General features: G+C 42.2%; 44 protein-coding genes across 66 annotated transcripts; 21 read left to right on the plus strand and 23 right to left on the minus strand.

The window, feature by feature from the left end:
* Window positions 1-290: 290 nt before the first annotated feature.
* LOC119554974 lies at window positions 291-4,881 on the minus strand. The gene is made up of 2 exons (XM_037866103.1): window positions 4,738-4,881; window positions 291-1,213 (listed from the first exon to the last, which is right to left on the minus strand). The coding sequence occupies exon 2, from the start codon at window positions 813-815 to the stop codon at window positions 552-554; it is 264 nt and encodes an 87-aa protein (XP_037722031.1). The 5' UTR covers window positions 816-1,213; window positions 4,738-4,881; the 3' UTR covers window positions 291-551.
* A 492-nt stretch (window positions 4,882-5,373) lies between these two features.
* LOC119554975 lies at window positions 5,374-5,954 on the minus strand. The gene is made up of 2 exons (XM_037866104.1): window positions 5,854-5,954; window positions 5,374-5,795 (listed from the first exon to the last, which is right to left on the minus strand). Exon 2 carries the CDS (start codon window positions 5,727-5,729, stop codon window positions 5,511-5,513), a length of 219 nt encoding a protein of 72 aa, XP_037722032.1. The 5' UTR covers window positions 5,730-5,795; window positions 5,854-5,954; the 3' UTR covers window positions 5,374-5,510.
* Window positions 5,955-6,330: 376 nt separating this feature from the next.
* Window positions 6,331-11,994, minus strand: LOC119553473 (probable serine/threonine-protein kinase dyrk1). Its single transcript, XM_037863882.1, is given in 4 exon segments — window positions 6,331-7,347; window positions 7,443-7,565; window positions 10,681-10,832; window positions 11,955-11,994. Coding segments are annotated over 3 exon segments (1,086 nt in total). The 5' UTR covers window positions 10,828-10,832; window positions 11,955-11,994; the 3' UTR covers window positions 6,331-6,531.
* A 6,032-nt stretch (window positions 11,995-18,026) lies between these two features.
* LOC119554477 lies at window positions 18,027-23,387 on the minus strand. The gene is made up of 7 exons (XM_037865393.1): window positions 23,164-23,387; window positions 20,563-23,101; window positions 19,848-20,499; window positions 19,050-19,790; window positions 18,793-18,968; window positions 18,423-18,739; window positions 18,027-18,353 (listed from the first exon to the last, which is right to left on the minus strand). Exons 1-7 carry the CDS (start codon window positions 23,263-23,265, stop codon window positions 18,120-18,122), a joined length of 4,761 nt encoding a protein of 1,586 aa, XP_037721321.1. The 5' UTR covers window positions 23,266-23,387; the 3' UTR covers window positions 18,027-18,119.
* Window positions 23,388-23,657: 270 nt separating this feature from the next.
* On the minus strand, window positions 23,658-26,007 carry LOC119552559 (glycylpeptide N-tetradecanoyltransferase). Its single transcript, XM_037862180.1, has 2 exons — window positions 25,712-26,007; window positions 23,658-25,150 (listed from the first exon to the last, which is right to left on the minus strand). Exons 1-2 carry the CDS (start codon window positions 25,914-25,916, stop codon window positions 23,946-23,948), a joined length of 1,410 nt encoding a protein of 469 aa, XP_037718108.1. The 5' UTR covers window positions 25,917-26,007; the 3' UTR covers window positions 23,658-23,945.
* Window positions 26,008-26,374: 367 nt separating this feature from the next.
* Window positions 26,375-29,204, plus strand: LOC119552558 (UDP-glucuronic acid decarboxylase 1). Its single transcript, XM_037862178.1, has 3 exons — window positions 26,375-27,160; window positions 27,236-27,417; window positions 27,953-29,204. The coding sequence occupies exons 1-3, from the start codon at window positions 26,515-26,517 to the stop codon at window positions 28,445-28,447; spliced, it is 1,323 nt and encodes a 440-aa protein (XP_037718106.1). The 5' UTR covers window positions 26,375-26,514; the 3' UTR covers window positions 28,448-29,204.
* On the minus strand, window positions 28,707-33,202 carry LOC119552557 (steroid hormone receptor ERR2). 2 transcript variants are annotated; one of them, XM_037862177.1, is made up of 3 exons: window positions 32,697-33,202; window positions 30,312-30,894; window positions 28,707-30,253 (listed from the first exon to the last, which is right to left on the minus strand). In XM_037862177.1, the coding sequence occupies exons 2-3, from the start codon at window positions 30,879-30,881 to the stop codon at window positions 29,342-29,344; spliced, it is 1,482 nt and encodes a 493-aa protein (XP_037718105.1). In that variant the 5' UTR covers window positions 30,882-30,894; window positions 32,697-33,202; the 3' UTR covers window positions 28,707-29,341. The 2 variants fall into 2 exon arrangements, with proteins under 2 accessions (XP_037718105.1, XP_037718104.1); XM_037862176.1 differs by lacking the exon at window positions 32,697-33,202 and adding an exon at window positions 31,638-31,967.
* A 649-nt stretch (window positions 33,203-33,851) lies between these two features.
* On the plus strand, window positions 33,852-38,133 carry LOC119554503 (WD repeat domain phosphoinositide-interacting protein 2). Of its 4 annotated transcripts, none has more exons than XM_037865437.1 (6): window positions 33,852-34,038; window positions 34,327-34,424; window positions 35,126-35,893; window positions 36,683-36,841; window positions 37,245-37,372; window positions 37,455-38,133. In XM_037865437.1, the coding sequence occupies exons 2-6, from the start codon at window positions 34,354-34,356 to the stop codon at window positions 37,682-37,684; spliced, it is 1,356 nt and encodes a 451-aa protein (XP_037721365.1). In that variant the 5' UTR covers window positions 33,852-34,038; window positions 34,327-34,353; the 3' UTR covers window positions 37,685-38,133. The 4 variants fall into 4 exon arrangements, with proteins under 4 accessions (XP_037721365.1, XP_037721367.1, XP_037721366.1 ...); XM_037865439.1 differs by having other exon boundaries at window positions 33,853-34,038; window positions 37,476-38,133; XM_037865438.1 differs by having other exon boundaries at window positions 33,853-34,038; window positions 36,698-36,841.
* Window positions 38,134-38,847: 714 nt separating this feature from the next.
* Window positions 38,848-44,420, plus strand: LOC119553239 (mediator of RNA polymerase II transcription subunit 24). Its single transcript, XM_037863509.1, has 7 exons — window positions 38,848-38,937; window positions 40,627-40,713; window positions 40,779-40,936; window positions 40,997-41,839; window positions 41,906-42,266; window positions 42,328-43,145; window positions 43,382-44,420. Exons 1-7 carry the CDS (start codon window positions 38,848-38,850, stop codon window positions 44,004-44,006), a joined length of 2,982 nt encoding a protein of 993 aa, XP_037719437.1. The 3' UTR covers window positions 44,007-44,420.
* On the minus strand, window positions 38,960-40,577 carry LOC119553240 (dnaJ homolog subfamily A member 3, mitochondrial). The gene is made up of 2 exons (XM_037863510.1): window positions 39,826-40,577; window positions 38,960-39,772 (listed from the first exon to the last, which is right to left on the minus strand). The coding sequence occupies exons 1-2, from the start codon at window positions 40,421-40,423 to the stop codon at window positions 39,027-39,029; spliced, it is 1,344 nt and encodes a 447-aa protein (XP_037719438.1). The 5' UTR covers window positions 40,424-40,577; the 3' UTR covers window positions 38,960-39,026.
* On the minus strand, window positions 44,065-45,541 carry LOC119553241 (nedd8-conjugating enzyme UbcE2M). Of its 2 annotated transcripts, XM_037863511.1 has the most exons (4): window positions 45,381-45,541; window positions 45,126-45,304; window positions 44,734-45,035; window positions 44,065-44,419 (listed from the first exon to the last, which is right to left on the minus strand). In XM_037863511.1, the coding sequence occupies exons 2-4, from the start codon at window positions 45,223-45,225 to the stop codon at window positions 44,276-44,278; spliced, it is 546 nt and encodes a 181-aa protein (XP_037719439.1). In that variant the 5' UTR covers window positions 45,226-45,304; window positions 45,381-45,541; the 3' UTR covers window positions 44,065-44,275. The 2 variants fall into 2 exon arrangements, with proteins under 2 accessions (XP_037719439.1, XP_037719440.1); XM_037863512.1 differs by lacking the exon at window positions 45,381-45,541 and having other exon boundaries at window positions 45,126-45,307.
* Window positions 45,542-45,812: 271 nt separating this feature from the next.
* On the plus strand, window positions 45,813-47,094 carry LOC119553194 (probable deoxyhypusine synthase). 2 transcript variants are annotated; one of them, XM_037863444.1, is made up of 2 exons: window positions 45,813-46,081; window positions 46,139-47,094. In XM_037863444.1, the coding sequence occupies exons 1-2, from the start codon at window positions 45,890-45,892 to the stop codon at window positions 47,051-47,053; spliced, it is 1,107 nt and encodes a 368-aa protein (XP_037719372.1). In that variant the 5' UTR covers window positions 45,813-45,889; the 3' UTR covers window positions 47,054-47,094. The 2 variants fall into 2 exon arrangements, with proteins under 2 accessions (XP_037719372.1, XP_037719373.1); XM_037863445.1 differs by having other exon boundaries at window positions 45,940-46,081; window positions 46,150-47,094.
* A 1,798-nt stretch (window positions 47,095-48,892) lies between these two features.
* On the minus strand, window positions 48,893-50,254 carry LOC119553829. Its single transcript, XM_037864462.1, has one exon. It carries the CDS (start codon window positions 50,135-50,137, stop codon window positions 48,983-48,985), a length of 1,155 nt encoding a protein of 384 aa, XP_037720390.1. The 5' UTR covers window positions 50,138-50,254; the 3' UTR covers window positions 48,893-48,982.
* A 477-nt stretch (window positions 50,255-50,731) lies between these two features.
* On the plus strand, window positions 50,732-51,359 carry LOC119554255 (vitelline membrane protein Vm26Ab). Its single transcript, XM_037865092.1, has 2 exons — window positions 50,732-50,840; window positions 50,905-51,359. The coding sequence occupies exons 1-2, from the start codon at window positions 50,832-50,834 to the stop codon at window positions 51,292-51,294; spliced, it is 399 nt and encodes a 132-aa protein (XP_037721020.1). The 5' UTR covers window positions 50,732-50,831; the 3' UTR covers window positions 51,295-51,359.
* A 7,454-nt stretch (window positions 51,360-58,813) lies between these two features.
* On the minus strand, window positions 58,814-59,890 carry LOC119554581. Its single transcript, XM_037865563.1, has 3 exons — window positions 59,777-59,890; window positions 59,543-59,715; window positions 58,814-59,482 (listed from the first exon to the last, which is right to left on the minus strand). The coding sequence occupies exons 1-3, from the start codon at window positions 59,888-59,890 to the stop codon at window positions 59,089-59,091; spliced, it is 681 nt and encodes a 226-aa protein (XP_037721491.1). The 3' UTR covers window positions 58,814-59,088.
* A 308-nt stretch (window positions 59,891-60,198) lies between these two features.
* Window positions 60,199-63,549, plus strand: LOC119553594. Of its 4 annotated transcripts, none has more exons than XM_037864044.1 (2): window positions 60,199-60,352; window positions 61,438-63,549. In XM_037864044.1, exon 2 carries the CDS (start codon window positions 61,700-61,702, stop codon window positions 63,398-63,400), a length of 1,701 nt encoding a protein of 566 aa, XP_037719972.1. In that variant the 5' UTR covers window positions 60,199-60,352; window positions 61,438-61,699; the 3' UTR covers window positions 63,401-63,549. The 4 variants fall into 4 exon arrangements, with proteins under 4 accessions (XP_037719972.1, XP_037719976.1, XP_037719973.1 ...); XM_037864048.1 differs by having other exon boundaries at window positions 60,316-60,334; XM_037864045.1 differs by lacking the exon at window positions 60,199-60,352 and adding an exon at window positions 61,133-61,241.
* Window positions 63,550-65,935: 2,386 nt separating this feature from the next.
* On the plus strand, window positions 65,936-66,671 carry LOC119553348. Its single transcript, XM_037863687.1, has 2 exons — window positions 65,936-66,026; window positions 66,107-66,671. Exons 1-2 carry the CDS (start codon window positions 66,006-66,008, stop codon window positions 66,323-66,325), a joined length of 240 nt encoding a protein of 79 aa, XP_037719615.1. The 5' UTR covers window positions 65,936-66,005; the 3' UTR covers window positions 66,326-66,671.
* A 2,632-nt stretch (window positions 66,672-69,303) lies between these two features.
* LOC119554390 (cuticle protein 16.5) lies at window positions 69,304-69,887 on the minus strand. The gene is made up of 2 exons (XM_037865273.1): window positions 69,834-69,887; window positions 69,304-69,768 (listed from the first exon to the last, which is right to left on the minus strand). The coding sequence occupies exons 1-2, from the start codon at window positions 69,840-69,842 to the stop codon at window positions 69,370-69,372; spliced, it is 408 nt and encodes a 135-aa protein (XP_037721201.1). The 5' UTR covers window positions 69,843-69,887; the 3' UTR covers window positions 69,304-69,369.
* A 4,435-nt stretch (window positions 69,888-74,322) lies between these two features.
* LOC119554081 (cuticle protein 16.5) lies at window positions 74,323-75,201 on the plus strand. The gene is made up of 2 exons (XM_037864825.1): window positions 74,323-74,384; window positions 74,718-75,201. Exons 1-2 carry the CDS (start codon window positions 74,373-74,375, stop codon window positions 75,117-75,119), a joined length of 414 nt encoding a protein of 137 aa, XP_037720753.1. The 5' UTR covers window positions 74,323-74,372; the 3' UTR covers window positions 75,120-75,201.
* A 7,461-nt stretch (window positions 75,202-82,662) lies between these two features.
* Window positions 82,663-84,001, plus strand: LOC119553998 (eukaryotic translation initiation factor 4E1). The gene is made up of 6 exons (XM_037864705.1): window positions 82,663-82,834; window positions 82,891-83,146; window positions 83,208-83,282; window positions 83,341-83,440; window positions 83,504-83,591; window positions 83,651-84,001. The coding sequence occupies exons 1-6, from the start codon at window positions 82,783-82,785 to the stop codon at window positions 83,809-83,811; spliced, it is 732 nt and encodes a 243-aa protein (XP_037720633.1). The 5' UTR covers window positions 82,663-82,782; the 3' UTR covers window positions 83,812-84,001.
* Window positions 84,002-87,447: 3,446 nt separating this feature from the next.
* Window positions 87,448-89,771, minus strand: LOC119553912. The gene is made up of 3 exons (XM_037864588.1): window positions 89,471-89,771; window positions 88,715-89,412; window positions 87,448-88,046 (listed from the first exon to the last, which is right to left on the minus strand). The coding sequence occupies exons 1-3, from the start codon at window positions 89,646-89,648 to the stop codon at window positions 87,753-87,755; spliced, it is 1,170 nt and encodes a 389-aa protein (XP_037720516.1). The 5' UTR covers window positions 89,649-89,771; the 3' UTR covers window positions 87,448-87,752.
* Window positions 89,772-92,774: 3,003 nt separating this feature from the next.
* Window positions 92,775-139,249, plus strand: LOC119552642 (Down syndrome cell adhesion molecule-like protein Dscam2). Of its 4 annotated transcripts, none has more exons than XM_037862335.1 (32): window positions 92,775-93,192; window positions 100,215-100,603; window positions 107,411-107,547; window positions 108,254-108,375; window positions 108,467-108,525; window positions 114,064-114,140; window positions 114,415-114,604; window positions 116,840-117,005; window positions 119,859-119,949; window positions 120,490-120,577; window positions 120,679-120,827; window positions 121,100-121,223; window positions 123,678-123,805; window positions 124,372-124,508; window positions 125,154-125,296; window positions 126,189-126,350; window positions 126,959-127,103; window positions 127,620-128,056; window positions 128,324-128,477; window positions 129,785-129,902; window positions 130,949-131,111; window positions 131,656-132,153; window positions 132,683-132,829; window positions 133,454-133,606; window positions 133,896-133,990; window positions 134,596-135,646; window positions 135,703-135,849; window positions 136,071-136,405; window positions 136,523-136,595; window positions 136,867-137,016; window positions 137,301-137,469; window positions 137,524-137,680. In XM_037862335.1, the coding sequence occupies exons 2-32, from the start codon at window positions 100,552-100,554 to the stop codon at window positions 137,537-137,539; spliced, it is 5,676 nt and encodes a 1,891-aa protein (XP_037718263.1). In that variant the 5' UTR covers window positions 92,775-93,192; window positions 100,215-100,551; the 3' UTR covers window positions 137,540-137,680. The 4 variants fall into 4 exon arrangements, with proteins under 4 accessions (XP_037718263.1, XP_037718259.1, XP_037718260.1 ...); XM_037862331.1 differs by having other exon boundaries at window positions 92,776-93,192; window positions 137,540-139,249; XM_037862332.1 differs by having other exon boundaries at window positions 92,776-93,192; window positions 136,882-137,016; window positions 137,540-139,249.
* Window positions 139,250-139,257: 8 nt separating this feature from the next.
* Window positions 139,258-147,188, minus strand: LOC119552643 (ceramide transfer protein). Of its 2 annotated transcripts, XM_037862336.1 has the most exons (9): window positions 146,901-147,188; window positions 146,336-146,649; window positions 144,895-145,287; window positions 144,690-144,838; window positions 144,418-144,478; window positions 140,946-141,170; window positions 140,650-140,881; window positions 139,950-140,288; window positions 139,258-139,888 (listed from the first exon to the last, which is right to left on the minus strand). In XM_037862336.1, the coding sequence occupies exons 2-9, from the start codon at window positions 146,606-146,608 to the stop codon at window positions 139,761-139,763; spliced, it is 1,800 nt and encodes a 599-aa protein (XP_037718264.1). In that variant the 5' UTR covers window positions 146,609-146,649; window positions 146,901-147,188; the 3' UTR covers window positions 139,258-139,760. The 2 variants fall into 2 exon arrangements, with proteins under 2 accessions (XP_037718264.1, XP_037718265.1); XM_037862337.1 differs by lacking the exons at window positions 144,418-144,478; window positions 144,690-144,838; window positions 144,895-145,287; window positions 146,336-146,649; window positions 146,901-147,188 and adding an exon at window positions 143,124-143,407.
* Window positions 147,189-147,712: 524 nt separating this feature from the next.
* Window positions 147,713-153,300, minus strand: LOC119554182. 2 transcript variants are annotated; one of them, XM_037864977.1, is made up of 4 exons: window positions 153,060-153,300; window positions 148,594-148,976; window positions 148,111-148,522; window positions 147,713-148,052 (listed from the first exon to the last, which is right to left on the minus strand). In XM_037864977.1, the coding sequence occupies exons 2-4, from the start codon at window positions 148,949-148,951 to the stop codon at window positions 147,788-147,790; spliced, it is 1,035 nt and encodes a 344-aa protein (XP_037720905.1). In that variant the 5' UTR covers window positions 148,952-148,976; window positions 153,060-153,300; the 3' UTR covers window positions 147,713-147,787. The 2 variants fall into 2 exon arrangements, with proteins under 2 accessions (XP_037720905.1, XP_037720904.1); XM_037864976.1 differs by having other exon boundaries at window positions 148,594-148,979.
* Window positions 153,301-155,126: 1,826 nt separating this feature from the next.
* On the plus strand, window positions 155,127-156,494 carry LOC119554529 (ras-related protein Rab-43). The gene is made up of 4 exons (XM_037865479.1): window positions 155,127-155,448; window positions 155,518-155,602; window positions 155,775-156,031; window positions 156,083-156,494. Exons 1-4 carry the CDS (start codon window positions 155,236-155,238, stop codon window positions 156,185-156,187), a joined length of 660 nt encoding a protein of 219 aa, XP_037721407.1. The 5' UTR covers window positions 155,127-155,235; the 3' UTR covers window positions 156,188-156,494.
* On the minus strand, window positions 156,470-157,771 carry LOC119554530 (ADP-ribosylation factor-like protein 5A). Its single transcript, XM_037865480.1, has one exon. It carries the CDS (start codon window positions 157,264-157,266, stop codon window positions 156,727-156,729), a length of 540 nt encoding a protein of 179 aa, XP_037721408.1. The 5' UTR covers window positions 157,267-157,771; the 3' UTR covers window positions 156,470-156,726.
* A 398-nt stretch (window positions 157,772-158,169) lies between these two features.
* LOC119552828 lies at window positions 158,170-160,475 on the plus strand. Its single transcript, XM_037862682.1, has one exon. The coding sequence runs from the start codon at window positions 158,213-158,215 to the stop codon at window positions 160,304-160,306; it is 2,094 nt and encodes a 697-aa protein (XP_037718610.1). The 5' UTR covers window positions 158,170-158,212; the 3' UTR covers window positions 160,307-160,475.
* Window positions 160,470-162,213, minus strand: LOC119552830. Its single transcript, XM_037862685.1, has 2 exons — window positions 161,987-162,213; window positions 160,470-161,646 (listed from the first exon to the last, which is right to left on the minus strand). The coding sequence occupies exons 1-2, from the start codon at window positions 162,153-162,155 to the stop codon at window positions 160,787-160,789; spliced, it is 1,029 nt and encodes a 342-aa protein (XP_037718613.1). The 5' UTR covers window positions 162,156-162,213; the 3' UTR covers window positions 160,470-160,786.
* On the plus strand, window positions 162,214-163,466 carry LOC119552831 (selenocysteine insertion sequence-binding protein 2). The gene is made up of 3 exons (XM_037862686.1): window positions 162,214-162,869; window positions 162,932-163,152; window positions 163,206-163,466. The coding sequence occupies exons 1-3, from the start codon at window positions 162,361-162,363 to the stop codon at window positions 163,430-163,432; spliced, it is 957 nt and encodes a 318-aa protein (XP_037718614.1). The 5' UTR covers window positions 162,214-162,360; the 3' UTR covers window positions 163,433-163,466.
* A 39-nt stretch (window positions 163,467-163,505) lies between these two features.
* LOC119552829 (gustatory receptor for bitter taste 66a) lies at window positions 163,506-165,183 on the minus strand. The gene is made up of 2 exons (XM_037862684.1): window positions 164,926-165,183; window positions 163,506-164,864 (listed from the first exon to the last, which is right to left on the minus strand). The coding sequence occupies exons 1-2, from the start codon at window positions 165,164-165,166 to the stop codon at window positions 163,519-163,521; spliced, it is 1,587 nt and encodes a 528-aa protein (XP_037718612.1). The 5' UTR covers window positions 165,167-165,183; the 3' UTR covers window positions 163,506-163,518.
* Window positions 165,184-165,348: 165 nt separating this feature from the next.
* LOC119552832 (bax inhibitor 1) lies at window positions 165,349-167,531 on the minus strand. 2 transcript variants are annotated; one of them, XR_005219735.1, is made up of 5 exons: window positions 167,265-167,531; window positions 166,637-167,090; window positions 166,002-166,172; window positions 165,800-165,940; window positions 165,349-165,586 (listed from the first exon to the last, which is right to left on the minus strand). XR_005219735.1 is itself a non-coding variant. In XM_037862687.1 (4 exons), exons 1-4 carry the CDS (start codon window positions 167,330-167,332, stop codon window positions 165,548-165,550), a joined length of 732 nt encoding a protein of 243 aa, XP_037718615.1. In that variant the 5' UTR covers window positions 167,333-167,528; the 3' UTR covers window positions 165,349-165,547. The 2 variants fall into 2 exon arrangements, 1 of the variants encoding a protein (XP_037718615.1); XM_037862687.1 differs by lacking the exon at window positions 165,800-165,940 and having other exon boundaries at window positions 167,265-167,528.
* Window positions 167,532-168,320: 789 nt separating this feature from the next.
* LOC119553721 (cleavage and polyadenylation specificity factor subunit 6) lies at window positions 168,321-174,677 on the minus strand. Of its 3 annotated transcripts, none has more exons than XM_037864304.1 (7): window positions 174,270-174,676; window positions 172,859-173,578; window positions 171,901-172,041; window positions 171,178-171,644; window positions 170,431-170,730; window positions 170,295-170,363; window positions 168,321-169,779 (listed from the first exon to the last, which is right to left on the minus strand). In XM_037864304.1, the coding sequence occupies exons 1-7, from the start codon at window positions 174,333-174,335 to the stop codon at window positions 169,584-169,586; spliced, it is 1,959 nt and encodes a 652-aa protein (XP_037720232.1). In that variant the 5' UTR covers window positions 174,336-174,676; the 3' UTR covers window positions 168,321-169,583. The 3 variants fall into 3 exon arrangements, with proteins under 3 accessions (XP_037720232.1, XP_037720233.1, XP_037720234.1); XM_037864306.1 differs by lacking the exon at window positions 168,321-169,779 and adding an exon at window positions 169,881-170,132; XM_037864305.1 differs by lacking the exon at window positions 171,901-172,041 and having other exon boundaries at window positions 174,270-174,677.
* A 3,745-nt stretch (window positions 174,678-178,422) lies between these two features.
* LOC119554883 lies at window positions 178,423-178,855 on the minus strand. The gene is made up of 2 exons (XM_037865971.1): window positions 178,665-178,855; window positions 178,423-178,611 (listed from the first exon to the last, which is right to left on the minus strand). Exons 1-2 carry the CDS (start codon window positions 178,753-178,755, stop codon window positions 178,469-178,471), a joined length of 234 nt encoding a protein of 77 aa, XP_037721899.1. The 5' UTR covers window positions 178,756-178,855; the 3' UTR covers window positions 178,423-178,468.
* Window positions 178,856-181,357: 2,502 nt separating this feature from the next.
* LOC119553776 lies at window positions 181,358-182,993 on the plus strand. Its single transcript, XM_037864383.1, has 2 exons — window positions 181,358-181,802; window positions 182,582-182,993. Exons 1-2 carry the CDS (start codon window positions 181,402-181,404, stop codon window positions 182,991-182,993), a joined length of 813 nt encoding a protein of 270 aa, XP_037720311.1. The 5' UTR covers window positions 181,358-181,401.
* A 4,230-nt stretch (window positions 182,994-187,223) lies between these two features.
* On the plus strand, window positions 187,224-190,025 carry LOC119553779 (cuticle protein 8). Its single transcript, XM_037864386.1, has 3 exons — window positions 187,224-187,379; window positions 187,469-187,700; window positions 188,474-190,025. The coding sequence occupies exons 1-3, from the start codon at window positions 187,374-187,376 to the stop codon at window positions 188,650-188,652; spliced, it is 417 nt and encodes a 138-aa protein (XP_037720314.1). The 5' UTR covers window positions 187,224-187,373; the 3' UTR covers window positions 188,653-190,025.
* A 221-nt stretch (window positions 190,026-190,246) lies between these two features.
* On the plus strand, window positions 190,247-192,012 carry LOC119553774. Its single transcript, XM_037864381.1, has 3 exons — window positions 190,247-190,370; window positions 190,891-191,029; window positions 191,100-192,012. The coding sequence occupies exons 1-3, from the start codon at window positions 190,338-190,340 to the stop codon at window positions 191,867-191,869; spliced, it is 942 nt and encodes a 313-aa protein (XP_037720309.1). The 5' UTR covers window positions 190,247-190,337; the 3' UTR covers window positions 191,870-192,012.
* Window positions 192,013-197,847: 5,835 nt separating this feature from the next.
* Window positions 197,848-202,192, plus strand: LOC119553777 (adult-specific cuticular protein ACP-22). Of its 2 annotated transcripts, none has more exons than XM_037864384.1 (3): window positions 197,848-197,996; window positions 200,657-200,893; window positions 201,217-202,192. In XM_037864384.1, the coding sequence occupies exons 1-3, from the start codon at window positions 197,979-197,981 to the stop codon at window positions 201,451-201,453; spliced, it is 492 nt and encodes a 163-aa protein (XP_037720312.1). In that variant the 5' UTR covers window positions 197,848-197,978; the 3' UTR covers window positions 201,454-202,192. The 2 variants fall into 2 exon arrangements, with proteins under 2 accessions (XP_037720312.1, XP_037720313.1); XM_037864385.1 differs by lacking the exon at window positions 197,848-197,996 and adding an exon at window positions 199,692-199,770 and having other exon boundaries at window positions 201,217-202,185.
* A 153-nt stretch (window positions 202,193-202,345) lies between these two features.
* Window positions 202,346-203,524, plus strand: LOC119553775 (peroxisome biogenesis factor 2). The gene is made up of 4 exons (XM_037864382.1): window positions 202,346-202,505; window positions 202,570-202,647; window positions 202,704-203,135; window positions 203,190-203,524. The coding sequence occupies exons 1-4, from the start codon at window positions 202,467-202,469 to the stop codon at window positions 203,502-203,504; spliced, it is 864 nt and encodes a 287-aa protein (XP_037720310.1). The 5' UTR covers window positions 202,346-202,466; the 3' UTR covers window positions 203,505-203,524.
* A 136-nt stretch (window positions 203,525-203,660) lies between these two features.
* LOC119553064 (DNA primase small subunit) lies at window positions 203,661-207,737 on the plus strand. Its single transcript, XM_037863190.1, has 3 exons — window positions 203,661-203,827; window positions 206,295-206,463; window positions 206,525-207,737. The coding sequence occupies exons 2-3, from the start codon at window positions 206,304-206,306 to the stop codon at window positions 207,679-207,681; spliced, it is 1,317 nt and encodes a 438-aa protein (XP_037719118.1). The 5' UTR covers window positions 203,661-203,827; window positions 206,295-206,303; the 3' UTR covers window positions 207,682-207,737.
* Window positions 204,122-206,155, plus strand: LOC119553063 (UPF0183 protein CG7083). The gene is made up of 2 exons (XM_037863189.1): window positions 204,122-204,417; window positions 204,480-206,155. Exon 2 carries the CDS (start codon window positions 204,485-204,487, stop codon window positions 205,799-205,801), a length of 1,317 nt encoding a protein of 438 aa, XP_037719117.1. The 5' UTR covers window positions 204,122-204,417; window positions 204,480-204,484; the 3' UTR covers window positions 205,802-206,155.
* Window positions 207,738-207,747: 10 nt separating the features above from the next.
* On the minus strand, window positions 207,748-209,546 carry LOC119553062 (heat shock 70 kDa protein 14). The gene has a single exon (XM_037863188.1). The coding sequence runs from the start codon at window positions 209,403-209,405 to the stop codon at window positions 207,864-207,866; it is 1,542 nt and encodes a 513-aa protein (XP_037719116.1). The 5' UTR covers window positions 209,406-209,546; the 3' UTR covers window positions 207,748-207,863.
* Window positions 209,547-209,924: 378 nt separating this feature from the next.
* Window positions 209,925-215,690, plus strand: LOC119555052 (rab GTPase-activating protein 1-like). The gene is made up of 9 exons (XM_037866245.1): window positions 209,925-210,828; window positions 211,128-211,406; window positions 211,609-211,792; window positions 211,856-212,043; window positions 212,111-213,207; window positions 213,262-213,450; window positions 213,518-214,237; window positions 214,299-214,751; window positions 215,152-215,690. Exons 1-9 carry the CDS (start codon window positions 210,519-210,521, stop codon window positions 215,317-215,319), a joined length of 3,588 nt encoding a protein of 1,195 aa, XP_037722173.1. The 5' UTR covers window positions 209,925-210,518; the 3' UTR covers window positions 215,320-215,690.
* Window positions 215,691-215,839: 149 nt separating this feature from the next.
* LOC119555053 lies at window positions 215,840-220,063 on the minus strand. 2 transcript variants are annotated; one of them, XM_037866246.1, is made up of 6 exons: window positions 219,772-220,062; window positions 219,379-219,709; window positions 218,911-219,315; window positions 217,800-218,168; window positions 216,912-217,616; window positions 215,840-216,832 (listed from the first exon to the last, which is right to left on the minus strand). In XM_037866246.1, exons 1-6 carry the CDS (start codon window positions 219,973-219,975, stop codon window positions 215,949-215,951), a joined length of 2,898 nt encoding a protein of 965 aa, XP_037722174.1. In that variant the 5' UTR covers window positions 219,976-220,062; the 3' UTR covers window positions 215,840-215,948. The 2 variants fall into 2 exon arrangements, with proteins under 2 accessions (XP_037722174.1, XP_037722175.1); XM_037866247.1 differs by having other exon boundaries at window positions 216,500-216,846; window positions 219,772-220,063.
* A 108-nt stretch (window positions 220,064-220,171) lies between these two features.
* Window positions 220,172-225,106, minus strand: LOC119555054 (isocitrate dehydrogenase [NADP] cytoplasmic). Of its 4 annotated transcripts, none has more exons than XM_037866248.1 (3): window positions 222,380-222,667; window positions 221,788-221,844; window positions 220,172-221,695 (listed from the first exon to the last, which is right to left on the minus strand). In XM_037866248.1, the coding sequence occupies exons 1-3, from the start codon at window positions 222,479-222,481 to the stop codon at window positions 220,415-220,417; spliced, it is 1,440 nt and encodes a 479-aa protein (XP_037722176.1). In that variant the 5' UTR covers window positions 222,482-222,667; the 3' UTR covers window positions 220,172-220,414. The 4 variants fall into 4 exon arrangements, with proteins under 4 accessions (XP_037722176.1, XP_037722177.1, XP_037722179.1 ...); XM_037866249.1 differs by having other exon boundaries at window positions 220,172-221,665; window positions 222,380-222,665; XM_037866251.1 differs by lacking the exons at window positions 221,788-221,844; window positions 222,380-222,667 and adding an exon at window positions 224,951-225,106 and having other exon boundaries at window positions 220,172-221,665.
* Between the last annotated feature and the right edge of the window lie 13,300 nt (window positions 225,107-238,406).

The raw sequence follows: 238,406 nt of genomic DNA on the forward strand, positions 1-238,406 counted from the left end.
TCTGTGACAAATGTTCTTCATTAATAAACCCTTAAGATCTCCATAAAAACGCCATTAACATTTCAGTTTATATAGCACTTCCTTAAGTGCAATGTTTGCAATTCGCAAGTATTTTTATGGCGACTTCTTGTGGTTTTGTTTGCAAATTGCCCTGAAATTAACCCAAATACATGAAAGCCCCACCCCAAAGCAAAGATTTTGAGTCATTCTTATTTGCTTACCCAACAGAACCAAACGTAATGCACGATTTTGATACCTTTTAGTACCTTCCTAAAAAAAAGTCGTTCAACTTGTTTTATACAGCTCCTTATTGTTATTGTTTATTACATATAAAGATTGTGTTTACTTTTGCAGCTTTTGCTTTGGATTTTTTGTGTTGTTTTGTATTTTTCTGTTGTTAAATGCAACTGGTTCGATTTTACATTCTCTTAACAGGAGCCTTGAGATGTGGCTGGCTGAATCGAATTGCAATTCCGCGAAAAAGCAAAACCGATTCAGCCGAGCGATTGACCTTGACAAGTGGGTTCAATCGAGTCGAGTGGAGTCGGTTGTTATAGGATGAAAAAGTTCACCACGAATCGGAACACCTTGCTCAGAGTGCTGTTCGATTCGGGTCGCTCCGGGGATTCCTCTCTCAGCTCGGCACCTTCCACCAGATGGGCATCCAGTTCGGCCTCCAATTCTGCCCCATATCGTAGGATATACCACTCGGCCAAGAAATAAATGACCAACGTAATCAGTGCGAACTTGACGTAGATCTTAAAAATGTCGAATATGTGCAGAAACAGCTGATGCAGCAGCTCCATTAGATCCATTTTGGCGGTAGCGGTCCACGTAGCGTATACTTAATGCAAAACTTTGGATCTTCTTCGTCGTGTTCGTCGGCCGTGTATCGACAATCGGGGTTTTGCGATTTCGGAATGGGGTCGTGTTTGGTTAGCTCTACGTATTATGCAATTGCCAGCCCAAAGATTTCGTGTTGATGATGCACATTTCGCTTTCGGCCGCTTGACTGATGTCGCCTCATTTGCATTTGATCGCGTTGATGATCGCGCCACAAAAGTGCGTGTATTTTTCGATATATCTCTCTCCTAATGTTCAGCCATTGGGCAGGCGCCTTAATTATGTTAATTTGTTAGGAGCATCTTGGGTATTATTTCTTTGATGGCCGGCCTTTCTTTCTCCGTTTGTCTCAGACCCCGAAAATGGCTCCCTGTAAATACAAATTTCGTTTTAATTTGATTGGAAATTAATTTGATATACACACAATGCCGAGCGAAAGGGTAAACAAATTGGATTGCGAAAAAGTGGCCCAAGAAATGGAGCACGGGTTGTGACTGGAATGGTAGACCCGTCTTAACCATCGATCGTTTGGAGATTTCATGCTTGGGGCAGGTCGGATTACTTAATTAGCATGGAAAATGGTTTTTTGGCTAGATTGAATATTTAAATGCAAACTGATAAACGGATTGGCTCGGAAACCAGATCGAATTTGTCGGGTTAAGCCTTGAGATTTACGCAGAGATGTTGTAATAAAATATTAGTTATAAAGCGTGAGAGAAAGAATGGAAAATGTAAAGGTTTATCACAAAAAATCTTTAATAAATGGTTTAAATAAAAAGGCAATTTGTAGTTTAACCAAGTAATCATTTTTCTTTTGGTAATTAAAGGAAAAGGTTTGGCAATTTTCCACTTAGCAATTAATTAATAATTTTTAGATAAACAAACTTTTCATTTTCAAACTAACCAACCGAAATAGACCCATTAACATAATCATCATAATTTAGGTAATTTCCACTGTGAAGTCATTAAAAAACAATTTGATGTGCCTCAAAATAAACATATCAAACATCTTTGCTTAAGGGTTGACCTTATATAAACAGAAAACAGACATATTTGGATAAAATCAAATCACTTCACCTCACCAATGGCCCTGGTAATGAACGCTTTAATACTACTTCAAAAAGTATTTATAAATTTAAAAAGTTTGTAAATGGCTTAAAGATCAGTCAATTACTACTCCCACTTGAACTATAATTGACCCTGCTTATAAACTTTAAAATGACAGTCAATCCAATATTAAAGATCAGCTACAAATGGCTACCACTCAATCTGTCACAATCATTTAGTTATTAAAGTAACCAAAAATGTTTGTGCAGCTTGTTTGTACCCCTTTTTTTCATAGACTACGCCTCTGCCAGTTGCCATTCGTCAGCGGGCAGATCGACAATTTGAGACAGACCCAAGTCAAAACCGGAGATTGCATCTTTTGGATTTGAATACACTTGACAATCGCTTAACGCAAACCAACTTAACCTTACCCAAGACGAGATCTTTGAATCGAGGGGAGTGGAGGAGCGGTCTCCTCTTCAGCAACTCGATAATCGCAGCAATTATACTAAGCACACAAATCAACTTCAGCTTGGAGACCTGTTCGAAAGACGTCTCTCTGCTGGAGCACTGGGAAAACAAGCCGCATCGAAAAGTTTTGCATTAATTTCAAAACGCATGCGAAAAAGACGCAACTTATTTATAAGACAGAAGACAAAAACAACCGAAACTGCACTGGGCAGAGGCAAAGAAAAAGAAACCAGTTGCAAATGCGGCATACAAAGTGGATAGCCTTCGTTTGTGGGGACTTCAGTTTCGATTGCGACTCTTCCTGCCGATTATAGGATGCAAAAATGGCAAATGCTGAAGTTGAAGTGTCGCCTAGAATCTTCAGCGTCCCCCGAGAGAAGACTTCACTAAGATGCGCAACGACAGGTCGTCCAAAATGGTCAAGAAGATTTCGCAGAAGACTCCTCTTCACATCCCATGGAGATGAGACGATATGAGTTTCGAGTGGTGTGTTGGTGCGTGGATCTACCGGTTTTTCGAGACCAGACGCAGACACCTTGAAAGACCTTCTGACATTTGCCAATTTTGTACTCTTCTCTTAGAGAAGTAGTATTAAAAAGTGTTAGAGATATACTAAACTATTTATAATTAAAATTTAACTAAGTTGCAAAACCTATTAATAAAATGTGGAACTATTTCTAGAACTATGCATATGTTTAGGAGGTTTAAAGGTAATCTGGCTCTTAAAAATGTATTCTATAAGTTTAAGTATTGTTTTTGAAATCCTAAATATATCCTGAAAACCACTTTAAATATTTATCTTATTAATATTATAGATTTCACACAACTGTGTTTTCTTAACTATATTTTAAAACAAAATGTGGAATTTATGTATGCTTATTTTTTAAGCTTTAATACGACTCTTATATAGAATTCTTTCCCTAAAGTTTTTAAGAGCATTTCAACTTCCCACAAAGCAAGAGTCAGCATCACGTTGGGTAAATGAAATTAATTTGCGCAATTTATTGAAGACAGTTTCAACATCATGAAGCCGGGTTAATGAAATAATTTCTTGTTTTATTCCGCCCTCTGCCCTCACCAAGTCATATCGTATTTCTGTTCATCCATTTGCATGAAATTCGCGTCACATTGTAAATTATTTAGTTGCATATTAATTAGTGGACACTTCCAGCAAACCGTAACAAAGAAACAACACTAACGAAGAGGCAAAAAATATTGTTTAAGCTTCTTGCATAATGAAAATGGTGTTAACTTGACTCCAGTTACCAGTTCGTCGTTGCCTTTTTTTAGCTTTTGTTGGCGTCTAGCGTCTAACCCATTAAAAAACGTGAACCGAAATGTGGGGAAAAACGAATGTGGGTGAATGGTCAAGAAAAGTAACATTTTGTGATTTATAATTCCCAGCAGCTGGGGGGCACTCGTGGGTTAACGGGGAGGGCGGGTTAATAGAGCCAAGCCAAACTGTGTCACACTTTGTGCCGCTTTCGGTTAATGACTGAAATTGAAATTGACTTTTAATTAGGTTTTTGGGTTTTGGTTTTGGATTTTGAATTTGCCTAAAGACGCGACATTTCCGCATCAGTTGGAGGAGGAGGCCTATTTCTTATGCACGAACGACTGGCATTGCGTAGGTGTAGTATACATATATATAATTACCCGCGATTATTTCGCCTGGCTGTACGCGGAAATGTAGTCTCAATCTCCCGTTGTGGCATACAAAACTTGAAAACTTGAACTACTTCTTCAACTCCAACTCTTTTCCCTCCTCATTTAAATTCGGTTGGGTGGTCTGGGGTGTGGATGGGTGGAAATGGCCCGATGGGTAACGATTATGATCGGCACACAAAGATTACAGGAGGTGTTTGCATACGCTTTGCATTATTCAAAGTTTTCAACACCATATGAGTTGCTTTTAAAATAAACTTTTATAAAAAAATCTTTTGAATTAGATTTTATTGACTTAAGACTTGAATAACTTGATATATGTTTCGTCAATATAATAATTCACAAAATATTTAGTGACTATAATATAAAATATAATAAAAGGTATAACGATTATACTGTAAGCCACCATGTAACCCCATTTAATCTATAGAAATGTAAACCCACCATTATTATTATGCTACCTCCTACGTTTTCCCCAAAACCCTTGGTGGAGATACTAATCCAGTGAAGGGCGATTAGCTAACTTATTATGTCTGCTAACCATTGTCTGCTTCCTCTTCCCATTTAAACGTCACAGTGAACATTCACCCACCATTTGGACCGCATTTGTGTACATTTCCTAAAAGTTGGTAGTGTTGGTACAATCATCGTAATTGGATACCTACTTTTAAGGCCTTTATCATAAGATCACTAGGGGTCTGCCATACTCACCGCATTATTTATCCATGGCTCCATTTTATCGTCTTATCGAAACAGTAAACAAAATAAAAAAACAAACGGACGCAGCACATAAAATATTTTTGACAATGGCCAGGCTTTTTCAGTCGGATCGAAAGCTATACCATATGGTTCACAGCTGATTGCTGTCAAGTTAAGCTTTAAAGAGATTTAATGTGCGAGAGAGACAACAATTGAATCAGATACAAAATCGTATGTATGTATCTGAAGATCAGCTAAAGCTCTAAAGTTTATTTTAGTTTAAGAAATACATTTTAAAATATTTTCTTTTTATCCTCTACATATAAACATTTTTAGCCATACTTTTACCATTTACATTAATTTATCTTTATATTCCTCTTTCTGTATTTTATGTTTATTAAACCACTTTAGAAACTTTACAGCCGAAAGCTAAATTTGTTGTAGCATTCAGCTCTTTTATGTCTTAAAGCTCTCTAATTCAGTATAGGATAAGAATTGTTACAAAGTTTTTGTAAATATTTCATTTCATCGTAGTCAGCAATTTGTAACCCTTGTGCTTAAATTTCTCACAGTCATCAAAAAATGATTCAAAGGGATCCAGGTCTGTTTAGCCATTGATTTTGTTTATTTTGTATAAAACATTAAATCTTTAGTTTTTTACATTTATTTTACAGTATATTCAGTTTACCATATTTCCCTTAGGTGTCTTTTGGGACTATTAAGTTTAGTTTTGTTTAATTTTAGACATCTTGAGATTATGATTGCTGAATGAGGCGTACAACATTCTAATCAGTTTCTTCGTTTGTGTTTTTGGCAATCCATTCCTCACAAAACGGAAGTAAATACCACTTGACAAAGGCGTTAGCAAAAACCACGGCGAATCTTTGAAGCGGATTATTAAAAGTCAGCAAGTTCAAAAGTACGAAGGCCCATATAGGCAAATCAGGCATAAGAGAACAATATAAAACGATATCTATAGCCAGTATAGCCAGTCTTTCGTTCATGTTGCGAATAAACAAATGGATTACTTTTCTTCCTTCTTTATTTCTACTTTACTTAGTTGCAGCCCTCTAAAAACAAGATTTTATTAGATTGGATAACTATTAAAGATTGGTTGGATACACATACCGCACAGTTTCTTAAATACGAACATCCAATGCTGACTAAAATTACAAATTACAATGCGTTCCCAAAACGTTCGTTATTCCTATCGGATCGAAAGCTTTAAAGTTTTAACCAGATGATCAAAAGCTTATTCCCAGTAACCGAATAATTTTTGATGCAGATCAGCTTATGAATGAAGCATGAGGTTAAAAAAAGGTAAAATAAAAACAAAAATGCAAAAATATTCAAAATCTTCTTGTTTTGTAAACTATTAACCATTTTTAAAAATAGTAATTCTAGAAATGATTTTAAACCAAAAATTAGTTATATATGTATTGGTTTTTGCTTTTTATTATTTTCCCACCTTATTTTTCTTTATTTGCTCACTGTCATAAGCTAACAGACTTAAACTACAAAATCTGAACTGCTTTAAAACATCTATAATAAAATAAATAACGATGTTCAGTGATTTTAAATTCTTGTTTATTTTATTGCTTTTGTGGACATCACAAGCAAAGTTTTTCTTTTACAAATTTAAATGATGGTGTGTGTATTTAACAATGAAAGGAATGTGTTTTTATCTTATATACAACGGATAATTTTGGGGAACACTCGAAATTTGTATAGGGGGAAAGTAGCGCCAATATGAGGTGTTTTTTGTGACAACAACATCAAGAACAACGAGTATAAAGCTAATTAAACTCATTCGATGGCCTCGATTATTTCATATTCTTCATCCAAAGAATGATCATAATCGATATTGTATTTGTTCTTGATCTTGCTCTTGTAATCCTTGAGCTCCGCGTCGCTATCGAATTTATTTGTGTTATATCGCTGTTTGCCTCGTGAGCTGTTGCTGTTGCTGTTGTTCTTCTTGCCGGGTTGGGGGGTACTGTGAGGACGATTCCTAGATCTAGTTTGGTTGTTTTCCCTATCTCTATGGTTAACTCTACTAGGCTTTGATTTTCTTTCGCTATTTTTACTAGAATTATGTTGCTTCTGGTTCTGATGTTGCTGCTGTTGCTGTTGCTGTTGCTCCTGTTGCTGCTGTGATGATGAGTATGACGATTGAGGATTGGTACTTGGTGTGGTAAATCTCATGCTACCTCTAAAGCTATTTTTGGTCATTTTATTGTAGTTGCTGCTATCTACGATTCTGTTGCTGCTGTTGATTCCGCCGATTGCCGAGTTGCTGTTGAGTGCTTGATGTTGCTGCTGTTGCTGTTGCTGCTGCTGTTGCTGTTGGTTTTGAAATTGCCGCTGTCTTCCGCCGCGCTGTCTGGTTCCGTTTGCTGTCCCAATCTTATACTCATCATCGGCCTCATATCATACTTCATTCTGCTGCTGCTGGCGCTCTGGAATGCGATACAGCTCGTCGTTGTTCTGGTAGAGTTGCTCCGATCCCTCGCAGTTCACATTCGACCACCAGTCGCATACCCTCACGGCCTGGTTGAAGACGGTTCCATTGGGGCAGAGGAAGGAGTACTGGTGTCCCGAGTGGAGGCACCAATGCCAAACCTAGAGGAAAGGATCATATTTATATATTATTTTTAAGATAGCAATATAACACCTTATATCGTAGAAGATATAAGGAAAATTATTTTGGACCTCACCTGACAACGCGTCTCTGTATCAGCATAGTAACCTGGCTGGCGACCCTGGCAATTGAAGGCCAGTCCCTTGGGAACGGCATCATAGGCGGGATAGTCCTCACCAGCAGTATAGCCATCGATTTGCTAAAATATACAGAAAAGGAAAAGATTACATTACTACTTATATATCCATTTTAAAAAGGATTTCTTCTTTTTCTGGGATAGATTCATAATCAAACTTATAGGCAGGGTTTCTAAAATTATAATATCGGATTGTCTAATTTTCAATGGTTTGTTGAAATGAATATATATGCTAATTAAATCCAACTTGTCATACTATTACCACCATTTCGGATTTGTGAAAAAGAGATATAAAATTAAATAACACTGCAGTTAAAAGTAATTCTCTCGCACACCAGGTATGGAATTAAATTATGACTTAGTAGATCTCTCGTGTGAATTATCTCAGCGCAGGCAGACCAGCGACCTTCAATTGTGGGCGGCAGTGTGGGAGGTGAGGCAGGTGGCACATGTGGCAGCCGAACATTGCCCAAGCTCAGCAACAAAATGAACTCTAAACAATAACAAATTACAATTTGAAACAATTGCAACACAAACAAAAAATTTAAAATGCAAATGCAACAGCCCAAATACTGTCGAAAAAAGCAACAAAAAACCAACAAAAGAACCAGCGAGTGTTGAAAATTGTGCACTTGCAACAGTTGCAAATAATTACGGGGGAGGGGGGAGTGGGAGGAGGTGGGTCTCTGAAAAGAGTATGTGACAACCAACTGTCAATCTCATGCGTACGAAACCATGAAAAGCCGAAAGAGCAGACTAAAACAATAAAACTTGGGGGCTTCAACACGGATCACAACACACCACATATCGAAGTTGGAAAAGATGCGATTCTTTTGTGTCGATCTCTCGGGGGAACCATCTGAAAAAGCATCCATTGGTTCCAGCCTCATTTGTTCATGTGTTGCATCTTCGCCGGCTGTCTATCTTGATCTTGCCTCGATTTCTTATCCCATTGTTGCCGCTGTTACGCTCAAATAAATCTCTTCCTTTCGGCCCATCTCTCGGCTTTCAAGGGGTTAAAGCTGCCGCCGTTGGCGCTCGTTTGTCTATTTGGGTTAATGCTGAGTTTATGCTAATTGAAGATGTTGGGACAGGGCAAAGTGATTGGCAATGTGCAGTACTTTGATGGGGGTGGGAAAAATGGCTGAAAAGCAGGGGTTTTCTTCATGGGAAAAAACCGGGAACTTATGGGGAACATTATAGAGATCTTTAACGGCTTTAGGGCTATAAATTTCTTACATCAGATATTTAATCTTTACTTTACAGCCAAATCAATTGATTTTTTATTTCTAGTCACCTAAGTAACATTGAATAATCTAGAGATAGTTATGGAGATCTTTAACGGCTTTAGGGCTATACATTTCATACATAAGATATTTAATCTTTACTTTACAGCCAAATCAATTGATTTTTTATTTCTAGTCACCTAAGTATCTTTGAATAATCTAATAAATTTGACTATCACAGCACAGATTTATTTAACTATCCCAAAACAGATTATGTATGTTCAATTTTTGTACAAATACAATTTAATTATCTTAGGATGTTGCATAAAAAACTGTAATAAAATGCTTGCTTTTCAGAAATTTCTTTGAATTGTAACTGCTTGCCCTAAAAAAGTTGTTCAAATATATTCCTTAAAAACTAAAAAATATTGTGCTCCATTCAATAATTTAGAAAACTTAAAGCAACCAGGATTGCACTCCAGTCCCATTTCGATTGCATTGCGAATTCGACCTGCCTCGTTTTTCGCCTTAACTTCTCTCAATCACTTGCAATTTTCACGCTAATAACTTTCCAGGGGCTTTTAGCCTTTCCAACGGCAACAAAAGACTTGAACAACAAACTATATAGACCGCCCATTGCCTCAGTAACCCAGAAAGCGGACAAGATGCCACTCTCGAACCAAACACCGCGCACCATCAATTATTTCCCTCCACACTCAACCTTTGGCCAGAGCATTTTCCTTTAAATACCAACTCGCTAAGCCAACCGAGATGGGCCCATGGGAGTACGGCTGGAAAATGGTTAGTTTTCCCTGCATTTTCCTTTTTGTTTCTGTTTGACGAGTGCGCGGCTGAGGGGCCACCAAGGCTAATTGATAATGTAACACGGCGGGGAATGCCTCAAATGGTGGAAAGCGAATGTTGTTTTCCCTTATTTTGGATATCTAACTTAGCTACACTTTGAGTTGATAGTGCTATTAAGTTTCGTTTTCATATTTCTAAATAAATCCTGGAATATACTGGTAATTTAAAATACTATGATATGTTTTTAACAATATATTGATTAAAGAAAAGTTATTTAAAATAATTACCAAAAGAATATTTAAAAAATTTAATATTATCGTTTTGAAGAAAAGGTAAGTAATTATTTTAAGTTGCAAAACCCCTTAGTTAGTGTACTTAAATCAAAGGAAGAAAGAATCATGACGACACCTCTTTAGAAAGAGGCGTCCCCCAACTTGAATGAGCTTTGGGTATACTTTTCCCTCCTGTGTTTCTGGCTGGGACGTGAGAAGTTGTCTAACACTTTGGCAGACAGGTTGTCTGCATCGTGTGTTGCATGCGCTGCCCCTCGCGCCCCAAATCTTCTGTAGCTTCTTCTGGGTCTGCGGGCTCTTCTGCACTTGCAAAATTGCATGCTGCATGAAAAGAAGATGGCCAGGAGGGAGAAAAGGGGGCCACAAGCGTTTTTTTGGGCTTTTTTTGAGGCAACAATTGTAATTGTTGCTGGTGTTGCTAGAGTTGCTGTTGTTGCTGCTGCAGTTGTTGCTCCCGTGGCTGCAACTTTGCGTGGGAGTTTGTTGTTGCTGGCTGAGATCCCTATCAAACAAGAGACAAATGTTCTGCGCAATCTTTTTACTCGGTATGAATGTAGGAAATTATCTCAGATGACACTTTTTTTGTGTGTTGCCGCTGCTGTTGCTCATGTTGATACAGCAACGATACCGACAAATGGGAACAGACGCGGCCAATGAAGTTGTCAAATCAATGTTGGCCAAATTATTCAATAAGCCATTACCCAAGCTCATAAAAAGAGGCACAGACAAAAGATATTTGCTGTAATTGCGGGCCATAAAAACGATCAAAAAGGTACGAAGGGGTTTCAGGGCTGCCTGGGCTTTTTGGCCTTTCTGATTTGGGATTGGGATCGGGAAGAAGACGACTCCACTTACCCCATTGACACAGTTCCCTGCCAGCATCGAAAACAGTCCGAACACGACTATCAAAATGCAGGCGCTCCACTGAAGATGTTGCTGCCGTCTGTGTTGCTGCTGTTCATGTTGCTGCGGTGATTTGTTCGCTGTTGTTGTGGCTGCCATGATGTCTGTTGGTTTTTTTTGTTAATTTTTTTGGTAATACGTAATTTAAATGTGATTTTTTTCCTATCTAAAAAATACAAAACGACAATCGAAAGAAAACGAGTCGAGTGGGTTGATGATATTAATTTTCTGTTTGTTCCATTATGTTATTTTAGAAAGGAAACATCTTCTCTTTCTTGGCCTATGCGGTATATAATTAGATTTTATATCTAAATGTTTATTATGCTGCTGAGAGGAGGCAACCGCAATTGCTAATGGACAATCGAGTATTGCTGCCGTCGATGTTGCAGCTGCTGCCGGTTGCATTCACTTTTTGAGCGTCGGATCGGATGCATCTAATGGATCTTAATTGATAATAACTCGAGTTGTTTTACTTGGGGTTAACGATATTGCGTTGGGTTCTTGTTTACCATATTGTTCGATCGTAATTTGATTATTTCTTAGAAGGGGATGTCAACACAATTTCTTAATCTTTTGACATTGCTTAAGAATTAGACGGAAATTAAATTAATTTAACCAATTCAGAAGAGTCTGAAAACACAGAGTCCTGAATAAATTTAGCCATAAAAATGAGATCTACAAACATGTTAAATATATTTGTAGGAAACATTAAATTGCTTAGTTTTTAAAAATTTTCAAAATATATAAATTATATTTCATGTAATACATATATATTGTAGGACACTACCTAATTTGAACTTTTAATTGTATTTATTATTATAGGAAACTATATCCTTTGGAGTTTATAGAATTCCTTATAGTAACTTCTAGAACTTTTATTAACATTCTTGTGATCGATGGGTTTTATTTTTAACCAACATTTAGTTAAAGTTTTTAAATTAGTTTTTTCCTATTCCGTTATTTTTTAGTTCCCTAAAAATTGTACACAGGTTTCATAGTTTGTCCGCGCCTAAATATTGTTTCTCAATTGGGTAAAGTTCACATGGGCATCCTGGCCAGTTCGTTCTACCACTTTTTGCACCTCTTGGGAATCGATTTGCGTAGTTGATTGCTCAACTCCCAGCAAAAAATTGAAAGCCACGCACTTTGCCGCGCTAACGAAACACACGCCGCAATATATTAAAGATCCGATGGTATCGTATCGTATCGTATGGGATCGGACTCACTTCAAAATCGTTTCGAACGGAGGATCAAGCGCTGGGGCTCTGCACGTGTTGCCGCGTTTGAAGTTGATGCAAAAGTTGTAAAAAAATTCGCATCAATTTTAGTTTTATACTCAAGAGCAGAGCTCCGGCTCGTCGGACTCTCCGCAGATGAGCGAGGCTGCCAGGGGCCAAATCCACCGCGTCATCGTTGGAATTACCAAAGAGCAACCTCATCGCCGACGAGACGAAGCTGGAAAACCTAAATCATCGTGTCTATTGATGGCTCGCTCGGCTGGTCGGCTCTTCAAATCGCGGTTATTCTCTCATTCATGAGTGCGGGGGATTTCGCGGCTTTATTTTGGGAGCCACACACCAAAAAAACGCGGTCGGCTTTTGTTTTGATTTCGCGGTTTGTTGATGTTTGCCTGGCTCTGTCGCAAAGCTGCGAAAAATTAGTGCATATATCAGCTTATTGATGATGCCACTTGGCCAACTCAACAGCAATTCCATTTAATTGTCGCGCTTAGTGCGAAATTTTCGTTCATTAGCGCCGGATAAACGAAAGACTTAGGCAACGAACTCGATTGGCATTGATGGGAAAATATTTTGATAAATGCGGAACGGGACCATCCAAGTTATGAGAAAATTAAACAAAACAGTAAAATTTAAATTGCTTTATAAATTTTGATATTTGGTAAATTTATTTTATTTTAATTTCGATTTTTAATGGACAATACTTTTATTAAAGCAACTGGTTCAAAGTTGGTTTGAAAATTTTAATTATCCAATGATTTTCAACTTTTCTTTTAGTTAGACAATAAAGATTATTTTATAATTAATTTAAATATAAATCTTTTTAGTACAAAAAAAAATATTATATTGTTTATTTCTGACAGTTAAAAATCTCTTAAAAACCCTTTCAAAGTTAGTAATAGTATAATGAATATTATCCACATTGCTGGGTCTTCCCCAGAACTTGAAGTCCCATAAGGATGTTGCCCAAGTGATTCCGGCTTAAGTATTTCCCCATCTTCTGGCAGCATTTAATTTCGATTTGCGAAAAATTATCATAAATTAGACTAATTAAAATAAAATGCTGCAATAAATTTCCATCGCAGCCGTTGGCAAGAGACATTCATTTGCTCTAGAATTGATGCAGTCCCAGCCGTTGAGCCGAGCCGCTCACTTTCAAAAGATGTGCACGGTGGCAATCCGGTTCATTGAGTGCGCTTCAATTGCCGAGACATCGACGGAGTCTCAAGACCTGGGACCCCGAGACGTGGCTGCTGCATTCTGGTTCACCTTCGAGAAAAGCACAGCGTTTTCAGCCGTCAGACATTGCCAAACGATCGTCTTTCGTGGCTTAGTTTTTGGCTTTTGAGAGCGAGTTTCGGCGATTGGATTGTGTGAGAAATTCCCTTAATCAGCGCCAGTTGCACTGCACCAGACCACTGAAAATGGGCAAAAGAGTTGCGGTATGGTATGGTTTTCTTGAAAATATCTTATTATCATTAGGCGTTGGTCGTTCTCCCTCTTGCTGGAAATCTGGTTTGGTTTCCCAATTGATTTTTCGGTAATGGGACATTAATCGATCGGAGTAGAATTGTTTTCCTACCCCCACTACATTAAGTTTTAATGATTTCACACGCCGAACTTGTGGTAATTTACTCAGTGCGACCTTGACTTTTACCCATTTGAAGGCCCAAGACCAGCAGATCCATCAAAATCATCATCATCAGCGGTGGCGGTAACGCTTCTTCTTCTGAAAATTGTTTAATACGTGACGAAAACAATGATCAAGTAATTATGTGGCTTATAAATGTCGGCTTCCCGTCTCCACGAACGGTATGATATGACAGTAAACGCATTTTTCCCTCGGCTTTTCCGTTTCCATTCTTTTTCAGCCTTAATGGGCTTAATGCTGTAATTTATTAAATTAGTTTAGAAATGTTTTTTTAATCGCCTGCAAAGAGCCATCTTTTGTGTGGCGAATTGTATTACCTTTAATGGCATTACATCAGGGTCTGCGGAGGTTGACCTCTAACTGATCGTTTTTTAACCACTAGTTGTTTATTGTTTGCGGTTAAAATCAATAGAGCATTATGGAAGTACTCTCGATTCTTGAAAGGTATCATACGCATATTTGATTGAGTGGGCTTAAAATGAATACTTAAGAGTCTCTGTGCACTCAAAGGGGTTATTATTCTTGCTTAATGAGCGGTGATTGAAAAATATTAAGTCTTCATATTTCTGAGTTTTCGCTTTTCCTGCCACTAAACATAGTTATTATTTAAAAAAGATTTTGAAGAGATGGTGTATTTGAAATAGTTCTTATTATGGTAATGTGTTTACATCTCTCTATTATGTTAACAAGATTTCAGCTAATAATTCTTTTTATGGGAATAACATAACCTGGGTAGGCTAAAAGTAATCTTTTTCTAAGTTGATAAATCGAATAGTGTTTATCTGGGTACTCCAAGTAGTTCAAGGCTTTCCTCTTGACCAGTTCATTCATCACTTGGTCCACCCCAGCATCATTTGTCAATTGCAGTTCTCTGCCGGTAACAAAACATCCCCCACCACCCAATAAAAAATACTGGCAAACAGACCGCAAACATTTGGATAAACGCATTTAGTTCTCATTGTTCTGACTTGGAGTTCGCTGCCCCCTCCAAAAAAGTAAAAAAAAGAAACAGAATTAAACCGACTTCTCTGCCATTGCACAAAAACAATGCATTTCGGTTTCGGGTTGTTCTTTTTTTATGACTTCGGAACCAGTTGATTATTGTGCAAATAAAAATTCTAATGACGATTTCGGCAACAACAATGCAATTATGCAAAGCCAGAAGAGGAAGGTAATTAAAGGCAGAACAGCAAAAGTTGCAGGAATGATAATTATCACGGCGCTGCAATCAACAATGAATATGCTAAACAGTCCAAGTTCCAAGTTCCAAGTGCCAAGTCGAACGGAGGAGAACATCCTATGGAGCCATGCCACATGGTGGCACATGCCACATCCGCCAGAAGCCGAAAAAAGAGCAGAAGATACACCGCCATGATCTATCATCATCACCGGGTCGGTCTTTGTCTCGGATTTGCGCAACTCCACCCCTTCCTTCCTTGGCACTCTCCCACTCTGCCCAAATACCATACATCATCCGAGCCCAAGCTGAAAGCTAAAAGGTTTCACTCCACCACAAATTGTGGCAAATTGTCGATGGGTTTTGTAATCAAACCGATGCCAAAGCTCCGCCATTGAATTGTTTTGCCCAACGTTTTGCAGAATCTGCCGCATATGGGTCAAAAGCGAATTTGCCTTTGTTTCGCCAAATTGTTTTGTCACTTTCGGATTAATTGAGTACATTTGGCCGCAGTTGAGTTACCCAACGTTGATTGATATTTTTCCACCCTCTTTTCGATTACTTGCCAGTCATTTCAGTGACTCGATTTAAAGAAATTTGGGATTTTTATTCGGAAATATTTGCCAGTTTACACACGTGAATCACAAAAATGTACCTTTCTAAGGTTACTGTTGAAAAAACATATATGTTTTATAAGTAATCTAAAAACATATTTTACTTTAAATAAATTTGTTTGCTATTTTAGGTATATATAAAAATTACAACAAATAAAATATGTTTAAAAATTATTCAATTAATTTTGTAAAACAAAGTTATTTTTGAATCTGATTTAATTCTAACTGTATTACATAAATAACATAATTTTAAAATCTTCTTAAAAGTGTTGAAGTAATTTTGTATACTTTTTTTAAAGTTAATTGTGCATACATATAAATATTTCCTAAATGTGTTGAACGGTTCTTTGATAAATGGCTGTCAGATATAAATTTTAAAAAACTTTTTGCAAAAGATCCAAGTTAATTTTATGATTTCACAGAACATTAGCCATTTCCTACGACTCTTCCAGTTGCTCCATCGAATTTTGTGACTTTCAATACCATTATGATTTACGACTGCAATTAGTCATCACCAAAAAATGTGCCAAGAGAATGCCAAGAAGTACTGATTGAATTGCCATTTCATGTCCATACAAATTATGCAGCAGCAAAGTGACAAGAAATACTCGAGATTCGACTCACAACAAAACAAAAAGAAGCTGAAATGGAAAACAAATCACAACAACAACGATGGCAAATGCAGTGGGAGATGATTGAAATTAATGACAGATCCATTCAAAAATATAAAAGAAACTGACTAGAAGGCCAAAAGCGCCTGAACCCTGCCTGATCGGATTGCAAAGTTCACAGTGGATGATGATGAGGCTGATAGACAGCGCCTTGGGGGAAATTTCATACAGAAAATGCCATGAATAAAACGAGAGGAGATTACATTGCCCAGATACCGGAGTACTTATGAAGGAGCACTGCCAAATGCCAGTGGAAACATAACGAGGTGCGAACAGGGTCAGCACTGGTAGCCTTTAGCTAGGTGAACTCAATCGAATGGCTAGTTGGCCAACCGAATCTGGTCCGAAGCAGGTAGTAAAATTGTCAGCAAAGTGCTAAGGCTAACTTCTAAATGTATGTGAAGATCTAGATGAGAGATCACTGGAATTTTTAAAAGAATGTCGCATTCATTGTGCAATTGTTGATTCAATTGTATTTTTAAGGATAGCAAGGCCCAGTTGTTTATTTTCAAGAGTTTATTTTATTCCGTTTACATTTATGTTATATGCCTAAAAATTGATGTTTTCATCTATAGTCATTGCATTGCTTTTGAGCAAACTTCGATACAAATGTCAAGTTTTAGACAACAATTTTATAAACTCATCTTTTCCTTGAGCTCATAACGAAAGATAGCCATCTCAAGGCATTTTTTTGGCCAGTCAACAATAGTTGAATATTCAGCATACGTCATGTGGTCCGTTGCCCAAGCCTGCAGTTCAAGTGGCTCGCTGAGCGCTTTTAGTTTTTCTTGTGTTTTACATTTTTTGTTTGTGGTATTCGCCGGCTACCATTTAAATTGATTTTCGCTTTTATGCCACAAAACTGGAGTATATTTGGAGGCAAGGTCAGTCGGAGCTCGATGCCTTGCTGACCATCTGCACAAAGTCGATGATCATGGAGCGAGGATGATGACGTTGACGTCTCAACTCTCAGAACAAACAAGTTGTAATTGGGTCGACTTTTGTGTACTCGAGTAATCACAAACAACGACGGCACGAGAAGGCAAAGGCCTCACAAAATGGCCGAGTCATAAAAAACCTTTATCAAACGCTTCGCTGATCCGACAACTTAAATGATGTTTTTCTGTATTCTGTTGTTTTCCCCCCATTTGTTGTTCGTGTGAACTGGGGAAGGACGACCTTTGGCCAGAAGATGACACCTTCGCCGGAGTTATCCATTTCGTGATGTTATTGGGAATGACTTAGCCAGGTTTTAGCTTCTATACGGTTCCGACGGAATTGATTTCTGTTTTTCATTGACGCTTGAGCTGCGATTTGCCTCTGAACGAGTTTGGCATTTGTTTATTTCAGCTTAATATTCAGATGTTTTCGGCAATGATCATAAATTGTTATTGTTCCATTGCCGTGGGATTATTTGGTGTAAATATATTACCCAAAAAAATTTATGGATAGTGAGTATACGCCTCAAGCTAAAAACTTTAAATAGTTATTTGTGCAGCAGGTTTTGTTTGCAGTTAATGTAGTTTAATTAACTGGAATATGTACATTAAAAATTAAAGGGAAGTAATCTTTCGGTATTTAGCTTATGATTTCTTACTTTTGAGCCCCCTAAAAATGCGTTTTCTTTTTTTCGGATAAATAGTTTAAAAACGATAGGAGATAGTTAGTTAAATAAATAACGCATTCGATTTTGAAAAAACAAATTTTTGGTGGTCCAGTGTAAATATTTATAAATGAATAAGACTTTTTTCTATGTCACATTTTTTGAAGATTGATAGCTTAAAATAACTGAAAAATATTTTGAAGCATAAAAACTGTGGATGAAATAAAAATAAAACTCTGGTGAAAAAAATTGTTTGAACTTATAGATTCTAAATTATATATTGTAAATGAAAATGTATTAATATATTTAAATATTTATTATACACATAAAATAAAAGCAACAAATGTTATTGAATGGCATCACATATTTTCAAATTCATGGAGCTATTAATTTGGTTAGCCGCGGATCCCCCACAGTTATCCATAGAAATATCACGGTTAAGTACGCCTCTTGATGATCGCCATGTTGGCTAGCTGCAGAATGCGGTTAAAATCGACCTTGACGTGGGCGCGCCAGAACTTGCAGCGTCCCCAGATGACGGCCGGATAGTTGGGGCTCATGATGCCGTGAAAGATTCGGGCAATATTCCGTCCTGTAAATGTATTGTCTGGATACATGTTGATCAGGGCGTGTACGTCATCTATGATGTGCTCATCGGGCACGTTGCTGGGCTAAAAGACAGGGAAGATGAATATGTTATGGTAAGCAATGGATTTTTCAAATCTTGGAAAAACAATTACCTCTACTTCCAGTTCCAGATCCTGCGGGTAATCATTGGCAAAGTAGTTGCGCACTATAGCCTTCAGCTGCTCGCCACGATCTTGGGGAAAATCCGCATTGCAGCACTGGCTGCAGGAGCTGTATGACACTGCCGCCAGTCCATGGGCCACATATTGCAACTGGATGAGCTGTGTACGCTCCTGTTTCACGGAACGCGTGTAGAGCGTGTCCAAAGCGCTGTCAATCTCCGATTCCGTAAAGTCACCCGGCACCTTGATACGGAATCCCAAGTCATAGAAGCTCACCGTGATGGGCGATCGCTTTGGAAAGCCATTCACTGTCGAAAGATTGCAGTTTGAAAAGATCCCAAAGATCGGAGTACCATCTCACCTTTCACCCATTCCAGGTCCTTCAGTTGGTACTTGACCACGCCACTGTTCCAACCAATTCCAGCCGCAATGTCTGTCACCGAGAACTCTATGATGTTGGAGTCCTCCTTGAAGGTCTTGTCCCTAATCTGCAATGCAATGGCCATGGCCAAGGGTGGACATTCTTTTGCAGCGTGCCTGTGAATGGTGAAGCCCAGTTAGAAGTGATCTGACCACATAGTATCGTAATACTTTTCAAGATAAAAGTAAGAAACTCACTTCAGGTACTTGGGTCCGCCGTAGGAGATCACCTTGGCCATAACATATGCTGAGCTCAGCACACTGATGCACCACCGAGGATCCAGCTCCATGTAGCAAAGCAGCGTGGATATGTTCTCCGCCGGGATGTCCAGCATCTCAACGGTTTTCTCAACGGAAAAGCCTATCTCATGACCCGGGCATGCATGTACCCTCGGACCATCACCCTCCTGAGCAACAGCTAGAGCAGCTGTCTTGGAAGCCTCCTTATCACAGCTACAAGGTACGAAGATCTTCTGCAGCAGCTTGCGTATCACATGCCTGTCAATGGAGTTGGCATACACATGCCGACGCAGCTCACTCTGGTCGCCACCTTTGGCATCCAAGAAAAGGTGACAGTGGGATGGCAAACCATCGCGTCCAGCTCGGCCTATTTCCTGCACATAGCTCTCGAAGTTCCGTGGCATATTATAGTGGATCACGGCCCGTATGTCCGGCTTATTGATGCCCATGCCGAAGGCTATGGTGGCCACCACTATACGCAACTCGTTGCCCATGAAAGCCTTCTGGACGGTGCGGCGCCTGGAAGCGGGCATTCCGGCATGGTAGGGCTCTGCCTGCCAGTTCACCCGTTTTCGTTTCTTTCCCGGATCCTGGGCTGGCTGCCTACGGTCCTGCACACATGTCCTAATGAAGCCAGCGATTCGCTCGCACTCGTCCCGCCGTGTGCAGTAGATAATGATGGATTGGCAAGGCTCAAAGCTGAAATTATAGAAAATAGTTGAGATTTCAGCCTTCAATTTGTTAGACATGCATTACCGTTCGCTATTGAGTAGTTGGAGCAGCGCCGCATCTCGGTTGTGATCCTTGGAGACGGACAGCACCAGATTGTCTGGCAGTGGGATGTCGCTAATAACGCCTCGCTCTCCATCCGTAATTCCCAGGTGGTTGATGATGCTTATGCGCGTGGGCAGTGTAGCCGTAGCTGTAAGTCCCAGCACAGTGCTTACCCCGAGGTTCTTCCGCAGCACCTTGCAGATCATCAGGTAGCTAGGCCGAAAATTGTGACTCCATTGGGACACGCAATGCGCCTCGTCAATACAAGCAAATGCAATGGGTGGCAGCTGGCGGAGAATAGCTCCAAATCCGGTGGCTCGTTCCCCGGCAACTACTGCTTCCGGCGAGACCAGAAGTATGTCGACCTCGCCATTGGCAATCATCTGCTGGATCTTCATACGCTGCGGCGCTGTCTGGTTGGTGTGCAGGCAGTGGGCGCGCAGGAAGTGCGGCACGCCGGTCACCTGATCCTCCATAAGCGACACAAGGGGTGAGATGACCAGCGTAATAGCTCCCACCTTGCGGCTATACAGGTAGGCGGGCAATTGGTAGCACAGAGACTTGCCACTGCCCGTGCTGAGCGTAACCAGCGATGAGAGTCCGGAAAGAGTGCGCATGATAGCTCGATCCTGACCTAGTTGGGGTTATTAAAAAATATATTTTATTCTGATATGCCTTGAGTAAAGGTTTATCTTACCCTTTCTAAAATTACTGTGACCGAACATGTGCAATGCTTCCAGCACCTCGGGTGTGGTGTTCTGGACACTTCCGTCCGGTAGGAGATCGTATAGGGGCTTCACCCCGCCGTGGCGGCTGCGAGTTGAAGTAGAAGCGTTGGCATCCAGGCCAGCCTGCTTAAGGAACTCCTCAGGGATCTTGTGGCCGACGTATGTCTTAATAGGCGAAGCTGGTTTGCCTTGGGAACTTGGCTGACTTAGCGAGGCTTCCACGGCTGCATCCAGGGCCTCGAAGTCGACGTCCATTTCATCGCTAGACCAATCCGGCTCCTGATACGGTTTTTCCTCTTCATCACCGCTGCTGACTGGCATCTCTTTCTCTGATTCCTCAGATTCCGCGGCTTCAAGAATGGCGGCATTGGCTGCCTGGGGCAGCCTTGATATGTTGCGACTGTGAGCCACCACTGCTCCCTGGCTGGCCATCTCCTGGGCCTCGGCCAGTGTGGGAAATGGCGAGGGATCCTCCTCCAGCTGTGCGGATAGGGGCAACAAGTTATCCCCTTTCACCTTGCACTGCTGGGCGAAATGTCCGACTCCGCCGCACTGGAAACATGTAAGCACTCCTCCATCGCAGCCACCCATGTCCATATCCGGCCCACTCAAAGCAGCCACTCGTTTCTTATGACGCCACTGCTGCTTCTTGTACTTGCTGAAGTTCACGGTCTTTTTGCCGCGAGAGAATTTTTTCTTTTGAATGTTAATGGTAACAAAGTTCTCGTTTAACTTCCCGGAAGCGATTCGCTCCTCCAGTTTCTTTCGGGCTGCAGCTCGCTTTTCATCTACGCGAATGTTGGAGCCATCTGCTAATCCTGCCCCAGTAAGTCCTGCAGCAAAGGTGCTAATATAGCGCTGAGCGGTGGCATCGGCTTTTTCCAGATCTTGCTGATTAATGCGAGGGACAGAGGTGATGTCTCCTGCCTCCAAGGCCAGCACGTATTTGAGATCCTCAGGATTCAATGGCTGACTCTGGTCCTCTTGGGGATTAGGCTCAGGTTCCGAAGCAGTGGCTTTCTTGGAGTTCTTCGGCTTCTTCTCCGCCTTGGGTTTCTTCTCGGCTTTGATTTTAGGTTTCTTTTCAGCTTTTGGCTTTGGTTCTGCTTTAGGTTTGGCGGTCTTTCGTTTTCCGGCGGCTTGTTTGCGCTTTGCCTTATCTTTCTTCCCCTTCTCCGGTTCATAGGTGGCGTCCTGATCTTCGTCGGCAGAGAAATCCATGCCATACTCATCCTCTGGATCTTTGGGATTCAATGATTCCAATTTCGGTTCAACTTTACTGGGTATCTCAGCTGCAGCGGCTACTTGAATCGAATCGGGTGCAGTTGGCATAATCTTGCGACGTTTGGCCAGCTGTCGATATTCCTGCGGCTCTGGCTCTTCCTCACTTTCAGCCACCACAGAGTCGGAATCCGAATCGGCTTCCTGCTCGACACGTCGAGGTTTATGTTTAGAAGTTAATTTCTGGCTAGAAGCAGAGGGAGTCCCACTTAGTTGTGCCGGTTTGTCGATTATGACGGAACTGTTAGTTGCTTGCGACACCTTTGTGGCTTCATCCTGTTCGTTCTTGGGCTGCACCTGCTTTTCGTCCTTAATGGATGGCTTTAATTTACTCAAATCAAGATTGGCCAGCCCAAAGTTCGTTTTCCTAGACGGACCACTATTATTATTCGTTTCCGCAAAGGGCGTATCCGCCTCAAGAGTGTTCTCCGTAGTGTTTCGCTGTAGCCAGCCGTCATCCACCTGGGTTTTAATAGTTTCCTTGCTGTGCTCGCCGCCCAGCAGTGAATTGCTGGCTAAAGCCAGCTCCTTCTCCTTGTACTCCTGTGCTTTGCGTATCAGTATGGTCTCAAAATCGGGCAGTTCTTCTACCGGACCAGTCGAAACTGACCTAAGGGTACTGGTAGAACTGGAGGCGTTGATGGAACTGTTTGAGAGCGGCTTTCGGGGATTTCGCTTGGCGAATCCGCGCGTGGATTGAAATAGCTTGGCACTCAAACTGGGCTTTAGACCGGCGACCGCTTTAGGTTGCTTGCCCTGCACTGGAGCGGACATGGATGCCTCTAGTGGCTGTGGCGTTGCTGCTGGCTTCTTGCTGACATCTTTGCCCCAGGCATTTTGGTTGATTGGCAGCTCCTCCACCGCCTCAAATTTACGGATCACATGGTTCTCATCGCGATTGACCAGATTGGTAAGCACTTGGCGATTGGGCAGGTCCTGGAGATTGGAAAATGAACCAGCCGCCGGCGGCGTAGGCTCCTGCAGATTGTCAGAGCTCTGTGGCTCCACCAGTGCAGATATATCCAGGGGCAGTTGGGGACCTCCGTTCAGACTGAGGTCCTGATCCAGCATGCTCACACCCAGATCGCTGGCCTGCGACATCTCCAGGACATCGAAACCATCTTCGCTGAGCACATCGTTCAGGGTCTCCTCCAGAAAGGATGTTTTCAGCTTGTAGTACATTTTGTAGGAGTCGCGAATCTCCTGGCTGGCCTCCCGAATATCATACTGCCCCAAAAGATGGAGTAATTTGCATCATTTTAATATATTAAAGTAGATCCCAATCTTACCTTCGATGGAACCCGGCCATTCTTCTTCTTGAAATCCTTTTCCCACAATTTGACGCGTAGCTTGTACTTCTGGTATTTCAGCTTGAACACCGAATCGTCCATGTCGACGGCCGTCTTAAATGGTTACAAACATTAAAACACAAACATTTGGAACAAGATTTCAGGCGACTACAAAATTAACACAAGTGCAGCTGTTTTCGCTGAGCGCGCGCTTTTTCGCCGGCGTTGCCAGACCAATGCCGGTGCATGGAGAGTTGCCAGATCATCGCGTGCATGGACAATGGGCAAAATAGCGTTTGACAAATATAAAAATCTAACATTAAGAGAATTCTTAATTACAATTGGACGGGCTTGCAGAAAAAATCAAGCCTATTTGCCAGTAATAGCGAACTAAAAAAATCCGAATGAATTCTTAGTATTCATTGAGGACAAGTATAAGTAAATTTCTTCGAATAAATAAAATAAATTCAGGCAAAACGGAAAAAATACCCAAATTATATAGATATTGCTGCGCATTTTATTCAATTTGTGTTCGTTTTTGTAGTAAAAAATATCCAAGCTTGGCCGTTGCAAAATGCAGTTTTCACAATGATGCTAGGTAGGTATAGGTAAATGACTCGCAGAGGGCTTTCCTCGCTGGAATAACTGAAGATTACAGGTAATAGCTACGTGGATAGGAGCCAAGCAAAGCAGCCGCACGGGATTTCCAGCGGGGTGGACAAAGCGGAGGAGGGAGAGCGGCGAAAGGCAGGGCGAGAATGTAAACATAGATGTTGAGGTGCCTACATGAGTATCAGGGCAATCTCCTCCGGCTGCATCGATGGACAACGCCAGTTGTACAAGTAGTACTGCAGGTTTCCATCCCCGGCACCGAACTTCAGCGGAGCAAAGTACTTCTTGTTCTCCATGAGGTCAAGGGCATTGTACACGTCCATCTGGACATTGCGGGCCGAGATCAGTGCATCGTTCATCAGGTCCAGCCACGGTGTCTTTGTCGACACATTATAAAACGAATAGGCGGCGCGAACGGTCTTGTGCACCGGATGGTGCATCACCGACGAGGGCAGGCAGTAATAGCTGGTCAGATCAGTGATGTTGCCCTTCTCGTCGGCCACCACGAAGCAGTCGATAATTCCTTCCTTGGGTGTAAACCAATGGCGGAACTCCTCCTTGCTGAACACCGGGCTCAGCTGAAAACGCTTCAGGTAGTCCTCCAGCAACTTGTGCGCCTTGTCCATATCCTTCGCTGTGATCCGGCGATAGCCCTTTGTCTTTGGCTGATCAGGCAGTTTGTACAGCTTCATGGTGCGCTGCATGGTCATGTTGCGGGCGAGATGCGAGAAGCGCACGTCCACCAGCTTCTTGGGGTTAAGGGAGCGGTGCCAATAGCGGCAGGTAGCCACCGGCGTGGGCAGCACGACCCCAGCCGTGTAAGCCGCCTGGAATATTCCCGTCAGATTGACGCGACGCGTGATCTCACGGATTAGGACTGGAGCCACCCGCTTGCTGCGCAACTTCTTGTGGACGCACAGGAAGTTGATGTCCACCACCTTCAGCACCTTGTCGTACGACTTTAACTTACTGGGTATGGCCGAGATGAAGCCAACCAGTTTGTTGGACTTCTCCACCCGCACGCCCACATGCCAGTCGCGTTTCCAGCCCGGCGGCTGCAGCGACCACTTGAGGAATTCGGGCTGGTAGTCGAAACGGAACATGGCGTCGTCGTCCTCGACATAGTTCTCGTTGAGCAGCGTGTACAGCTCCTTGAGATCGTTGGCGTCGGTCAGGTCCAGTGTCACCCACTTAAAACCACCTGGCAGGGTGTAGGGCTCCGCCCGGATCTCGCTGACCTCCTTGTTTGGTTCGATGCATTCATTGGTGGTCACCTGCTCGTCCAGCTTGGTGACCGGCTGTGTGGACCAGAACGCAAATTTCTTGCGGGTGCTGGCCATCGCATCGGATACGGCCTGTAGCAAGGCCTGCTTGCCTGAAAAAGAAGCGGAATATTAATTTTAGTACGCCATTGTGCTGCTCCTCCTCCAAATATAAATAGCTTTTCGACGCTTGGAAATGTTTTAACTCAAATAACAAATCTGACGCATTAAAAAATGAAGGCTACATGAACGAACATAGTATCGTACTAACAACTGACAACAAGCTGCCAAAACGGGGTGTTTAAGCATGAATCAAGAGTGTTATCAAGGTTTTATGAGTTTTAGTTTATTTCATTTTTTTAAATTAGCTCGAATTTGGGTCTTGCTCATGTTTTTGTTACTCTATAAACATTATAAAGCCATCATACAAATTTCTGAAGATTTAGTGATAATGTAACACAATAAAAAAATTTATGATTCATCCCAAGCTTATCCATGAATTGTACTTTCAATGAAATGGCAAAGGAATTTGGAAACGGTGAGCAAATATCCTTCCACTTGGAAGTTCAAGCTAAAAAGGCCGGACTGTAGTTCCCGACCAAACCTAACCTCATTTTTTTCAGCCCCAAGGAGGTGCCTCCAAAGGTGTTTATTCTGGCGCAAGGACAACTTACTTGAACCAGCGGACACCGAGGCCTCATTCTTTGCCCCATCCGACTGCTCCGCATCCTCGTTTTCGCCTATATTCGCGGATCCCGTGTCCTGGATCTTTAAGCCGGCAAGAACCTTCTCGAGCATCTCCTCCGAGGCGACCGCCACCTCCTTGGCCTTCTGCTTCAACTCCTCACCGGAATGGTCGTCCGCATTCTCGTTAGGCATGTTTTGCACTATATTTCTGTTTAAATAGTTTAGCAAATTAAAATTGCAATGAAATCGCAGAACTACAAAAACAGCTGACACGATAGTTCTCTTCCTCTTCGATTTCAGCAGGCGCTTTTAAGCTGCTCAACGAACGGTCACTCTAAAAAATATATCGATAGTTAGCGAGGAGTCGAACCATTTAGCTACTTACAGGAAAAGCCCGCGCAAATTAAAAAATAAAACTGAACTGCGCTCTGCGATCTCTGCGTCGAGACCCTCAACAAGCTTGAGTCCACTTACGCCAATACGTGCAACGTGGAGCAACCTACGTACTACCTAGTCACCATACGCGCACCGGGGATCCACCATATTGAGATGTGCTAGGGCTGCCGAAACCATCGGTACGTGGAAATGTGGCCGTACGCCGTACAGCTGAACTTGGAACATGGTCACCCAAGACCAGCCACCGTGGGGCCTACACATCTCTAACGTCTACATTTTCTCACTGATAAGCCGTATTGTTTATATAGTTTCTAAAGCCGAACGAGAATGCAATGTGGCGATATCAGTTGCTGATAAGCACTGGATCAACCCCGCGACTCACGACCTCCAAACGATGATGACTGCGACCAAGAAGCGCCTGAAGATCGTGGCGGCCGCCTCGCTGGTCCTCCTGCTCCTGGTCTACCTGTACCGTGCAGTCAGCGTTTCGATGGGCGGAATGTCCTCCATTTCGATTACCGCTGGCGAGGAGCTCCAGGCCCGCTGGCCGCCCACGGAGAGTCCGCTGCAGAGGAGCCTTCAAATGGCCTACGAGGAGCAGAGTTCCCTGATTCGGGAGCAGAAGGCCGAGCTGCAGCGAACCAAGGAGCACCTGGCCCTTTTGGAGGAGCAGATTCGTAGTCTGCAGACCAGTACTCCCCGCAAGTACCCGAAGGTCAAGTATCTTAATTACAAGAACCGCAAGCGCATCCTGATCACCGGCGGAGCTGGATTCGTGGGCTCCCACCTGGTCGACGATCTGATGGTCCAGGGTCACGAGGTCATTGTGGTGGACAACTTCTTCACGGGACGCAAGCGCAACGTGGAGCACTGGCTGGGGCACGAGAACTTCGAGCTCATCCACCACGACATCGTGAATCCGCTGTTCATCGAGATCGATGAGATCTACCACCTGGCATCGCCGGCCTCGCCACCGCACTACATGTACAATCCGGTGAAGACCATCAAGACCAACACCATGGGCACCATCAATGTGCTGGGTGGGTTTTATTGTAACAAACACCAGAGATAACTAATAGAAAGCCATGTTATTGTGTAAATAATTTCATTAAAAGGCCTGGCCAAGCGCGTGATGGCCAAAGTTCTGATAGCCAGCACTTCGGAGGTCTACGGCGATCCCACGGTGCATCCTCAGCCAGAAACCTACTGGGGCCATGTGAATCCCATTGGACCAAGAGCCTGCTATGACGAGGGAAAGCGTGTCTCCGAGACCCTAAGCTATGCGTATGCCAAACAGGTAATCTATCAATCAGTGCTCCAAATATAAGATCTTTGTTTCTTTTTGATCGGTATAAATGGGCGGGAACACAAACCGCAAATTAACTTTGTTCTACGTTTTTATCAAACATATGTATATATATATTCTTATATATCTACCGCTTATCAAATAATTATGGTTTAGCATTTAAGACAAAGAAAATGTGTAACAAAGAAAGGCCATCTAAACAAACTGAATGACTTATGCACAGCAAATAGTATACAAACATATTAATTTCCCAAAGCAACATTCTTGTCGAGAATCACATTCTTGGAAATCACTGGAAAATAGCATAAACCAGCTGGCATCCAGAAATGTGGCAGATCTTTCCTGATTCGATCGGTAGCCGGGCAGTAAGTGATCTTAATTGGAATGCCATTAATTGCTGTTCCACTCCGATGCTCGTCACGAGATAAGATTTTCAATCGCGGGCACTGACCACATTTCTCGGATCTCCACTGGTGGCAATCTGGCACTCAAACTAATTGCTTTCGCATTGAATCTGTATCTGTAGGAAAAGGTGCAAGTGCGCGTGGCGCGGATCTTCAACACTTATGGACCCAGGATGCACATGAACGATGGGCGCGTTGTGTCCAACTTTATACTGCAGGCGCTGAGGAATGAAACCATCACGGTGTATGGAAACGGCAAGCAAACCCGTTCATTTCAGTACGTTTCGGATCTGGTGGACGGAATGATAGCCCTGATGGGATCCAACTACACGCAGCCGGTGAATTTGGGCAATCCCGTGGAGCAGACGATTGGCGAATTTGCCGAGATCATCAAACAACTGGTGGGCGGTCCAAGTGTGATAAAGCAAACGAAGGCTGTGGAGGATGATCCGCAGCGCAGAAAACCGGACATCACTCGGGCCCGGCAGTATCTCCATTGGGAACCCAAGGTTCCCCTTGAGACTGGACTGCAGCGGACCATCTCCTACTTCCGCAACGAACTGGCGCGAAGCGACCGCTTCCAGGAGAGCTCCAACAAGTACTTCGACACACCGTAATACAACACCGTAGCATTAATTGGGTCTAGCTTTAGTTGGTGATGATGCAACGTCTCTAGTCTGCAACTGTAAATATGACCATCGATAGTACTAATTGTAAGCCTAAAGGATCACGCGATATTTTTTACATCATGAGAATGGATCCGTGTGTAAAGTTTTTGGATATATATAACCAATAGACTCAGTGTTTGTTGTAAGGAATCGGCAGCCACTAACGTACAAATGCGGTCAAAATTGGGGAATATCATTTTAAAAAGTATTTGGATATATAACAAACTCACATTTATTAAAATCACATTTTAAACCACTAATATAACATCATTATTTTTGAACAGCTAAAGAAACGGGACGATAAATCCCAAATGAAACAATGAACTAAAGAATATCGTTTAGACTTTGTTGTATTTAAAGTGCTACTTCATTTGACCGCAAGTGTACCGCATAAACAAACAAAATCACTGGGATACATGAAACTGACAAACAGTATATAATCCATTGTAATATTTCTACTACCGTACTTTAAAAGAGCCTAAAAGTTCCCAAGTTTCAGAAGGTTATGAAACGCATATCAAAACCAGTGAGAATTAATTTGAACAAATTATTGGAGAACTGTGACTCATTTACAATGGTGGACGTAAAACACCTCTGCGCCTTTATCCAGCGTCAACACGCCGCGATTCTAGGCTTAAGTAGGGTTTTGAGTTGCTGTAGTTTGTAGGCCATTAAAAAAAGAGTTTTTCTCTGCGAACTTATCTTACCCGACAAGTATTTTACTATCTATGTACATGGCTTATCCTACGCTTAATCTACGCTAGTATACGTCCAACTTAAAACTATATTTGCACCTTTGCTTATCAGCTAGATCAACTAGATTGGCCGCTCGCATGATCCGTTTCACCTGGCCAGCGGTTCGAGCATCTCGAGGAACAGTTTCTTCATCGTGATGACTTCATCGCGAGCTATTCCCCGCCAAAATCGCCGCAGGATGTCATCCGCCTGCCGCAGCGAAGGCAGCAGCAGGAGCAACTGCTGCTGATGCGAAACCGCCGACGAATGTCGCAGCAAGTAGACGACATCGTTAAGGGAATTAAGAATCGTATCGCGGAAGGCGCGCAGCGAACTCTGATCATCCAGCAGGATGTCGCAGTTGGCCAGCAGCAGCGCCTTTAGCAAGTAGTACTCTTCCCTCCGTGGCGAAATCCTCTCCATGCGCTGCGCAATCTGCACACAATGGTAGTAGAACTCCGTGTAGCCGCATTCCTTGGCCAACAGCTCGTCCATCCAGACGTCAGTCGCAAAGCACAGTTTGCCATTAAACGGCAGCGACCGAAAGGTCAGTTGGAGGGTCAGGATCTCGGCCCACGACACCTGCAGCAGTTTCATCTGGTCGTTGAGGGGCAGCTCTATGAAGCCAGGGATCTGCTTGGCCCAGCCAATTACGCTGACCAGCTCCTTATCGTAAATATCGCTCAGCACGCTCAGTATCTCATTGGGATCGTTGTTATTATTGTTCTGGAAAATGCAAGTCCCGTTGGGCGTGACTCCAACGCTGGACTCTAGTTTGATGCTGCCCGAGGAGGATGAGGCCTCATCATTAGCAATGGTAGTCGTGTGCACTTGCGGTGGCGGCGTCTGGACGATCAAAGCATCCGGCTCGTAGGAGTTGAGCACCTCCAGGATCTTCACATCGCACAGCGAGGTGGTGTTGGATTGGTAGAGCAGCTGCATAGTTTGGTATGAGTTAGAGACGGGATTCCGCCGGTACTTCTGCCGCCCACCACGAACTCGATCCAAACGCACGCCCTCCTAAAACGCACAGAAGAAATTAGTACTTAATGGTTTTCGCTCTGATCTCAGGAATTACCTTGAGCATGCCCATGAGCAGGCACTTCTGGAAGCGACACGCCTGGCAGGCCTTGCGTCTCCGCTTGTTGATCTCGCACTCGTTGTTTGCCGGGCAGGTGTACTCGATGTTGCCTTGGATGGTGCGTTTAAAGAATGCCTTGCAGGCCTCGCAGCTGGCTACGCCGTAGTGGAATCCACTGGCCACATCGCCGCAAACCAAGCACAGCCGGCGGAGCTCATCCCTCACGGATCCGGAACCTGTTCCGGCACTGGCATTGGTGGCATTTCCTCCACTGGGGCCGCCACCTCCTCCTCCGCCGCCTCCACCACTGGTGCCACTGCCGGCTCCACCGCCCTTCAGACTATCGCCATCGTTGCTTAAGGATACGTTGTGCAGATCGCAGGAGAGGGAGGTCGTAGAGCTGCAGAGCTGTCTCTCCGGTGAAACCGAGGGCGAGGACTTCATGCCGTTGGTGCCACTCTGCGTGGCCGTTGACTTTGAACTGGGACTAAAGCATGAGGCTCCGCCGCCGGCCGAAGAAGTGTCCACCTCCTGCTTGATGTGCAAGATGCTGACGCCGTCGGACATATTCGAGCCTTGGCTGTGGGATAAAAAGATTTTGGGGGTCATACAAATGCATAAAGATTTAAATTGATTATGGACGAAGACTTAAAATTAAATGGATGAATCGTATTCAGTTGCTCTAATTTTCATCTTACTCGAGTTTCTCTTCTAATTATTGCTTTGTATATATTGTATATACACACATATACATACAAATTTGAACACAATATTTTGTTGAATTACCATAGAAGTATGCGAAGTCTATTTTAATCACGGATTAACAAAATAGAATAGCCTCAGTAAAAACGATAAGATAATCGCATTAAAATTAGATCTTACGAGATTTACATTAAGATTTTAAACATGCAAAAATAACTGCATCACATATTGGAATTAATTTTCACTTAATTAACTTACAGATCAGGTAAAAATAAAGAACTAAAGGGTTAAAAATATGGGAAACACGTTTAAATTCGTCGAATCACCGCGATAAAGATCGCTCTTTCTAAATGTCAAATAGTACGCGCTGCACAGTGGAAAGCTCTGCCCCCAAAAACGGGAACTTTGAAATTCAAACGTTGTTATCAGCACTTATGAATGGGTTTATCAATTTTGCCCACTGTGCTGGCTAGTCGCACGAAACTTGGTCACGGAATTCTTAATGAATGCAAAATTGTATTGTAATTGTAATTAAGCCGAGCAACAGCAAAACAATGCAGCAGACAGCTAGTGCAATGGTTTGTGATCGCCGATCCAAAATGTGTTAGCTCGATGGCGTACCCTTCTCCTGCGTAGAACTTCATCGGTGGTCGTGGAAAAGTACGGAACAGAACTGAGCTGAAAAAACCGAAGTACCGAGCACCGGGAGTGCGATAATGGTACTGTGCGTGGAGTACCTTCCAGCTAACGGTACTACAAATCACGACGCACAGTGCTGACATTGATTAGGCAAAAGCGAAACAAATTAAAAATGGAAGGGGATGGCGTGAAGATCGAAGGGCGAATACTCTTCTGGATAAGTAATAATACTTCTCTATATACTACATCTGATTTTGAAGTATGTATTTATACGATGTTCCCACGAACATTCGGTTATTACCCAAGGTGTTGCTATTTAAATGTGCGATGTCATTACTTATGAGCTATATATCTAGCTCATTTACTATTCGCTAGCGACTAGATCCTTCGGCTCGTATCAAAGTATAATAATTTAATTGTTAGTTTTTAGTGAGTTTTATAAATACTATTTTATGGAGTACCTAAGCTGATTTTATAAATTATATTGTGCTTATTAACAAAACAAAATGTTTCAATATTGGAGTATTATTGAATTGGTTTATATTAATATCTGATTAAGGAATATCATTGAATTAGTTAATATTAATATCTGATTCTCAAATATCATTGAATGGATTAGTGTTGATATCAATTCAATGATATCCGTTAATCAGCCTATTGTTCCTATTTTCAAACATTTTATTTTGATACATGGAAATGTTTCCTCTGTCTGGAATGAAAGAGTCTTATCAGATGCTATTAGTGCAACTTTCGAGGGGTTATTTTAGAAGTAATATATTTTGGTCCCGAGTACCGAGGGGTATCAACGATCTGTCCATAGCACCAAGACCCCTTCGAAAGGGTACAAAACGCGCGCTGGCAAAGACAATACAATGGGGGGTGTACTAAGTAGTGGTGTGCTAAGTAGACGGACGACGACATCAGCCAGGTTGCAGATGAAAGATAAGCGCTCTTGCCTTATCAGCCCCCTGGTAGCCTGGAAGCCAGGCCAGCCAGATTATGGCCCAAGGTGGGCCTGTCCGTATCTGTTTACATACTTACATAAAACTGTTTTGAGGATCTTTTGTGTAATCAGCTCTACTTCAGCGCGGCAGAAACGTCAATACATATCGGCCCCCTCGACCGTCTATATGTATTTATTTTGGTCCGATTCGAGCACCTTGTTATTGCTTTTGTTTTCGTCTGTGTGCATGTTTTGAAATGTGAATCTTTTAGTGTTTATTGCTAGTTAATTTCACAGCTTTGGTTGCTACTACTGGGCATCGTGGCTTTTGTCGACCGATTTTATTGCACCCTCCATAAGAATGTGCGAGCGATGCAGACAGCAGCATCTGCATCGATTTTGTGCGGCTGGATTTGGTTTTAGCAATTAGGCAAGGCACGAAATGTCTCTCTGCACGGGCAAATGTCACATTATTGAGACGGTATTTATTGTCTGCATCCTGTTTTCGCTAGTTTCCGCACAGAAATTTGCATATTGGAAAGATTAAATGTAATTTTTTTGTGAACCAGACCTGACCAGGGATGTCAATCGCTAGACTACCTGTCCAGGGATGCACACAACACTGGTTCGCGCTCATGTCTCGGTGGTTCGTTTTAAAAGTAAGAAACTACTCGTTTCAAACACTCCACCACACAAAACATGTATTAAACTGAGCAACATTCAAACAATGTTTTAATTATTTTAAATTAAAATGTTGTAATTATTTTAAATTAAAATGTTTTTATTAAGTTATAATAGTTTATATATTCGCTTACATTTTTTTGATGTATGTCACATATCATAATCCATATATAAATAAGTCAATATAATTTTTATTTGGAATTAATTTTTTTAGTAAAAGATTTTTAAATTATATATAGTCGATACAAGATTCACTTATTTAAAAATTTAAAAAAAAAAATACTTAGTGTAAATACTGTTCTAATCGGAATTTTGTTGCCGCCCAACCTTTTGTTTTTAAATGGTGTTTTTAGTTTTTAAGCATCAAGGGAAAAATTCTTTTACATATTTAAAGTGACTCCTAAGATTTCAGTAATTGCCAAAATGCTAAGATTACGTTTTTGTAAAAAATATTTAATAGCAATATCATTTTATGCAAACGAGTGATTTATTTTTGTCTGTGTAACAAACACTTTCCAACACTGGCGAATGCAACTCTGCTGCTGTTGCTGTTCAACTGCTTTGTGTGGGTGCTGGTGTGCGTGAGAGTGTGTGTGTGTGCGAAAACAGAGTAAAAACAATTGCGCGACAAGAAATCCAAATATCATTAAATATTACGTAGCTTCAGTTAAGTAAACGTCTTTCAGCCAACCACTAGTCGTCGGCGGTGTCCTGCGAATATCGAAAGGTCCGAAACAGAGGTGTTAGCGTTACAAAAAGGTAAAAATAAACGATTCCCAGTCACGTATTGTATATTTCGCAAGCGAGTGTGTGTGTGTGTTTTGTTTGTTGTTGTTGGTTTTATCAGCAGCCCCAAAAAGTGTACACACACTCGTGCATAGTTTGTTATTGTATTTATTAACATATATTTATTGCTTTGGCCCACGCTTTGTTTGCGCCATAAGCCCCATAAGCCATTCCGTAATGCGCCGTCGGGAAGTAGGGATATATCCATGATATCCATAGAGTAGCTAGCAAAGCCACAAATTAACGCCCAATCTGTTGCAGGACCTCAGCCCCTCCCACACAGCCACCATGATGAGCCTGCTCGGGCGCCCCGATGTGGATGCGGGCGAAGTGTTCGTCAACTTCAACCAGAACATAACGTAAGTGACAGTGGACATCCGATAAGGGAGATGGTGAAAGAGTTGGCTTTATTTGGGAAAACGTTAAGTAGTTAACATTTCAATTGAGCGCTGTGTTTAAAAATCCACAGTTAAATTTTTTTATAAATGTCAAAAAAGTGTCCCTAATACTTATATTTTTATTTAAATGAATATGTATTACTCAAGCTAAAAATTAAAATGAAAATGATACACAATTAATGTAGTATTTATGCATGCTTTAAAAATGACTCCGATAACATATAACATAATTTTTGGTTCAATGCCTTGTCTGAAAATTAATAGATAACAGATAAGTAAAACCAAGTAAAGCCTCCTTAGGGGCCCTTATCAACAATCTATAAATATGAATTAATTTAAATTCGATTTTAAATACAAAACTGGAACAAGGCAGTTTATTATTTATTCATTATTGTATTTTAAATGTTGTTCTTAAGACCTTTATAGATTAACAAACATTGGTAGAGGTTATATTTCTTTAAACAACAATCCTTAGAACAATTAAAGATTAGGGTTTCGGTCAACATTGTCCAAAATTTACATTTCTAAAAAAAATAATTTTATTTTCAAAGAAAGGGCTTAGGAAAATATTTTCCTTAAATTTTTCCCAATGACTCATAGTTTCTCCTAACCTAATTATCAGTGCCTCGATTAACTCCACTTATTACTTGTCGTACTTTCAGTTCTCTGGCCGTGGCCACCAGCGGCGGCTACAGCCTGTACAGCCTGGGATCCGTGGACTCCACTCTGGACAAGATCTACCACACAAGGAGCGACGAGCTTTTCCTCATCGAGCGTCTATTTGAGAGTTCCCTTGTGGCTATAGTTTCCCAGCGAGCTCCGCGCAAGCTGAAGGTGTGCCACTTCAAGAAGCAGAGCGAGATCTGCAATTACTCGTATGCAAACACAATTCTGGCGGTGAAGCTTAATCGCGAGCGGTTGATCGTGTGCTTGGAGGAGTCGCTGTATATCCACAACATCCAGGACATGAAGGTGGTACACACCATACGCGACACGCCGTGCAATCCCCAGGGCCTGTGCGCCCTCTCCTCCTCCTCGGAGCACTGCTACTTGGCCTATCCGGGCAGCGTGACCGCCGGCGAGGTTCAGATCTTTGATGCCATCAACTTGCACGCCAAGACCATGATTCCCGCCCACGACACACCGCTGGCGGCTCTGGCCTTTAGTCCCTCGGGCACGGAGATTGCCACGGCCAGCGAGCGCGGCACGGTGATCCGGGTCTTCAGCTCTCAGGACGGCAGCCGGCTCTTTGAACTGCGACGGGGACTGAAGCGTTGTGTGTCCATCGTTTCGCTGTCGTTCAGCACGTGCGCCGAGTATCTGGTGTCCAGCTCCAACACGGAGACGGTCCACATCTTCCGGCTGGATCGTAGTGCCACGGAGACGGCCGAAGGCCATGGCGGAAAACAGTCGAGCGACGACTGGATGGGGTAAGTGGTGTTGGATTCGGATAGCTCAACTTCTGTTTCGTAGCGTTGTAGATAGTTGTACTTACTGCACTTTGCGGTTATGGCTAAAGGTCAATTATTAAGGTGTGGGTGTTCTGTACATAATCGATGTTACCTCTCAAATTACTACGTTTCGTACCAAACCCATCCACTCTCATCCATGGCTTTTTGTGTCGAGCATTTTTGCGTTTAAATCGTTTTCTTAAATATTAAAATCAAACATTCTACCCAACCTGAAGTATCAAAATCAAACGTTATCATATCCATATAAAAATCCATTTGGTCCCATTATATTGAGCTTCATAAAAAAGTCATTGTGGATCCATTTAAAATGTTATTTGTTTCGGCAAATTCATATAAGTACACATTTTTCAATTATTTTAAATTTGCTTAAAAGTATCAATTTTTATTTTGAAACATTGTATCTAATACAGAATCATTTCGTCAACAATGTGAGTTTAAATAATACCTAAAAATGCAGAGTAATGAATAAAAATTCAAGGGATCTTAAAAATTGTGTAGTACAATTCTGATTAAAAAAATATCCACTTAAATTTGATGAACGCCATTCGGAAAACCGGACTGGGTCAGAGTATCTTTCAAGTAGGGCTTATTACTTTTTAATTTTTCCTCTATTTCTCGTGTGGCACTTGACATTTATCTATTTTTCTTTTCTTTCATTTTGCGAAACCACCAAACACGAACCAACCAACCACCTCAACAACAACAACCACAACTCAACCACTCACCAAATCTACTCTCTCATGCAAGTTACTCGTTTTTTAGATTCTTGAGCAAAACGGTCACCAGCTACCTGCCCACGCAGGTGACCGACGTGTTTAGCCAGGGCCGGGCCTTTGCCTCGGTCACTTTGCCGGAGGCGGGAGTGCGAAGGATGTGCGCCATTACCACGATACAGAAGCAGCTAAGGTGAGTCTTGGATCGGTACTCGGACTCAAGGTCAATTTGCACAGAAAATGTGAAAAATGCGTGCCGTAGCACGCTACCTAGATCAGTACCCTTTCACGTATTTTCGAGACCAATGTGTAATAAAGCTAGGTAGGATCCTTGAGTTGTAAATACCACTATCCATTTTCTGTGACAAATATTGATCTGTTTTCTACCTATGTATTTTCTGTTCTTTGAGCAAAAATACTTGGAAAAATTCTACTCTTTGTATGTTACCAACAAAAGATGGTAGTTCTAAAGAAATATTCTAAGAAAATGGAAAATATTATAAAATCAAAATATTATAAAACGATGAAACAACTGCAAATTGGCCTGTCAACAATCATACGTCAGATAGTAACCCTTGTTCTTCTCGCCTTTCCAGACTGCTGATTGCCTCGCAGGATGGGTACTTGTACGTGTACTCCATTCCCACCGTCGAGGGCGCAGAGTGCCAGCTGATAAAGAGGCACGACCTGCGGCTGGAGGACCACTACGCCATGGATATCAAAGGTGCATAAACAGTTCGCTTCTCGCACACACCCCACACTCACACACATCCCAACCAAACCCACAATCGAAACAAATTCTCTAGTTGATTCACCTCAAACTCTAGGCCTGAACAGTGGCGTGAGCATCGGCGGAGCAGCCGGCGTTCCGCCCGGTGGTGCAGGTGCAGTCGGAGCAAGCGCCGGCGGGAGTGGTAGTGATGGCAAGTCGGCGGCTCCTGTTTCCGGTGGTGGTGGTGGCGACAAACCGGGCGGCTCTTATGCGTCGGCCGTGAAGGGAGACGAGCCAGCCGGACCCTCCTCCTCCTCCGCCTAGACAAGGATAATGATCAAAAACACAAGAGATGCAGAGATGGTAAACGAAACTCACTCCTCAAAGTACTATGGACGATGATGCAAAGTGATTGCGATGATGCTTGGCGACTGGCGACGGCGGCGATGATGATGATGATTTAGCGACGGTGGCTCTGTGGCGTCAAGCGTATTTAAGTAAATAAATAGGTCATAGACTTAATTTAGCTCTTAACGTTGTCAGCGATGATTCTTCCTCGTTTTGTACCAGCAACAATTCCTTTGTACCGCCTCCCCTACCCAAGCAATTTTTTAGTTTTAAGCCCCGTTCCTGGCGCTGCCATTGGAATAGGAAATGCTTTTGTCATACACTCCTAAGTTAGTTGTTAATTAATAATTTAAAACGATTTATAGATTGGCTTTGATATTTGAGTTGCCTGCTTTTTATATAAAATAAACGGCCTTTGCAAATTAGTTTTATTTTTCCGCATACCAACCCCTCATCCCTTGACAATCCACCGAACTCGATTTAAATGTAAAGTTCTCGCCTAGCTATTGTTTAATCATATCGAAATATCTCGGATTAAGCTCATCACCACACACACACCCATGTATTTAATCTTCAATTTGAAATCAAACATTCAGCAAACGACAGATGAGTGAAAAAAAAATTCGAAAAAATCGGAGTGCTATGGAGGAACAATTTTCGGCATATATATGAATAGGATATATTTTGTACAAAGTCAAATATTTTAGATCATAATATTTAAAAGGAAAACAGTTTACAAAAGAAACTCATACGCTACTTTATTGTATTCAATAAATTATTTGAATTAAAATGTGTGTTGTGTCGAATCTGGGCATTTTTGGTGTTATGTCTGCGTAATATCTGTATATTTAGCATTTCATATTTTGTAATCTAAAATTCCTGCTGAACATTTGTTTTTCAAAAAGGTTATTTAAATAATATCCAGGGGTCATTTGGCGGGAAAACCGTTAAACTTTGAGGTGTTGCCTAACACTGACTCGCCAGATATCGATAGTCGGTACATCCTTAGTGCGGCATCGGGTTTTGCCCATCACTAACAGCGGTGCTCCAAAACGAAAACAGCGGAAAAAGTTTATGTCAAACAAATCGCGAGAGATACGAGAATTTACTAAAGTTTAACTACTCCCCGGACGCGCGAGATGAAGGAGAACAACAAGATCCTCCAGCTCATCTATGTGGCGTGGCGCGAGCGCTGGTCGGACTCCCAGTGGGGCATCAACATTAAAAAGGCAAGGCAAATGCACCCAACGATCAATATTCTTGTCTGGGTCAATATATTATAAACGGAATCAACCTGTACATTGAGAATTTTAAGAGCTCAAGAGCCCGCCTCCTTGCCTTTGGCCTTGGGCTCGAAAACAGGATCCTCTGCCTGGGACAGGGCCAAAACCAGTTGTCGCTGCTTCACGGAGAGATTCCGGGGAATGCGCACCTTTAGCGTGACGATGTGGTTGCCCACGCCCTCCTTGGAGCGCACGCCCTTGCCCTTAAGCAGCACCTGGGTGTGCGACTGTGTGCCCGGCTCCACCCGCAGCTCCACGCTCTCGTACAGGCCGCGCACATGGAAGGTGCCGCCCAGGATGGCCTCCGAGATGTTGAGGTGCTTATCCGTCAGGATGTCGTTGCCCACGCGCCGGAAGTAGTCGCTTTCGGGCACCGTCAGGCGGTATGTAACCTGTTGCTTGGTTGCCGGATTCACGAGGCTCACCACATCCCCGTCCCGCGATCCGGCTGGCACAGCCACCATCACATCCACGCTGGACACCACGAATCCCCGATTCGCACAGGTTTCGCAGTCGTTGCGATTCGTGAACCGCTTGCCCTTGCACTGCGTGCACGTGTTCACCGACGAGAAGGTGACCGTTTTGGTGGTCACCTTTCCGGTGCCATTGCAACGCCGACACGGTTCCTTGCCCACATCCCGGTGCGCCATCAGCTGCGACTTGCCTTTGCAGGTCTCGCACTTTCGCAGGTAGCGCAGGTCCATCCGCTTCTTGCAGCCCACTGTCGCCTCCATGAAGTCCAGTGGCAGATCAAACTCGTTGTTCTTCAGTTTGTTGATCTCTGAAAGGGATTTTAAGGGAGTATTAAATAACTAGATGCATCCCCTTCCTTACCATCATTTGCCGTCTTATCCGAGTCGAACTTCTTGGCCTCCTCGAGGTCCACATTCATGGGATTGCCCGCCTGCTCGAGAAAGGCGCGCTCGTCTTTGATTCCGCCCAGCTGGTCGTACTCCAAGCGCTTCGTCTCGTCAGTGAGAATGTTGTAAGCATTGGATAGCTCCTGGAAGTGCTTCAGCTTTTGCTCCGAGTGCGAAGAGTCTGGGTGATAGCGCTTGGCCAGCGCATAGAAGGCTGATCGGATCTGCTGAATGGAGGCGTGCCTGTTGACGCCCAGCACCTTGTAGTAGTAGTCCTTGGGCATGCCGCGACCTTGCGAGGACTTAACGGCCGGAGAGGTAACCTGTTGGGGCGTTGATCCCGCTGCCGGTCGCTTCGCCTCCCGCTGGCGATCTGGATAGTAGGCCTGTTTCGTGGTCCTGAATTGATATTGACTGACCAACCGCATCCAGATCCAGCAGGCGGCGACAGCGGGAGCACGATCCAACTCCAGGCCAGGTCCTGCCGTCCTCCTGCAGCCCCCCGTCGCCGCTCCGCCGATCAAAGTGCTCAGTGCGTCCCCGGTACAGCGAAATAATTTTAAACGAAACATCACTGGTCGCTTAGCAAAGAGTGCAACTTTGTATGATAATATATAAGTGGAAATCCTAACTCGATGTACTAGTGGTATTGTATATGTATTATTTTATGGGAATATGACCCCTTTATTGTGTGGGAGTTTGATAGGAAAAGCAAATGTGTCATCGTCAGCACTGTAGTCTAATTTATTCCTCTTCCTGTTGACTACTTTTTCAGGTGCTGCCAAGGGGAGTAAGTGGAGATGTGTACAATCTGGCGGACTGTCTGATGCAGCAGGCACTCATTGGTTCGACAGCAAATCCGGTGAGAAAAATGGTCGATAAAATAATGTAGTTTATTTATTTGTAAAACCATTTAATCCTTTCTAGTTGGTTCTTAATTACCTGAAGCACTCGCTGTGCGCCCATCTCGTCTCGCATGCCGCTGTCCTCCGTTGCATTGCCAAATATGACAAATTGGAGCGCGTTTATTGCATTACAGCGCTTCTAGAATTTCTGGCCAGCATTGTGGACGGTGTTACCTGCCGGTAAGTTTTTAGCCCCTATAAATTATTTTTTTTTACTAATCTGTAACTTAACTTTTTCAGCATCAAATCGGAGGAAGCTGTGTTGCCCAGCTCCGTAGTCCACTTGGTCTACTGGCTGTTCCAAATCTTTGCCAGAACCGTGCAACATTATGAACTCTATGGCGAGATTAGCGCAGAGCAATCATACATGCTGGACCAGACATGCGTGGTAATCGACCGTCTAAGCCAGCAGCAGTTTCTGCTCTCCATGCTGTACGTGGGTTGCCACGAAGAGCTCGAAATATGTGGGCGGATTCGGGATAAGTACGCCAACATCAAGGGGTCGTTGACGAACTCCAACTTCACTCTAAATTCGCCAAGCGTGGAACAGCAGCTTCAGCAATTGGCCTACATTGAAGCCAAGCACCTGGACATGCAGTCATTGAATTCACCGCCAACGCTGGAAAAGATCTCGTGCTGTGTGCAACCGTTGTTGGCGGTCGAAGTGCTGCTCAATCCTTGCAAGGACACTAGCTACTACGTGGCCGAGTTGCAGATGCTGCAGCGATTGAAAAGGTACTCCAACACACGCCTCTTCTACGAAATCATTCGTGCTGGATTCCTCACGCTAAGCAATGTTGCGGATACCAGTCCGGACACCATGTGGGGTGCCTTTATGTTCTTCAAGATGCCGCACATCATCAAGCAGCTGCACGCTCTGCAGCGGATTCCCGGAGAGCAACCACCGCCGGCAGATTACATACCCGAGTTGGTTGAGGCTTTGGAGTTGCTCATCGAGGATAACCTGCTGCTGGACTTCATGGACACCAAGTGCTCGTGCAATATGATCGAGTTCCTCCTAAATGACTGGACCAAGCAGCAGCTTGTCAATGATGTCCATGTGAAAAAGTTCGCCAGTCAGAGGTTAGTCAAGAAATAATGCATTTTGTGTACCAATCTTGATATCTTTTATTTTTAAATCCCCACCAGGGAGGCCCCCTCTCAGCTACTGAAAAAATGCGATAATGGCCAACAAACACCCTCCAACATCAATTTCATCAAGCGTGCAGAGGTTCCGCTTTCTGGAGTCCTGAAGACGCTGTGCACCAACAAGGTGCAGGATATGGTGAATGTCCTCTGCCAGGTGCCGGTGGGCAACAGCTTCGAGTTGATTCTTTCGGTGGCCACCGTCGAAGGACGCCTTAAAACATTCGTATCCCGCCTGATCCAGTGCAACGAGAACTCGAAGCCAGTTCCGGGCGAGCTGGGAAAGCTGTGCGTAATCCGCTCAACGCTGTTTGATGTATCATTCCTTATGTTGACCAGCATTGTGCAGACCTATGGATCGGATGTACTTAAATTCCTTAACATTTAGATTCTCTGAAATATTAATGAGGTATTGTTTATTTCAGGTCGTTTTATCGGAGCGTGGTGACTCCTTCTTTGAGAAATGGGTGCGAGAGTGCATGGTGGAGAGGAATAAGCTAAAGAACCCGCGCCAAATCCTTGCTCTTTGCGACGACAGTATTGTGGATGAGCTTCTGCTAAGTTTAAGCAAACCAGAGGCTGCGCAATTGAAGCCAAGCAGCCTGAGTTGGCAGGAGACCTGCTTAAATTTGCCAGGGGTGCTCCATCATGTGCTCATAGCTTGGGAGCAGGAGACCCTCTCTTCGGCGGATGTAAAAAGTATTCTGGACAATATAAAGCGGCGGCTTTTCAGCTTCTCTGTTTGCGCCACTAGTTTCCTGTGTGCCTACATGTATTCGGTGAAGGAAACAGAGCTTCTGAAGCCACTCAACATGATTCAGCAGTTCTTGGCGCCGTTGACCAGCGAGGAACTGTCCAGCCAAGAAAATGCCAAGGAGCGGCTAGCTCTGTCTTATCAGATCATCAGAAAAATGCAACACGATGTGCATCCCGCCCCAAGCACAAAATCCCGACTGATTTCACACTCCCCGCTGGTCGAGCAGTTCCGGGAGGTGTGGCGAACCGTAATCGATGCTGGTCACCTGCCCGTTCGCGCCGCTCAGTCACTGGAATCCCTGCTGCTGGCTGGCGGAGCGGCTTGGCTGTCCACGCAGCTGGTGGAGCAACTGCTGGCCTGCAAGTACACAAGGGATATGTCTCGAACGATGGACGTGGTGTTTGCCGTGATGCACCTTGACATCGAGAAGACCACGGAGGCGCTGCTGCAGTACGTGGTGGCCCCACTTATACTCCGTCGACAAGGGTAAATATTTATCCATACATTAAGAGTAGCCTTTTAGCTTTAATATTCAACTTTAAATGCCTATAAGTCCTATTGTCCTAGCAACACTTAAGGAAACTGCTCAAAGATTCTTACATATTTGTATGTTACATTGTTTATTTATATCCAAAGAATTTAATTAGTGGCGATTTAAAAAGAAGAGATGAAACTGCGATTGTAGAACTTTTGCTTATAAATTGCTATTTTGTCCATTTTAGTGAGGACATCAATGAGCCCCAATCTCTGGTGCTGGCCCGCCTGTGTGTATACTGTATTATTTCCTGCCTGGAAGCCCGCAAAGGGAATGCCTCCTCGGCATTAACGGCCATGAAGAAGCGATCGAGATCCCATGATGAGGAGGAACTGGCATCCAATGCGGCCAAAGTGCGCAAGGTGATTGGTGATGGCAGCGACAACTCCAGCGATTTTACTGATGGAGCAGCCGGTGCTGGATTCGGAGCTCTACTGGGATCAACGTGCGCTACCGAACTGCGGACCACGCCACTTACACTAAGAGAACCTCTGCAAACGAGCGTGCAGCATATTTTCGGAGTATTCGTGCAGTTTGTCAGCGGAGATGAATTGTCGCCCAAGGCCGTTTTTGTCTATCAGTTCATCTCGCTGCTGGTGGAATGCGGTGGCGAGCGGGTAGCACCCGTTCTGCGCCTGCTGCCCACCAACCTGGTGCAGCAGCTGCTCAAGGTTCTGGTGACCGACGACATACGAGTGGGTCTGATCAGCAGACTTTACGACCTGAGACTCCAGGCAGGAAGGCTGTCGGCGGTGGCCGATTTGTGTCTGTGGCGGAACATGCAGATGGCCAGGCACAGCATACACCTGTGAGGAATTTCGAGAAGTGCCTCTCCAGGCGAGCCGATTAAGATTAAGAGACGGGCGGGCGAAATTGCTAAATGAATTGTATTAAAAACTAGAAATTGGTGACTCGACTCGGCTACTTCTTCGCACGAAGTGGATTTTGCTTTCGTTTATTACAATAATTTGTTGTCGCCGATTTTCGTCCGTGTTTGCATCATCATCATCATCTTCTCCAGTTAGCGGGTGTAGGGAGGGGTGTATGGGCAGGCTTAAAGTAAGAGACCGGATTCCCTATATCACTTGAGCAGACAGCACTCGAAGTAGGTCTCGCCCACACAGCCGCCGCGCATCGCCTTTTTCACATTGCTCTCGAATTGGCGGCGATTGGTCTGCAGGACGTCGGCCGCCTCCTTGTTGAGCGGATCCTCGGGATTGGGTTCCTGCAAGCAGTAAAATTGTGTGTATTAGTGTGTGTATTAAACGCTAGTTTAAGCTTATTTTAAAATCCTTAAATTGCCTTCTGTTTTAATCTCATTTATTTAATTTTGTTCTTGTAAAATAAATATTATAACTTAGGAAAAAACCAAAAGTGAGATTGTTAAAATTGCTTTTTGATTAATTGCGATAAAATAATCAAAATGGATCATAAAACAGATATCCCAAAAACTACATTATATCAAGAAACATAAAAACTATACTCTGTAAATAGAGTGCAGTCTTTATCTTAAGAATTTTCCTCATGACGCATACGAACCAAAAATAAAAACTGCAAGCCATAGACGATGGAGTTGATGTTCAGCACTGGGTTCCAGTCCTCGCGCAGAATGTTGAGGCAGACGTTGCCCTCCAGGTCGATGTTGGGATGGTACACCTGGGTGGCGCACTTCACCTTGGGCGGCTCGTGCGGATAATTGGATCCGACGCGGAAGTTGAACACGAAGCGCCCGTCTCTGTAGAAGCCCTCGTCGGGCGAGATGATCAGCTTGAAGTTGAGCAAGTCATCGGGATCGGGAAAGTCTGTGGCGCAAGTGTTTGGCAGGTTCAGTTCGTTAATATCTGGGGGATGAAAGACATCCAGAGATGGATGATTGATGATCATAGAGAGCTGGTTAATATTCAGTGGATATCCCAGATGGCGGATATTACCTTTCTGTATGCGCAGCTGGGCAGCGGAGGATTTCTTCTGCTGACTGCCCTTTTGTTCGCCGTCTTTCTTCTGCTGCTTCAGCGTGAATAGTTTAATCATCTTGGCGTCCTCGTCTCGCTGGCGTTTCTTCTTCTGCGTTTGGCTGCGCTCGGATGTTTCGTTCTCTGTGGCACTTTTGCTGCTTAGTGGGCAGGGAGCATTGTTTGAAATGTAAGTGGTTGCTCGGCAAAGGTTTGTTTGGATATTGGGCCTACCGTTTACAATAGATCTGATGTTAAAATCACTTCGAGTGCTTTCTTTCCTTTCCTTGTTTCTGTCTGGCGATGGCAGCTGCCAAGCGATAAGTATGAGTAATCGATGGTTGCGCCCGATGATAGCGATGGCCTTGGGTCGATAGTTGGGCAGTGCTGGAAGGCGGATTTGGGTTTTAGCTGGTTCAAGGTTAGAGAATTTAAATTTAGTCCAATAAAAAAGATGACAAATTTAAATATTTTTTGCATGTAAGGTTTGTTGTTTCAAAATATAGAAAGCCTTTAAAACCCGCATTCCTGTTTTTATTTGTGCACTCTCCTACTTTGGCAACTATTTCGAAGCAAATTCCAAGTGCAAGTCCTCTAAAATTTTAGACCTCTTCCAGATCTAGATCTAGCTACTTTTAAAATGCCATCTCTAACGGAAACCAGGGCTGCCACATCCAGCACATGTTTATTTCCGGATTAAGCTCCCTGTGCGTTGTTTATTTTGAATTTCTGGGATTTTTACAATGTCGACAGAGCCTGCGGTGGCCAAGGATGCAGTGCTGAAGCGCAGCGAGGCTCTGGCGGAGGACACACCCCAAGTTCGGGGCTATGACTTCAACGAGGGCGTAGATTACAGTAGGCTCTTCGATTCCTATGTGAACACCGGCTTCCAGGCCACAAATCTCGGCCTGGCCATCCGTGAAATCAACAGAATGGTATGTTGTTAGCGCAAAACTCAGCTCCGAAATGTCACAAACTCCTAACACTGGCAGCTGGATTGCAGGGACCAGCCACTGGAGGCCGATCAAATGGACAGCCATGAGAGCGACGACTTCATCAGGCGGAGGAGCAAGTGCACAGTCTTCCTGGGCTACACATCCAATTTGGTGTCATCCGGCATGCGGGAGACCATTCGTTTTCTGGCCGAACACCGCATGATCGACTGCATTGTGACCACAGCCGGCGGTGTGGAGGAGGACTTCATTAAGTGCCTGGCGCCCACGTTTATGGGCTCCTTTGAGCTGAGCGGTAGGGATCTGCGCGATCGGGGAATCAACCGGATTGGCAACCTGCTGGTGCCCAACGACAACTACTGCAAGTTCGAGGACTGGGTGATGCCGCTGCTGGACGAGATGCTGGCGGAGCAGAAAGCCCAGGGAACTGTCTGGTCACCTTCAAAGATCATCAATCGCTTGGGCGAGCGCATCGCGGATCCCAGTTCCATCTACTACTGGACAGCCAAAAATCAAATACCCGTCTTTTGTCCCGCACTGACGGATGGCAGCCTTGGCGACATGATGTACTTTCACTCCTTCCGGCAGCCTGGACTCGTGGTGGACATCCTGTCCGACCTGCGGAGGCTAAACACCATGGCCGTAAAGGCAGTCAACAGCGGGATGATCATCGTGGGCGGCGGCGTCATCAAGCATCACATCTGCAACGCTAATCTGATGCGGAACGGTGCGGACTACTCGGTGTTCATCAATACCGCCTCGGAGTTTGATGGGAGCGACAGTGGCGCCCGGCCGGATGAGGCCATATCCTGGGGCAAGATCAAGAAGGATGCCACACCCGTTAAAGTATATGCCGAGGCCAGTTTGGTCTTTCCGTTGATTGTGGGCGAAACCTTTGCCAAGCGACACCATTACGCCGGCAAAGAGTTGCCCCGAGAGACTAACCAAGTGTAAATATATATACGAGAAAACAAGGACAACGCAATCAACGCAAATGTACAGATGTAACTTATTAAGGAACGGTGCTGGGCCGCAGATGGGTTGTATTGCGAGTCCGGAATGGGAGAATGGGAGTCCCCGAAGTGTTATGCCCCGCCCAGATGCAAACTGTCCGGGCAGGAAGCCATTAAGCGTCGTCGGAGATGTTAGCTGCATGTGATAAACACCACCACCGGCAGCAGCACTGCACTCGGGCGCCTCCAGTGGGCAATTCACATTCCGCCGTAATGGTTCTGCCGGAGTCGCTTTAGTGCCGCAAAAATGCAACTTTTGCCGGCGGCCGCAGATGCCATGTATAGTCCTCCTTCTTGCCATAGTTTTACGCAAATATTCCCTTACTTCTGGCCTTAATTGTTTGCGCAGTTCGGTCTTGTTGGCCGGAAATTGCCCGGGACGGAACAGTGCATCCGCACAAGCCCACGAAATTTGTCATTAATTTTATGCCACTAATGTAAGCGCTCGGCTTCCGTCACTTCCTGAAAATTTCCTCCATTTTGGCCAACCAAACTTTGACTGTCTGTACGCATCATTAAAGCCAAGCGAAAACTTTTTTCGCACACTTACTTTTTGTCCCCTCTTTTTCCGGCTGCATCGACAGTTGGCGCAACATATTTTGAGCTATTGTCAGGCGGCAGTGGAGAAGGATGGACTAGCCGAAAGTTTGAGTATTGCAGGGGCACTGCATTTTCTTTGACAACTTTTTCTCAACTTTTCACTGACTTTTTGGAAAATGAATGGTTTTCGGGCTGGGCTGGGCCAACGAAAAACTACTTAAGCGTACATATGACAAGAATTGTGTTGGCTTTATCAAATTTTTTGAAATTTATACGCCTTTCAAAGCGAAAAATTGCTTTAAAGTTTGTGTGGTGTTTATTTATTATACTTTCTTCTTTATGATAAAGTTAAGAAAAATTAAAAATAATATGAGGCAGTGCATTTAGCTAGCGGAACTTTATTTAACGATTTCAAAAATATATTTTTAACCAAAATGCTGATGGTGGTTAAATTTTAGAAATTTGGCAATAAAAATATTTTATTTCTTGAAAATATGTCCCTTGCCATGAAAATCAATTGCACTTATTTTTGCAAAGACCATTATCGGCAGTCAGCCATCGTTAAGAAGTGCTTAACTGCATGTTGTCATAACCAAAGGCACACACACTCTGTGGGTCCACTTAGGGTACATATATATACCCTCCTTTCACACACTCTTTCGAAGCGCTTAAAAACTAATTACGAACAAAGCTGTTGCTGCTCTTCCTACTTTGTTGTTTCTGGCTGCGTTTTCTTTTCTCCTCTTCGCTGGCTGAAGAAATGGTCACTACACTGAGAAGAAATAATCTATAATCATCAGATTAAAAGTTAGATTTCTGATTTTTATAGTGACATACCAAAATTCCTATCGATTGGACGGAAGATAACGCTTTCCAACCCAATTATAGATTCAGTCGGTTGTGAAACTAAGTCCATAGTGTTCTATTTTAATACACAAGCGAAAGATTAAAAAATATTCGAAAAAGTATAGCCTTTTGACTATTCTTGAATCGGATATGGGGGTGTAGATTAAATTGTTTAAAAATAATTTAATTCGATTTTTTAAAAAATTTTTTTTTTATTAATACAAGTTGAACTTTAAAGTTAAATTTCTGCCGTGTAAGTGCGTAGATGATTGCCGACTTTCCAAGACTACAGCCAACTTCCCTCCGTGATTACGAGAAAATTAAAACTACATTAAAAGTTTTGCAGTTGACAGGGACGCAGGCGGTGAAAAGTGAGAGCGGGTGGCGGTGAAACTTTTCAAAACAACTCAACGATTTATTGATTCGAACAAGAAAATTGAAAATATATAGGAAAGTGTGTGGGCAGGGGGTTATCGTAAGAGGATTACCATTTGTCTACGGACAGATCGCTGAGTGCATCGGATAGCTTTTGCAGATCTTCGGCGCTTTGGGGTTTTTCCAATTTGCCAATCCTGTATGTTTGATCTATTGGTCCTGTTCTGAAGGAATTGCCTGTGTGACACAACTGGCACTTTGAGATGCTGGGGCTGACCAGCTCTTCGGGCGGAAGTCCTGTGACTGCCAATGTAGCGATGGCCTGGTGCCTCCAAATGAAATCCTCGCGCTGTTTCAGGTCCTCGGAAAGAACTCGCAGCCTCTGACGCTCCTGCCTCAAGGATTCGTGTAGCCGGCGCAGCTTCCCCTCCTTCTCCTTGAGCCCGTCCTTGTCATGCCTCAAAATGTGATCATAAAGCATCCGGACATTGTCGTCCATTCGCGAGCAGGCCTGTATCACCATGTTATTCAGTATGTCCTCCAAACTGAGATCGAGCTCAGCGATCTGTATACTGGTTATCAGTTCCGTCCGGAGGAATGGCTCCAGGCAGGTGGCCAGGAAGTTGAGCCGGACTGTATCGCCCGGCCAATTCTTTAAAAGTTCGATCGCCGTCCGGCAGGCCAGATAGACACTCTCCTGACCGAGCTCTGGCTTGCCCCCCATGTACTTGTCGGCCACCTTCTCCTCCAGCATTTGGTTCCTGCTTCTGTAGAGCCTCTCCGATTCCACCGTGCGGATGTGCAGCGAGTCAATCTCCTTAATTAGATCCCGGTTGGCCTGTTTAATGCCCTCGAATTCGGGTGTGGGAAGTGGCTGGATCGCAAGCGAGCATCGACTACTCCCACCGCCATAGCTCGAGGCATTGGTTTCCGTTTCCTGGACATCCTCGACCACCGGCGACTGCTCCTCCACCGTTGTCCCATTGTACTCGTTCAGCAGATCATCCATGGAGCGGTTCATGTTCTCCATTTCAGTGAAGGGTTTACTCAAGTGACCGATCTCCTGCAACTGTCCGTACATCAACATCATCATACAGTTCCGGGCGAACTTATCAGATCCCTTGGCCTCCTGGAAGTGGTTCATCCAGAGCTGGCTAATGGCAAAGTCCTCCTCGCTGACTGGATGCTCCTTTGAGTACGTTCGCAGGTTGCGCAGCTGGGCGGCGAAGTGGCGGTCCAGGGCGCACTCGTTAGGATTGCTCATCCTGTAAATCCTTTTTGTTAAGTTTTTGGAATTTCGATTTTAATTTTTGTATTTTTTTGGTTTAATTTTAATGAAAGGCGGAGAAAGAACAGTTGATCGAAAATGTAAAAAGGTTTAGAAAAAATACTTATTTTCAATATTGACGGATTTCTCTATTTTATAATAGGTATTTTCTCACTGGTTTTCTTTTGGTTATAAACAAGGATGATTTTTTTGCATTTATGACATATTATATTATGGCATTCGAATACTTTTTTTTTGTGATACCTGTATATAAAATATATTAATTCAGTTTTGGGAAATGTTAGCATTCGACATTAATTTCGACTTTATAAAACCAAAAATCTATGCGAAAAAATAACCATCGAAGTGCATAATCAAAATGTAATTTCGCGGAGGCCAAGTGGGCCTAGGAAACCCGGCAATGCCCTTTACGAATTTGGCCCGCACGTGCCAAGTGTGCGTGTGCACCAACAACGGCGTGAGTTGGCCAAGTAAGTTGGAGCGGAGTCAAAGACTTTGAGTGGCGATGTCAGCGACGACAGCTGCATGTTTAAGCGCGGCCTTCTCCGGAAAGTATACTGGGTATGGGTGCTATATAAACTGGCCAGTCCGAACAACTCAACATCAAATCAAGCTCACAGCTCCAAGTAGTCACTACAGTCTACCAAGAAAAACCCAATCAACCATCAACATGAAATTCGTAAGTGTTCTAGGGACCTAGGGGATTTTAAGGATTAACTAATTAGGGGAATTTTAATCCACAGTTCGCCGTCTGCTTCTTTGCTGTTGTGGCTGTGGCTGCCGCCAAGCCTGGTATTGTGGCTCCTCTGGCCGCCGCTCCTCTGGCTTATACCGCTCCCGCTGTGGTGGGCAGTGCCGCCTACGTGGCTCCCTACGCCTCCAGCTACACCGCCAACACGGTGGCCCACAGCGCCGCCTTCCCCGCCGCCTACACCGCCGCCTATGCCGCTCCAGTTGCCGCCGCCTATACCGCTCCCGTCGCTGCCGCCTATACCGCTCCAGTGGCCCGCTTCGCCGCTCCCTACGCCGCCCCCTACGCCGCCGCCTACACCTCGCCCCTGGCCTACAGCTCGCCCTATGTGGCCAGTCCCTATGTGGCCGCCGCCGCCGCTCCTCTGCTGCTGAAGAAGTAAATCAACGGACTGTGAACCCTGCCGAAAATAATTCCCCGTGAGCATGTCTCATGGCTTGGCTTTTATTTTTCTAGACCTCAACAAACGATTTTAAACATGAAGTAAACTTTTTGAAATTTTAATGGAGATTGTTTTTTCTTTGGGGGTGATGTAAGATGTAAGCCTATAAACACATCTAATATAGAACCATTTTGAATCGGTAAATGTTTGTTTAATAAAATACCTAGTATCTACAATATACTATCTAAGATCTATATAGAAATCATTGCCAAAAGAACATCAATGAAAATTATAAGTAAATGAAATACGTCGTGGAAAAATTAAAATAAATCATAATAGAGTTGGAAAAATATTTACAAATTTATAATTACATACATCACTGTGGACGGCAGTACACGTAGTGGCGAAGAGAGAGAGAGCGCGCAAGAGAGCGTGTAAGATTTATAAATATAAATTGAAATGTATTTAATATTTATTATATTATATTTCCAATTTATTTATGTGTGGTTATATTAGCAATCTAAAAAAGAGGATAATTTGTAGGGCATTGAAAATGGTTTCAGAGAATGGATATAAAAAGAATTTGATAAACAATAAAAAAAGACAGTGAAAAGTTATAGTTTATTTTCATAAAAAGTTAGGAACCCTTAAGTGTAAAATCATTGCATATTTATGAGCGCACATCCTGTGAACCCCTTAAAATTTGCAGGTTGCGTGCATTTTTGTCACCTTTCGCCGCCTTTCGCTTGCCTTAATGGCACAAATACCGGAAATACTTTCGAGAAACCATCTTCCTCCCCTTCTCCATCACTCCCTGCTCAAACTTCCGATCTGGCCCGACTTCCTTATTAATTTCTCGAACGCTGCTTTGGTATTTTTTCAGCCCGCCTGCCACTCATAAATTGCGCAAATTCCTTTTGTGAGCGTCAAAGAAAAATGTCGGCAGGACGATGAGAGTGCGAAGGAGGTGGGTGTGGTGGTCACATCTAATTTCTCTGCATGTCCTGAGCACGCTTATTAAAGAATAAATCATTTGATGACTGCCACAGCCCCGGCAAAGTGACCAACAAATACGTCACAAAGGAAGAAGCCGGCAAACGGCAATCAACCCAAAAACTGGAAAAAAAGAAGTAAATGGGTGAGGTCCCGAGCTTCGAGTTTCGAGTCCCGAAAGGACTGCACTGGCCGGACGGTTGGCCAAAGTACATTATAGTCCTTGGTCGTTTGCAGGCGGCAACAAATGTAGCAGAAAACCGCAGCCGAGAGTAGTGCAATTAAATACAGGAAATAATGGCCACCACAGCACTAGCAGGAGCAGCTCCACCTCCCACTTGCAGCCACCGGGTGGTGCGGTGTCCAGGCGGTGGGTCCGTTGGCCTGCTGGCTCACAGGAAGCGACAGGATGCAGGAAACCCTCGCCCAGCATCTTGGCCAGCCCCAGAAGCCGCCCGCAGCTGGCCAGCAAATTTAGAGGCGGAAAGGAAAGAATCCAGCAGCATCCAGCCAATCCAGCCAGTTGGAAGCCGGTGAACGCTATTATGTAGACACATTAAACGAAGATGGCCCTGGGGAATCTCAGAAGTGAATGGGTCGTACGGGGCACTATTTATCTTTCGAGTATTTTCTAGATGGATGATTATGGCGCAATTAAATGGTTTCATTGCACTAGGACAATCATTTAGAGGGGTTATTTTTATATTATTTATTATAAATATTACATTTAAGTCTTCAAAAATATATCTTGCAAGAAAAAATATATCAAAATATATATTTTGGCTTTGACCTATTTTTGTCGATCAAAAATAATGTTTATTTTTGACGAATAATCTCATTAAATATTACCACATATTATTAATATTTCATTCTAAGACCTCTTTTATGAAATTATTAAGGCGAAAACTAATATAGTACTCTTTCAAAAGAGTGTAACTATTAATATATTTGTTGATAATTTTGGATAGTTTTTTAAACCAAATTTGTACCTTACATTTACGATTTTAGTTCTAAAAAATGTCGCACTTCTTAAAACTTTTAAATTAAAAGAAGGACATGTCCAGCCTTTAATTTCAAGATAATGGTCAACTTTTAAGTGCCACATTTCTTTGGCCATGCACTCGCATCACATACTTTGGCCAACTTTTAGTTGACGAAGCAATGGGCATTGGGCAACTTTTCTGGCACCAATTTTTAATCGAAATTCCTTGGAAAATAGCTTTATTTACGCCCGAAAGAGTTGACTTCTTAATGTAGCGCATTCCAATCGGAAGACTGGACAAACCATCTCGGAGACAACATCTGGTTGCGGTTTTCCCCAAGTCCTGTTTAGACCAAACTGCGTCTCCGAAGGACATCTCAGCGGACATGTTTGCCTGGCATTGTGTGCGAAATGTTTTATAATTCAATTTTCAATTGGCAGGATTGAATCCGTAGTTATGTATAGGTATATGCCGGCATATCCACAAACTATACAAATTCTACGACAGCATGCAGAACTGCATGGGTTGTCGGGCTCTAATTGAATTCAATGTGCACTTAAGCGACATCCGTTCATAATGAAATTTCGCAACAAAATTGTGGCAAGGACAAAAGAGTCGGCAAATATTGTTGCTATGCTAATGCAAAGTTTTTGCCTCCCGTACGTTGCCTTATATAGGTATATATATATTTTTTTATTGCACCATAAATAATGTGAAATCGGAGATGGTGATGGGGGCGTTGGAGGGTGAGAAAGCAAGGCCTGGCAACGGAGAAATTGAAATTAAATTGCCGTCCGACTGAAGGAATCCGATGCCAAAGGAACAAGAAGGCTGCATGGCCATACATACACACAATATATCTCCATTGGTACATGGTAAATACATTTTTTTATACTTTTTATTCCACTCCGCCCTGCCTTATTTCATTTGACGTTTTATTTTGCACTCTGCAAATAATCGATTGTCAGTCAGAACCAACTGCTGGCCGTCCATTTGACTCTCCATCGGAATGTTAGCTAAAGTATGAGCAGCTGCTTCAATATTGCGCATAGCATTTCACAATTTCGCACACTGCAGGAAATCGAACAAAAACTTGAGCTCATAATTGGCCATTTTAAATAGGGTCATAATAAGCGGTTTAATTAGGGACATTATAAGTAGTTTAATTGGCCTATTTAAATTGCACACACATGCCACTTTATTAACCAGAACACATTTAATGTCAATATACTTCAATTAAAAGACCCATACTAATCATTGCACTTCTTATGATGCACAGTCATTTCTTTATAATAATTCAGACGGCACAAATATAATGATATTTAAAATGTTTTAAAAATATTCATTTTGTAATAAATAATTCTTTTAAACAAAATTGTATCTTTCAATTTAATAGAAAGAATAATAAATTTAAACAAATGTAACTATTTGAAAAATATGTACATACATTTCGTTGCACAAAAACATTTAACATTCTCTCTACGAGCTAAAATATTAAAGGAAGAATCGAATCAAACAGTGATTGGAAATGATTAAATATTTAATTCCTATTTTCAATGATGTTGTTATGCAACCAAAACCAATTCCAAATTAATCGCTTTCCACAGTGTGATTTTCACAAGGCAATATGGGTTTTATTGTGTGTTGCGTAAAATTCCTTACGATTGACTTCGCCTGGCGTTCTATTGATTGATTTGCAATGCCCACGAGCGGCTGGCTGACTATCAGCTTCTCGGGCTTCCGATGGAGCAACAGCTCCGGCTCACGTTGCGTATGCGTAATATTGTTATGCCACATCCTTGCACGCTCCCTCATGGAAAGTTTGCCCAAGAAATTCAAGCAATGATCAAGTGTACGTTTTAATGAAGCCGCCTGAGTACATACTCCGTATATAAATACAATAAATTTGCGCACAGAAATCAACTCTATTGCATGCCAATTTCCGGACCAAAAATATGAGCCTTTTTATACGTTTCGTAGTCGAAAAGTTTTTTCATTACAACTCTCGAATGGTGGCAAGTTTGGCCGAAAAGCGGGGGAAAAGCTGGCAAGCCCAGCTGGGCTAAGTGAGTGCAAAATGTTATTTTATTGTCAACAAGCAAAGTTGCCCAAAAACACTCCGAAGACGAAAGCCAGAGAGCCGGAGGACTTGTCGTGGCTGATGTCAAATTTATTTAATATGCAGCATAAACAAAGCAAAAAGGACACGACACGCTCGTAAACTCATTTGCCAGCGAAAACAACTGTTCCCACTTGACGCTGTTGGGAATTTTTTAATACGACCTCAAGGACTTTATTCCCCCCCCCCCATTTACCTTATGAAAAATAAATATTTTTGTGTTTTATATCCAACGCGGACGGCAACGCCCACAAGTTTTTTCATTAATTTGCAGGCATTCAGAGGGCCGAAAAAGGGGGTGGGGAAGAAGGCATTCCAAAGGCATTCCGTAGAAGTCAATAAAAGTGTTGTTTTAACTTCTGGCACTTTTTGCCCTCCTCAGCAGTCATTATCAACTTGTGCTGTCAACGCAGTCGGGCAGCATCTGGATGAAATTCCATAATTTTTGGCGACAAAATTGAATTGATTAATAAAATATGAGCTGGTAAGCAAGAGGAAGTTTGCCAAAGAAAAAGGACACGAAAGTAATTCCTTTGGATTTGAAGGGAATCGAAAAGTTGCCTTGCGTATGAAATGAGAGTGGAGTTAGTGCTGTTAAAATAATAATTTTCTTTTTGTCTCTTTAATCTTTTGAAAACTAAATATCCTTACTCTGTTTTTGGTCTCCCATAAGCTGAAACACTAATCGTTTATATATTTATGTAAAGATACCTTTATTGCTTTCATGATAGCCTTATTTGATTTGGCTATATTAACTATTAAAAACTTTTACACAACTTTTGGGTTTTGTTTCAATCGTTACAAGTTCAGAATAAAAACAATGGCAATGTTTTCGTTTTTCTTTTGTCATAAAAACTTTTGTTTTGATTACATATTTTTAATTTGCTGGCGAGCGAAGTTAAACACAGTTTTTATATTCGCAGCTGCAGTGATTCCATCAGTTATGAAAACATTTCCGCTTTTCAGGTTTGGTTAACATGCAGATTTCAGCGGCAAACTAGTTGCTAACTTTTTTAAAGACAGTTTCCAGCTCATCTTGAATTCGTGCTCCCCGGCAACCATTATTCGTATGCCATCTGGCTAAACCAAAGCCAACGAGGACAGGAAAAACACCGAGTCATCCATATGCATGATGCATGTCGGTAATGGCATTTCCAAGCCAACGACAAGTTGCTTAAAAAATCATCAAAAAATTCGCGTTAAGTGCTGGAGGTTGGCGGTTTGTCCCTCACCACATCCACATCCATTCCATGGGGCATACCACCTCCCCATCCTTATACCCATTCCCACGTATATCATCCACATCTGTCATGCTCTTTGCTGCAGATGCGGTTGGAGAAATGCACGAAAATGGAAAAGGGCCAAGAACGGAACTAAAACCGCACTCAAAAAGCTGAAAGCGGCAAGAAATTGGACTGGCACATTCCCCTTAAAGCTTGAACTCAATATGTGCATAACTTTCGCTTTCCGGTGGCAGGGCCCCCGGATCCCGATCCTTTAGAGCCTTTGTCCCAGGCAATCTGTGACCCAAATCCAAGGACCGACCGCCTTAAAGCCTAAAACAAACTGTGTCAGTTGGCAGCCGCTCCTCCCCCGCTTTCCTACTTGACTTTTGTCCCGCCCCCAAAACACTATTTCCCCACCCCCTCTATACATCCTTTGCCGCTCGCATCAAAAGGCAAATATTGGCACTTGCCGCAATAACCAGGTAAGCTCAGGCTGAGTTGCCCTCTATCGCAGACTCGAAAATGGGTCACACTACAGTGGTGACCAGGTTAAAAGGACATTGCCATAGAGTTATCATATTTTAATTTTAACTTAAGTTATAAGGCAAAACTTGAGCACGCAAAATACAATATCAGACGATAAAAGGCCTTATAAGAAATTTTAGGAAAAGCCTTAAGGTATTAAAAATATTGAATATTTTATAATTCAAATTCTTAAAATTTAATTAATTAATTAATTAAAGATTAAGGTTTTTAATGTAGGGAATCTCTTGAAAGCTTTTGAAGGACTCTGAATATATAAGAATCAATTGCATCTGGTTCCTAAAATATTAATGTCAAATTCAACATTTTATAAACATAGTAAACAGATAAATATACCGCTAGTATATGCATTTTAGGATAGAGTTCTGTAAAACCATACTGTTTTGATACCAACTGTAGTTCGAAAAATGGATGCCTGCAATCTAACGTACCTATGGAAAGTAGAGGAAAATTAGAAGCAAACTTGGGGTCTTTGGAATTGCGTCACAGATGCGGCTTCATGACTTTAACCCTTCAACGGCGAGTGGAGGAGGGCTGTGCGCAGAGCAGCAGATTGCTATGGGTTAAGTCTCGCACAATCCCACACATGGCTTTGAAATTTTAATGGTCTTTAAGTGAGTGAACAGGGGCGTGGCTGTCGCGCCTGAATTAACAAATTAATGCAAATGATTTGGAAAAACATTCAGCTCGGCTTGTTTTTCAGTAAACCCCTGAAGATGTCTCGACTTGTGCTTAATTTAATGAATATTTATGAGCCAGCTGCCTGACAGTGAGTTCTTTTTTTTGCAGCTTCTTATTTTTGCATCATTGCGATGACTGCATTTCGATTTCAGGCTCTAATTTAATTGCAGCCAGGAGGGGGCAGGGCAACAGGAGCGGCAGGAGCAGGACAACAACATCCGTTTCCGCTTGCCACGACATCCCGTCAAGTGCGGCAATCGCATTAGAATGCGCAGCGGACCTGTCCTTCGTACCTCGTCCTTTGCCTGACGGCTGAGCTGGCAGGCACTGAGCACCCTCCTCCTCCTGTCCGTCGATCATTGCACTTTGGAGACCGGGTTCCGAGGTCCCAGACTCCAACTCCGGTTACAACACAATGCCAGCCGGAGGCTGCAGCGACTCCTGCTCGCTGCACTCATTTAATTGCATTATGCCGCAGGCTGTCGCATTGCCCTGAAAGTCCTGGCACTCCGGCACTCCAAAGACACTGCATTAATTTGCATGCGAAAAACTGCAGACCCGCTGTTGTTTTTGTTATTTTTATCGCTGCTCTCTGTTTTCGCCCCGAGTTAATGAAGTCAACAAGCTGCGGCTGCATTTCGTCAGACTGAGGAGCTTCGGGCCAATAGGGTTTGCCAGGAACAATGCAATACCATTTCACTTAGTTTTACTGAGGGGCAATGTTCATGTTTCATTCGAATACGCAGAAAAACAGTTTACTATCCAATGTGTCATGAAAATCTCTGCAGCTTAGTTTAAAAATCGCTTGAAGGAGAAAAGTTGCTAAGAACGAATATAGGTAGCATATAGGGAAAAATTAAGAGATCCCCTGTACTAAGATTCTAGTCTTGACTGGGATTTCTCGACATATTATTACTATTACAAAACATATATATTTAAGGTTGTTCCAAAATGTCATTCACAAAACAGCTGATTTATAAGTATTTACATATATATAAAAAAGTTTAAAAAAATGGATTGAAGCAAAAAATTTAAAAAAAAAACTGCAAAATAAACATAGACAACCCTAAAATAATTTTCATAGCGTTCTTACATTACCATTGGGGATTTGGTATTTTGTACTTAGAAAAATTGAAAATGTATTAATAATTGTACATATATTACTAGGGAGGATTCTTAAAACACAATCCTTTTCTAAATCCCTTTTCAACTTATGCAGCCAACTTACTCTATCTACCTTAAACAATTTTTAAATCGTAAAACAATAACTTTCTATACCTGCGTCGGATAGCAAACTGTCCTGTAGTTTTCGGCAGCAATGGTCGTTTTTTTCCCCACTTAAGAAGTGACTTTGACATAACCAGGATATGCCAGCACGTGCCCCGAACCTTCGGATGGCATTTCTTATCCTATGATGGGCACATGCAGCCATGTCATTGTTGCGGTAGCGGAAGATATAGATGAACTGGCCGTTGGGTCGGAGCTCGTAGACCCGAAGGATGGTGAAGGGAAATATCTTGCGCATCTCCTGGTAAACTTGCCAGGGCCTGAGCGACTGCACCCGATTCAGCACGAGCTCGCGATTATTCACGGATGTCATCACCCTGATGGGGAGGTTCATCTGTCGGAATCGCCTCGGCAGACTGAGAGTTGTAACCGATTAACATTGTATTCTAATCATAGAACCCAAAAAGAAAACTCACTACTTCAGTGCAGCTTCCTTGAGAGGCGTATTGACATATTGCAGGTAGGCATATCCACGACTATACCCCGAGAAATCGATCTTAAAGCGCAGGGCGTAGATCTCACCCAGTTCGCTGGCCACCTTCGCCATCTTCTCCGGTGTGCAACGCTTGGGTATGCAAGTTAAATAGAGCTGTAAAATAAACATTTGACCTATAAAATTTGAAACGTTCAATGTTTATTTAGGAACCTACTTCACCCGCTCCCTCCTCCAGCGAGGACTTCAGAGTATCGTTAAGGACCATACGTGTGGTTATGGAAATAGTGCCATTTACCTGACTTTTGCAATAATGGCTCTTAAGATCCATCTCAACGAAAAAAAGTAAAAATAAAATAAAACAACACGCGTGCGCAGAATAAAAAAACAGAAACTTCAGTGTGACCAAATAAGCTAAATAATCAAGGCGTTGCCAGATAGTTAGCTTAACATTGCGATCGAACAGAAAGAAATATCTTATAACGAACTCTTTTAAATTAAAAAAATTTGCTTAGAAAGAATACCAAACTAAGAAAACAAAATATTTTTTCTGTATCGTATTTAAATTCTACTAAAGAAATTCAGAAGTTTGGCCTAACCATTAGTCGACGGAATTTTTGTCAAAGGTTTGGATTTTTAATAGTCTCATCAGTTTAACACAAGTTTGACATATCACAAGTAACAATTTTTATAAAAAAATATCTCAAGAGGACCCCATTTGCCTGTGAGGTCTTTTATTAGCCTTGCTGTGAACTCTGACTGCACTATAACTAAGGTATTCTATTTTTGCGAGGTACGTTATGCATTTACTTTACTTTTTCTAACCGCTCTTTGCATGTCAGGCCATTTCTTTGCTCTTGCCTGCTTTTTGCTTTGTTTTGACAGGCTGCGCGTGCTTTTTTCTAGCTCATGTTTAACAATATAAATTTATGCAGGCAAGCAGGCGGGCATTTGCAACTTTTGCTCGCAGTTCGCCACAAGCCGCAGCACCTACGTATCGTCGTTGTTGTTGTCGTTGCGGTTAAGCCGCCCATCAGGCACCACCCACCGCCCACCGCCCACAACCACCCACTCACCCCACCAGGGGGCATCTTGATGGAGGTTGCGGTGCACTCAAGTGCCTGCTGCCGCTGCCACTGCCGCTGCTGCTTCATTTTCCTAATTTATACGCGCGCTGTGCTAATGAAAATTTACGTGGCAACGCAACCGCACACTGTTTTGTTGCCGCTGCTGTACACTTAGAAATAAATAATTACTTGTGCTTGTATGGCTATGAATAAATTATACATATTTTAAAATACAATCACAAAGCTCTGAAAAAATTAAAGAAGATTGTACAATTTGTACAATCATTAGAGCCAAATTAAAAATAAAGTCCTTTTCTCTCCCATTTATTTTGTACATCTTCGTGTACATTAAATGTATTCGAAATTTAAAGAATATTTTAAGACATAGACGTTATAAAAATCCCAAGCTTACTTACAAATTACTCATAGAACACGTATGCCAATTACATTTCTTAACAAAAAATCGTTCTCCCCTTTCTAACATTGTCAATATATGAAATAAAACTATAAATAGGTGGAATATTAAAAACACTTTTTGGTTGTAATCCAAATTTGTTAAGCCAATGCGTAGATTTTAAGTCCCTTAAGAATTTTCATACAAATGTGGATCCTAATGTAAATATTTTGTAAGAACACCTGCAAAAAAAATCGATTTCAGACAAACATTTTTAATATTTTTAAAATTAAACGATTTTTGTAAAGCCACAATTTAAAACGAGTTTAATACATATACCTATAGTAGATTTCTGCACCCATTTGAAACGATTTTAGTTATCAAAAGAATTACCCTTTGTGTGTATTTTATTTTCAGTGTGGTGTCGCCGCTCCTTGTGCTTGTTACCAGACTTGGGCCCACCACTTGACGCATTCCTGAGAAACCCTAAGCTCCACTTTTGGGCCACTCGGCTCCTTGTGGTAGAGAAACGCTCGGTGACAGCCGCAAAGTTAGGCCACATAATCCCACTCCTGTTCCGATTTCAGTCGGCGGGTGGTTTTCATTCAAATTTTCCGGTAAAACAAAAGAAACACATTTACGAAAATAAAAATAGTCCAATCTTGCTGAATATGCGAACATGGCATCCATAGAACCGAGCGAGGAGTTACTGGATCGCCATTTCAGGCAGCAGGTAGCCATTTACAGGGATGTCGATCTGGCGAGGGCCTTTCAGTCGGATCGCCTAATCATGGCCAGGTGGATGAAGGTCTTTGAGAGGACTCCGCTTAGCCAGAAGCTGGCCCGGAACAGCCTGATGTTGCTAATGCATGGCCACATGAAGGACTTTGGTTTTCTCAAGGAGCCGTTCACGGATGTGCGGAACTGCAGCCGGAATCTGAATGAGATTTTGGACGTATACAAAGGCCACTCATGCAAGAAGGTATCTTCCCAAAGCAACACCAAAATCGGTTCGTCTACTAAATCCACTAAAAATATTCCGGAAACTCAATCAAAGGAGCAGAAACGTATTGGGGAAGGCAAATCATCTTCTTCCTCCCGAAATGTATCACTTAAGAGGACTTTTACTCATATCCCTCGATCTGTGAAACTGGAACCCATCAAGGAAGTTTCCGAACCTTCGGAAAAGGAACCCACCAGCAGCAGTATTGCCAGCATTGTGACGATAATTGAAACAGCGAAGACACGTTCCATTTCTTCGCAAACAAGTTCCAGTTCGCCGAAGACTTGCCCTGAATGTGTTACTGAGGTTAAAGGACAAAGTGTAAAAAAGAGAGTCCAAGACCTAGAAGAGGGGCTTTCAAGCAATGAGGAGCACCCTTTGAGTGTAAGTTCCATGGAGAATATGAAGAAGTACTATCAAAAGTGGTCAAGATATAGTGGGGATTCTGCTTCGAATCGAGAAAGCGAGAGAGCACCCTCCACATCGCAGGAGAGACTTCAAAAGATAACCAATGTTATAGATCAGGTCACCCGCAGATCGAGTGCTGTGAAAAACTTGAAAGACTGCTTCGAGGAAATGGCCGAACGTTTGAGAAACACTTCAGAGCCTGAATATTCCATTCCCGAAGGACGTAAACCAAAGATTCCGCCCCCTGCGCCCCCAAAGAACTTCCGAAGGAATCAGGATGATGATGTTCCTGTTCTGATGGCCAGACAAACTGGGGGGCAGTCCCTTCCCTCAACTTTTTTCAAAGATAAGCAAGTTCAGGCTTTACTGATTCGTAGGGAGAAGCTGCGTGTCCAGTGCCTGGAGTACTACAACTTGGACGGTACAATGAAGGATGTAAAGGATATGCCGGCTCCCCCACTAGATACCAAGCGAACTGATCTTCGAGTTAAAGGATTCATAATTGGAGCCTACAGAGCCTTAGAACGTGTGAAACGGTGGCGGGGAAAACCCAACCAGTTGAAATTGTTCAAGACTTGCTTTCGGGGAAGTGGCTTGGAGGACTTCGGGAGATTGCAGGCTCTGGATCGAAGATTCGAGCAGGTTGCTCTTAAGTGGTATCGCAAAAAGGTGTTGGTATGTCAACAAAACACCTGGCGTCGTTATCGCCGGAATATTTCGGCTCAAAAGCCACCGCCCACCGAGGCGGATCTGCTCCAGGTACACAACCAGTTGGAACAGAAGGAGGAGCTCCAGCGCGAGCGAATGGCTCACCTGGACAAGTTCCGGGAACTTTGCAAGACCAACTGCTCCGGAGTCGTTAGACCGGAAATCCATCGCAAGATGCTCAGTTGCCTGAACAATGAATACGACCAGCTGGCCGAAGATCTCAAATTAGTCGTCCTCGAGAAGGAGCAACTATTTCAGTGAATAACCCTCCAAAATCCGTAACTTTCCTCGCACCTGTTTTTGTACTTGCTTTACACTTGTAACAACATTAACACCGCCAGCTGTGCTGCTCATTAATTAATTTAAATACTACGCTTTATTAAATTAAAAAACTGGCAAAAAGGGAGAAAAGTAATAAGGGGCTTATGCGATGTGGGGGAGGGAAAATGGTTTAAAGCTGGAGATGACTACACAATAAACAAACAATCTACTCGTAAACAGCAGCTATTTTTTAATTATGCAATGTTTCCGTTGCAGCTTTGCGAAAAACAAAGCTCAGCCTTCTTCGAAGGGTTAGATCGACAAGGAGAATACCCTTTTTTCATATTCATTATGTCACCGACTTATGATTTTTATTCTTCAGTTTTATAGCAATTATATTCGCTTAAATATTATCAAAATAGTACGATAGCATGGTAAATTTTTTTTTTAGTCACTCAAAATTAAAGTTAATGTGATATACGGTCAATTGCTTTGATTAATTGTACAATCCTTAGATATATACACGTTGTTGCTTGCTTTCTTCAGCTAAAAAAAAGATGTCAATAAATGTATTATTACTTATAATAGCAAAAGAAGAATTTCTTCTATCATATTTAAAACAATAACTCAAAATTATTTTTTCTTAGTTCCTATCCTAAAAAAACGATATAATTTTTGATTGTCTTTGATATATACATGTTATTCATTACATTTTAACCCATCTCCTTATGAGGTCTTTACCTTTCAGAACCCATAAACCCCAATTAGTCCCTACTTACCCAGGGTATCAATAACAAAGAGAAATACCAGAAAAATGGCTGCCAGCTGCGACTATTTGCCATTTTGTAAGCTAGCTGGGAATTAGCAGCCGAACCAGCCAGCGACGAAAAAAAGGGCGGAAAAAGGCAGGGGAAAACTGTCGCTGAAAGCGGTTTTCCAAAGTACTCTCCATCGAGTTGGCTGGGCGTGGTTCGGCGGAGTTGCCCGTTGAAGTCCATCGGTGGTCAGTGAACTTGCCGCAACTTAATATCCGCAAGTATCGGCATACATACATATGTATATACTCGTAATTATTAAAGGTAGGGCGTAAATGATGGCTTCATCGGGCTTTCGGTTCGGTTGCGAATTTATGGTCTATATTCAGAAAATTTGCATAGAACGCTCTCTGGTCTATGGTCTCACCCGCTTGTCGGCGTCTAAATTAAATAATTATTTATAGCTTGCGAAACATTCTACCCTTCGGTTTCCCATCGTTTTGGCCGTGTTTGCCCAGTTGCAAATTGTGCTGTCAGTTATGGCTTAAAGTGGCCTAGACCGGCGAAGGCTTTAAGCAAGACGTCATGCCTTGGATCTTATCTAACCGAAGTGATCGCAAAATATGGTTTTATTTCAAACCCCCGATTTCAGGCTCATGTGCATGGCAGGCACGCACACATAATTATAATTTTTACAACGTCTAAATAAACGCAAATATTCTATGCACAGAGGCAGTTTCCACGGGGGGCTAGGAGGCTAGAGTGACTCAGGTAGGGCGGAGCTACCTATACCCCCAGTAATGAATGACAGTCCCAAGAAGGTAGCGCGACATTCGCTGCTGGCCATTAATTGTAGAAAAACAAAGGGTATCAAAACTGATTGTGGCATTGTTTGGCGTTTGGCAAACTTTGTTACGCAGCCGGAAATAGAGCTAAATATGGGGAAAGTTGATTCAGAGAAAGCGAGAGGATGGCTATGCAGCACTTGTAGTATACTATTGTTTGCATAGTTATTTTTTGATTCCATAATATATTTAAAAATATATATCAATTTTGTTCTAATGGGTCATTTTTCTTTGTCACTTAGAAATATATATATTTTAAGTATGCACAATATAAAACTTAAAAAAATATAAAACAATGTAATAATTCTAGATTACCATGATCCATCTAAAAGCTTTAACTTTTTTTAAAGTTATTTCCTGTAAAAAAAATGATCAAAATAGTATTCCAGTTTTGTAAGCCTTTGGAAACATTTCAGTATTTCGTAAAAGTATCGAACTTTTGTATTGGTTTCAGAATTGTAAAATGTGGGTGTATATTTTAAAGATTTTTTAAATATTGTAAAGATATTTCTTATAAAATTGTATCATAATTTCATTAAATATTGTATAAGGATCTAAAGGCTATAAATCACTTTGAAATTCAACAATTTTACTTCAATTTTTGGCTATAATTATTTAAAAATAACTGCGATCGTAATTATATTTTAATAACCTTTTTATAACCCATAGAGTATTCTGAATTTCATCAATTTAGGGTTTTTTATTGGTCGCTGTCTTATATATTTGTTCTTTCTCAGCAATTTTAAATATCATTAAGAATATAATTTATGCCACTCAGCGCGCTCAGGTCTAGCAATATTAATGATGGCACAACTTATACGGCTCTCTACCCGATTCTCCCCAATTCTCCCCGATTCTCGGGGATTCTCTTCGCCGGTCCCAAGCCAGTCCCCTGCTATCCGGCCAAAGGCTATAAATATGATTGACTGGCCGGACCAATCGAGCAGTTAAATTTTGAATTTCGTTCGCACAGCCAGTCGGAGGAGCAGTAATCGAAAGGGAGCCATGTTGGTCAAGGTCTTAATGGTGAGTGTGCCGAGCTGCGACCGGGTGGTATACACAGTACCCATATCTGGATATTTCAAACGTATCAATAATCCTGCCAGCTCGCATTGCTCGCGGTCCTGAGCCAGGCGAAGCCCCAGCTGTTGGTCACGACGCCAGTGAGTTATGCAACCGGCGCGGGGGGCACCTGGCTGGCCACCGCCCCCTCCTCCGCCTACTACCCCGCCTATGCCAGCTATCCGGCCTACGCGGCGTATGCGTATGCACCGGTTTATGGCGCATACGCCACGTATCCCTACTACCCGTATCTAAGGCGCTGAATCTGGAATGGATGCCTGTTGCTGTTGGCCTCTGTGCTGGTTATCTTAAATATTCCGTGAATTTGTAGGCATTCCTACTTTATGTACTGTGCTATTTCTTAAACCAGTGTTGAGGTTCCATTAATTAGAAGCAGTTTAATTTAATAAGGAAATTGCTTTCCTTAAGAATATCTTGTTGAACACATTTTCTTTTAACTAATCCAAAAATAAAGTGTCTGTTTTTTATATTTTAAATGTTTAACAACGAAGTGCCTTTGAAGAAATAAGTGATCTTAAACGTATGCGGTTAAACATTTTTGACAAACTCTGGGTTAACAATAATAAACATTATAGGATCGTAAAAAAATGGTTATAAGAATTTCGGAGCGCAAGTTAACTAATTTTTATTTTAATTGGACAAGTCTTTTTCGAGTGGTTTTAATTCGGAAACAATTAATATATTTTTAAATTTAATAAAGAAAATCCTTTCTATAACTTTGTCAAGTGTCTGTAGAATAAAACTAAATTATAGTTGGAAATAAAAATGTCTTAAAAAAAGGTAAAACGACAATAAAACATTGTTAAAAGTCATAGATACTTTAAGAAACGAAAGCTTAAAAATAGTTTAAAATTTCAGATCCCTCAGTGGGAATATTCGATGCCACTCTGTTGGTAATGCTTTATTTTCCCTCGCGCTTGATTCGATTTGGCGCCTGAAATCAAAGCGGCATAAATACATAAAATGATAAACAAATCAATAAATGGCAAGAGGCATCATCTACCTTTAGCCAGGTTCTGTGGGATTTTCCATTTGGGTTTTCTCTTTTCCAGCATTTTCCCCCTTGTCGCTCCTCAAATTTGCTTACATCTGCGCATATTTTCACTTGCACGTCTTCAGCTGGGAATAGGGAGTTGTGGGCGGGAAAAGTGGGCGTGGGGAGTTGGGAGTACGGAGTGGGGGTTTTCCGGGCATGGCAGGATGTCGGTGAGTATATCTTGGTAACCCGCTACTGATTTACCTTACGTGTATAAATCTTTTATTCATGTAATCCATTTGAAAAACACGTTTGCACATGATTGTGTTCGTTTCGAAAAAAGGAAATCTTGCTTCTAACATGTATGTTGTACATATATGTATGTATGTTTGGGCCAACCGACGTATGTGCGGTCCGTGTGTGTTTGTGAGTGTGTATTTGATTTGAAAAATCGTCAAAATTATATAAAGTGAATACAAATTTCATTTGCTTGGTTTTATTGCTTCGCCAGTTGCCATACAAACATTGGTTGCCAATTGCCACTGCTACACCGCTGGCAATCAAAATAGTCACACTTTGACATTTCCAGCGGATTAACGAGGGGTAAATAACTATTAGGCAGCCAGCAAAAGAAGTAGGAAAATGTGGGGAATGGTTTTTTATTTATTTTGTATTTTATTTGCGTAAAGAAACAATTTTTTAAGGAGTCAATGAAGAATGTCTTAAAAATAACACCGATAAAAGTTCGGTTGTCATCCAATAAATTTTCCTAATCTTTTAAATGTATATGGAATATAGATGGAATATAAAATAAATAATTTTTGTTTTTATTTGCAGCCCCAAAACTTTGGTTCATTATGCGAACAAAATCCTTTCGACAAACTTGACATCCTGCTTATCATATTTTCGCTTACCTTTGACAACTTTTGGGCAACAAAAACCGGGCAAAAAAATAAAATGCGGATGACAAACACGATAGGGCGACAACAAGTAATATTCACCATAGAAAGGCAAAAAGTTACCAGAGCTCGACGCAGTTTTATTGAATAAAAGGTCATTAAATTTGGACGCTATCTGTTGCGAGCGAACTGGCGAAAATGGAGCAGCCATTTTCCCCTCGGCCCACTTTCCACTGCGTGGATTTTACTAGCCTTTTCCGCTCAGGTAGCAAACTTTACAACTACTTGGAATTTACCACCTGAACGAGGGGGGGTTGGCAAGGATTGAGGGACGAGGGGCGATGCCAAAGTTATGATAAGGAGCAGCAGGATACCGCCGAGGGGCAGAAGGCTCCACTCGGGCCTTTCAACGCGCAGGACAAAGTCAAGCAGAAAACTTGACTGGAGCCGCTGGCTGCGGACAGGACGAAAAAAAAAAAACAGGAGAGAACGCGCAGGAAACGCTGAAAGGAAGCATATTTCATATAGAAAAGAAATCCTTTTAAATGGAAAGTTTAATCCTGGCCAAGGCAAAGCGCAGACTTGCCGCCTAGGTTTCGATGGGGGGAAAAGCGCGGAAAACGCGGAAAAGGCGGAAAAGGGGACGCCAGATGCCCGGCTTTCGATAAGAACTAAGCTAAACTGAACCGAGTGGAAAAAGCGGAGTACAAATTGCTCCCCATCACTGCTCAAAGCCAAAGGAGTTCATTTTGTTCGGGAAAATTGCGTAGCGGAAGGGGGAAGTTGTGCACTAAAAATAATATTAACTCTTATGAATATATAAATATGACTCAAATGAAATGTTTTCAAACTAAAGGGGCACAATAGCATAATTTACCTAAATAGAAACAAACTAGAGATAACCCGTTTGAGATAATAAAAAAGGGTTAAATTTAAGAACCAATCTATATCAGCATCATCTGCTTTTAAAGGGGTTACAAAAAATAACTATATAAAAGTAATTTTATATTTTAGAGATAAAATAAAGTAGGATCCGAAAATGATATATAAAAGAATTTGAAGAACCATGTAATACTTTTATAGCTTTAAAAAGGTACCAAAAAATAATAAATTCCTTCACAGTTCAGCGAATAATAGTTCATATTTTGTTCTTGCCTAAATACTTTTGAGCTTAATAAAATAAAAATTGTTGTTTCGGTATTAAAACACATTGAAATGTGTTGTACCTAAATTTTGTTTAGTGAAATCAATTTTTATGTACTTCATATCAATGATTTGAAGGCAATGTGCATGTCATAACGAATTTTCAGTGTGAATACTTTTATAAAGAAAAGAAATGCTTGACTACGTTGGTATGTACAATTCTTTATTTACACAGATTGGTCAGGATGGGATTTTACAAGCGGTCGCCTTACTTCTTCAGCAGAACGGGAGCAGCGGCGGCGAAGGGGGCGGTGTAGGCGGCTGCGAAGGGAGCGGCGGCATAGCGGGCAATGGGGGCGGTGTAGGCGGCGGCCACGGGAGCGGTATAGGCAGCGGTGTATGCAGCAGGGGCGGCGTAGGCGGCGGCAGCGAGGGGGGCGCTGTAGGCGGCGGCAATGGGGGCGGTATAGGCGGCGGTGTAGGCGGCGGGGAAGGCGGCGCTGTGGGAAACCGTGTTGGCGGTGTAGCTGGAGGCGTAGGGAGCCACGTAGGCAGCACTGCCCACCACAGCGGGAGCGGTATAAGCCAGAGGAGCGGCGGCCAGAGGAGCCACAATACCAGGCTTGGCAGCAGCCACAGCCACAACAGCGAAGAAGCAGACGGCGAACTGTGGATTCAAATTCTTCTTAATTAATTGCTCCTTAAAATCCTTTAACTCCTTGAAGAACTTACGAATTTCATGTTGATTGTTGGTTGGTTTTTTTTTGGGTTGGTTGTAGTGACTACTTGAAGCTGTGAGCTTGATTTGATGTTGATTCAATCGGACTGGCCAGCTTTTATAGCGACCATAGTGACCATAGCCACCTGGACACGAAGGCCGCGTTTACCCATGCAGCTGACATCGCTGACATCGCAGCTCAAAGTCTTTGACTCCGTTTCAGTTTAGTGGGCCAAGCCAATCCGATCCAAGCCGATCCCATCCATTGTTGCTGCACACGCACACCTGGCACGTGCCGGGCCTAATTCGATTTGACTTTGTAAACGGGGCCTGGGTAATTGAAATGCGACAGCCCACAAGGCGGAACAAAGGTCGTAAACCAATTATGATCGCAGAATCCCACTTCAGGGGTGACTATTCAAATCGCGAAGGATTTTGATGGATACCTCAATTATTTAGGGATTTCAAACTTGTGAACGAAGAAATCTTTGTGATGCTGAAGATTAGTATATGTGTAGCATTCCTTATTGCTTAGAAAACTTATTGGGGACATTGATTTACAATGATATCTTAAAATACATTTTTAGATGTCTAATATATTAAAACATTTTAGCTTTACTCGAATAGGATAGATGTTACTTTACAAAGTTTTTCCCCAGTCTTATTTTAAACAAGTTGTACGCCATAAAAAATATTTTAACTTTTTTTTGCAAACGTTTTTTAGGTTTTCAATCCCCAGCTAAACTTGAGCAAAGTTATAAAATGCAACAATTAACTTAAATTTAGCTTAGAAAGTTCGAGCGAAGTTAAATGTATTAATTTCAATCCACCAAACACTCAAATGGGTGCCTGGCTGAATTTCGAAAAGTTTCAACCACCCCTGCGTAGCAACCTCCACTGAGGTTTCCCACATCCTTTCTCCTCGTTCCCCAGGAAAACGGCTTTGTTCTCATGAATAATTTGTGGAAACCACTTAAAGGCGGTCGCCCCCTTCTTTTGCTGCTCTCAAATGTCGCTGGAATTTTCTGGACGAATTCAAACCAGAAATTTTTTAATAAACTTCATCTTGATGTGGGCTTTGGAATACGGAAGCGGCTTTAGTTGGGCTTTTTTTGAGGTGGGATGTCATGTGTGCCGCTCGCTTTTTACGGCACTTAAACGACGCATTAACGCGCACGCACAGCTGCTGCCACGCCCCTATATCCTCCGCCTTCGCCCAGATCCTGATCCTGATGCAGACATAACCCCGGCCAAGTCAGAGGCAGTTGCGCCTTTATTACGGCAATAAACTCAACTTGGGACTGGGCAAAAAACAAAAAAAGGAAAAGTGCCGCGAATATTTCACGCAACTTGTTCAAAGTTCCTTGGTGCTGCCCTGCATCAAAGAATTTCACCAGGGTTTCTCGCAAAATTCAAGACCTTGGTTCTTGAGGCAAATATATTTTGTACAAAATATTAGTAAGATATAATATTTTGTTGGTATTAAAGTGAAGGACTTGAATATTTTTAAGCCCACTTATTATGTCTGATATGTTCACACCGAAAACCAAAATTAGCTCTAAATTTCTCGAATAATTGGGAGATAATTGAGTTTTTTCTAAATTGTAAAAACAATTACTATAATTCAGAAGATTTACTTTTCTTAAAAACAATCGTTTACAAGTATGTTCTTCATCTAGAAGATCAATATTAACTCCAAGCCAGAGCAAATTTTTAAAATGTTAAAATGTTTTAAGGTTGCTGGCATACTTATAAGTTTAGAACTCGTAAACAAAAAAAACCAAGGATATTAAAAAGTCGGCTAGGGTTTTGCGATCTCTTCTTTCGGCTTCGAAGTCCTCGTTCCAAGCTTTGTCCCTGTCAAACGGAGCGAATTTTTGTGCTCGGCTTTTTGTGGAAATTTCTTGCTTTTTAATTACTTGCTGGCACTCGTGGATACATATACATCATCCCCAGCTCCCGGGGGACTGCTCTTTGATATGGTTGGTCCCCATTCGGGGCCACTCGAAAGTTGCGGGCGCTGCACTCGAAATGGCTAAAAAAGAGAGATCGACGGGCGGCTGAGGAGGGGAAGTGCCATCAAAGCTTTTAGGCGGATTAACCAATATAATAATTTCAGTAGCAAGTCCTTGCCGCAAACTTGACAATGAAAGCAGCCTGTTGGCCAGGAGGGAAGTCAAGTGTCAAAACAAATATGTTTGCCGCCTGCGGTTGCCGGAGCAGTTTTCAATTCGAGGCCCCTCCCGGCTGCATGACTGTGCATTTAGTGGACTCCCATCCCCATCCCCGTCCTCATCCACAAAGGGATCCGCATCCCGGCGCATTGGCAATAGGCTGGCTGGTATGCACAGGCACATGGCAAACACTTGAGTCCTACAAAAGGAGCGAAGGAAGCGACGGGATGCGCACCAAATCCTTCGCCAGCAACATCATCATCGGCACTGGCTGCAGAGCAAACCAGAAGGAGAACTGGCAACAATTTGCTGTACTCCAAAAAAATATTACCAACTCTTCCGGTGAAATCATAAATTATGAAAATATTCATAGATTTGTTCCAAAATGCGGTTGAACCACATTTTTCGAGATCATATTAGACATATGGGGGGAAGAAACCTTTTTATCTGTTGGGTCCAAAATACTATGTTTTTTCGCGGTTTTTCAAGCGTCGTTCACCCAAATCGAGTAGCGCGGCTAAAGGAACGACTGTTTTCAGTAGCTAGCAACATATGCTAACAATCACCATCATTTTTACGAAAATTAATTTTTTGACCTATTTTTGCGTTTTTCATAATTATTTTTGCGAAAAATGGCAAAAATAAAAAATTTTCAGGTTTAAATACTAATGGATTGGAAATTAAACAACAAGCTCGACGAGGTATGACATTCCTCATTCTGACCTTTGGTTGCATTAGGGCTTCCAAAATACTGATATTTTAGGGGGGAAAAATGGATTCGAATTTTGGCCAAAAATATTATTTTATCTTGCGGTTTTTTAATCGTAGTTTATTCAAATCAAAGCGTACAGCTAAATTACCGACTGTTTTGAGCAGCTTGCTTCCTATGCTAACTATCCCTATCACTTTCGTAAAAAATTAATTTTTTTTTACCAATTTTCGCAATTTTCAAACATCGTACACCGTCTATTTTTGCGAAAAATGGAAAAATTAAAAAAAATGACAGAATTGAATGTCAATTGTTTGGAATTTAAATTACGAGCTAAACGAGGTATGACATTCCTCATTCTGACGTTGACCAAAGCACTGAAATTTTAGGGCGGAAAATTGTGATTTACATTTTTTCGATTTTTCATCATCTTTTGTTTGGGGAAAATGTCAAAAATTAAACATTTTCAGCTTTGAATGCCAATTTATTGGAATTCAAATTACGAGCTCATCGAGGTATGACATTCCTCATTCTGACCTATACTTGCATTATATCAGCCAAAAAACGGACTTTATAGGGCTTTAATCTAACATTCTAAATCGACTGTCTTGTAAAAACTGTTCACTCACTAAAGAAATTCTTAAAAATGTATTGAAAAGCCTAAGTAAAGAGAAACCTATGTATTTTGAGATTTGCGAAACCCCTCAAAAATAATATGAATTTTTCCATGGCTACGGATTTTTCCCTGTGCACCCTTGCCACGCCCCCAGAATGTGCCTCCCCTTCGAGCAGAGCTTCTTGCAATCCCTTTTCCCTTTTCCGGCCATTTCTTCGCCACCACCCAACCACCCACCACCCACAAATCCATTGCATTGCTGAATTCGCGTAATTGGCATTTTTAAGCAAAATTCACGCTTCAACACTTTTTCAAGTGTGAGACTGCCACTGCAGGAGCATCTGGATATATGTTCCTGAAAAGCCCTGGAAGGGAGTATGTGGCACTGGGTGGTTTTGTGGCGGTGCATTCTTGCAAAGTGTGCTTTGCCACACACACGACAGCCTGCACTCGATATTTCTAATTAGTGAGTTTTAAGCTCTTTGCCCGCAATTTGCGACATTTATTAATTAATTTCTGCAAGCGGTGATTGTGGATTATTAAACACTGATTAGCCGGATTTGTATTGTGGTCTATTAAAGCAGTCGAGTGGTAATGGGCCGGAATAAACTGATAATTTCCTGATGACGCATTGGAGTAACATTCATAATTCACACGATTTTAGCTACCTTTTCGGCGTTGGTTAAACCCGCTAGACCTATTAAATTGTAAAAGCATTGCAGTCGTCAAGGTCAGGGACAAACCGCCTGGCGATTCGAAGTAACGGACGCTCAGGCACGCACCAAAAATAAGACATGGCCAGGTCTAGACCACGAAAACTAAAAAGTAATCATACAAAAACCAGACAGTAGCCAAGAATTGCGCATGCGCAACGTCAATCGAAAGTCGTTGACTTGGCAGCCATCGATGGCTGATCTAAGAGCGTGATCTGCATTGCCAATTAGCTCGGAAAGTGTAAGTGGCTATAAAAGAGCCGTGCAGCTCTCTGTTGGACATCACAAACCAATTGGCCATCCACCAAGTGACAAACCAAAAACAAACCAAATCCATCAACATGTTCAAATTCGTAAGTAGTAAAGAACTAGTTAGAACAAGGGTTTATATCTCATAAAAGTAGTCTAAAAATTGAATGTGTTACATTTAAAAAAAAAAACGGAAGTGATAAATCAATTAATACATTTTTAAATAAAACTATTAATACAGAAATCAATTCCAATACAATCTCAAATAATAATTCGACTGAGCAGTTCTTGAAAAAAAATTACAATAAAGAAGTCACTTCCAACAAAAGTATAATGAATATTTTTCTAATAGTTTTAAAATATTTAAATAAAATGTTTTAATTATACAACTTTATTATTTTATTCTTAATCTATATTTTTTAAATCTCCCCCCTTAGGCTGCTATCTTCTTCGCTGTTGTGGCTGTGGCTTCCGCTAAGCCTGGTATTGTGGCGCCTCTGGCCGCTGCTCCTCTGGCCTATACCGCTCCCGCTGTGGTGGGCAGTGCCGCCTACGTGGTTCCCTACGCCTCCAGCTACACCGCCAACACGGTGGCCCACAGCGCCGCCTTCCCCGCCGCTTACACCGCCGCCTATACCGCCCCTATTGCTGCCGCCTATACCGCTCCCATCGCTGCTCCTTTGGCCGCCGCCGCCTACACCGCCCCCTACACCCGCTTCGCCGCCCCCTACGCCGCCCCCTATGCCGCCGCCTACACCTCCCCTCTGGCCTACAGCTCGCCATACGTGGCCCGTCCCTACGTCGCCGCCGCCGCCGCTCCTCTGCTGCTGAAGAAGTAAATCAACGTATTTGAACCCTGCGGAAATATTGCCCCGTGAGCCTGGCTCATGGCTTGGCATTTATTTTCCCTAACACCCCAACTTGTGATGCATTAAAACTCTAAGAATCTACAAATGGTTTTTTATTTGGGTTACCTATAAAGTTTAGGGTACTTTCTCAAGATATTGCATTTCTAAGAAGAAAAAGAAAAGTTAGCTTAAATAATTTTGAACCAGAGATTATAGGATCCATAGAAGCCTAAAAAAAGAATCCTTAACATAATGATAGTTAATTATATACCATTTTTTAGAACATTACCATCTTAGACTTTTTTATTCAGATCTTAGAGATACCTTAAAAATATTTAGAATTTTTGTTATACCTCTGATATTTGCAGAGTTATTCAAATGACCTGACTTTAAAATCTCCATAGATCTCTCTGACATTCCAGAACGGCTTTATATAGATTAGCATGCGAAACGTTGACAGCCACATATTTAAAATGCTCCATTAGCCAGCGGTTTTTTGCGACCATTTGAGCTAAGCGTTCAATTATTGCTATATGTCGAGGCTGCGGATAGGGGCTGCATACCAATGAGATGGCTGAACACCGCTTTCATCTGTGATGAAATTGTTGGGCTCGAGCCGCAAGCTTCAACGGGTTCGGATATATCCTTAAGCCAGAAAACCAAAATTACCGCAGCAACCGCAAGCCACCAAAATATGGGTTAGCATCCCCCATCCCCATCCCCATTTCACTCTCCAAAACCCCGAACACAAACCCCACCTCAAGGCAAACAAACATCAGAGATGACAAGCCGGCTCGAAGCAGTAAATTAAAATTGACACCTGATGCTGACACAATTTGAGGGGCCCGTCGAAGGCCGACTTGGGCTTACGTTTACTTCACTCCCGCCGCTAATGAGGCCCGAAACCAAAGTGCGTCAACAGTTCGGTTCAGTTGAGTTCCGAGAAGGCTCGGCTCCTGATGGTGATGATGATTTTGATGACATTCGAATAAGGCGCTCCATTTACCAGTGCACCTCCCTCCATTTGCCTCCCCATTAACCACCCGAAAGTCTCGCAAAACCCATTGCTTTCGAGTGCTTAATCATTATTAAATGGCATATGAAGTGCTCGGCTGAACACTTAAGTGAAGAGATTTCGTTGCGAGCGAAGTGATTTCATAAGAACATTTGGTTAATGAATTCGGGTCAGGATTTCTGGTCTTGATATGAAAGCCTAGAAGTAATGTTATGGTTGGAGTGTATTTTCGAGTAGTTGTTTTTATAACGCCTAAATTTAAAAATTTTGTTGAGAATAACTGCTTTTGCAATCCAGATAATCTTAAAGCACAAGGTCTTTCAATAAATATTCTTAAGAATTCAAAGAATTTTTATGAAAACACTTTACCTAAGTGTAATAATTATGAATATACACACCATCGAAATGACCATTGATTTTGTTCCTTCAAAGCATTTTTTAAAATTTACCTTATCACCAGACTTGTGGTTGATATTAGAAAGTTGAGTTTACAAGAACTTAATATCATATAGGCCGTGACCAATGTTTGCATTAAAAAGTTTTTCGGTTATTGGTTTTTGGGGGTTTCATTACCCTAAAAAAAAGCTTCGAATAACATAATGGTAGCCAGATGCTGGGCGAAAAATAAGGCTTTTTGTTTGACTTTATTGTTGACTTGGTTAAATGCGGCTAAATGGCCGTAAATGACCAGCAACAGGCTTTCTAAACTTCTCGGCCAGGATGTTTCGTGTGTGTGTGTGCGTTTGGGCAAAGGGTTAAAAGTTTAAGCAGTGCGTGATTCCTGGGTTCCAGGATTCAGACTCCCCCGTGCGAAAACTTTCTGCATATGTTTGGAAGCTGTCCGCCGGCAGATTACCGCAAATTTTGCGCTCGAATAATCGCCGGGGAAGGGGTTGCGTGCGAAAGAGAGGAGTATGGAGTCAGGGTGAGACGGGTGTAGTCAGCATCCACTTTCATTATAAAATCTGACAGCCCGTAAGAAACTTCTTGTGGCTGCCTTTGTGCGGAAAACGCATCGAAATGTAAGCAAGGTGCACAGAAAAAATATTCCATTACCTAAAACTTCGAATATCCCAGGATAATACCAATTTGCGAAAATTCAATTTAGCCAATCGTGGTACTTAGGTTTTTATTGAAAAATCATGGTTAGATCATATGATGTTATGTGTATCTTTCGGAACTAAACTCGTAATCTAATTTGGAAATATTTTATATCAATAAAAGTTTATTTTAAAAAGTAAAACAATATACTATTATTATGTTATTATATTATTATAAATAATTTATTTTAAAACTATAAGTAATAAGGTTTGTTGTGTTTATAATAACTTTATTACTTTGAGCTTTAAAATAAATTATTGTTCTACTTTTTAAGCTTTTCTAAGTTAAATTATGATCAGCCCTGAGTACCCCTTTAGAAACACCTATATCTTTGAAATTAATATATACTGATGATTACGATAAGAAAACCTACCATTAATTTCTATAGAAGTTGTTTACAGTTTAGTGGTAAAAAAGAGGGGACTAAAGCGAAGATGAGCAGCAACAACAGAGCGGAAATACCTTATTACAACAAAAAGTCGTTGGGATCTTATTCTGTTGCCTCTTCTTCCTCTTTTGCTTCCTTTACCGCCATTGCGTTGGAATTATGCGGCATTGTCTAAAAATGAGTTTTCGTTGCTTGTTGCTATTTTTACGTTTCATCGAACAAAAGCAAAGTACCTTGCCGTAGCAACAACAACAGCAGCAAGGGAGAGTAATAACAAAAACAGGACGATGAGCAGTAAAGACACGAACGGGAACAAAGAGCTGAAAGCTGGCAAACATGAAGCATTAAGCGAGCTTCGGCTGCAAAGGATCTGGAAAAGGAAGCGGGGAAAAGGGAAGACAAGCCACAAAACACTCAGCGAAGGTAGCAGCCCAACGAACCATCACTGCGTCACTGCATCCTGGGCCCTCCCTCCCTTTCTTCCCAGGTCATCAGTGCATCCCCATCCCAGGACCCATCCTTGAAGAACCCCCATATCACATAGCAGTACGTAGTTGCAGGGAGCGCAGTACGCACGCCTTCGTGACGTGTAATGCTCAGCAGCTGCCAGGCGACAAAAAGTGTAGAGAGTGAGGTGATTCTTCAGGTAAGGTTATCGGGAACCATTTTAAAAATAAGCTGATTGATGCCAATTATTATATTTCAACAAACACTTTAAAATGTTAGATCTCTATAAGAAAATTTGGAAAATTTTAAATTTAATTCTTATAAAAGACACGATATAATCCCTAAAAGCGATATATTTTTTTAAATTTTTAGTACAATTTACGTTTTAAATGTAAATTTGACTTTAATGACATTATCTATTGAGACAAGATGTTTATGCTTATCTTATATTTCTTAAAAATAATTAGTTTATATAGTTTTAATAACCAAAAATCAAATACTACAGAGTTTTTAACTATACTAAGCCAATAAGAGAAATAAAGGTTTTTGAACCAAGCTTTCCAACTATTTCAAACATTATGTTTCTCTTCACATAATTTCTGTCGCCTGTTGAAAATTTTTTGCGCTCGCCAAAGAAATGCGTCCGCCTTTGTAGTTATGTGCATGATGAAGAAGCGAGCTTTTTTACCATCCCCTACCATTCTCAACCCCCGAATGGTATTCCAACCCCCTCAGAAATGCGGGCTGCTGGCAGTCGTCGCATTAAGTGAAGCACGCAGCATGTTGGATCAAAATGAAGTGCTGACAACGCAATGCTGGCAATGTCCTGGAGGACGAGGACCAGGACATCTGGAGATGGAGATGGATATGGAGTCGGAATGAGGTGAGGTGAGGTGTGCCAGGTAAGCGTCTTAGCCCAGACCGCAGTCCTAAACAAAGGCAGGCGATGGGAATGAGGTGGCAATGTGGCAGGTCCTGCTGCTCCGCTCGATGGCTGCCACTTCAATGGCTCTACGTCTCCATATCCTTATACCCATCCACCCTCTTCCTTTTTCCTGTTCCATCTGGCACCTACTCTTCAGCTCCAACGGGTTGTTTAATTTACGCGCTGCTATTATTTTAATCTTTTGCGCTACACACAGCGTGAAATGACTTTCACCTGGCCCCGAGCTCCGGCTTCAAAGATATAGAAGCTATAGCTCCGGCTTCGGCTCCAAGTTGGGGTGGCCAGCGCCCAGAGGCGTCTTGGTCTAAAGTATTTAGCACCGCAAACAGGCATATACACATACAGCCATGGTTGATCTTATAGCAGCATAAAGTTGAACCATTAATTTGGTTCATGGACAGGCATTTTACCTCAAATTTTAATGATTCACCACCCCGATTTGGTGTTTAATAAATAGTGGTCAAAATATTTATAACTTAAAAATCACCTACGGTATACAGTGTTTTATATTAAAAATGAATTATTAATTTGCCAGCTTTAATTTTGTATTATGGAAATTAAATAAATAAAGTAAATTGTTTTAGTTTAAGACTTTTATAATACACCTTTATACATATTCAAAATATTTTCTTAAAATATTTTCAATTTCTTAAATCTAATTCTAAGATTAAATATTAATGCTTTTAATTTAAAAGTCGTTATGTGTATACAAACCATTTACAAAATATTTTTATTTATTTTTTACATTATTGTACTTAACTAAAAGAGTTAAGAGACCCAGTTAGGTTTTTAGAAGTTAAAAATATATTTCTTTAGTAACATTCCTAGAAATGATATGATGGAATAGAAATTGAACAGACACTTATCAGAATTTCTAGAAGTCTTACCTCTACTGTGACCATACCTTAGCCTTGTGCACCTGTAACTTTTTGTTCAGGCAAGGTAGGGGGCGTTTGGGCCAAAAGACAACTGGGGGCGTGGCAGATGGGGCAGACGGACTGGGGGCTGCCGGAAGCTGCTGTCAGCTGGGTTGGCCTCAAGGTGCTGCAGGATGTGTTCTCGCCACCCATCCTCGGCATTTACCATTGCTTTTTATTGTTTTATGTGGCTGTCTCTTGCCGGAGTGGCGGAGTCCCTGCTCCGCTTGCCACTTCAAGGTGCAAAATGTACGACGTGCGTCGTTCCGTACATCATCGCATGCTTTGTGCTCTCAGCACTGAAATCTTTTACAATCAACATGAAGGAGGAGCAAAGCAATTTTGTAGCCAAAAAAAAGGAAGGCAAAAAATAAAGAACAGACAGTCGAACGGAAGCGAAAGCAGAAATGACGGGCTGAAAAGCGGGGTAAAACCGGAGCGAACATAATGCCTCAAATCATTTTCATTTCTTGCATGCGCTTGTCTGCACAGAACTGCCTCAAGATGAGGTCCTGGCTCCTTGGCTCCTCAGCTCCGTGCAGAATGCTCCATTTACGCGCTTTTCCCCTCCAACTTCCTCGGCAGTTTGTGGGCGTTTTTACGGCACCGGCACTCAAAGCGCTTAAGCTGGTAGTGAGCTATCCCCTCGCCTCCGTCTCTGTACTCTCCCTCAACATTACAATATTTTAAAAGATTTACTGACCATGTATTTTCAGCACAGCCAGCAAAGTGCAGAAAGCTGTAAAATATTGCGTATACGCCAAAGTGCCACCTGAGAAGCGCAGCACGAAGTCAAATCTAACAAAGCATAGCTAAGCGTTTGCCAGGGACTTAAACGGGGAGGAAGTACCAAAAAGAGTTGAAATTAAAGTTTTAACTCTCAAGAATTCATGGGACAGCAACTCCATTTGAAGCAGGTTCTTTTCAGTTATGCTCTTCAGGCAATAAACCAGCATGGGAAAATGTGCAAAGTAAAAGTATCATCACAAGGAAAGGTTTTCTATTGTAATCTTCGCATGTGAATAGGTTTTTAGGATGAACATCTCAAGAACGTTCTTGCTTAATACTTATGTTTTTATGTAAAATCATACAAATATATAAAATGTAATATTCTAAAAGTAAATTGTAGTTTAAAATGTAAAACTATACTCAATTATTTGTAATGACTAAAGTTGTAATTGATTAAAACAAAAATGTAAATAAAATAGTACAATGGAGCTAACTAATGTTATTAAATGTCAAAAGTATTGTTATTTTCTAAAAATCTGAAATAGTAGCTTATTGAATGGATATTTAATTTACTTATGTACATATATACAGTAAAACTTCTTGAGAACTTATTATGGGTTATGAATCAAGTGTCTTGATAAGCAAATTAATCCCTTGTAGAATTTTACAATTACTGCTACCTCCCGAGTCTTAATTTATTCTGCCAATTAAGAAAACATATTTTTTGTACCTTTTCCTCGAGAAAAAAAACCATAAAGTACGATTTCCCAGTTGCAGCAGCAGCCAAAGCTGCTTAGGAGCCAAAATAAATAGAATTTTAAAATAAATTGGGACTGGCAACTTATTTGGCGGCGAGAACTAAGACCGAGGAGCAGTGCCAACACTTTTGTTCCAAACTTGGCCGGCATAACTCACCCGAGAGGCAGGAGATGCGGATGGAGATGGAGATGGAGAGGAGGTGCATCTTGGTTTGGAGTCGGAGTCGGAGTTGGAGCCACCGCACCACCAGCCGCGCAACAAATGGTGCACATTACAAGGGCCCAAAGCTACTTTGCCAACGCCAAAGGAGCTGCCACGTAGCGACTCACATATTTTATTATCTGCACCGCCACCAGGGGCGTGGAAAAGGGGAGGCGAGTCCTGTGGAAACCAGGACCTTGTGTGCAACAAGGCGCACAACTTAAGCGGCGAAGACAAATTTTTATTGCCACAAGCCCAAGTCGATTTCGATTATTGACTGCAGGCCAAACTGTTGCACAAGGAGCAGCCCCAGGAGCAGACAAGAAAAGGGGACTCCCCATCTCCACCTCCATTCCCAATCGGATCCTTTCCGGCTGCCAACTTGTGTCTGTGGCTGCTGTCGCCGTCGCTCATTTGAGTCACATTTTATTATTTTCGTGCATTTATCGTATGCTCGGTGGCGTTTTATTTTATTAGCGTGACATTTCAATTGATAGACCCTCGGGGGCCGTACTTAACCGACTCAATTTGATTTTGCAACCGAAATGTGCGAATGGGATTGCCATATTTGAGTGTGTTTGAATGGAGTGGTTACAACTTGGATTCAATTTTTCTGGCTTGGATTATCTCATTATAAAATCCGGATAAGGTGTGCTACAATCTGAGTTAAATAAGAAAGGTGATGTGAAGTACATATATTATATGGTAGGATTGGCGATAATTCAATCAGTTGCAGTAAGTTAATAACTGTGAAATATTACTTTAGCTTACCATAAAAATAGGAACGGTCTGTATTAGTAAACAAAATTTACACTATGTATAATAATTTTATAATACCAAGTTATACAAATTATACACATAAAAGCCAAAAACGAAAAAATGTATAATCGCGGGTGACCAAGAAATTTCGTTATAGTAATTGCGGAATTGGTCACACTGCAAACCTCATCGATAGGGGTTTTTAAAACAGGGTGGCAACGCTTTTAGTGTCATTGTGAATTGTCAAAGTCTCCGAGGGGATTTTCCACATTTTTCATTAACCGCTTATACTTTGCACGAGACAATATACTATTCAAGGAGTTTTTTAGTAAAATAAAACGAGAAAACTAACATAAAAAAGTTCGCTTATCGAATTGAATAAAAAAAAAAATATGGTGTACACCGGTTTCGAAAGCAACGGATTACAAAATGCTGGGGAAACTGGTGAGTTTTAGGGATAATTTTAGTGTCTAAATTTCTGGAACTTTCCCCCCAAACAGAATGGGTGCAATATGGCGAACCCAACGACTGGGAGCAGAGTCTGGCCGTTTATGATGGAGTGGATCTAATGAGCGGCGATGAGCAGGAGATGCCCTCCTTGAACCGGGTGATGAGCCTCATTGACTACGACTTGGCCATGAAGCATCCACTGGAGCGCACTTGGACTCTTTGGCACTGGGAGAACGATCGCACCAAGAGCTGGACCGAAATGCTCAGCGATGTGACCAGTTTCAATACTGTGGAGGACTTCTTTAGGTCTGCCATATAGAGTGTTCCCATCACTGTATCTAACTTTTCTACCAATTCCCTGCTCCAGTGTGTACTATTTTGTCAAGCCGCCATCGGATCTCAAGATCTTCAACGACTATATGGTCTTTAAGGAAGGTGTACGGTGAGTTGGACTCTCTTTAGTCAGATCTTGAAGGCATACAAATGCATTCCCCTTGCAGGCCCATGTGGGAGGATGATGCTAACAAGGAGGGCGGTCGTTGGATTATGCTGTTAGACAAGGCCTCCAAGGGCTTTATAGATAAGTTGTGGCACGATTTGGTAAGACACTTACGCCATACCATCAAATTAAGACGAATGTGTTATGTATATATTCCCTCTTAGCTTTTGTGCATGATTGGGGAGTGCTTCCAATTTTCAGACGAGATATGTGGAGTGGTCATCAACGTGCGCAATAAGGCTAATAAGTTGTGTGAGTATAAGATTACTTTTCCTTTATTGGTTATCATGCCAAGTATCTTTTGCTTACAGCCCTTTGGACAAGGGATTCGCGTAATTCCCGTGCCATCCTGTCCATTGGCACCCAGATGAAGGAGCTGCTGCAGCTGGGCGAATTGGAGCTCCAGTACCAGCTGCACAAGGACGCCATGGTGCAGCACGGACCCAACGTGCATTCCATATACAAATTGTAGGCCCCCATATAGCCAAAGCCATCGTAAATGCCCAGTTCTTGGCCAGAAATGAGCATCTACGATCGCACAACAAACGCGCAACGCATATGCCAAAAACATTTGTCAAACTCACATTTTATCCACGCACCAATGCTTTTTGAGATGAACAGCGGTTGTCGCATGAATAAAGCATTGCATAGAGAAATAGAAATATAAACTAGTTGGCCACGTACCGTGTGGTGACGGTGTTGTCCTCGGGCGAGCTGAGTCGCCTCACGTATTCCCGGCGGAGTGGGAACCACTCGCTCTCCTACGATTATCCTTGGCGTCATAATTTTGGACGACTCGTCCCCATCCTTAACGGCTGCCATGTCGCGGCAAGTGCTTATGTGTGTGCCTGGTCCTTTTCCCGGTTTAGGGCTTTTGTTTGTGCTGCTGCTGCGCATAGCAAATTGTGACCAATTTATGGAAATATGCTAGGGACGCATTCCCCCTAGTTGTAACGGAGTGGTGCTCTCTTAGCATTTTTCAGGATCTTGGCTTTTTTATGGGCTAGAGATCGGAATGGGCTAAAATATATTTGTTTCCATTATTATTATTAATACAAAACCTTAAAACAAATGTACTTCGGTTTTTATTGAAAGGTATTGGGTGTGGGGTAGGGCTTATAAATATAAATCATTGGATATTTAGAAAAACATGTCTTAATTTCTCAATGTCATGATATCTCTTGTGAAGTTAAAATGCTGTTTCGGAAGAATTTAGTATTTCAATATGAAATGAGGTTTTATATGACTGAAAAATCTTAACTATAGATACATATTGTTTTAGTTAATATTGGTCGGACATATGTGGATAAATTCGCTTAGCTTTTAGGGCAGATGAATAAGTTGGTACTATGTTGATGGTTCCTCAAATTACATATTAAAATATATTCGTCTTGGACTCTGCCCTTTCAGCTCTGTTGCCCATGCGACTCGTATGATTTGATTGCTATAATTTGTAAGGATTTTGCTTTTATTGTTTTATTGAATTATGAAGTGGCAGCCACCAAATGACTGGAACGTGATACACTGTACACCGGGTTATATGACAGTGCCAATGGCAGCGTATCCCTGACATCCTGTCCACCCTTCGGGCAATGGCACCCTCTTCCTCTCGGCTCCTCAGGCGAATCCTGTTTTTGATACGAGCAGGATTCCTTGGCGCAAATGAATGCATGCAGTTATTCCGTTCGTAACGTGAATTGATATGCCAACACGTACGCGGATTTCGAGGAGGAGCTCTGGCAGGATCTGGATCTTTGGAGGACAGGTAACAACCTGGGATATGGCAAATAGTTTAACTCGAGTTTAGCACTTAAAGCGCAATTTAATAACCGCTATAAAAGGTTTTTCCTTGCGCAGAAAAAAAAACAAATGCCAGCTGGGTAGTGCTTTTTCCTTTGGCAACGGGAAAAGCAAATAGGGGAAAACTGGACAAACACAAACAGAGAATATCCGGCAAAGCGCAAAGGGCAGCCAACTAATGTTGTAGTTTTTTCTCCATATTAAATGAAATGCAAGCTTAATTGAAAAACGCTGACTTTGCTGCACAGGAAACAATTTGAAAAAGGGAATTGTAAGTGCAATATTCAGAAAAATCTCATGAATATGACTTTTATTTTCTAAAGGATATGTTTATGCTTTGAAAAATACAACTGGAAAGTGAAAAAATCATTATAAATGGATGTAATATGATTATATAATTTTTATGAAAACAAAAGTGAGCCTTTTTTTTAAATACCGTATAATCAAATACAAATTACCTGACATAATTAAGATTAGCATATTGTTTTTGCACTTGTTTTATGGAAATAATTTTTTAATGTTAAAAGGTTGTATATAACATTTTCTTTCTGTGCCTTTTTCCGGTTCCTGTTTTGCTGCTCTCCTGTTGCTGCCTTAAGGACAACGTTGTAGCCTGTTGCAATTTTAATTAAACAAAAAGCGTAAAATGTTTGACCATTTCCACCGAGTCCCCCAGTTTGTCCCCCATCTGAGAGTCCGAATCCGTATCATGCTTCTTTTGCCAATGTTGGGGGTCCCAATTGTCTTTGGCACGTAAATTTTCTTTGCCAACAAGCACGAAATGGTTTGTCCTCTCGCTGGTGTCCTGTGTCCTGGTGTCCAGAGTCCTGGGGTCCTGGTGTCCCTTTTGCGCTGCAAAACAAATTAATTGTCTGTTTTTCACATACACTTTTGTCGGTCTCCAGTTCCCAGTTCCCAGTTCCGAGTTCCCAGCAGCCCAGTTCTATCTTCTCCAGCTTGAGGTCCTGCGGTTGTCCTCGTCGCGTTTGTTCAATTTTCAGCGCTCTGTTTGTTGCGTAAATTGCGGCTGTTCTGGTTGTAATGGCCACTCCCCCTACTTTCTCCCAAAATTTTGCCCACCGACCCACTTGAATTTCACTTGGCCGTCGCTTAGCTCATTTGCTGCACATCACTTTTGGCGGGGGGTTCCGTTTTCATTTTTGTCATAATTCAAATGTAATTTCCCAGACACTCACACACACTACTCCCCCCTCCCTTTTCACCACCCCCTTTCCTCACCCCTCTTCTGTCACTCATAATTATTTTTTGATTAAAGATGCCACCTCCCCCAAAAGACATCGCTTTTCTTTTGTGCACTACTTTGTGGGGGAAATTGTGGAGCTCAACAAAAAGGGAAATGTTGATAAAAGCACTTGAATTTAAATTTCAATTTAATTTAAGTTTGAAAATATATTGTTCTAACAAAATGAAGTGATTGATGATGGGGGAACTTTCATCAGGATTTTTTAGAACCCTCCGATTTTAATATATTTTTACGATGATTGAAGAAATATCTTATTTTCCTCATCCGAGTCAGAAAATCATTTTCTCATACAGCTGCGGGCTTCATTTTCAGTTTATTTATTGGCAATAAATACGCCAGATCTTTGAGTGCAAAAAGAGAGCTGGGAATGCAATTAAAATAACGAAAAGTGGAAAATGCAATAAACACTTTTCGATTGCCAATCGCAGTGAATTAACCGGATTAACTCATCGATGGACGCAGTAAATCTGTTTGCCACTTTCCCAGGCATATGACAAATTCGCATCTCCGAAATGCAATTAAAGGAACTTGATTTGGAGCAGATTAAATCGAAACAATTCTGGAAGGACCAGTACAATACGTATGTACTAGTGTGTATTTTGTTGGCAGTTGTAGGCGATTTGCATTTTAAAATAATGACTACATAAAAAACTAGTTAAAAGTTGACAACAATGAAATGTCAAAAGCGCTGGAAAACTTTATGCTCCATCCCCGAGACTCGACTCGGGTAAACTTTTTGTGTCTTTCCGTTTAATGCGACTCCACCCCCAGAAGACCCACCTATTTTCCGAACCCAAAACCATCCTTTTTGCCAGCTCTGCGAAAGCCTTTTACCCCTTTTGTTTTGCCCGAACAATAACAGCAAATTTTTCTAAAATTTCATGTCGCCCACCGCCCCCTCCTGACTGCCACGCCCCCAAGCTAAGCCCAGCCCAAGCTATTTGCAATTTAACTTTTACCCCCTCATAAACAAGGGGGGTTTCCAAAGGGGGGCAAGTCAAAACAGGGACACGTAGCCCAACTCGGCTTTAGTTTTTAGTTGGCTTTTATTAACTTTTGTCTCTGTCTGTGTTTCCCTGTGTGTATTTTGTATCTGTGTGAGCTCTCCTCCGACATTTCCACTTGTTTTTCATTTTTTTTTGGCATTAAAGTTGCACAATTACCGAGATTTGACACTAAGACGATGGCGGGGCAAATAGGGGATTCCCACAAACTGCTCGACCAATTTACAGTAGTGCTCAAATTTCAAAAAATCAACAAGGGAAGCCACTCCTTGGGGTTGTTTTCCATGTGTTCCTCCACCCATCCACCCATCGTTCTGGTCAATTTAACTTTGCAGGCTTAGGACTTCAAGAGGTGCTCCGCTTTCTCTTCAAAGCCGTATCGGTGTTCCTTACCTCGACCAGGGACTGATAGAAGCATTCCGGGGGCGGCGAGATGTGGATGTGCCAGAAGAAGGCGTTGACAAACTCGCTGGTGATCGAGTTCCGGAGCACCGCATCCGCCAGCATGGCGTAGATGCCTTTGGCCCGCAGCTGCTGCTTCCGGATGGCCATCAGCCGACTGCTCCGGGTGGCCTGGTCGCCCCTGGTGTTCTTGGCCACCGCCTGGTACAGGGTCCCGAACACCTGGTGGAACAGGGTCTAAATGGGGATGGGAATTATTGGGGATATTAATAAAACAGCACAAAAGGAGCGATTAATACTAACTAAAATTTGAAATGTGCCTTTAACCTTAATTATACAAGTATAATCATTAAAAACTATAATTAAATAAATATAAATAAATATATATACAAAAAATGTAATGTTAGTTTCTTAATTTAAATTAATAAGATTTATTTATAAGTCAACAGTAATAGTGGTTTTTTCTTGGTACATATTCCCACTTTCAGAATGTTAATGCTCAAGAAATACCTTCTTCAACTCGATGTCTCCTCAACTCGAACTTCTTTGTTGGAAGATGGTGGTTCTAGTAATGAAGGTTCGACATACATGTACAAAAAGATATAATACAATTTCTAAAATATAAAAAAAAGCTTTTTAATATTTAATCTAACTGAAATAAAAACCAAACAGTCTTAGAGAAACATAATAGAGTATGAATTTACAATACAATACAGTTCTCAATTAAATGTTTCTCTACAACTAAGATAAGATAAGATAGTTGATTAAGATTTTTATTCCGTTAAAAGCTCAAGTGTGAATTTACTTTGTTAGGATCCTTAATAGCAATATTGGTATGTTTTACTTGTGAAATTTTTGTTAAATTGCTAAATATAATAGATTCCGAAAAATAGTCAACTACTCACCGTGACGGTCAAGTCGGCGATGCTCATGCGCTGGAAGTCCAGTCCGCGCTCCTCGGCGGCCATGACGAAGGCAAACTTTACGGAGGCGGGCAGGGCGAAGCAGTGGCACTGCTGGGCGCTCAGCAGGCGGAACAGCATGATCATGCAGTTGAGGGCGATGAGGCATTCGCCCGGCGACGAGTCCTGCAACTTGGGCACCAGGACGGCCCACTCGGCCGGGTTGGGATCGCCATCGACGCTCAACAGTCCATAGGCGATCCAACGATTACCAATGGATGCCCCGAAATACGGCGGCAGAGTCATCTCGGCGCCATCGAATTCCACGGCCAGGACAAAGTCGAAGCGGATGAAACGCTGCCGGTTGCTGTGGCGCTCCATGGCCACCACTTGGTGGACGAAGGGCACCTGGTTGAAGCTCAGCACCGAGTACTTCAGATCGTAGATCCTCTTGGTGCAGGAGGAGGTAACAGTCTTAAGTTTGGAGATGGCCACCTGGAGTTCCCGCTGGAGGAGGAGATTCATGCTCTGGGCATTCACCGCATTGCCGAAGAAGAACGGGTGGCGATAGTTGGCCCTGGTGAATCCCACACTGCGTCGCTCCTCATCGTAACTGGGCACCACTGCCACCGGCAGGCGGATGGGCAGGAAGATGTCGAAGTTCAGCGGCATATCCAGGCTCAAGTTGTTCACATGGGCGGCTACTCTTGGCATGGTCCTCGATTAGGATATGGAAGAGAATCGGAACACACTACTTACCCGTTTTGTGTAGCTGCCCCAGGTAATCTTTAAAAACCGCACCATCGCTTTGCAACTGCTTCTGAATGGCCAAGGACAGCATTCGTGAATCGTGGATGAAGCGTTGGTGACGCTCCTTGCTCACCGTAAACTCCACAGCCAGATCCTCCATTACACTCATAAAGTTGTAACGTGTCATGGTATTGAAATATTACGAAAGATTTCGCTTCGTTAAAAATGGTTAAGGTACGAGAACCAAACCTTAAGAAAGTCTTTTTATAAAAATAAAAAAACGCTTTGTATAATATATGTCCTCAGAACCTTTTTTTACTCCAGCTTTTGAATGACACGAAAGTCAGTGCTACAATGATTCATAGATAAACAATTATTTGTAATATCTTATTTTTAGTGTTGGTTTATCCAACTTTGTATGTATGGAAAAACGTTTGCCTAGCCAGGGATGGGACAAATTAAATTATGAGATTTCCAAACTACTAAGTTATGGTATTCCAAAACTGCAATTCTAGTTTCCATAACTTGAATTATTGGACTCCGAATTAGACGTGGGATACCTCTATGAGTAAGAAATTAAATTCTCTAATAATCTGCACTCAAATTGTTATTAGACAAGTTATGGGATCTAGAAATTGAGTTTTGGGTTCCCATTTCTGGAATCCATTAGAATTTCGGAAAAATCAAAAAAAGACATGAAAATGGGCTAAAATTTTGACTCTCTTGTATAATAACAATTTGAGTGCAGATAATTAGAGAATTCAATTACAAACTCATAGAGGTATCCCACGTCTAAATCGGAGTCCTTGAACTCAAGTTATGGAATCTAGAAGTTGAGTTTTGGGTTCCCATTTCTGGAAGCCATTAGAAATTCGGAAAAATCAGACATGAAAATGGGCTAAATTTAAGACTCTCTTGTATAATAACAATTCGAGTGCAGATTATTAGAGAATTCAATTACAAACTCATAGAGGTATCCCACGTCTAAATCGGAGTCCAATAACTCAAGTTATGGAATCTAGAAGTTGAGTTTTGGGTTCCCATTTCTGGAAGCTATTAGAAATTCGGAAAAATCAGACATGAAAATGGGCTAAAATTTTGACTCTCTTGTGTAATAACAATTCGAGTGCAGATTATTAGAGAATTCATTTACAAACTCATAGAGGTATCCCACGTCTAAATCGGAGTCCAATAACTCAAGTTATGGAATCTAGAAGTTGGGTTTTGGGTTCCCATTTCTGGAAGCCATTAGAAATTCGGAAAAATCCGACATGAAAATGGGCTAAATTTAAGACTCTCTTGTATAATAACAATTCGAGTGCAGATTATTAGAGAATTCATTTACAAACTCATAGAGGTATCCCACGTCTAAATCGGAGTCCAATAACTCAAGTTATGGAATCTAGAAGTTGAGTTTTGGGTTCCCATTTCTGGAAGCCATTAGAAATTCGGAAAAATCAGACATGAAAATGGGCTAAAATTTTGACTCACTTGTATAATAAAAATTTGAGTGCAGATTATTAGAGAATTCAATTACAAACTTATAGAGGTATCCCACGTCTAAATCGGAGTCCAATAACTCAAGTTATGGAATCTAGAAGTTGAGTTTTGGGTTCCCATTTCTGGAAGCCATTAGAAATTCGGAAAAATCAGACATGAAAATGGGCTAAAATTTTGACTCACTTGTATAATAACAATTCGAATGCAGATTATTAGAGAATTCAATTACAAACTCATAGAGGTATCCCACGTCTAAATCGGAGTCCAATAACTCAAGTTATGGAATCTAGAAGTTGAGTTTTGGGTTCCCATTTCTGGAAGCCATTAGAAATTCGGAAAAATCAGACATGAAAATGGGCTAAAATGTTGACTCACTTGTATAATAACAATTCGAATGCAGATTATTAGAGAATTCAATTACAAACTCATAGAGGTATCCCACGTCTTAATCATAGTTCAATAACTCAAGTTATGGAATCTAGAAGTTGAGTTTTGGGTTCCCATTTCTGGAAGCCATTAGAAATTCGGAAAAATCAGACATGAAAATGGGCTAAAATTTTGACTCTCTTGTATAATAACAATTCGAGTGCAGATTATTAGAGAATTTAATTACAAACTCATAGAAATATCCCACGTCTAAATCGGAGTCCAATAACTCAAGTTATGGAATCTAGAAGTTGAATTTTGGGTTCCCATTTTGGAAAAATCAGACATGAAAATGGGCTAAATTTAAGACTCTCTTGTATAATAACAATTTGAGTGCAGATTATTAGAGAATTCAATTACAAACTCATAGAGGTATCCCACGTCTAAATCGGAGTCCAATAACTCAAGTTATGGAATCTAGAAGTTAATTTTTGGGTTCCCATTTCCGGAAGCCGTTAGAAATTCGGAAAAATCAGACATGAAAATGGGCTAGAATTTTGTCTCTCTTGTATAATAACAATTCGAGTGCAGATTATTAGAGAATTCAATTACAAACTCATAGAGGTATCCCACGACTAAGTCGGAGTCCTTTAACTCAAGTTATAATATCTAGAAGTTGAGTTTTGGGTTCCCATTTCTGGAAGCCATTAGAAATTCGGGAAAACAGACATGAAAATGGGCTAAAATTTTGATTATCTAGTCTAATAACAATTTGAGTGAATATTATTAGACAATTTAATTACAAACTCATAAAGGTATCCCACGTCTAAATCGGAAACCAATAACTCAAGTTAAGGAACCTAGAAGTTGAGTTTTGGGTTCCAATCTCTGGAACCAAAAACTGTACTTCTAAATTCCATAACTTGAGTTCTTGGTTTCTAATTTTGACGTGTGATACCTCTTTTCGTTTGTAATTGAACTTTGTAATAATCTGCACTCAAATTGTTATTATAAAATAGGGTCAAAATTTTAGCCCATTTTCATATCTGATTTTTATTTAAATATTTTGTATTATTGCATGTTAACAGTTTGATTTATACTACTATTACGATCATCTTCAAAGGTAATTATGATTTTAAAACATCATATCATATCATATGGCAGTGATCAAAAAATCGCAACGTGAGAGTGGCGAGAGTGTCTCTGTGAATGAAAGCCGAATGGAATCCAAATTACTACGCTTTACTACGCTCCTGTTGATGCCGATTCGGATGGAGATTCTGCGCACAATCCCCAGCATCCACTGGCAGGTGGGGAAGAAGGGATTCGGCCATGCGGAGGTGGATGTGGAGGCGGAGGAGGCGGTGGCCACTATGGCAACCTGCATCTGCACAAAAATCCTGCGGGACAGCGCAATCAGGACTCAGTTGCTGTTCGACGTTGCTCGCGTGCGGTTGTTGTCTGCTCCTCAATTTCCTTGGCAGGCGAGTAAGTGCTGGAGCAAGCGAGATAGGGCGAGGTGTGAGGGAGAGACAGAGAGACCTGTTATCAGAGGAAAAGGAAAAAAAATAGAAAAAACACCGAAGAGCGCGCCGTCGCAGTTGTTGTCGCCAGTTGTTGTCGTTGTCGTTGTTGTCATTGTCGCAAGTGCAACTCGCAATTCGCAATTTTGCGTTGCAACAGCAACAAGAGAAGCGGCAAACGTGCGTGCCATATATACAAGCCTTTCACATATATACAGTGCCGGCCGAAAGTGTATTCGTGTTTGTGAGTGCAACGTGTGCCGGCCTTTAAGACAACGAAAAATCCGCCAAGTCTGCCAAAGAAGTAAAAATCGCGCTGGATAATGTTGTGTCTAATGAAAGGTGTTGTCGTTAACCCTCCCAATTTTTCCCCACACCCATTTTCCCACCTCTTTTCGCCTTGCATGCGCGCAAATTGAAAATAAATTGAATTGCAGCAACGTGCTTAAATCGAAAAGAAAAACAACAAATGCAATAACCTTGTTTCTAGCTCTATTTTTTCGAGTGGAAAAGTGCTTCCCCTCATGAGAGAAAATTGCATGCAAATTTGCTTAGCTGCTGATGGCTTGACGAGCAGATAAGTGTGTTTTAGCAAGAAATTGAATGGGTTTATTTGGGACAGTTTAATTCGGACAGGAAATTTGGTGCAACAGTGGTGATTTTGAATGTGTACATCATTTTTGGGCAAGAATAAATGCGGCGTCCTTATAATTTCATGAAAATATGTTGCATGATATTAAAGTAACTTTTAGTTCTGTGCAGTTTAAAATCATTCACCTTTTTATGTTTGTAAGAAAAAGTGTGTGGAGTTAAAGAAATAAAAATGCCTCTTACTATTTAAGTAATTTTGTTTAGTTTTTGTTATGATTCCAATATGATTGGAATATTAATTTAAGTTGTATATTGGATTAACATTTGTTTCAAATTTCATTTATTTAATTGAGTTAGTTTTTTGGGAAAATCAAGTAAAGAGGATACAATATTTTTAATTGAAGTGCTATTATTTTTAAAATATACTGAATAGTTGATTTAAACACGAAAAAGTATATAAACATTTGGTTGATAAGAAATACCAATTTTTGGGAGATACCTTTTAAATATAGGGATTATTATGTTTTACCGAAACCCATTTGAATATGACTTCGTAAGAAAGTGAAACGCTGTCTTCAAGGTTCCTTTGAATACCTGCACTTTGTGAATCCCCCAAGAAGTGCTCCATATGACCGAAGTCGTTTCAGAGCTTCCCAACTTCTCCACCTGGGCTCATCAATAAGGCATAATGCAATCCTGCCCCCTGACTGCCTCGGCTGGCTTGAGTGCCCCGCTTCCGTGGCTCTGCTCCTCGCTGCCTGCTCCTTTCTCCTTTCTCCTGGTTCCTGGTTCCGTTCCACCCCCTTTGACAAGCCGAAGACACGTTTAGCAACGCTTTCACGTAGCTGGCGACCCCCTTTTCAGGTCCTCTGGCCTTCTGGTTCGCTGCTGCTGGCACTCTCGAGCTTTCTGCTAATTGCCGCTTAATTGTTTGACATTTTCCCCGTATTGTGTTGAGGGCAAATGGCATTTATTTATATTTCTTTTGTGCCGGAGAAGCTGGCAGCTGGCAGCTGGCATCTGGGTCCTTGCACTCCTTGCCTTTCCTTTCGTTACGTTACGTTACGTTTCGCATGCAAGCAATTAGCTGTGCAGCGTGCATTCTTCCACACATATGGTATGTACTACCTCTATATACGTATCTGGATAGTACCTATGTAAAGCCAAGACCGGCCGGCTAATGCAGTGAGAGAAAAGGGGGGCGGGTGGACAGGCGGCCTATTGATTTTATGAACGAAAACTGCAGGCTGCCTCGTGAGCGGGAGAGAAGCTGCAACTATTTTGGCCGCTGCCGCCATGACAAACTATAAATCCGTCTGTGCCGGCATATACTCATGCGGATACTCACTCGCTGTAGGTACACATATACATCTATAGATATATATACTATCTGGCATATCTGGCTTATAGTGCAGTGGATGTGCCTTTGTTGTTTTCTGCGCTGCACACACAAAATTTATCGATTGCCGCATACACACATGTCGCATGCTGCAGCCTCTGCGGCTGATGTGTAGTAGTAAAAATGGCTCGTATTTCATGCGTTTCGCAGCGGAAGTGACCACCGCACTCACACTCACACTCATGCGTAGTAGTTGTAGTAATAGTAGTTGCCGGCATCCAGTTTTGGTTTATTTCAATTTTCGGCCCTCTCTCTTTCTCTCTGTACTGCTCTCTCTCTCTTTGGCAGAGAATTATGTATTTTTGGGTGGCCGAAACTGCAACAGCTGCCCGCAGTGCGTATACGCAATTTTTGAATTGCCACCCACGCTGCGTATGCGCAATCTGGCGCAAAAGCAGCAAAATATGAACCCATCGGGTTCGAATAAGTTCCTGTCCGTACTGCCACTGCTACTGACATTAATTAGAAGGCGGCACAAGTTTCACTTTTACACGCCCACCCAGCCAACCACACACTGATCCATCATTTTCCACAAAAGTCACGTACGATTTTCTTTTTTCCGGCGAAACTTTCCTTCCTGCTCTCCACTTTAACCCAAAGAAAAAATGTGGGGGAACCTTACTAAAAGGGGTTTTCTTTGGTTTTGGTTAAAGTTTTTCGCTGTTACAAATTAAGAAATCACTTTCCCCATCCTCTACAGGAAATTGAGACGAGATCGTCGGGGGAAAAGAAGTGCCAAAGTTGCCCAAAAAGTTGAGAAATGATATTTTGTTTCTCTTCATATATTTTATTCATACTCGCTTTGTGTTTACTTATGCAGGCAAACATGCTTTTGATTGGCGTGTGACATTTTAAGCGCGGGGTTCTGGTTCTGGCATTTCAAAATTATTGCTGCGGGTCGACTGCTCTTGATTGATATGCAGCAGTAGCAGACTTATCCAAAGTTCCGCTGAGACACGCAAACTCGAGGGGCCCCGAAAGGTCGAAGTTGATTTGATTGGCAGCTAGAAGGGCGGAAACCCTATAACAGTAAGATAAAAATAATTAAAAATGCCCAAAGTTCTCCACTTGTGTTTCGCTTCTGACTTATTTTTGCTCACATTTGCATTTCCCAGGCCTCATCATTATTTGGTCGGTTTTCAAAAATACATTCTCTAGCCAGAGGTACTCATGCTGAGTTTTTCCTTGTTTTCCTTCCATTTGGTACATATTTTACTTAACCCAATATTCGGCTCGTTAGCCAGGAGGAAACAAAAGACCATAGTAACGGGCCCAGGAAAAATCACTGAGCAACCAGAAAAGCAAAAACAAAAACAGAGCTGCCAGTAACCGAAACGTGTTGGCATCAGCTGCTATGTGGAAAAAGTTTATGACTTTAGACCCATTTTGTGTACCACCCCCCTTCCCATTCCCCTTTAGCTGAACTCAATTTTTTCCCCCCGAATCACGGCAACGTGGACTTACCTTGGGCCCAGCTGTAAAAGCTGTGGAGAAAGCGGGAAAAGCTGGGGAAATCGGGAAAAGCGGGGAAAGCTGGGAAAGAGCCTTCTTTCCGTCTGCTTGGCTGCTGTTTTTAAATGATTTTTATGTGCACTTCAGTGCAAGAGACCCCCCACTTTTTGCGCCTCCTGTGTTTTCTATGTACTATATATGCATATAATTTCTTGCACAATTTTGTAGCTGGCTTTTCATTTCACAGTTTGTTATGCATTTTCAGGCTCGCTCTCTCTTTCTCTGTGTTTCGCTGGTTTTCCACTGTTTGTTTGTTTGTTGCTTCATGCCTTTGCCTTATTGATTTTCCTCCTTTTTTCTAGTTTCGTTTCTATTTCCATTTCCACTCCTCTGCTTTTTTGTGTGTCTGTTTGTTTGTTTGTTTGTGGCCAGCCGGTCGGCCAGTGTTACAATGCAACAGACGACAGCCGGTTGGCCATTACAATTCCAGTCTTCTGTCCAGTGTCCCCGCAATCCTATGGGCTCTATCCCATGGAATCTATCCGGTGTAGCCCCTATACCATGGCCTCTGCCCCTTTTGTTTTGCCAGCCGAGATTCCCATGCAGGAGCCCTTTGCATTCTATTGATTTTTTGCGCCTCCGCCTCTGCCAGCAGCCGCCAGAGACGCCGTAAAAAGTCATTAGCGAAGGGGTCCAAAGGGGGAGGGGGACTGCCTGAAACCCGGCCCTCGAGTGCATAATGGCACAATTTAAATACGGCTGCGGAGAGGAGCGGATCTGCCATGTGAATGAACCGTGAACTATGACCGGCTGTGGCAGCTTCTGTCAAGGGGTTAAAGTAAGCACTGGTCTAGTAAAAATATGTTTGCTTGGGGATTTTAGGAGTTTTTAAAGGATAGCACAATATTAAAAGCTGCCTAAATGTAGGCAATGAAAGATGAATAAGATTTTTAAACACTTACCACTCTTTCCATTTGTGAAATTTAAAAATGTTTATTTACAGATATTTTAAAAGCATACTGCTCTATGTTTCTTAAGTAGTATCTCCACAATATTTTTTTTTATTCCTAAACATTTTTTGATCCCTTAAAAAGTATCCCAAAATTAGTTCATCAAAGTGCAACCTACTTAAAGACAAAAACCCCATACGGCATTCACTTCGCTGTTTACACGTGACTTCTGCAGGTCGCACATGTTTTCTATTTACCCACGCAAAACAATAAGCTGAAAGCCATTTGATTTTGATTTATTGACGCACGTAGCACGTACAAGGGAATAAAGACGGGTGAACTCGAATAGAATTGGGAATGGGGGCATGCAACAAGCGAAACAGACTCCAGACTCGATAGAAATCGATGGCATAATGATTATCTATTAAAATAAATCACGTATTTGGCAGACGATGGCTGCCATACGGCGGCAGACCAGACGAGAAAAGTCCGGAGCCGGCCAAGCGTTGAAGTCTATAAATTGCACTTGTCTTGACCTCCCCATCCCCGTCCTCAAAACCATCCTAAAACCCATCCTCATCCACATCATCACATGAGAAGATGGTTTACGGAGGATGGGCTGCCTTTAATGCATTTCCCCGGCACAAATTGTCACAGACAGAGGGCCCCAGATCGAGCAGACAACGTTAAGTGTAATATAAATAAATCGAAGCTGACTTCAAGTGTTTAAGCCGTTGGCAAAGACGCCTAGGAACCCAGGAAGCAGTTCAAATGCAAAGGGATGGCGATGAAATAGGAGAGGAAACCGCTTACAAAGGCGGCTCAAAAGCGTATTCCCACTTTGATGCAATCATGCCCCTTTTGATTGGGTCGCAGACGAAGTTTGCTCAGCCATCCGAGCCCATTTAAATGTTTAATTTAATGTCTAGTCTTTCGAGGAATTTTAAAGAGGCCATTTGCTTTCAAAGAGATAATAGCGCTGCAACGTGGCGTATCCGCGATATTTCCTTCGGTTTTTTATTGAGATTGGTTTGGGTTACTTACAAAGTAGTGAGACCAATTAATATTTATCCCATTTTTCTAAGTAGATTTTTTTTAAATTTAAGCACATTAAATCATTATAAACTCTTAGCAATTTATTTACCAGGTCATTAAACATACATTTTCGGAGCTAGACAATAGGTTTTTTAATACCTTACAACTTAATTCATTTTCAAAAGGTTTTAAAACGAGATTTCCAGGTGATTTAGTGATGGGGAACACGGCATGCAATTCTTGCCGGCAAAGCTGCTTAGGCTAGCAATTTTGATTTTTTGCTGTCGCACTTTAACTAATTGCCAGCAATTTAGCAAACGTTGGCAGTGCAATGCGGCGTATGCGTAATATTTATGTCTGTTCGCCTTTTGCCATCCGTTATCCGCCGTGTGTGCCAGTGAGTCTGTATCGCACCGCTCTTTTGTTTGCCAGTGTTGTCGGCATGCCCAGTGCGCACATTTGCCGCATAATTGCCAAGTCATGATTTTTTACACACCCAGAAGAGAGACGGAGAAGAAAGGAAGAAAAAGAGAAATCCAACAAGTAACGAAGGAAATAAACGAAGCATTTTCAGCAGAATTTCCCCAAAACCCCCTGACTTTTCCATCCATTTTCCCCCCATTCCAACTGCCCCACAGCCATTGTCTGTTCCAGCAGTTTGCTGATGATATTCGCACTGGGCATAATTTCCATGTTGCTTAAGCGGCATTTTGTTGTCCCATCCCATCCAATCCCCCCGAAAAACCCCTCCCTTTACGCCTCTGTGCTTTATCGTTATTGACAGTTTTATACGTTTCTTTTTTATCTTCTTGGTATCAAGTTGTCCTGTTCCTGTCCCAGTCCCTTTTGCATAGTTTCAAGTTTCGGCAAATATCGTTTGGTTCGTGTCGCATTATTTTGTGTAGCTCCCTTTTTCCGCTTTTACAATGTCCAGAAGTTTACCTTGGGGAGTCGTCTGGCTTGCGGAAGTGGGATCTTGGCCTGGCTGGCCAGAGGCTAAGTTAATGTAATGCCAGTCGGGCAATAGAATGGTTTTTCAGAGGGGGTTTTCTGGAAAGGACTCCCGATGCTCGCAGCCCCACGCACACGCGTGTTTTAGCATATTTTCGTCATATTTTGCATCCACGAGATACTCGTAGTCGCACTCGCCCCCAGATACTCGGCTGCAGCCTCAACTTCAGATGAGGATGTCAGCACTTCAGTGGCAACTTATGGCGCTCCAATTTCGCGCTGATGCATAATTTTTTCGCCTTCATCTTGTCGCATAAAAATGCGCTCAAAGGGGCGCAAAAGCCGAAACCCGGAAAAAGGGGGAAAACTATAGGGAGCAGCAGCAACACTACCCGTTTTTCGGGTTACAAAACTGTCTTTCGACACCAGGGAAATTTTTAAATACAATTTATTAATATTAATAGTTTTCAGTTTAAGTTATATGGTGTTCGTTTTTAGTTTATTTAAAAATTCCTATAGACTCATTTCATTTAGTTCATCCATTTTTTTTCTGAGTGTTTCTTGCTCTGTTGTTCCGATTTCTGGAGCTGCCATATCTGCCCCAAGTGGTTCAGCTGGGTTGGATGGGTGTGCGCTTTGTGGCGTTGACTTGACATGATTAATATCCCCGCTGACATGCGAATCGCAGTTGACTGACTGTCGTCAAGTGAAATCAAAAGGAAAGGCAAAAGCCCCTGTACCCACATCCAGGCAGCTTTAAATCAAAAAAGTCTTAAAAATCGAACTAGAAAATATGTTAATAATTACGTTAAACACCAATACAGGGAGTCAAACCTAAAATAATCCTTTTAAAATTTCAATTTTCCCTTACAATTTTTGGTTATGCCAACCAGGTTTTTTTACTTAAACACAGATTCAGTTTTGAATCGTTTACACATTTTAGGCTGCCTATTTACATATACCTATATATTATATTTGTCTTTTAGGCAAAGCATGAGCATTAAAACCACTCGTCGCATAAATCTCTGGCATCGCATTCGAATTTCTAATTTCCGCGGAGCGTAATACGGAAAACAAACAAACAAAAAGAACAACAACAATAACAAAAGCATCACCAACAACCAAGTTTTTCCCGAAAACCATTAACATTTTCAGCCTCAATAACAGCAACGCATTTGTGGATGTGAGAAAGAAATTAAATAACCGAAACAAACAGAGCGAACGCGAACCAAAACGACAGCCATAACAAACAAATCAAGCGAAATTCGGCATTTAAAATCCAGACATAAAAAATGTAATGGAAAGCATTAGTGCTCATAAAAAATGGATTTACACAGCCTTTTTAAGGCCATCCTGATCCTGTATGTCATAAGAGGTAAGTACTGACAGTGTTTTTGTTTTTTCATTCCGTGCCTATGAAATACAAAATCTCTAAGCGACATTATTGATTCCATTCGAATTGAATGGTATTTGACAAGTTAGTTAATTAACTATATCTAACTAAAATCAACAATGGGGCTACCAAAGATTATTAAATAAAATGTATACTTCATTTTTAAAATTACTAAATACTTATTACCCAATCGATTATAAAACCAAGCCCAAACATCTTAGGGTCATAATTTAACCAGTAGATTATTTAAAAAAACCTTTCTTAATGGGTATCGCTGCTATGATACTAACATCGATATCCCCATTTTAGTCAATGTTGGAATATTAAATGATTTTTTACCTACAAATGTTTTTAGTCTAAGCACTTAAAATTTAATAAATATCTTACGGATGTAATTTAACTACAGAATTATGATCAGAAAATAACTTTATAGGCAATCACTGCTACCGATAATAATTTCGATGTTATGCCACCTCTTGTTTCCCATTTTGCCCGCAAAAGTATGCAATTAAATTTGCAACATACGCCCAAGGAACAAGGAATCTCAAGGGGGTTGGGGGAATTGAAAAGCGAAAAGCATTTCAATTAACGCAGAGCTATACATGAGTGTAAAATGTACATATATGTACGTACATTCCACATGCATATATCGTCGTTAATGAGCGCCTGCCGCTCAACTTTCGCGTAGTAGACAAAAGGCGGGCGAAGTTGCGGAGTTTGTGCCATAAAACTGAATTATTGAAAGGCACACGTTTCACTTTTGTTTTTGTTTCTGTTTGTGTTGCGTTTGCGTTTTCCGTGGGGTGGAGCTCAAAGAAACGGAGTCAACAGCGAAACTTTGCATGCCAGGACACCGAGTCAGGGAGTCACATGAGTCGCAGGAGCAGCCGCAGGAAATCAGCAGGAGCAGGAGCGGCATTTATAAAACTTTCTGCCACTGGCGTGGCTCGACACTTCAAGGAACCCACACACAAAGGAGGGAGAAACCCATTCCCCCGCGAGAAACAGGCTGGATCAAATGTTAATTGCAGTTTTCGAGCCATAATTAGAGATCCTCATTGTCTAATGTGTCACGGCATTTAGCAACCGAATACGTCTGCACCCAGACTGCACCCAACTGAAAGCCAGAAGGAAAGCTGCGGACAGGAGCGACTAACCCCAGCTTAACAAATGCACAACTGGCGGAGTGAAAGAAAACTTCCAACATCACGGCACTCAGAGAAAAAAATGCTTCAACAAAAACTGATACTTATGATGTTGGACATATCATATTTCAATTTCAATTTATTTAAAAACACATATTTTTTCAGAAGCATCATATCATGAAAAGGCATATCCTTATCTCTTTTTGAAAGGTTTTAACAGTACCTTTATTTCTACCCGAAATGCATTACTTTTTTTTTTGTTTTATTTCACTAATATAGGTAAATATAATATTTTATTTCTGTTTTTAATGACAGTGGAGTGAGATTGATGATTTGTTAAAGTTGGTTCATTTTCCTTTCCCAAAAACCCTATACATTTCAGGGTTTTTTGTATTTAAGAATTATTTTACTTGTTCAACAAGGTGTTTAATTTCATATATATACATTTTTTTCCTAAGCGTTTCTTTTGTTTTTAAATTTAACTATATTATGAAATTTTAAAAATAATCCTTGGTAGCTTAAAATATGGTATAGGGTTACAGATTAAAGTGAACTATGTAGAAATTTCGAATTAAAACATGACACCCTTTTGTGGTTTTTAGCTATCTGCAGCTTGGATTGTCAGGTGCGGAATGGTCCCAACTTCGCACAGAAAGAAAGCCAGGCCAGAATCCCCTGGCTTTGGCTAAGATACCCCGCCCATATTGCTGACTTCCCGCAAAGTCCGCTCCTGTGAGCTGTTTCTATAGCCCCTTTCGGCTGCAGTCCCCCTCTTCGCTCCAAGTTCAACAACACGCCCTCGAAATGTGAATGACCTCGAATGTCACGTTTGCTAAGCGCATGAAAGGCAGTGGGGTAGGTTTTTCAGGGGGTGTGGGGGCTCTCTAAAGCAGTTCGTCACATCGCAGCGCAGCAGGAGGGCCAAGATTATGCAGCTTCTGGCTCCTGACTGCTGACTGCTATTTTATGAAACAAAAACAAGCCCCAAGAAGCAAAGCCAAAGGCAGGCGGAGGGCTTTTGTGAGGACCTGGCAACATTGTCCAAGAAGCAGACTGGGCTTAAGTCCAAAGCATGCGGAGCATAATCAGCTTCATCATCAGTGGAAACAGCAGCAGGAAAAGCAGCAACAGCAAAGCAGCAGCAACAGCAACAGCAGCAACAGCAGCAACAAGCAGTAAGCAAAGAAAGGCCTTTACTGTCACAGTCAGCAACATGGGCTCCAACCAGCAGCAACATCAGCCCGCAGCTTAGCCATGGATGGAATACAAAGGGCCAGGAAAAGGACGATGACGAGGACACGGCTGTAGATATGGACACTGCTCTGTCGAGGGCACAGTGGTTGATCTTTTCCTGATAACTTTGGCTTTTCGAGAGTGGCATACACAAAAAAAAAGAAAGAAAAAACACCCGTCAAGGAAGTGTTTGTTGCGGGCACAAAAGCTGGTTGCAAATCCCCAAGTCCTTTGCACTGGCAAACGCAGCTTAATTATTTTTCAGCAGCACACAAAAATGCAGAGTAAATGCTGGTTCGGATAATGAGATTGCAGTGCCCAGATACAATTCGTCGTTTGCCAGTCTCCTTCGAGCAGGGGGCTTAAAACATTCCAAGCTTTCAATTTGAGCAATTTTCCTGTTTTTCAGCTTGTTTAGTCAAAGCAAGTCAAGTCGGAGCCGTAGCAGGAAGCCCTGGTTGGCCCTACGTGCCCTGACCTAAGCAAATACACTTTGCACTCCGAGTCCTGGCCCACACTCACACATGTCCGTGGAGTATTCCGCTTTGTTGCGCACCCAGACAGATGAAGATCTCGCTTCGGCATCGCATTAGTCGGGGCTTTTAAGCAGAAAAATGCGTGCACTTGAGGGCCACCTCCTGAAAGCCCCGAGCGGAGCACCCTGAATCCCCAGAAACATCCGCCCATCCGCACCATCACTCATCCGACCCGTTTCCCGTTTCCCTGAGCCCTGCCGTGTGCTACTTTAAATATTAAACGATGCCTACTTTTCGGCTGCCTGAATAAAATTTGCCTTTGGCCCAGGCCGTGTTCTCAATTCCGTCTTTTTGGGAGTTTTGCTATTCTTTTAAGACATTTTTTATATTTATAGAAGAATTTTGGGAGTAATAAAATATTTTAACCGACAAAAACTGAAAGGGAGATGGCCAAAGGTGTGCACAAATTTGAAATACTTTGGGAACATTTCAGATATAATTCTTAATTTGTAATATTTTAATATATAACATTTCAAAACAAAGTTTAAATATTTTAAAATTCTAAGGCAAATTAAAAAATGTTTTTTTATATATATATAAAAAACGTAAAACGTAAAATTGTTCAGTTCTTTCTCAATAATCTAAAATATTGTAAAGGATATAACCCCTTGGAAATCTTAAAGGTATGCGAAAGTGAAAATGGGAGCACAACTGCAAGCACTTGTATATTTGTATTTGTCAAGCCATTTCCCCTGCCGCCAAGCAAACCGTTCTACTTTTCGCTTCCCCTCAGAAGATAGCAGATAGATATAGATGTGGAGCCAGCGAAGACAGGTCCCCATTCTCTCGCGGCATATGCAAATCAGCTTTAATGTTACTGCTCTTGCTGTTCAGCGATTTTCTTCTTCTCTGTCGCGAAATTGCGTTTTCATTTAAATGGCGTGCGGGAAAAGTTTTTCTGATTTAGTGTGCGCTTTGAAGCTGGCGACTGAAAACTGAGAACTGGAAACTGGCAACTTCATTATTATTTGCAGACACTTTTCAAAAAGATTTTTCCGCTCGCTTTGTCCCGGCAAAGGAAATGTGAATTAAAATCGCCATTCCATGGGTTGCTTTTCTGTTTTTCGAATCGCATGGATTTTCTTCTTAATTAAGCAGGTATACACTTTGAGAAAGCGCAATTGAAATCAGTTGAAGAAGTACAAAAATAGTACTAAGCTTCCCTTAAACTTCCTTAGTTGGATACAAAAAGTGCTGAATACTTTTAGAGATCTTTAAATTGGGATTTCATCCATTTTTCGCTGTGTATTCATCCATTCTGGAACTGAGTAGTCGCCGTCGAGTTTGAGTTGAATCTTTTGCTGCTGCTGCTCATTTGCATTTTGTGTGCTTTTCTCCTTTCTGCTCTACTGTTTTCCAGCTTTTCTTCGCCCATTTTCCATTTCCTTTCCCCAGCTCAGCTTCACGGCAATTTTTAATGATCCGTGATAATGATGCAGCCTGCCGTTGGCACTGCTAGTTTCATTTAGTTTTTCATTCTCCAGCTTGCGCGTTTCCTCGCCCCTAATTGATTTTAGCCGGGGGAAATGTGCGCGGCACTTACATTAATAAGCCCCGCTTCCTTGATTGACGGCCCTGACAAATGGAGTCGAGTGTTTCTGAGTCGGCTTCTGATTCTGAGCCCCAGTCATCCCACATATATATGGACTAGCTGCTGGCATTGTCCAGCACTTGGAACCCCTGTGAAATGTGGAACACTTCGATGACAGTTTTGCGCCCGATGAGTGTGCTCTAATTAGCCTCAACTTGTCCCGGGCCTAAGACAAAGTTTTAATTGAAATCCTACCTGCAAATCTCAATCAGCCCGGGAACCCACACATTCAGCAATTAAGCTGATAGAGGAGAATATGGGGAGAAAAAAAAAGCACCGCTCTTCGGATGGATAATTAAATTTTCATTAGACCGTGTCTGGCGGAGTGAAGTTTTTGCCGGGGCGAAACTTTATCTTAAGTGACTTAAAAACTAAAACTGCAAATTTAATGCGCTCCCCCGTCGTCATGTGGCAACCGCCATTGCAACTTGCGGCAAACACTTTTTACTTTCCGCAAACATTTTGCTTTTCTTTTCCCAGTCGGTGTACTTTTTTTTTTCTTTGCTTTTTCCAGCATCCTTTTGCGGCGCATTTCCTTTGGGCATTGCAGTTGACAGCGTGTTGCCAGGCGAAGGAAAACCAGGACGCCACTGGGATATGAAAGGGGGCGTCCTGAAAGGGGGTGGAACCACAACGAAAGTGGCACAAACTTTGCTACACTTTGGGGGCCGGCAGCCGTCGTTATCTCCCGCCTAATGCCTTTTTGACAAAACAATTTTTCATTTTATTGCTCGACTGCGGCGTTGCTGGGGTTGAAAATTGCTTACAAATTTAGTGTTGCATACTTTGCGGCTGCCGTTGTTGCAAGTGCCACAAGGAGCGCTCCCTGCCAAGTCCTGTGGCCAGGCAACTCCACTTGGGCCAACTGCCAAAAAGGGATTCTTGAAGTGACAGCAAGTGATAGAAAGATCTCCGGAAAACCAACACTCGCCACAAAGCCTATGCACTCGGGAGAAAAGTAACCATTATCAGAGCAGGGGAAAGTACTTTTAAGATAACATAAGTGTATAATACAAATGAAAAGGACTTGAAATTATTTCTAAAATATTTAAAATTCAGTCTAAGTAGTTTTAAAAAAATGTAATTACAGAAAAAGTTAATATTGAAATAAACAATACTTTGTTTTTTAAATTAAAACGTTATTATTCTACTCAACTGTGAATATTTAAAGATAAGTTCCTTTAAGGAAAACATGTTTTATTATTGTTCATTTAGATCTATCGAGGGTGCTACTCGAATCACTAGGGTTTTGAGATCAGTTTCTAATGAATTTTTTTGTGTCTAAAAGTATACATTGCCATCTTTCTGATTGAATGCATTCTATTTAAAATATATTGTTGCATACTTTTTGACACCTTAAATGAAATTTATTAATGATTTCAAAACCCTAATGATAACCTGTATGTTTGAGTTACGAGTTGAGAAGAAAACGACTTTAAGTAATGAAATGCTTCTACGTTCCAAAACTAAAGTGCTCACTAATGTGGATGGCTGACATTTTCTAATTTTGCAAAGCAGCCAAAGTGAAATGTCTAATTTCATCTATTACACACTTTGAGATTTATGTGCCATGTTTTCCTTATTAAGGCCGAAGCATGGTACACTCTGGAAATATATGAACAGCTCGGACATATAACAAAGTAATTTAAAATCCACAATTTCCACCAGCTAAATCATCAATTCCAAGACGATAGCCGAGTGTAAAAGTTGAGGGCGAAAGTCCTGCCTCTAAATTATTCATGTGTCATAGTTAGCTCACTCGGTGCACACGAATTCTGGTTATTATCTGGGCTCCTGGACGACCCAGTGTCTCTGAATGAATAATAAATAAGACATAAAAGCCGCATCAAAAGCGATTTTAAAGCTCGGCCGAAATTATGCAATGCCCAGCGCCTGGTGAAGCAATTAGAGGCGGGCTTTTGTGGCCGGCGACCGCAACAATGGCCGGCAGGTAAAAGGCAATTGTCTCCGCAGCAGCAGGAACAGCAGCATCCTTTGTTGTGGGCCAACGGCACTCACGACGCCTCATTAAAATTTAGGCCAAGCCCCCAGCTGCCACGCCCACCCGAGCGGAATACTCGGGGAAAAGCCAAAAGCCGCTGGCATCCTACTTGCTACTTAATTTTTGGGGGTGGGATGAAAAGTTGGCTGGTCTAACAAAAATTGAAATTAACTTTGGCCAACACACTCGCCTCCATTTAATTAAAATTTTAAATTTACCGAATTTTCGCCGAAAATCTCTCTTATTTTACTTGGTTTTCCTCTTCTCCTTTCTATTTTGCAGCCGAGTCCAGCCAGTTTGTAAATGGACTGGATCTGCAGGGACCGATTTTTCTCCATGAGCCACCGCATCGCGTCGAGTTCTCCAACAATTCGGGCGGACTTATAGAATGCTCCGGCGATGGCAGTCCCCCGCCGGAGGTGAGAACTTCCTTCCTGCCAACTTGGCGCTGGCTCCTTTCCTTCGCCATTTAATATTGCTGTTTAATTATGCATGGCTGTGCGGCATTTGGCTCCGCTCATTTCCAAGTTAATTGACTGGCCAACAAACAAATGCTAAACGCTCCCCGGAACACTCAAAGAAATTTTATTTTAGAAACTGTACTTTCTAGGTTTCCATTTTATTTTAAAATGCTGCATTTTAATACATTTTTTAAGTTTTTAATTAATGGTAATGTAATGTCACATTTAATTAAAATTTTCCTTAAATTTTTAATTCTTTAATATACTTTTTGGTTTTACATTATTGAAAATGAAAAACCACAGAATTAGAACAAGTTAAATATTTCGTTTTAAATTTTGTAAAGCCTTTTTAAAAAATATTATTTAGTGCTCAATAGTACAATGAATTCATTCAAGAAGACAACTTTATTTTATTTACTGCATACTTTTAGACAGCTAAAATAGCATTTAAAGATAATTTAACTTGACGTTTTTAAACCATTTTAAGGACTAATTCGTTAATATATTTTAGTCGTTATTAATAAGTTGTTTTATTTTATTTAACAGTACCTACTTGCATTTGTTCTTTATATTTTGTACCTTCGAAAATTCTCTCTCTTACATAAATTCTCCTAACTATTTTTCTGAGTGCCCCTTTTCCACATCTTGCCTTTCCTTCACCCAGGTGGAATGGACCCCCATCCCGCCGCAACAGGACATGGTGTTCCAGCTCTCCAACGGCAGCATGATGTTCTATCCCTTTACGGCCGAGAAGTACCGCCACGAGGTGCACGCCACCGTCTACAGGTGAGGCCCGGAATGGGTTTCCTCCTCCTCGTAACCCCCCCCCGCCCCCAACACAGATTGATTGTTAATCCTTTGTCCTTTAAACCGGCAGATGCAAACTGCGCAATTTGGTGGGCACTGTGCTCAGCCGGGAGGTTCATGTGCGCGGCGGTAAGTTGAAAATAAATTTTAATTAATTTACGTAAAACACAACCAGCAAGCGAGAAATAAAACAAAAAACACTGGGAATTTATAGCCACCAAGTTGATTTGTGCTGACGAAGTGAGTTTGGCTTTCGGCGCTGTCGTTGTTGTTGTGGTTGTCGAAAACTTTGGCCTAATTGGAAAGTTTTTCGCGCTGCCCGGGGTCGCCCAACTCAACTCGACTCGACTCCCAATCCCAATCCCGATTCCAATCCCCATCCCAATCTCACCCAGCTGAAGCCTAAAAGCAGGCAACGCAAGTTTTAATTACTATTGCTGCCGGCAAATGCTGTCGGCCAGGCGCCATCTCCACCCTGCTCCCTCCTCATCCGTTCATCCCCCGAACCCACCATTTCCCCCCAAATGCCATCCAAGCCGAGCGGAAAAAAATGGTATGCTCCGCGCTAATTTGGCGCCTCAGTGTGTGAGAATTGACTGCGGGGTGGATACCCTAATAGGATACTCGGGGTCACACGTGGAGTGTAAAGCAGGAAGGTTAAAAAAAATATATTTATTTTTTTAGTGAATTATTAAACAGCACTTAATCGAATTGCAGATGAATTATTGTAATAAATTCCCGAAGTAATTTAATAAATATATATTTCAATCCAGAAATCGTTTATAGTTAGTTACCATAAGATATGTTTAACATTTTTGAATTCTTTTTAAATTAATGACATAAAAATAACAGAAATATTAGAAGTTTCGTCTTGTTATCTTTTTTAATAATTTTAAGAAATATAAAAAATGTTTTTAAATTGTATATTGAGTTTTTAATGTAAATCACAAAAATGAACTTGTTGTTTTATATCCTCTAAAAAATTTATTAAAAAAAGGAAAAACAATATTTAATACACTGAAAATCCCAAATAGTAAATTGCACTAAAGTGAGTTAATAAACAGCATATTTAAACTATATATTAAGGTGTTTTAAATACCATCTATATAACTCTTAAATAGGCAAAAGTACCTAAGTAGTAATTAGTTATATAGTAATTAAGTAGTGTATTCCATAGTCATCAGACATGCTCCTACCATCTATATTCAAACAGCCAAGCCAGAATATTCCCAAAAGCGATGTCTAACTGGCCCGAAAAACTTTCTCATTCTTCGCTAAACTGCATTAATGAACTGAAACTCGGCCATCGCAGGCCGGCAAGGCAATCATTTTGATTGCCATCACATGTCGCATAGATTTTGCGGCTCATTGGGCACTTCCACTTGGCCAGAAAGGCCAAAGAAGGGGATTGGGGGGAGAACAATTAGCAATGGCCATAAAAGATATGCCATACAAATGGGCTTCGGTTTAGGGCTTTGCCAGAGACCAAAGGCTAATCCTCAAAGGGTCCACTTGAGTTTTGGACTGGCGTTTAATTAACAGACGGTAACGGTGGGGAAAAAGTACGGAAGGAGCGTGGCGACCACGGGAAGTCAGTTCAAAGCGAAACAAATGGCACAAAGTCGCAACCGCAAAAATCTAAGATAGAGTCGGAGCCCACGCATATGTATGTACCCATACCCATGCATATATGTAGTGTAGATACATATGCACCAGATACTATGCCATGCGTAGCCTTTGTCCATGCAAAGTTCCAACGTCCGGCGGCCATTTTTCAGCAGCTAACTCAACGTTACGTATACGCCATGTCCGCCGGCTTATTTTATTTGCGGTCTCCCTGGGTTTTTGGGCCTGGGTTCCGTAAACCTCTCCCCCTGTCCTTTGTTTCCGTTTGGTTTTTATGTGCGCCAGAAATTGTTTTTTCCCCCAACCGAAAAAGAGAGCTTTCCGCTTGAACAATTTGACAGCGCGTAGATTTGGCGCAAAACGTTTTGCCTAATTTGCAAAAGTTCTCGCAGAATCTGCGATCTCTGCTGGGCAGTAATTCTGTTGCTAATGTGAGCATTTCGCTTGGAGTCGCCTTCTTTAATTGGCAGCGCTTAGTTTGATGTCGGGGTCTTGGGGTCTTGGAACTGGCAGAACCCTGAGAACTTGGAGAACGAGAGCCAAGAGCCAAGAACCAAGAACCCAGAACCCAGAAGTTGAAGGGACTTGGCTAAGTGCGCGTAATTAGCGCAACTTTGCAGCAAAAACTCCTTGACAAATTCCCCCCATATATATTCAAGTCAAGCTTAAACGCAATTGCTGGCATTTGGTTTTGTCAGGCCACAGGACATCCCCCTCCTCAGAATCCCCTTTTCGGTGCAGAAGTTCTGCTGACAGTGATGAATGATGCTGGGAGCCACAAAGTTGCCGCTGCCACGACTTTTCAGCGCTGACTTTTCCTGCACTTTTGCATTTCATCAAACAAAAGCGCACAGGAGCACCCTCGGATAGACGACCATGCATAGGTATACCTATGCCATGTATACTATGTGCAGTGGTACAGTGGCATAGAAAAGTCCTTGGCACATCCTTGCAAGATTCTGTGCAAAGTTTGTGATTGAGCTAGGAAAGTTTGCTCGACTGCCGCTGGCTGCTTGTGTATGAAACCTGCGTAATTTGTTTCTAATTAGTTGAATGCACATTGTTGGGGATGCTCCCCACCGGAGTTCACTTCAAATTCCCCTTGAGTCGGCAACAGGATACGGAGTTCGGTGAGTTTTGCATATTAACCTGCAAATAACCGAAAAAAGGCTGATTTGTATTTTTTCCAAGTTTCCTGTCACATTTTCACATGATAACTACCTAATTATGAAAATTCTTGTTAAGGCTAAATGATAAAGGTATCTAAAAAACTGTCATATGAATGGTATTATTTACTATTAAAGCACATTACCAGGGTTTGGCATTATATTGCACCCAATACTTTGGAATTTTTTGTGACAAATCACATTTACATTTGGTACTTTTCATTTCAAATGCAACTCTTTTTATTTAATCCACACAGTCATTTAAAAACCCGGAATTTTCGCGTTTACTATCTAAACAATATGGCAAAATAATTTAAATTTAAATACTTTTTTTCAATTTCATGGTTTAAATTATGTTACTTTATAATACATTTTCCAACCTTAAAAAGAAATGATAATTTTATTTCTTAAAAAAATTAAATTTAGGCAAACAGTATCAACTGATTTTGTTGCGTTTTCCTGAATGCGCTCACAATCGCATTGAATTTCATATTTGCAATCAGATCCACATCAAATGGTAATTTAATAGTCCAAGTGACACCCCAAAAAAAAAAAAACATTCCGTGGATGGGTGAAATCCGCACAATAACTGCAAATCAGCGAAGACAGGCATACCAAAAGCATCTTTCCGGCACGCACATCATAAACATAAATTTCCTACCCCACCACCAAAAAAAACCCCTCCCATCCCACCGATCTGAAGGAAAAACTTTTCCACACACAAAACAAAACGGAAATGAATTTCCGCATAAAATCCGAGTGCAGCGAATGTCGCCCGCTCTCTTTTTGCACTTACTTTGTGCGGCGACTATAAACTTAGCTTTCATACTTACTTTCCTGCCCAGCTGTCCTGTTCCTGTCCTGTCGGCTCCCCTTTCTTTTTTTGGCATCCCATCCCGCTAGCAACTCCCCCCCTGACAACATTGTTGGGCGCCCCTGTCCTTACGAAATTCTCATGCAAAATGCAACATGAAAGGCGAAAAAACTTTACCATCGCTGAAAATAGAAAACTCTACACCAAAAAAAAAAAAGTAAAAGACGGAAGTGCACAAAAAATTGGGCGTTTGTTCGGGAGTCTGGCAATACAAATAATGAAGATACAAAAAACAAAATTGTACTAAACTACACAGAGCGGCCAGAGGAATTATAATAAAATGTTGTCACAAAGTTTTTTCAGTCACTGTTATAGAACCACAACAGCAACAACAACAACAACAGCAGGGCATAAGGCAAACAATAACAACAACTTTTCAAATTAAACTTTTATCCAATTTTAGCATATTAAAGTTGGCAAACAAACGCCGAACCAGAAAAAGCCAAGCGTGAGCAGCATTTGAGAGCGGTTTCAGTTGGGATAAGTTTTGGTTTTCGGTTTTACTGGGGTTGTGAGATGGGATGCCGCTGGGCAGCGACCTAATCTATTTACGATTAGCCCTCGAAGGAGAGTCCCCAATGGAGGGACTAACACTGGAACGCACTTTACGCACGCCAGTTGGCAATTGCCTTTGTCCGTCTTAATTAATTTGCCAACTGCCAGCAGCAAGCAGACCTGAAGCTGAGCTTAGCTTTTAACTGAAATGCAAAGCATTTGTCCAGTCGCACAGTGGTTCAAATGGGCTAAGAAAATCAGAAACGAAATACAATACATACAACAACATCTTGTAGCTTTAGTCTTTTTAAAAAAGTTATTCAACATCTTGAAATATAAATAATTTTTAATGAATGTTAATATTTTATTCACATATACATATTAAAAAATATTATTACAATTACAATAATTATTATTATTGTCTACAAAATTCGTTCCTTAAAACTTCCAAGCTTAAAGATATTATTGAAAATATGAGTTATATTTTTTAAAGCACCTTTTAGGCCTTGGTGCATGTCTATACACTCAAGAAAGTACAATTTTAAAATTTATTTTTAATTTGAAACACAATTTTTGTTACATATTTTAACTTTTTTTAATAATAGTGTATTTAAATAAAGAATTTATTAAATGTAGATGGTGTTTTAAAATTATAGAAAAAATCACCATCTACTCAAATATTTTGAAATTCGGGGCAAATACTTTTAAATTGTATAAAGCATAAGAAAAATCGAAGAATTTTGATCAAAAATATCCAATTTGGATTATAAATTTAATTACAGGATTCTTAAAATTGACAAAAAAAAATAAAAATCACTTTAAGTAAAACTAATTTGAATTGCTATATTCCTTATCCTTCCAACCACTGTGCCAGCTTTACTTCTCTCATTGTTAGCATCCTTGTCATTCTTAATTTCGCGCTGAGCTCGCGCCATGGACACGGAGCGCGAAAAAATCTTTAACTCAAATTGGCAAATCCAATTTTTTAACGGCCTTGTCACCCGTCTATCCCTCTCCCGCCCCCAATACAATCCACACCAACCCAATGCCACCCCTTTTCCGCCCACGGAACAACCTTCGTCTGGCTGACAAACGGCAGCACTTTTGTAAAGTGTCACAATGTGTTGGACATGTCAGGGCAAAGGGGCTCCTTTTTGTTTTTTGGTCGGGGAAGGTAACCGGAGAATGACTGAACTTAATGTGGCACATATTTCGGCTGTCGCAGCCAAGCGGATCCCTTTTTTTTGTTTATGTGGTGGTCCTGCCACATTAAAAATTAAAAGTCACACAAAAAAGGAGGACAATACGAGGTCCTTTAGCTAATAAAAAAACAAGTGGAAGGTAGGTAGGGGTGGATGGGTAAACATAATTGCTTCGGTTTGTTCTTGAACTCAACGGGCCGCAGATGCTGGCCACGGCGCGTATGCGCAATATTTCAGTCACTCAGCCACATTAGCCTAAAAGCCAAAGCAATTTGCATAAAATATGCTTTTTAATTCGTTACAGTCGTCAACCAGAAGTACGCGGTTCAGGTGCACGACGAATACGTGATGACGGGCAACACGGCGGTGCTAAAGTGTCAGGTAAGCGACCCCCTCTTTTCTCCCAGTGCACATCCGCATACACATCTACATCCCCATCCATCATCCAAAATGTCAGCGGAGTTTTGTGGCCCTTGCCTTTGGGCTAGTGACCACACACACCGCGCGAAAATTCACTTAGCCCACAAATCCCATTTACTTGATCCGTAAACCCACAAAACCCACAAAACCACCACCAACGCAACCCACGAAAATGCGCTCATCAAATTTGCTTATCCCAATCCCGATCCCACCACTCGACTGTTTATTATCACAGGTGCCCAGCTACATGTCGGAATTCGTGATAGTCACCGCCTGGGTGCAGGACACCGGCATGCATCTGTATCCGAACACGGACATCGGCGGCAAGTACACGGTGCTATCGAACGGCGAATTGTACATAAATAATGCGGGGCCCAATGATGCGTACAAAAGCTACACATGCCGCACTGTAAATAGACTGACAGGTACGTGATAATCGCATTGCCAGCTTAATCGTCCAGCTGAGCGATGCATGAGTTCCTCCGGACTTCGGACTGGGGACTTTGGACTTCGGACACTCCGGACACCCCGGACTCCGGACTACGGATCAGTCCGGACTGTTGGCTCTGGGCGGGGCAGCTATAATTAAGTTGAATAAATAACCAATGAAGGGCGTTTTGTAGGGCAGCACGCACCGTGTTTGCCACGACAATTAAGGAGCTTTTTCTTACATATGAAACATGCTGAAAATTCTGCATATATCATTCTTATAGGCAAAGCCTCTTATGGTCAGGTTGTTTAAATTTCTCCAGCTTAATTGCCAAAATAAACGATACCCCCTTTTTATGTGTTTTTTAAATTACAAGCCGTTTACGACTTCCTTTATTTTTGATGGATTAAATATAGATAAAGTTAAAACAATTTATAAAAGCTATTAAGTTTTTAAGTATATACAAAATATTTAATATTTTTTAGTTATTTGTGGTGTTTCCTACTTACATATCAAAATTGCTTTCATATTATATTGTCTTTGCATTTCTACTTTTTTATACAGCTTTATCTTAAATATATTTGATGAGCCTACACAGATTATTTTTCTAAAATTCCAGGCGAATACTTGTTTGCTTATTATAACTCCATAAATAAATCTGGGATCAATCAAATTGGTTTTTATATTATTTTTTCCACCCCCTTTTAAAGGCAGCTAATTTTATTGTTAGAAGAATATGCTCAGAGAATTAAATTCCCAGAATAAACACTGGCCTGTGCCTTTTTCTGTCTTTTCTACTTAAGTCCCAGCAAACAAGAAGTAGTTTGTCCTCTTTGGCCAAAGTCAATTTGTCGTTTTGTGCATAATTTATGATGCGTGACATTCAATCGCCAGGCAAAGGGCATTGAGCTCTGGGGAGTTCTGTTCCGAAATGGAATCTCCTCCATGCGTACACACAAATGTAGATGTAGATATATATATGTACAACTGATTCTGGGTGTGTGTCGACACAGTCAATACGTGAGATCCTTCCGAGATAAATTCTCTCCCTTATTTGAAGTTTATTGTGTGTGAAAATGCGCTTAAGCTGAATTTCTATTAGCCTTTGTGCGCATATTTCACATCATCAATCAATACGATAAAAGTTCACTCCTTTCAAAAAACCTTTTTCCCCTTTTATTCTTTTCGTTTTCAATCTTTTCTTTATGCGAATGTGAGTGATTGTACGAATGTTCCTTTCTGTTTGTCCAATTTATTTACAGTTTGCTCTGTGTTTGCATCTTGAAAGCCGAATTTACATTATATTCCGGTTATGTTTTATGGCTTTTCCGCCCCCGGGTCATTTGTGTTTGCCAGTTCACCAGCTAGCCAGCTATTTGCTTAATTAATCAAATTGAATCGAGCCGCAAAAACCGCAAGTTGCGCTCCAGTTTTGGCCAAAAGTGGAAATTATGAGCTGCATATTAGTTGGGCGAAACAATGCTAATTCGGGGGATTCCCCACCCCCAACACCCGTATTTTGGCAACCACCCGAACACGCTGGAGTGGCACTCATTAAAAGTGTAACATGAGGATGGAGGATGTGTGTAGCGGTCATGAGTAATTCATTTATCAAGCACGGCGCATGCTGCATTAGGTTGGATCCTTTTACCTGGCCCACAAAAGCAGGCTACGGTTTTTGGGCACCGCCTCACGTAATTACAATTTAAACCAAAAATCCATTTATTTAGCACAATAACTCGACAGCCAAACAATGGAACCTGGTTTTCCCTACATGTACCATACAAACAATGGCCCCCATAATGAAGATGCAGAATCGAGTTAGGCCGTGTATTATGCAGCAGCAGCTGTCCGATATCTCTAAAGTTCGTTATAGATTCCGATTCCGATGCCCCTGCAGCCTTAATTTAGGAGCTGTGCGTGTCCTGTCTGCATCTGTAATAAAGGTTTTTCCCAGCCATAAAAAAGGAACCATGAAGAGGAATAACAACAGAATGAGGGGCAGCCAGGTGGTTTTAGCAATCAAGTTGATTGCTTTCATTTACTTTCAATTAATTAAAATATATATACCCTTGGCAGGGACCGCAGGACATGCCATAAATTGGGGGACGCTTTAAATCTAATTATATGCCACGGGGGCCCACTGTCAGCTGGCATCACTTGAGCAATTTTTTTCGCATATTTTTCAACGTTTTTCCCCGGATTTTTTTCATTTTTTTCTCATCCCCAGGTGAAATACAAATTTCCACATATCCCGGCCGCATTATTGTAACAGAGCCCAAGGGCATGGTACAGCCGCGCATCAACGTGGAGAAGCATTCGATGCGGCATGTTGTCCTTAATGGCCAAACAACGTTGCCGTGCATAGCTCAAGGACATCCGGTGCCAACATATCGGTGAGTAAAACACAACAACCACATTGCGAAAATGTGCGCGAAAAAATCAACAAGAACAGCAGGAGCACTTGGTACACGTGGCCGTGTCACAGGACACGGGACACGGGACATCGGGACATTGGGATGCAGGACGCAGGACACAGGACGCAGCTCTCAGTGGGTTCGGCGGTATCCAACCCGCAGCTGCAGTTGGCGCACACTTTATGACAATGTGAAATATTTAACGCTCTCGGCAAATACAACAAAAAAGAAGCGGCGACACGAACCGAAAAGCATAAAAAAATGTAAGGCCCCGCGATGTCAGAAAAAATCATAATAAAAATGTCAGCCAAATTGTCAAAATGTGGGGCGCTCGGCGGCAAGGGAATGCCCTCCGGTCGGCCCAGTGTGTGTGGGTCGAATTCGGGGTTAGGTCGAATCCCGCAGAGCCTCTCTATGCGATTCTCATGGGGGCAAGGGAGGTCAGCTTGGGCTTGGAAGGGATAATAGGGGATAAGCCTATGATTAGGCACTTAGGAAGGGAACTGATAAGTAAATAAACAGTCTTCGAAGCTATTTATAGTTAATTTCATGAAAAAATAAATTTAGATTAGATAAAAAATTAAAGACAACGCAAAAAACTACAGATAAATTGATTAAGAAAATATATTCAATTTTCTTAATTCTATTTATTTAGTGAATCTTAAAATATTATAATTATAAAGAGTTTCGTTAAAGGAAGAAGAGCTATTTTTTTTCATTTCAAGCTGGATTAATTTTACATTACATTTAAAAAAGATACCTTCTAGGCCACTCAAATCTTGGGCATATTTATAGCATACGTTGCTTGCTGGTTACTTTTTGGGTCTTTTTTTAGCGTCCGTCAATTTATGCTTAAGGCCATTTTGGAGTACGGTGAACAGCTGCCAGTCCTGGACCGCGCCTACGTACATCAAAGTTGTTTATTGGACCAATCTTTCGGAGGCGTTTGTCTTGACGCGAGCCGGGGGATTCCCTGTCAGAGACACAAATCAATCAAAAGCTGAGCGGCGTTTATGGCCGAAATGGCAAATGGCTTTCCGAAACGTCGCTCAAGTTTTTAGCACTTTTAAGATATGGATAAAAGGGGGAGGGTGGAATCCGTCATTCATACATATACACTGGCCACTTTGGCCTTTGGCTCATCATAGCGATTTTCGGGCACTAAAACATGCATGTGGTGGGGATGGGAATACGGATCCTCATACCATCCCTGTCCGAGCAGGATGCCATGTAATATGCCATTGTAGCTGGCGGCTCACGGTTCATGGCTGTCCTACGATTTTCCCTTTACATTTACACTCCGAGGCTCCTTCGTCCTTCGGGCTGCATGCATAAAAAATGCGCCCAGGATGTGCCACATCGCGAGTGCCTTTCATTTGATGTCTCCCGCTGTGGCGAGAAAGAGAAAGCCCCGAGAAAACCCAGTGAAAGCCCTGTGAAAACCCAGAGAGAAACCAAGGATCTCCAAAAAGAATCGCGCGGGAGGCGATGAGTTTTGTTTGCCGCCGCTGCATTCTGCATTGTTTTCCAAAGGCGACCTGGAGGTCCTGGCTCATAAATGTGAAAATAGTTGGCCATGTTGTTGCTCAGTGCCATGGAACTCTGTTGTTTTTCGGTGTTTTTGTCTCGCTGGCTAGTATTTGAAATCCTTTTTTCATTGCATAGTTTCGGGCGAGTGACGCTTTTGTTTCGCTCGCAATTCCTTTGTGCCTTTTGTGTGCATTTGTATTCCTCGCAGTCCTGTCGATTCCATTCAGCTCCCGGTGCCATATTGATGCAGTTGTTGATAATCACTGACCATATTTCCAATTTAACAGCATTTCATATGCAAATATCTCAGAGTCTGGAAATCCTACCCGCACCCGGCACCCCCATGCATTGCGTGCTCGGAATTTTCCCTGATTTTAATTAAGAAATGCCATGCCAGGGGCAAATGGGCATGCCTTTGCAACGTCCTCGTAAGACGAGAAATGCACTCAAGTGCAATTAAAGCCGAATTAAAATCAATAACTTTTTATGGGGAAAAAATCGGATTGCATATGTGCGCCTTGAAAATATTCAGCCATCAAACAGATTATGACACGCGCACCAGATAAAAATGAAAAAAATATCTGTTGATTTACGCAATTGAGATATTTTCAACCTTCAACTGCCGCCAGTATTCGATTTCTTCTGGTTGAAAAATGAATGCAAATCGAATTTTCAGTTATTAAAAAATACCCTTTTATGATGGCTACATATAAGTATTTAATTTCGTTGTTATATAATTAAATAAAAATAATTTCTGGCATATGAAGTAGGATAACGAAACTGAAACCGAGATGTTTCTTTTGTTTTCGTTCTATATCCCCGAAAGCTTTGTGCCAAAACAAATAAAGCATTCGACATGCCCGGCACATCTGCAATCCGAACATAAATACCCGTTAAATAAGGCAATGCATATGCATATATGTATAAATAAATCCCACACCGCACCCCATCCAACCTCGTTATGCCCACTTAAGTGCAATCATTTTTACGAACTATTGAAATATATTTCATCTGGCATGTGGACCTCGACCTGCACAACAAGCCAACAATCAAAAGATACGTGCAGTGCGCAGGAAAAAAAAACGGAAACGGCCGAAGCGAAATTATTGATAATTCAATCGTCATTTTGATTGGTTTAAAGCCCGCGAACGCCACTCGCGTTCAACTGTCAAAATCTTGGGTAAATATAGCGGAAATGAATTTCCCGATTGCCGATTCCCGATTTCCGCCGTGTTTGTCTTGGTTTCTGGTCCTTTGTTTGGGCGCCATTTCATCTCCCTGTCATCCTCTTCTTTTTTCCAGGTGGTTCAAGGAGGAGAACGAGCAGCTGTTGCCACTGCAACTCAGCGAACGTATCACCATCGTATCCGCCGGGCTCCTCAAAATCACCAAGGTGCGTGGGTTACACTTTAAAGAAAACATTTTTGTACTTACCAAATTTGCATACTTCTTACAAAAATATTTTAGAAAAGTCCCCCGAACCAAAGATTGTACCAGAGTTTAAATTATATTATTTTTTTAAAAAAATAAATATTTAAATATCTTTTTGTCAAAGTGCCATAATAAGAGAAAAGCTGCATTTTGTGAGTGTAAAAAGGATACCATAATATTTGAGCAAATATTTAACGATTTAAAAGACTTGGTGTTCAATATCTTAGATAAGAGAGCCAGATCTTTTCAAGTATAATTTTATTTGACTATAAAAAAGGCAATATTATTGTTTGATCATATTGGTTGATGTTTAAAAATTTAATAAATTTAGGCAGGAACCAAAAAGTCCTCTCATCTTGAATATGAGGTTTTTTCTTTGATATGCAAAAGCACACCCAGGAATTTTTTCTTTGAACCCATAAAGGACATAGTCAGACGGGCAAAGGGTGAAGGGATAGGATGGGAAACCCTACTGATTGCCAATTGATTTCGTCCATTGCAGGCACGTCTCGAGGATAGTGGAAAATATTTGTGCTGGGTGAACAATACGGCGGGCGAGGAGACCATCCAAGTGTCGCTAACGGTGACAGGTGAGTGGGTCTGGGTTTCACTGTGTGTCTGTCGTGATGGCAGCAGAAAAAAAATAAAAAGGGTACTCAAAACACTTCTCTCATCCCCCCTGCAAACACAGCTCCTTTGACGGCGCACCTGCAGCCACAGGTGCAGACGGTCGATGTCGATAAGGATGCGCAATTCCAATGCATTGTCTCTGGCCATCCGGTCCACGACGTCAACTGGCTGCACGACGGCAAACCCATACTCAGGGACAATCGTGTTGAGGTGAGCAGGCACTCCCATATCATCCACAATTCAACTGGCTATCAAGCTTTAAAAAAGAGAACTTAATAACACAGTTTTCCCTATTACTCGTATGTGGGTAATATTCATTTCGATTTCCATAAAATATATGTATATAACATTTTTTATTGTTTTTATCCTACTTTTTATTTTGCTATGATTCTATTCTATGATTCGACTCTATGATTCGATTCTATGATTCGATTCTATGAGTCGTCTAGCGTTTTCTGATGTTTTATATATCCCCATTTCAGATCCTCACCGATCCACCCCGGCTAATTATTAAAAAAGTGCAAAAGGAGGACCCCGGCATGTACCAGTGCTTCGTGTCCAACGAGTGGGAGCAGATCCAATCGACCGCCGAGCTGCAGTTGGGCGGTGAGTAATGATATTGCCATGCCCACTCGGGCTAATAAATTGGCCATCCATCGTTATGGCCATTAATAACCACTTATGACCGCCCACACACACACTCACATAGTCCCCCGAAACATTTCATCTCAATCAAAAGCGTAATTTCCTCCTCGAAGCCGGCGAATGACGACCGCAGACCGCACAAATAAATGTTTGTCATAATTGCATTTCATTATTTTCTAATTTAGCAAATTGCTAACATTTTTCACCGACAACAAAAACAACCAGAGCTACGCCAACAAATCACAGTGGGGCAACAACAATGAGGAGTTGGCCATAAAACGCAGCGACGACGACTTAATTTTATTACCAGCACTAAAAATCTAGCCGCAGACACTAAACAGCGGGGCATGGGCATGGCCTTTGAAGGGGGTTGGATATCATGGATGGGGGAGCACATTGTATCGCTTAGATTCCTTAGGGCCTGTCACACACTCACCCACTCAAACGAAACCGGAGCAGGATGAATCAGTACGCTTTGAGGGGTTTATGCGTGGCCTCAATACGATTAACTCAAATCTGGGATCATCTGTATTACGATGGGGAGGGAAAAATGCTAGCAGTTTAGTGGGGGTATTAACTCAAGTATTGTGTGAAGAACAAGAATTAGGAAAGATATTTTTGCTTTTGATGAAAACTCTGCCTTAATTTGTTGAACGAGTTTCAATAAAATCCATTCGTTTTATTTTTAGTTCTGTTCTTAGGTTCCAACATTTTTAAAAATCTTCATCTAAAAATCGGTGAAAAATTCTTGTTAAATTTAATTTTATGGCAACTGTCTAAAGACTTGATACTTTTTCTTATCTTCATAAGGTATTGTGTCAGATTGTCTTAATAAAAAGTATAACTTTTTAGCTATATTCTCCAAATAATCTATCATCCCAATTTGAGTATTCTTGTTCTTTCGTTTCGAGCCACAAGATTGAAAGAATAATCCGCTTAATAGCCCTTATATCTACGTAATCTCGTTATCCCATGCCGCATAAACATCACAGCAGACACATTCGCGCTTTGTCGCTTTGCCAACATTTTGTGATTTGCTTTTAGGCGCAAGCGGAAATTGATTTCGATATATTATTGGCATGCTTCGCACAATAGAGGGGAAAAAGGGGCAGAAGTGCGGGAGCAGGAAGTGGAATACCCCCTTCCCTTTGCCTTCGGGTGTTAAAAGCCCAGCCCCCTCACTCAACCACCGAGAAAAGCGCCATTAAGCGGCCGGATATGGCAGCAATTGTGTCAACGGTGCAACAGTATTCGAATGCTACACCATCAGTGGCGGATCCAGAGACGATTCTTGGGGGGGGAAATTGAACTTATTCTTCGATTTGGGGTTCAAACTTATTATTGCGAGAGAAATACAGTACAAATTATAAAACAAAAATATTATTTGGTGAGAAGAGTGTCACTGTTGTATTTTCATTTTTTTATTGCAGAGAATATTTTTCTAGCAAACAAGTAAAATTTTCAGGTTCTGTGGTTCCAAGGGGGGGGAAATTTCCCTAATTTCCCCCCCCGTGGATCCGCCACTGTACACCATGGTGTGCGAATGTGTGTGTGCCAGTGCAAATAAATATGGCAGCTTATAACTGGAAAAAGCAGAGCCGAAAAATCCAGAGGAAATTGATACAATTTCCATCAGCTGGATAGCATTTGCTCGCTTGTCAAATGCATTTTCCGTTTGCCTTGGCTCCACATAAGCAATTCGCAAGGAAAAGCAATGAAAACTGAGCAAATGCTGTGCCAACGAAAAGTGCAATCTGCTTTTGGCTAACGAAATGTTTTCAGAGAGATGGTAGACCTGCTTATGCCATGTGTCATTTAAGTATTCTAGGTTGCAGAGCAAAGAGTTCCATAATTCCCCTTAAATACTTAAGTTAGCGTAAGCCATTTTTTTTGGGCTGCCTTAAACAAATAATTAACGAAGTTTGCCAAGAATCAAGTTAAAGTAATATCTGTGTAATGCATACCTTGAAAAGTCGCCCTTAAAAATCACTTGAAAATAGTTAAAGCTGATGGTGAAAGATGACATGTTCATACTAATAAAGGTCTTCCAATAACCTTTTTTGCCATTCCTTATTTATTATTTTGGGTCTCTTACAGTTTGAGAGTTCCTTTGAATGCTAGTTTATGAAGATTTCCACACCCATTCAGCACTGACTCATTCATGTGCATAATTAAGAAGCAAGCCATCGATGCAATCATCTTTCTGCAATCAAAAAAGTAAAGTTGAAGCAGGGGAGAGGACACAAGCCCAAACCCTGGAGCACATGTGCAGGAGCAGATCCCTTTCAGCAGACACTAATGAAACTTCCACAGATAGACAGACAGACGTCCTTTCCACAGAATCCTCCTCATTTGAGTAAAGTTTTAAACCGACTCACCCCGACTTTCGTCCTTCCCGTTTAATGCTCATTTCAGATGCCTCGCCGGAACTGCTTTATTGGTTCTCCGAGCAGACGCTGCAGCCGGGACCCACGGTATCATTGAAGTGCGTAGCCACCGGAAATCCACTGCCTCAATTTACATGGTCCCTGGACGGATTTCCGGTGAGTTTAGCCGCCAAACTCCTGCTGAGTTTGAGGCGGAAATGCAGGCAGTACTTCCGTTTCCGCCAAGCATCTGCTGATAGTTAAACCCGAAATGATTCCCAGATATTTGTTACAGTTACTGTTATCGCAGCAACATTCATCTCCAGCTTTCTAGAGTATACATACATATTTTAGAAACCGAATTTCCCTTTTGCTAACAAAAAAATACTCAAAACCAAGTGCATACTTGGGATGCCCATCTTTTGCTTTGGCCTTCCCCAGCTCCACTCGAATTTTTTCGTTTCAAGAATTTCTGTTCTGTTGCCCTTTTTCCTTTTGCCTGGCTATATTTTTGCATGGATTTGTTTCGTTTATTTGCATAAATTTTCATTTTCCTTTCGAGAGTCCCACTCCGACTTTCCACTTTTCGGTGCTCTGCAAATTTTATGCACAATTCCAATCAATTCGATTTACATGATTTTTTCATTTCTCCGTGATTTCCCCCCTGAGCCTCTGAGTAGGGCTCTTGCTAATTGGCCCACTACTCTGATAACGTATATCAAATAACGAATCCCCCTCTTCAGATACCAGACAGCTCGCGCTTTTTAGTGGGTCAATATGTTACCATCCACGACGATGTCATCAGCCACGTGAATATATCAAATGTCAAGGAGGAGGACGGCGGGGAGTACACCTGCACGGCCCAGAATGCAATTGGCAAGTGAGTAGCCGCGGTTCCATAAATAAAACACACATTTCGAGAGAACTTTCCTATAGGGATAGAGGTGGATCGCCTGAATAGGCTGGATATGTTGCATAGGCTCCGATAGGGGCATAAAAAGCATTTCCATGCTAAATCATAAATTTAGCTGTACATAGGAAAAAAAAAAAAATATATAAAAGGCTTGGGGAAAAAAACGAAACAATGGCCAGGCCTTGTTTGCAGGCAGGGGAGCGGCATAAAATCCAAACCATTTGCTGAGCCAAGGCAACTGCCTTCTAGAGATGGAAGAGCTGTCTAAAACCAGACACGAAAAATTAATAAAATGTTGACTAAGAGTCTATATCAATCAAAAAAGATATACAAAAAAACTGAAAAAAAAAAGTTTAAGTTCATATATGTTTAGACAAATTCTAGTAAATGTGAAGGATTCTTATATTTAATAGTTATGCTATTTCTTAAACTAGTATAAAATATTTCTCAGAAAATATTTATTCTTATTAACCTCTTCACAATTTTAAGAGATATAATATCCACAAAAACCCCCGATAATCTTAGGAATATTATGACAATATATTTGCATTTTTCCCTTCACGATCCCATCTCCATCCCAGAGCTAAACGTCTGCCAATGTTTTATTTCCAGAGTCTCGCACAGCGCCAAAGTGAACATCTATGGATTGCCTTACATACGCGAAATGCCAAAAATAACTGGGATTTCTGGCTCTGATTTGATTGTTAAATGTCCCGTGGCTGGTTACCCCATCGATAAAATTCACTGGGAGCGAGGTGAGCCATATACATATGTATAAACATATATCTTTCCATTAGGATATGCGATGTTTGCGATATATATATATGGATTTCTTTTTTTGGTCATTTCGATATTTTGCTTTATGCCTATTTGCCTTTTGGCCAGTTGTTTGTTATTAAAAATGGTATGTTTGTTATTGCGCATATCAGTGAAAATTATTAAAACTACAAAATGAACGTTATTTTTTCGAAACTGTTTTCTTTCGGTTTCAAGCGAAATAAAATTTAAATTCGAATACATGGTCTGGATTTTTTTTCTGTTATTAATTATTATCTTTGCGCGTTTGCAAGCGAGTGTGTCAACATGAATTCGTGTTTATCATGGCGAATATTGCCGAAAAGAAATATAATAAGCATAAATATACGAGTCAAGGCCCCGAGAAAGAAATACACTAGCGAGTTCTCATTTGAGGTGTTTAAATATTGAAACATGTAGTGCATTAAATATCAAGTTGACAGCTCACTGGATCTTCTTTTAATAAATTTTATAGAATACCAAAGAAGTGCATTTATTACCATTTATCTGAAAAAAATATATAAAATAAATTGAAAGTATAAATTCAAAGACAATAAACTTTCATGTATTTCCCCCAGGCTGCATCGATAAATCCACTTTTATTTTTGCTTATTTCTTAACCAAAAAGCTCTTAAAAAACTTGTCATCCTGTGCGGGTGCATGCAAATAAATTAAGCTAGCTACGAAACAAAAAAAATTATAGTAGAGACACCGAATGCTATATGGCCAGTCATAAATCGCATAAGTTTGTTTTATGTGGGCAGCCAAATTAATTGCCAACCTCGCTCCGCTTTCTCCAATTTCTCCCATTTTTCTTCTATTTTTTATCATGGGGTGGCTTAAAAAAAAAAGATGGCCAAACGCTGCCCATAAATCGCAGGCAGCGTGCCTACAACAATGGCACCTTAATTATCGAGCAACTGCAGCGCCTCGAGGATGCGGGAACCTACACGTGCATGGCCCAGAACAAACAAAAGCAAACATCCCGGCGAAATGTGGAGATCCAAGTACTGGGTGAGTGTGTTTCAGTGTGTTTGCCAATATTTAAAATTAGAAGTGCAAGTGGAAATAGAAATAGAAGTAGAAGTATGTTGAGGCTGCAAAAAGCCGTTGCAGCTGCTACAATGAAACTATTCCAATTAGAGTGGCGAACGAAACTATGCAGCCGCAACAGCAAAAGCAAAAGCAAAAGCCACTATTTTCCCAGTTAATGCACATGCAGGGGGTGGTTTGTGGGTGGTTTGAGGGTGGCTAGTGGGTGGCTGCAGGGCGGTTAGTGGGCCCAGCAGACCCACAATGAAGTCATTGACTTTTGTGTTCTGTCTGCGGCAACTCCGCCTCGTCATCCGCCGCCCACTCCCCACTCTTTATAATAATTCACTCGGCAGCTGTTGCTAAGCCGCAGCTGCATTGATGCGAGTGCCACGCCCACAATTGGCACTACCCTGCCTCCAAACGCCCCCGTACTCCTTGATTATCGGGCTCACTGGGTTTTGTGCTCAAGCCAACTGCCATGGCAATTGTTAGCCGGTTGTGCGACACTCCAAGTTTTTACTAGCCAAATGTTTTGGGATTTCGATTTGTGTTTCATGTTTTATGGCTTCCTTCCTTCCGTGTTTTAGTGCCTCCGAAAATCATGCCCATCCAGGCGATGACGAACATGCTCCGCGAGGGAATGCGCGCCGCCATCTCCTGCCAGATCCTCGAGGGCGACCTGCCCGTCAGCTTTCGCTGGGAACGCAACGGAAAGCCCCTGATCGGCACTGGGTGAGATCTCTTTTTAATGCATTTAACATCTTACTATAATTTTAAAAAAATATATAAATTTAAATTTTAAGTATGCCTTGAAAATATTTTAGTTGAGTTCCAAAGTTTTCTCATTGGCGCTTTCGAACAAATTATATCAAAACTTAAGGTTATATGTGAAATAATTTTTTTATTATGATATAGATATCCAATTATGGTTTTATAAAAAAAATGTTGTAACCAATAAAGGTTTGTAGAAAAACGAATGCTTAAAAATTTTTTTATATATAATCCAACTTCTAACGATACTTATATAATTGCATTGTTTATAAATATGTATGTTTTTAAAATTAGAGATTTTCTGAGAATTTACTAAAGGTTTTACTGAAGTGTAAGAACCTAAAATAACATTTGGTTCATCTAAAAAATATTTAAGATTACTTATTTGCTTTAAGTTATTAAAATTTAAACATTTATTTATAGTTTTATACCAACTATAATCGATCCCATTCGAAATCTTCAAATTTTTTGTGACAGCAATGAGGTGTTCCGGCGCCTGGACGAGTACTCGGCTAGTTTGGTCATCGAGCACATATCCTCCGATCACTCGGGGAACTATACGTGCATAGCGAGCAATGTGGCGGGCACCGAGAGATTCACCGTGCCCCTGACCGTAAATGTGCCCCCCAAGTGGATCCTGGAGCCAAAGGACTCGAGTGCCCAGGCGGGGGCGGATGTGCTTCTCCACTGCCAGTCGTCGGGCTATCCCACGCCAACCATCACCTGGAAAAAAGCCATTGGACCAACGCCCGGGGAGTACAAGGACTTCCTCTACGAGCCCACTGTGCAGCTATTTCCCAACGGAACCATTTTCTTTAAGAAAATCAGCAAGGAGTCGCAAGGTCATTTTCTGTGCGAGGCCAAGAATAATATTGGTTCAGGCGTGAGCAAGGTCATGTTCCTCAAAGTGAATGGTGAGTACCTCCATCAGAACTTGTGATAACATAGTATCCTCAAATATTATTCTAAATTAAAACAAGTCGGTCATACTTGAACCTCTCAAAATTTAAAACAAATTACAAGTAAATCTAATTATTTCCATAAAATTATATAATATCAGTTTTAAATTACCAACTTTTAAACGTGGTTATATAAAATAGATTGCCCCTTAATTAGTTTTAAGCCACACAACATATAACACACCTAAACCCAACTGCCACGCCCCTTTTCGTACTCCCCAGTGCCCGCCCACTTTCAGACGAAGACGAAACAGATTTCGGTGGCCAAGGGCAAGCAGGTCCATGTGCAGTGCAACGTGCAGGGCGACAATCCCATCGACTTCAAATGGAAAATCCAGACAACACAACAGTATCTCGACGAGTCGCTGGATTCCCGGTAAGAGTGCCCCCCTCCCCCCTTTCAGGGACTTTTCCCCACCCATGGTTGTCTGCGTGTCTGGCGAAATCAATTCCAAGTCGATTGCAAACAACAAATTGGTTTTAATTAAAGGAGTTCTGTCGTTGCTCGGATTTCGGTTTGAGTTCTGGTCCTGGAAATGGGAATGGATACCAGTACTTGGCCAGGGCCTAACTCAATTTTCGCCAGGCAATGAGTTCTGAGTCTCTCTGTGTCCGCCTTATATTTTCGCAAAAGGATTTCTCATATTCCAGACTCCAATCAAGGGCCTTCTGCAGCTTCTCGTATTTGCTAGTGGCCAGATCGCACTTGCTAAAATTTCGACTAACCAACAGGATCTATTTAAAAAAGTCGGGGATACATAAGCTTTAAAGATTGATGTGATATATTAATTTATAAAATATTTTTATGCAGAATATACTTTTAAAAAAATGGAAATAATTCAGTTAGCTAGCAGACATTCAAGCAAGTTTCATTTGACCATAATCACTTAAAAATATAATAATATAATGTTTATAAGTTATCTGGAGGTATATAGTAAAATAGGTCAGACTAGAATTTAAAATCTAAACTTAATAGTACTGCTCTTAAAATATAATCTAATTCTTGAGTAGATAACTATTTTTTTTACAAGTATACTCTCTTGAAAAACTTTATAAAGACCCTCCAGCAAGGCAGAGAAAACTCGAGCCTGCCGTTGCCATTTAGAAATGCCATTTTCCTGGGCTTATAGTTAAGATTCAGTTCCATTTTAGTGCCCACTTGTGTCCTTGTGTATTTGTATTTATATTTGTGTATCGTAAGTGTTTTAATGTATATGTATTTCCGGCTTTCTCTTTTCTTCCGGCCCACACCATCACCACCACCACCACCACGACAACCCACCTGCCTTTGGCTTGGCAAACATCTGAATATGCACATGCGTTTTATTTATTTATGCCATTTGCACACGCACACCAATGCCACGTGTGCGCGTGCATGTGCGTATCTGTGTGTGCATTTCGGACTCGTATGTCTTCGTCTTTGTCAACAAAACTACAACTGGCACACCAACACCAACAACAACTGCAACAACAACGTGGAAAACATTGTTATAAAATTGCATTGCATCGCTCACGTTGCGCAAACACGTATTCACATCTACGTATCCGTATCTGCATCTCCATCTGCAACTGCAACTGCAACTGCATCCGCATCTGCATCTGTATCTGTGTTTTTGGCCACCGCGTCTCTTAAATGCATTTACTTGCATATAAATCACACGGCACACTCGCACACACACACAGCTACACAATAAGAGATCAAGAGCTCGACGACGGAATGGTCTCCGAATTGGGCATTTCGCACACATATCGCCAGGATACGGGCATTTATATCTGTCAGGCGAGCAATGCATTCGGACAGGTAAGTTGCAAGGCTGACACTTTTGTGTGGCACTCGACATCGGAGCCGTGATATTATTATGTATCGCATTGGGTTGACTTAAATCAAACTGTCGTTGGACTAATGGAATTGGGCCGAGCTCTAGTTCATTTCGATCGGGAGCTGCTACGTAGTCAGTTCTGTAACAGCGATAAATCACTAGGTTACACAGGGAAAAAGTTTAGTTTAATATACTTAAAATTAATATGGGTTCAGAAGAGAATATCAGCAATGTTCATCGAAAAATAAAAATAGATTGTACCTAAAAGAATGCTTCGAAAACTATGCCCTTTTACTTAAAAAACAGAATTGCTATTAAAAATCACCCAACATTATACAAAAAAATAATTACCCTATCTACTTATTTATTTATTTGACTAAGAAGAAAATGCAATCAATATTTATCAAAATATTACTGTGCCTCAAAGTATGCTTCAAAGACTATTCAACTTTATTCAATAATCAAAGTAGCTGCTCAAATAATTTTTCATCTTAATTTTAATTTATGAAAAATACACTAGCAACAGTCGAATGACTTTTATTGTCCATAAAAATTCTCGAAAATAAATACATAACTATAAAAAAGACAATTTAATTCCTTTAAAGCCTAAAAAAATTTATTTTTTAAAACAATATCTAATAAAGTATTAAATACGCTGTTTTTTTGGGTGTTCGTAATCTATAAGTTCGCCTGCCAACCTGCAGCACGCACAACTCACACACTGTCAGAAAAGTTTCGCTCCAGCCCCGTCTGTCTGCAAGTTGACCCGAAATTCCGCACCCCCTCACTGTTAACCCTAATTTATGGCCATTTGAATGAGACTCGAACAGCAGCTGCAACTGGCTGCCTGTCATGACTTTCACTGGGCGCAAATGAACTCTTAATGCGCCAACTCGGCCCAAGTCCATCCCCATTACCATCACCATCACCGTCACCATCACTATCACCACTATCACCATCATCATCATCATAGTCGTCAACCGAATAGCTAGGCGAAACTGACACAAACCCATTCTATTTTTGGCAGGACGAGATGTCCATCCAGCTCATCGTGCAGGAGGTGCCCGAGCAGCCGAAGAACCTCCGCATCAACTCGCAGCAGTCGCGCAGCCTGCAGCTCACCTGGAGCCAGCCCTTCGCCGGCAACAGTCCCATCGAGGAGTACCACATCTACTACAAACAGATATCAGGTGAGAACAAGTAGATAAAGCTGGTAGACATTAATGAAAATTTAGATCTTGGATGAGATTTTAGATTCTAGATTTTAGCCAAAAATTGAAGAACCATTTCGTAAAATATAAAGGCTTTCACAAATTTAAGAAGCAAAGTTACCATTTTTGATACATTTACAAAACAAATATATGTTTTCTCAAGCTAAAAATTAAAATAGAATTAAAAATTTAACAAATTCAATTTTATAACAATAAAAGTATCTTTAAACGCCTTAAAATAGGCAAATATTACGTACCCGCCTAGTTATGTTCAAGGTTTGATAATTGCGTATCAGCCAAGTAGACCCATTAAAATACATTTTTTTTTTTACAAATTTGGTTATCATACCACATGCCACACAATGGCTTAAAAGCACTAACACTGTGCATTAACAGATATAAAAGATATTTCAATTAAATTAATTGGTTGAGATAAGGTTTTTAATTTTATACATTTGTAGATAATGTGATAAACTATTAACTTAATCAATACACAAGTAATTAGACTTCTATTTCCCATCAGACATTTGGCAAAATGCAGAGCACCTGACCATCGCCGGAGCCCAGACCGTGATCAACATCCAGCAACTGCGTCCGGCGAAGGCCTACCACATCCGGATGTCGGCGGAGAACAAGCTGGGTGCCTCCGAGTTCTCCGAAGTGGTGCAGGTGACCACGCTGGAGGAGGTGCCCTCGGGTCCACCACTCACCGTGCGGGCAGATCCCAAGAGCTCCACCGAGGTCTTCGTGACCTGGGATGCTCCGGAGCGGGATCACTGGAATGGCATCCTGCTCGGCTACTACGTGGGCTACCAGATGTCCCTCACACCGGAGGACAAGGAGGTGAATCCCACGCAGGGCTTCAGCTTCAAGACCGTCGAGGTGCGATCCCATTTCGGAGGCGAGACGGTGCTGGCCAACCTCAACAAGTTCACCCAGTACCACGTAATTGTCCAGGCCTACACCAGCCAGGGCAGCGGACCGCCCAGCAAGGAGATTTCTGTGCAAACAATGGAGGACGGTGAGTGCTCAGAGATGGGGATGTGGGAGTTGGGCAGGAGACGGAGCCACCTGGCTCCCATTGATTGCATTTGTTAATTGCCCGTACACGAAATCTCACCGGTACTTTAGATAAAGTCAGGGTAGGCACTGAAAAAAATTTACCAAGAGCTGTAGGTTTTATTTAAAACAATTTCCCTTTGCACCAACTAATTTACTATACTGATTATTAAAAAAAACTTCAAATTAAATAATATTTAAAGAAAGCCATTAATGACAGGAAGATTGCATTTATATACACTTCAAAGACTATTTTAAAATTATTTGTAATCAAATTAAAAAACTACTTTTATTTGTCTTTGTGAACCAATTAGGAAACTTGGCTGTTGGCTCGTAAAATATAAAACTTTTAAAATTCGAGAAGCACTGCCATCATTTTCGATTTATTTTCTAGTAATTGAATAAGTTCTTCCCATGCCATTTCCGTACTACATTTTTTAGTGTGACAAACACGTTTATTAAACTGTTTCCCTTTTTCATCTGTGCTGCAGTTCCCTCATCCCCGCCTGAATCGCCGCAATGCGATGTCCTAGGCTCCACATCGATTTACATCACCTGGTCACCGCCGGACATTGATGGCCAAAATGGAAAAATCAAGGGCTACAAAGTGTTTTACATATCGGTCGACGAGCTGTACGGTAAGTCTATTATGCTCCTCCCTACCCCCAAATACTTTCACATTTACGGTCGAGAGGTCACGGAGTCGAGGGGTTCACTTCAATACTTCATCACACGGAAGTACTTATCGTGGAGTTAATACGAACGATATCGATAGCCTATTAAATCAGCCTCGCTGAAGATTTTAAAAAATATATCACTTAAAAGAACTGAATCAAATATTTTTAATTTAACCAGTCTCTGGTTTACATTTTAAATTTAATTAATTTTGATAAACATTTTTTAAATACTTGGATAAATTCCATTAAGTCTGAGTTAATACAAAGGAATGTGTAACTCGCAATTTAACAACCCATTACCCGGAATCCTCGGTCCCTTTCAATTACTGCAGTTTCATTGGGACTCGGCTGCATTTATGCAATACCATCGATGGTCAATTACCGAGCTGGAATGTGTCCAGAATGTTGTCGACCGCTTGTGCAACTTATTTTTGAAATTTATGGCACTCGGCAATTAATTAGCCCACTTCATGGTCCTCATATTTCCAATCAGTGCTAATTGTTCTCGTCTCTCTTTCTTCTGGGTGCTCCTGCTCCCGTTCCTGCTCCTGCTCCTGCTGCACTGCCTCGGTTACACGTGCTCAGAAACCGATCCGGAGGTTGTCAAGTCAACAAATCAATACGTCACCATCGAGAATCTGCGCAAATACACCAACTACACGGTCTGGGTTTTGGCTTACACCAAAGTAGGCGATGGCATGAAAACCAAACCGTTTTATTGCCGCACCCACGAGGATGGTAAGTGGCATTCGGTTCAATGAACGCAAACGAGGTGCGGCACGCCCCCAATCCCTTCCTGCCCAGCCAGCCCATCCAGCCCTTCCAGCCCTTCCTGCCCATCCTGCCCATCCTGCCCATCCCAAATCCTCGCCAGCCACCTCGATTCGTTGTCGTTGCCGCGCTGGCAATTTCCATGCAACACCGTGCACACACCCATCTGCTGATATATACATTTATTCATATACCACATATATACATCTATATATATTCGTGCATTTATTTGTGCAATCGCAATTGTGGAATGCAGTGCCCTCGGCCCCGCAGGCCATTAAGGCGATACCCGCGTCGAGCTCGAAAATCATTATATCCTGGCTGCCACCCGACCTGCCCAACGGTGACATTGTAAGTCTATTTTTATATCGCCAGGGGGATATTATTGGCTTGACTTGGTCAGGAAAGGCTGGTCAAGGTCACCCTTATCAGATCGTTAAACCCATATTTATTTAATACTTTTCCTATTGATTATTTGCTAACGAGTGCAGCCAACGAAATAAATCATAACATGAGTTATCTTGAGATTTTATCGCTCATTTACTAAAAGAGTGGCATGGGTCAAAAACATGTTTTTGGAGTAAATATTCAAAAATATTATTATGTTATCTTATTATATTATATCTTGAATAAACCGAGCGTGACATACGGCACTTGACAACTTTAAATACTTTTATCACAAAATTTGTCTAAAAAATTAGCGATATGAACTTGTGTTCAGTAAATGAGTGATAGCTTGGGTTATCTTAAGATAAGCTGATCAAGAAACCTAATGTTCTGGGAAACTTCATAAATTAAGAAAGCAATTTAATGGTTTATAATGAATATAAGATTAAGGCTAATGTTTCCCAACTAGTTATTCTTAAATCTTCAGTTCAGTTTAAAATATAATTTAATTGATTTTTTCTTATTTTAATAATTTTGTTAAATGGTTAAAATCACCTTCTCCCCACCAGACGGGCTACACCTTCTACATGTCCATGCTGGAGGGCGGCCGCGAGGAGGGCACCCACAAGCGCCTCCTTGGACCCTTTGTCGAGATGCACGAGACGGTGCGCACCCAGGAGTCGGCCACGTACCAGTTCTGGCTGACTGCCTCCACCAAGATGGGCGAGGGCGAGAAAACGCAGGTGGTCACGGTGCCGCCGAACAACAAGGTTCCCGCCCGGATTGTCTCCTTCAGTCAGCGCATAGTCACGCCCTGGAAGGAGCACTTGGAGCTGCCGTGCCGCAAGGTGGGAGCTCCGGCTCCGGTTACCATTTGGCGTCAGGATGGACACAATATGGAGACGAGTGCCCGCAAGACGATAGCCAAGAATGGCACCCTCTACATGAAGGAGTGCCAGGCGAGTGACGCCGGTAATTACACCTGCAGTGTGGAGAACACCTGGGGCAAGGACGAGATCGTCTACAATATAGTGGTGAAGGTGCCACCAGAAGCACCCAATCTCACGGTGATAAATGCCTACACGGACAGCCTGCTCCTGGAATGGATGGACAATAGTCATGGCGGCAGTCCAATCCTGGGCTATGTCATTAACTACAAGCGGGACAATGGAGATTGGGAGGAGCTGCAGGTGGACTCCAAGACCACGTCGCACCTGCTCACTAACCTGTGGTGTGGAACTCGCTACCAGTTGTACATCACCGCCTACAACAAGATTGGAACGGGACTACCCTGCGACATAGTGAACTCCTATACCAAGGGAAATCCTCCCGTGCAGCCGAAGCACTCCCAGATGATCACCAATAATTCAACGAGCGTCACTTGCTGGCTGGACTCCTGGGGAGATGGTGGCTGTGGCATCCTGTACTTCATGATCGAGTCGAGGGTTTACGGACGAACCTCGTGGGCGGTGGTCTCCAATCACATTCCGCCGACGGAAAGGATTTACACAGTAAGCGACCTGGTACCCGGCACTAAGTACCAACTGAAAGTCACGGCCCACAATAACGCCGGTTCCACAACGGCCATCTACAACTTTACCACACTGTCTACACAAGGAGGTGGGTTTTGAAATCGCACACCTTCTCAGGGAACTAATGCTATATTATATCTTTAGTTATGTACAACAACGATCACTCTACACCTGTTTCCCACCTGAGCGACCTGCCCTTCTATGCCAACTTCAAGCTGCTGCTGCCCATATGCTTTTCCCTACTGATGTTGCTGGCTTTGATTGGTGCTGCTTTATTTCTCAGAAAGCGAAGTAAGTGCACTGATAAACAAAATGTTAATATATATAAACCATTATCACTATGCCATTATCACTCTGCCTACGAAATAAAACTATAGAAGTCCAAAATTGCAATTTTCAATATCTATCTAACATTATTCAATGTTTTTGGAGTAGTTATACAATGAATAAAAAACATTATTATGAAAATAATTGTATTTAATTTAATTTGTTCTTAATATTTTTTTATGCAGAACTAAGCAACCAGGCCCGTCTTGCCAGTTCCTCCATGTCGGAATCGCCCTCACTAGCCAACCTGCAGAACAAGCAAAATCGGGATCAACAGTATTTGGCCGTGCGATGTAATCCTGGAACCTCCGCTCCACGGGGATCCAACTCCAATGATTCCGGGAGTTTTGGCAAGGCGGAGGGCAACGAGTACATTGAGGACATCTGCCCCTATGCCACCTTTCAACTGAACAAGCAGACTTACAGCGAGAGCTCCTACAGCGGCAATGTGTACAGTGGTCCCTACCACTCGGTGCGCGGATCCTTTGTCTACCATGATGTCAAGCCGGAGAGCTACCACGTGAGTACAGTAAATGTCGCTAATTAAATATTTTTAAAAGGTATTGGAAAAGAAAGAAAATTATACAACTTTACCATAGTTTTAGTTAACCATTCTCGAAATATAATCTACTTGCAGTCCAAGGAACCGGAGTACACTAAAGTGCGTCGAAAAGTGGGTCGTCTTAGGGATCCCCATTCAGAAAGCCAAGGTAGCTATGACATGGTTTCACGATCACCCCACCCCCGCCATTTGTACAATCCCTACTCCTGCCCCCGGCCCAATGATCCCAGCTAGCTGTAAGCCAAATTGAATCATCGATTGTCACAGTCGCATCCCATCCAAAATAATTCCCTGAGCCCTTGGTTTAACCCATCTGTTTCTCATTGCTCTCAACGTTTTTCTCCATCCACATTCGTACATCATCTCGATAAAACCAACAAACAACGTACAAATCCATCGAATCGTACTAAACTTTTTAGAATCGGACAATCCAGGTTCAACAGATTCCGAAGTTAGGAAAATCCTAACGCTTCACATCCCAATTACAGAATATGACACACTCGGCTCCGAGTCCGACAATGATGTGTCTGCACGCGCTCTAAACTCGGCCAAGTATCGCGCACAACGTGGTAAGTGGACGAGGGATATAATCCTTATATAAGGCATAAAGTATTTTAAAAGTTCTCTGGACGTAGGTCTAAAAAATCCTTTTCTGAGGGGAAATACATTTTTATAGTCCCAATTTACTAATAACTTTTAAATTTTCTATAGTCCTAGTTTTGATTTAAACTAACTCTTCTTGAAAATTTTAAAACTGTTTCAAGATCATTTTTTAAAAAGGAATGCGAATTTCTAGTTCTAATGAATGACATATCATACATCTGATGACTAACATCGTACTATGCACTTACAGATACCCAGGATGAGACTTCGTCCTCCTCCGAGACCACGCCCACTAGCATGACCCGGAAGTCAAAGCCGCCCTTCGCCGCTCGGAAGGCGGGTAAACCGGGGACGAGCGGCAAACGGCACGTGCGAAGTTCCAGTGGCTATTCGAGCCACAACGAAGAAACTACTTTTAGGTAAGTGATCGCGAGGATGTGCCAAGTGCTAATTGCCGCTACTTACGTAATCAGAACCCTGTACGTTTAGCATATCCAACTATCCACCAAACTATCAGGACCACATAAATCCACCAGCTCGTTTTTCGGATGCCAACGACAAGACGAAGACCCAGACGTCGCCACGAATGCGTGCCAATCAGAAACTACACCGGGAGGCTTTCCAGATAAATGTCTAGGCCCCCGCCCCAAGGAAGGGACTTAATTTTAAACGTAATCTTAAACTGAATGTAAAAACGGAAATCGCGCGAAACGAAACTGTAAAATTTGTTGTAAATCCACCCGAAAATGAGGAAATGAATTCGAAATAATTCGAAATCGTATTGAAATTTCGACAGACTTGACAGAAGCTAACTAACGAAAGGCAGTAGATCTACAAACCATTTCAACTATTTACAACAGAGCGGACAAGAAATGACAGCAAGGCAGGAAGAATCGAATATTACAAATTTTAGAGGCAACTTTGATTTTCAACGAACATCAGTTTTTGCGAACGAACGGATACAGCACGAGAAATAAACCATAAGACTTATTTACACACTGATTATGCTTAGTTGAACTTGAAAAGCTGCGTAAGTGTAATGAACATAAACTTAAAATAAGTTGAGGTATCCGATGAGTCGGAACGGATATAAATAAATTAATGTTATAGATCCTAAATTAAGCATTTAATGTATGTATGATAAACCGAACTGCGGCAGGCCGCAGATGTGAAATGTCGGGCGAGAGCAGATAAAACTTATAGTGCTATATCCACATAACAATACTATAAACGGACGGCCTTTGTGCTAAGCGATATTCGAGAACTACCGAAATTCTTTGCATTTGTAGTGAATTATGAACATTTCGTTGAACTGCATTGTTTGTTTCCATTGATCCAGTTTTGCATCAGTTTGTAAGTGTTTGCGACAAGAATACTTGACAACTGTTAGCTAGTTACTTAAATGAATTAAATTAATTTACGGGGATACAATAACACGAATGCATTCAGATAGTTTATGAAACTGTTGTACATAGCTAAGCGTCATACAATTACTTCTAAAATCGTATTATACAAGAAAGAATACCAGGAGCATAAGAACGTATTAAATGTTAGTGGACGATATTACCGAAAGCCAAACCAGCATGCATTTCCATAAGCCGAAACTAAGCGACCGCTCAAAACTAGACAACTACTGACCCGATACAGACAGATATAGCCGAATATTTGCCAAATAGCATACACATCCGATACACAGACACTGCTCCTGTACCATATACCATATAGACACGCGTATATATAACTCTATTTTCCAATAGCTACAACGACAAACAACAACCAAGCAACCAATTACATGACAATATGACACAAGTACATACATATAAAAAGCATTAACGAAAAATAAAAACCAAAGATTGTAAACGCAACTCCAGTCGTGGATGATAAACTTATAAAGTTGAAGTTGAAAGAATTAATTAGATTCGATTACACATTTGACAAGGCAACTATTCAGACTGCACAACAAAAAAAACAAAGCAAATTGTAGGCATTTAAAAAACTTCAACTGCAGTACTCGGTTGTAAATTCGAATAAAGGTGTTTTGGCACATTGCGATTAGGAAAAAAAAACTACATAAACAAGTTGTAAAATTACACACGAAAATTCTTCTAAACCAGCACATATTATGTAAATTGAAAATAGTTCGCGGATTCAATGAAAAACTTTAAATACATGACATGATATATGATAAAACCAAGCAAAGATCGTTCTTTCATTTGGAGATAACAGTAAGTCGTATTTATTTACACTTGACAGTTGAGTAAAACAGATGTTTGCTGGGCGGGATATATAATATAGATTCACACCGAAACGAAAGCTTCCTTATACCTATGCATTCCTCACATCATTCTTGCAATTGTTGCATTTAAAGCATTTTCATAGAGATATACATTACAGATAGACAGTTTCGGAACTAAGAGCTATACAATGATTGTGTTTCACTTACACATAACTTAATACTAGACAGGTTACAATATATCTTAGTTGCTTTATCGCGGATACAAAAGGGAGAGTTCTAAAATTTCGATCAGAACGTCCAAAGTCGTAGAACTCAACGTTGCGGTGTAAAAATTGAAATAAGGAGTAGCAAATCGGATTTCAGAAGATAGTTGAGGCCACAAACTGGAGGATTATTAAGGATAAAGCCCAAGCCTTACTCGTGAGACGATTCAGCTTTGATTGGTTTTGATTGCATTGTTGCTTATGGCAAATATCAGAACATGATAGGCTTGTCCTTGCACTGGTCTATTACGTATCCCGTGAAGCGCTTCAGGAACTTGGGATACTCGCGCTTGTACACTGCTCGTAAGGCGCTGGCTGGCGCCCAGCCACCGGGATTAACTAGAGATAGGAGCCACACAAATTAGATAGGTTCATCTATATTAAGATAGCGGATACTTACCCACAGAGCAGTATGTTATTTTGCAGGTTAGATCGTTTCGATTAAGGGGCTGGCCTTTCACATAGCCCTCGGGCAGATGCGTCTGGCAGGCCAGGATGACGGTCAGGAAGATCCGCACGCACTTGCCGTTCTTGGACTCCTGCTTGGCGTACTCCGTCGAGTTGTTGCACACTACCCACATGTCCCGGGCGCCCGGCTCCAGGTTGTCGGTGATTTTGCGCATGTGGGACCAAAACTGCGCGTCCCGCTGGCTCGCCGGCCATATTCGCTTGTGGGTTTGCAGAAAGAGCAGGGTGTCCGCCGAGATTTTCTCCAGAATTGTGCAGTCCTCCAAGGTGGCTAGGGAATATAAAATATTAGACAGTTTAAGAATATTGCTTTTTCAAATCAAACAGCCTATGCTTGGAAAATTTATAATTTAAAATGTCAAGAGAAATGTTTCATAAATACATTTTGTAGTTGGTTTGATTAAGGTGAGTATGACGACTCGCAAGTAAGTAAAGAAAAAGCTGCTAACCATTTTTGTATAACAATCAATAACTTTTCGCACAGAATGGTTCCCACGTGTATAACAAATTCAGTTAAGATAATTAATTTATCAGTTATAAATAAAATAGAAATAGGCTATATTGAACCCCCATTTCATTTCTGCTTTGAGCAAAAAAATAAAAGTGAACTTCAGCTTAATTTGAATACTCACTTTCCCAGTCATTCCGGAACTCGGGCATGAAGAAGTAATGGCACATTTCCCTCGCCGTCACGCCCTGCACCGTGTGGTAGGCCTTCAGGGGATCCATGACCAGCCCGTTGACCTCCTCCTCGCGTTTGTACATTTTGATCTCCCCCTCGTCGGCGAAGATTTGCCAGCCATTGCCGTCCTGGCCAACGCCCTCGCGTGCGTAGTGCAGCTGCTCCTTGCACACGCGATCGATCTGCGGGGTAAATCCAATTAATGGCTGGATATTAGGGGGCCAGATTGGCAATTTCCGGCCTTACCTCGGGCCACAGGGCATGGCTGATGGCCTCCGCCCCCGTGCCGAACTCCTCGCGCGCCTCCTCGCCCTCGGCCACCGCCTCGTGCGGCACGTTGACCAGCGTCTGGGAGATCTGGGACTGTAGCTTCAGCTTAAAACGCAGCTGCATGTCCTCCTCGATTTTATCCAGGCCCGTTTCGACCGCATCGAAGAACTCATCCTCGGGCAATGTGGAATGTGGGCCCTCCTGCAGAAATGAATTTGAAAGGGAAATGTCACTTAAAGGTTTAAATACGATTAGCACGCTCTGCACTTATTTATAAACTAAGTCAAGTTTAGCCCAAAACATCTTCGAAGGTTCGGCCTAATTAATTTTAATGACGAAACCGCATTCAATCCAATTGGAAAGAAACGGAACGTGCTTTGTATAAATTAATCGCCGACACTTGTGCGGCCAAATGGCCCAAGAAAATCCACTTTATGCTGTTGTTTTTTCGCCCGTTCCATTCCCTAACAAGTCGGCAGGCGGAGATTCTCGTAGTCGGCTGGCATGCGTAATTGGGCGAGCATAATGGACACAAAGGCGCATCATTGTGCCATGAATACGAAAGCAGAAGACCGCCAGACAGGGTTTGGTACTTGAATCGAATTAAGGCAGTGGAAATTCTTGGGGGAAGAAAAGAGGAATCAGTGACTCAAATAATGTTTTTAAAAAAACTTTAATTTTTAAAATTTATTAGGAAAGATGTAGACTATAATAATAGCTGACAATAAAATGATAAGTGAATGAACGAGGAACACAAAAAAAATATTTCAAATAGCTTTACATCTTTTTAAATACAAGGAAAAATGTAGATTATAATAAAAGTTGATAGTTTAATGACAAGTGATAATATTACAGAGAGAATGGGGAAACCTTTTAATTCAACTCATATTTAAAATGTATTATTTATAATAGAGGCAAGTTTATTTATCAGTATATCTAATCAAAATAATAAAGTGATTATAAATCCCAGTGACAGAAAACATTTCCACTCAAAAGCCAAAACCAAGGTATGTACATTTTACATATCTACTCCTTTCTCAGCTGGCCAGCCTTCACTGTACTTGTTCTGACGTCTGCGGGTGGCGCGTGTATCGCCAGAATGGCAACCGGCACAAAATAAATGCCTCGAATGGAATTTTTGCGGAATTGAATTTATATTTATTAATTAAGGCAGACATGTGCGCTGCCACAGGCGGTGAAATGAATACATACACCCCCCGGCGCGAAGACGAGTGCATCACCATTTTGGACAAGTGGCTCTGGGAAATGGCCAGCGATGAAGTCATGGCCTATAAGTACTTATTCCTGTGGCGTCGCTTTGTCTCCGCTTACCAGGCTCCTCTGCAAACTGCTAAATTTTAGGCACACACAGAAAAAAATTGTTTCGAACGGGCTAAAGTTTTCCTCCTTCACAGCAGCTAAATAACAGGTAATTACAGAAATCCCAGCGCGAGAGCCAGAAAGGGAGAAAGGTTTGCGTGGCAACAAAAAGCGGGGAAAGCGGGCCAACTAGTGTCCTGGCGAATCCTTCCGTCGAGCGCAAGGACACAAAACAAACTGTTGCTGGTGGCCAAAACGCAAGGGCATCATGGCCAGGATAGGGGGAGAAAGTAGAGAGAATGCCAAAGAGAGAGCAGGAGCCACAGGGTGGCTGAGAGTGAAATGCGAAAAGCCCGCAAAAAAGCTTTAGGGAAAAGGATTTCCCGCATTTAAATAATAAATCAATGCGTGGGGTTTTAGCCACCGCACTTTAAAACTAACAAACATTCAACATGGCTTACAAATGAGGCCAATTTGGTTTGAAAAGCCAACCGCCAACACTGTTTTACACTACACTGTTTTATTTCGATTATTTAGGCTCCAAACTTTTTAATCTTTAGAATTCAGAAATTCTTACACAATTTCACACTGAGCTTAACAATTTAAACATTTTTTAGTTAACACATCTAGTCTATAAATAATTGTAATTTTCTTTTCAAATATAATAGCACTGTTTATAAAGTTCTCTTGTGGAAATGAAAAAACATTTTTTTATCAAAAAAAGTACAAAAAAATATCTTCAAAATGTTCCACCCAAAAACAAAATAAATATGTATTATTTCATTTATCCACACTCCCTAAATGACCATTATTTATTATTTTCTTCTGCTGTACCTTTATTTGTTTGACTGTGCCCTTCTGAAAACCGCCGGAGCGCCAAAGAAATCGCACCGAGGGCATGACGTTGTTTATAAATTTATAATTTTTGTATATTTATATAGTTGTGCGTGCGGCGATTTTAGATTTGCAACATGAGCTAGCACTGGGTACACTTGTGTATATTGTATGTATGTATTTATAATAGCTCTTTCGATGCGATGCAAGGAATTTCACAATCTGCACACTCAATTAAAAGGCACGACAATATGAAAAAGAAACGGTTTCGTTTTGAATTGTTTGCCTAGCAAATTTGTTTATGATTGGTACGTGTTGGCTACTCGATCGCTGACCGCCGACTGACCAACCCAGCTCATAAGCCATAAACCTGACAGCTGTGAGCCAGGCTTGAAACAAGTGGTCAACAAATAGGTGGAATTTGTAATGCTCTTAACTAGAATTTTGGCGATAAAAAATTTACAAAATGCCAATATTACTTATTTTATTTATAAATTTAAAAATAAAAACTAAAAGATAAATTGATAAAGTTTTAGCTTATCAATTATATTTTGGGGACTCCGTTATCAGAACACATTAAAAAATATTATATGTTATAATTAATTTTGTAACAATTTTTGAAAACCCTGTTAGTATCTTAATATCATATATACCCCATAAAGAAAGTGCATTCTGACCAACCGTTGGATCATTTGTCAACCTCAATGTCTGCAATATTGGCTCGAGGTAAATCTTAAGCAACGTCAGGCTGTCAATCTGGACTAAAGAAACCGTCTAGACGCCCACTTTTTCAGCTTGAGTAGTCGCCAAGCGATGAAACCAAGAAGACCGTCCAATATGCCAGACTCTGATTAGAGAATCCATAATTTCTTGAACAACTAGGGAAATAATGTAATTGAATGGGCAAACAAAAATGAGGCGGAAATCAAACAGCAATAAAAAACCATATTGCATGTTCACTCCAGATAAGAACAGAACCCAGGAACTTCGTGTCAGCCAAAAATCGGAACCAAATGCCAACACTACATGATTCAATCGGAACCGCTTAAATAATAGTCCAGCGTGTTCTACTTTCCTCATATATGATGAAATCTCTGACACAACGCCGAACCAGGCAGTTTATTTTAAGACGCAGACAAATCACACGCAAATCGTTTTTACGAATTTCGCGCCACTCTCTCGTTCGGCGATTGTTTGCTTTTTTAGTGGGAACGTGTTTGGCCCCGATTCCAAGCAGCAATGACCGTGAATGCGATTACGCCTTAGCTTATACGGGCTATAAACGTAGACTTACCTCGAAATCTGGGCCAGGATATGATAAACGCTTCATTTTCTCGATTTCGTCCTTGAACTTTCTGCAAGAAATCAACCACAGGAATATTTGTTTAGCCTGAAAACTTCAGTAGTTCACATAAAATACATTTTGTTTTTTGAAAATGGTAAACTAAATTCGAGTAACATGATAATTTGGAAAACATAGGATGAGATTAGTCAATGAATAAACGCTACAAAATCAGTCTAAATCGCTTCTCCCTTTGAAAATCTAGTCCGACTAGGTCAACCTACTTGCTCTGGTCCTCGGAACGGCGGCGCTTATCTATTTCACGCTCCAGTTTCCGTTTCCATGTTTCATCGCTCTCTGCAATGATTTCTAGGCAATGCTGCAGGGTGGTAAGCACGCCGGACGTGGTGGCCCGAAACGTGATGGATTCCCCCTGAGAATATCGAGTGTATACTTAGCACATATTTCCCAATAAGTGATCCACTTTACCTTGAAATCAATTGACTTGAGTCCATCGCCCAGGTCCAGGGGTTGTGCATTGTTTTTGTTCACCTCCGAGCAGGCATCGAAGTATCGCTGCAACGTCTCGATCTGTCCGAACAGGATGTCCTTAAAGGTCTCCAGTTCGCCGACCTTTTCGCGCAGGTTGCGCTGCGTCTTCTTCAGGCTTCCTCCACTGGTAAGCGATATTGTGTTCGACTGCAGACTCATGGTGCTACCATGGCGCCTCAGGGAAGTGGTGTCAGTGCTGCCCGTGTCCTCCTTGTACAGCTGCAGCACCTCCACCCAGTGCATACGGTCCTCGCTGGTCTCCGCCCGCAGGCACCAGTTGTTCAGGTTGTTGACCACCACATCGAAGCGCAGTTCGTCCGACTCATGGGCCTGTCAGAGAAAAATGTAACTAATAAGTATCGGAACTTAGTGAAACGTTTTATTAATAGGGATGAACTTATAAATATCCGGAAATGGATACATATTTTACAGCCCGCTTATTAAAGCAAAATATATTTGACAAATAAATAAACTAATTAGCTTTGTATGGTTTGTTATAGCGGAACGCAAATTACTGCTTAACATTAAATTCCAACAATAAAAAAAAAAAAACACCCCAATACAAGATTGACCTTCAATTTGTGTGGAATATACAGTCGAACCTCAATAAATAGAACCACTAACAGAAAAGAAAAGATATTTTGCAGAAGAGCTCCGACATATAGAGATTACAAGCTTAGTGATTTCTAGTTTTGAAAGTTCTACTGTAATGTACACAGATAAAGCGGTTATAAAACAATTTGCGATTATTAGTGAAGCCCCATTGAAGCTAGATTAAGCTATGTTCTTGAAAAGGAACAGTACTCCAGGTGCTAACCATTAAGTATAAATTAATGGAAAATCACCCTAGTAAAAGGTTGACCTTCTAATTTATTAAAGTGGCGGTTAAATTTAACACCCAGGGAAAACTCGAATATCTTTCAATAGGATCAGTACTCCAAAAGCCAAAGTGAGTTACAGGAACAGTCGCTGCCCGTGAGTCACCATTGTTTGTATGGTTCTGGCAGCCCCAACAATATAAATAGATAAGTACACACTCGAGGCGAATCACCCTCCTAGAACAACACGCCCTCCTGTCAACAGAAGGTCTTATGGCGGAGGCCTTAGAGGCTCTCCACTTACATTGATGACTTCAATTTGGTCTATTTTGGTCGCCCAACGTTAATTGATTGCGCTGCATTGATTGCGTCGCTTGGAATTGGAATGGGAATGGGTATTGGCTCGGGAATGGAGGTGGAGGAGACCTCGGGTCGTGGTCATCGTTGGTTAATGTGTCCCAAACACATGCGCACACACTCACGCCCATTACTTTTTTATTAGTCCAATTGAAAGCACTTGGTGGTGGAGGAGCACCCAGCTCCCAGTTCGGCCCGCCTACCTTAATGGTGGCCTTGGTCAGGCTGATGGCTCCGCGGCACCCGAAATCCGATTCCGACTCGGATTTGTAGTAGGAGAGGGTGCCGTCCTTCAGGACTATGTAGCGCGGCTGCCAGCCGTATATGTAGTTGGTCCACTTGCTGAGATAACCCCGCAGCTCGATGCTGTTGTCCAGGTACTCCTCCTCCTCGGAGGCATCGCTCTGGGACTGGGATCCCGCCGCCGCCTCATTGCTCGACGGCGGCGATGCCGGCTCCGCAGCGTTCGTGTCCATCGTCTGCCAGCTGCGGAGTTCTACTGCCACTGCCAAGTAATCTGTACAGTGGAATACAATGGTGTGTGGGGGTATCTTAATCAGCAGGTTGCCGCAGCACAAGATTACAAATATATTGCGCCACGTCCGCGCAGTGTAAACAACTACAATGCCGGCTGGGCTGGCAGTTTGAAGGGGCCCATCATATCGTGATAATCCAATTCAATCAGCGGGCCCATCGCCCATCGCCTGACTCACAATTCCGAATGGGGGGTTCCGGAGCAGCCAGTGACCCCCGCCCGAGAACACTCACCACCGTTCGCTTATCGATTGGCCCGGCGATCCGCAAACATCGGTGCAACACGTTTGTTAGTGCGAGTTTGGTTGTTTTGTCTGCTGAGGTTGGTTGTTTTGTGTTTGGTGTTTTGGTGTTTTGATTTCAGAATTTCGGAAGAAGAAGAAGATGCGACGTAAGAACGTAAGTGTCAGCAAAACGTAAGCCAACGTAAGTGTCAGTGAAAAAGGGAGATAGCCTCAGCGTAAGTGTCAGTGAAAAAGGGAGATGGAAGATCAAAAAACGCGGCGAAAACACGATAAAAAAACGAACTCGCGACGCTGTTTTCTTTCGCTGCGAAAAAAAAAACAAAGCTGTGTGACCAGGCAGCAGTAGGACAGTAAGGTAAGCTTAATAAGAAAGTGCAACAGGAAAATACAACGTTTCCACTTTCCTTACCTAAAATTTAAAATTTAAATTTTGAATTTGGTTTACTTTTTAATTCATAAAGCTAAGTTATATTACAATATGAATTTATTTTTAGATTAATAAGTATTACCGTTTTTCTCGGTAACGGAAACCAGTGCTGACTAACGTAACCTTCTAATCTTTTTGGCGCCAATTTGAAGTTGGTTTATTAATTTTCTATTTATTCGACAAGGGTTCATTTTTTGGGGTTGTTGAGGGAACTATGCCACAATTGCAATTATTTACAGACCACTAGGCAAACAGAGAATCTAAGCAGTTAACAACGCCTACGACTAACAATAAATACAATGCGTAAATACAATAAATAATAATAAATTAATTAGTACACGTTAATTACAAGCAAATGACTTTGAGGGCGCGCTCAATTCAATCGTAATCCTAAAAACTAGACGAGGTCAACAATGGGAGTTCGCTATCGAGGTGGAGGGAATTGGGCTCTACATATACACATCGTTGTCCCGATCTCGAGTGGTGGGTAGCTGGATCACCTGCTCCTCATGATACTCCCCCACGGGTCTGTCCGTGGGTTTCGTCTTGGTCGCAGGGGATGGCTTGCCATATTTGTTAGACAAGGCCTTAAAAATGCTCTTCGGACAGGCCTTGAAGTAGGGAAAACATTCTCCCGGGGCCTGTTTCCCTTCGCCCACTTCCTGGGCTTGAACGTAGTCAGGCACCAGGTCGGAAAAAGGTGATTTGGTGACACTAAATGAGGGATATTTTTTTAATATAATATTTTATACTAACGTATGTAAACACTTACGTTAAAAACAGCTTGGTCATTTCACCAAAGACCCCAAACTTCTCCAGACTCCTCGAGTGCATCTCGCAGATGGTCCTCAGCAAACAGGCCTTGCCATCCATGCCAAAGGTGGACAGGAAGTCCTCCACCACGCCGTACAGCAAAACCCTCTCTCCTCCATGGAAGATGTGCTGCAGTCCGGCGGGCAGTTCCGGAAACTTGGGACCCTCCTCGTGCACCCTAAACGGATGATCCTCGTCGCTCCTGCTGCGCTGCTCGCTGAGATCCCTCTTCCGGCGCTGGACATGCAGATACCTGGCCACATATTCACCCACCATGTGCCCCGCCTCGTGACCAAAGGATCGGGCGAATAACGGCGGCAGATCCCCCAGAGGATTTTGGTTGTCCGTCAGTCCCAGCTTGTCAAAGTCAACTGTGGATTGAGGCGAAACAAAAGCCAAGTTAATTGAGTAGTCTTTATTATAGAGAGCTGACTCTACTCACTGGTCACGGGAAAGCTGATGGTCAGGTTGGAGAAGAATCCCTCGGGTGGATGTCGCACCAGGGGCATGGCAATGGTTGGCACGAAAGTCAGGGAAGTGCCTGGGGGAAGGGCCAACCGGCCATCGTCCGTGATCCAGATGAGACGCTTCTTTCGTATGTGCGGCGTGTCCGGGGAATCGACATCGTGATCCGGCTTTGCCTGGGCCTCCGCATCCGCCAGCTGTGCAGCCATATCGAAATCCTGTCCGGCATCCGCCTGTCGATTGAGAGCCCCCGCATTTGGACATAAGCTGACAAGTGGCAGTAGCAGCAGGAGGAGCAGGTGGCTGTGGCGCCTTAACACGTTCCCCAACTCCATCGTTGGGTTAAGTAATGAGTGTTGACTGCTGGGATGGTAATTCAATTTATTAAAAGAGTGGATAAACAGCTTGTCACTGAGTAATTACAGCCAATTGATGGTTGTATTGATTTTTTGAGTCAATTACTTATGAGCTTTACAAGATAATATAAACAAAACTATCAAAAACACATTATTTTTTGAATAATGATTGTATTATATAGCTTGAAATAAGCAGTTTTCTCAGCCATCAGAAATAAGCTGTCATAATAACGTTTATATGATGATAACAGTGATTTGATCGATCATTATGAGAATGGGGATCTTATTTGGATGCTAAAAGTAGACTGATTGCTTTATTTACACTGAAAGTGAGTAGTTAAAGTGATCTGGTGTAGCTTCTACCACTAATTTGATTGCTCCTCCAGTTTCCACTTTAAACAAAAAGACTTAGGAAACGAACTCTACCAGACGTGCACTTGCATTCCAATTTCAACTAGCCAGAAATTGAGTTGGCTAAAGACTGGCCTAATGGCCAGCATTATACAACAGTTGTATAACAGCAATTGTGGTGCACACATGGACTGCTCACCCCATTCTGGATTCTCAACTAGATTTCAGCGGCCACCCCTTTTCCCCTCGAAGCATCCCCCTGATTTCCATCTTTTTAACTGGTTCCCCAGCTTGGAGCACACATCGATTTTTTGGGATTTTTTGCCCACTTCTTCCACTTCTTGGCATTGTTCCAGCTGCACTGGCTCAAACCGTTAGCCTTGGCAACTTGAATTCTGATTACGACTTTCTGGAGCTGCAGCCACATAAATTCACATCAATCGCAGTTGCAAGGAGAATTGGCAATATGCGTGTGTATTCAGTGAAAGCATGTTAACAAATTGATTTATAATTCTAAACGAAACCAGTTGAATCCAGTCATAGATTTCACCCCGAATATAATCTAAATGGAGCAAGACGCACTTTTACCGCACCAACAAATAGCCAATGATGCAACTAAGCCAAGAACCAGCCACTTGCCGCAGCCGGTTCGGATCGGTTTATATATATATATATATAGATATATAGATGGAGTGCCCGCGATCCGTTAGCGATCCGGGGCGATCATTAGAGCCCCAGCCAGATGCGGCAGCACTTTCCCAAAGGCTGCAATTTGATGGCCAACTGGGAGGTGCAGGTTCCCCAGCTATCTAGACCAAGGCATTCCAGCCTACTCCACACACTCCTTCTCAAAAATCATCGACTCAATCACACTAAGGTTCGGCTGCGTTTCTCCCAATTTGACAACGTTACAACCGAAACAAACAAGATATCAAGCTGGCTGGTGGGCGTTTCTGGGGTTGAAAGATCTTTACTGTATGAAATATGTAAGAGGAGACTCTTCTATCTATAAATTATAAGTTTAAGGATGGTTCTTGAGAAAAATAATTTAAAAATGCATTACTATCTTTCTTAATTTTCAATAGAAACAAGAAAGAACGCTATAGTCGAGTGCCTCGACTATCAGATACCCGTTACTCAGCTAAAGGGACCAAAGGGAAATGGAAATAAGCAAGCAGCAAAGCAAGACTGAAATGCGCCACCTACCGGCGGTAGACAGATTTAAGCGTTATGGGCGTTAGGGTGGGCGTGGCAAATTTTTTTTTGGTCAATCGATAGGTATTGACGAGACCGATACAGTTCAGTTAAAATTTTGTATCTAGCATGAAAATTGTGGGCGCCACAGGCTTGGGCGGTTTGTGGGCGTTAGAGTGGGCGTGGCATATTCGCGTATCAAAATTGCGCTGCGTACAAAGCTACGGAATCTAAATCTGAAATCCCAATACTCTATCTTTGATAGTTTCCGAGATATCCGCCTTCATATTTACGATTTTTTGAAGTTTGGGGGCGGTTTGTGGGCGATAAAGTGGGCGTGGCAAACTTTTTTTTAAGTCAATCGATAGGTATTGATGAGGACAATACATTTCAGTTAAAATTTTTATTCTAGCATCAAAACTGTAGGAGCCACAGTTTTGGGCGGTTTGTGGGCGTAAAAGTGGGCGTGGCACTCTACTGAAACAAACTTGCGCTGCGTAAGAAGCTCAGGAATCTGCACGCCAAATCTCAATAGCCTAGCTCTCATAGTTTCCAAGATCTCAGCGTTCATCCGGACAGACAGACGGACAGACAGACAGACGGACAGACGGACAGACGGACATGGCTAGATCGACTCGGCTAGTGATCCTGATCAAGAATATATATACTTTATGGGGTCGGAAACGCTTCCTTCTGCCTGTTACATACTTTCCGACGAATCTAGTATACCCTTTTACTCTACGAGTAACGGGTATAAATATTCATTGAATATCCTTTTTATATATCCTTTTACATATAATTTAAAAATATAGACCATTTTGGGTTCATTTATAAAGGTGTCTTAAACAGTTCTTAATGAAATATTAAACATTTTTTCTCCATATTTATCAATTAACCAAAAGTCCTATTCGAGTTTCTCCGCAATGACAGTGCTACAAGAAAATTAGGCCTATACAAACTCGGTGTCAAGTCGTCACTTTGGGCAGACAAGCGTACAGTCGGTGGGCGTGGCAATCGCATAAAGCCAAAAAATGCAGATGCGATTAATTGCAGCTCAGTGATAGACGTGAAATCGAAATGGGGTCACTATCTAGGCTGAATAGGGATGAGGAGACGGGGCGGAGCAGCTGCCTCCGACTGGGCAAGTGCGTTGAGGAAGCGCCACAACTGGCCCGGCCAGTATCCCCACTCCACCCTGCTCCACACCAATCCAATCCACAACAGTTGACAGCGACGCCTTGGCGGCGACTCTCGCTTATGGCCATGAATGGCCTAACACATGTTGGCCAAGGATCACTTTGATTTCTATGCGAGAAATTAGTCGAAGCTCAAATGCCTTTCAGGCAAATTAAATCACTACTGTTGTACGAATACGGGTGAACTTTTAAATGCTCATATATAATTACTGAGTTTCACTTACATATTTACACAGGAAATACATAAAATATATAGTTTTGTTTATATTATTCTTTCCTAGTATTTAAAAAAAAAAGAATATATAAAATTTTGAAAGTTCTGGTAGCTAATTACAAATGTTTGTTTTTTTATATTATACACATGTGGAGTAAAATATAAAAAATACCTTTTAAATAAATTTACACCGACCCACATTAATGCCCAAGCTTAATAAATGTGCCCCAAAAGGTCCCCCTCATATGTAGACTTGCCCAGTTCAAAAGTTCACTTAAATCCAAATGAGATAACTTAAAATGTAGGTGCATTAAGTGCTGAATATATGTTAACATATTTTGAGCATTAGATTTACAGCTTTCGGTAGTCAGTTTCATGAGGCAGGGGAGTTACCCTTTGGCGAAAAAAAGCATGGTAGACACAAACAAACAACAAACACGCAACAAATGTCAGTTGGGAATGTGAGAGAAGTGAGTTGAGATCGAGAAGGAGACAGCGACAGAGAAAAGAAAGAGACAGTGGCCGAGACAGAGGAAAGCCTTGGCAACTTATGGCGAATTAGTGCAGCTGAGCTTTAATTGGCGCCTGCTAAGTATGGACGTATCCACGTCCGTCTGTCAGAATCCAGAGAGTTTTGTTTCTGCTTTTACGGCGACATAAAGAAATTTACTTAATTTTTGCAGTGAAACCGAAAACTGGGTCAGCAGGTGAGCGCTGGCACTTCGGATCGAATAATAATTTTGATTATTTCATACCCGATCGCAGGCAAATCGACACACGCCGAAAGGTTCGTTGCTTAAGTCTTTCGTTTTAGCGGGCACGTTGTTGCACCCGCACTGCGAGAAACGGTGCTGAATAATTAATCAGCAAGGCGGCAAGCAAAAAACAAAAACATTTGTTGCGAAAGGCAATTTCGGCGGAGGAAAGTGCAAGTGTCCGCCGGATTTCGATTCGAATTGGATTTGAATGTAGATGTTCGTGCCTCGAATAAGTGAAGAAATCAATCAAATCAAAATAAGCGGGGGTAGAAAGTTGTCAAGCGATAACGCCGGATGCATGACAATTAGGTAATTGGGTTTTTGTTTTTTTCTTTTTCTTTGGCACATCTTTGCGGAAGGAATCTAAAGCTTACATAATCTTTATTGGCTGGGAAAAATTCCAAATCCCAAACTGGTTGCGTTTCCTATGTCCTATTTTACGCTGGAAAATTCTCCTTCCTCATCCGACAAAGTTGAAAGCTAAAGATCAAGCAAAGATCTCCACACGTTTTTCACTGTTCAATTTCTACTCGGCGGTCCTTTAGTACCAAGGAAAAGCGCTTGTCAGAGCCTCAATTGATTTTATGTCTTGGTTTTTCGACTTTTTTTCGGGACACGTTCCGACAACCGCGCGCGCAAACGTTTGAAATTCAACTAAAGCGGCCAGCGGTCGAGGCGAGCGATAAAAAGCAACGACGAACGGGCCAAACTACAATGCAAAAGTGAGGCCGAGAATCCAGGGGGCCTTTTGGAGAGCGGGTATTCAGGAGGAAGTAGTCGGGCAGAAGCTACCCGCCAGCCAAAACGGCAAACCAGTCAGCCAGGCCTGAAAAAAATTCATTTTATCTGGTCGTCGTGTTTCGAGGAGCTCTGTGTGAAGTTGCCAATTCGCTGTTTGATTTCCATTTGCCTGTGAGGCAGATCTCCAGCTGCGGGGGAGTTGAAAGGTTTGCAGAGGAGGAAGCTGGTCTGGCTGGGAGCATTTGCCAGCATTCCTGTGAGTCACCGTGAGGGCTTTCCTGGCTCCAAACTAGGTTGGCTTGGGCTTCTAAGGCTAACGATTAATTTCACTTTGCCGCAGCACACTGAAAAACTTTTAAATTGACTGTATTGATTTTATTATTAAAGATTCTTGAAAGTACCAATTCAAATGTTTAAGATTTAAATTGAAGTAAACCCAAATAAAATGGTATACAAAAAAATAAAGCACTAAATAAAGTATTCTTAAAAAAAACTTAGAAGATTAACGAATTTTTTAAAGCTGTGGACCTAGAGATGTTTCCACTTTTCGAATGATTAGTTAATTAACATCACAAATACGACTGATGATAAGCACCACTAAAGACCCTGTTTTTTCCCTGTGTGGACGACGTCCATCAGCACCAGGCTAATCGTGGGACAAGTTCTCGGCTAGACTTTGGCCCCCAGATCGTCGCAATTAAACTTTCCATGCGAAATGGCTGCGAGAGTGCGTGTGCGCAGGCGCATCTGGCATGCGGTTTCCAATTCGGTTGGCAATCGAAGCAGTTGGTCAGGCCATCCTATTTGCATTCGGTGAGATACATAGAACATGTTTCTCGGCCGCTTCCGCTGCGGTTTGAAAGTGAGTCTCGTTTCGCTGTCTAGAGATAGAAGTTGATTTGTGGGTCAAGGTCTCCTTTTCGCACAGATTTTCACGGGGGAAACTTGAGGAATTTCTTCGGAACACACCATAAATATTTAGCATACAATAAAACGAACTGTTTAGCGTCAAATGGCGCCATCATCAAGGTACGTGGTGAAAATTTATTGAAGTCCCATGCGTTATCAGAAAGCCCGACCTACGTGATCGTCGGCTTTATCGGGCCGTGTACCCCGATTCACATGGATTTGCACGCAGGAGGGCTTTCCACTTGTGAGTCATTTAAATAAATTGTCAACTTATTTACAGCTTTATTGCGTAACGATACGATCTACGTAAATAGATTTCCATTTCTAAATGACCTGTGCGAGCAGGCATGTGGGTATTGGGAAATCGTGTAAATTAGTTCAGTCCAAACTTTTTTCAACTAGTAAAAGAGAAAACAATGGAAATTCGACCCATAAAATTTAATGATTGTACTAATTGACTAATATGTGTAATGTATATATTTTCACATTTTCTTTATTTGTATGAAGTACATTTTTGTATACTTTTAGTGAAATATGCATTTATTAAAAGTTAAAACCAAGTCATTGTAAAATTACCATACTTCTGGGTAAGTTATAGACTTAATTAAATAAAGTAAAGAAAAAAAAAAAGAAAGAAAGTAAAGAATTGTGAATTTGAGCTTTCGATTGAACTAACGGTTGATAAGAATATCGATAGCTATGGCTGCCGAAACCATCGGTAAGTGGAAATGTGGCCGTACGCCGAACAGCTGAACTTGGAACATGGTCACCCAAGACCCGTGGGCCTACGCATCTCTAACGTTTGGAACAGCTGATTGCGTATCAATTAAATAGTTTGTTGAAAAGAAGAAAAGAAGGCTCGCAGGCATAAGACTTGACGGCCAGAACGGCGGCCCAAAGATGACCGCTCGCAATCCCCAGACGCTGATGGCACTGCCCAACGAGGAGCACTTCGACTTCCTGTTCAAGATTGTCCTTATAGGCGACTGCGGGACGGGGAAAACCTGCATAGTGGACAGGTTTAAGACAGGAAACTACATAGAGCGACATGGAAACACCATTGGCGTGGACTTCTCGATGAAGACAATCGCTGTGGAGGGCAAGCAAATCAAGGTGGCCAGAGGATTACCCAAAATCCGACGCCCTTGATGACTAACATCCCTTCTCGTCTTTTCTTTCCAGCTGCAAATCTGGGACACTGCTGGTCAGGAGAGGTTTCGCACCATTACGCAGAGCTATTATCGCTCCGCCAACGGGGTCTTAATTGGTGAGTCCCAGTATCTTTCGGTTTCGGGGCATACGCCCATCCATTTGTCATGGCAAATATGTTCTACTGATAACTGCCGAACGCTTTAAAGTAATTGCCTGACGCTGATTTTAATAGCAGCCCTCCTTATCAGTAGGGTGTTTATTTACTGCCTTGTGTTTTCCCCCCGCAGTTTACGATATCACCAAGCGGTCTTCCTTCTCCAACCTGCAAAAGTGGATCGAGGAGGTGCGCAGGTACACGGCTTCCAATGTCCTCATAATCCTGGTGGGCAACAAGTGCGACCTGGAGGAGCAGCGCGAAGTGGACTTTGAGGAGGCGCGCCAGATGTGTCAATATATACCTGAGATCCTGTTTGTGATGGAGACCTCCGCCAAGGAGAACATGAACGTGGAGGACGCCTTCCGCTGCCTGGCCAACGAACTTAAGGTATGTTTAGCCCTCTTAAAGTTAGTCAATCTAATGATTTTCCCATGCCAGCGGCAACACGATGCCAACAATGTGGAAGAGGTGCCGGAGAACACCATCACCTTGGGCCAGGGAAAGCCTTTAAAGAGTTGCAGCAGCTCCTGCAATCTCACCTAGATATTAAACCCACTAATCCCGCTGTTTATTTTGCTTTTACTTTTGTGATCAAATTGTTCGTGTGGCTATATTTTAGAATGCTAATGTTTTAACCTAATCCTAGACACTAACTTTTACACAACCATGTATTTATTTTAGACGATAGAGTACAAACAATCTCACACATCAGCGAATCGAGCCAACAATGTCAATTACAAGGCAATGCTCAGAGAGGCAAACACGTCCACTTCTCTATTTGTAATTTGTATTCAATTTGATACGCGATACGCGACAGTGTCGAAATAAACTCGTTTATTTTGTAATTTTATTGGAAGTATCGTTAATTGGCTTAGCTCCTAGACATTATCCATATACACGTAGATTTAAATCATTGAGGGTCTCCTGTTCAGACGTATTTTACACTAAATAAAATTGGCTTGGCAACAACTTTTCAAACAATTTGGAAACGCTTACAAATTGTTTATATCAAAATTGGTTTACTTTCTCTAGACAGCTAGTCGTTAATGAATAATTAGCTAGTATGTAGCGTGTGTGGCGGGTCATTTGTTCTTGATGCGCTGCACGATCCACTCCAATCCCTGATAGAGTCCTTCGCCGGTGAGCGCACAGCAGGCCTGGATGTGCCACTGGTGCTTCTTGATGGAGGTGAGGTCCAGTTGCCGCGATATCTCCGCCGCCGACATGGAGCCCTTGAGGTCCTGCTTGTTGGCATAGACCAGCAGACTGGCCTTGCTCAGATCCTCGTGCTGCAGCATCCGGTAGAGCTCCTCCCGCGTGACAGCCAACCTTTCACGATCCGTGGAGTCGATGACCATGATCACCAGCTCTGTGTTCGTGTAGTACGTGCTCCAGGCGGCACGGAGGCTCTGCTGGCCGCCCAAGTCCCAGACCAGGAAGTGGATATTCCGCCAAACGACCTCCTCCACATTGGAACCGATCGTGGGACTCGTGTGGACGACCTCGTTCATCAGGAACTGGTACAGGATGGTCGTCTTGCCCGCGTTGTCCAGGCCCACCATCACCAGCTTGTGCTCCTCGTTGCCAAACATCCGCCACAGCCGCGATAATAACAGTCCCATATTTGAATCTCGTTTTGTGTATAATTGTTAAATATGCTGCAGCTGCTGCTGGTGGCTGGTGATTTGATTTCGGGCGATGACGGCGATTGCCTCACACACAGGTTATCTCGGTTGGCCTGTGTGTGTATGCGTGGTGTTGGTGTGCGTGTGTGTGTGTGGGAGTAAGTGAACGTGAGGCTTTGTTGTTGCTCCCCCAGGCGAAGGCGAAGGCCTTACTGTAAATTATTCACTAATTTAACTATGCACTCCACACACACACCCAAATTACTGTTGTTGTCTTCGCCAAATGGGTTTTTCTATTCGAGGGTTCTGCTGGCAACTTCCTGGTGGCTGGTGATTTTCCCTCGGCTGGTTTTCCTTCTTGTCGGCGCAACGACTGGCGGGGCTTCGTTTGCGCGTCGCAGTGGGCTAAGAACTGCCGTAGTGGTTAATTTAATTAACGCAGTTTTAATTAAAAAAGTAAACAGTAAAAGTGATTAATTAACATCACTGTCGATAGTGTTGCGCTGTGGCAAAAAAAGGCAGTGTGAGATAGCGAGGCCATTTACATTGTAGTGTTGGAAAACGTTTCCAGGTAAAATGTAAATTAGTAACTAAAATGTTTAAAAATTAAATTAAATAGGTATTATATAAAAATCACTTATTTTGTGTTTCTTAAAATATTTTAAAATTTGATTTTGATTTGACTTTGATTTGTTTTTATTGTCCCTTTTTGATTGCCTAAGGTTTTTAAGAAGATACCAAACCAATATCAATTTTTTAAGTAATTTTCATAATCCCATTTATGATTTTTATAAGTTATTTCGCTTTTTTAGTTTTTGATGTTATTTTCACAAACCGTGACTCGAAAGTTTCTCGTTTAGCAACACTGCCCATATTGCAGTCATCTGTTCGTGGCGTTTGTTGTTGTTGCTTCTGCCCACTAATTAGCTTCCCACCGGTTGCAATGAAAATAATTGCTTACCTGGTGCTCCTGGCCCTCGCCATCGCCCAGTCCGACGCCTCCAGGTCCGCCACATCCGACCAGGTGACCATCAGCGAGTGCCCTGCCCGCAGTGTGCCCCAGATTCGGGCGGAGGCGTCCGAATTCGAGATCTCGCTGCTTTTCTACTACGTGTCCTGGGCCAGCGAAGCTCGACAGGCACGTCTGGTGTACAATGGACTAGCCCACTACTACCAGGAGTATGCCTACTTCGGGGCCATCGACTGCTGGCACTTGCAGTGCAACTGCAGCCGTACACTTATGCCGGCTCCCGGCGTCGTTGGAGCAGGAGGTTATCCGGACAAGTGGCCCACCCTGGTGGTACGTTACGGTCAGAGGCAGATGCTGCAGTACCAGGGCGCGTGGAGCTTCGAGGAACTCGCTCGGTTCATGAATCATCTGCTTCAGCCACTGGACCGGGCACACAGCAGTCAGGAACTGGCCGCCATTCGAAAGCATTCTGATGCAGTTGTTCTTGGCCTCTTGGACTCGCCGGATGACCGGGCCTACAAAATGTACCTGGGCGCCGGGCTGCGCTGGCTGGAACTGGACCCCGAGAGGAATATCCGCTTTACGGTCAACTTTGGCAGCAGCGCCAAGAAGATGCTCAAGTCTCCGGGGGCCAAGCTGCCCCAGTTTGTGGTCATCGACAGCCGGAATGGAGTGCATACGTTTAATAGCACTTCCGTGGACTGGAAGGCAATGGACATTCTGCGCTGGGTACGGAACACACTTAAAAACACATCGCTGTTCTCCAATGGCTATGGTACTCCCATGACCATCGCCATGAAGGCGCGTCATGTTCCCGTGCTGGCCATGGGTGTTCGAATGAATCAGTACCACCATGCGAGTGTCATGGGCGAGGAGATGGCCAGCGCTCAAAAAAAGCAGTCTGAGGGTTGCGAAGATTACTGGAACACAGTGAGGGAACAGCCTGAGGAGTCCTTCTCCCATTTGCTAGTTCCCAAGGAGCTATTTCGGGAATCTGTTCAACCTCACACCTGCTATCCCGCTTGGAAAATAAACAGAGTCACGCTAAAGAACTACTATCGCATCAACAGGTACCTTGACCACTTATGGAGACAGTACTCGCACCAGAATGACCGAAGGAAGCGAAAGGTACCCCACTTGTTGAGGCTGCACTCTAGAAATCTTTGCTTGGCTCACTCGCAGCATGGAACGCCGGCCATGAAGATCGGCATTGCAAAAATGGTAACTAAATACGGTCAGCTCATTTGGCAGCACTCGGCAGAGAACGCCGCTCACAATCGATCGCTGGGCGTAGTGATCTTCGATTCTGTGAAGTACAGAGACTATTTACATCAGCTTGGCATTCAGCAACATCATCAACAGGTCCAAGTTTTCATCTTGGATGCGGCTGAGGAGTCCTTGTATGTGATGCCACAACAAAATACCTTCTCGTATGTGGCACTTAAAGATTTTATACGGAGATTTTACGCCAGAACTTTGCCAAGGATTCACAAGAATGCGCCTGCGACTAGAGATTCTGCGTTCAGCAGGCAATACAACAGGCAAATGCTGCTTCAGGCGCTACTGCGACAGAATGCCACCAATGTGGTATTTATGCATCGTCCGGACTGCGCTTTATCAGGTGTCTTGTCGCAGGCGTTCCTGCAGGTTTCGGCGCTACTAAGCAGCTCCGAGGTGCACTTTGTGCGCTTCGACAGCCAAGCGAATGATCTGCCCTGGGAACTGGCCATGCCGATCTCCCCCTCACTGGTGGTCTTTCCCCGGGCAAAGCCCACCGAATCCATGGTGTTTCCCACCGATGTGCGGATCGATGTCCAAAGCGTCTTTGCGTTTGTCATAGCCCAACTGGAGCCGGAGCAGCAGGTGCGTTCGGTCCTGACCAGCTGCAGGCGGCGAATGCGAAATGTCAGGAGCTGCCTCGACTTTGCCCGCAACCTGGTACTCCAGCATGTCAGCCAATACCTCAAGTTTTGGGAGATCTATGAGCGGGAACGGGACGTCATCCTGTCCCATCTGAAGGAATTCAACGACCTGCACATGTCCATCGAAAGCAGCATTCGATTATAGCGAAATGCCTCCGAACTAAATCCTTAGTTAATACTTACCGTTGATAATTCCAGGGTAAGCAGATGCCTACCCGCTATCCTGTAGCACGTAAGTCAAGTTGTCTCTTCATAAGGTATTTAACACTCATATTTGTATCAAATAGGAAATAAACAAGAGGTATAGCTGTCGATTCAATGTCTTTATTTAATATTCGTGAAATTAATCCAATGAACAAAACAATAACGGGAAAAATATGGCAATTCAAATAAAATTCGATTCGAATTTTTGCTTCATCAACTGAGACGATCTTTGTTATTAGCAAGTTGTTTATTTATTCAACATCGAAGACGCCAAGCAAACAATTAGTTCACGATGCCCTTGAGCATGAGGGCATTTTGCATATATAAGCTTTTTTTCTTATCTGTAAATGTAACGAATTTACTGAGGAGTGGAGTTTGGGAAAAAAATGAAATTCATTCTGTGCAAAGAAAGTCCACAACTCTAATTAATAAGGAAAAGTTGTGCCAAGTGCATATAGCTGGCATTTACTTGAGCAAATCGAAGTTTTTGGAGCAAGTTCTCCGAGTATAGAAGACACTTCCTGATTTCTCCCTGGTTCATACGTTTGAATACATTGTGATCCTTGTCCAAAAAGAATTCCAGCCGTCCAGCTCGCAGATGATCCACCAAATGGCTCCACATCTCCACCAAAAGATTGCCAAGGTCCTTTTCCCAGTCAACCGTTTCGATTCGATGGAGCAAGACTGTTTTCAACATGTAGCTAGACAAGTGAGGCAACTGCCTAGCGTGGGCGTCACGTAATCCCTTCATCAGTCGTAGAACGTTCTTCAAATTTTTCGAATCCTTCATCATTTCCCGCTCCCAGTGAGGAGCACATACCATGAATGTGGTTTTCGATTTACCCTTCCTCTTTTGCGGAATTGCGAACCAAGGCCAATTTTTGCGAACCTCAGCAGAAACCGGGGGAACAGCAAGCGGCCACTGCCTTCCAGTAAATTCGATTGCCGGCACCAAATCAAACGATATCGAGCGACTTCCACTAGTGGCTACGATGGTGTGGGCACAACCATATCCTTCAAGTGTATAGCTTAATTTGTAGACCCGTCCACCCGTAGTCGAAAGTGTCTGCTTTGACTGAAACACCTTATGAAATGCAATGCGCAGCCAATCTTGAAGGTTAACTCGATTGACCCGTTGGGGCTGCGTTACCACAGTACCCGCCTCCAGGTAGATAAACCCACTGTCGAGTGGTATCGGCGTAATGGACAACGGAAATTCGAGTTTCATGTGCATGTCAAATTCATCGGGAACATTTAGCTTGACGCGATCCAAGTAGCTTCCTAAAATAAAATATATTAGTAAGCATTGTATAACGTTGGCGTATCACCTCTCCCTAAATACTTTATGACTTCCTGAACTTAGTTTAAAGATAACACAGTATATAGTAAAACTTGATTTCATACAATTCTGTCACCATAAAATACATTTTTCTACAACTTAAACAGAAAGTTGAATTTTTCCAGGAAAAAATATTTTTTTATAATGTTGCTCTTAATAATGTTTCTCCCGAGATAGCTTAGCAAAAGAAACATTTATAAACTAAGTTATAGAAAAAATATTTGTTCTCTAATTCTTTGTAACTGGAAATTGTTGCACTTTAACTGTAAATTATTAACTTACCGCCCAGACTAAGACCGTCGAAAACGTCGGCAAATGTATCATCCACCCGTTTTAGTTCGTCAATCACATAGTTTTGGATTTCCTCAGCGTCTTTTGTATATTCGGCGCGCTGTTTATCAGGAATTAACAATTTCTCCAAAATCGCTTGCATATGCGTAGCGAAACTCATTTTGACGCGATCGGTAAAATATAACTGAGTGGGAGAAGAATCTGGAAGCAAATGCTGAGGCTCTTTCTGGGGATCCCCTTTTTATGTGCCGCCTACGGTCGTTTGGCATCACTGGTTCTTTTTTATCAAATGTGGTGAAAACGGTTGTACACCACACCCCCGCGATTGCCAACACTGTTTTAGAGATGCTCCAAAGCCACCAGAAATGTCCGAAAAAGTAAACCTCGTAGATCAGAGCACCTACATCAACCTGAAAGAGCGAGACAAGGACGAGGACAAGGATGCGGCGACCAAGATCACACTGCGCAGCTCCAAGTTCAAGAACAAACACAGGAAGCCGGAGCAGCAGGCCTCGCTTCTGGACTTTGTAGTAAAGCCGCGACCCAAGACCCAAAGGCAAATCAAGGCTAGGAAACTTCAGAGGCCCCATTTACCTATAATAAACAGTACTTATATAGTAGGCAAACCCAAGGGGAAAACCCGAATTGATCCCAAAAAGAAGATCACCAAGTTAAAAAGATCCGTACGAAGTTATCGCACCTTGAAGAAGGCGGAACGGGACGTTGCGCAGCGAGAGCCCGAGGAAGAGATCCAACCGGAAGCCATTCCGGTGGAGCAACAAGTCCTGGAGCTATACCTCGTTGAAATTCCCACACCCAAAGTCAGTCCACAAGGAGAGGAGATACATTCCATACATTCCCGGCGTTTCAGAAGGTATGCTGCCCCTACTTACACTGCTTGTGAAAGATAAACATATAGTTTACATTCCTCCGCAGCTATTGTGACAACTGCACCCGCCCTCGGCTCAAAGAGTTGACCCTAAAGTTGCTCAAGGATCTGGACCGCTTCCAGAAACGCGCCTTTGCCAAGAACGAAATAAAGGCTCGGGCACATCCCCGCCTGGTTTTGGGCTTTCGAGAGGCTCTGGCCAGACTGAGGATCAACAAGGTGAAACTGCTGATCCTGGCCACCGATTGTGAGATCTGCCCGGGTGAAAGTGAGTAGACCAGTCGCTTGGAAAGCAACTGATAACAATATTCCCTTTAACAGGTGGTCTGGATGAGACGATAGAGGGTCTTAAACTCCAGTGTCAGCAAGGAAAAGTTTCCTACTGCTTTCCTATGGTTAGAAGAGAGCTTTCCCATGCCCTCCAAAAGCGGGCACAGATCTCCTGCGTGGCCATCTTGGACTTTGATGGAGCTAATGCCACATTCGCTGATCTTCTCATCGAGTTGGAGGACGCTCGTGCCGAGTACAAACGCAGGACTGCTTTGTGAGAGTTTATTGAGTGCCAAAGACAGAAATAAATGTGCCGAGAGGTGCACCAAACATTGAATAAAAAACATCCGAGTAACCCAGAGCCTTAGCCCGTCGGAGTCAGCATGGTGGTGGTGACCAGGTCATGTAGTGTGGAGCTGCCATTATCCATGTCGGTGGCCGCGCCAACCAAGCCGGCGGTGTCATTCAACGAGTTGAAAGTCTGGATGGCCTCTTTGGCCTGCTGGGCGGCCAAATTGAACTGAATCAAGATGATCAGATAGCTGGTGATCCCGCCACTCACGCCATACAGAGTCTCCATGTCCAGTGTGAAGAATCCACAGGCAGAGAAGTCAACGGAATGGTTGAGCAGCTTTAGCGACAAGTGGTTCACTATTTCGTAGAGGAGATTATCATCGGCCACCACACCGCACTTGTGCAGACTGATACCAGTGCGCTTGGAAGCCTGCGAAGTCTTCCAGCTCAGGTAGATGAGATACACACACTTTCCGGACGTATAACTCAGGGCTATGACCGTGATAAAGGGATTCTTGGCAGAACGGAAAAGCGATGGAATCGATTGAAACTGTGTGGCGCAGTAGAGGAAATACAATTGAGCTGTAAAAATTAGAAATCCATAGGCCATTAGCGATAGGATAGGGTAGCTCCATAGCTCGTTCATGGCTTTGCCAATCTCACAAATCTCGTCGTGCACCTGGCACAGGTTGTTCAGCTTATCCTCAACCTTGGCGGCATTTCCCAGCTCGCTTTCGCGGATCATGTTCGAGGCCAGGGGATGAGGTGGAGGTTTACCGAAAACAGCTTCAATTGGCTCACCGAAAGAGTTCATGGAGTGCGCCACCGGTGCCACCTTATTCCTTCCCGAACCAGACACCGAACGCTTGCCAATGGAACCCATGTCCAGGGCTCCCAGCTCCTTGTACAGATACTCCAGATTACTGTCATACTGCGGCGGCTGGGAGCTATCTAGAGGAGGTGCCAGCTCCTGATCGCCCCGTAGCCACTGTTTATACTTCTCGTGCGTGGCCACCAGCTCCTCCAGCGTGGCATTGATGGCCTCGAAGCGTTCCTTTAGCGCATAAAGCGAAACGGCAAACCAGATCTTGTCCAGCGTATTGATGAACGTCGGAATGGCGGAGACTACCCACAGCAACGACATCCACTGGCTGTAGTCCACCAGCTTGACGTAGGTGGCCACCAAAATGGACAACTCAAAGATGACCGTCATGATGAGCATGATCCGGATGCGCCGACCAATTGTGCTGTTGTCCATCACACACTTCTCCTTGTAAAGGCGCTCGTCCACCAGGCGAATACGCTCGTAGAGCTCTCCAATCCTGCCCTGGTTACGTAGGGCGGTCAACTGGTCGGTAGCCATCATGATGAGACCAATATAGGTCAGGAACAAGCCTATCACGAAGGTCAAGGTGCCTGTGAAGAACAAATACCAGAGTTATACGTTCACCCCTTCCAAGTTTCACGCTTCACTGACTCTGCGAGGCCTTGAGCGTGCGGTCCTCCTCCCCGAAGGAGTAGATTAGAATGTTGTAGAGCACCACGTAGACCACCAGAGTACATAGCATGTAAATCATGCCACTGCGGGATTTCTCCAGCAGATTCCTACTACGAAACTTCTCCAGATCCTGGGGCAGAATTCCGGCTATCTTGGATATGAAGAACAATTGCTGGAACTGCTGCAATAGGGGTTGCACAGTGTCCTCCGTCTGCGCCATGTTGTTCGATGGATACTAAAAACTGGAATGACCAACTCTGTCCAACATTAAGCTATTACCTGCAGCTTGCACTTAGCCTAATTAATTGGCCCTCCGTCCCACAATCGATACTATCAACATGGTTTATCTACGGCGCCATGTTCGGTGAACTCCATTTATGGATAATAATATTGCGGATGAGCTGACTTTTTGTGGTTTTTATTAAATGGGGAATTTGCCTTGGTTTTATATTGAATATTTGTATGTAAATTTAAAGCCAAATGTACACGGCATTGTTTATTTTGTATGCTAATAAATTTTTAGAAAGAGAAAACTTTAAACCTCCCGATTCCTTGTCAGATGTTCATGTCTTGGGGGTTGGTATTGTTATTAAAGCTTGATTTAGTTTCTCTTGCGACGTTCGTTCTGTTTTCGCTCCTCCTGCAAAATAACGAAGAGTATTACTACACTGCTCCCCAATGGTGCCAAAGCATCGTAAATATAGTTTCACAAGCAGCTAGAAATCTTTGCAAAAGGTTTCTTTCGCAGTTCCCGGAAATAAATATACTTCCCACAAGTGGTTTTAAATAAGACCTGAGTATCCTAGCCGGACTTTGTGAAAGTATACTTATTGCCCATGGCTGCTCGAAATACCGTTTGAAATGGTTTTTCACATCGAATTTCAAATTGGAAAGCTTTTGCAAAGTGACCAGCAACTGTTCGAGGATTATCTGATTGAGGTGATTCGCCCGATTCGCTTCGGCATGAATCTCCTTAAACCATGAAGGTCTTGAGCTGAGTGAGGTGGCTATATAGCAAGTGATCGGTGGAAGAAACCCTTGCCCCGAGAACCTACCTTTTGCGTCAGGATGATCAGCAAACGGCGGAACATGCTGAGCACATCGAAGAACAGATCTAGAGCGTGTTGCACCACATCCCGGTTTCCATTCCGGCACTTCTCCACTATGTTCTGCGTGTCGTACACGATGAAGGCAGCCATCACGAAAACACCGACGTAGAGTTGAGTCTAAGAAAGGGAAAAAAATCGTATCATTAAATTGAATAATAGCGAAAATAAAAATTTACGAATGTGATAAAGGAAAAATATATTTAATATCTGTAGAATGATTTGCCATTTCTTACATAAAGCAGTATTGTATATTAAGGGATGATCATTCTTGGTACAATAATTTTTCCTGACGATACTAAAAATGTTAATTAATTAATTTTACTATTATACATTAGTAACATATTTAAACAAATTTAAAAAAATATAAATTGGCAGTTATCAAAGTTTAATTTTCATGTCTTGGTTAAAGTTAGGTTTGCAATTGATATGACAACAATTTATTTAAATTGGATTTTGTGAAACTACAGATGTGCTTGCGAAACAAAACTATTTATAAACTATAGATGGAGCTGGTAGCTGGGACCTGCTTGTGCAGCTAAAGAAGGCAAGTAGACTTTCAGCATTAACGAAAGGGAACTTACCACTTGGACAAAATAGGACTTGAAGACCATGTTGAAGAGACTCAGGAGAGCCATGGTGTTTATGACGCTGACCAGCATACCGCCGAGATATAGGTACTTGCCCTGCTCGGCCAGCAGAGCGGCCAGGGAAAGCGAGATGAAGGTGACGAAGGTGCCGGTGAGAGCCGACAGGATGATGGCCGGATTGATGCTGCATATGTAGCCGAGGAGCGGTCCCAGAGTCTGTCCTGAGCAGAAGCCAAAGGCATAGAGCATGCTCAATCGTGTGTAGTAGTTCTTGCCGTCATCCTTGTAGAAGTGCAGGCCCAGGACCAGGATCAGAGTGGCCACCGCCGCCAGGACTCCGAGATCGAGGAAGTCGCGCATCTGGAGCAGGGCTCCCATGGCCGTGGCGGCGGCAGTGCTGCCCAGGACCATGTATACCTTGGACAGGTGCTCGCGCACATAGGGCTCACTGGGGAAAAGAAGTAGGAGGAGTAGTACTCATGAGTATACCAAAAATTTCAAGGCCCATCGATCCATTGGGCCGATGACCAACTGTTGATGTGGTCAGATACCAAAACAACACGTCAGTGTGACGCACTTGGACCCCAGACTTTGGGGTGACCCATCGGCATGTAATACTTACTAACGGTCCCCGAGGCCGTTCATAAACGTCTGGAAACGGTCGTGGATGTGACTCGCAGTATCTGCCATTGTGGTCTTTCTTTCTCGCACTTGCTGTTCCTATTTTCCGGTTAAATTATACTTTAGCTTGTCGATCAAACGGAGGAGTGAATGTGAACTGTTGGTATTGAAGTTTTCAAACTGACTGTTTACTTTGCAGGGCCTACTCGATTCCCCGTTTTTGCCTTTTCTTTCTGTATTTCACAAAAGTTTTCTTTATCAGGTCTGTGTTGAGTAATTCAATACAAATTGGCCACTAGAGCTGCTCGATTGGCTTTTTACCGCTAAATTTCTCCACCTTTTACATTACTCTACGTAGAATTTCATAAATAATACTTAATAATGGACGCCCACAAAAAGTCCTGGAATGTGCAAATATAAGTATTTCAATATAAATTATTTTATAGATTTATAGTTTTACCATTTTTTTCGTTTATTAAGATTAAGATGTTTTTTTTCTAACTATTAAAGTCATAATGCCGCCAACACTGCTGATAAGGGAGTGTTTTGGCTTTTTTACCTGTGTTAGTGTTGGGTAACAGCCGAATTTCCGGAACCTTCGAGATTATTACGTGACGTGTGGTTCAGTTGCGCGCGCTACCTTCTTTCCATTTGAAAAGTAACGAAGTTCAAAAGGTCTTAAAATATAATTTTTTATTTCGCGCTAAATCCAAACAAGTCAAATGACGTATTTTGTAAAAACATAGTGCAATGTTATTTGTATTTTATAAATCATAAACTATGCAAAATTGGTGACTAATATACTGTTGTTCATAAAACAAGGGATCTCGATAAGGTTTACAGCCTATAAATATGGGTCCCGTTCGAGTAGGACAACTTTACCTGCTTTGGCATGACTTAACAGACAGTATTCGTTTGTATTATATCATATGTAGTTTGTTCATCAAGATCACAATCACAGTTTAAATTGTACAAGACATCGTTAAGCTCATAATACTCATAACACCTCTAGGCTCTCGCTTTGCGAAGAGTTACAGGTACTTTTTAAATCGTAGGCTTGCGTTAACAGAGGTGTAATTGTAATTCAGGAGTAGTGCGACATGATCTTAGTCGAGCATCGTTTACAAAATGTATGTACAAATAAAAAGTAAAGCTATAATTTAAAAAAGTAAAATTTAGATGATACAATAGGAGGGCTAAGTTGTGTAAAATGAGCCGCGAGTAGTACAGTATCTCGGGGGGAGCTTGGATGACTTTGTTCTTTTTTAGGAACCTATGTTAGGAACTAACAAATTCGAGCGTTAGTAAAGTTAACTACGCTAAATGCGGTTAGGACGTGTTTATAGAGTAATTTAGTCTAAAAATCATGGTATTATGGCAAAAATCACTCACTTATTCTATACAAATTTCGGATGGGATCAGTCGTCATTTAAATGCTACAATTTCACTCACACTCAGTCACAGGCACACAAGTATGATCGACTTAAATTTATATGGTAAATAAAAACAATATAAAACAAATGCTTCGAAAATACAACAAAAGAATCGCGTAATCTTTGCAAATACATTAGGGCTAACGATTTCCAGCCTCAGTCGGCGAAATGATTTTGTTAATATAACAATTTCAATGTAAACTGCACGCACAAGTGCAATAATTTTTGTCATTTTTTACATACAATTTTGTTGTACAATTATAAATTCATTAACTAATAGGATTAGGTTTGGTTTTTATAATAAGAGTACAAGAAGACACACAATGCAAGACAGTTTTGGTGGAGGTTTTTTTTTCTGGAACAATTATTTTTTCATACGTTTATGTTTTATTAAATAAACCGAAATTTTAGAGTACAATAATATTGAAATTCTGCTGCGAAGACGGCGGTGCAGGATTGCTAGTGGTTTGTTGTTTGATGATCCAGTGCCCATCAGTGTCTAAAATGTCCCGCGCTGACTGTCCCTTTCAAGTCCTCCATCTATCCTCCTGCTGCTAACTTTGCTGTCGGTTTCACTGCTGCTAAGAGTGCTGGGTTGAGAAGTTGAAGAGGTCCAGAGACAGTCCCCGTCCGTCGTTGGTAAAATCTTGTCAGCATTTCGGCTTATTATAGTATGTCTAGGAGAACTATGCTGTATGCCATATTCATGTCCTACGTATTGGTAATGTTAGATACAAATCGAAAATCTGTTAATTGTGGCTAGCTTGTCATCCCACCAAGCTGCGGCTTATTGTTTGTTAATAGAGTGTGTTTAGTATATCTGTGTTGCATCTTTACTCTTGATTACTGAATCCACTGGCGCTGCTCCAATCCTCCACTTGTGGCAATCAATGCCGGGAACGGTGCTCCTCGCGCCTGTCACGATCGCGCTCCCGCTCACGTTCACGGTCCCGATCCCGGTCGCGCCGCTCCCTGTCTGATGATCGGTACCTTTCACGGTCCTCGTAGTACCGCTTTGAGGAAGGTGCTTCTGCAGCCTCGGCGACAACGGGCTCCGGGGACTTTCGCGGACGTACCGATCGGCTGTTGTCGGAGAATGGGATTAATTAACTATGGGTTCACATTTAGAATTAGAGATTAATTCGCTTAACTGTTTTCTTGTTTGGTTGCAATTATTTTTCTATAATTAATTTAAGCTTATTAATCTTAAAATAACATATTTTAAGTGATATTTTTTACCTAAATTTAGTTTAAAAAAATGTTTGTTTTGAATTTCTGAAAGTTCTATGCAAAGAACTGCAAGTTACCCATAATGGTTTTTTCTTTAGAAAATAAACCGAGGTATACACAATATATATAATGAAGTACAGTTTTCACATGGACCGACAAAAGCAAACGTCGTGACAAACTAGGACATGGAATTTTTCTGAGTTTTACTGCAAGAGTAAAAATATATAAGAAGATTGATCGTAAAGAAACATTTTTTCTGATAAAAATGAAGCGACAACAAAGTTATTAAATGTAGGATAATGACAAATTTATCTGGATCTTTCGAATGAGACAGCGAAGCGAATTATATGCAGTCGAAATTGTTTTACCTGTCATCCCTGTAGTGATCTGGAGCTTGCCGTTCCCGTTCTCTGCTGCGTGACCGCTCCCGGTAGCTACTGCAAAGTCAATTAAATATTGTATATTTTTATTTGTACTTGAAATACGTTTTAACATTGAGCTTACCCGCCATCCCGTTCACGCTCGCGATCCCGATCGCGTTCTCGCTCCCTAGAACGCTCGCGATACCTAGACGTAGATCGCTCGCGTCGCTGCCGACTGCGATGGGATCGCTCCCTGGACCGCGACCTTTCGCGCCTGTTGTAGCTCTTCGCCTCAATGCCATGCAACGTGTCCTGCAGCGAGCTGATCAGGATTTTGCAGCGCTCGTCGTGCGCTACCTTGGACTGTTTGATCAGTGAAATGGCCGTGACCAGCGTCTCGATGGCGCTCGAATATTCACCAGCGGCCGCATCAGAAACAGCTCTGAAATGGAAGAATAGGATAAATAAAATTGCATACAAATGGGAATCCAACATAAAACATTTTATCAAACTTTTGTTGGAAACAATTTTTGGAATGCATGGATTTGTTTTAACTATTTATTTATGCGCATGCATTTTCATTTTTCATACCTATTGCTGTTATTTTTGGTAAATCAATTCTGTTGAGTATGAGGTTATCAGTCTTAAAAGTTTTATTATCTGCCTGTGTTTATATGCAGGGCCTGTTCTCGTTTTTACTGTCCATATGGACCTTTTATTACTGACCAATTTTCAAAAGACAATAATGTTATATCATCTTAAAGTTTATAAAACTACTTTATATTAGTAATTCTGTTAGAAATTAAATGTTTTCAGAATCGAACAGTTTAAATCAATTTACATAAAGTTTACTACAGTAGGCAAGAAAATGAACGGTCTTTGCACCCACCTGGCGATCGCTGAACTGCTGACTGTGCGATTTCTGCTCATCACCTCCTCGAACTCCACCTCCGTGAGTTGGGGACCCATCTGCTGGGGATCGGGGAAGGGACCCGGTGGCTTACCCTGCGGTGGCGGCCAGGGACCTCGCGGACCATGCTGGGCGAACTGGGGCGGCGGTCCGTGCTGCGGCGGCATGTTCATGCCCTGCTGCGGTGGCATATTCATGCCTGGCTGCGGACCGGGGGCTCCGTGGGGCGGACCACCCATGCCCGGATGCTGGGCAGGACCGCCGGGTTGGTTAAAGAACGCCGGATTCACGTGGGGTGCGGGGGCGCCGTGTGGTCCTCCCGGACCTGGCGCTGGGGGAAGGCCTCTGGGCGGTCCCTGCGGCGGGAAACCACCGTGCATGGGCGGACGACGCCAGTCGGGACCCGGCGGACCCCTAACGGGCATGCCCATGGGTCCTCCTTGGAACTGCAAAGCAGAAAGATATGGATTAGTTAATATTCTCATATATGAAAACAGGATCTAGGCTATGGAATGAGTTGGTGTTGCATGGGCTGATCTGTGGAAGTACTTTAAATGTTCTGAATACATCGCTTAAGACTAAGTTAACTAAGGTTAACTTAAGTTTTGTTAGTCTTTGTTTATCTCTTTCTTTTTCTTGCTTCGTTAGAGTATATAGTATGACAGAGATTATAAGAGGACTCAGTGCTTTAGGGATTGTTACCATTGGTCGTTGCGGCGGTCCGTTCGGTGGACCTGGTCGTGGTCCGCCTGGCCGCTGACCTGGCCATTGGCCCTGCGCTGACGGATACCGTGGTGGCGGCTGTTGGTTGCCCATGAGCCCGCCTTGCGGATGCATCGGCGGCTATATTAATACATATTACGTTTTTGGTGGAGTAGTAGTTGTTGTTGTGGGGTAGAAGTGTGCGTAAGCGTTGTCAAAGACATGGAATAGAACATAAATCGTAATACATAAACATTTTATATAACAATAGCTGGGGATTTTACATTTACAAATACTAGTAAGGATACGGAATTTAAATTAAAAGTTAATCTTCTTTGCTTGGAGCCAGAAAGCCATTTTATGTCTTTCGGACTATGGATTTCATTTAATTACAATGGGGTTTACTCGATTAAAGGTCTATAGCTAAAGTACAGAAAATATAAAGAATACAAAATATCTTAGGCTGAGAAGTGCTACAAAAATTGCTCTGAAATTATTTGTAAATACACCAAAATAAAATATAGAACTTAAAATCATAAACAACAATCTTAGAAACTTAGTTATTACGACAGTTTGAGTTTAGTTTATAAATAATCAAAAGAAATATGAAATATATATCGAGTCGTATCTAATGTTTTCTAATATTAAAAACTTATTTTGTACGATGGCTGAAGTTTAATTAATAAAATTACAAAATAAACATTAGAAATAGCCGCAAATTTAGATTGATCAATGGAACTAGGGCAATTTCGTTTATAAACTATACATGAAGTCGTATAATTATGGTTTCTAATTTTACTTAGGTAAGAAAATTTTGCATTCAGAACAATTTTAATGATAGTCGGAAAATAATAAATGTGAAGAAATGTAGAAACAAAACAAAATAGAGCCGAGCAATATTTCTACGAACAATGAGACCTATTAGGGCAATGCGGGGGCTAGTGAAATGGTTACACACCTGCATACGTGGTGGTCCGGAGTTGGGTCCGCCCACCTGGGGCACCTGCGACATGTGCTGCGGCCGGTACTGGCCCGGCTGCATGATGGAGTTCATCCCACGTGGCGGATGCCCTGGCGGTCCTCCTCCCTGCGGTCCACCTGGATGTCCAGAGGGCATTGGCCCGCCGCCCATGCTGGGGGGTGCAGGCCCCCTTGGCGGTCCATTCTGCTGCGGTGGCGGCACCGGACGTGTCTTCTGCAGACTCTCGAACTGGGTGAGCGCCTGCTTGCTGGGGTACGTAACCACCGGCGCCTGGCCGTGCATCTCCTTCTTGGGCAGCTGGTCGAGCACGGCGCGCAGACTGGACTCGGATCCCAGCGAGATGACGCTGAAGCCCTTCGACTGGCCGTTGGCTCGGTTCTCAAAGAACTTCACCTCTTGCAGGTCATTCACGCCGATGTCTCGCAGCGAGTTGGCGATATCCTGGTCAGTGGTCCACCAAGTAAGATTGCCTACGTACAGTTGGTACCGCCGGTTCATTGTCGGAGTGAGGCTACCACCGCTCTGATGGTAAACTCCATTGGGACCGCCGGAAATGCGTTCTCCGGACTCCCCGGAGCCTGGTCCGGCGGCTCCATCTGCGGAGGGCGTGCCGCCGCCCCCGCCACCGGAAGCAGCAGCCTCGGTGGGACCGCCTATGTCATCGTATAGGTCCACTCCATCACCACCAAATTCGTCCTGTCGGGAGAAAGTGAAATATCGTTAAAAAAGAGATTAACAAATGGGGATAGGAACTATAAAAGCGTCCGCTTTGCATGTTTGTAAAGTAGCATGGATCAATCGCTTTCTAAAATAACCGGAAACTTTGGGAAAGTATGTTGTTGCAAAATGATATTTATTTGAACTAATGGTATAGAAGGGTGTCTAGTTTGATAGTATAAGTAGTATATAAAGATATTCAAAACATGTGTATGAATATTGCAAGAAACAAAAAAATGGGGTTAGGACTTGGTTGAAAAAGTTAAACCTTGTTATACATACAAGCAATGTTTAAGAACTCTATATTTTAGTATTCCTTATCCCTGAATTCTCCCATATCGAAGGAGGGATGGGATTAAGAACAATCTTTGGTTTTCTTGTTAAAATCGAAATATTAAAAAACTCAATATCTAAGATCCCTTGCTTACAGCCTCCAAAGTTTAGATGTTATAAAGGCAAGCTTAAGGAAATCGGGTATACCGTTTGTGTGACTCTTCCTAAAATAAGCTATGTTGTAACCATTGTTTAAATCATAGTAAGTTCAAGAATATCATATCCCATGATATGCAGCATTCCACCCCCTAACATTTTTCTTTCGCACATCGATCCACCCTAGTGTATACATACACACGCGCCCTGCCAAGCGACTCCTTCCTTTTCGGTGGCTTACCTGAGCCTGCCCGGCAAAGTCCTTGTCCAGGTCCTCCGCGTACAGATCCAAGACCACGTCGGCCATGCTGAGCCGGAAAAAGTGCTCCTCCTGGACCTAAGTACTGATTTTTCACCGCTTTTCCAACTTTCGCACGCACACAATCGCACTCGGCACTCGTTCCGTCTCTGTCCCACTCGCACTCGCGCCTCGTACAGTTTTCAGAGCAAGCCGGAGCAGAAACCGGCGTGCTGCTCCTCGCTTTTCCGGGGGAATCGCTCCCGCTGATCAACCAGCTCGCAAATTGTGCAATTGCCTTGGCACTCTGTCGTCCGATGGTGCGAAATCCAAAACTATTTACATTCTACTCGTGCACGAACTATTTTCCCAATCTTGCGAAAAATTGTCAGTAAAATGGCGGCAGGGATGCAAAATATATCAAAAAAGTATCAAAATATCGATATTCGAATAAAAATAAATATTTATATCGTGATATTTTTTCACCGGATATATCGATGTTATCGGTATTGCCGATACTCGATAGTGGCTAAAGGTGGCTGTCTCTGCTGTGATTGTACAGCCGTAACCAAACCAACCGATTGATTGCTAACTAAAACTGTTTTTCAAATTCAAAATTTATATATTCTTAAAGTTAGAGGAAACTAGTAAGTAAAAACAAACTTTTAAGTAATGTTTAGAAAAATCTTGTTATTTTTGATTTTTAAGAATCCACCCAATATTCTCATTAACTCAAATCAATGGTCGACATCAAACAAAAGCCTTCCATAAATTTCCCTTTTAATTTAAACTATTCTGAATGGTAAAAAATGTAACTCCCAGTAGACCACCACCGAGCATATATTAACTTGCATAAATTACAAGCCCTGTCCAAAAGATAAAGCCATGTATAAATTACATTTTCCGGCCCAAATGGATGCTGACCGTGTCACTTGCACAACTAGACAGCGCACTTGGCCAAAGCTCCAAATTTAGAATTTAAATATAGCAATTAAGCTGATTTATGCAGCCCGTCCGCGAGTTACAATAATCGCCGCTAACAACTCGGGTCTCCGAAATCTTCGAGCCTAACTGGATGGAGATGGAGGCTGGGAACCGCGGAGAATTGTGGCGCCGTCGTCTTGGCAACTTGTATGCAAATGCGAGGGGAAAAATCCGCAAAAAATCGAGACAACATTTTTTAGTCGGGCATGTGAAAAACACATATCCCGAAATCTAGTGCATGATTAGCCACGTTATTCTTGTTTCGCTCTTAGTTTTTTCTTTTTGGCAGTCCACCTGCTGGTATTTAGTAAGTATTTAACTTTGGCTTTTTGACTCCCATGTGTTAGCCGCGTTAATGAATTGCCTTAAATGTCAATTACCACTGGCTTTTATCGTCCAATCTTAGCAAGCGGCAATTATAATCGTTGCTCTCCGCCTCATGCAATTGTGTGTTTAATTAACGACAACTGTTTGACTGCTGGATAATTGCGATCTTTAGGCCCGGCCACTGCAATCAATCGATTAATGGATGTTTCTGCACGAACCTGTGAATTTGTAATTGAGCTATTGGAAATTGGACTTTTGTTATTTGCATATATGTTATCTTACAGCCGAATGGGTTTTCAATTCAAGGTGGGCGGTTCTTCGCAAAGCGATTACGCAGATGGAAATTGGCCGGTGTTGGAGGCGAGGGTGCAGCCAAATTAAATTCTTGGCTAATCGCTGACATTTCTGGGGCAGAATTGCCATTGAAGGTGCGACGTCGGAAGGGAAGGAGAGTTACACACAAGAATTTTATATAATACTTAAACCTCTATGTATTACCAATTTGCATAAAATATTTCATTGTTTTCTTTTTTGATTTTGGAGGAGAGAGATACACATAAAATGTATATGAATTATTAAAATAATTAACCGTCTAGTACTCTTTTCCTTCAAAAATTGTATACATATGTACATATATTTCATTTTTGGAAGAGAATCATACGCACATAGAGTTGTAAAAAATCTTTTGCCCTTGTTTTGATAATTATAAAATGTTTTTTATTCTAATATTGAAGATAGACATATAAGTTATATAGAAAACTAACCGTTTAACCTTTTTTTCTTAAAAATGCATATTGTTTTTTTTCTATTTTGGAACTTTAATGGTTTGATTCCTATAGGAATATATATACTATAGTATAGTTGTCTAAATCATCGGCCTACTATGAACGTATTGATTTAAATTTCTCTGTTCCGCAAAGTAGTTATTATTGCCTTTTATTTATCACAGAATATTCTATCTAATCTATCAAATGATAGAAAATCCTATATCTCCTAAAATATTTTCATGATACCCCTTAAAAGTGTAAAGTTTTTAAATATGCTTATAAGATAAACCACAAACTAATTTAAGGAACTTTTCTTTATGCGACTTGTCTTGTTTCACACTTAATTGCTCATACGCAGTGTGGCCTTAGCTGTCTCGCATAGAAGTTGTATAAGTGTTATTTGATGTTTGTGATCACTTAGATCTACATAATGGCCCGCACTCATATCTATTGCCCCCCATCGGCCGTTTCGGACGTGCGTAAGTCATGTCAAAATTTATTGCGTGACCATTGGCCGGGATACTTTATCATAAAGCAGCACCGCAGCTACCAAAGTGCCAACTTGCAACTTCCCAGCTTTAGCGGATCCAGCAGTTGGGCAATGAATACCCAAAGAACATAAATCTCACACCGAACACCAGCCATCAAGTGCACCTACACAGCACCGCGATTCGACTCGATACGATTCAGTTCGGTTCGGTCCTGGCCAAGTGTCGAGGTGCCAATTAAGGCTACACACTGCTGGGTATTTTGACCATATCATACTGCATATACTGCACTCCATGGATAATTTTTTCTCGCAGCCAACTCTTTTGAGCGACCAAAATGGACCAGGCCGAGTGTCATTTGATTCTTGTGGCAGCCTGGCGGCGTTTCATGCGCCTTTGACATGCAACCAGGTTCCAAATCCAAATCCAAAGCTCCATGCAGAGTCGGCACAGTTTACACGAATCGCCGGCAGACCAACCAAACAACCAACAAACTAACAAAAAGCGAACAAAAATTACGAAATTTGTCGTCTGACAAAAAGCTTAGAAAACGATATAAATTAAATATACGATTTTGGTGCTCATTAAATGTTCACAACTTTGGGCCCAGCAAGGTATTTTTCTTATTTTTTCGGTTGCAAAATTAGAACATCGCTTTGGGAAATCGCCAAAATGCAGTTAATTGTTTTAGCTCTCGTTTCTGTTAGTTTTTTTCTTCTCGCGATTGTCACAAATTGAATAATGTCTCAATTGCAAAGCGGAGCACTTGTAGCACATTCAAACATTGTTTTGCAAACTGTTTGCAATTGTTTGCCGCATTTTAAAGGCGACTAATTACGTGGCGATCCGGCTATCGGGCCTATTGTATAATCGTGCCGTTTGATATATATCCTGCGCCAGCTGGCCGATCCAGAGAAAAAAAGTGAAAGGCAAACATGCAACGCCCACTTCTCACCGGGACATTCGGTGACCAAGTATAACTAGATTATTACATAATTGTTACCATTTGACTAATTTGCCTTTCGGCCAGATAAAAAACGAGGAAAGCGACTGTACACTGATAAAAAATGTAATAGTAAAGAGAAATATCTGCATATTGTGTTCAAGATTTCGTTTTAAATATTTTAACTAAGTACATACAAATAATTTTATTTGAAAATATTTAAATTAAGGTATAAAATATAAGTTTTGTATTTAGTCATACTTCCTTTAAATATAAATAAATTTTAAATTTTTAACTGTTAAATTAAATATTTTCATATTCAAAGTAAATAAAAGCCGCAATGAATGAAAAAAAACCAAAAAATATTTAAATTAAAAAAAGAAATCTTTGAATTTACTGTTTCTTATCAGTGTAGGAAAGGGGCTCAGATCTGCAGGCCATTTGCCGTGTCACGGTGGTTCACTGGCCACTGGCTGAGTCGCTCCACTGACCAACTTTTGCCGCCATCCACATAACAGGCCGACAACCGGCTCCCAGCTGAGCCACTCCGAATATGGGTCACCTACGTGAGCCAATCCATGCACCCCATGCAATCTTAATTGCCAATCATCAAAGGAAGCCAGCTGAATAAAAGGAGAAAAAAGCAGTTCAAACAAAAACTAAAACAGCTTTAATTCCGGGACTAATTCGATTCTACAATCTGGGCTGCATTCTTCCCGAAAAGCTACGAGTTCTCTGGCAGCGACTCAGCTTGCTAAACCACTTGATGTAGCCTCTTTTAGTGTGAAACTGCAAAGGTCGCTGGAAATCCTTCAGTCCAGATTGTTGGCAGCCAGCTAAGGGAATCAAAAAACTTATATTAAACATTAAAAAAAAATTTTTAACCAACCCTTGGCATCCTTCTTTTCCGAACGAGTACTTCTCGTTGGTGGCCAGACACTGGGCAAGTTTATTACAACCAGACGTGATACGCAAATCATTGCAAAAACAACTAGGAAATAATAATAATAAAAAAACGTTACTATCACAATTTTTCGAATAATCTTCGTTTTAGTTATCGTGTGTTTGACTTGTGTGTAAAAGAAGGCAACTGAATGAAAATGCCACAGCCAACTGATTGAGTAAACTTTTCCCGCTTCGCTTTCATAAAAACGCGTGTGAGTTTTGCAATCCAGAGTGGCGAGAAGCTGACCAGACTGAGACTCGTACTCGTTCCAGATCGAGATCTTGGTCCCCCATCTCTGCCTCCATTTCCATCTCCATCCACGACATGGTGCAAATGAAATGGAAAATGAAGCCAAAGCGGGTTTCACTCGAAATGGGGCAGAAAAGCCGGCACAGCGATGCCTTACATAACCGGCCGTAGAAAATAGCACTTGTGCACTCAGCTAAATTTTTTGCTACCTTACTTAATTATATTAAGGCTTAAATACAGAACAAATAATATTTCAGTTGGGGGAAAAATACCAATTTAAAGAGTTTGTCTAAATGTATTTTGAACACATGCAGTCTAAAGTCTTCAATTAAATGCAAATTATTCCTTATCTACCAAAGAAACATGTTACAATATATGATAATACATACTAGTAAAATATATATTTTGGGGTAAGATATGAAGAATTCTAAGGATTAGCTTCTTACTGATATATCAAATGGTATTTCCGGACATCTTTAATTAAATGTTTTAATGATTTAAATGTTTTTTGGGTTAAGGAGAAAGATCTTACAATAGTAATAACATTATTTTCTATCTTTCTAACTATTTTTCGAGTGTAATAGCATGTGCAATTTATCTGGCCGCAGAGATCTTTCCTGGCTGGCTAGGATACCCCAGTTAGTGGGCCGATGTCAGCCGCAAAAAAAGGCAGAGAAACATATTCGGATTCAGATGGAGAGGCAGTGGTGGTAGCTGTAGTAGTAGCACTACCAGAAGCTGTGGCAGTAGCAACACGACTCGCTGGCATGTGGCTTAGTTTCGCTTTAATAGAGCCGACCGACAGGCATTTGCATTGCGCCATTTCGGAGTCATAATGCAGTGACACATTTGTTGCGTGTCACCAGAGTCCGAAATCCGCTAAAGGGCAAACGAGCTGCGTCTTAATTACGCTGATGTTGAGTTGATGGCGGCCAAAAAAGAGATCCGCGGCGATCCATGTGCGATTCTCGTTGCCTCAGCATTTGTGTAATGTGGGTAATTAAGCGACGCTTTCTGCGCACACAAATACAACCACCGATGCATCCAACGAGTTTTCCCACGATGGCCAGTGGAGTCCCAGTACCCAGGCCCCCAAAAAGCGATCCATCGACTACTGTGCGCACAACAAACTGCCGCCAAGTACCAGAGGCCAATGATATATGCATTTTTCAACCATAGCCAACAATGGCTGCCTCTGCGCGCGTTGCTTATAAATTAGAAGCAGCCGAAATAATAGCCATATTTTGGCTGCTTTTCGCCGGTTTTGGTTTTTGATTTTCCTCGCGTTTTTCCTATTTTTTTCTATATTTTCCTCCTTCTGCCAGACCCTCAGAAAAAGGTCAAAGCTTCAACGATTGCAGCTGCGCTTGCCTCTGGCCCGTGGAGGTGGTTTATCTTGGCCATCGGCGGTAGTTCCATGTTCGATTTTTTTGGCCACTTGCACAGCGGAAAAAATATAATCGGTTAGCATCTACGGGTTTTTAATTGCATCTTTTAATATCTCTCAAAAATAATCTAAGACTTTGCACACCGAAATGATGTGTACTTAAAATATAAGTGTTTAAAGTCATTCATTAAATAGTTTAAAGGTTTTTTCTACAGGGGAAAAAATATAGTCAGTTAGCAATTAAAGTTTTTTATTACAGCTCTTAATATCTTTCTATCTTTTAAAAATAATCAAAGACAAAGTACACCAAAATTGTTTAGTTAAAATATCAATACTCAGATGTTTTTTTAGAGCTTTTTACAATGATAAGTAAAATCTATATTGTAGAAAACATTTATTAAATATATATTTTTTTAATTTAAATTATTTGTGGTGAAGAATGTTTCTAACGCTTTAATTTGGATTTTATAACAGGCATTTAACAATTTTTGGTTTAAGAAGAAATTCCAAACACTTTCTATAAAATTGTATCAATCTATTTTAATCTGACTTGAAATAGAACTACACATTCCTTTTTCAAATAATTTCTCTCTGTGTGGCTAGTTAGCTGGAAAACTGAACGCACTTAAAGCGATTTTCAGGCCGAACAAATTGCGCCGCGATGTGCGATGGTCAATCAGGGATCGTGGCATTTAAAAGACCCCTACCAACCCAGCCTACCCCTTTTTTCGTGGGCCCCTGCAAATCCCAATCTATGACGTCAGGCGGGGGATTGTGTAAAGCCTGCGGGAATGGTGCAATTTGTGGCCATGCCCAACGTCATCGGTTGACCACATCCCAGCAAAACTCAAGTTCCACTTGGCTGCTTTCCATTGAAGCGCATAATTTCACGGAAATGCTTGTGGCAAAAAGACTAGGGGGCATTTCCCCCAAAATCCATGGCTATATAAATACCCAGTAAGTACGACATTTCACGCTTAGTATGCGAATGAGAATCGGGGGATCGCAGGGTACCAATCACAAATCACCAGTCAGTGAAGAGCCATGAAGAAGCGACGCATAACCAGCTCAGCTGGAGACCCAGATGAGTATGGATATGGACTCGATCAGCGGATTCCAACTCGTTTTGGCTTCCGCATTGCGTTGCGGAGAGGGGCACGCGTTTGCCACGCGGCGCGGCTCCTCAAAGATTTGCAGCCCCTGTTGGCGCTAATTGCTGGATTCGGAATGATCGGCGCATGCGCAGCGGTTGGCTACTCCTATGCGAGATTCGAGGGTCCGGTGGCGGGACCGGAGCACCTGGTCACCGTCCACGACGGACGCACCGTCGACTATGTGGCCCGTCCCGAGTACAGCTTCGCCTATGGCGTCGAGGATGGCAAGACGCGCGTGCTGCAGAATCGCAAGGAGACGCGGAACGGCGACGAGGTGCGCGGCGTCTACAGGTGAGTTTGGAGTGGGTTTGGTGGGGATGGGATGCGATGGGAGGAGACCAGACGAGATGAGGGGCGTCGGGATGGGGACAACTTGTCAACGCATTCATTAGCGTCACACTGAGCTGAAATTGATATGGCATCGTGGACACTTTAATACTACTTAGTATCACAAACGGCGGAGTTTGCACTGCAGGTAGTGAATATGATGGAAAAATGTAAGATCTTAAAAAAATATGCAGTTACAAAATAATCAGGGTACGTAATATAAACCCCGATTCTCTTGTTTGCTAAATATATCGTCACTATAGTGATACAATAAATAATGAAAGAAAAAATAACAGCAAGCATACAATTCAGGGTAACAATGAAAGCATAATGTCTTCAAAATCAAAATAAAAACTGAAACGGAATTAAGAACAATATTGTTCATAATGCAAAGAATTCTTGAAAGATGCTGTAAAGATAAAAAAACTGTCTATTCTTAAGAAAAGGGAAAAACAAAAGTGTAGATAAAACATATTCTTGCAATTTCTAAAAATTAACAAACAAATTACAAATCAAAATACACAAAATAATTAAAGGAAAATTCATTCTGTAAAAATAATAAACAACTTCCAACGCGCCGCAAACTACTCATGTCAACAGTTTCGTGTCATCAAAAATTCATTTAACAACTTGCTAATGCCAAATATTAATAAAAACCAACTAAACACCATTTACACACCTTCGAACATGCATCAGCCGCAATTTGAATTAATTTTATTTCTTTTTTCCACGGCCTCCACCAGCGTAGTCGATCCGGATGGCACCTTGCGTGTGGTTAAATACACGGCCGACGATGCCAACGGCTTTCAAGCTGAGGTTATTACGAACGGTGTGAAAACGCTGCACGGCCATGGGTACGAGGGGGATGCGGGTGGCGGAGCGGTGGACAACCAGGTGAGGCACGACAGCTCCGAGGCCCAGGAAGCGGCGGAGGAGGAGGAGGAGGAGGCGACGCCTCACAGAGCTGCGCCCCACCAGGGAAACGGCCAGTACAAGGTGCACGAAGATTACGACGAAGGCGGCGGCGAGGGGGAAAAGGACGAGGAGGGGGAGGAGGAGGGAGATCACCAGGAGTACGAGGGCAGCAGCGAGGAAGGATACGTCGAGGCAGATGCTCACAGTCAGCAGGAGGAGGCCAGCAGCGAGGATTACTAGATAATCACCTAAAATGAGTACTATGAAACGCAGTAACTAATTATATTTCATCTATTGTGATAGAACCAAAATAAACCATATAAAATATCTAAAACAAATAATTTTAAAGGAATCATTTGAAGAATGTAAAAAGCAGAAATTTAAAATGTTACACAATTTAAATCCATTTTAATTTTGCTATTTCTTAAATGTTTTTGTTTAATTTTATCATACAAATGAATTAAATGAATGGCGTTTTGGGAAAGTAGTTCGGTTTCCAAAATACCCATTACCTTTCATACATAGTATATATATCCTCCATAAATCGAATAATATATTATGCCACTTGAAAAGAGATATCTTTGCATAATCCCGAAACTCCTGTGCCGAAAGAGTAAGAAATCTAAATAAATCGTTAATTGAAATATCTGGCGAGCCTTTGTCGCCAGTTCAACGGGGTTAAGGAGGGCAAAGAGGGGATTTTTACGCAACCATAACATCAACATCAACGTCAAGTGGATATATACACTGCACTGATATAAAAAAATAGTATATCCAAAAATTTCGAAATTATTCCATGCGGTTTTTATTAAATTTTAACATGATTGTAAATATAAATTAAAATCTTTTTAATAATAGTTATGTTAAGGACTTATCTTTTCTACATTTATTTAAGTAATTCATTGATGAATCAAGTAATTTAATATGTTTTGAACTGAGTATAATGCTTATAACCTTTTTAGTTCAGTATAAACATATGTTTGTTTTATCAGTGTAAATATATCTACCAGGCCGTTGAAGCGTGTGCGTTCGAATTGGAGCCCGACAACAACTTTGATTCAATTTCGATCTCGTTTTCTTTTTCATTTTCATTTTCGCATGGACTCAATCAAGCGGCCCGATGGACAGGCGAGTTTTGTTGCAAGCTTGGAAAATCTATTTTCCCCCCAGTATGCGTGATCCACTTTGGTCTTTGGCTTGGCTTTGGCTGGTGGTTCCATTTCGTCACTCGCTTAATTTCGAGCGCGCAAATGCGCAAAATCGCATTAAATGTGCGAAATGCAGAGAGCCGTCTGAAAGAGTCTGGAAAGTGGATCAAACGACGTCTGGTTGTGCCAGCGATGCGGTAATAATGCCGAAATGCCACGCAGCCGGACCAACTTGGCGTCGGTAATCTCACAATTGGGCTGACGGCTCTAACCGGACCGGGCTAATTGACAGGCCGGTCTTATGGTCCACTAATAGCCCCCTACCCCCAACTCCTCTTTGTCACCATATGTGGCATAGAATTAAGGACCAGAAATATCTCTAAACATGGTTAGCATGCGTATGTTTCAGACGTGATAGAATCCCCCTACTGGAAATGTTTTAATTAGCCAAAGTCATACGATGCCTGCTTGAAATTTGATGACCATCCTCAAAGGGTATCGGAAGTGCAGGGGATTATGTAATATCCACCGGATGTGATCTCCGGATATGGCACGTTACGCATACGCAGCGTTGTGCAACAGATCACATTGCTTGAAGTGCTCACTGCAACTCACTTTCTAATTGAACCCACCTCGGGCTATTGTCCAGCTTTAGATAAAGCATAGTCGAAAGACCTTCGAGTCTCAATCACGAAAGAAACAAAAAATTGCTTTGCCTACTGCATAAATCAAGTCACAAATCTATAACTGTCAAGTCATTTAAGCCAATGGGTAAATTTTAGAAAAAGGCGATCACGGGAAATGGGTCGACTTGGCGATGTCTGGTAAGATAATTTATAAATTTTCAATATTAATAAAAATATGCTAAATATCTCTTTAAATATAAGAATTTGATATACAATTTAAACTCAAGGATTCAGAGAAAAGCATTTTCAATAAACTTTTTAAAACTTATAAACCAAAAACAACGAAAAAGTGATGGAAAAAATAAAGAAATAACTGTATCAAAATTTAAAAATTAAAAACAAAATATCTTTTTAAAGTAAAGGTATGATATATATTTTAAAAAGCGTATCCAAGGTACAGAACTTTCTAATAAAAATGCTAGCAATATCAAAAAATATTATATTTTCATATTTTTCTTATACCGAATATACCTCTCAAAACCCAGCTCGGCTTAAAAAACCCAGGCAAAGTGCGTTTAAATGTTCAGTGATCCATTAACCCTCCACTGCCCCGCCTCAACTACCGCCCTCCCACATCAAACCATTGTCCAAACATAGGCAAACAAACTGCCAGATAGGCGAACATAAATCAAGATAAAATGTTTGTTCTAGTTATCGACAGACGGAGCTGCAGATATAATAAATCTTAGGTTAGGCGCGCAGAGATATGGTTTTTGGCAGGGGATTAGAGGGGGATATGATATGCGTGGACAAGTGCAATTAACGCATGCAAAACAATTCGATCGATCAAGCAATGTCTCAATGGCGGCACCATTGCGCAACCATCGATCCAGGCAGAGACAAAGCTTGTCGCAGTCGTTGCGATTTTCCAACTGTCTTGTCCAGTGACCAACTAACCAACTAACCATCTAGCCATCTAACATCTAAACCGAACCCCTGCAACTCCTGGCTCAGTCAAAGTGCGATCGTGACGTGGCCAACTTGTTTGGCCCGAACTCTTTTTTTATTGTATTTTTTGTTAGCAATTGTTTCGAGCGATTTTCGGCCAGCCGTGTAAATGTGTCGCCTTTAAAGCCGTTTTATGTAAGTCGATTCTGTGTCTTTGTCTTCGCTTTCCATGCTAATGGCCAGGCCCATTCCAAAGTGATCTCTTATAGTGCGATCTGAGTATCTGTTGGTTTGTTTCGGCTTTTCTATGTCTTTTTTGCACCCAGTAAACGAACATTGGGTTTTTTTTCCCATCGTTTGCTCAGATGGCAGGCAGGGTCCCCCTTTTTTGCCCCATCCCTCGGCTGTTTGTCTGCATTTAATGGCCACTTGTGTGTGTTTTATAAGATACAATCATAATTTTCTGATATGTCATGCCAGAGCGGTTGGCTGTTTGTTGTGGGTGTTGCCTGAAAAAGTGTCAAGAAATCTGTATTTTAGGAGTTGAGTAAGCGTTAAAGGAGGAGGAGTTTAAGTCATGCTCTTTAGTTAATTTAGTATTACACATAAAAGTAATTGGGATTGGTTATAAGTAATATTAATTTAACTTAAAGATAGTTTTTTTAATTGCCAATTAACTGCATTATAGACATTAGGATATAGAGGATTGATATTTTAACAAAATACTTTACTTTAATATGTATTTAAAATTTCCTACATTCCAAAAATCTTTCAGTAATATTCCATCCATTTATCATTCCTTAAAATCTTGGCTACAAATTTCACTTTATAAAGAGGCAGTTAAGATCACAAAAAAATAAATCGAATGCATTTTCTTTTGAAATATTTTTAAGCATTCCAAAAATTCCTTCCAATATTTATCATTACTATAAAGAGTCAGTTAAGATCATAAAAAATAAATGCAATGCATTTTCTTTTCATGTTTTTATAAGCATTCCCCCAAAACAATCTCTAAGCCAAAATTCCATCCAATATTTATCATTTCTCGCAATCTTGGCGACAAACATTTGTCTCAGACCACCGAAAAATATTGATTGAGCCGCGTTTGATTTGCTTAGTCAAGTCAAACTATTTGCCAACATCGAAATTCCGCTCACAGTTCTGCAGATCGTGGAAATAACAAACTGAAAACGGTCGCAAAAATGTCAGGCAACAAATTGCGTGGCATGAAAGCTAAGCAAGTTGGTTTTTGGTGTTGGTGGTGGCGTGGTAATTATAACGACGCCCCGTTTGATTGCCACAGATATGGTAATAATATTTTTCGGCCAAGTTGTGCGGACCCGAATCGATCGTAATTATGTCGGCAAATCAATAAATAAAGAGCTTAGATCATTAGAGCCAATGCAAGAGTGCAAAAGTGTCGCTTTCAATTGCAGCGACAGCGAGAGGCAGACAAACAGTCAGCGAAACTAAGTCACCGAACGCCTTCGCGGGCCGAGAAACAAATGCCGCACCTAACTGTGGCTTTTCAAGGGGTGGGCAGGGGGATCATTGTTGTGGCACATGCGTGGTATGGCACCACTGCCATCTGGCTGCCCCTGCTCTGCCACCCACCCCAGCCCACCGGTGGCACAGCTGCATGCGCTCGTTCGTTCCAGTCGTCGTTGGTCGGGCTGCACTCGTCGGCGACCGACGCGTATATAAATACTTTTGGTCATCGTTGCAGACATCAGTTCAGCTAACGATTTCGTGCTCTTAACGGTCCTCACTCACTCGAGCTCTCCTCACAGCCTCCTCTGCACAGGAACCAGCGACCAGTCGTCCTTCGTCCTTGTTTTTTAGCTACGTGCTCGCGCCGTGTGTCCGTTTGCCGTTTGTGCCGTTAAACGATTGTTAAAATGAAGGTGTGTGCCCAAACCCCGACCGATCAGAAACCCAACCCCCCGTCCAAAAGTGAATCCCCGATCCTGATGCTCACTTCTCCCCTCTCTAGTACTTTGTTGCCATCGCTCTGCTGTTCGCCGCCGCTCAGGCCGTTCCCATCGAGCTGGGCCACTACGCCCCTGCGTTGGTGCACCATGCGCCCATCCTGTCGCACGCCGTCCATGCCGTCCACGCCGAGCCGGTGGCCTATCCCAAGTACTCCTTCAACTACGGCATCAAGGATCCCCACACCGGCGACATCAAGTCGCAGGCCGAGGAGCGCGACGGCGATGTGGTGAAGGGTGAGTGTTCCATGGGTGTAGTTTATCAACGGAAGAAATATTAGCAAAGCTCTTAGAAAAGAAAGACTTAGGCATCAAACTAATAGAATTGCTTAAAGCGAACTAGAACAAAAGACTTAAGAAACAAACTTGAAAACCAAAAGACTTAGGCAACGAACTTGCAATAATTGTAAACTGCAATTTTTGTGTAAACTGAGTTTTTAACTAGATTTATTATTTAAAAGTAATGTGCCTTTAAGCAAAAGACTTAGGCAACAAACTTGAATTGGAAAACAAAATATTTTAATTATTTTTATGTTTAATTGCAAAGTGATTTTTCACATAATATTTGTTTGCTTATTTAAAAACACTTCAGCAACGAAACTGACATATACAACAGTAAGAAAAACTTGATATTGGTATTCTGTTAAATTTTTTAGTGGACGCCTCAAAACAAGGTTGTATTTTATTTTGCGAAATTATGATTGACCTGTTTTGGTAAAATTATAATTAAGACATTTAAAGAGTATAGCCTGTAATGGTTTTTTTATTTATGATCAAAGATATTAGATCGAGATACAGTTAATTACAGCTTACAGTTTTAAAAGAAATATAAACAAATAGCGTTGCAATACCATTACATTATTGCAGCAATTTTATCTATATCTCTTTTAAAGAACTTTGTTATATATTAAGCAACTCCACTATTTATTCATCCGTATAAACTAGATCTATCAGTATTATCTATTGACCTCTGTACTACTTTATCCCCATCTTATCCCACCCATTCACAGGCCAGTACTCCCTGGTTGAGCCCGATGGTTCGGTGCGTACCGTCGACTACACCGCCGACGACCACAATGGCTTCAACGCCGTGGTCCACAAGACCGCCCCCACCAAGATCATCGCCCACGCGCCCGTGCTGCACGCCGCCCCCGTGCTCGCCCACGCCCCCCTGCTGCACCATTACTAAGAAGCGGGAGCCCGACTTAGTCGCCAAGGTGCTCTCCCTCTCGCTCTCTCATCCATCCACAAAACAAACAACCAATCATAGGAACAACAAACAGAAAAACGAACAAAAAACCACAAAAAAAAATCAAACAAACAACGAACATGAAAATGAAAATTCTCTTGTAAGTAAGCGTAGCTAAGAGTTTAGTAGACACGGGCCGCCTTAGGGGGCGTGTCCCGGCACCCGGCTGATCCTGGCATGGCACAAGGACGAAGGAAAAAAACCGAACAGAAAACGTAAAGAAAACATAAATTCATAACGACTTGGAATTCGGAATCGGAATGACTTGATCGCGGATTAGGAACCCATAAAGGATAACAATGGGATGACAAGTTTTTCCACACGATATATGTTATATTTGTTTTGTATATATGTATGTACGCGATTAACCAGAATTCCCAATTTCCCTGGCAAACTTTCGCACGCAGTGCCCCGAAAAATCCAGAATATCCACTCCAAGGATGACAAAGGCTTCTTTTAGGACTACTCCTCCGTCTGTATATAGAACTTTATTTATACGCTTAGTTCTTTCACTCTCCCAAGCTAAACTTTTGTAATATATTTATGACTGTCTTTCTTCTGTGCTATACTTGCTACACCTTTTCTAGACTATCTTCTTTAGAAGCCTTTGTGATGACTGTCAAACTGTGGCAGGTATCCCTAAACTGCCACGCCCCATTGAGAGCAACGGTGGGCGTGCTAAATTGTGTGCCATTGCGGGATTGCTGACAGTTTGGCATGTTTTTTTGATAAGAAAATATTCTTGGTTTGGGAAAAGATTGCCGATAATGGGCCGGTCATTGTGCATTAGTAGCTGGTACTCTAGAGATCCCCGCTGTTATCCTCGTGACCTCTTTCCGCCTCTTTCTTCCACTCTTACCCGTCTCACTCACTCACCGACTCACTATCTCTCTCGCGCTCTCACTCTATATATCTCTCACTCACTCTCTCAGTCTGACACCTTTGTATCTAGTTTCATTTTTTGCATTTAGTATTTTTCACATGTATTGTGTATTTATAAACAATTATGCAGCTTAATTATAAACAACAAACGATGAAAAAACGTACGAAAAAAAGCAACAAAAAAATAAAACATTGTACTCAATTAGGAGGATAAACGAAAAATAAACAAAAAACTCTCACATGTCTCTCACGTCTCAAAAGTTCATTTGAGTCTTACACTTATGTACTATATATTCCCCATAAACATTTGTATGCAAAAACAATAAGAACAACAACAGCAGCAAACAGCAAACGAAATGCGAAAACGTTATTATGGAAATAGAAAAAAAAACTACAAAAAAAAATAAATAAAAAATCATATTTAAAAAAAACTTTGAAATGTACTCTTCTTTCTTGGGTTGGTTTAAAAATTTCAGCGAAGGTCGCCAAGATTAGCATGGAGGGGCAATAATTATTACTTTTATAATATGCCAAGCAAGAAAAAACTAAAAGAATTACTTAGCATTCCGGTGAAACATTCCCAATGGGGTTTCGCACCCACCTAGAGGCCTCTCCATTTCGTTTTAAGTTCTCGGTTCTTCAGTCTGTCTTCGCTATCGAAAGTTCGCGGAACTCACCGGTCAAAAATATTGAAATCGTAATAAATGTGATTGATACATTGGCGAAAAGCATTAAAATTCAGCATGGGATGTTCGACAAATCTGTTTTGGTTCTTTGTAAGTGCGTAGGAACAAGCAGCTCGCAAATAAATTATGTACGCATTAGTTCATTACTCAGGAATTTTTGACTTTGGTGCAAAAATGAGATTTTATATGCACTTAACGTTAAAGTAAAATAAGTGGGATCTTACTATCACAGTTTATGTTCTAGAGGCAAAAAGTTTATTTATTCGTTTAAAAAAAAAATTATTATTATTATTATTAAATTTAAAATAAACTGAAACTATAGTCAAGGAAAAACTGATAGAAACAAATCATCCTGTATAGATTAACGTTCGTTTTTTACCCTCACAGTACCTAAAAATTTGCTTGCAACTAACAATATGTATGGAAATGTGTAGTTTAACACCTATTCACAGATTCCCATAAGGACGGGAAAGCAGTTTTAAAGTTTCATTTTTATGTGTTTTATGCCGCGACTTAACTTACAACTTTACAAAGCTTAAACAAGCTCTTAACTTTTCACTCGACAGTCTTAACGCCTTAATATATGCAAAATGTTTTTATTCATTACCAGATTTTTGTTTTAATCACAAAAGTATACGCCACGTTTGCCAGTCCATCACCAGCAAATATCGAAGTATATAACAAGACAGCGGAGAAAAATGAAAGTAGCAGAGCCAAAGTGAGCAATTATTTTCTGCACGAGCCCTATGGTAGGCAATATAAAAGATTTTATCTATGATTAAATACAAAGTATATTAATTAATTATTTTTTAATAATAGGTGCCAACACTTATGCCTTTGGCTATAAGGTCGATGACCCGCAGACAAAAAACTCTCAGTTCCGCGAGGAAAAACGCTTTGCAAATGGCAGCATTCAGGGAAGCTATGGATATGCCAGACCCGATGGTCGCATAGAGGTCACCAAATATCAAGCGGATGAGGATGGGGGTTACTCTGCCAAGATTCAGACTTTTAAGGCAGGAGATGACAGGGTGAGATCTGTTTGGCCCACCGAAAGACCCGATATTCTTGTGGAGAGAAGCAGAACAGATTCCCCCTCCAATGTCACCTGGGATCCCAAGAGTCACCTCAATGTGAGCGTGTCCAACGTGGCAGACCAAGTGGCCCAGCAGCTGAAGGAGCAGCATGGTCTCGACCTCAACCACATCGATGTGACCAAGGATGTGCTGAAACCAGCAGTGCTGGACGTGATTCAGGGCAAGGCCCCAGCCAAGGGTCGGCCAGTTCAGAATCTAATCCCCCAGCAATTTCCCATAGTTCCCTTCCAACTGCCAGCGGATCAAGAAACCACCAAGGCCACCAGCACTGCAGAACCCAAGAAATCCGAAAGTTCAAAATACAACAGGGCCAAAACCAACAATGCCGAGAAGGCTCCTCAAGTCGAGGAGACGGAGGCGGGCTTGGCACCGCCCAGGCCACTGGTCAATAGCAGTCCAAGCAATGCAAATTGGCAACAGAGAGCCATTGAGGCAAATCGCCGTGAATTCCTGCCCAATTTACCCAATCTAAGTGAGGCCAGGCGAGAGTAAATGTTTCAGCAGACCAAAGTAAATGCTTAAGAGTTTTCAACAATAAATATTAAAGAGGAGGGCCTGTTACCCAAAAGTACACAGAAAAAAGTATGTTTACATTTTAAATTAAAAACGAATAAAAAATTGCAAAATAATTCGTATTTTTAAATGGGTTCATTTTAATTTTTTTTAAGATATGAGATAGTTACGTGATAGTTACTGAATGAATATTAAAAATTACTTTCTTTAATGATATTGTTTATTAAGATAAATATATAAAATGCTTAAGGTTATGAATCAAATCTAATTGTTAATGTTTATTATGCCAACACATATTATTATTATTTAATTAATTTAATTTATAATTATTATTATATAATGGTAATTATTAAGACAATTTACAATTTGAATGGGTATTGAATATAGGCCAATTAGTTCTCTTATTACATATGCTATAGGATTGTTCATTTATTTTATCTCAGTGCTCGTAGGCAATATTAGTTAAGACAAGAGCAATCCCTGCGCTAGTTATTAGGTAAGCTTCTTTCACTTTTCATTCGCGCCACGTCTTTCACCGATACCTTGGCCATAAAAAAGTGATCACAATTTGGCCACAAAGGCAAAAAGAGCAACAAAAGAATTCCACACACTGAACGGCATAATTGAGCCAGCAATAGGAGGCGCCGGGTATTTGTGGCATTTTTGAAATATCTTCCGGGTGCCAAAGTGGAGCAGTCTTGATCCCAATCTAAATCGCAAGCCGCCTTTGAAGTTTTTGTTTTTATTTTTTTATTTACCCCCCCCTTTATATAGGTTAATTTGTGTCGCCCACAGCAGGTCGGATTGGGTTTCTGATGGATATTCCCGCCATTCAGGAAGACATCGATGGGATCACGTTGCAGTCAAGTGTAAATGTTTTGCCATTTAATTGCTCCAAATTTCCAAATGCGTTTCCATCGCGAGTGCCAAGCTCATGTTAACTGGAAAAAAACGGAAGGAAATGCGAATTGCATTTCGATTTCTGTTATCGTTTTCACTTTCCACGCCATTCCTATCGCTCTTTCTCGCTGATTTATTATTCCATTATTGCGGCAGCTTTAATTTGTGGCACGCACACTCCTCGTAGATTGCGAAATTAAGCTGCCAAAAAGCACTCCAAACACTTTAAAGTGTATTTGTTGAATTTTACATTTGTATGGTCTGATTTTTCTTTACTGTGTGCATTTATTACTCACGATTTTGTATCTGGTACATTCACTTTTATGCTTGACTGAGATGGCTGGAAATAAAATCTCTTTCGATGGGGAAAGGCTTAATGTAGTAGGAAATGGGAATGTTCTTGCTTGATTATATAAAATACATTTTGTAGCTCATTAATAAGCTTGTATCCTACTTAATTAGCCCAACTGTGGTTACTTTCATATGCACTCGTCTATTTTATTGTATGCTAATTTAACTGCTATCCATTCCATTCCAATTCATTGCTTTCGGTTTCTTTCTTTTTGGCATACATATTCGGTCATTAACTAATTGCTGAGGCAATCGGCTTGCACCACCACCGCCCCATCGAGAGGCTCTGTGAAAGTGTTTATAATTTTCCCCTCATTTTCGGCTAGGGCGTGACTAACGTATACGTTATTTCTTCATTACGTAGCCGCACAGTGGGCCCCGTACAAGTGGCAATTGCACTTCAACTTAACATTGAGATCGCGGGCGTTGTCCCTGCAGCGCCAGGCTCATAAATAAACTAATAAAACGATATATACATATATGTTTTCGAGGGGGGCATGGAAATATATGTCCGAGCTGACAACTTGATTAGGGGATCTGCAGCCGGTTTTTGGTCCTGCCTTCCAGGCCCCCAGGCGGTTGCATAAAATTAACCATTTTATAATCTCGATATGGTACTCGAAACTGGTAAATTTCATAATATCCGGTTCGGGCGAGCTTGAAAAGTTGTTAATTTGTTGCATCTTTGTGCAGCAGCAGCAGCAGGAAAAACAAAGTTGCGCCAAAAATGACAGCAATTAGCCGGCTACGGAATAAGGTAAAAGTATTTAACCTACTTTGCGGCTGCATTTCCCCTCACTTCCCCTTTTGGGGAAAAGCGTTTTTCACTGGGTAGGAAATGGCAGAGCAACAGAGAGGGAGACACACATTCAATTGGCGCCTAATTAATGAGCCACTCTGGCTGAGAAAGTCCAAGGAAGTCGTCATGGGAAAACTTGTGCCGCCGCCCGATTTCCTCAACCCCATGCGATGTGTGAAAATGGCAGTGGCACTTTTGCAGTTAAATTAAAATATTTAACAATTACCGCGGGCCTGTGAATGCAAAGCGTAAATATTTTGATTAGTCAATGATACAATTAGAGCTGCAAGAAAATCAATTGGAAAATTGTAAAGCCGCCAACAAGACTTGGCACTCTCGACTTTTCCGCGTGTTGCTCCACACACAAACAGTCGAGAGTCTTGGAATATGAAAACGAAAATGAGTGTCGCTCGACTGTCCCAGCTGCCATATGATATGATTATGTGATTTGGCAATTTGCATTTAATTAATTTCTTCAGCTATTTATTATGTCAACGCCAGCAGCCGAAGCTCAAGACCCGCGGCAGAAGTCGAGGGGCTGGAAAAGCAGAAGGGGCGGCTGCAATTGCTGTTACCGCACCGAATTCAGGTGAATATTATTTGTTACCGTTGAAAGGCTTTTCAGATTATGCCTCGGCGGCAGTTATATCACGGAGTGCATAATCAAAGCTGACGGCGATGATGACGGCTGGATGCGATTGAGTAATGAAGAATGCCGGATTGAAGCTGACAGGACTAAGTCAAGCTTTCTGGGAATCACAAGGCATTCTACAAAAATTAAATAAAACAATGCACCTCTTTTGCACCACCAAAATGAATGAAGAACTAATAATTTTATTTTAAATGGTATTTTTAGTAAAGGACATTTGAACAAAAGTAAAAAAAAGATGAATATTTATATTTAAATGCATGCATTTTCCAATCTTTAAAAATTTAGCTAATATTTAATGTATAAAATTAAAATATTTAAAAACTTTGAATCTAAAAAAGGAATTCCAAGAATGTAGTCATAGTTAATAATTTCGTTTTTAAAACTTAAAAACTTCCTTGTTATATTTGAAGTCTGCTTCCCGTTTATATTGGGAAAATAGTTGCCCAATAGATTAAACATATCTAATGTCTATAATTTCACCCAGCTTATAAATATTTACCATAGACAATGTATGACCAATGCATTTTACACCTAATAATTTTACTGGACAGTTGGTGATGCTTCCTACGGTTAGCTGGTTTGAAAGGCAACTTAATACATTTTATTGCTCATACGCAGTGTGTGGCTGATACTAACGATCAATATAAAGAAAACGGCATCAACTTGCGGTCCGATTGCGGTTGCACTTTTAAGTTCAATGTTCGCTGGCAATTAGCCGTATATTTCTCTCTCATTTTCTGTTTGACCACGCACATTTCTCTGCGGAATCGAGTTGGCCAGTCCCCAGCCAAATCGTGTTTTATTCGCCATGCCTGCAAATAAATTAATATAAATTGCTGGTAATTGAATGCGTTGGGATGCCCTGGTGCTGCGCAGCTCCTCGAATGTAATTTTCAATTACAGCAGCCACAATCGCTGCCGTTTTCGGTTGCGTAAGTCTAAGCCGCATAAAAGGATAACCATTAAAAGAGCAACATCGGCTGCCGCGGTATCCAAAACTGAAGCCAAAGCCAATTCCCACAGCAATTTTGGAAAGATGCACGCGTCGCTGGCCTGTTGAGTTATAAGGTTCCAGCCGGGACTCTAATAAATATGAAACAATGAGACAAAAGTCAAAGTTTGCTGCTGATTGCCAGCCATTGTTGGTGTATGTTTGCCAAACGATGGCTTGGGGTACACGGAAAAAAATTATTAAAAATATAGTGTTTAATATTACGAAAAAAAAAAAACATTTATTTTTTTCATTTAAAAAATATTTAGAAAATAGATAGGTAAGAATATTGCCATAAATAATAAAATATTTTATATTTACTTTAAAAAAACAGATACTTTAATCTTAAATATTATTTTAATGTTTTTATGATATAAATTATTAATTAAAAATTAAATAAAACATTTTATAAAATATTTTGAATTACAATTAAAAAGCATTTATTCGGTAACCCTCCAACACCCAAGATTACTTAGATACCTAATAAATTAAAACCAAATTGATTAACTTTTTAAATACCATTTTTTTCTGTGTGCCAAACTTTTTTCCATTGCTTTGTTTTATTTTGTTTGGCCGATGTCGCAAATGTACACCAGAAATAGCTATAGCTTTTGCTTGGCCGCGGCAGCAGGAGCACTTCAACTACTTTTGGCCAAGTTAATGCATGTACTAAATGTCTAACGGTAAATATGAGTTACTAGGTAATTGCTTGGTCTGCTTACCTGCAGCTGTTACATGCGCGCATGCGCATAACCAACAAAAGCAAAAACAACGTCGCGTTTTGACTTTTCACTTTTGTGAGTGGGAATTGATTGAGTGGCTAAGCGCTGTAGGTAAAAGTAAGCCACATTTAAGCCAGGCCAAGCCAAACAAAAAAAACGCGAATCTAAACTATAGCTAACCAAAAGACTCACACCTGCTGTCCAGCAAATGGCAAGCAAAATTAAAATGTTGTGTGGAATTGCAACGACAACGGGCAAAAATACAAATTTTTGATTCGAGATAACTAGCAGCAAAATCGACAAAGGAAATGTTGCATTTCACATGCCAAAAATGGGGGAAATGTCTTTATAAATATTTAAAGTATATATATAGCTTGTTAATATAATAATTTAAATTAGGCATGCAGAAAGAATTGCTAATTTCAAAGTTTATTTAAAAAATTCACTTTGCCATTTCCCACTAAACAATGAAATCCAAGGTTAGGGAATCCATAGTATTTATTTCCACTACTTTTCAAACCCATAACAAATGTATTTATTTATGGATTAGAATGCATGCTTGACTATTTCTATATTTTATAAAAAATATGATTTTCATATTCATTTGGAGCAATGAAGCTGATGTGGATGGTGATGATCGCCCTTCTGGGCATGACGGTCCTAGTGGACGGAACAGCTGCGCGTCCCAGAAGAGGTCCAAGGCGCCACAAACACTAAAATCCTTACTGCATAAGAATATTTCCATTCTGAAATGCATTAAAATTCCTTAAAGCATTTCAGCGGTGTTTTTAAATAAAAACAAGAATATGTGTGAAAAAATATGTTCTTTACTCCTTAAATTAAATTAAAAGCCACCCAATTGTTAATGATTATCATTAAGTTCCTTAGAAGTATTGTGAAAGTTTAGAAAATAAATTTCAATCCAACTTCTGGGTTTTTAAATATGTGTGACTGCTTAAAATGGAGAGTTTTTAAATGGGTTTTAATTAAACTGAAGCTCTTTAAATTAAAAGAAAACCTCTTGGGATATTTAATGTACCCTCCTTGAAATAGCCTCCAGATCGGAGCTGCAAATTGTATCAGCAATGCGTTCAATTTACGGCGCTTCGTCGAATTGCCAAACGCTGCGGCAGATACACTGTGGTACGTGACTGTATGTGCAGTTGGAATGCCACAGAGGCGACTGGAGCCGTGTGTCGAGTGTGGCATGTTGACTTGCGTTATTTTTTCCACCTGCCGCAACGCCAACGCTCCGAGGAGAGATACTAAGAAAAACAGGAGACGTACATAGACCCCAAATCGTGGGTCATAATTAAGCATTTATTTTATTTGCCATATTTCTTGTGCTGCTTCGGGATTTGCGGTGGATTGGATTGGTAATCATCGTGAAAAAATGTTTGTTTTTATCTGCTGCTTTTCTGTTTGTCATGTCTGGCAATGTTGTCAAACGTTGTCGACCATAATATAGCAATTAAAACTGTGCCTGTATTTAAGAGTACAACAACCCGATGTCATTCGTTTCGTTTTGGCTCGATTGGATGGGATTGGATTGGATCTGCGGCAGATCGGCCAAAGAGCCTGTGAATCGGGTCTATGCAAAGTGTTTTCGAGTTATTGGCAAACAACTTCCCGATGAACTAGATTACCATGATGGGAATAAGTTGAAAGAGTGGATGATGGGCAGAAATTCGGTGAGAAATTGTTGATAAAATTTCCAGGAATTTCTTTAATGCAGTGGGAAAGTATTAGGATTTTCCTTTCAACTTTAAAATTAACCTTAATACAGATTTCTCATAAATGATAAATATAAGGGATTTAAAGCATGTCTAAAAAGTACAGAAATATTTTATATATATTTAACTTAAATCTAGGCATACATAAGATTCTTTAATTTTCCAGGAATTCTCAGAAACTAGAACCAATCCAATATATACGTTTTAATTCTAACTAATTGCCGTTACTACTACATATTACACTCAAACTCTGTCAACAGAAAAAACAAAGCACCTACATATGTGTCACTTAAATGCATTTAACAAAACGATTGTCTCAACCTTCGAGGTGAGAACCCTCAATTCACAAAATTCCACGCTTCGCTGCCTAATTAGCGCCAACCAACTGCAATTGACAAAAACGAAAAAAATGGTTAATTTTCCCCTAACGCAATTGTGGCACTTAACTTTGAAGTACAGGCCAGCCCAAGTATGTGGGACCCCCAAAACGAGCTGAGAATAAAACTTCTGTTTTATGCCCGAACAATTAAATATTACAAAATTGCCTTTATTGGGCCAGCCTCAGCCTGCAGTCCCAATTCAATTTACCATTTACCATTTTAGATTTACGAAAATCAGCGCACTAAAAGTAAACGATTAACCGGAGGCTAGCCGCAATAGAAGGTTGCCCCAAAAGTTGCCCAGCAGCAGCCACGAAAATCATCAGGCCAAAAATTGGGTCAAACTGCGTTTAATGAGCGTACTTGCAGAGCAACCAGCTACCAACAATGCAATGCAAATAGGCTGGTAGTTGGCCAAAGCGAAAATACCGAAATATTATTAACAAACTTCGGAGAGGGGCTGTCAGCGAGGTTGCTGCAATGTTGCAACTGTCGATCGGCAACGGCGATGACGACTTATCAACGCCATCGCATGCGTCACTAATGACACACAAAGAGTCCTGGACAACAAACACTGCAAATAAAATCAATCAGGAACTTACTAAATCTGTTTTAAGTGTATGAACCAATTTTATTTATTTCTGGAAATGTATACATTTTTTTCAAAGATTTTAGAAAGGCCTTGGATTTTTTTGGAAATTCTTTGAAAACAAATGGTTCCAACTTATAAAAACGATAATTTAATAATAGTCGATATTTTAACTATATGTACCTATACACTATGATTTATAATTTAATGTGCTTATGAAACCATTGTCTATAACATATTATTTGAAAGGACTGTTATTATAGACCAGCAGAAAGGTAGTCAAGAAAACAGTGCACTATTATGTTTTTGAATATTTAATAAGATTTATAATGACAGTACTGCTATGTAACAATTACTTCACTGTTTTGGTTTTTTTCTAAATTAGGTGATTAAGAGATTTTTGATTCGTTTTTCCAACCTTTATCCTGAGTGCAATGGGGCAGCAAATATCAAACCCCAAACAATGGCAAGCAGCAACCACATCTAAACTGTTTTACATTTGGCTCAAGAGAAGCTCCGCTCACCAAAGACGGCGACGTCGCTGCTCGGACCACCGCTGCTTGAACCACCGATATGCCAAGCCACCTATCTACCTATTCCCCGAACCACCGCCGACAACCGATTCACTTTCTTCCTAACCATATAAAAGCAGCGCATTTTCGTTGCAACCACATTATTCAGTGGTGAAAAGTCGTTGCGTGCAGTCATCCAGTGATCTCCAAACAAATCGCGAACTTAAATTCAAACCAAAATGGCCTTTAAGGTGAGCAGCAACAGCCAAGGATTAAGGATATCGAATGTGAACAATAAACTGTACAACCAATTATCCTAAAGGATATACTAAAACATTCAGTGTATCAAGTGATATCTGAAAAGCATGTGAATTGGTGGTGAATGAAGTTAAAAGTGTATCACCGAAATAGCAGCGATCGTTAAAAGGATATTAGTTTCAGGATGTGATATTATTTTTTATAGTTTAAAAGATTAATAATTTCTAAGGTCAAAATGAAGATTTTGAATATTTGTAATCATCATTTTCTATATCAAAAACAAAAAAATAAAAATAATTTTCAAAAAGGATCGTAAGCTAAGAGTTCTTAGAAAAAAAAATGTATTAGATTTCCTAGCTAATATGTGTTTATACATTATAAAGTAAATGTCATCAGGATCTTAAAAAACCACCCAAAATCAATTAATCCAAAGCCTACAACCACAAATATACTATTATTCGGACAAAAACCTCTCTTAAGGCTAATCTTTTTAGTAAATAGCAAAAACAGCTTAAGTAGTTGCGTTGGTTAAACAAGACTCCCTCTGAGTTAACCAACATATTAACAGTCAGCCAGTAAACCACAAAAGAAACCACTAAACGTAAATCCAAACAAAAGCGGCAGTCAACCAAAGCAAACACTTGATTATGAATTCATTAAGACCAGCCAAAGGAAAACCTCAGAAATTTGCCTTATAAGCAGCCATTACATGGATAGCGACAGTCGGTAGCCAGCATACATATGCCCCTCACTTTCCCGCCCACTTAGTGTGGCCACCGCTAATTGCGGCACTTGCAACTCCACAGCCCGCCGACGGAAACAATTAGTCTAGGTCTGAGCCCTGTTGTTAATTATGCCCCCAACTATCTGATCTTGCAGTATCTGATCTTCGCCTCGGCCCTGTGCCTGAGCCTCGCCTATCCGCTGGAGCACCAGTATTACCAGGAGAGCCACGGCTACGAGCACCTGGCCCACCACGAGTCGGAGCCCGCCCACGAGTACGGACACCACGATATCGAGCGCATCTCGTTGGGCGAGGAGCACGGCCACCACGAAGCTGAGCCCCACTACGAGACCCACGAATCCCACGGACATGATGAACATGTGGACTACTATGTGAGTTTAGACAGAAAGAGAAATAAGACCAATACTATACGAATATTATTTAAACAAACTAATCTAACTAAAGTGTTCCAAAATACTAATAACTTTATTTTTTTTGAAAAGATCTTTACTGTTTATGTAATCAAAGCTTATATTAAATACTATAAACTTTAATATATAGACTACTTGCCAAACTTATAAAGAAATTTAGCACTGCTTTTAAAACATCCAAAATTAAGAAATTCAAATCAATATGATCCGTTCTGTAAACCAGCCTAGTTTCATAAACAGATCTTGAGAAATAAAAATAATATTTCTTGTCGTAACTTTCACAGGCTCCTCCCAAGTACGCCTTCAAGTACGGAGTGAATGACTTCCACACCGGAGACGTGAAGTCCCAGCACGAGACCCGCGATGGCGACACCGTCAAGGGCCAGTACTCCCTGGTGGAGCCCGATGGTTCCATCCGCACCGTGGACTACACCGCCGACAAGCACAATGGCTTCAACGCCGTGGTCCACAAGACCGCCCCAGTGCACCATCACGAGGAAGTGCACGAGCACCACTACTAAGCCAGGTCTCGCTGCGCACTAGAGTTAGCCAAATTGCTCACTAGCCGGAAGTAGGAGAAGGATTATGAGGATTAGGAGGAGGGACAAGCATATCCACATCGCTCGACCATGGAATCAGCTTCATATCTCGTAATTAGGACATCAGCACACACCCTGGCCAAGGACCACAATCGGGATCTCTTGACCCAGATGTGTCCGTGACCATTTCATTAACATTTTGTATATTGTATTTTATTCTGTGATAGCGAATAATTTCTACGTGCATCTTCCGCTTTCAACTGATCCTTAGTCACTACCTGCTCAGACGAATTTACCAATCACACTCGACTGTAAACTATAAACTGTAATCTTTAATCTATAATCTGTAATGTAAACTTATGTCTTCTCGTATAACTTGCTACAGAGATCGAACGAACGAAATGTAAATTGTGTAATAAAGTGTGAATTATGTACTTTTTATAAAATCAAAACCCACCCGACCACTGACCATAATTTTTGCAGCCGGGGCCAATCATTGAACTTGTACTCCTCAAACAAATGGCCAAATGTCTCAACTGACCAACTGGTTTGTGCGTTTTCAGACGAAAAAGGCAGTATTCCCACAAATCAACAGACGTCGTTAGTCACATTTTCCGGCTCAAAAACGAGTTCTTTGATTCGTTTTGCTTTGTTTTCTTTGGAATTACATAAGTCGTATTTGAAAAGTTGGTCGAAAATGCTTCCTAAATGTCTAAAAAACCAGGAGTTTCTTTAGGCTGTCGGGGTGATTGATATATTAGTTGTTTTTGATTACAAATAAATTAGAAAACGAATGTCTATATTCAGCTGACTAGTTCAAAATTAAGCGGTCTTTAAAAGTTAGTTAGCCAGCACTGAAGAAACATATCGATAGTGGAAAGTGAATTGCCGTTATAAATGACATCTCTACTAAATTGTTGATAAGAAAGGGCAGAGTACAGATAAATAAATAAAATATCAATGGTAAGCTAGCCCAAGGCAGGAATATAAACGAAATGGTGGAGAAAAACAAATATGTACCACGTGTGAATCAGGTGAGCTAAAAATAGTGATATTCATGAATTGAAAGAAGGGAAATAAGATATGTTTACCTTCTAGATAGATGCCATCTATCTGAACAAGGACATTACCCGCCTGATACGGGATAATTTGCTGGAGAACCTGCAGGCCATCTCGGTGAGTACATGGCTAACACCATATTTGACTTAATATAAAATAATAACAAACCTCAGCCCGTTCTGTTCATCAAAATCCAACCGGAGCTGGATTTGATAATACAATCCGCCATTTGGTTTGGATCCGTTGGCAAGCGGTGCTCCACTTTTGGACAGCAGCTTCTGGTCCTGGCGTATGATGCCGAGAAGCTGACCGTCTCGCGGTTGGTGCTCCACTTCGTCCTGACCGTCCTGCCGGGTTATGTGAAGAGCTGGGAGGAGAGGCGTCTGACCAGGCGGGTGGAGTGGTTCAGCCAGGCAATTACATGGGCGGAGAACAGTGCCCTGGTGCTGAACATCCTCAATTACTTTCGGTTCCTGAAGACGGGCCGGAAACCCACGCTGGTGGACTTCCTTTTGGGATTGGACTACATTAGTCTGAGGAACAATCAGAGGAGAGACATAGGCTACAAGTACCTGACGAGGGAGTTGCTCTGGGGAGGATTTATGGTGGGTTTCAGACAAGTCTATCATTATTCTTCTATATATTGCTGATTATTACAGGAAATCCTTGGCCTGGTACTGCCCATCATCAACTTTCGAAAGCTGCAACGAGTGTTTAAATCCTCGGCCTTTGGACAGGCGATATCCGGACCCCGGTTGGAGGCTGGAGGAGATGGTGTGCCGTTCCTGGCCCCGCAGATGACCCTGAGCACCACCTGCACCTTCTGCGGGGAGCGACCCACGTTGCCCCACCACATGGACTGTGGCCACATCTATTGTTATTATTGTCTGAGCGCCAATCTTTTAACGGACGCCAGTTTTGTCTGTCCCAAATGCGGTCATACGTGTCCTGAAGGTGGAATCCAAAGTGTCTAATACATAGGAATATTGTTGAAGTGATGGTTTTATATGTCTTTTTTAGATTTAAGCGAAAATTGGGCTGTAATAAACAAAAATATTCCATATTGCGCCAAATGTCTGAAACTTTAGTTTACCAACACTAAATCTGTAGTGTTGGTAGTCGTCGAAAACCAGATGTTATTTACAGGCACGGTGCTGGGAGTCGTCTGACAAAAACTCGAAGTGCTGACTAATTAAACGTTATTAAAAAGCTGAAAGTAGTTTAAGTGAAGCGTTAACCTTGTTGGAACCAGTAAAAGCTGTGGACTCAATATAAACATTCCAATTAAAACCAAAAAGTAAGTTTAAAAACTCAATTTGACCAACGTAAAAAAAGCGCGCGAAAATATAGCAACAGCTGTTGCTTGCTCAACCAGCGTTGCCACCTGGGGTGAATAAATTAAGCAATTACATGAAATATTTTTTAAGTAGCTTTGTTAACTATGTTATTCACTTATTAAGTTGGCAGTACTAATATTTAGTTTACAAATAGTATTACTTAAGTGTTAAAACCACACCCCATTTGTTTTGCAATTTCGCAAATCAGCTGCCCGCGTCGGTCTGGCAACGCCATTACTTTGTTATTATCTCATTTTTTCTGCTGCGCATTTCGCCTTTGTCCGAATTTTTAGAAGAAAACAATACCATTTATTGCTGCGCCAAAAGGCACGACAAGTAGTTGAACACCCAAAAATTAAACATAATCACGGACATTGCGTAATTGCATAAAAATAAACAAAGGTGTAAGAATATTAAACCCAAGAACTCGAGAGCAAACAATTGAAAAACAGAAAGTGCTGAAATAATAGCACCAAATACACTTGGCCACCAATTGCGTATATATTTGTTTAAATATATTCGCGAACCGCAGCTGATTTCACATATCAAGGTCAGTAGGTTGGCGATCCACGGGCGCAGAACAATAACAAGCAAAGATCGTTTGAAAAACAGGCAAAATGCTCGACCTGGAGATCCTGCCGGAGAACTCCTTGGGCTGCGATGCCTGGGAGTTCGTGCTAGGCATGCACTTCTCGCAGGCCATCGCTATCATCCAGTCGCAGGTGGGCATCATCAAGGGAGTCCAGGTCCTGTACTCCGACACCAATCCCCTGGGCGTGGACATCATCATCAACCTGCCGCAGGATGGCGTTCGCCTGATCTTCGATCCCGTCATCCAGCGCCTGAAGACCATTGAGGTTTTTAACATGAAACTGGTGAAGCTGCGCTACGGCGGCGTCTACTTCAACTCCCCGGAGGTGCTGCCCAGCATCGAGCAGATAGAGCACTCCTTCGGAGCCACCCATCCCGGGGTCTACGATGCAGCCAAGCAGCTCTTTGCTCTGCACTTCCGAGGGCTGAGCTTCTACTTCCCCGTGGACAGCAAGCTGCACTCGGGCTATGCCCACGGACTGGGCTCCCTGGTCTTTCTGAATGGCGCCTCGCCCGTTGTGTCCAAGATGTCCCTCTATGCGGGAAGCAATGTGTCGGAGAACAAGGCACCGTCTCTGCCCTTGGCCTGCTATCACCGCCAGATGTACTTGGAATCGGCCACCGTTCTGCGCACCTCGTTTGGTCACACAAAGGGCCTGAAACTGAAGCTCTTTACGGAGGGTTCAGGCAGAGCTTTGGAGCCTCGCCGCCAGTGCTTTACGCGGGAACTGCTCTTTGGCGATAGCTGCGAGGATGTGGCCACCAGTCTGGGAGCACCAAATCGTATATTCTTCAAGAGCGAGGACAAGATGAAGATACACAGCTCGAGTGTCAATCGACAGGCGCAGAGCAAGCGAAGCGACATCTTTTTCAACTACTTCACGCTGGGCATCGATGTGCTGTTCGATGCCAGGACGCAGACCTGCAAAAAGTTCATACTACACACCAACTATCCGGGGCACTTCAACTTCAACATGTACCATCGCTGCGAGTTCCAGTTCCTGCTGCAGGCCGATCACCCCTCGATGAGCGATAGCGGTCACGATCTGGTGACGCCCACGAAGCAAGAACATGTTAACATTAGCGCCTACACGAAGTGGGATGAGATCAGTAGCGCGCTGGCCACCTCAGAGCGGCCAGTGGTGCTGCATCGCGCCAGCTCGACGAACACGGCGAATCCGTTCGGCTCCACCTTCTGCTATGGCTACCAGGACCTAATCTTCGAGGTGATGCCAAACAGCCACATCGCCTCGGTGACGCTCTACAATACGGCGCCGCCCAGGCAGCCAGCTCACTCCTGGCAACAGCACAAGATGCAGGACATCCGCCTCACAGTGGCCTAGATATCTGCGGAATACTGGGTACCCTTCGCTGCTCCATGATGCTGAACCAGGGAACGCCCACGCGTCGTGTTCTAATCTTTAAGCTACAACAATGATCTAACCTAGCCGTAAAGTAGACACATATATTATATAGTAATATATATACTTGATAAAAGTAGATTTCCATCGTAAGCTAAGCAAATCATCGGACGAACTCTCTGACCAGGTTCATTCTGCGGTATTCCATTGTGTTAGCTCGATTCGATTTGTTTCGACCCATAACTGACAATTAATTAGCCTCGTACTTTTAACAATTGCATGTCGTTAATATATTTCAGTACTTTAAGCCTCAATCGTGTATCTCTCTTTGAAAAAGAAAAAAAATCAAAAAAAATATATAAATATAAGGTTTCGACAAGAAGTTTGATGGGTTTTTAATTTTTTAAGACCGGAAGTCTATAAGCATATCCAGTTTCGTTTCTTGAAGTAACTAGAACAAACGTATTTATTTCAGTCCCTTGAAATGCCCGAACAAGCCGCAGATCAGGAGAACCAGGCTCCGCAGCAGCAGACAACAGCTGTGCCCGCTTATAATCCTGAGGTCCTGCAGGACATGCTGCCCGTGTACTACAGGCGCCTCTTTCCCCACCAGCCTTTTTACCGGTGGCTTTCTTATGGGTTGAGTAAGTGCACCCTAGTACAATCCATTTAAATATCCTTTAAAAAAACTTTCATTATTTTCAGCTGAAGAAAACATATTTTGCAATCGTGAGATTTCCTTTACTCTCCAGGACGACATCTACATTCGTTACCTTTGCTTTGAGGACCAAGCTGAGTTCGAAAAGGAGATCTGCTCGAGGAATCCTGTTAAGATCGACATAGGTCCAGTGATGCACATCAAACCCAAGAACCATCGCACAGTTTTTGGCGGACTAACGCCCACGCAACGTGAGCTGGTCTTTGATATTGACATGACGGATTACGACGATGTGCGCACCTGTTGCTCTGGAGCAGGGGTGTGCCTTAAGTGCTGGAAGTTCATGGTGCTGGCTGCCAGGATTTTGGACGTTGCCCTACGGGAGGATTTTGGTTTTGAGCATATTATATGGATTTTCTCTGGTCGGCGAGGTATCCATTGCTGGGTATGCGACCACCAGGCTCGCCACTTGGATGGGCGAGGTCGTTTTTCGGTGGCTGAGTACCTGAACATCATATCGTATGTCAACTTTTCGGGCAGCAACTCACCCAGATGTCCCATGGGGGATCGCCCGCATCACAGTCTAAAGAGAGCCTTGAAAATAGCAGAGCCCATGTTTGAGGAGATCATACTGGAAGATCAGAATCTGTTCGGCACACCAAAGGGAGTTAGCAAGCTAGTAAACATGGTCCACGATGATCCGGCACGGGGCGAGCTGGAATCGTATCTCCAAAAGAATCTGGAGGATGGAGCCCACTCGCGACTGGTGTGGGAGAGCTTCATCAAGTACGCCAACTCCATGAGAACCTCTACGGCAAATGCATGGAGCCGTAAGCTAAAGAACATAGTACAGGAAGTGCAGCTCGGACTGCTCTATCCCCGTTTGGACATCAACGTCACCAGGGGATTCAACCATTTACTGAAGGCCCCGTTCTGTATTCATCCAGCTACGGGAAAGGTTTGTGTTCCATTCAGTGTAAGTGCTGTGGCCAAGTTCGACCCCACCACGGTGCCCACGATCACACAGCTGCTCCACGAAATCAATGCTTTTGATGACAAGAGCAAGAGCTATATGGAGGCCCCGGAAGACAAGAGCCGCATCAAGGATCACAAGAAGACCAGCATGTTCAAGGGTGTTGTGGTCTTTGAGGAGTTTTTGCGCAAACTGGAGCGCAGTCAGAAGTCAGCTACCTTGCAATTTTGAATACTATAATTTCAAAAGATAAGATAATAAAATAAAAATGGTTTAATATTTAAGTATTCACTCGTGTTTTCGTTTGCCGCTTTCGTATTTATCTTTATTTTGTGTTTGTTTTGTAATCATTAGGCTAGCAACAATAAATAGACTAGGCGACAGCGCACAGGATCCGGGTCAAATTCCGGATTTCACATGCAGCGCAGTCGCACCAGCGGCACCACGTTGCCGTCCTTATCGTCCAGGTCCACCTCGACCTCCAGCTGATAGAGCCCATCCTCCGGCGTCGTGCTTTCGGGCAGGCGCGCCAATATCTCGCTCTCTCCAGTGCGCAGCTTAAATGAAGCGGCTCCCTTGCCCTCTTCGTCACCCTTTCCCTCTTCAGATCGAGGCAGTGATATCCTTATCTTGGCGGGCAGAACACTCCCTCTGCCCAGAACCAATTTGGCGTTGGCCTCGTCATTGCCGTGCCAGATGTACAGATCATCCTCGGAAACCACACAGTCGTCATCCTTGAGCAGCTGCTGTTCGAGAGGGTCAATCAAGCAGATGGCTTGGCGGGCGCACCCAATGGCCACCACCTCGTCCGCCGAATGGCTGTTGTGCAGCTTGGCATCCGGAAAGCGGGCTCCCACGGCCGCCTGAAGCTTGGGGATCTGCATGGTGGCGCCCAGCAACACGATGTCATCTATGCTGCTCAGGCTGGGATGCTCCTTTTGGGCCTGCTCAACACACTCGCCCAGCTGCTGGATGAGGTTGTTGATCACCGGCTGGATGAGGCTTTCGAAGCGGGCGCGCGACATCTGGGCATTGAAGTCAACACCGTCCATCAGAGAATCGATATACAATTGCGTGGAGGGCATCGTGGTCAGGATGTGTTTGCAGTTGGCGGCGGCGGTGCGGATTTTGGCCACCGAGCGACGCGACTCGTGTGGATCCAGCTTGTACTTGCGGCGGAATTCCTCGCAGATGAACTGCACCAGGGCCTCGGTGAACTGACGGCCGCCGATGGGGAAGGGTCCGAAAGTGGCCAGCTGAACGAACAGTCCGTTTTGCACGGCATATAAGGCAAAGTCGCTGTACAGGCCACCGCACTTGATGGTCAGCACATGACGGCGCTGTTCCGCCTGCTCCTCCCCGATGCTGTAACCTAGAACGGCGGCTGTGGGCTCGGCGATAATCTGGGCCACGTGGAAGCCTGCGGTTTCGGCTGCTTCCGCTAGCAGTTTGTAGGCCTGGGCAGGATAGTAGCTGGGTATGGAGAGGACGGCAATGGGCGCCTGTTCCCCGTCCGTGTGGTATTGGTGGGCCAGCTCCAGTTCGGCGCGCAGCAGCTCCACCGTCACCTGGTAGGCACTGAGGTCCTTGGTAACGACTCGATCATCTTGGTCCTCCTTTTCGGAGGGTACCGTGTGCTCCATGCGGAACACCAGCTCCTCCTTGTCAAAGTCGCAGGGGATTTCCCGCAGCGCACTGGCCAGCTTCTCCTCCGTGATCTGTTCCTTGGGCTGCAGCAGCTGGAAGCTGTGGGCCACCGCCTGGCGCGGACGCGTGGCCATCTTCTGCTTGGCCGTGAGCCCGCATTCGATTTCCGAGACGCCGTCCCAGAGAAGGCATGCCTGGGACACTCGGTCGCCCTGCTTGTTGGCGATCACCTCCGCCTTGCCGTCCGCGCGCACGTGGGCGATGCACAGCGTGCTGTTGCCAATCTTGATGCCAAATCGCGGCCACATCTTTGGGGAGTCGGATTCGGAGGCGGGAGTACCCGGAATTCAGGAATTATTACACAAAAATGCGACGAACGAACGCGCACGTTTTTTTCCAGCACGCGCGGTAGTGTTGTAGGGCAGCGTATTTGATTATCCAACACTGGCACAGCGTTGGAGATGTCACAATTTCGATAAGCAAGGGCAACGAGTTCAAAACTGTTCTTGGACAAATATTTTTTAATATTTATTTGTTATTAATTTATTTTCTATCCACAGTAGAATGTTTTACAAGTCCATGAAAATTGTTTAATTGATCAGGCATCGAAATGGTACCCAAAAAATGAACTTGACAATTAAGGACAATGTTACTCTAACATTTTTTAATGAAATAAATTAAATATATTTCCTTTATTTAGAAACCCCCATATTTTGAAAATATTCAATCTCCTTGGAACAGTAAGTTACTCAACACTCGTAACAAGTAGTATTGTACAACGCGAGACAGCTGTTCTCTATCGATATCCATAGCTGCCTATCGACCAGCACTAGCTGAAAAATATGTAAACAAAACAGTGGGAAAGTTGCAAGAAAATTGCTGAAAGCCCCACGAAAAACACAACAAAACTGGGTCAAAGCGATGAGATACAGTTCCGAAGAGTGTTGGCCATAAAATAGAAATCACAGTGTGGGCAGAAAACACCTACGGATACCTTAGTTAACGAAAAATCTATAGGAATCCGAAAGCAAAGGCGACTGCAGCAAACTGTTGACCCCGCCGACCCCACCGCCCACCAACCCTAAACACGCCCACCCCCCCGCGAAGTGGGCGCCGTGTGACATACATGCGCGTGTGTGTACGCCCCCAAAAACCCAACAAAACCGTACCGATTCGTCATCGATTTACGGCGGAACCAAGCCAAACAATGCGACTCCGTTGAAAAATTGGACAAATTAAAACCGAAATCTATAAAAAGCGAGTGCGCGGCCTTGGAGTGGAAATTGATTTGTTTACCTGCCCTGAAAATGCGCAATTCATAGGGCTTATGATAAAAGAAAATTAGAACGCACCACTCGCACACAACAAAGAACGAAACCAATTTAGAGTCCCCGGATCTGAGCCAACCTTGAGCGTTCGGAATGGATGATAATCTGAGCACCAAGTCCTCGGAATCCTCGATAACGACCAGCGGGGAGTACGAAATAGTCACGGACAGCAATGTGGCCAGTCCCATGGAGCAGGTGAAGCAGGTGGTGGTCAACCAGGAGAGGATCAAGCCGGAGGTGGCGGGCAAACCACCCACTTCTCTGAGTGCCCTGGCCTTGTCCTCCCCGGAAGCTGGAGGAGATCGGTCACCCACACTGGACATGGCCCACAATCGCAACCTGAGCGACATGCAGCACGAGATGACGGACGCCCTGAGGGATCTGGAGTTGGAACGCGGCGTAGGTGAGTAGAGAACTACAACTGAGAGGGTGGATTGGGTTGCCCCTGGTTCCCTCAACCAAACTCAGTCGCTGCCCAACGCCAGCTGTGCACACATCGTCGCAGTCGCTCCCAAATTGGAACACCCAGCGATTGCTATGTAAGCCCAACCAGCTGCAATCTTATCGGCGCAGAGCCGCAGTGCTACGCTGTCATGGAAACAATCGACAAACAAACCGAATAATACTTTCCTTTAACAAAATTCCGCATAATTCGTTACTTGTTATTGCTCGCCGCGTAATTGACAATTAACATATTTGCAGCTGCCGCTGGGGAGAAGATAGCGCAACGTCTCCCGAGTCACCAGCAAAAGTCCCTAACGCTGCCGCTTACGGGCTCCGGCAGGAGACCTGCCGATCCCGAGATGCGTTTCCCCTGCACCCTGTTCTCGCCCAAGAGCGAGGAGACCCTGGACGATGCCTCCAGCTCGAACAGAGTGGGCCACTCGGTGTTCTACGACTGCATAGACGCCAGTCCCGCCTGCGTGGAGGAGAAGCAGGATGCCATGAAGCCGGAGAAGGGTGATACCACCGACGAGGAGGGTAAGTAGGTCACAAAGTTCAGTTTACATTAGAAAATTCAAATACTTACAAAGTTTTGTATCTATTAAGAGCAATAAACTCAAAAGCTCCTAGTTCACTTTAAAATTTTACACATCTATCACTGAAAACTTAACGAAATAAAATAGGTTGCCTTAACAACCAGTTTGACCTTTCAATTAACAAAGATTCCTCTCTGTCCCAGTTTCAGAGATCGATCAGGGCTGCACCATATTCTCCGGAGTCACCTACCTGGGCGCTGCCAACATCAATGCCCCAAAATCGGAGACGGAGGTCTATCGCATCATGGGTGAACTTAATAGTGGATCCAAATCGGTGGGTCTGAAGATCACCGTCAGCATTCCCAACTGCTCCGATGGCCTGGTGGTGTGAGTAAAGTTTTCACTGCCCCACAAGTGACTCACTGAACGCCCAGAATGCTCCTATTACAGCCTCCACGATGCGGAAAGCAATACGGTTATTGCCACCTATGAGATATCCAGCATAATCTTATACTATCGAGGTCCAGTGGACACCGTGGAGAACGGCTGCTTTGCATTCACTTGGCTGCATGGCGACGCATTGTTCCAGTGCCATGTATTTCGGTGCCATATTCCCGAGGCGGTCAATCAAGTCAGCGGTGAGTCAGTTTATAAACTTAGCCTAAGAGTGATTTCATCCAGTGGTTTGTTTTCAATCCATCGCAGCCTGCTTTCAGAAGGCATTCCAGACCTATCCGCCCAGCATGAGTTGCAGCCTCAATTCGGCCGTCGAGATGGCCAATTCGGTGACCTCGGATTTGAGCGGAAACCCTTTGAATACGGCCGGGTATGAGTTCATAGTGTCATTGGAGATCCGCGAGAGGGTGGCAAAAAACTCATATGCTGCAGTTCCGCGGGATAGGGGATGCTTTAAGCTTAGGGCGAACACAGATAAGGAAGTGTGCATCACAGTCAAACAGACTCCTTCGAATATTCTTCAACCATTGCATATCGAACGATGTTTTGGCGTCCTAGTGGCCCCGGGAAAACTGGTGGTCCAAAAGGACATGCATCTGATTGACATGCACAGCATGGGCTACGTTCCCCCAGGTGGAGCAGTAGTAGCTACCGAATCCGACAGCAACGCGCAGCCAAACTCCGCCTGGCCCTATACCATCCGTGCCGAGTGGAAAGCTCAGGAGAAGGCCTTTGAGCAGTTGAATCTTGAGTCGTCCAAGACCAATCTCACCGTGGCCGTAGACATTGTGATGCGGCGCATCCAGGAACCGGTTAGGTTCGTCATCGAGACCCCAGTGACCATTCAGTCGGCCAGTGAAATGCGTATTATGGACCATTTCATGTCGAAGCGGCCGATGACGTTGCGCTTCTATTTGCACCTCAAGCGCACCGACGAGTCCAACTGGAAAGTGAACAGTATTGACCCTTCGGAGGAGATCACGGAGCAGCCGGGCAACCAGCAGAGCTCCTCGCTGCTCAAGATGGGCATGAATAATCTATCGCGCATTGTGCGCAGTTCGTCCATTGCCTCAATTGAGGATGATTGCCCCTCGGATTACAGCAGCGATGGGGATGAGCCGCTGCTTAGTGGCACTGGTGAAGTGTCCAAGGATTGCTCGCAGGACACACTGGACGAGTGGGATCCCATCCTGCGGGAGTGGGACGGCGAGAAGAGGCCGAAGAACTTGGCGCCCTTGGTTCGCCTTGGAGTTCCGGAGGCGCTGCGTGAAAAGATCTGGCAGAAACTGGCCAATGTTGAGGGCAAGTTGGAGATGAATGACATGTACAAGATCCTAATCACCAAAGTAAGTGGTTAGCTGTTCCTTATCGAACAAATTTAATGAAATATTTGCTTGCAGGAAACCAAATGTGAGACCGTTATCCAAAGGGACATCCATCGCACTTTCCCGGCGCACAAATGCTTCAAAGAGACAGGTGGCTCTGGTCAGGACGCTCTTTTCAAGGTGTCCAAGGCGTATGCGGTTCATGACAGTGAGGTCGGCTATTGCCAGGGTCTAAGTTTTATTGCGGCCAGTCTGCTGCTTCATGTGAGTGATTAAGAAAGTATATGGCTATATACAAAGTATATTAACATCTTAAAAACCCTTTTTCCAGATGCCCGAGGAGGATGCGTTCTGTGTCCTGGTGGCCCTAATGTATGACTACGGGCTGCGCGATCTCTACAAGGCGGGCTTCGAAGTCCTTTACTTGCGTCTCTACCAACTGGAGCGTTTGATCAAGGACCAGCTGCCCAAGCTGCACGAGCACTTCACAGCCTGCGGTATTGAGACGCACATGTACGCCTCCCAGTGGTTCCTAACCTTGTATACAGCCCGATTCCCGCTGTGCTTCGTGTTCCACGTACTGGATGTTTTCTTGCTGGACGGACTACCTGTGCTCTTCCAGGTGGCCGTCACCCTGCTGTCAATCTGCGAATCGGATTTGCGACAGCTTGATTTTGAGGGCATTCTCAAGTATTTCCGCGTAACGTTGCCAAAGAAGTGCCGCAGCTCCAGCCAGGCACGCAAGGTGATGAAACAGGCCTGCGAGCGAAAGATTAAAAAGCTGAAGCAGTACGAGGAGGAGTTCCTGCTGAAAAAACAACACAAGGAGCGTCTGGAGAAGGAGGCGCAGATCTATGAGAACCGCTTTGGCGAGGAGAGGCGCAAGATGCAGGCCGACATTGATGCGCTCAATAAACAGCTTATCTCCGCCAAGGAGCGAGCTGTGGAGAAGGAGAAAAAGCACACAGGCATTATTCAGGAATACAAACAAATCATTCAGCGCCAGGAACAGGACATGAACACGCTCAGCGAGACTCTGGGCAAAGTGATGGTAGGTGCTCAAGAAAAGACATTCCTCACTTTAGAGTATTCATTCCCCCCTTTACTTTCAGCACATGGTTTCCAACTGCCAGGATTGCCAGCAACAGATCGACGCCAGCAATGACAACGCCAAGTCAGATGGCGGCAACACTAGGCGGCAAACAGATGCCATGCGGAATGCCAATGAGCACCCACTGGGTCCGCTTGATCCGCTCAACGCCGCCTCGCAGCGCATCCGTGAACTGGAGTTGGAGTTGGCCCAGGCAAAACTTGCTCAGGTGGAGGCGGAATGCAAGAACCAGGACCTTAACCATCAGTTAAGCAATACGCTCAGTGAACTGCAGACGAACCGCAATAGCTGGCAGCCTTGGCTATCGAAGACCTTCAACTCGCTGCAGGAGAAAGTAACCACGCGCGGTGGCCAACGGGATAATGGCAGTGGCGGACCGACCCCCACATTCCAGTCCTACATGGGCCAGGCGCCCACGACCCTCAGCGAGGCCAGCTCCCCCAGCGGCAACCAGGTAACTTAGGGACCAGTGATCCGGCCAACTATCTGATATTTTTTCAGTTCAGTATATTAAGTTTGTGTATGTATGATTTCTATAATTAAGATGTGGGTAACCAGCCCGAGAGCTGAGCTCCAAGAATGTTGTCGAAATTCTTTAAGCTCTCTGGGAGTACCCAACCATTACTTATCATTGTATAATTTAAACACTCGCTAGCCCTCACACACCATGACATACACATATGAAGAATCTTTATTTAGTCGACTCTTCGCAGGCATTGAACCTTTAGCTGTTTCTGTTAGCTCCCATGCTTATGATTTTATTGATATTTTGCGTTGCAAATAAAACCCCGTTACCTATATATAGTATAGTATACTAAATCCAATTTTGTTGATCCGTCTGGATGGCTGCCCAGGAGTACAAGACCTTTGCATTTGCCTCGGTGGGAGGGTCACCCAAGTTGCCCAGCAAATTCCAGGCCACCAAGCTACGAAACAGCATCGACAGTCTGCGCAATATAGTGGTGCCCCTGGACACGGGCAAATCCCTCGCCGAGAATCTCAAACAGCAGTTGCAACAGTAGGATCCGCAGTCCGGAAAACACACAGATACAACGTAGGTGGATCTGGATAGCAGGCAGACCTACGGCATTGACTACGCCTTGGTATTATTTATCATATTCGTCTATATATACATATACAAATGTGCATTTTGATTTCCATATATACGCGAGAAATAGATTTTTATTATTTTGCACCTTTGAGGCACCCGAAAGTCAGTGTTTGTCAAGATGTGCCCTTGATCAGTTGGTGGATGGGTGTGAATCTCAGAGGACTTGGGCGGGGGAGCTTTGTTGTTGTTTTATGCCCTGATCTGGGGCACAGTTTGACCTGCACTGACTATTGCTACACGTATAACGCTATAAATGAATAAAGTAACCAATTAAAAGCTAAATAAATATTTATTTTACGCTGTGGTATATATAATATAGAATACAAACGTAGAAACCTATTCCCAATCCAGATTAACTTGATGGAGTTGGAAAACTTAAGAAATCTTGAAACATTACTTTTAAACAATTTCAATTCCAACAAGTTAATAACTTTCGAGTAAGGAACAGGTTTATTTAAGGGTGACTAGATCCCGACCAGAATCACACCAGGCTTTAATACTATCGTTCCGCTTACTCGCACCCCAATCTAAAGTCCCCGCTTAGATGAAGAACAATCGCTGCATACCCTCGGATCTTTTTTGTGGCGTTGAGACCGCCATTGTGGCATAGTTCATCAGAAGGTCAGCCGACGAGCTGCGCTGGATATGACGCCTCCTTCCGGCACTGCCACCGCCTGCATTGCTAAAGGATCGGCTCCTCACATGACTGCGATGTCGCCTCTTGGGTCGCTGGGCCACGGCACCAAAGCAGGAAACCTTTTGCTCCCCCTCGCTATCACTCTCACTGTGATTCGGAGGGGTCTCCGCTATCACATGGGACTGAAGGGTCTGGTTGGAGTGCTCCAGCTCCCTGGTAATGGTTTCCGATTCACTTGCGTCCTCGGCGGTCAAGCGAGCTCGCTTTCCCACACTATAACTAGATGGATCCCTCGACAATTCGGAGCCAAAGTTACTGCTACTCCGTTCATGCGGAAGATTGGTGCCGTAGCTGAGGAAATCCGGGTACGGCACCTGCAGCTCATCAGAAGTGAAGGCTTCGGGGGAGGAGAAGGTGTGCCGCAGCCTCCGGACCCTGTAACCCCTTCCAGGTGGAACCTGTTGCACCACCAGCCAAGATCTCTTCAGGTACGTGTGCTCCGTGCAGTTGCTACTGGTCTGCTCCAGACCCTGATTCTGGTACTGGTTCTGGTCGGAGGTCGCCGTGCTCTCGGTCGTTGTGGAGGGCAGGCCTAGAGTGAGTGAAATGCTGAGTGAGTCGCCTCCCTGGGTGCACTCATCTGCCGTGCTACCGGGCGTCGTGGCTGGCCCACCGGCTGTGGGTAGTTCACCCCCAGCGGATAGCGGTGGCGGGCCCGCTGAAATCCCCACGGACTTGAGCCGGATCGCAGGCTCCTTTGCTGCCGGGAGAGACGTGACTGCAGTGCCTGCAAGTGGGACTCTGTGGGTAAGTTAGCGACTGCAGGGCGGGATTGGGAATGGGGTGTGGGGAACCCGACAACCTACCACAAATAGCGGTGGCGAGGAGCATCCGCTGGGCCATCGTCTGGACCTGCTCAGCATCTTCCGTGGTGTCCGTTGCAGCCACCGCGTGGGTCATGGCCGCTGCCGAGGTACTGGGCTGCTCCTGATCCCTCTCCAGGCTGCAGCTGCGATGAAGTGGGAGTACCGATTGCATGGTGCAATTGCTGGCGGCACGACTGCAGCTCCGATCCCTAGGCGGACCACGACGGGCGCGTCGCTGGCGACGTGGCTCCCGCAGCTCCTGCTGCATGCCAACCTTGATTACCTCCTCGTAGTCAGGTGGCGCTTCATAGCTTGGTGGTTCGTCTGGCGTGCGGTCCTCGTCCTGGCGATCCAGCAGCTCACTGATCGTCTGCAGGTGACTCTGCAGCTCTCGCTGGTGGCGTGCTCTCACCCCCATCCTGTACAGGATTACCATCCAGCCGGAAAGGACTCCGAATATACCCAGCGTGCTGATGATGAAGATTCCCGTGGCCGTCTTGAGATCCGGATACTGGTCTATTTTGGGGAAGTAGTAGTTGGGCTTGTGGGAGTACCAGCGGCGATCGTGGTGCAGGTGGGCCCAATCCTCCTCGCAGGAATCCGGCTCATCGCTGCCATCCCCACAATGATCGAAGCCATCGCAGTGGAGTCGAATTGAGATGCAGTGGTTGTTCCCACACAGAAACTCCGAGCCAATGTAGCAATCTAGACCAAAGGTATGTAAGACTAATAAATGCACACTACAAAAAAAATCTCGAAAACCCAACTTAAGAGTAATTGCGTCCTGATTTCAAGAACGTTTCTCCTTGAATAATTGAGAAGACTATTTCTCAAAATGAAACGCAGTATTTCTGGACTAGGACCTTCCCAATTTTTAATTGTACTCACTCAAATAGTTGAAGACGCTGTAAACGATGGCCAGCTTTGAGGACATCCCGAATACCCCCCGCAGTCGAATGTAATAGCCATTGAGGATGGGAGCCACATGGCTCTCCTTGCTTAGTCCGTTGTTCGGCCACATCACGTTTTCGATCTCCACGGCATCTGAGGTAGTGCCCTGCCGGATGGTCAGCTCCGAACGGGCGGCCATTCCGTAGAAGTCATCCACCCGCAGTGAGATGTGGGTCTTCATCATCATGTAATTGTTGCCGGGCTTGATAATCCAGATGCAGTCAAAGAGCCGTACGTCTGTGGCATTTTCGATCATGTTCATCATGGTGATGGCGCCACCGGGTCCGGTGACCATGCCGCCACAATCTATATGGATTAAAATCGGGAAATGATTAGTCATAATACTAATAATACGTATTACCCAAATGCTAGTTAAGATCATTAAATTTATTTTGCTTAAGCCATTTTTATTTTCCTGGTATTATGCAGCCTATAGCTATTTATTTCTGTGGTATTGCACCATGGTTTCCTAAATGAATTGTTATATCCGGACCAACATGCCTCAACAATGCATAACCAATCCAACCCCTTTGAAGCTTATATATGAGCAGTGGCGCCACCACCCTTTAAGCAATGATCCAAGAAATCGATTGTCTTACCGAACCAGAACTAACCAGATCCAGAGTGTCACCTAGTTTCCACTTCAACGCCCTGCAATGACATTGATATTCGTCAAGAGCCCACCACCCACTGCCAAAATCAATATGACAATTGCCTGCAGACCTTCAAGTGTCCGGCTTATCCGGCAGTTATTCAGAGGTCCCTATTCCTACATAAAAAAAAACAATGTTAGTACCAATTGTGTATCTTCTTTTCAAAGCCTTTTTACGTTTTTAACCTTTAGAATTCAAAGTTCTATAGCGTATGTTTCACTAAACACCAGTTGTGTTAAAAATTAAAAAAAAATTTAAGTTGTATATAAACCTTTTCAATGTACAGTAATTATATTATTATTCTGTTAAACTTATTTTTTTAGTTTTTCTTTGTCTTACTCCTCCAGTTTATAATTTCTGTATTATTTTCAGTGTTCTAAATCAATCACTCTCACCTGTATAGGGCACCAGTCGTTCGTCCTTCAGCTGCTTGGACGACACAAAGCTGACTTCGGCTCGAAAACCCACTCCAGTGGCTGAATTTCCACGAAACTGCAGGAGTAGCGACTTGCCGCTGCTCACCGTGATGGGCGGACGGAAGTGCTCACCCGTATAGGAGTCCAACATCTGGCCATTGGAGTCGAAGATCTCCAAAGTGGAGGCCAGACCCAGTTGGAAGTCGGTGAAGTCCAAGCGCACTTGGCAGTTGTCCGCCTCGCAGGTGAGGATGTGCTCGATTCCGTAGTCGCGTGGATAGGGCATGGGGAAGTACGGCGTAGAGATCACCTGGGGGTGGTACTTTGTACTCCCATTTCCCACAATGGACTGCTTGGGGGAACCACTGACTATTCGGACGTTGCCTATTCCGGGGAAAATCTAGATAGAACTGCATTGAAATTAAGCTTAGTAGTTCTTTGTCTTACGTTCTGAGAAGTATTGCAGCGAAAATACGTGGGCGCTGTTGACCCTGTAGAAGAACTTTAACTGCAGTGTTCTGGTTTTGCTCCGGAATACCTTGCCATCCCCACAAAACTCCTGACCTGAAATGGTGGAGTCGTAGGGCGGCTCCGAGAACTGGATGTGCTCACAGGGACACATGCTGGACTTGCCACCCGTGTTGCCACAGCTCTTGGAGAAATTTGCGTAGGTGAAGGCCACCCGGATGACGCATTCGGCACAGGTCACCAGCTCCAGACTGCACTGATACCAAACATCCCCCGCCACTGCATCGTTCTTGAAGCCCAGCGGTGAGCTCTGTTTCATAATTGATTGTTTCTGACCCAATCCTTGCGAGATCCGGTGGCGGAAAAACTCACCCGATAGGCTGTGGTCGTAACATTGCGGGCATGTAACTCTCCGGCTGGACTGCCCAGCTCGAGGAAGTGCCGCCGTCCGTCCCAGTGATTGCAAATATCCAGGTCCCGGTAGCTATTGCTGGCCGGATACGCCTCTCCTGGCCAGCAAATCAGGCAGATCACATAGGCCACCAGGTAGCCATAGCCCAGTACTGCGGCTAGCATCGATAGATTCTCCCTCCTCACAGGATCCTGATCCCCTTCCGCTTGAATGTTCTCGGTGTGGTGCCGCCAAGTGTTGAAACACGACTGTGGCCACATCGCTGGCAAATCCAATAAACCCGGACCCACAAGAAGCCGCACAAGTGGACCGGGGGCCTCGTAACGAGCCCACCCTCGACTGGGTTAAAGACCTCTCGAGTCCAGTATAAAAATACATTTATTTGAAATTTCTTTTCCGTTAGACGTTAAGGGGAAATCAGGGTTTTTTGCGTCTCGCAGAGACAATGAAACAGTGTGGAACATGCATCGAGGACACGGATAGTTAGCCTAGGACATGCACATCTACATAAACGAATGGAAGTGTAGTGAATATGGTGACGAGGACGGGGCTTCGCTGAGTGGTTCCCTAGAGATGCGAGGCCTGCGACTGTGCGCCGGGTAGTCACTTGGCAGCGGCGGCGTTCTTGGCCAGAGCGGCCTCCAGGTTCTTGGCCAGCGTGTCCATGAACTCGAATGTCTCCTGGTAGTCCTTGCGCTCCACGGCGCTAATGCTGCCCTTGATGCAGATGGCCAGATCCTTGGTCATGGCACCACCCTCGATGGTGTCGATGCACACCTGCTCCAGGGTCTCGGCGAACTGCTTCAGCGGCTCGTTGTCGTCCAGCTTGGCGCGGTGCAGCAGACCACGGGTCCAGGCGAAGATCGAAGCAATGGGGTTGGTGGAGGTCTCCTTGCCCTGCTGGTAGAAGCGGAAGTGACGAGTCACCGTTCCGTGAGCGGCCTCCGCCTCCACGGTCTTGCCGTCGGGGCACAGCAGCACGGAGGTCATCAGACCCAGAGATCCGTAGCCCTGGGCAACGGAGTCCGACTGCACATCACCGTCATAGTTCTTGCAGGCCCACACGAAGCCACCCTCGGACTTCATGGCATAGGCCACCATGTCGTCGATGAGGCGGTGCTCATACCAGATGCCCGCCGCCTCGTACTCCTTCTTGTACTGCTTGTTGTACAGCTCCTCGAAGATGTCCTTGAAGCGACCATCGTACTTCTTCAGAATGGTGTTCTTGGTGCTCATGTACAGCGGCAACTTGCGGTCCAGAGCGAACTTAAACGAAGCGTGAGCAAAGTCCACGATGGAGTCGTCTGTGTTGAACATTCCCAGGGCAACACCGGGTCCCTTGAAGTCATTGATGACCTCGTCGATCACCTGACCGTCAGCGCCCTTCCAGGTGAGGTGCAGCTTGCCGGGACCGGGAACCACGTAGTCCACGGCCTTGTATTGATCGGCGTGGGCGTGGCGACCGATCACGATGGGCTTCTGCCAGCCGGTGACCAAGCGGGGAACATTCTTGCAGATGATGGCCTCACGGAAGACGGTGCCTCCCAGAATGTTACGGATGGTGCCGTTGGGCGACTTCCACATCTTCTTCAGCTTGAACTCCTCCACGCGCTTCTCGTCGGGCGTAATGGTGGCGCACTTGATGCCCACGTTGTACTTCTTAATGGCCTCGGCGCAGTCAATGGTTACCTGGTCTTCGGTCTGGTCACGGTACTCAATGCCCAGATCGTAGGTGTGCAGCTCGATGTCCAGGAAGGGCAGGATCAGCTTGTTCTTGATCGAGTCCCAGATGATGCGGGTCATCTCGTCGCCGAGGACATCCACTACGGGTCCGGCTGGGATCTTCTGGGCCATCTGTTCGGAGGAGCATACTACAAATGAGTGCTTGAAGGGCAGGGTGGTAATCTTATTAGCTATGCATGTACATGGGTGAAAAATGGATTTGTGTCTGAAAGCTGGCGTGTAGGGGCATTCACCTCACTCACGGCGGCAATCCTTTCATTATCCATGGATATCTTGTGGGTACTGGGCTCCTAGACACAGGTGATACAGGCGAAACTTGTTCTTATGACGATGAGAAAGTGGCAGGCGGTCAAAGCAAAGTGAACTTTGTTCCGGCTGGGATAGGGTGGGTCGATTGATTGATTGAAAACAGAGAGCATCGATTTTTATGGGTATTCTCTAATCTCTTCCTAATTAATAATAAATATAGCTGAATATTTAGTCATACTTAAGTATAGTAACTTTCTAGTTTGGACCTCATGATCTCAGTTTTATAACTAAAATAATTGTATATTACCATTATGGTTGATGATGATAAGTCCGGTGTATCAAACATTTCATATGAGAGTAATCTTTAAAATGTTGTGGAAAAACACCATTATGGGACATTTTTTGAAGATCATAAAATTCAAAAATTAAATTTTTTTAACAAGTTAGTCCCATTAAAACAGTGAAGACTTAAAACACAGCTAATACTTTTTCCAAAACATCGACCCACCCTACTCCAAAATTTGGAAAGGAAAGCAGAGATTTAGGGCAACAGAGAAGGATGCAAAGAAAACCTACCGCGGCGCTGATGGCGAAATTGGCCCGGAAAACGGCTTGGGTGAGCTGCGTCTGCCGGTGGACCGACGTCATCATTGCGGCTGTGCGGCGCAGGGCGAACATTTTACAACTTGGTAATTATGAATGAGTGAACCGACTGGAAACGAGAGACGAAATTGTTTTGTCACCAATCTGGAACAATACGACTGACACTGGAACCCCGGGAAAGCGAGAGAACTCCGGACAAAAGCTGTGGGCGTCAACGGGCGTCCTAACTGTAACTGATAACTGTAGTGCCGTTATTCACTGCAGTTTCGTTTCGAGACTCTCCGTACAATCAAATGGTTGCGCAATCGGCGTAATCACAACGTACTTAAAACCGGACAGATAAGATTTAGCCCGCGGACTTTGATAAGCTGCTCTCACAGCTCGGCGCACTTCGCAGTTTTAATTAATTATGTTACAAAATTAAACAACAACACTCGGGCGAACGCGTAAACATGTAATCGTTATCGCCGGCTGACTTGCCAATCGCTTTGGCATTGCGGGTGGCATCCCCTCTCTTTCTTCTTGTCAGCGCGCTCTCTCTCCCACTACCAACTGTTGCTTTTATCAGCTGGGCAAAAACTTTTCCACTTTTGGGGGCTAACCACTTTTATTTTAAGTTCACGGCCGACCTGACGAGATAGTGAATCTAAAAATATATTTATTCAAAACAGCGCGTGGCACTTGAGAACTTTTTACACTTATCTTCTTGTCCTTTAAATTTTCCATCAGCTGCCCTTTCGTGATATCGATAACGATACTCAACTGTGATGCGTAATGACATGTCAAAGCTTAGATAATTTTCAAATTTGAGCGCCAATGTGTTTTATTGTTGCGGAGGAGGCTCGCTCTGATTAAATTAATATGTCTATGTTTCTTATCTTCCCAGTCAATTCACTTGTATAATAAAATAGCAATTGCGTGATTTTTTTGGGGTTTTTCTTTTCAATTTAAATAACGTCAGCGTCTAGCTTTTGTAAAGAGGTCTTTGGATCTACAGTTGTATATATCTTCCAAAACCCAATTAACATGCCGAGGTGGCGCGATCGCTAAACACGCCATAAGCCGGGGGCCACGCCCACAAATGGGTGAAAAAAGGAGGTTGGCAACCGAAAAAACAATATTTATGCTTTCACCAAGCGAATTTCACAGGCGGTTTTTCATGATCGTGTGGCAGACTTCGAACACGGTAAACAATATCAAACTCCACTCCCTCTGATAAGATTTGGCATTGGTAAATAAACATGCAATGACGTAGCTTAAATACTCTAGATTTAATCAATCTGGAATTTTCACATTTCCTAATTTAACTTATAAGTAGTTTGGTTAAACTTTTGCATAACAAAAACTTGTGCAGTTCTAGAAAATTTTAATTATTTAGACATATTTAAATTTAAGATTCATTTTTTATTGCAAAAAATGTTAGCCTTTGACCTTTGGACTTTACGTAACATTTTGAAAGATTTACCTTACTAAATTTCATATTTTTTCTATACAATTTTTTAATAAAATAAACAAATAAATTTAAAAAAAAAATAATAATGTTGTAATGGGTACTGTAAAAGTCTTGCACAGAATAAACAATAAACCTTATACCCTTCATATAATGATAATACATAAAATAAAATCTCTTCAGTTTTTGTTCAAAACATATTTTCAAAGGGGAACACGTTAAAAATTTTCCAATTATACTTACTTTTATTTGTATTCTTTAATTGAAAAAAGTGTTTGCTTTGTAAGTTAGAAATTAAAATGTTACGACCTGGCACCTGTTTTAATTTTACCACCTAATTAACAAACCCCATTAAAAGTAGAAAGTTCTTAAAAACAGAGTTATAGCACGAAAATAAAAATGGTTATAAAACTGAATTAAGTTTGAGAAAAAATTATTTATAATTATTTTAGAAAACATTTCGTTTTTAAAAATGAAATTTTAAATGAAACTTGTTGCCAAAGACGGTTGTTCTTTGCTTATCACAAAAGTCCTTAGGAAATACGAGCCCTTTTCTGGCTACCTGGAGATGTTCGCGAACAATCTATTTGTAGATATGCATAGTATTTGTGTAGGTTTAATTAAAACTGTCGACACGAATTCAAGATTAAACTTTGGACGCACCTGGAGAATCAGGTGGAAGAATGAATACGTGTCTGTCTCTGTCCCCCCATATGCACCCCTCTCTTTTATCTCTTTCGAGGAGCCAAACCGGTGCAGAGAAAAAACAAACACAGCGGCAGACAGATAAATTGCATACAAAAACAGAGACCGGTGGGGAAAGTTCGTTGGTAAATGGGTTGGGGTTGGGGCCAGGGGGCCAGGGGTTATGCATACACTTAAACAACGCAAATTTTTCGCATTAACCAGGCTCGGACTTTTTGCAATCTACATATCGAGACCGATTTGGAAATCCTCCATTTTTTATTTGCACAGATAAATTGCAAGTCAGCGTATAAGTGCAGTAATTAACCGAGCGAAATGAGATAAAAGTGGGTGGTGCCGGTGCCGAGGCGTTAGAACCGTTTTATATAACCGACGAGTGATCCACTTACCTTGCAGAATATTTCAAATGCCGGATTTAGAATGTTAGAACACGGACTGATTTATTTGGCGACCGAAAAATGGCGAACCACTCCCAATCAAACGTAGCGAATAAGTGATTTGGGGTTTGGGGATTTGGGGGCCAGCTCTCTTCGTGCTGCCAACTCTTGTCTAGCCTCTGATAAAAGCTATATCTGGGCGGGAAGTTTTGAATGGTAAAAACGATATTTTTCTAGAGTTGTAGAGTTGTACAATTCTGGCTTGGCACGGCTTCCGACGGGTGCTTCGTCGGCCAAATCCAGACTTCGCTCTTATTCGCTCGATTATTGTATATTATTGTATTATTGTGGAAATGGTACATATTTTCTAGTTTTACAAAATTAATTTACAAAATTTTACAAAACAAAAACAAAAACAAATTAAGCAAAGCAGAAGAGGCAAGATTACGTAAGAAAAACGTAAGTGTCGGCAAAACGTAAGCCAACGTAAGTGTCAGTAAAAAAGCGAGACGGCCTCAGCGTAAGTGTCAGTAAAAAAGCGAGATGCAAGATGGGAGATGGGCTCTCTCTGCTCTCTCGGAGAGCGCTGAAAAGATAATTCTGTAGATAAAAACATGTTTGGCGGAACAGCTGTTTCGAAAAGCTCTCTTCGTGCTGCCAACTCTTGTTAAGCTAGCCTTTGAAAAAAGCTAGATCTGGGCGGGAAGTTTTGAATGGTAAGAACGATATTTTTCTAGAGTTATACAAATTGCCAATTTAACATTAGGTATTCACATTTGCATATAAAAAAAAATTTCAGTGAAGTTCCTACAAAGAAATTAAATATTTAACACAAACAATTAAAAAATTTTTGGGCCACACATTTTGTTCACTTTCAAAAGTTAGATAATCTCAGATAAATAAAGTAATTTCCGTTAATCAAAACCATGTTTGCCAATCAGCTGTTTTCGAAAAGCATATTTTCGAACTTAAAGCTTTGGTTTTGAGTTTCCCTACAGTCAGCTTTGGTTCGTATCAACAAACCGCCAAAGCTGGAACTTAAATTTAAATTCGAAATTGCAAAAGATCTGCAAGGGAGCCGGCTAGTTTGTGAGAGCAGCTTGCGACCATTCATTTGTTTTTATGGCGCTAAAAGAAAATCCATAAAATGTGCTCCAAAAGTGAAATGTTAGCCGAGCTCTTCAACTGGCCTTAAATATGCAAATAAAAAATCTGCAATCCGGTGTCGTGGCCGCTTTTAATGTGCGAAAGTGTGCTGCCATTAAGACCCCAGAGCTACGTTCTTCCGTAAAGGTTGACCACCCGTGATCAGCTCCACACAGGCGAACTATATCTAATCAATGAGATGAACTACATAGATGCTCTAGATTTCTCGAAATGACTTACAAAAGTAATGATCGACACACAAAAAAATTAGTTCTATACTTAAAGTTTGAAACGAATTATGAGCAGCATTTTAAATTAATTAAAAACAAACTTAGTTGCTTGTATTTATCATAGATAATATTTTTCAATATAACAGAATGAAAGAAAGAAAGTAATTTTAAAACTATAGTGTCTTATTAAACTATATTTAAACTTCTATTAAAGTAAGATAAAATATTGATATTAAAAAAATAAAGTTAAAAAATTTGCCTATTAAGTACAATTTTATGTTTGGCAAATAATAAGAAAATGAAAACATATGATACAACAATAATATCTTTTATAAATAAATAAAGTGGTTTAATGAAAACTTAATATAATTATCTTCTTACTTTTTAGGAGTGACAAACGGGACTTTAGGAGTGAATATATTGAACAAGTAAATGCAAAGTGATCACTAAAATTTACCGGTGATTATTTTGATAGTACTAAATTATGGATTTAATTTTTCTCCCTACCCATTTATCCATCTCATTAGGGTCCGCACCCGTTTCATCGTATTTTCATCCATTGGCGGCTGAAAAAACATCAAATGCGGCGACAACGGAACACGCATGAAAATCACTCGATCTTGGGCCTATTATTTGACACAAAAACTGGCTAGAAAAACTCGTCTAATTGCGCCGCTTTCTTTGCGTTTGCCGTGCGGCATTAGATAAGCGCCGCTTATGTGTGATATAACCCCCAATTATAACGAGTCTTAATTTGTGCATGCCAATGCATTAAATAACATATTCGGCCCGTCCTCTCAGGTAAAACAAACGCGTGCCGGCGAAACCACGTCTAAGACGTGTCGGTTTGGTTTGGTTTCTGTTGCTGCCCTGCACCACTTTTCAGTCCGAACCACCAGCCATTACCCATTGGCCATTAGCCATGTCAATGAACGTGAAATGGCCACTGGTTGCCATTTGGCCACTTGCTCTTGCCCAGGCACATCATTCACACATCGGATGGCAGATAGTGCGTGCTCGCACTGCCTTATTTGTTAGTTGGCATTGTTAAACTATTTCTTTTTTTTTGTAGCCCTCGTTATGTAAACAGATGACAGAAGGCAGCCCAAAACAGAAGCGTCTGGCTAACTACTTTTAATTTCAGACAGCGGAATGCTAAGGAGAAAAGTAAAAGCCGCAGAAGCCATCCTAAAATATTAGCTAAATATGCTTTCTGTCTCGTTGTGTTTTTGAAAGTGAGTTGTGGAGCGCCCTCGAATGAAGACAATTTGCATAAACAACAAAACGTGGCAGATCTTTTTTAAAAACTATGTATAGAAAAATGGCCGTAAATACCGGGCCGCATCACTCATACGCCCGGGTGAGTGGTTGGCATTCCAGGCTTTTCACTTGTTACCCATACGCCCCGTGGTGCGGTGCAAATTCCCTATGGTATGGTAAACCACCGCAGAATCCCCACCGAGATGCCGTGCACGTGCAGGGGATCTCGCTGTGAAGTGATGGATTTTTGAACGCCTTTCGATCTCTAATGCACGCCTGCAATAACAAATCACTTCCTGCCCACATTCCAAGCAGCCGGGTGCCGTGCTCGCGTTACCATTCTAAAGACGTGTGTGTAGCCGGGGCATCGGAATATTACTATTAATTATATTGAATGGAGAAAGTCAATTTCGTCAAACAAAACAAAAAACAAAACAAAAAACAGACCAAAGCGAAGCAACTCCTATGCTGAACAGCAGCAGCTTGTCTTTTATGCGCCATTTCTAAAGACGATGTGTGGCTGTCAGTCAGTCAGTCAGTTGGTCAGTTAGCCAGTTGCCAGTTAGCCTGGCCAGTTTCCATTTCAATGGAGCTAGCGATGGCAGTGTGCCGAACGGGAGACTCACCCAGTTTTGGGACTTAATAGATTGAATGGGGAATAGTTTAAGACCTAAGACCTAAGGCCTTATGACACTTGTTTAAATTTAGACTAACACCCTGAATTTATTTAAGAAGTGGAAGACTCTCAGTGAAAAGTGGTCTACATATTAAAAACATATGAAGACTTTTTCGAACAGACTTTTTTGAACAGATCCACTTAGTTAATTACATAATGTAATTTTATGTAAAAGATACTTAGTAGTATTTTAAATGAATTTCTTATTATCTTTACCATTTTTAAATCGGAATACTTTTTTTTCCAAAGATACGCAAATATACGTTCTCTTTAGCTTTATGGCGCCCGGGCAGGGACCATGCATCATCCCAGTATTTACAACTTTTTTTTGTAGCTTCGTGTCAATTTCTCCATGTCTCATCCCTCAACACTCCCAATACTCGAAGCGCTTTCAACTCACCTCTTATCTTTGTGGAGCGGCACTCTTCGGTGGGGAAGACCAAAGTTGATATCTTAATCGCATTGCCGATCTGGTATGGCACATATTTCATTTCTCGCCCAGCCCAGATGCAAATGGCTTTAACGAGTAGAATGCATGAAATGGAAATCTCCGACTCATCTCTTTTCTCTCTTTTTTCGATCTTCTAGAAGGCCTTTTGATGTTATTTTTCAAGCGCTCGTTTCATTATCTTTACAGTTACGTATCGGGCTTCACTGCTTATGCAAATTTATGCTAAGTCGCTTCGAAAATAGCCAGATTTGTGCCCATCATTGGCGCTGTGGACTACTGACGCATCGGCTTTTGGCCCCGTCTACGGGCATCTTCTGCGGCATCATTGACTTCCCATCGATTTGATTGGTTTTTAATTTGACTGCTTGTCCAATTTGGACGGCGGAGCATGTTCATCAGTCCATCAGGTGAAAGGCGTTAGCGTTGTCAACTAGGAAACCCTGCCAATAACTTGCTTTCGTAGCAAATGCAACACGTGCAAACGAGTGCAAGTTAATTGAGGTACGTCGAGGTTGTTATACCCTTGCAAAAATGTCTAGGAAAGGTAAAAGATGGTCAACTAAAAACATATTCAAAACCTCAGAAATATTTTAATCCGTTTTTTAAATGTAGGAACTAAACACTAGATTATATAAGTATAAAAAATTTGTTTTAGTTGAATAAAATGTTAATTTACCTTTAAATCTAAATAAATTTAATAATTAAAATATAATTTAGATATGTATGTATAAAATACATACAAACTATATTTAGGAACTAACAATATTTTAAAGAGATACAATACCTAATTTTAGTCCAACGTCACCACGTTTAAAATGTAAGTTTGTTTTAATTTAATATTACATTTTACTAAATTAAACACCTTGTTGCTTAATTAATGATTATGTAGATAAGTATTTTTTATATTCTTTCAAAACTGTATTAAAAAATTGTTCCTATACTACTTATAAATTTTAATCAAATTGTTATACTTTCTGCAAGGGCATGGGAAATCATTCAAAATCGAAAGCAGTGCCAAGGCATTTGTTTTTCCCATTTCGCTACTGAGCTTGCCAATGAAGTGCAGCCACAGCCAACTAACCACGCTGCATACCAATTGTCCACTGGGTCAATGTATCGGCCAGGCCCAGAGACAACCACCGAGGCCCAAGAGTCCAAGAGTCCAAGGGCCAAGATCAGACCATCCACCAGTTATACCTCGCTTCGCATCCCAGCTCCATGTGAGAAATCATTAATGCGCTCTCGAACCGGCGATCTCGGATGGCTTTCGGCTTTCACATGGTTAGAGCCAGACATGGACTGCGTCTATTGTTGTGTCAGCTAAATATGGCCAATAGCCAAATATTAATTCATGTGTTCCATCTGGTTGTATGCAAATTTCCACCGGCTCGAAAGTAATTGAAGCTACAGCGGAAATGTTGAAAGCGATTCGGGTTCTAGGAAGGGGAATGGAATAGCGATTGGGATTGGAGAATGGCCCAAAGGCAGGACAATGAGCAGGAGACAGGCTACATTGGGGATCTTGATTAAATAAGGAGTCTCTGGCTTCCAATAAAAAATATTTTTTTATCTACATATTTAAATATTTATCCCTAACTCTGTTTGCCTAAGATAAGATACGATTTTCTAAGTTTAAAACAAATTAATAGAGAGTTATATAATATTCAATATATATTTTCGTTAATATTAACATCAGTTTTTCTCACACTAATTTTCTGCAAATAATGAAGGAGAGTTGGTAAAAAGCTTCGGGGTTTCGTTCTAATAGAACAATATAAATAAATTAACTTATCAATTTGCCCAATTTCCTTGAAGATTATACAAAAACAGCAGACCTTGATTACAGGAAAAGACTTTTGGCTTCATTTTTAGCCTACCAGTTGAATAATTATTTTCCCATTTCTTTTGTGAATTAAAGAAGCCCTCTTTTCGTGAAATATTATAAAAATAAATTTCTGTCGGGTCGTTTCTGGTTTTTGGCATCTTAGCCAAATGTCAAATTCATTGCGGCCGTGACAGGCCTGAAGTTTAGCTTAAACCCTTCACGGCATTGGAATCTCTGTCGGTGGGATGACTTGTACTTTGGAGGGTGAAAATCAAACTGAAAAGAAATTTAATTATACAGCATAGGACCGCGCAAATAGTTCCACATTGTCTATCTCGTCATTTTTTGGTTATAGACTCACTCATCGCCTCTTCCGCCTCCATTCGAGATCTGTCACTTTGTCGTCGAAAGTAAAATTTCCAATTGATTTTTGTGTTTTGCGCGATGTTTTACACGCTTTTCGTTTTTATCGTTATTCAGCCCGGCAATAGTTGAGCATCATGGCGAGGAGAAATGCCACCAAGAAGCATTCAAGGGTGCACGGAGAAAAATCATGTACTTATTATTGTCCTTCAAACAATTTTTATAGTCATGGATAGTTAAACTTGTAATATTTAAATTTGATTATCGTTGAAACTGGTTCCATGGATATTTTTTTATCATTATATAAAGGTTTTAGTATATATATATATTTTTTTTTTAATAAAAGTAGTTACATATTTTATTTTCAGTGCCTTCAGACAGGCAGCACTTTCTTCGTTTTGCGCTAAAACGCTTACGCAGCATGAGATCTTCCACGGATTTAGTTTTTTGGGAAGAGATATTGCCCACGAGTGCTGGAGGGCAGGCCTTCTACGTTGGATCCGTGCAGTTTTGAAAGCATCATCGTCGCTTTTGCGAGGAAGGAACCGTGGAACCATGGCACCATGGAACCGGGCAACCTTCGCTTTCGAGGCACTTTTCTCATCGCAAAAAGATGCCAAACTTCCCATTCAAATGTCCAATGTAATCATTATAGTTTTCAGTTTTCAGCCGGTGGACAGTAATGATGTGCTAATGATGCTCCCTCAACGTGGCCGGCAATTAATCTTTTCCAGTAGAGCAGAGCATTCGCATTCGCTCATTCATGCACGATGCGCGTTTTATTAATTGATAGTGAAATTATTCGAAATTGAATGTGTCTTTAGGCACTTTCACTTGCTTCCAGCTTTTTCTGCCGTGGAGAGGAGGAAGTTTCAAAGATGCTGAAAATGGTGGGCTAACTGGATTTGGCTTGTGAATGCGAAGGAAGTTGTGATATGTGGGCAGAAATGGATTTTTAATGATAAGATCTGAGTCATAAAACATGTTGTTAAGCATCTAGATAGTCTTGACTAGAAAGAGTCTAAATTTAATACATTTTTTTAAAATAACGAATTGTAACTTTCGCATTTAAAAGTTATTAATAAAGAATCGTAGCCTAGAAATATTCTTTAGATACTCACCTCGTTACATGATTATTATTATTATTTTACAGAACTCTCTATACTTACTTTTCCAAACCATTCCAGTTCTTATTTACAAAAGAAAGTTACGCTTACGATGAAAAGACGCCGATTAGATAATGCGTCATAAAATATTGCCAACTTTTACCCATCGCCCCATCGATCTGTCAATAATGTTCATTAATCCTTCTAAATGCACTACAAAATTAGCATAATACCCGAATGTGATATCGTCGAAAAGTTAAAAAAAGAAATGCTTACATAAAGCGGGCATCAAGAAACTAAATCGCTTAAATGATCAATTAAAATTACGTATACGCAATTTGTATGCCAATTTGGCCTTTGCCGTCCCTAGAGGTTGAGTCTCTCCATAGCGACATGTTTTCACTTTTAATATACTCGCCGGCCGAGGAGAAATGAGAAACGATATCGAAACGAAGCGAAGCATTCGAAACATTAAAGTTTTAGTTTTGCTTTTGCTATAATTTGACTCTGGACACTGGGCATTTCATTCGCTGCATTCATTCACCGGTCATTTTTGGCATTTAATGATCATCGCAGCTCACCTGGTGCCGCTCCATACTCCGCGCTCCCCACTCCAAACTATATACCCTATAGACCCCACTCCCCGATCTCCAACTCCACCCTTTTTGGACGCGTTAAAAGCCTTTCATGGCCCAAACGCTGTTCTGCTTCATTTCTTGTTTAATGACAATGTGAGCGCGCTACAAACAAAATGTTTAGCTTACGTTTTGCTTTCGTTTATGAACTTTCACGTATGCCCAAGTCGAAGAAGATTTGAGCGTTTAAATGTTTTCTTCGCCGCCTCTTTGCTTCTTGCTTTTCGAATTACCTAATTTTGGTTACGAAACAAATCAATTAATGTATGCTCCGCGGAAGAAACCCTAATGAATCTCTGGCATTATTCAATCGGTCGTAGAAAGCTGCCGTTGGAACAGTTCTGAATCGTATGATATATGGGATATGGTACATGGTATATGGTAAGGCTGTTAAACCGCAAGAGCCGCAAGATGAGATTTCACCTGCGTTTTCAACTGTGCATTTTAATGATCAGTTTTCGTTTCGCCGCAGCAGCGGAAGCTCCCATCCGCCCCCCTCTCTAACCATCAAGTCTTGGAGTTTTCCTCCAGATAAACCGCATAGTCGCCCAATTGCAGTTTTCCATTTTCCAATTGCGCCAAATCAAGTCGTAAAAATATTCATCTGGGCAAATCGTTTTCTAATGGTCTGTCATTTTAATTAAAGTCGACTTAGTATGCCATCCAAGCCCCTCGTTTCCTATTCGCACTAGAAATGGCTCATACGCCCCATTTGCCATTTGGCATGTGTGTAATGTGCAAATGTATGTGCGTGTGAGTGGAGAGAAATTGTGCTCCAATTGATTGACATTTCCTTATGGTCAGTGAGTTACTTTCTAAGGATAATGTGTTTGGGGGCAATAAAAGGAAACTAATACTTGGGCAGCAAAAAAAAACTGAATAAAGATCATCATAAGCTAAAGACCGCCATAAAGTTAACAGATCCCAAAAAGAATAAAGGGGAACTAAGTATCAGTGGTATTGTATGAAAACACATTTTTTGTAACAAAAGATTTACTCTTAAAATTGCCCAAAAAATTGTTATTTTATTACCTTCTTGTTAGTTAGCTTTTGACGTAAGTTAGGGCTTACAAAGAGTTTAAAGAAAAGAGTGGGAATAAACATATCTATTCTATTAACTTGGTTAGATTTTGTTGGATCTGGAGGACAAGGATTTTACTGTTTAAAATATTAGTTTTCAAAAAACCTAATGGTTTTCTTTACCGAAGAAGGTCAAACTTCTCTGTAAATGTAAAGAAATTAAATAGTAGGTGCTTATGGGTCCTAATAATTTCCATCTAATTCTTTTAATTGCAGCTTAAAATCCTATATTTATAATACTTTTTTGTCAGAAGAGTGCACTCGTTTTAAATTCCCAACTGAGTTATTTGGAGAACCAGTTCAGCACCGTAAATAAGACTTTATTTTTCCACTAACATTCCGCTGACAGAAAAAGTTCATAAAAGCTTTCAAGGACTGTCAGTTTAATTTTTGTTTGCTGTTTGGTTTCTTGCAGCTCTTTCTTTTCATTTTGGGCACCACTGAGACATTGGCTGCAGATGCCAGACCTCCCGAAAACATTGCCCTAATGAATTTACGATCTGTCGTGGCCAGCTCTCAGCCAATTGCTTTCCAGCCGGACCATTCTCCATTGGCCATTTGAGGTCTTCATCGGCGGTTCCAAGTTGCCCGGTTGTCCGGTTGCACGGTGCATGTCAGTGGGTTGGTTTCGGTTTGAGGCCAACTGCTACTTACTGCAAGACTGGCCATAATATGTAATTTCAATGATTTGCATACAAAACACTTTTCACCAAACCCAAATGAAAGAGCCAGGCGACTTGGGCCAGTGCTCCTCCAGACCTCTACAGCTATAGCTTTAGCTCCAAACTCCAGTCCAGAATTCAGAGCTCTGGCTGGAGCTGAAAATGCGGCAGAAGCCATGGAATTGGCATGGACAAACAAACACGTTAAATACTTCCGCGTTCGCGGTGCTCCGATGTGGATTGGTGGTATAGGTAGTATGGGCATGGGGATGAGGCTGTGTAGATGGAGATGGGAATGGGAATGGGTATGAGAGGAGAAATGGAAATGGGGATGTGGATGTGGTTGCCCGTGACTCGACTCCTCCTCCCCTCCGCCGGCCCACTCTTTGCTCTCAAAAAATATTCATATTTGTCACGAAGCCAAATACCCAAACAAGTTACACCTGAAGAAACGACAAAGTCAATTAGCATAACAATGCATCTGTGGCAACGGTGGGAATAATCTATTTTCGAAATCCAAAGCTAATCTTATTAGGAAACTGAATAAAAAGTTAGATTTAGAGTTAGGATCTTGATTACTTTTATCATAACCATTATTTCTAAAGGAGCCGATTTCTTAACGTCAGGTTAGCTTTTGCTAATAAAATAAACGGATGTTTCGGTTAACCACCACTTTCCCAGTATCGTGTTAGGTTTTGTATGACTAAAAAGTCTTAACTAGAGGCAATGTTCTAGCTGACATTTAACGGTCGACAAAACGAAGGTTAAGGTCAGTCCGATTTTCCAAATATATCGTATGATGACAGATTATGTAAAGATTTGCCGCTCTTAAAGTTATCATCACATTGAGAGAAGGAAGTCGACTTTCGAACAATTTAGCATAATGCTAACCTTTTCAGGCAGAAATCAAACTAGAACCTTATTGTGACATTGAGAAATCGATTCGAATTTTATTATGGTAGGAGATATTACATATTATGAGGTCTATAATGATTCGGCCCATTGAAAAATTGGAAATAAGACTAACAAGTATAAAGTGGAATATATCTCTATCAACTAGATCCAATGGAATTTCGTTTCCGGCAGTGTAAAGCCTATTCGGGGGCTGGAGCCGAGGCTGTCATGTGGCCAAGCCCAGTTCCTGGACCCAGCGGCCCGAGAATGGGGCCAACCTAATGGGGGACGTTGTCCGGGCAGCTGCGTGCGATTCTGCGAAAGCCGAAAAATTATAATAACCAGTTTGGGCTGCTATTTTGTGTTATTTCTTATTCTTATTTTGTTTTTTTGGCCAAAACCTTCGTTCAATGACCCGGCGCAGGGATATGGTCCCAAGATGGGCCGAGAACCGTGGAAAGGCAACCACTCTCCGTTTTTTTTGGTTTTTGCAAATTCTGCGGCGAAAGTTGATCGGCCAAAAGAGATGGAGAGCGATCCCCGCAGAAAAAAATCCCGAAAAAAGAAAAGCACATTTAGATTTAATGAGATATTGGACAGAAGTGGGCAAAGGTACACGGAGGCCTTTCCTTTGGCACATGGCCGCAAAACTGCAATAAACCAAATGCCGCCAGTGGCCCAAAATGAACAAACAGCAGCAGAATAATGTGTTTTTTTTGGCCCCTCAGTTGCCCCCCCTCAGTTTTTTCGGTTTTGTGTCTTCTGTTGAACAAAAATTCCAAAAGCAAATCCATTTTGTTCCGACTTTCATTTCGGAGCAGCGGCAAGCGCTGCACAGTTTGAAGACAATTGTATAAATGAAAGTTTAAGATCTCCGGCGGCAACTGTTTTTGGGCACCTGCATGTGTGTTTGTAGGGCAGTGTACACTGTACATATGAGCTAACGGCAGGGGGCGGCCGGCGGTGGGGCGTGGCAGCGACAGGTACACCGGCACTCAAGATCGATAGCAGCAAAAAAAAAATATGGGGAAAAAATATGAGAAAAAATCAAAAGCCAAAAAGACCCGGCACGTGTTGCCCCAAGAGCAAAGCAAAAGCACTTTTTCAATTGTTCACCACTCGTCGATGATCGTGGCCATGATAATGATGCCACCACCGATATTGCCGCCGCACTATAGATGTTGCTGCCATACCATAGATGTTGCTGCTGTGCAGTTGCCGCTGCTTCTTCCCCTGATGATGATGAACATTTCTCCAATGCAGTGTCTTCGATTCTGCTACGATTTCGATTTACTTTTGCTTTTCATTGTTCCTAATGCGATGATGGCCACTGGCTGCCGTGCAAGTTGCCGCCGGTGCGGCTGTTTGTCGAGCCAATAATAATTAATAACAATTTCATGGTTTTTAACACAAAATGCAGACCCATCGCACAACTTTTCCATCAATAGTTTTTATTGAAGTCGATTTGATTTTTTGCAGACTTTTGGACTGTTGATAGGATTACCTACAGGCATCAGGAAAAGTCAAAGTACCAATTTTATCGTTTCTTATATATAAGCTTGTTGACTATTTATCAAAGTTAAATGTTACTTTTAAAATATTAATAACTGAAACAATTTATTAAAAGAAAAAAAATTATTTTATTTCAGCTTATTAATTCTAGTCTGCAATATTTTTAAAAATTGTTTAGTGTTTTTAATTTTTAAAGAGACGTCTAAAAAAATGTTTAATCGTAAAGAAATAATAAAAATATTCAAGAATTCAATCAAATTTCTCATCTTGATATCTTAACACGGCTGGATCTTTAAAGCATTCCATACTTCACCTAAGTTTTTTTTTGTCTATATAAGTAATCTGCACGGGTTCAAACCATCCTCCATTCCCTCGCTCTGAATCGATTGATTCCATTGACTCCGATTCCATTGCCCTCGCCCGAAAGCAAAAAAAGCAGAATTAAGCAAGTAAGCGTGGACAATCAGCATCAATTATGGCCATGTTCCCAAACACCCATCCATATCTATATGTCCGTAATATGCGATTTCGATTCGGGACAATCAACTCTTTTTTTGAGGAGGAGGTTGGGTGCTCCGCTTCCGGTGCTTGAAATAAATCTTCAAATTAAGATGCTGTCTTCCAGAAAATGCTCTAAAATCGAATCAATGTTTTGTACTTTTCGCCGAGAATGAGCGAAACAAAGAGGGCAGATATAAAATTGAATGTGAAATCAAAAACGATCAAAAGCGCTTTGAAGTGACCACTTGGCACAATATGCGATGTCTACACCCGACTTGAGTTCTCTCATTCTTGTTCTCGGTAAGTGCGGCGGTAGTTTAAGGAGTTGTTTTAAAATAATGATCAAATAATAGCGTGTTTAAATTCTTTTTAGTAATTTTCAACCATATAAAAAATGGTTCAAATCATATGTTTCGATAAAGAATAAAAGTAACTCCAAAAAAATTTAAAACATGGAAATGTATGTTAGTTTACTTTAATTTGCGATATTCATAAAAGTACAAAATACCTAAATTTTTATAATTTAAAATGGTATATTTATTTTCATTTTTCAAAGACAGTGGCAAATTTGTACTACTTACATTCCACAACCCATGATACCGCCCTCCGAATAATCTGAAAATCTGACAGCAGCAAAACAGTTTGTTTAAAATGAACTCAAATGCGAAAATTACACCCCAAGCGACCAATTTAAAACCATTAAATTATAATTTTTAAATTTTAAAGAGCTCGAACGACTTAAGCGGAGGGCATTCACGGCATTATTCAATTAGGGAAGACGCATTTGTATAGTTTTTGGGCTCAGCCAAATGGAGTGCGTTGGATCCAAGCATCCCTATACCTCCTCCGCCACTTTTCACTTGGAATATTATTCTTAACGTTTCGCAAGTCAATTTCAGTTGCTTCACTTGCCTCATAGCGATTGCAACACGGGTTCAACTTCAAGTGACGGAAGTGGACGACGAAAATCATCTACAGTTGAACTTCGCTAACGGGTACTTTTGAAGTAGTTAAGTCTAAAATGCCATATAAAATGATATAGCTAAATAATTATATTTAAAAGTATTCAGAGGACTGAATAATATTTTTATAAAAGCAAATATTTTGTAAAGCCTTGGTTTTTGCTT

This window comes from Drosophila subpulchrella, chromosome 3L, assembly GCF_014743375.2.
Source record: "Drosophila subpulchrella strain 33 F10 #4 breed RU33 chromosome 3L, RU_Dsub_v1.1 Primary Assembly, whole genome shotgun sequence".
Taxonomy (NCBI): Eukaryota; Metazoa; Arthropoda; class Insecta; order Diptera; family Drosophilidae; genus Drosophila; species Drosophila subpulchrella.

Bases quoted from the DNA above. Each gene is read 5' to 3' on its own strand.
- LOC119553348 (XM_037863687.1), top strand. From the start codon at position 66,006: ATGTTGGTCAAGGTCTTAATG. The intron at 66,027-66,106 runs GTGAGTGTGCCG...TAATCCTGCCAG, and splicing joins TGTTGGTCAAGGTCTTAATG to CTCGCATTGCTCGCGGTCCT.
- LOC119553594 (XM_037864044.1), top strand. From the start codon at position 61,700: ATGGCATCCATAGAACCGAGCGAGGAGTTACTGGATCGCCATTTCAGG.
- LOC119553241 (XM_037863511.1), bottom strand. From the start codon at position 45,225: ATGATTAAACTATTCACGCTGAAGCAGCAGAAGAAAGACGGCGAACAA. The intron at 45,036-45,125 runs GTAATATCCGCC...TTCATCCCCCAG, and splicing joins CCAGCTGCGCATACAGAAAG to ATATTAACGAACTGAACCTG. The intron at 44,420-44,733 runs GTTCGTATGCGT...TACTGCTTGCAG, and splicing joins GCTTGCAGTTTTTATTTTTG to GAACCCAATCCCGAGGATCC.
- LOC119555052 (XM_037866245.1), top strand. From the start codon at position 210,519: ATGGATGATAATCTGAGCACCAAGTCCTCGGAATCCTCGATAACGACC. The intron at 211,407-211,608 runs GTAAGTAGGTCA...TCTCTGTCCCAG, and splicing joins TGATACCACCGACGAGGAGG to TTTCAGAGATCGATCAGGGC. The intron at 212,044-212,110 runs GTGAGTCAGTTT...AATCCATCGCAG, and splicing joins GGCGGTCAATCAAGTCAGCG to CCTGCTTTCAGAAGGCATTC.
- LOC119554974 (XM_037866103.1), bottom strand. From the start codon at position 815: ATGGATCTAATGGAGCTGCTGCATCAGCTGTTTCTGCACATATTCGAC.
- LOC119553063 (XM_037863189.1), top strand. From the start codon at position 204,485: ATGCTCGACCTGGAGATCCTGCCGGAGAACTCCTTGGGCTGCGATGCC.
- LOC119554975 (XM_037866104.1), bottom strand. From the start codon at position 5,729: ATGAACGAAAGACTGGCTATACTGGCTATAGATATCGTTTTATATTGT.
- LOC119553239 (XM_037863509.1), top strand. From the start codon at position 38,848: ATGAAGGAGAACAACAAGATCCTCCAGCTCATCTATGTGGCGTGGCGC. The intron at 40,714-40,778 runs GTGAGAAAAATG...AATCCTTTCTAG, and splicing joins TTGGTTCGACAGCAAATCCG to TTGGTTCTTAATTACCTGAA. The intron at 41,840-41,905 runs GTTAGTCAAGAA...AATCCCCACCAG, and splicing joins AAAAAGTTCGCCAGTCAGAG to GGAGGCCCCCTCTCAGCTAC.
- LOC119552829 (XM_037862684.1), bottom strand. From the start codon at position 165,166: ATGGCGCAGACGGAGGACACTGTGCAACCCCTATTGCAGCAGTTCCAG. The intron at 164,865-164,925 runs GTCAGTGAAGCG...TGTTCTTCACAG, and splicing joins CACGCTCAAGGCCTCGCAGA to GCACCTTGACCTTCGTGATA.
- LOC119553721 (XM_037864304.1), bottom strand. From the start codon at position 174,335: ATGGCCGACGTGGTCTTGGATCTGTACGCGGAGGACCTGGACAAGGAC. The intron at 173,579-174,269 runs GTAAGCCACCGA...TTCTCCCGACAG, and splicing joins ACTTTGCCGGGCAGGCTCAG to GACGAATTTGGTGGTGATGG. The intron at 172,042-172,858 runs GTGTGTAACCAT...GTATTAATATAG, and splicing joins CCGGACCACCACGTATGCAG to CCGCCGATGCATCCGCAAGG.
- LOC119552832 (XM_037862687.1), bottom strand. From the start codon at position 167,332: ATGGCAGATACTGCGAGTCACATCCACGACCGTTTCCAGACGTTTATG. The intron at 167,091-167,264 runs GTAAGTATTACA...TCTTTTCCCCAG, and splicing joins AACGGCCTCGGGGACCGTTA to TGAGCCCTATGTGCGCGAGC. The intron at 166,173-166,636 runs GTAAGTTCCCTT...TCCCTTTCTTAG, and splicing joins AGTCCTATTTTGTCCAAGTG to ACTCAACTCTACGTCGGTGT.
- LOC119552830 (XM_037862685.1), bottom strand. From the start codon at position 162,155: ATGAGTTTCGCTACGCATATGCAAGCGATTTTGGAGAAATTGTTAATT. The intron at 161,647-161,986 runs GTAAGTTAATAA...ATTTTATTTTAG, and splicing joins CGACGGTCTTAGTCTGGGCG to GAAGCTACTTGGATCGCGTC.
- LOC119553775 (XM_037864382.1), top strand. From the start codon at position 202,467: ATGGTGGAGAAAAACAAATATGTACCACGTGTGAATCAG. The intron at 202,648-202,703 runs GTGAGTACATGG...AACAAACCTCAG, and splicing joins AGAACCTGCAGGCCATCTCG to CCCGTTCTGTTCATCAAAAT. The intron at 203,136-203,189 runs GTGGGTTTCAGA...TGATTATTACAG, and splicing joins TGCTCTGGGGAGGATTTATG to GAAATCCTTGGCCTGGTACT.
- LOC119553064 (XM_037863190.1), top strand. From the start codon at position 206,304: ATGCCCGAACAAGCCGCAGATCAGGAGAACCAGGCTCCGCAGCAGCAG. The intron at 206,464-206,524 runs GTAAGTGCACCC...CATTATTTTCAG, and splicing joins GTGGCTTTCTTATGGGTTGA to CTGAAGAAAACATATTTTGC.
- LOC119552828 (XM_037862682.1), top strand. From the start codon at position 158,213: ATGAAAATAATTGCTTACCTGGTGCTCCTGGCCCTCGCCATCGCCCAG.
- LOC119553774 (XM_037864381.1), top strand. From the start codon at position 190,338: ATGGGATGTTCGACAAATCTGTTTTGGTTCTTT. The intron at 190,371-190,890 runs GTAAGTGCGTAG...ATTCATTACCAG, and splicing joins CAAATCTGTTTTGGTTCTTT to ATTTTTGTTTTAATCACAAA. The intron at 191,030-191,099 runs GTAGGCAATATA...TTTTAATAATAG, and splicing joins TTTTCTGCACGAGCCCTATG to GTGCCAACACTTATGCCTTT.
- LOC119552559 (XM_037862180.1), bottom strand. From the start codon at position 25,916: ATGCCTAACGAGAATGCGGACGACCATTCCGGTGAGGAGTTGAAGCAG. The intron at 25,151-25,711 runs GTAAGTTGTCCT...CTTCTTTTTCAG, and splicing joins CTCGGTGTCCGCTGGTTCAA to GCAAGCAGGCCTTGCTACAG.
- LOC119552831 (XM_037862686.1), top strand. From the start codon at position 162,361: ATGTCCGAAAAAGTAAACCTCGTAGATCAGAGCACCTACATCAACCTG. The intron at 162,870-162,931 runs GTATGCTGCCCC...ATTCCTCCGCAG, and splicing joins CATTCCCGGCGTTTCAGAAG to CTATTGTGACAACTGCACCC. The intron at 163,153-163,205 runs GTGAGTAGACCA...TCCCTTTAACAG, and splicing joins TGAGATCTGCCCGGGTGAAA to GTGGTCTGGATGAGACGATA.
- LOC119553194 (XM_037863444.1), top strand. From the start codon at position 45,890: ATGTCGACAGAGCCTGCGGTGGCCAAGGATGCAGTGCTGAAGCGCAGC. The intron at 46,082-46,138 runs GTATGTTGTTAG...TAACACTGGCAG, and splicing joins TCCGTGAAATCAACAGAATG to CTGGATTGCAGGGACCAGCC.
- LOC119554883 (XM_037865971.1), bottom strand. From the start codon at position 178,755: ATGATTTGCGTATCACGTCTGGTTGTAATAAACTTGCCCAGTGTCTGG. The intron at 178,612-178,664 runs GTTGGTTAAAAA...TGATTCCCTTAG, and splicing joins GGAAAAGAAGGATGCCAAGG to CTGGCTGCCAACAATCTGGA.
- LOC119553829 (XM_037864462.1), bottom strand. From the start codon at position 50,137: ATGAGCAATCCTAACGAGTGCGCCCTGGACCGCCACTTCGCCGCCCAG.
- LOC119554182 (XM_037864977.1), bottom strand. From the start codon at position 148,951: ATGGAGTTGGGGAACGTGTTAAGGCGCCACAGCCACCTGCTCCTCCTG. The intron at 148,523-148,593 runs GTGAGTAGAGTC...CTCAATCCACAG, and splicing joins CATCAGCTTTCCCGTGACCA to TTGACTTTGACAAGCTGGGA. The intron at 148,053-148,110 runs GTAAGTGTTTAC...TCCCTCATTTAG, and splicing joins ATGACCAAGCTGTTTTTAAC to TGTCACCAAATCACCTTTTT.
- LOC119553998 (XM_037864705.1), top strand. From the start codon at position 82,783: ATGGTGTACACCGGTTTCGAAAGCAACGGATTACAAAATGCTGGGGAA. The intron at 83,283-83,340 runs GTGAGTTGGACT...TTCCCCTTGCAG, and splicing joins GTCTTTAAGGAAGGTGTACG to GCCCATGTGGGAGGATGATG. The intron at 83,441-83,503 runs GTAAGACACTTA...ATTCCCTCTTAG, and splicing joins ATAAGTTGTGGCACGATTTG to CTTTTGTGCATGATTGGGGA.
- LOC119554477 (XM_037865393.1), bottom strand. From the start codon at position 23,265: ATGGACGATTCGGTGTTCAAGCTGAAATACCAGAAGTACAAGCTACGC. The intron at 18,969-19,049 runs GTGAGTTTCTTA...CACCATTCACAG, and splicing joins GGCGGACCCAAGTACCTGAA to GCACGCTGCAAAAGAATGTC. The intron at 18,740-18,792 runs GTGAGATGGTAC...ATCTTTCGACAG, and splicing joins GGACCTGGAATGGGTGAAAG to TGAATGGCTTTCCAAAGCGA.
- LOC119552643 (XM_037862336.1), bottom strand. From the start codon at position 146,608: ATGGACACGAACGCTGCGGAGCCGGCATCGCCGCCGTCGAGCAATGAG. The intron at 145,288-146,335 runs GTAGGCGGGCCG...TTTCTCTGACAG, and splicing joins TGACCAAGGCCACCATTAAG to GCCCATGAGTCGGACGAACT. The intron at 141,171-144,417 runs GTAAGTCTACGT...TCATTTCTGCAG, and splicing joins ATCCTGGCCCAGATTTCGAG to GAGGGCCCACATTCCACATT.
- LOC119554581 (XM_037865563.1), bottom strand. From the start codon at position 59,890: ATGGATCTTAAGAGCCATTATTGCAAAAGTCAGGTAAATGGCACTATT. The intron at 59,716-59,776 runs GTAGGTTCCTAA...TTTATTTTACAG, and splicing joins TGGAGGAGGGAGCGGGTGAA to CTCTATTTAACTTGCATACC. The intron at 59,483-59,542 runs GTGAGTTTTCTT...TACAACTCTCAG, and splicing joins AAGGAAGCTGCACTGAAGTA to TCTGCCGAGGCGATTCCGAC.
- LOC119553062 (XM_037863188.1), bottom strand. From the start codon at position 209,405: ATGTGGCCGCGATTTGGCATCAAGATTGGCAACAGCACGCTGTGCATC.
- LOC119553240 (XM_037863510.1), bottom strand. From the start codon at position 40,423: ATGTTTCGTTTAAAATTATTTCGCTGTACCGGGGACGCACTGAGCACT. The intron at 39,773-39,825 runs GTAAGGAAGGGG...AATCCCTTTCAG, and splicing joins GGATAAGACGGCAAATGATG to AGATCAACAAACTGAAGAAC.
- LOC119552642 (XM_037862331.1), top strand. From the start codon at position 100,552: ATGGATTTACACAGCCTTTTTAAGGCCATCCTGATCCTGTATGTCATA. The intron at 119,950-120,489 runs GTGCGTGGGTTA...CGTCCATTGCAG, and splicing joins GGCTCCTCAAAATCACCAAG to GCACGTCTCGAGGATAGTGG. The intron at 128,057-128,323 runs GTGAGTACCTCC...CGTACTCCCCAG, and splicing joins CATGTTCCTCAAAGTGAATG to TGCCCGCCCACTTTCAGACG.
- LOC119553779 (XM_037864386.1), top strand. The intron at 187,701-188,473 runs GTGAGTGTTCCA...ACCCATTCACAG, and splicing joins CGACGGCGATGTGGTGAAGG to GCCAGTACTCCCTGGTTGAG.
- LOC119553776 (XM_037864383.1), top strand. From the start codon at position 181,402: ATGAAGAAGCGACGCATAACCAGCTCAGCTGGAGACCCAGATGAGTAT. The intron at 181,803-182,581 runs GTGAGTTTGGAG...GGCCTCCACCAG, and splicing joins GAGGTGCGCGGCGTCTACAG to CGTAGTCGATCCGGATGGCA.
- LOC119552558 (XM_037862178.1), top strand. From the start codon at position 26,515: ATGATGACTGCGACCAAGAAGCGCCTGAAGATCGTGGCGGCCGCCTCG. The intron at 27,161-27,235 runs GTGGGTTTTATT...TTTCATTAAAAG, and splicing joins GGGCACCATCAATGTGCTGG to GCCTGGCCAAGCGCGTGATG. The intron at 27,418-27,952 runs GTAATCTATCAA...CTGTATCTGTAG, and splicing joins GCTATGCGTATGCCAAACAG to GAAAAGGTGCAAGTGCGCGT.
- LOC119553777 (XM_037864384.1), top strand. The intron at 200,894-201,216 runs GTGAGTTTAGAC...TAACTTTCACAG, and splicing joins ATGAACATGTGGACTACTAT to GCTCCTCCCAAGTACGCCTT.
- LOC119554530 (XM_037865480.1), bottom strand. From the start codon at position 157,266: ATGGGACTGTTATTATCGCGGCTGTGGCGGATGTTTGGCAACGAGGAG.
- LOC119553912 (XM_037864588.1), bottom strand. From the start codon at position 89,648: ATGACACGTTACAACTTTATGAGTGTAATGGAGGATCTGGCTGTGGAG. The intron at 89,413-89,470 runs GTAAGTAGTGTG...TGCCAAGAGTAG, and splicing joins GGGGCAGCTACACAAAACGG to CCGCCCATGTGAACAACTTG. The intron at 88,047-88,714 runs GTGAGTAGTTGA...ATCCCCATTTAG, and splicing joins TCGCCGACTTGACCGTCACG to ACCCTGTTCCACCAGGTGTT.
- LOC119555054 (XM_037866248.1), bottom strand. From the start codon at position 222,481: ATGTTCGCCCTGCGCCGCACAGCCGCAATGATGACGTCGGTCCACCGG. The intron at 221,845-222,379 runs GTAGGTTTTCTT...ACCTGTGTCTAG, and splicing joins ATTTCGCCATCAGCGCCGCG to GAGCCCAGTACCCACAAGAT. The intron at 221,696-221,787 runs GTGAATGCCCCT...CTGCCCTTCAAG, and splicing joins GGATTGCCGCCGTGAGTGAG to CACTCATTTGTAGTATGCTC.
- LOC119554529 (XM_037865479.1), top strand. From the start codon at position 155,236: ATGACCGCTCGCAATCCCCAGACGCTGATGGCACTGCCCAACGAGGAG. The intron at 155,449-155,517 runs GTGGCCAGAGGA...TTTTCTTTCCAG, and splicing joins TGGAGGGCAAGCAAATCAAG to CTGCAAATCTGGGACACTGC. The intron at 155,603-155,774 runs GTGAGTCCCAGT...TTCCCCCCGCAG, and splicing joins CGCCAACGGGGTCTTAATTG to TTTACGATATCACCAAGCGG.
- LOC119554503 (XM_037865437.1), top strand. From the start codon at position 34,354: ATGATGAGCCTGCTCGGGCGCCCCGATGTGGATGCGGGCGAAGTGTTC. The intron at 36,842-37,244 runs GTGAGTCTTGGA...TCGCCTTTCCAG, and splicing joins ACGATACAGAAGCAGCTAAG to ACTGCTGATTGCCTCGCAGG. The intron at 37,373-37,454 runs GTGCATAAACAG...CAAATTCTCTAG, and splicing joins CTACGCCATGGATATCAAAG to TTGATTCACCTCAAACTCTA.
- LOC119552557 (XM_037862176.1), bottom strand. From the start codon at position 31,798: ATGTCAGCACTGTGCGTCGTGATTTGTAGTACCGTTAGCTGGAAGGTA. The intron at 30,895-31,637 runs GTACGCCATCGA...TTTATCCCACAG, and splicing joins AAGTTCTACGCAGGAGAAGG to CCAAGGCTCGAATATGTCCG. The intron at 30,254-30,311 runs GTAATTCCTGAG...TGTGCGTTTTAG, and splicing joins TGCTCATGGGCATGCTCAAG to GAGGGCGTGCGTTTGGATCG.
- LOC119555053 (XM_037866246.1), bottom strand. From the start codon at position 219,975: ATGCTAGCCGCAGTACTGGGCTATGGCTACCTGGTGGCCTATGTGATC. The intron at 217,617-217,799 runs GTGAGTACAATT...CCTTTGGTCTAG, and splicing joins CAGCGTCTTCAACTATTTGA to ATTGCTACATTGGCTCGGAG. The intron at 216,833-216,911 runs GTAGGTTGTCGG...TCCCACTTGCAG, and splicing joins CCTCGCCACCGCTATTTGTG to GCACTGCAGTCACGTCTCTC.